Raw genomic sequence first — 288,358 nt, 5'->3', positions numbered from 1 at the left:
AAGCGCACCCATGTATCAACAACCATTAAGGTCCCTCCCTAATTAAATCATAAAAGAAAAATTTAAATCAGTAACTTCAAGCTGATTGTGTGGGCTTTTCTACTCAAATTCTAATTCTAAGTAACTACCTTCTACCCTACTATAATGCTCCTGAACCCACAACTCTGTAAATTAAATAGCATTTCTGAAAAAACGAATCCTTAAAGTTATCCTACATAACTGTGTCATCTGTTCCCCTGACAGACAACCAGAAGCCATGAAGGGATGGGTCCCCTGAGGACTGAAGAGGCAGTCTGGTCGTTACCAAGAATGAGGAGCTCCTGTTAAGAACAGCCCAAAAGGAAAGAAGGATAAAATCAAGGAGTTCATTCACATGGATGTTTAATCCTTGATAGGACCAAAAAAACATGCTGGGGGAGAAAAGTGATTTTTCTATTAATTGGGTCCTTGATAAAGTGAACTGTAGAGAAATAAAAGTTTGCAGAGAAAAAAGAAGGTGGCGGCAAGGGCGAATAGTAAATCAATGTATAGAAGAAACAAGAGTGCTGTCTGTGGAAACAACCGATGAAGTCACAAGTTGGTTACGCAACGGCCATCAGCTTTGGTAACAGTGACCGCTGACACAGCAGCATGAGACAGATGGTGTATGAGAAAGGGGGCAAAAGCACCAAGAGAGGAGAGCTAGTGTTGAGGCTTAACCAGCACTAGCTGTCACCTGTCTGAATCTCAAAATGCTTACAACTCTGCTAGGCAAGTATTTCACACGGCCACATTTTACAGATGAGGAAAATAAGTTTGAAAGACCTGCCCACGGACCTGCCCAAGAAAATGTGACTACCTTCCGAGGGAAGGGAAACCTGTGGGAACACGTCAAAAGCAGCTTCAGACAGTAAGGCAACTGAGGAGGAGTCACCTCTCCAGGTGACAGTCTTAACCAAAGTCAGGCACTGCGCAGGCAGGCGGCAGGCAGAGGTGGAGAGTGACGATGGGGGTGGGTGAGGTCGTTTTTAAACATAAACTCAACAACAGTAGTGGAGACTTCCATAAACCAAATGGACCAAAGTCAAGCAGTCAGTTCAAACGTAAAATGTAACCTCCAAGAGCCTGAGGCTCCGCAGCAGGTTAGAAGCACTTTCAAATCCCTCAAACCTGCAAGCCGCTCTCCATCTTACCTGCGATCACCCACGACTGATACAGAGGGTGCATTGAGAGGCGTCTGATCCGAGCTCTAGAAGGATGACAGTGACTGGAAATGGGCAACTGGAACCTCATGTCCCAACAAGCCATGGTGCCACTGCTCGTCCCTTAAAGGGGGATGGGGGAGGAGAATAAGTAAAAACAGATTACCATCTAGTGGCCTGAGAGGTGGTGCAGTGGGTAAAGCACTGGACTCTCAAGCATAAGGTACTGAGTTCAATTCCCAGTTGTGTATATGCCAGAGTGATGCTCTGGGTCTCTCATCAATAGGTAGAAATAAGTCTTTAAAAGACTGCTATCTAATGATTAAAGCAAAATGTGATACATTTATACAAGTGGTCAAATCACTGAGTTTTGAATGAATTTTAAAAGTCACTAGAAAAAAGCATTGTTGTCATGAAACTGTCTCCCAATTTCAAAAAGCACCTCTAGTTATTAAATAAAAAGAATGTAACGTGCTTATCACAATGCTGTTACAGAAATTGCTAACGAGTGTGAATTAAAATTGAATTCGTTAATTACCAGAACTGTTATTAATTGCCAAAGACATCCAAAAAATCAACAGCTCCATACAAGAAATGACATGAATTTCCCCTGTCAGAATGTTTAGGTTGCCTGAGTCACTTGTATTTCACTGGCATTCAGTGACCACTTTACCTAGTCTAAATTGGCACCACCTTGTTACAAACATCAGCGATCGACTGCTGCTGTGTGCTCTTTCCTCCGAATGCCCAGAGACAGGTCTGGGCACCCAATCACAGCAGAAGTGGATGAGTGGTAACACTTGCCTGAGAACTTAAACTACACAGAGATCCCAGAAGAGCTGTGTCTGTCGTAACACTGGGGAGATCTCTGGATTAGTCTCTAATTCCGTCAGAAGAGAGAGGTAAGAGACAGAGAGAGAAGTCCCCCTGTCCCGACTCTAGGCAATGGTTTAAATAGTGAAAGGGCATACAGGCTGCCCTCACTGAGGGCACCTAAGAGCCGTCACTGCACTTGCTAAGTATGCCGTCTTCTCTTCTAGGACTAGCATTGTCTTGTACATGTGCAGACTGTGGCATAAATGGCATAAAATAATATAGTTCATGTAAATGACATAATAAAGCAGAGAGGGAACCTTTTTGCTACTAAGCTATTTGGATATTTATTATATTTATGTTTTATAATCATTATATTTATAATGTCATTTGTGGATCATACAAAATTATCAACCTAAAACTTAAACACTTAATGCCCTGAAAAAAAGCTCCTAGAATTAATGAATTTTAAGTCCCACCAGTGGTTGCCTTGGAAGGGTAGGAACAGATGATTTCATGGGCCTTTATATGGCTCATGGGTTGGACATTATAAGACCCACTTCTATAATAGAAGGTATTTACAAATAAAAACTAGAGAATCTTGAAGTCAAAATTCAACCACAGAATCTTATAATTTTCCTGAAAAAGAGCAACAAAAATTAAGATGGGATACCTTCTCAAGGGCCAGAATCAAGGGGACTGGGGGTGGGGGGTGTGGGGTGAAACTAAAAGAAAAAAGTAGCCAGCAAGACCACATGGTCCATCTTCAGCCTTTGAGGAAAGGGAACAGGGAGGAGTGATGACGGCAAGGTCATTCTTTAGCTCTTCTCCTGTACCTGCCCTGTCGTAAAGCTCGTAAGTCACTACACAGCCCATATGGAGATGAGTATAAGCAGCCTGCCTCAAGTTACTGGAGCTTAAAACCCAGTGTAGCCAGATTCAAATACTGTCATTCATAAACTAAGTCCCTAGCAGAATAAGAACATCAGCAAATCTGATCACGATGATGAAGGTAAAAAAGACTCAATTCAAAGAAGAGGACATTATGGTCGGCATTGGGATACTGCTTTCTCTTTCAAATACGTTTCTAGAGAGAAAAAATAAATTGCAAGTGGTTATAATACACTAATTATGGAAAAAATGAGAAAAAAAATTGCCAATACAGAAAAAAGCAAAAGCTTTCATAAAAAGGCAATTTCAGGCATCAGTAGCATTCAAAGCTGAGTCAATGAGAGCCCGCTTACCAATGCAGAGCCAGCACTGGTGGATGTCCACAGCAAAGGAAGTGATGAGGCCTGATTTTAAATCATGCTTCAGTGTCCATGCATTGCTCGAAGTCCTGAGGTCCCAGCCAACCAGAGAGCCATTCACGGTGGCATAGGCAAGAACGGACTGCGCCCCGGAGTTGAAGTGATGCATATCCACCACACAGCCATCTTCCTTCTGGTCTAGAATCCTGACGTAATGTACAAAGTCAAAGATGTTTCCAGTCACTGAAAATACAACATCCGTCTCCACCGCAGGTGAATTTATATCCTAACCCTCGTCAGGAAATCTCCTTCCCACTGCCTGTGCCAGACACTGATTTGCTCTCCGCCCTACTGCGTTATGTCCTCCACAATGTAATTAAAATCTGTGCCCAGAGCACTGTCCAGCTCCTCCTTATGTTGGTGCTGGGGATTGAACCTGGGACTTTTGGTGCTGAGCTCAGGCATGAAAGTCCTTTTGCATAACCATTATGCTGTCTTCCTAGCCCCAGAATATAACTGAAACACGGTATTTTATCTGTTAGGTCTCATGTTTTTCATTAACAAAAAAGACTTCAGATTCATTCAGTATTGTTATCTTGACTTAGTAGTTTATTTCTTAAAAACTGCTGACAAAGTAAAAGTAATACAGTATCACTGACTCTTTATTCCTTTTATGTACTACCTCAAAGCACAGATCACTTTTTTTTTTTTAACTTGGGCATTTTAAAATTTAAGAGTATCTTAAGCATACTAGTAGCCTCCTTTGTCTGAGTCACGCTTTTGCACACAGTATTCTGGTCTTATCTCTTAATCAAAAGCCAGCAAACATTTTCTGTAAGGAGTTAGAGCAAATATTTTAGGCTTTGCAAATCATATATACCTCTCTCATGATTTTTTTTTACTTAAAAACACAAATCATGGGAGTTGGGCAGTAGTGCAGTGGGTTAAGCGCAGGTGGCGCAAAGCGCAAGGACCGGCGTAAGGATCCGGGTTCCAGCCCCTGGCTCCCCACCTGCAGGGGAGTCGCTTCACAGGCGGTGAAGTAGGTCTGCAGGTGTCTATCTTTCTCTCCCCCCTCTGTCTTCCCATCCTCTCTCCATTTCTCTCTGTCCTATCCAATAACAACCACATCAATAACAACAATAATAATAACTACAACAACAATAAAAAAAAAAGACAACAAGGGCAACCAAAGGGAAAATAAATAAATAAATAAATAATTAAAAAAAAAAAACACAAATCATTCTCAGTTTATGGGGTATAACTGTAGGCTGTAGTTTGCTAACTCAGATAAATAAAAAAATATTTTTATAAATATTCTGGTACTGGTGAAATTCCCCTAAAAGTGATGAAAAGTCCAAATGCTAAATAAAATGTGACAAGATGCCACAAGCTCACAACAAGGGCGACAACAAGGGCAACAAAATGGGAAAAAATAGCCTCTAGGAGGAGCGGATTCGTGGTGCTGGCATGGAATGCCCCAGCAATAACCCTGGAGGGAAAATAAGAATAATAATAATATAAATACAAATACCTGCTTTGTAGAGGATGAATTTTCGGAGATTTGGGCAGCTTGGAAGCCTCGATTCCAAGAAGCTGGATAGCACCATTGTCAGATGCTATGGCTAAGTAGTGGGATCCCTGGCAGAAAGTGAGTGTCTTGATGCGGCCTCCAATTCGGTTATACGTTAGAATAGATCTGCACAAAAGAAATTAAGTTGCATTTATGAAAGGGCCACTAGAGCATTATCACTGCTATTATTAATAAACCTCCACACACTTAACAAAATTACTTAGAGGTCTATTTTACTGCCTTCGTCTCAAACAAAAAGAAACCGGCCTGTCCTGTACCCTATAAACACTGGCATGAAACTGTCTTCCCCTCTGATATTTTATGATGGTCAGATCCACATTCTTCTCTGTTACATGGAAAAAACATCCTGGACAGCAAAGATTTTTCCTCAACAGACGGTGCTGGGAAAGCTGGACATCCACACGTAAGAATGAAACCAGGTCACCACATCACACTGTGCACCAAAGCAAAGTCCACAGATAAAGACCTGGACAGTAAAAGCCAGAGACTCTAAAACCCCAATCTCCGCCTTGTCTTAGATGGAACTTGAAGGAATAGTGTTGGGTGGGATGTCAGGGAGAGAGGGATAAATACCAGAGGAGCTTACTCCTAGGCAGGATGTGGAAGACAGTGACAGGAATGGAGACCACAGGGTGGAAGCTTAGACTAGAAGTGGCAGAACACACCAAAGCAAAGGGTTCTAGGGAGGGAGAAGAAGACAGGGGCCTGCGGTGGGCTTGGGGTCCTAAACTGGAGGTCAGTATATTCTGAAGACACTCATCATGCAGAGACAGGAAATTGTGCCCACTGTCAAAGACTGTACTATAAAAATAGAAAAGAAAAAAGAAACTAGATTTGGAAATTAATTCTTAGTTATTGCCTTAACATATGGACAGCACTGTGGCATAACATGTAAAAAAAACTCTCCAAGAATTATGAATATTTTAAGAGTGTGTGTTTGTGTGTTTTGTTCGGAAAAGCTATGATTCATCTTTTTTATCCTACACGTGCCAAAGCAGCACACTATCCAAGAGAGCTATTTCACTGGGCCTGAATATCTTTCTCAACTCTTCTGTAACATAGCTTCTTCCTTCTTCTTTTCTGACAGAGCTACAGCCTATCTTTTTTTTTTTTTTAAGATTTTATTTATTTATTAATGAGAAAGACCAGAGGAGAGAAAGAACCAGACATCACTCTGGTACATGTGCTGCCAGGGATTTAATTTGGGACCTCATGCGTACAGGGTGCAATGCTTTACCCACTGTACCACCTCTTGGATCACAAATCATTTCTTTACTTGTACTCTAGCCCATTCGATAATCTGGGTTGGCTCTACCATCAAAAATACCCAGAATCTGATCTTCTTTAGTCACTGTGTTCTCTTCTTGCTTGACTTCCTGACTAGTAGGGCCAGATGATGGCACGCCCAGTTGAGCACACATGTCACAATGCACAGGGACCCAGGTTTAAGCCCCTAGCCCTCAGCTACACAGAGGAAGCTTTGCAAGTGGTAAAATAGAGTAGCAAGTGTTTCTCTTCCCCTCTGTCTCCCGCTTCCCTCTATATTGATATCTGTCTCTGGCAAATAAATAAAAAGGAAGGGAGGGAGGGGAGGGAGAAGGGTGGATGGATAGATGGACTGATTTCTAAACAGCCTCCAAATGTTCTGCACCTGCCTCTTCAGTCTATTCTCAACAAAACAAGCACAGCTGTGGTGAAAATTAGTTCAGGTCCATGTCTACTAAGACTCTTTCAAAGATGACCATCTCAAACTAAAAAGTACAAAAGCCCACAGGGCCTAGTGTAATATGGCCTCACCTATCTTACCCCTCCCATCCAGTTCCTCTGCCCCAATTATAAACCTTTCTGCTATTCTTCAAACAGGTCAAATATTTTTCTACCTTGGGGCCTTTGAAATCCCAGTTTGCTCTGACTTCAATGTTCTTCCTCCACTGTTACCAGGTCTTTCCCTCAAGTGGCATCTTCTCTGTGAGGAAGTCTCTGGTCAACTTATTTAAAATTCAACCCCAGGGCTGCATGGTAGTGCACCTGGCTGAGAACAAATCTCACCGCGTGCAAAACCCTGGATTCAAGCCCTGAGTCCCCACCTGAAGGGACAGAACTTCACAAGTGGTAGGCGGTGCTGCAGGTGTCCACTCCCTTTCTATCTCCCTTTCCCTCTCTATGTCTCTCTATATATAAGCAAAATAAAATATATCTTTTTTAAAAAAAATCATCACATCGCAGCTGTGATAGCAAGGTGACCACAGCGAGGTTACAACAACAAGGGCAACAAAAGGGGGCGGGGGGGAATGGCCTCCAGGAGCAGTGGATTCATGGTGCAGGCACCGAGCCCAGCAATAACCCTGGAGGGAAAAAAAAAAATCATCACAATGAGCCAGCTGGTGGTACACCTGCTTGAGAGCATCTGTTCACAAGGAACCAGGTCCAAGCCCCCAGTTTCCAGCTACGGGGGGGGGGGGAGGGAAGAGCCTCATGAACGGTGAGACAGTGCCACAGTCTCTCCCTCTCTCTCCCTTCCCTCTCAATTTCTGTCTCTATCCAAAACAAATAAATAAAATTTAAAATAGTAATAAAACCCAACCCTCCCCCTACTACATCCCCTATTCCTATCATACTTTCCTCCATAACCTTCCTAACCATCTAGCTGACTACACGCTTCACTCACCTCTACTGTTCACTGTCACGTCACACAGGAAGGCAGACTCTACAGAAAATGTGTTCTTGTTTGTTTATCATTGCTGTGTCCCTGGCAGCTAACAGTAGCTACCACAGAGTAAATACTCAGTAACTATTTGCTGACTAACATCCACCTCCTAAGTATGTGTTACCTGGTAGTGGTGGTCTTCCCTTCCATCTTTTGACTATTCCAGATCTTCACGGTGCCGTCATTTGAACATGTTGCAAAAAGTGATTGTTCATCAGACACTCTGATTCGATTCACAGCAGATTTGTGTTCATGGAGATGTGCAACGAGTAGCCCTTTAGGGCGCCACCCTATAAAAGCAAGAGTCTGTCAAAGCGTGGCTCACACATACGCTCTGACCCTCACTGCAGTCCTATTTGCCAGGACTAAACAAAGGGCCCACCCGCTAGCCAATACAAAGCCCTACTTTTAAAACTGAATGAGATATTGAGAACAGCAATCTAGTGTTGCTCAGATACCACTGCCTAAGACTGAGGGGGGTTGGTTAGTGGTCGGTGGGCATTTTCCAGTGCCCGAGAAAACAAAGCAGTTACTTGTTGCCTGAAAAAAATCCTGAATACTTGATCAATAGCAAGAGGCAATGACTACCGTGACCTAGAGCGATTTACACCAGAGAGGACTCTTGAGTTGAAGGTCTCAAAGCACCAGACAGCTTACACGTGTGGCTTCGCAGGTACCTACTGACACACTCTGAGATTCAATTTGCTCACGTGACAAATGTGAGAGAGTACTTGATGCGAAGGGTGGCTACGTAAAGACGCAAAGTGTAAGGAGATTCTACATGGTCCCCAAGTCACAGTCAACACCCAAATGTTGGTTGTTCTAACTACAAGCCTTCATTCTATGGTATCAGTATGCTACTATAAATAGTAATATGAATTATAACCTCAGATTTTCCATGCATTTTCTTTTATAAATGCACACTTTATGTTTCACTACCATGTGTGATTAATTTTCTCTAATGAATTAATAATTCCCTGAGACCACAAAACAAGTTTTATAGATTGAGAAAACTTAGCCCAGGTCCTTGCGGGTAACTGTTTGATAAATGAAACTTTTATTAAATCAAACAGTTAACATTTAACATCAATCAATTTTAAAATCAAACAAAACAAAATCTATTAAACAGCATACTACATGTGGAGTCAGGACTGTGTGCCTAGTTTTAAGTGATTACAGTGTCATTTTAACATGAAATTATTTCTTCGTATCAAAAACCAAAATGAATCCAAGATTACTGCCAATCCTGGATGACTCTGAGATTAAAAAATAAAGTGTCTCCCTTCAAATCTCCAGTTGACGTGTGTAGGAAGAAAAGCTGAATGTGATTTTTAAAGAGGATATGCTGGGTCTGACAGCGATCAGAAACACTTCTCCGTCACGTCTAGATAATCTGTCAGGCTAGGTTGAACATTTCCTCTGGGGAGAATCAGTTTCACACAAGCACTTAAATGTGGAAGGTAAAAATCAGAGATGCTACAGCCAGTGAACGTTTTCTGAACCACAAATACACCATTTTTATGACTACTGAATAAAATGTACAGCGCAATTTAAGTATAAATGCCATTTCTCTTCGATCCTATTGTACAATAGTTTGTGATCAACTTTTTTGTTGTTGTTTTTAAATCAGGCCTGGTTAAGCCACACTAAAACCATATTACAGAACTTATGCATATTCAAATATAAATTATAACCAAAAAAGTTATGTGACTAGTGGTACTCATTATCACTTAAAAATATGTCTACATTCTTTAAGTCACTGATATTTATCACCACTTTCTCTGAATTCTTAACAGTTTAAAGACTAGGATCACCACATTACATTGGACAAGTCTGTTAGCATGGCAGAACCACTTTTCATATAAAATACCTCTAAATTTCTTTTGCATCCTTTCAGAATAGAGGAGTATTCTTGCTCCCCCCCAAGAAAAGAATGTGCATGTTTCATATTTATAGAAAGGGGAGAGTTAGGGAGAGAGCCAGCCAGTCATGCCGGGGCTTCACTGCTCCAGGCTGGCTAGTTCAGACAGGAGACACAGAAATAGGATGGGGGAAAGACACCGGTGCTGAAGATTTACACAGTGGAAGGGGGCCAGGCTCACACTGGGGCTGCAGGCATGGAGAAGCAGGCATCACTCCAGGTGAATTATCCTCCCAATGCCATCCTCGGCCGGCTCACCACCCACATTCATGGTGATCATCATTGAATGATGGGGTTAAAAGCAATTTTATTAACTCTCTGTGTGAATCTCTTTATTTTTACTTTTTTTAAAAAAAAAAAAAAAAAAGGCAATAAATGCCAAACCCTTCAGCAATTAAAAGCCACGGTTTACAATTAAAACCTGACATTCAGTGAGAAAGTGGCATGAACACAAAGCAGGCAAGAAAAGCCTGACGATGCCGATGGAGGAAGCTGAAACGCTCACTACGTGACTGACCTAAAAAGGTGCTCGAAGTGGTCCCCTAACCCAACTCCACATACAACGACTGAGCTCTCTCACTAATTATTTCTCCCTCTGGCGTTCCAGAGTGACAGTGTTGTTCTTAATTCCTCCCACTCGACTCGAGGTCTCAGCGCCCAGGCAGGAAGACAGCTTCCTGCCAGCGCCGTCTTTACCTGGTGGTGGCGGTTTACTCTCCCACTCAGCATTTTCCATCATCTGCTTAGCTATTCTCTCAGCAGTACACTGCTCGCGCTTTTGCTGTACGAGCTGCTGGAGTTCGGTTTTACAAGTGGTGATCCGGATCTGGCAGGCGGATGGTACAGTTGTACTACTTAAAACCTGTGCTGTTGGTTTCCTACTTTGGATATTTGCCACTTCAGGAACCTGAAAAACGAACAGTTATGGCATTTATGTGACAAATGTTCCCGTGTTCTCTGTATTCATTATATTAACTTTGTCCACTACTAATGTACGCGTTTTAAAATCCACTTGGATGCAATGATACGTTTTCTATCTAATGCATCATGGTGAAGGCTGATATTTTTGCCATTTTTTGCATGTATAACTATGTAATTAGGTTATAAATAAAGAAAACTTTAAAGATTCACTGTAGTCAAGTTATAACCATAGCTCATACTGATGATGTCTTTAACCAGTCATTTCATTTTACAAATAAGTCCTCTAAAGTGTGAGGTAAGAACCACTCTGAGATCCGGTTATTGCTACTTTCAATAGCTAGATTTCACCATGGCTACAAAATAAACCTGTCTGAGAAAGAAACATGTCCTCCCTAAAGAAACATGTCCTCCCTAAAGAAAAAGCCACTATATTGATTTTTCAAATAACAGCGCCATATTTAAACATCTAAAAACAATAGAATGGGGATAGAAAACCGAAAGAGAAGCATTGAGCCAAGTGGCAGTACCTGTGGAGAAGTGGACAAAGGAACACAGATCCCAGCAGAGGACTCGGATCGAGGGGGCTTCCCAGCCTGAATTACCTCCTGGTCCGTCCCTTTGGGCAAGGCCTGTGGGATGTTTGCTGGCTCCAGTGACCCAAACATGCTTTTCCATTCTTCATTGACATTTGAGTCTTGTTTTACATGTTTCCTAGCTGCAAAATCAAGTGCAGAGCAGTCTAAACGAAGGCTCTAAAAGCCCTACATGCTTTCACTGTTTTGTTTGTTGATGGGGGGACACGGGGGTAGGCAGGCAAGGGTATGTACCTATTTAGTCTTATAATCTACAATTTATATTTATGCATCAACTCACTGATTCTCAATTATCACTAGGGCACACAGAGCACATAATGATGCCAATAACCAGATCTAATTATTTTTTTAGTTCCCAAAGCTAGCTGAATTTCAAGTAACCACTGGATACTGTATCTGGATAAAGAGGAATTGAAACATTTTATTGTCACTAACTACAATGCTAGATATGGCTTATCCACTTCTGCTGTCAGCTAATTAGGGAACAAAACAAGAAGTATAAATATGATAAGTAATATCAGTTGCTCTACAGTTATGTCCTGACTACAGACAGATGAGGCACTCTTTGCTATTTAATTTTAATTACCAAAATGTACCATCAACTGCCCCCACAACTTTGTCAACCTTACAAACAATATCTCTCTACTGACATTTTACCATATTCTTTTTTTTTTAACTGAAAATGTTAACTCAAAGAATAAAAGCATATGGTGAATTTACAATCTCATCAGTAATATGTAGGAAAAATGCCTGTTTCCCTAAACTTTTTGCAGCCATGGGACCCATCAATCATTGTTGATCGCACTGGCACAAACTGCATCTTACTATTTTAATCTGCAATTACTTCATTTGAACATACTCCTTTCTAGCTATCAGTCATGTGTTATGTTTTGAGGTGCTTATGTTTTCTTAATAATTTGTATGAGTATTTCACCTATTTGGGATGTAAACCATTATTATTAGGTTGTAAATATTTTATCATACATTTGTCAGCTAAGGTTTGAATTTTACGTAGTTATCAGCTGCCCTCAAAATCTGACACTGGAATAGGAGAGATTTTAAAGACCTGAATTTGGAAGTAAATATACCTTCAAAGAGAACTAACAGGAAGAATGCATGAGGTCTTAAAAAACTTCCTACAGGGGCCACGTGGTGGCACACCTGCTAAACACACATTACCATGCTCAAGGCCTTGGGATCAATTCTCTGGTCCCCACCTGCAAGGAGAAAGCTTCACACACTGTGAAGCAGTCCTGCAGGTGTCTCATTCTCTCCCCCCTGCCTCTCAGTTTCTCTATCCTATCAAATAGAATGGAGTGAAAAACAAAACAAAATGAAACAAATAACAACAACATAACAAACCCTCATATAGTCAGACTAACACAACAGGTCACCTGGAAAGGATATCTGCTCTGGCATAACTGGGAACCAGGTTTTAGCCCACCTAGCCCCACACTGGAGGAAGCTTTGGTGCTATGATGCCCACCCTTTTACTTCTCTCCCTCCCCCCACCCCATAGTCATCCCATAGTAGTGAAGCTCTGGTAATAACAACAAAAACACCTCATCCAATTAATTTCACTTTCAAGTACAAGCTCTTCTTATAAGAACTGACAGTTCCTGATCTTAAGACTTCAAGTGGTTATAGTTTCTCTACTATATTTTTTACCTTTCACTATAAACAGCAAGACTAACTTTTCAATTACTTGACCCTATCAACTAGCAACAAATTAAAAAACTTTGTCTTATTTTGCATAGGCCTAGTGGCCTTCAGCCAGTGTTTGGGGGGGGGGGGATGAAAGTCACCTTCTATCACACACCTCTCAGCAGAGAAGATTTCATTGTAAGAGCAGGCCTCTGGACTCAGGCACAGAGTCACGATTTTGGCAAGTTAATCTTTTAACTATATCGTCACATCTCTGCTTTTCTACCGCCTAGGTTTTCTAATACTGTAACAGAGTCACTCACTGCAGTTTAAAATTCTGTCTGAAAAATGTGAATTTCATCCTATTACTAATTAGCCTCATAAAATTAACAGATACACACAGAGAGAGAAAGGAATATAATCACCTCGCTTGTCATCAGACTCCTGTTTAGTTTTAACAAGATCGACCTGTCTTCCGGTTATTCCTAGAGCTGCCAAGTCAATCACACCTTTTTGACTGCTGTCATGAAGATGGGTCTGGTCCACTATATTGGCCTTTGCTTTGTGAGATTTCATCATGAAGTCTTTCAGTGCCAAAAGTTTGTCTTCCTCTTCTTCTGTCATCCCCTGAGACCAAATAAAAACAACATATTTTAGGTTACTTTTGCAAGTAATAAAACAGACCTTGGAATAATAACTGAACGGTCAAGACACCCAATTTAAAAATTAAAAGTTAGAATGGTAGGGCTGGGGAGACAGCATAATGGTTATGTGAAAAATGTTTCCTTTTTATAAATAAAAAAATAAAAACAATCTAAGGGAAAAAAAAAAAAAGACTTTCATGCCTGAAGAACTCAAAGTCACAGGTTCAATCCCCAGCACCACCATAAACCAGAATTGAGCTAGGTTCTAGTTAAAAAACAAAATAAGTCAAGTTGGTATAATGAAAAACACCAATGACAATAGAAGTATGTATCAGCACAGACCCACACCTCATCCTTTTTTTTTATTTTAATGTTTTATTTATTATTGTATAGAGACAGAGAGAAATTGAGAGGGGAAGATAGAGAGGGAAACAGAGAGACAGAGAGACAAGAGAAGCAACCCTGCTTCACCACTCGTAAAGCTTTCCCCCTGCAGGTGGGGACCAGGGGGCTTGAACCTGGACCATTGCGCACTGTAATATGCACACTTAACCAAGTGTGCCACTGCCTGGCCCCTACACCTCATTCTTCTGATATCCCAAAACACACAATTTGGAAATACAGTATTAAGCAAAAGTGTGGCAGCTGCCACCTTGCTCCTAGACATTTTGAGAATATCACTACTTCATATTATTTAGTCAAATGCTTTCATAATTTAAAGTACTTAAAAATAAAAACAATATGATGTATGTTCAGTTCGAGAATCCAAGAGTAAAAGAGTACAATATAAGATTTCTTAGTCTATATATCTCACATCAACAGAACAGAAAGGCTACACAGCAACTTCAATATAGAAAATGAATCCGACAAAACGACATTCTTCTATAATAATCTTAGTGAGTGATTACAGAAGTGGAAGTGAATTTCATTACTCTGATTAAAAATCGTACAAAAGAGCTATTTAAAAACAGCAAAATAAAAATAATACAGTGAGCATTCCCAACTAGATGAGGATGACCACTATTGTCAATTCTGTTGAACCATGTACTTAAGAGCCTAGTCACTTCAATAAGGCAAGAACAGAAATACATAATGTTGGTATGCTTCTAATTCTACTTCTAAAAACCTTTTCTGTTTCATTTGGTTTAAATCCCCCCTGCTTAACACTGCATTCTATTTACATAACCACTGTATTCTATTTACATAACCACTATTAACAAGCACCACCCTCCCTCCAGGGCATTGGTGGTTCAGTGGTAGAATTCTTGCCTGCTCAGCCCCCCTCTCCTTGTCACACCCTGATATTCACCAGTCACTTTTCTCTCCACCCTCTCTACATCACATCCTGTTTACACCCTACTTGGCAAGTATATATAAAGACAGCATTCTTAGTTTAGTTTTTAGTTTAGCTTAGCTCGGCTTAGATTGTGCTGCGTCCAGCATGAATAAAGAGATACTGCATACAACCCAGCCATGAGTCCCGGGTCGTCTGTTACCCGCCCATGAAGCCAGCCCGTCGAAAACAACACATAAGACTTAGGGAGGGGGGGGGGGTTGAATGAATGCAAATGTATAAATTCAAAAGAAATGTATCAGGGGCCAGGATGTGGCTCCCCAGTTAGAACAGTTTTCCATGTTCAAGGACCTGAGTTTGAGCCCTTGGCCACCATGTAGAATCACCATGCAAAGCAGAAAGCTTCAAAGGAGGTGAGGCAGTGTATGGTGTCTATGGTCTCTTCTTCATTCTCCCTTCCTTTCACTGTCTATTTGAAAATAACAAGCAAACAAAATAGGCCACTGGTAGAGGCGAACTCATGCAGGCATAAAGCGCCCGTGAAACTCTGCCAGCAAGGGAAGAAAGTATGAGCAAGCCATTGGGGCAGTAGAGGGCGGGTGGTGGAGGGCACTGCGACCACTCACGAGGACGCAGGGTCAAGCTCCCAGTCTCCACCCTCAAGGGCATGCCTCATGAGCAGCGAAGCGGCGCTCCAGGAGTTCCACTGTCTCCCTGTGTCTCTTCTTCCTCAACTTCTGTCTCTATACAAAATAAACAGCTGTCAGGAGTGACTCCTAGTTAAGTTTTATAGGGTTGTGAGACACAAGATCAGTTTAAATTACACAAGTGGGGGCTGGGGCTGGGGCTGGGGCTGGGGCCAGCCAATGGTGTGCCTGGCTCTGCACACATGTTACCAGGTGCAAGGACCTGGATTCAAGCCTCTATTTCCCACCTGCAGAGGAAAAGCTTCGCAAGCAGTGAGATATTGCTGCATGTCTCCCTAACCCCAATTTCTGTGTCTACCCAAAATAAATAAACAATTACCAATTATAATAGTATTAAAATCAAATACCCAAAAATACATGTAGTAAAATATGTACAAAATTCTACAAAGGGTGTCATAAATCCTAGAGATGTATTAAGGCTCTAACTAAATGAAACCAATGAACAAATACCAGGTCTGTCAAATAAAAAAATCCCATGTTGTTGAGACTTCAATTTTCTTGTAAGTTTCAATGCAATCTCAGTACATACACAAATGCTTTGTCTTGTTTGTATAAAATGACAAACTGATTTGAAAATATTATTGGGAAAATGTATACAGAAATAGAGGACTCAGGATAGCCAAAACACTCCTAGAAAAACAAGCCAGGAGATGTGCTAACCAAAGGTCATGATTAAGAAGTAATAACACACAGCACAATTCTTGGGTTGTACACATGCCATAAATGGGTCCACAGACTTCTAACTATGACAAGGCTTCAATTTACCTTTCCATTTGAAAACTGGACTCTCCCCACTCAAAGGAAAGTAAGCAAGCAAGTGAACTTTTAAGGCACTGGAAGACAGCAGAGGGCTGTGATCCTCAAGATAAAGTGGAGTCCTATCAGATAACCCAGTGTACTCTGCAGAGAATTTCTAGGCCACCACACTGAGACTTCAGCAGTCCAACTTCTAGATACTGAGCTGAGTCCGAGGAACCCATAAAGGCTGTGTGTGTGTGTCGGGGGGGGGGGGTGTGGCAGAGAACCAAAGAGATATGGCACAGTGGAAGAATTTCAGAGACACTTCAGGGTCTCCTTGAGTCTTACACTGAGAACACTGAACTAAGGAAGATGTACCAGGGGAAATTACCCGAAAGTCAAGGATTACCAGAAAGTGATAATCCATTTCTGGAGCAAACACAAGGCTGGGGATCAAGCATTCCTGCCCTCACCAGCCATAGTGAAAGACCTACAGATTATCATATCCTTAGAGGTCCTTAACAGAAAGACAAAAATGGCCCCTGATCATAGTTTGTTCTGGACTATCCTTTAAGAACCAAAACAAAAAAGGGGGTGGGGTAGGGGGTGGGCTTTTAAAGAACCTAACTATTCTCAAGTAACTAAACTGTATAACCATACAAAGTCAACACTACATAAAAGAAATTTAGTGACTATGGAGTGAGAAGATGACTCAGCAACAGAGCATAGGACTTACATGAAGGAGGTCCCAGGTTCAATGCCCAGTCCCGTCACATGCAACAGCCAAGCAGTGCTCTGGTCTCTCTACAACAGAGCTATGTAAACCTCTAGATAAAGAGCTTAAAGCTATGGTCTTTGAGAAGCTCCCTAAGTGGATAACAGCTAAGGAGAACTGTAACAGACTCAGGGAAATAATGAGGAAATTGGTAAATAAATTCATAAAAGACATCAAAGGAGTGAAGAGTGCAGTGACGGAGCAAAAAATGAAAGAAAACAAAGTACACACAGCAGAGGAAAACATTTGTAAAAAAAACACCAAGATCAAAGTGGAGGACGAGATAAAGTAGAAAAAGCCAGGATCCCCTCAACCAACACCCCCCCAAAAAAAAAATTCACAGAAAGGAAAACAAAAACAGAATTTAAGAAGTTCTAAAATACAGAATATGAGTTGTAAAACAACATCATCACGAGGAACATTTACTTCATAGAGGTTCGAGAAGGAGGGGAGGTGTAGGAGGGGTGCAATACATCTTAGAATTAATTTTGGCTGAGAATAGCTCCAAATTAAATGATTAAAGAAAGGATAGACACACACACACACACACACACACACACACACACACACACCCCGCCCGCTCCCATACACACACATCTAGGAGACTTGACAGGCTCCAAGGAAAATGAATCCAAGTCTAAATTCACCAAAGCCCACTATATTTAAAATGGCAAAGATCAAAGACAAAGAGATCACTCTGAAGGTGGCTAGAGAAAAGCAAAGAGTCATTTATTAAAGGAAATCCCTTAAGGCTGGCGGCCGATTTCTCCACAGAAACTCTAAAGGCTTGAAAGAACTGGCAGTACATATTCAGATCACTGAGTGGGAAGGGCATCTACCCAAGAATACGTTATCTTGCCAAGTTGTCAATCACATTTAAAGGAGGCACAAAGAACTCTGCAGGCAAAGAAGAGCCGAAGTAATTTCTCACCAATAAACCAAACCTACAAGAATCACTGAAAGAGGACCAAGCAGTGGCTCACACAGAAGAGAACACAACACCTTACCATGCACAAGGGCCCAGGTTCAAGACCCCAGTTTCCACCTGCAGAGGGGAAGTTTCATGAAAAGTGAAGCAGTGCTGCAGGTGTCTCACTTTCTCTCTCCCTAGCTTAGCCCTTGCTCTCAATTTCTCTTTGTATCTCTCAAAAAGAGAAAGGGAAAAAAAATCAGAAGAAAAATAACAGTCATCTAGAGTGGTAAATTTGCTGTGCAGGCATGAAGCTACAGGGATAGGCCTGGTGGCAATAAATAAAAAATAAGGAAAAAGAAATACTGAACAGAGATAAGCGCAAGGACCGGCATAAGGATCCTGGTTCGAGCCCCCAGCTCCCCACCTGCAGGGTAGTCGCTTCACAGGCGGTGAAGCAGGTCTGCAGGTGTCTATCTTTCTCTCCCCCTCTCTGTCTTCCCCTCCCCTCTCCATTTCTCTCTGTCCTATCCAACAACAACAACATCAATAACAACAACAACAATAAAGCAACAAGGGCAACAGAAAGGGAATAAATTAAGTAAATAAATATTTTTTTAAAAAATTCACATGAGATAAAAATATTGAGACATGTACACTAATAAGGAGAAAACCAAGAAGCTAGGAAAATAAGCAAAATCCAACAACAGCTATACAGCAGAACTGAGGTTCACAAAAGGTTGAGGAGGGAGAGTGGTCTTTGGTAGAGAGAATTTGGTGATTTGGTAGAGGTGGTGATCAAGTAGTGCATTTTGAAGAAGTAAAAATTTTTATTTCTGAATTAATTCAGAAGTTTGTAAACCAAAGCTACTTCAAAACCAGAAACTACTGTTAAAGTTTTAAAAAATTTAAAAATTCATAATCAACAAAGAAAAAAACAAAAAACAGGGTGGGTAGGGATCAGACATGATGAGAAATTTTACCTTCTATTGTATCCTTTTATCCTTTCAATCTTACACCATGTGTCTATTCTACCTCTGTGCCTCTTTCTATCTGAAAAAGACAGCCTGGAGTCATAAAGCCCTGGTGACAACAAAATAAACAAATAAATAAATGAGACCAGGGACCTCATGTAGATGAGATCTGTCTAAATCAGCCCTGCCATGTGTCACCTCCAGATGGAAAGTCCTTTTGAAAGTCTGGATGACAGGCAAAGTCTAACTTCCATATGGGTAATGTTCCAAAAGTGTACTTTAAGCCTATTACTGAAACTCTGAACATATTTTCATATAGGAACAATGCAGGCTAGTTTAGAAAGGTCTATTTTTATTTTTTAAAAATCTGAAAAAAAAAGGTCTATTTTGCTCATAATATCTCAAGTGTAGCTCCTATATAATAATATAAGACTACAGAAACCCAAGTTTAAAAAAAAAAAGATCTGTATAAATTCCCATTTGTGGAAGCTGAACATATGTCTTGTTTTCTGTAGTCCTGACATTAGGAACAAGAACTCAGTTGTTTCCTTCAAAGCATTCCCTGCTTCTAAGCCTCTGCTAGCAATCCCAAGAAACTCAGGGAATACAGGGACCAAAAAGAACTGAAGGCAGAGAAACGGCTACAAGGGGCTAGAGGAAGAGAGCTAGGACAAGACTTCTTCCTAGAGCCGCCTAAGACCTGTCCGCTCCTTGTCCTCTTGAGAGGCAGTGACACAGCCGGCCAGGCACACACGTTACAGTGCACAAGGACCTGGGTTCAAGCCCCTGCTGTTCACCTGCACAGGGGAAGCCCCACGAGTGGCAGAACAGTGCCGCAGGTACTTCTCTCCTCCCTCTGTCTTCCCTCTCAATTTCTCTCTGTTTCCATCCAAAATGAAAATACATTCGGACGAACAAACAAACAAATAAAAGTTAGGTTAAAAGAAAAGCCCAACGAAGTTCACTGATAATTTAAATCATACTGGGACTGGGAGGTGGCACACCCAGTAGAGAGAACATGTCATCGTGCACAAAGCCTCAGTTCAAGCCCGGGGCTCCATGCGCGGGAGGGAAGCTTCACGAGAGGCAAAGCAGTGCTACAGGGGTCTTCTTCTCTGTCCTCCCTCTCCCCCTAGTTTCTACCTTTATCAAAAAATAAATTTTATGAAATGGCTTCCAGGAGTGGTGACTTCCTGAAGGCACCAAGCCCCAGCAATAACCCTAGCAGCAATTAAAAAAAAAAAAAAAGTGTTTAACCCTAAGCCTTTGTTATATAGGAAACAGGGTAACTGGCCTGGAAGGGTCAATCAGAGACAGGGGCAGCCTGCAGGCAAACTCAGACCGAAAGAACCCAAATAGGAATAGGAACCTCCCACAAAACCAGTCTCCCACATCCAAAAAAACATCTGTGCATCCAACAGCACTGGAGATTTAGTGACCAGCATAATGCATGAAAGTGATACATCTCCCCAAACTGACAGATTCTCTCTGTAAAACTCAATCATTTTTTTTTGTTAAGCGAGGCATGAGTGACCAACATTATCTTAACTAAGCACCATGCAAACTGAAGTTGTCACTAAGCATTTGCTTTCTGCCTCACCAAGTATTTCATTCACAAACTGCATCGTTAAAACTATTTTTATTCCTATCCTGACTTCCCAGGGTTCTGCATATACTTCCTAAAAGAGGATGATGAATCTAGTTAGTATTTCTAAAGAGGTCCTAGTAATGCCAAATATAATTGCTAAAAGATTACTTTCTAGTTCCAACAAGATTTGTTACCTGATCTAAATTCATGGGCTTTTAAGACCCAACAGCAAACTGGGCTATTACATCAAAAATGCATGAAAAATTCCTAATTCCAACCATTTGGTTGGAGTCAGACCTCTCTAAATTTGGTCTGAAATAAAACCAGATTTTTCCTGTACTATTGCACTTATATTTTGCAATGTTTCTTTTAAATAAAGTTCAGTCTATTTTTAGTAAAAGATGGGACTAAGTGAAGAATATTACCTCAGTCTAAATTTATACAGACTCGTTCAATAATTTAAATAGCAAGTAATCACAAAGGAAAGTCTCGTATGACAACTTCTTTAGATCAACCCACCAGCTTATCATCACCCCAGTAACTAGTAGATGCCAAAACAAATGCAGATGTTGGCGACTTCATGAATCAAAATTATCTAGATAATAAAATAACTGTGTAAGTGCTTCAATGTTTCTCTAAGATTTGCATTTAGATGTGATATTTCAGAAAGATCACCCAACCTGTGAGAGCAGCTTCTTCAGAAGCTGTGCTATGGCAGGATCCTCTGGTGGGGGGCAGTCGGGAAGAGATCCTCTCCGTTTCTTCTGACGCATGTGAAGATGTCTGAATAAGCTAGTGATATCTTTAGACCGCAAAGCATAATCGAAGATAGAACGGCTTACTGGCTCTTTTAAAACACTGAGCAGAACAAGTTTTCTTTCAATCTATAACAGGAGGAAAAAAGTGGATTCAACCAAAACACAACATATAGTAGAAGTATCTTTAGATCCAATAATCACAAATGGCTTAAAAGTCATCATGTTTGTTTTGTGTGATCATGGGAGATAACAGCATCTACAGTTTTTGCTCAAAAGACCAAGTGCTAGGGACACGAGAGAACATGTCTGTTTCTGCTCACTATGATAGCATCAGAGCAGACAGCTATGTCTATCATTCTGAAAGAATGATGATCAATACCCAGGCTACAAATCTGATCTACAAGTTTAAAGAGATCCCCCCCCACTCCAAATTTCTGAGGAAATAATGCTTTTGGGGTAACTGTTGGTTTAGAGAGAGGCAAAGAGACAGAGTAAAAGAGAGCACAGCACTGAGTGGGGGCTGGGCTTCAATCTAGATCACACACATGACAATTATCTAAGTGAGATATTTTGTCAACCCTGGTATAATTTTCTTTTTTTAATTTCTTTATGGGGGGGTGGTGGTTTACAGTCAACAGTAAGATACAATAGTTTGTACATGCGTAACATTTTCCCAGTTTTCCACATAACAATACAACCCCCATTAGGCCCTCTGCCAACATGTTCCAGGTCCTGAAACACCACCACCACCACCACCACCACCATGCCAAGCTCTGCTTAGTGTTTTCCCTTCTGATCTTGTTTTTCAACTACAACTTATGAGTGAGATCATCCCATATTTATCCTTCTGTTTCTGACTTATCTCACTTAATATGATTTCTTCAAGCTCCATCCAAGATGGGGTGAAAGCTCTGGTATAATTTTCTAACAAATCACTCAAGCCACTTGCATGTCTGAATTATTCTGGTACATCACCATTAAAAATTGTTACAAATGCATGCAGTATTTTTAAAAACCCAGTAACACTTTCAAAACAATTGTGCTATTAACAACCACCTCTTCCACCAACACAAAGACACTGGGAATTTATAAGACTTCACCACTCCTAGCAGACTCTTTATTTCTTTTTTCAGATGGAGGGGTGGGGGAAGAGAGAGGAGAGACACCAGAGAATTGCTCTACCACTCAGAAAGCTTCCCCTGTGCAAGGTGTCCCCATGTGGCTTCACAGGCTCAATCCAGGTCCTCACACATGGCAAAATATGTGTGTACTACCACGTGAGAATCCATCCAAGCCCAATTAGCAAACTTCATAGTCAAAATTAGCAGAAATCTCTAGATGTGATTTCCAAAGAAGTTTTAATAAACTTTTTAAAAAGGTATATTCTCCTCTCCATCTTTCATGTATATATAATTTGCTGAGTAGAGAAGAAAGTAACATAACTCGGGGCTGGGTGGTGGCGCACCTGGTTAAGCGTACGTTACAGTACTCAAAGACCCAGGTTCAAGCCCCAGTTGCCACCTGCAAAGGGAAAGTTTTGAGAGTGGTGAGGCAGGGCTGCAGGTGTCTCTGTCTCTCTCCCTTCCTATCACCCCCTTCCCTCTCAATTTCTGGCTATCTCTATCCGATAAATAAATAAAGTTAAAAAATTGAAAAGAACTCTAAGAACAGTATAAATAATGATGATCTCCAGGAATTGATGGATTTATGGGGAAAAGGAAGACTGAAGGCACAAAGCCTTTGTTCCCCTGCCAAGGGGAAGGCATATCAGAGTACGGAAAGAGAAAACCAGAAGGGGAGGTGACTTTCAAAATGGGAAAGAGAGCTTTAGTAAAAACAGCTTGAGTTTTAATAGCCAGAACCATCACTCAACAGTCCAGTCAATTTAAATACCTGTTTTGACAGCTGGACACCAAGCAAAATGAAGACTGTTAACACTGACAAATTGGGCTCATAACTGCTTTGTACAAACCGAAGACAAAAGTTTATCATCAAATATCCTACTGCTGGTGGTGGGGAAAGGCTGGAGAAGAGGCATTAGATTTTTAGAAAAGAAAGAAAATAGAATGAACTAGTTACTGAAAATTTTTTTAAAAAAAAGGCTTTTCTGAATTTCTCACTTTCAAAGGTGATTAGCTAACTTGAAAGAAAGGTAAAAATACTATAGTCCATTTTAATTTTTTAAAGATTTAAATAAAAGTAAGATGGACTCTTTAAACAGTTGTTTGTATATTTATTTATTCTCTTTTTGTTGCCCTTGTTGTTTTATTGTTGTAGTTATTATTGTTATTGTAATTGATGTCGTCATTGTTGGACAGGACAGAGAGAAATGGAGAGAGAAGGGGAAGACAGAGAGGGGGGAAAGAAAGACACCTGCAGACCTGCTTCACCGCCTATGAAGTGACTCCCCTGCAGGTGGGGAGCCGGGGGCTCGAACCAGGATTCTTACACCGACCCTTGCACTTTGTGCCACATGCACTTAATAACCCACTGCGCTACTGCCCGACTCCCAACAGTTTTTTTTTTTCTTTGTTTGTTTTAATAGCATAGCTTAGAAGAAGTGATTCCAAACAGGGACATGTATACCTGTATTATGGGCTGGGTGATATATGGGTCAAGGTAAGGCATCAATTTGCAGTAGACGTCAGCTGTGCTTATCTGATGAGCCACAACTGTGGTAAATCCCACGGCACCGTAGCGTATCCACAGATTGGGGTGACACAGGAAGGGGGCTCAAGGGGGGAATAAAAGCCAAGGGTTAATGACGTTCGTTGTTTCAATCAAGGTAGACAATTGGCTACATAACTCAACTGATAAAAGGACACCACCACCATGTTCTTATCAGATGCCTTCGTTTACAAATCACCACTATGAGGCATTAACTCAACCCTATGAGCTTAATAAAAACAAACAAAAAACAATAAAACAGTTACCTGCTTTCTAAGAATTTAAATTTATACTTTTTAGTCACAAATGAAGATTGGTAGATATCTACTCATTTATAAAACTGGATTAAACACTAGCAGTCACAAACAAATTTCATCTCCAAGTCACAGCAATAAGATTACGGGTTCTTCATTGATTTTGGTCAGTGCACTGCTGCACTGGTGTTGGGACCAAGCCCAGGACTTCTCACATACTCTACTGTTCTCTGCACAAGCACTGCACTGCTTCCCCAACCCCTACCTGACCTTTCTAATGAAAATATCTGGTCAAGTTAATGCACCATTCAGGCATATAAGTGAGCTGAAAACATGCCCATTCTTAGAGTTTAGATTATAAAGTTCAACTGGAACTAAATGAATGCTTTTCACCCTTTCTAACTGATTTTGCATATTAAACACGAAATCAATTATCTTAACTAATTGAAGATTTAGAAAAAATTCAAACTAAAATTAGAAAAAAATTGTATTAGTTCAGAAAAGGCAGTCACATCAGCACTTATAGGTTGTTTATTTTATAATAGAGATAAAGAATATTAATACATGCTAATATTAACTATATTAACAATGGAAGGGGAAAAATGAGTTTAAAATTTCTGTTTCCAAAGGCATCCTATTCTCAATCCTTCTAACTACATTATTAGTTGTGAATATTTTGTAAATACTCCGTAGTCTCTCAGATAACCAAAAAGAGTTTCCCTTTGACAACAGTGAAAACAGACTTGAAAAATGAAACAAAACAAACAAAAAAATACACCGAAAAACCTACAAAAAGTAAAAACAAAAAGACTTGCAAAAGTTAGGTGACATATATTCCATTCATGTATAAACTACACGATCACTTTTTTTTTTAAATATTTATTTAGTTCCTTTTTGTTGCTCTTGTTTTTTTATTGTTGTTGTAGCTGATGTCATCGTTGCTGGATAGGACAGAGAGAAATGGAGAGAGGAGGGGAAGACAGAGAAGGGGAGAGAAAGACAGACACCTGCCGACCTGCTTCACTGCTTGTGAAGTGACTGACTCCCCTGCAGGTGGGGAGCCGGGAGCTCGAACCGTGATCCTCATGCCGGTCCTTGCGCTTTGCGCCACATGCACTTAACCCGCTGCGCTACGGCCCGACTTCCTACACGATCACTTTTCTCTTCCCATCAGCATTACCACTGGGACCAGTGATAACTGGCCACCACTCACGGCAGGGGCCATATTTTCCTTTTGGTCGGACAGAGAAATTGAGAGAGGAGGAGAAGATAGAGAGAGACAGAAAGACACCTACAGACCTGGTTCACTATAATGAAGTGGGAAGCAGGGGCTTGAACCCACACACATGGGTGTGTGCTCAGCCAGGTGTGCCCTGGCCCAACCCCCACAATCACTCTTGCTAAGTGCTCACAGTACAAAGGACAAACTTCTTTGCCCATTGCTTTCGCATCTTTTGTGTGTAGTCCACGGGGCTTGACTGGTCTGGACCAACTTTTTCAGACAGTCAGAGGGATGACAGTACCAAAGCTTCCACCAGTGTGGTGGGGGCCAGGCTCAAACCTCATGGCCAAGCAAGCACACTCTCACATGACTGGTCTTACAGCCTTTGGCTCAGACTTACTCTTTCCTTTGATCAGTGGAATGTTCAAATTAACAGATTAGAAATGTACTCTCTAGCTAGGCTTACTCTATGAACATAACATCAACCTGGGCGGGCTGCTGCTTCCCCACGAGGCTGGCCCACCAGAAAGACAAAGATGAACCAGTCACTATAGACAATCTATAGGTGTAAAGCCAAAGAAGATACACCCATACAGTCCACAGATTCAAAGTAAGAAATCCACCCAAGCATTCTGTGAAATTTTTGTGGTTGACTGCTGTACAGCGTCAATGTCAAGATGCGCTAACAAGCACCTTACTCTGAAACAAGCACCCAGAATGAAAGGGGTTCCTATAATGCAGTATACTCAATCTTTGCTCCATTGAACACATTTCAGTCACTGGAGAGAAGAAAAAGGGAGGACGAGTATTAATAATATCTAAATGGGACAGGTATAGTTTTTTGTTTGTTCATTTGTTTTGTTTTGCCTGCAGGGTTATTGCTGAGGCTTGGTGCCTGCACTACGAATCCACTGCTCCTGAAGGTCACTTTTTCCCCATTTTCTTGCCCTTGTTGTTGTTGGATAGGACTGGGAGAAATCGAGAGAAGGGGATGACAGAGAGAGGGAGAGATATATAGACACCTGTAGACTTAATTTACCACTTGTGAAGTGACCACACTGCAAGGTGGGGAGCTGGGGGCTCGAACTGGGATCCTTACACTTAGCGCCATGTATGCTTAACCTGCTGTGCTACTGCCCAGCCCCCAAGGGTATAGTTTTAAAGTAAATGATAATCACTATCACTACTATTCCCTTTAAGAATCACATTAACACACTACATGGCTTATAGGCAGAACAGAAAGGTGTAAACTTTAATATTTATTTAAATAGGTATTCTTTTTATTTATTTATCTTTTTTAATCTTTATTTTATTTATTTATTCCCTTTTGTTGCCCTTGTTGTTTTATTGTAGTTATTATTATTGTTGTTGTTGTTGGATAGGACAGAGAGAAATGGAGAGAGGGAGGGGAAGACAGAGAGAAGGAGAGAAAGATAGACACCTGCGGACCTGCTTCACTGCCTGTGAAGCGACTCCCCTGCAGGTGGGGAGCCGGGGTTCGAACCAGGATCCTTATGCCGGTCCTTGTGCTTTGCGCCACCTGCGCTTAGCCCGCTGCACTACAGCCTGACTCCCTTTTTTTTATTTTTTATTTATAAAAAGGAAATACTGACTAAACCATAGGATAAGAGGGGTACAACTTCACACAATTCCCACCACCAGAACTCCACATCCTATCCCCTCCCAATAGCTTTCCTATTCTTTAACCCTCTGGGAGTATGGACCCAAGGTCCTTGTGGGATGCAGAAGGTGGAAGGTCTGGCTTCTGTAACTGCTTCCCTGCTGAACATGGGTGTTGACAGGTCAATTCATACTCCCAGCCTGCCTTTCATTTTCCCTAGTGGGAAAGGGCTCTGGGGAAGCAGAGCTCCAGGACACATTGGTGGGGCTGTCTGTCCAGGGAAGTCTGGCCGGCATCCTGCTATCATCTGGAACCTGGTAGCTGAAAAGAGAATTAACATACAAAGCCAAACAAATTGTTGACCAGTCATGGACCTAAAGGCTAGAATAGTACAGGTGAAGAGTTGGGGGGTGGGGGGAGCAGGAGTGTCTCTGTTCTGTAGATAGCTAGTAGGTTTATTTTAGTTATATTCCAAAGGGCCTGTGGCTATGCTAGGTTTTTTGTCTTTCTTTCTTTTTTTTTTTTTTCCTCTGAGCCAGAAATCTGATATGCTGGTGGATCTAAGTTATTGTCTGGGGAGATGATGTCATGGCTGGAAAAAGGACCAGAAAAGCTGGATCAGGGAAGAGAATAGCTCCCAAATATGGGAAATGTGTATAAATATTGTTGACTATAAACCCCATCGATCTGATGTGATCTGGGGCCCATATTCAGCTTAGGAGCCTATGTGACCTCTGCATCCCTGCAGATCTGAGCTCACTTTCTATGGTCATAAGTAGCTTGGAATGTTCCAAGCTGTCCCAGTATCAGGACCCATCTTCCTCAGGTGTTAACATAGAGTATATTGTCCAGCCTCCCTTTGGAGGATGGAACATTCTCTACCATTGTTGATCCAAGTTGAGGGCAAGGTCCTTAAATAGGTATTTCTAAGTTATGTAAATCTTTTTTTTTTTTTTAAAGTTTAAAACAGCAACAAATAATTGACCTTTTGTGGCGAGACATGTCTCTAAGCCTGGTACCAAATTTAGTTTCAGTTTTAAGGGTCTAAGAGGTTATACCACTGGATTTATCCTATACAAAAAGAAAAATTTATTTTGATGCCAAACACCTTTAAGTACCCTGTATGTTTATCTTATGATCAATGACTAGAAACAACAGGGCCCCCAAAAAAGTCTCTGCAAAATATAAAAAGTCAAAAAAAAATGATAATGATTTGTTTAATTCTGATGGACATCCATTTCAGATATGAAGTTGCTAATTACAGGCCACACTAAATCTCAAAAATAATTAGGCAACAGAAAGAAGGCACTATGTAAAATCAGAACATGAAAGTACATAACTACACATAAAAACTATTCACTAGGAAGATCAAAGTCAAAAGCAAGGAAAATGTGGGCCTTTGGAGATAATCACACTGCAGGTAGCTAGCTAAAATCATAAAATTATGAGAACATGTGTGCCTTCTATATCTGCCTTACACCAAAAATTTAAAAAAAAAACACTCTAACACCTTTTATTTTGTTAGGACGCTAGCAATAATCAATTTCTACTTTATTAGCACTTAAAACAATGAGAAAAATTAAGACATAGCAGATCTTTCAAGGTTCAGTACTCTTGTAGCTCAAGTAAGAAAACAAAAAAACACTGCCAATACAATATGAAAACTGCAAATTTTATCAATCAAAACAGACTATTTCTCTCTTCTCCCTGCAAATTTTTTTCCTTACTTTTATTTGATAGTACAGAAACTGAGAGACTGAGAGAGGAGATGAGATAGTCAGACACCTGCAACACTGCCTTATCTCGTATGAAACTCCTCCACCCCACAGATCAGGAGTGAGGGCTTGAAAGTAAGTCTATGTTCATGTCAATGTGTGTGTTTAACTGAATATACCACTATCCTGCCCCACCTCCTTTGTTTTTTGAATCAGAGTATTGTATCATGTCAGAAGTCAATAGCAAAGCAAAATATAATCTTCATTTTCAAGGATCATATAGATATAACTATTTTTTTATTTCTTTATTGGGAGACTAATATTTCATAGTCGACAGGAAATACAGTAGTTTGTGCATGCATAACATTTCTCAGTTTTCCACATAACAATACAAAAAAAAAATAAATAAATAAAGATATAACTAAAGTTAAAAGGTATTTCCCAGCCTGGGCTGGAGGACAAAATGATCCTGCTTGTTTGATGTCTCCCACAAGCACACAAACATCTACATGCTACACATATGTGCAGAGTCAACCCACAACGCAGCAATCAAGTTGAAAATCTGTTTCTAAATTGCACAGAAATATATTTGTTCTGCTTTATAGCTTAACTATTTGTTCTGTTTTATATCTTTTTTTCAGCCACCAGGTTCCAGATGCTACCACGATGTCAACCTGACTTCCCTGGTCAGATGATCTCACCAATGTGTCCTGGAGCCCAGCCTCCCCAGAGCCCCGCCCCACTAGAGAACGAGAGAGGCAGGCTGGGAGTGTGGATCCACCTGTCAAAGCCCATGTTCAGCAGGGAAGCAATTACAGAAGCCAGACCTTCCACCTTCTGCATGACCCTGGGTCCATACTCCCAGAGGGATAAATAGGAAAGCTATCAAGGAAGGGGATACGATACAGAGTTCCGGTGGTGAGAACTGAGTGAAATTGTACCCCTCTTATCCTATAGTCTTGTCAATATTTCCATTTTATAAATAATAATAAAATAAAATAAATTTTACAACGCTCTACTAGTTTCTCTTCCTAGACACCTCTTGTTCCACTTCAACTATGAGAAATAGAAACTTACCAATATCACTGGCAAATTCATAGACATGTGGCTTTTGCAGTAACCCTAACTGGCACATGCAGGTAAGGGCATTAAGGGCTTTCACAATAACAAATTCCTCAGCATCACTCAGACCTTGCTGGAGCAGGGGTTTGAGAATTGAGGAACTCTGCCAGCCAACATAGGCAGCAACACCTGAGGAGGAGAAGCAATTATATGGTCATTCTAAACATAACAGCATGAATACCAAAAGTAAAACAATAAAATTGAAGTATACTGAGCAGCCACCCAAGAGAAGAGAGCACACTTGCTAGCCAGAACAATCAAGGACAAACACCCATACCAAAGAAACTAAGAAAGTATGTAACTCCAAGGGGGGAGGAAGTCTATGAATGAAAAGAAAGAAACATATAAGTCCCCTAAAAAAAGGAGAATCAGACTGGTCTCAGATGGGCTTCAGTACAACAGAAACCAAAACAAAACTGTGGAAGAATTTCAAAGTAATGAGAGAACTCTTATATCACAGTCACCAGTAAAATAAGAGAACAAAAGTAAATCATCTTAAGGCATGCAAGCTCCATGCAGCCCTTTCATCTCCTTAGGATGTACTGCAGCAAAAAGAGTAAAAGAAAAAGTAGATAATACAAGTGGCAGACATAATTCTAGAGGAAAAGGATAACTAGCAAAGGCCTAGAAATCAATCAAACCAGATTAGAATAGCTAAAAAATAAAAGGGATCAAAAAAGAAAATAAAAAAGAGGTGGGGGAGGTGCCTCAGATGAACCGCTCCCTGGGTGCTGTTACACGCCTTGCCACATGCATGGCCAAAGTTCAAATCCTGGTGCCGGGGTGGCTCTGGTGCTGTGGTCTGACTACACGAAACAATGCACGTATGAGGCCCTAGCTAGTCAGAAAGAAAGGGGGAGAGGGAGGGAGGGAGGGAGGAAGGAAGTAAGGAAGGGAGGGAAGGAGGGAGGAGAAAGAGAAATGAAATAGATCACAAAAACAGATAAATCTGGAAGTTGTTTACTGGGTTGTCAGAAAACTTATGACGTGCTGTTTCTGTTTTTCTATGCAAAAATGTGCCATGACCTTTCTGGCAACCCAATATTACAGATAAGATGAAGACGCTGTATTACTTTCACCTCTAACATAAAAAAGAAAACACCCTTTTGAAATTCCAGGACAAAGAAAATAATTGTTCAAGATAGTAATGGTATCAATATCAAACTGTTCGATTTATCTGATAATTGGCAAAGAATTCTTGACCTTGATACTGTAACATTCTCATCAGTGATAAAGGACTCATGGTGTTAGAACTGTCACCTTCAGATTGCATGAAAATATCAGAGAGATTAATGCAAAAATTTAAAGATGAATTTAAAAACAAAAAAAATACATACCAACTATACTATCAAAAAAAGCCCCACGCAGATGCCAATCATTCTTATCATTTAGGAAAGTGATCATGTGGGACAATAAGACATCATTGGCTTTCTGACGTCCAAAAAATACACACAGCCGAGTTATTCCATTTTCCATTAAGGTTTGTTTCACAATATTTTCAGGGTCACTTAACAAAGTGACAACTTTCTGCTGAACCATTTCATGTAAGGCTTGGAGCTCTGAAAAACAAACAACAAAAAAAGAAGTATAGATCAGTTTCCTCCCATAAAAACATACAGACCCAGTCTTTTCTTACTCATCAGAGAAATAGAATGATTATAGGAAGTTTTTTTTTTTTAATTCCTTTATTTATTGGATAGAGACAGCCAGAAATTGAGAGGAAGGGGGAAATAGAGAGGGAGAGAGACAGAGAGACACCTGTAGCACTGCTTTACTGCTTGTGAAGCTTCCCTTCTGCTGGTGGGGACTGGGGGCTTGAACCCAGGTCCTTGAGTACTGTAATGTATGTACTAAGCCAGGTGAGCCACCACCCAACTATCCTTTAAGTAGAAATACCTAGAATGATTACAGACGCCGCCACAGAACGACTATAATCACTAGTGTTCTCCCTGCTCAAAGTTCTGAAGGACAGAGATGCTGAAATACAAACCGAAGAACACACCAGTAAGCCCATGCCGTCAACGTATGTCTACTATCCCACTAATTAAATCACTTTAACCATGAGACTCAAGGCTCAAGGAGAAACCCTGACTAGCACCAGAAAAGAAAGCACACTGTTGAGTGTCATTAATTTATAGAAACGCTTAAGAAGCAGCGTCCAGGATATAATCTGATGAGCGTGGGTAATGCTTTTAGGGAAAAAAAAAAAAATTAAAGGTTGGTTTACTGTATTTTAGAAAACCAGAAAATATACCAAAAAATATACTACATGTCCTGTGAAGTCTTTTTTTTAATATTTATATTTAATATTTATTTATTTTCCCTTTTGTTGCCCTTGTTTTTTATTGTTGTAGTTATCGTTGTTAGCTAGGAACGGAGAGAGAAATGGAGAGAGGAGGGGGAGACAGAGACAGAGAGGGGGAGAGAAAGACAGACACCTGCAGACCTGCTTCACCGCCTGTGAAGCGGCTCCCCTGCAGGTGGGGATCCGGGGGCTCGAACCGGGATCCTTATGCTGGTCCTTGCGCTTCGCTCCACGTCCTGTGAAGTCTTTACCTCATATAGCTGCTGCCTTCTTCTCTGACCTCTGATAGGTAAGTAAGTTACCTATTCATCCTCCCATTTTATTTAATTAGCTGTCTGGCCCTTCCTCAATCTAAACTCAGAAGAATGTGTCTTTGCTGTCTCATTCACTACTATGTACCTAGTTCTTTTAGCAGGCAAAGGATTGAATTTAATGCTTAACAATGACTCACTGGCTAAATTAATGAGGGCAGAGGTCACTGTTGGTATAGCAACTATCAAAAGTGATCTGATATGAAAAATTATGTTAACGTTAAAAAACTTTAACTTAAAAAACTTTTAATACCTAACTTCATTATCTAAAAGGTCCAATTACATATTACAGAATGAAAAGAAGTATTTGTTTTCTAAGTACTTCCATAAAAAAAAAAATCCCTATGCAAATTTAAAATTCTCTCATTGTCTTCAACTCCAAATACTATATTGTTTAAAACTGATAACATTTTAACAAGTAAGGAAGTCATTATACTTATCTACAGCATAAAAATCCAAGAACTATTATTTCTCTCACAAAAGCTTTCCCATACAGGTGGGGATGGGGGCTCAAACCCGGCTCCTAACACACTGTTGTTACATGTGTGCTCAACCAGGTGTGCCACAGCCCAGCCCAGAACTATATTTCTCAAACCACGCTGAAATAGATCTCAGTATATTATTTACATCCAAATTTCTTACATGAGTAACATTAACTAAAAACCAGTAAAAAGTTGTGTGAAGGTAATGAACTAAAAGCAGGGATTACGAACTCAAGATATCTTACCATCCTCTCTGTTCCTTTACAATAAAAGATACGAGTTTCCATAGGTAAGTAGCATAATACGAAATAGCACAGTTTAAGATTGAGGACACTCAGAATATACTCACATAAGGACAAAAGGCTTAGGTTCATTAGCTATGATGTTTCCAATGTTTTTTCTTTTTTCTTATAAGAATTATATAATTCAGCTACCTTTACTGTTGACACAAGTCAATTCTGGCTGAAAAACAATTGAATTTAGAATCTGTGGTAGAAAGCTGATCATTTTCTCGTCAAATAGCAATATATAATAGAGAACATTCAGGTACCAGAGACCCTTCCCATCTGTGTATGTTCATCTTCCATTGAGATCACAAACAGGTTTTTTTTTTTTTGCACTGTTAGTAATTCATCCCTTTTAAATTAACAGAAAACCTGGAAGAGAAAAATCATACTACCTGTATCATAATTTCCATTGGGATGTGTAACTTCATCTATTTCTTCACTACTGGGATCATTTTCCATATTCAGATTTTTTAGCTGAACTAATTCCAGGAATCTTAAAGCTGTTTCTGCCAACAAAGCTATGTTTTCTATAATGCAAAGGGGGTAAATTATAATCATTATCATAAATCTTGGTAATGCTTATGACATATATGTGTTACATAAAAAACAGGACTTTCCAATTTAACACTTAATCTAATCAGATTTTCAGTTATAACTATCACCAAACTACTAGTTTCAATAATGAGTATATTTTCTTAAATAGAAAATAACCCAAAATACAGCACTGAAATCTACTGAGACCAAATAAAGCTTAGTTCTTCTACAAATAATCTTTTTTCAACACTATCTTGACACTGAATTAACAGAGAATCATTCACATTAAAGTAACAAACATACCAAGGGGCCAGAGAGAGGGCTCAGCAGTAGAGCACCTGCCTTCCCATAAGTGAGGCGCTGAGCTTGACGCCCTGATGCCACAAGAGGAACCAGAGGGGCTCTATGAACACTGGAATAGTGCTCTGGGCTTGCTGGCTCCTGCTCTTGCTCTCTCCCTCTCTCCCCCCATTCAGAAAACAGGCAGGGAGGCGACTCGGCAGTCAAGTACATGCATGAGACCCTGAATCAGATCTCCGGCTCTGCACTCAGTAAGAATAATAACCAATCAAAATGGGTTTTTGAATCGGACCCTGGATCAAATCTCTGCACATTACTAGTTTGCTGCATAAGCAATCTGAGCCAGTTTCTTCACAAGTAAAGGAGTCCTGTCTGTCTCAAATAGCCACTGCCAAATGGAATCAGGCACTATTTAACTGCTTTACCAGTGAAACTCTGAAGGTCTTAGTGAACCCAAGTGTGAGAGTGACAGACTTGTACAGGTGTCTCCATTTTCCTGCTCTTCCTGATAATAAGACGGATACTCTTTACCACAGTGAAAAAACAAAGCTACTATAATTTCTGCTGTCACATCCACTGCCAATGCTCTTGGATATACTTTCTTCTTTCTTTCCCTTTTAATCATTCCTGTCTAATCTTGTTCACTCACTTCAGCGCTTCTCAACATATGACCACATGGATCAAACAAGGGCTCTTTTCCTTCTTAGGAAGTGAACAGCGCTAACTCGAGTTCATTTTTTAATGGTTAACACGGTTCTATTATTATTTCTCTCTCTCTCTCTTTTTAGATATACAGCACCAAAGTTTTCTTCAATGTGGTGGGGAGCTGGGTTCAAACCTGGGGTGAATGTGGCAGAGTAGCACACTACCCAAGTGAGCTATTTCATCAACCAACTTCAGTTGGTTTTTAAAAACTGAAGAGAGAGAGGAGAAAGAGAGAGGAGGGAGCGAGGGGGGAGGGAGAGAGAGCGAGAAAGATCATCACTCAGCTCTAGCTTATGGTGGTGCCTGCCTAGATTTTAGACCTGAGTCTCTGGGGCCTCAGGCATGTAAATTCTGTACTAGAACACTTAGGAGTCCCCCACCTCCCCCTTTTTTTTTAACTTTTAGAGTTCAGATGCCTCAGTAGTTGAGATTTCTGAGTTTATCAAATGCAGTGATTCTCTTCATCATGCTGACTTCCCACCCCTGCCATGTTCAACACTGTTCAGAATAGTATAAAGTTTCCCTCTAAGTAAGCAAGATGCCAAGGTCCTTGTCAAGTCAATTCACTCTTAAGATGGGGCAAATGATGGATCATACTCTGACAAGTCAAATTCTTGATGATTATGTCCACATTAAAGAACATACTTTTATGAGGAAGCAATCTCTTTCTTCCTTGGGCACCACTAAAGTCTGAGTGGTATACTTAGTACTGTAAAATGTACTTGTTTTAGCCCTTTTACATAATAAGGTATGAATTTACACCAATGTATGAGTGAAAAAAGAATACTGTAAAAGATGGAACCAAGAGCAGAAGATACCCTGACACAGAGGTAAGTTTTTCAATAAAGAACAGCTGCTACTCTTACTATCATAAACAGAATATCAATACAGTAGACCTTTGAACAACACGAGTCAGAAGTACAGCTAAAAATCTGAGTATAACTTAAGTCATCCCTTCCTATCTTTGTCCCATATCCAGAAGTTGACTGATCTGTGAAGGCTCAACAGGATGACTGAAAAAAACAATTCACATATAACTGGACCCATGAAGTTCAAATTCATGTTGTCCAACGGTCAACTCCATGTTTACATAGCATTACATATCCTACTTAACGTAACTGAGAGATTAAGAAATACCAAGCAAATATAACTTGTGAAGCTCCAAATAGTGATAAAGCATGCTTTTTAAAAACTATAAGCATTTCTTCTGTTTCACCTAGCTCACTGATTTGTCAACTGAATTGTTTTGCTACAAATGATAAACTATGGTGTGACTGACCTAGCTCTTCTAGACCTGAAGTTGGCACCTATGTGGTTACAAAGAATCAGAAGAACAAGGGAGATAGTACAGTGGCTGAAGAAAATGTTTGAGGTCCTTAAATCCCAAGTTCAATCTCCACACTACAGACAGATTTTAAAGGGAATGAGCTAACAAGTATCCTCCCCCAAAGTCACAATATCATCACCATGCATTTTATGTGCTATTTGCAAAGGCTGCAAAACATAACTCCAATTTCTAAGAGAAATTTTAGAAATAAATTATGGAATTATGCAAATATTGCAATGGCATTTTCCATGCAGAAATAAGCACTTGAATTAATTTCAAGAGCTAAAAAGATAAATCTGTATCACCTGATTTTATACATGAGAATTATAAGTGAAACATCAAAAAGAATCACTCTTCCTAAGCATAGCAATTGAAGGGCCTTAAAAATAACAAGTTAAGCTAGGTTCTTTCAACACAAAATTACCCAGCAAATTAAATTTTTCAACAGTAATAGACTGCTATTTCCTAAAACATGTATAAATATATTTATTCAGAGAGACTATAAAGGCCTACAGACACTAGATCACATGAGTATAGCGATTAACCTTACTCCAAATTAAATGCAATACTCCTGATAAAGCCATCAGATTCTAGGGCTGGGAAGATAGCATAATGGTTATGCAAAAAGAATTTCAAGCTTGAGGCACCAAAGATTTCAGATTTAATCCCCAATACCACCAGAAGCCAGAACTAAGCAGTACTATGGCAATAAATAAGTAAATAAATTTGTTTTATATGCTTTTCAACTGATAATTCTGATCACTTCAAAAATGAGAGTGACAGACAAAGGATGAGTTCCAAAAATACAGGCACATAATGCAAGGAGCAAAGTTCACTTCTGGAATTCCTAAAGAAATCATCAGAAAAACAACAGATATTATAGTCACCAACTTCAAAATATGAGTGGCTATCACGTGGACAATGAATTCTTACCAGCATAGGCTAGTCTAACAATTGTAGCATCGTCTTGGGCCAAATGTGCTATGCCTGGTAAAATATATTCTGGATAGATGTTGATGTCGTTTCGAGGAACCTCTTTGACAAGAGCAAGAACTTTGGTCAATGTTCTCAGTGCTTCAGCTCTCACTCTAGGAACAGAATCATTGCTGAAGTGCAAAAGATACGGAGTAATACGATCCAGAAGAATTTCCACACTCAATCTTGGAGCCAGATGGAGAATAAGTTCCAAAGCAGCAAGTTTGGAGTCACAGTACTTAAGGGTCTGTAGACAGGATGTTATAACAGACACTAAGATAACGAGTCCGTTTTCCTTAGGCTCTCCTTCTGTCTTTTCTGACAGATCATGTCCACAGAGATTGTGAATAATGTTGCCCAAATCCTTCCGTATAACCAGGATACGCTCATCTGCAGAAAGAAATGTTTCTTTGGCAAACTGGGCCATATAGGGCTGAAGAAAAGTGTAAAATATTTCAGGAAATGCATTGCCACGCTGCTGCTTTAAGTAGTCTTCTGCCTCTAAACGTTTTTCTGGCTCACGGTGAATCATCTGAGTTACCTATACAGAGGGATGAAAGGGAGTAAAAAATAGACTTGAGGACCATGAATTAAAGCAGATGAAAGCTGTAAGAGCAACTTTACACGTAAAGGATTTCCAAAGTAATGCTCACGATTTTCAAGGTTTACCTTTCACACTTCAGAACTCAACTACTGAGTAATATGTGACTACGATGTACTAGCAACAGGAAATTACATAATTACCACAAATATAGCAGATGGTTGAGACACATAAAGAGATGGTCTACTCTGTTCAACACTCCCTGTTATGGTAGCAAGTCATGCAGTGTCGCCTAGAACTCAAGCATTCTTAAACATTTTTATGCAAGACATATAACTGATGTGCAAATGAAATTATACACAACTTGGAAAAGACTGAGAATTTCTGAAATTGATTTACATATTAGGTTCTGCTTTAGAGTTATATTACAAGTTCAAGGGAATGCACGGTTTAAGTACAGCGATAAGAGTTAGCCAAAAAGGAATCAGTGATTCAAACATTTCAAGTAGTGTAAAAGGGATGTTACATTCTGAAAGTACTAGAAATGCTATACTTGATTTAAACTGATCCTACGTTTCCTAATACAGATAATTTACTTGCAATATAGGATAGTTTATGTTTTCATAATATATCTAATTATTTGAAATATGTTTACATTCTAGATAGGAGTTAAGACTGAATTTAGAGCAAATATACCATAAATAAGGAAAAGTAATTTAATAGAATTACTTTTATATCTGGACTAAACCTTAAGAATTAGTCAAATTCATGCCTTTCACAGTTAAGAAAATATAGGCCCAATTCACGGGCTACATGTCAATGTAATATGACAAGTTAGTGCCATTCCTTAAGACAAACCAGTCAGGTATGCTAGCTCCTAATCTAGAGAAAACTCACTGAGTCTGAGCTTAAATGGTTTCCTCTGAAGCATCTTATTTCTTTTTAAAACATGTGCCACTTATAAGGAAAATTAAAGTACATTATAGATTTCCCTACCTACTAAAAACTATGTTTAAAATGTCTTAACTTTTGTCTGATTTAGTTACTGCCAAAAGCATATTAAAAAGCTTTTGTGACTTCTCACAGAATTCCTCACATCTGTTTGGTTAAACTAATTTTTAATTCTATTGCTCTCCATTCAGTTATTCTCAAGATTAAGACTTAAAAAAAAAAAGTGGGAGTCAGGCGGTAACGCAGTGGGTTAATATTCCAAAGTGATAATACAATATTACTTAAAACTTTGTGGCAAATATTCATAGCATAGTTACCAATTCTCGAATACTGCGATCTTCAATTTTATTCAGCACTTGTTCAGGGAAAAATTGCCCATTTCTATAAGCCAAAAGTTGAGAGAGATCAAACAGCGGTACGCCCTCGGTAAAAAGTTCAGCTATTACACAACCTGGAAACAGATACAATTCCCATTAAAAATGAAATGCAAAGTACTGTTAATATAGACCAGGAAGTCAGAGAACTCATAAAACTTAAAAACCCAAAATAAACTGAATTTAAAAAAACGTAATGTGATATACAACGACAACCAAGAGAGGGAAAATGTCTCCAGCTCAATTTCTAAAAATGCAAAATCAGAAACACCCAATCAATTTTTCTTCCTTATAAACTGTGAAGCAAAAAGGTATCTCTACATTCTCAGCAGGACAAAAATCACTATATAATACCCAGTGAACAAATCTTATAGAACCTTAGTAAGTTCATCGTACAGCATTCACAGCTGCTAGCCGCTGTGCCAAAAAGGTCACACTCCCTCCAATAGCCACATGGCTCCTGCACCTGCTCAGTCTTTGATCTTTGATCATGTCAAGGCCCTTCTTAACTGCACAGTTTAAACTTCACACCCACCACAACTACCCCAAATTCTTTGCTTAGCTGGTAGCGGGTTCCCTTTACCTGTGCTTTTTCCCCCAGAAACCACCACCAAAGCATTTCTTTTCTTTTTCTTTTTTGGATAGGACAGAGAGAAATGGAGAGAAGAGGGGAAGACAGAGGGAGAGAAAGACAGACACCTGCAGACCTGCTTCACCGCCTGTGAGGCGACTCCCCTGCAGGTGGGGGCCGGGGGCTCCAACCCAGATCCTTATGCCTGTCCTGGCACTTTGCACCTCATGTGCTTAACCCAATGTGCTACTGCCCAGCCCCCGCATTTCTTTTTTTAACCAGAGCACTGCTCAGTTTTAGTTTATGATGGTACAAGGGATTGAACCTGGGATTTTGGAGCTTCAGGCACGAGAGTGTCTTTATATAACCCTTATGCTATCTCCCCTGCCCCTCCAAATAATTTTTTAATAGAAACATTCTATTATAAACAAAAAGGTGAGACGGTAAGTGAACACACACCATTTAAAAGCTGGTAAAAAAAAATGAGTGGAGGCCTACAGACTAACAGTGTACCTACCAAGTGTCAGCTCCTGATTTTGACATAGTATATAAAATGTCGCCACTGGGTAAGTTGGGCTAAGGGTCCCTTGCTATTTTTGCAACCTTCTATGAGTCATTCAAAAATAAAATATATGGAAGTCAGGCAGTAGTGCAGTGGGTTAAGCGCACGTGGCACAAAGCTCAAGGACCTGCGGAAGGATCCCGTTCAAGCCCCCTGCTCCCCACCTGCAGGGGGGTCACTTCACAGGCGGTGAAGCAGGTCTGCAGGTGTCTGTCTTTCTCTCCCTTCTCTGTCTTCCCCTCCTCTCTCCATTTCTCTGTCCTATCCAACAACGACGACATCATTAATAACAACAATAACTACAACAACAATAAAAAGACAAGGGCAACAAAAGGGAAAATAAATAAAATTTTTTAAAAAATAGAATATAAGTAGATTTTTTTTTTTAATTACAAGAGACAGGGGAACCAGGAGATAGCTTACTATACACAAGGCTCTGGGTGTGAACCCCAGCACCACATGGGAGCACCACAGCATGGTGACGAGGTGCTGGGGCCTTTCACCTCCACTGACTCTCTCCTCTTGCCTGAAACAAAAATAATCAAGTGGAACCGGAGCAATAGAATCACTCCTATGCAGGGATGAGGTGCCACAAAAAGAAAAAAGGAAAAAAAAAAACTAAAAGAAAATCTTGTCAAAAGCTACCAATGTCAAAAAACAAACAAACAAAAAGTTGTGGAAATGTTTCAGATTTAAGGAAGTTAAAGAGACTCTGACAGGGAGTCCAGCGGTAGCACAGCGAGTTAAGCGCAGGTGGCACAAAGCACAAGGACCAGAGTAAGGATCCCAGTTCGAGCCCCCGGCTCCCCACCTGCAGGGGAGTTGCTTCACAGGCGGTGAAGCAGGTCTGCAGGTGTCTATCTTTCTCTCCCCGTCTTCCCCACCTCTCTCCATTTCTCTCTGTCCTATCCAACAACGACATCAATAATAACTACAACAATAAAACAACAAAAGGGAATAAATAAATATTAAAAAAAGAGAAAAAGGAAAAATGATCATAGGGCATGGTGTCATGTAGACTGACCACCTGTAACTCAATCAACTTACAACTTCTACAATGCCATTATGGGAAAGATGCTACTTCCCTGTGGGTCGACTTGCTCAAGCGGCCTCTACCATCGCCAAGTTCTTACTGTCACTCAGATCTCAGCTCAGATGTTCTTCCTTTTCAGAGGGGATTGCTCTGACCATTTAACCTCATCTACCAACCTCTGTCACAGCATTTATGAGTCGTCAGGTTGTCACAGAACTCTCTCCACTACAACACTGGCTCCATGAGAGGAAAAACTCTTGAGTCCGAGTCACAGCTATTCCCAACATGCGTACAACAGTGTTTTCTCACATGACACACACTCACATATCTACTCCATAAATGAATAAAAAGATCTCTGTCACCAAAACTATACCCCTATATTTGATGAAAAACAAAACATATTCTTCCCTCAAAGCAGCAGTCAGGAGTCATGGAGAAGACAAGAAGAAAAATAACATTCAAAATCCAAGGAGCCTAAATGAAGGTCCCAGGTTCAATCAATTTGGAAGTTAGATTCCCTCCCACCTCTTTCAAAAGAATGAGACCTACTTTAAGTTGTGTAGCTCTTTAGTCTGGAGAAACAAATGCAGTGTAAGAACTCTGTTGAAGTTTACAAAAACTTTAATTTGCACAAAAAGAATAGTAGACAGGGAAGATAGCATAATGGTTATGCAAACAGCTCTCATGCCTGAGGCTCCAAAGCCCCAGGTTCAATTCTCCACACATCCATAAGCCAGAGCTGAGCAGTGCTCTGGCAAAAAAAAAGTTTTTGACCCTGAAATGGTCGGTGGGGGAGACAGCATATGGTCCGGCAAAAAGACTTCTTTGGTGGGTGGGGGTATAGCATAATGGTTACGCAAACAGACTTTCATGCCTGAGGCTCTCAAGTCCCAGGATCAATCCCCCACACCGCCATAAGCCAGAGGCGAGCAGTGCTCTGGTAAAAATAAATTAATTAATTAAATAAAAAGACTTCCATGACTGAAGCATCAAAGGTCGCAAGTTCAATCCCTACCCACCCACCATAAGCTAGTGCTGAGGAATGCTCTGGTAAAAATATTAAAAACAAGCTTCCAGTTATTAGAAGTCATAGGGATATACAATATAACTAGTTATTAGTAATAGTATATGTTGCATATATTAAAATGTCTTATAAGAAAGAAAAATGAAACTATGCATGATGACAGATTTAACCAGACATACTATAGTAAATTTTTCAACTATAAAAAATGATTCCCTGGGGGCTGGGCAGTGGAGCACACAGCTGAACCAAGCACAAGGACTGGGTTCAGGTCCCTGCTCTCCACCTGAGGGGGGGGGGAGGCACTTTACAAGCAGGGCTTCATGAGTCTCTTTCTCCCTATTTCCCTCCCTCAATTTCTCGCTCTTATCAAATAAAGTAGAAAGAATAGATAATATTTTTTTAAATGATTCCCAGAAGCTAAAAAATGCTCACATAAAAAAAATTTAAGAAAATGCTCTAAAGAAAATACATCGAGATTAATTTGACATCTATGGAATTTAAAAGCTACATTTCCATGTTAGAGAGTTAATATGTGTGTGTGTGTATATGTATACATATAGACATATATATTCCTCCTTAGCATCTAACTCAAATAATACCTGCTGAAAAAATGTCCATTGCTCGCTTCAACTCTCCTCTTGTTCTCTGATTACTGTTTAAGTCTACAAGTGGAGTTGAAGGATCTCTCATGTATTCTAACTCTGTGGCAAACAGACCACCATCAACAAACCGCTCAGGAGCAATATAGCAAGTTCTCCTCCGAGAAGTGTCAAAGAAATAGTTGAAATCGGCTGGGTTGTCCTCTGGAAGATAGGTGGGCTTAAAACTGGCAAAATCAGTTAGAAGGACCCAATTCCAACTCGTGACCATTACGTTCTCAGTCTTGATGTCGCCATGGCGGACTCCAGATTTATGTGCTTGGTCCACAGCAGTCAGGACCTGGAAAGCAACCCAGCGCTTCTCAATGTTGTTTAAGAAAGGACGGGTACTGATGCGATCATAGAGGTTGTCTCGCACATACTGCCTGAAGAGCATGGCTGCTTTCTCAGATGCTTTCTCTGCTGCTTTCTGGAAAGGCAGACAGTTCTGCGCAGAATGAAGTCTGATTTTCAGCTCCTCCAGTTCTTGTTTATAGCTGGTTAAAGGCAATGTGGGGTCCTGAATGGCAAACACCTTCACAACCACCAGGCCTTCTCGGTGCTTAGCCCGAGCAACTTTGAAAAAACGAGTACTACCCAGGCTCTTGTCATATTCAAAGTCATGAATGTCTGAAAAATAACTCTCCACAGACAGAATTTGGGAAGGAGCAATGCCAGCAAGCTGATTCCCCATAATGGCAGGAAGCACGTTTAGGTCAGTAAGTTAGAATACACCTACAAGGGGGGAGGGGAATAAAAGCAGAAAAGAATAGTGAAACACCATTATTTACTTAGTCTTTTCAAAAATAAAAAAATAGATGTATACTTCTCTTCACCAAGAATTGTAGTCTTCTAAGCAGCCTCAGTTTTAGAATAACTTATCTAAAAATATTTTTTTATTTTATGTTATCTCAGAAGCCGAGTAATATTCACATACGCCACTTGATATTAAGCAGAAAATGATGGAATTAATGAGCGTTTACTATGCGTTCAGGATTACAGTTGCAGCTATGAAGGTCCCACCAGTACTATATGATACAATCTCTACAGGCTCAAGAAATACCTGTAACCCTAGATATGAGATACAAACACATTAAGAACTTCAAACTAAGAACCAGTTAACAACAAATAGTCACCGAACTTCTCAAAGGTCAGACGAATAAGAACAAACAGTATCAACCAGGATGGGGAGACATAGCATGATGGTTCTGCAAAAGACTCTCATGCCTGAAACTCGGAGGTTCCAGGTTCAATCCCCAGCACCATCATAAAACAGGCCTGAAGTGTGCTCTGGCCTCTCTCAGTATATCTCTCTCTCCCTCTCAAAAAAAATCAGTTGTCACCTGTCCCTTCCCACCCAACTAGAAAAAGCAAGTACGAATTGTGGAGTTTAAACTCCGGGAGGTATAATTTAAAGGGCACACTTGCAAACACAGCCCCGGGATTTCCCAGCTCCGGTTTTGCATGAAATGCACGGCACGCCGCCGGGGCACTCGGGGTCAGGCGCACATTCGCAAGCACTTACCCCGGGACTCTGCAACGGGCCCCACGTCGTCGCTCGCTCACAGTGAGGTCCTGGCGGGTCACGTCTTCTCCAGAAAGGGGTCTTTCTCCAAAGGCAGACGGCAGGATGAGAGGGGAGGGACGCAGATGAGTCCCGATTTCCAGGAACCCCGGCAGCGCGCTGGGGGGAAGTGGGAAAACTCGGGGAGCCGCCTGCGGACGTGCGAAGTGACGCAGAAGAGCCGCCAGGGGCACCCAGTGGGTGCCCCAGCCAGCCCCCTGCCCTGCCCTGGGAGGCACACGCTCCCGGGCCTCGTCTTCCCCTCGCGCCGGCTTCTACACCCTCTGGGCCCGACCCACTCCCCGGGGGCCTCACCACCAGCCCGGGAGGTGGAAACCGCGAGAAAGAGCGACGCCGCCAGTTCCAAGTAAACAGGACTCGGTCTGCAGGAGGCGCAGCAAACCCCGAACTCCCGGGAAAGCGGCCGGCTCTGATGTCACTTCCTGTCGCGGATCGGAAGTGACAAAAAGGAGACTTGGAGGGGCGCTGGTTGCTAGGAGACGAACGAGGGGCGTGGCCGCGCTTGGGAACCTGGAGGCCAAAAAAAAAAATATATATATATATATATATATATATATACATATTCCACAGAGGATTCTGATGATATTCCCGAAAAACCTGTTCACACACTCCTTCACCCCAAGTACACCAGAACTAGAATTCATTACGATTATTCACAGGTAGGTTTAGGAAAATTAATATTTCCTAGAGTGAATGTAAGAGGTTTGTAGCGATAAAATATATTAATATGTACTAGAAAGTTTATCTGTTTAATGTAAATGAATCAATGTTTTTGATGTACAGAATTTTGTCATGCCTATAAATCTAATTTTAGAACACTTTCATCACCCGCAAAAGAACATTCTCTATTAATTTTTAGTATTGCCTATTTTGGACATTCCATAACTCTCGTCTTTAAATGTAGGCTTTGTGACTTTCACTTCATTTTGGGGGGGAGGGAAATTATGCCTGTGTAACATATCAGTATTTCATTTCTTTTATTGACATATTATGGTGTATGACTATTCTACATTTTTGTTTAATCTTTAATTAGCTGATATTTGAGTCGCTTCAACTTCTGAGTCATTATGAATAATGCTAATGTGAATATTTATGTGGAAGGTTTGTGTGACCATATGTTTTAATTTTTCTTGGATAAATAAATATCCAGAAGTGGAACGATGTTTTCAAAGTTCCTACGTAGCTTTGCATTCCTACCAACAATGTATAATCCTAATTTCTTCCCATACTTGTTGGCATGTTATTACGTTTTATATTATAGTCATTCTTGTGGGTTTTATTTGCAAATAAGTGATATTGAGCACTTTTGAGGGTGCTTTTTGTCCATTCACCTATCTTCTGTGGTGAAATATCAGTTCAAGGGGAGTCGGACGGTAGTGCAGCGGGTTAAGCACAGGGGGCGCAAAGCGCAAGGACCCGTGTAAGGATCCCGGTTCGAGCCCCCGGCTCCCCACCTGCAGGGGAGTCACTTCACAGGCAGTGAAGCAGGTCTGCAGGTGTCTGTCTTTCTCTCCTCCTCTATCTTCCCCTCCTCTCTTCAGTTATCTCTGTCCTATCCAACAACGATAAAACAACAAGGACAACAAAAAGGAATAAATAAAAAAGAAATATTAAAAAAGAAATATCAGTTCAAATCCTTCACCAATTTTAAGAGATTTTTTAATATGTATTTATTCCCTTTTGTTGCCCTCGTTTTTTTATTGTTGTAGCTATTATTGATGTTGTTGTTGTTGGATAGGACAGAGAGAAAGACAGACACCTGCAGACCTGCTTCACTGCCTGTGAAGCGACTCCCCTGCAGGTGGGGAGCCGGGGGCTCCAGCTGGTCCTTGTGCTTTGCGCCACCTGCACTTAACCCACTGCTCTACCGACGGACTCCCCTTCACCTATTTTTTAAACTGAGTTACATATCATTTATTGATGAGTTTTCAGAGTTCTTTTTTTATATTCTGGCTATGAGTTCAATTAGCAGATAGTTTTTCCCTGTGTCTTTCACCTTCCTAGTTGAGCCCTCTGAAGTTAAAAAAAATAGAGGGAGCTGGATTTTTGTTATCATTCCTACAACTCCTCCATATTCTTCACAATACAACCAACTGGACTCCTTAAGTTACAAAACTGAAAGTCATTAAGTCATATATAACATGTTTCACTTCTCACCCTTTCACCTCTATTCAAAAATCCCCCTCTACAGCTGATTCCACCTCAAAAATATTCCTTCAAGTTGTCCACTTCCAGGGCATAATTCAAACTGTCATCATCGTTACCTTATCTGGGTTTTAAATGGCATTCTGTATCCATAATTTTATCTTCATACTTTTTCTATGACTTTTTTCTTTTTTTAAAAAATTTATCTTTATTTATTGAATAGAAAAGACAAATGGAGAGGAAAGGGGGAGATAAAGAGAAAGAGACACCTGCAGCCCTGCTTCACCACCAACAAAGAAAGCAGTTCTTCTTCTTCTAGCGTTTGCCCTTCTTCCGTAGCCAGTCAACAGCGTCAGGTTGAGCCTGATGTAAAGTTTCGAGACCTCCTTTGAATCTGGAGAGGTGGCAGTCGTTGACTATGTGGGTCATAGTCTGTCTGGAGCCGCAGGGGCAGTTCGGGTCGTCTCTGGCCCCCCAGCGATGGAACATAGTGGCGCACCGGCCATGGCCTGTTCGATAGCGATTGAGGAGGGCCCAATCATAACGTGCTAGGTCAAAGCCGGGTTGGCGCTTGCAGGGGTCTGTGATGAGGTGTTTGTTCTTGACCTCAGCTGACTGCCAACTCTGTTTCCAAGAGACTGGAACAGAGAAGTTCAGTGTAGGCGTAGGGGACCAGATTGGGTGACAAGATGTCAAGCGTTGAACAGGGTGGGTGAAGATATCCGCGTATATTGGCAGGTCCGGTTGAGCGTAGACGTGGGAAATGAACTTAGATGATGCCACATCCCGACGAATATCTGGCGGGGTGATGTTGCTAAGAACTGGCAGCCATGGAACCGGGGTGGAACGGATGGTTCCAGAAATGATCCTCATGGAGGAATATAATTTGGAATCGACCAAGTGGACATGGGGGCTACGGAACCATACTGGGGCACAGTATTCTGCAGTGGAATAGCATAATGCCAGAGATGATGATCGCAGTGTGGAAGCGCTCGCCCCCCATGAGGAGCTGGCCAGTCTTGCAATGATGTTATTCCTCGCGCCCACCTTTGCTGCAGTTTTTATGAGATGTTCATGAAATGACAGAGTGCGATCGAGAGTAACGCCAAGATAGACTGGCTGGGCTTCGTGCCGGATTCTCGTACCGCCAAGCTGCACATTAAGCTCACGCGAGGCCGAGGCATGGTGTAGATGGAAAACAGATGATACCGTTTTTGCAGTGCTAGGGATTAGTCGCCATTTTTTACAGTAATCAGATATCAGAGACATGTCTTTCGTGAGTGTTTCCTCGAGGATGTCGAACTTGGATGCCTGAGTTGCACAGCAGATGTCATCGGCGTAGATGAACTTCCTTGAAGAAGTTTCTGGGAGGTCATTGATGTAAATATTAAATAGCATAGGAGCCAGAACAGAGCCCTGGGGGAGGCCACTTGAGACAAGTCTCCATCTGCTAGACTTGTCACCCAGATGTACCCGGAATCTTCTGTTTTGGAGAAGAAATGATATAGTGTTGGCCACCCATGGAGGCAGGCATCTTGAGATCTTGACTAGGAGACCACGGTGCCAGACCGTGTCATAGGCTGCTGTGAGATCAACAAAGACAGCACCCATCTTTAAATTCTTCTGGAATCCATTTTCAATGTAAGTTGAGAGGGCCAGAGCTTGTTCTCAGGTAGATCTTCCTGGGCGGAAACCAGCCTGGGCGGGTGATAGGAATTTCTCTGTAAGAGGAGAAATACGTGACAGAAGCAGCCTCTCAAGGAGTTTGTAACACACGGAGAGGAGAGAAATTGGTCTATAGCTGGCGGCCAGTGTTGGGTCTTTCTTTGGTTTCAAAACCGCTACAATCTTCGCACGATGCCGAACTTTGGGCATAGACTCAGATTCCAAGATGTGGGACAGGAAGGAAGCGACCCACTTCTTTGCCGCGGGGCCCAGGTTAAGAATGAGTTCTGTGGTGATGTTATCATAGCCAGCAGCTGTTCCCAGTTTAACCCTCTTCAAAGCGTCTTCCAGTTCAGACAGTGTAAAGGGAGAGATTTTTGGAGATGGACAAGATAACCGGAAGTGGGATGACCACTCGTGGGAAATTTCTCTTTTCCAGACTGGGTTGATCTTAGCACGTCCAACTTGAGTTAGGTGACTGGCCACTGAGTTTGGAGATACGGGAGGATGGGAGACGGGAGGGGCTTGTCTACCGGCACCCAGTCTGTGAAGAAGCTTCCAGGCCTTCCTACTTGAGTGGGTGAAGTTCAGACTTTCCGTGAGTTGTTGCCAGTAGGCTTGGCGTGCTGCATCCAGGGAGGCAATGAGATGGTCGGCCACATCTGGGTCGCCCGACTCATCATACTGCTTTAGTAGTTGCTCGCATTCAGCATCAAGACAAGGCGTATAGTTAGCACGTCTCCCAGGAGGAATGGCTTGGGAAGTTGCTTTGAAGATGGCTTGGCGGAAGCGCCTGTAGGAATCTTCAGAGGGGATAGAGTTAATTGGAATTGCAGGAATAGATTTGTTGGTAAGATCACTGAACAGACGCCAGTTTGCAGTGTTCTGGTGTCTTTCTCTATATCTATCTCTCTCATTAAAAAAATAAAAGAATGGCTGGGTGGAGTCACATCTGGTTGAACGCACACACTACTATATGCAAGACCCCAGGCTTAAGCCCTGGGTCCCTACCTGCAAGGGGGAAGCTTCATGAGTGGTGAAACAAGTCTATTTCCCCTTCCCTCTCAATCTCTCTCTGTCCTATCAGACTAAAAAATAATAAACAAATAATAATTAAATTAAAATAAGATAAAATTGCCCAGATTTGAGTCCAGCTCACACCTCATTAAAGGAAGCTTCAGAGCCATAGTTTCTCTTTCCTTATCTCTCTCTCTCTCTCTCTCTCTCCCACTCTCTCTCTCTCTCTCTTTCCCACTTTCTGTCCCCTCAGAGAACTGCTCAGCTCTGGCTTGTAGTAGTGCAGGGGATTGAACCTGGGACCTGAGAACCTCAGGCATGAGAGTCTATTTGTATAAACACTATGCTATCCCCCCAACTCTATATTTGAAAAGGTTACCCAAAAAATGGAAAGGAGAGGAGAGGAGAGGAAAGAGGAGAGGAGGGGAGGGAAGGTGTTGGAGTCCCATTGCAGTATGGTTGAGGAAGTTGCCAGTTGGTCTGTGGGTGAGGGGTGCAAACACCTCTTATAGGAGATAAGAAACTTACCCATATAACAACTCTAATATCATGTAAGTTGTTATTTTCTCAATAAAGTGAATTTTAAAAGGTTAAAGCTTTAAATGCAGACTGTGTACCACTCCTTGTCTTTTAAAATGTATTTACTTCTTTCCTTTCTTTTTTTTTTATTAGATAGGACAGAGAGATTAAGAGGGATAGAAAGGATGAAAGACAGACAGACAGTCACAAACTCGCTTCACCATTCCTGAAGTGTCCCTCCTGCGGGGGGGGGGGGGAAGGGGAGGGGGTCAAACTTACACACTCAGTCAGGTGCACCACCACCCAGCCCCAAAAATGTATTTATTTTTATTGAATATTGCTACACAAGACTGTAGCTGTCTCAAGGGTACAGCTTCACAGGTTTATCAAAATACACGTTAGCCTTTCTCATCTACCACCAAAAGGTGTCATCTCTGTCCATCACAGGGCACTGGGTACCTTACCCCCAACCCCCAACACCTTCTTCCCCTTTAATTACTAGATGTCTGCAGAAATAGAATAAAGATTTATTTCTGATTTTTTTCTTTAATCTCATTTGTGAATGAGACCCTCCAGTATTTGTATTTTTCCTTCTGGTTTATTTGACTTAGCGTGATCCCCTCCAGATATGTCAGTGTTGTGGGAAAGGTAAATTTTCATCTTTTCTTCCAGCTGTGTGTTACTCTTGTTCACAGTTAAGACACTTTATTATGAGAAAGCAATATAATATAAATGGGTAGGATGTATAAATCCATCCGAGTTTTAGGTGGACCTATATTTCCACATGATTTTGAATCACTTGTTCACATTTATCTCCGTAAAAATGACCTCCAAAAAAAAAAATCTCCAAAGAAAAAAGACTGACTAGTCAAAGAAAAAAACACACTTTAAAAACTGAAATACTTAACAAACATACATATGTTATAATAAAATGGGTAAATTTTTGAATTGTGTAGGAAATCCAATATATCAATATATCCTATAGGTTCATTTTATGAAATTTGACTAATTGCCACTTTGCTGTAATTTCCTTTTTTTAGAAAAGATTTCTTTTTTTGTTGTTGTTTATTTATTTATTTTTATTAACTTTCTTTAGTGGACAGAGACAGCCAAAAATCAAGAGGGAAGGGGGTAGTAGAGAAGGAGAGAGACAGAGAGATGCCTGCAGCCCTGCTTCACCTGCAGGTGGGGACTGGGGGCTCGAACCTGGGTCCTTGTGCACTGTAATATGTGCGCTCAACCAGGTGTTTTACCACCTGGCCTGGTAATTTCCTTTTTTTGCTATTTATTTTACTATTTGATAGGACAGAGAAAAATTGAGAGGGGCAAAAAGAGAACAAGAGAGAGGTACCTGTAGCTTGCTTCATTGCTAATGAAGCTTACAGGTGCGGACCGAGGGCTTGAACCTGGGTCTTTGCACATGGTAATTGTGTACTCTACCAGGTGTGCCACAGTCCAAACCCTTGTAGTAATTTCTAACGCTGCAGTTTCATCCAACACCCAGTCCCAACCAACCTCCATTGCCTGCCTCTATAATAGAATTGTGAAACTGAAATTAACCACTTTTCCAGTCTCCTTTTTGTGAATGAATGGTCATGAGGGGGCAAGGGGTTGGGCAGTGGGTTAAGCTACATGGTGTGAAGCACAAGGACAAGCAAAAGGAACCCAGTTTGAGGCCCTGGCTCCCCACCTGCAGGGGAGTCACTTCATAGGCAGTGAAGCAGGTCTTCATCTTTCTCTCCCCCTCTGTCTTCCCCTCCTCTCTCGATTTCTCTCTGTCCTATCCAACAACAACAAATGGCTCCCCACCTGCAGGGGAGTCACTTCATAGGCAGTGAAGCAGGTCTTCATCTTTCTCTCCCCCTCTGTCTTCCCCTCCTCTCTCGATTTCTCTCTGTCCTATCCAACAACAACAAAAGCAATGGCAACAATAGCAACAACAAAGGCAACAAAATGGAGAAAATGACCATCAGGAGCTGTGGATACTTAGTGCAGGCACTGAGCCCCAGCAATAACCCTGGAGGCAAAAAAAAAAATTGTCATGTGATACTTTACCTAACGAGATAAATGGAGAAATCTACAGGCACCACCTTATTCTCTTTGACCTTGTTCAACCCTTTATCACAGCTGCGATGTCCAGAGCTGCAGTAGACATAATGTGACCACAATTCAACAGGCCTGAGTGAGAGATAGTTGCAGAAATAATTTCCCAAGTAGTCACTTCTCTGGATCTATATAAATATCCCCAATCTCTGGATATTTTATTATATGAGAAAAATGAATCTTTTGTTTGATCCACCGCTGACTGAATTTTTCTGAACCAAAGAGCTTCCTTAGCTGATGAAGTGATGCAAAAAGTTCACTAATTTATCCTGGAATTTAATGTCACTTAATTCTAGGGGACATCACTGTTCAGAGTTTGCAATTATCCTGAATGTGACTTTTATATCATAATTTGACCTTTACAGATCTCCCATTTGTAGCAGGTGGGTATGCCCAGGTGGCTTGAAAAGTAAAACCAAACCTGTGGCCTTTAGTCCATGTGTTTCTAGAAGTTGAATGCAGTTTGCTTGCAGGAATGAGAATTCTCCTGAAATTGATTCCGTTTGGCACTACATTGCATATCATAAGTCAATATGATGATGATTTGTGAACTAGTGATAAGGGTAATAGATCAAAGACTCTGATAGCTATGATGGTGGTTCTCTGTTCTGTTTTTAATGAAATACAGAAAGATTAACACTTTTCTTTTAAAAAGTATATATATATATATGTATGTATATATGTATATATATATATGTATGTATTATGGACAAGGGCCATGTAATAACGGTATTATGGGTTAAGCCAATACTTAACCAGTTAGTATTAGAATGTCTGTACTATTCACTCTATAAAAAAAGGTATTTTGGGGTTGGATCTGATTTAACCAACTTGCTTCAATGACCTATGTTTCTGAGAAATTACTTCAAGAGGTAAGGTTATAATGCACTTGCTGGGAGAACACAGGTTGCCATGTGTATGGACCTAAGTTCATGATCCTGATCTTCACCTTAAGGGGGGGAACTTCATAAGCAATAGAGCAATGGTGCAGGTGTCTCTCTCTCTCTCTTTCTCCCCATTTTTCTATCTCTATAAGAAAAAGAGGAGGAGGAGAAGGAAAACGACCACCAGGAAAAGTGGAGTCATGATGCAGGCACAGGACTGCAGTGATAACCCTGGTGAGGGGGACAGAGAATTTACTTTAAAATTTAGTGATTTAAAATAAAAAGGGCTTGTGACTGAGGTCACTCAGCAGGTAGAGAAGGTTAAGAAGTAAATCTTAAATGCTGTCATCACAAGAGGGGAAACAGTAATTAGGGGCCAGGTTGCGGTGCACCCAGTACAGCACACTCATTACTGTCTGCGAGGACCTGTGTTCAAGCCCCTGTTCCTCATCTGGATTGGAGGGAAGCTTCATGAAAAATGGAGCAGTGCTGCAGGTCTCTCCTCTCTCTCTCTCTATATATATATATGTATACACATATATACATGTGTATGTATGTATGTATATGTATATGAAATGAAAAAACAATAGATGAAGTCATGGAAGTGTTAGTAAACATTGAACTTACACAATGACATAAGTTAATTTTATCTCGATAAAACTGGAAAAACATTTGTGAATGCAATTTGCATTTTAAATGCATATATTTCATCATTTTGTTTTATGTGTCTTATATTTAGACACTTAAAGATCTTTTCTACCATATCCTTTCCTATTCTTTATTTCGGTCATTTATTTGTGGACTTCCTGGAAGAGCATTTGTCTTCCAAATTAAGACTTTTGTGGGGCCTGGTGGTGGTGCATCTGGTTGAGTGCACATGCTACAATGCACAAGGACCCGGGTTCAAGCCCTCAACTCCCCACCTGCAGTGGAAATGCTCCACAAGTGGAAAAAAAAGGGTTGTAGATGTTTCTCTTCTCTCTCCCTTTCTATCTCCCCACTCTCCTCTTGATTTCTGTCTGTCTCTACCCAACATAAATAAATAAAATTTAAAATTAAGGCTATTTTAAATACTGTTAAACACAGCACTTATAGGAGCCCCATGGCATTCTTCAAGGAAAATGAACAACTGGTCCAAAAACTTGTATAGAACCACAAAAGAACCTCAAACTGCCAAAGCAACCTGGAGAGAAAAAGGGGATGTAATTGGAGGTATCATGCTTCCCAACTTCAGTGTATACTACAAAGCACAGAGATTTAAACATCATGGTGCTGCAATAAATATGGACACTTGGGTCAGTGGAACAGAACCAAAGACCTAGATATGAGCCCACACATAGATAGCCACCTAATATGTGACAGAGAGGCCAAACCCACTCAGTGGGGGGAAAGATTCCCTCATGGACATCCACATGTAGAAAAGTGAAATGAGGCCTGCACCAAATCAGATCAGATGACTCAAAGACCAGAAACTCTAAAATCCCAATCTTTGCCTGACCTTGATTGGAAGGTGAAGGAACAGTTTTGAGTGGGATGAGTCAGGAAGAAAGGGGTAAATAAGAGACAGCCTCACTTGTAGGTGGAACTTGGGGCTGGGGAGACACAGAAAGCGAAAACACAGGGTGAAGCTTGGACTGGAGGTGACTCTGGGGAAGGAGTGAAAGACAGGGAGGGGGGAGGGAGTTGGGGTCCTATGTTGGGAGTGAAGAGTGTTTCCCAGAAATCCATCACTAGGACCTGGGAAATTGTGCCCATGTGTAGACGACCACTAACTTACTGTTGTAAGTTTCCTGTTGTAATGTTTACTATTATAAACCATTAACTTCCCAGTAAAAATGGAAACACATATATGTATGCATGCATATATACATATGTGTTTGTTTTATGTACATATAATAAATGACTTAAAGAAAAAAAGAATTGCTTTTTGTTAGGTTTCGATCATCTTGCCTATCCTAAAATTTACACTGAGAGAAATCAAAAACTTTTAATTTATTTATTTACTTAGGGAAATGTTGCTTTACAACACAGTTGTTGCCTCAAGGGTAGAATTTTATATCTGTCCCCAAATGTGTGACAGCACACCTCAGCCACCATCAAAACTCCATCTCCTCCTACCATAGACCACAGTGTCCCCACCCTCCATTAACCCCTTGAGTGTCATCAGATGTGTCAGTATAGAACAAGGGTTTACTAAGGTTTCCTCTTGTTCTTTTCCTTTCTTGAAATCAATACTTTCAGTTTAAGCATGAGGAGATGTCATTTCCTAGGGGGACCTCGGAGGATCTTTTATCAAAATATTACATGTGTCATATAATCCTGCCTCTGCATGTCCTCCTTTTCATATGGGTTATTCATTAAGCATAAGAAAGACATCTAATGTTTAAGAGTCAGCCCTCTCATAAAGATCAAACTGGCAGGTCTCCCCTCCTCTCCACAGTATGCCCCACTGACTGCACACAAAGCAATCACAACTCACCAGTCAGCCCTTTCCCTGGTGATAGCATCAGCAATTTTGCTCAGGGCTTCTTTTTGATGAACAATAGGAGAAATAATGGCCTAATTCACTAAAAAAGAAATCCCCATTGCTTTCTCAAAACAACCCAATATTAACCCAAGTCCTTCCTAATTGAACTGAGACCATGTATTTTAAAACTACCATGATTTTTTTTTCACACTGTCAAAGTGAAAGATTTACTAAAATATTTTAAACTGAGGAATTACTGTGGGCTCAGAGGAGAACAAATTCAGTTGGTTGGATTTTCAGTGTTTTAAATATATTTCTAAATTCTGTATGTATCCCAGGGGAGTCACTTTGCCTTTCAGCACTGGTCTTAAGACAATCTGACTTGTCTTCAAGCTTTTAAACGTAGCAGAAGGGGAGATGGTTGAGATATCCTGTTACTTCAGGGAATGGCACAGTCATGCTGCTTTCAACACCATGAACAATGAATTCTTTTTTTTTTCTTTTTGAACAATGCTTATCTCATCCCTTGTAAAGCTTTACTGAACTTCACTCTCAAAGTTAGAAATAATAACCTCTCTCTACATCTCTACATTAGATGACATAGGGTAAAAAAAAGGTGTTTTTACGTTTTTGTCATATTTAAGGTTTTCAAAGGCACAGTAGATTCAACAGAAAACCTCTGACTCTTGGTGCTGGGCAGAAAATGAAAAGAGCTTTATGAACAATGTTCCACTAGAGGGCAGCACTTCCCAATGGAGATCATTGCGGGTGTTGACAGGCTACATTAAGATTCTGTAGTATACATAATCTTAGAGATAGAATGTTAAGTGAAAAAAGAAAAGAGAATTCAGATCCTCTGTAGAAACTACTTGTGTTCTTGTGTTTGTGGACAAGTACCCCATAGTAGTTAAGAACTAAAATTCATCCATCTCTTCATGTGTCCCTGGATAAATTGATCAGAAAACTCAAGTCTCAATTTCATCTGTAAAATGGATACAACTATAGATACTCTGTGGGATTATTGTATTAAGTGGGATTTTTTATGTAAAATGCCCAGCATGATCCTAAGCATAGAACATTGCTCAGAAAAAGAAAAAAATATATATATAGCCAGATGGTGAGAAAAAGTAATAAAAAGAATGGGGAAATTAAAACTAATTCTTAAGGTCTGGCTGGACTTGTGGCTCTGCCTGTGGACTCAGAGACAGACAGACAAAGATTTCAGGTTCAAATTCTGGACTTCCCAGAAGTTTGGGATTCATTTGGGGAAAAAAAAAAACTAATTCTTAGACTGAGTTGATTATAAATTATTTGAATTATTTTACCTCTTGAAATTTAAATTTCAGAAAAAATTGTAGTAGAACATAAATTTTAATTATTTTAAATAGAATTATTCTCTTCAATAATCTCTGGTTTTCTAACATCCTATCTTCAGCACTTTAAATTTCAGATAGAAAATTTTCATGTAGATAGGTGTTATGTTTGTCATTTTAATGTTTAGAATGTTATTATCACATTTTTGCTATTTATTTTCAATTCCTAACTGAATAATCTCAACATCCAAAGGGAAAATGAAATATGTAATTTATTTGAATTTTAATGACTTTAGAATTATTGCTCATGAATCATGTAGCCCAAAGAATGATACAATATTTTTTCCTCTTAGAACTCTGTGTAAAAAAAATTAATCTGATGAAAAATATTTAATAGATTGTCACAGATGCCAATTATTTGTCACAAAGTGATTCTATAAATATGAGTTCCAGTAATCATTTACAAGTTCCTTTACAGAGTAACTATACAATCACAGAGCCAAACAGGGCAGAGTAGCTCAAGACTAAAATCTTCCATCACTGACAATGAAAGGTCACTCAGAAATAAAAATTTAATGCCTCTGAAATTATAGTTTGAGCCAAACTGAAAAGGCTGAATTCATTCAACTTTGATATATATATATATTGTTCGGTCTGCTCTTAGCCTTTTCAGAGTAGCTGACTCACCACACATCATGTGAAAAAGATAAAAACCATCCCAGGCAATAACTGGCATCTCAGACATTTGCCTCCATTATAATCAACATGTCTACTGGTCATCACCAGTGTCACCAAGGTGGCCATTGTCTCTACCATCACAACACTTCTGCCACCACCACTGCTTTCTCTGTTTTTATAAATTAAACAGTCTTTTTATCTTCCCTACTTATTTTAGGTCACTTGACCAGTTAGTATAGAGGGAAGAAATTGGTTAAGAATTTCCTGTTATCTGACCTCAGGATTAAGTGACAGTATGTTTTCATAAACTAAGAATGGCAGATCTCTACCTCCACATTGAAATCAGAGTAGACTCTTGATGACCACTGGGCTGTTGGAAAAGTCATGACGTATTTCCCTATGTTTTTCTATGCAAAAATGTGTCACAACTTTTCCAGCAGCCCAGTAGCATCATACCAGGACATGAAGTGCTGATCTTCTACCCATGTGCCTATCACAGCTATGCTCCGATGGATCCCAAGGCAAGTTCTCATCACCAGGGAGCACTCCTGAAGACAGGACCTCCTCCATAGCTCTCAGGAAAGTCATTATCAATGTGTATAAGGCATGAAAGCAGCTTCAACTTAATTACCTGGTGGTACTGACCTACAGGAACCTGGACCTCCAGGGCACCAATGATCTATTTATTTTATTTATAAAAAAGAAACACTGACAAAACCATAGGATAAGAGGTGTACAACTCCACACAGTTCCCCCCACCAGAACTACACATCCCATCCCCTCCCTTGATAGCTTTCCTATTCTTTATCCCTCTGGGAGCATGGACCCGAGGTTATTGGCACCAACGATCTTGACCAGTTCAGCAATAATAGCAGTGCTGTGAGCTACAGAATTCAGCTTAACATTCTGGATCCAAAATTATTGTATACAGGGCCTCTGAAATTCAGCTGGTAATAAGAACCACCTGAAGGTTACTCTTTTGTTTGTTTCTATAAAGAAAATTATAGAATGGGGTCCAAGCAGGTGATGTGTATACCAATGTGTTAGCTTCTCATCTCTCTCTAAAAATATTAAATGTTATAGTTTTGGGGAGGCCACATAGTAAAAATACACTGTACAATATCCTGGGTTCTTTCCCCAGAATTATATAAGAAAATAAAACAGAATGTAGATGTTAGGAATTATATAATTTGAAAACTCTCCTAGATGATTCTTATGAATTTCTATGTTGGAGAACCACAGGACATAGACAATAGTTTCATTTTAAAAAAAAAAAACTATATATTTGATAGAAAATGGAGAGGTAAGTGGGAGGTGGAAAGGGAGAGAGAAAAAGAGACAAATTTTTTCTTCACCACTCATGAAGCTTCTCTTCTGAAGGTAGGAACTGGGGGCTTGAACCTTGGTGCTTGTGCATTGTAGCATGTGCACTCAGACAAGTACACCACCTCCCAGCCCCCTACAATAGTCATATATTCATAATCATAGCAGTCAGACCCAGGAAATGATTCTTTAGAGTCTGAGGTGATATCCTTGACTTTTTCTTACCTAACTGTCCCCACAAAGCAGAAAACTTAATGTACAGTAAATGATGGTGGGAGGTCACCATGCCCCAGAAAATTGATGTCTAAGAACTCTCTAGTCACCCAACCCCAGCTTTTAGCTGACCAATGAGTTCTTATTACAATTCCAGAGCTGGGAGTCGGGCTGTAGCGCAGCGGATTAAGCGCAGGTGGCGCAAAGCACAAGGACCGGCATAAGGATCCCGGTTCGAACCCCGGCTCCCCACCTGCAGGGGAGTCGCTTCACAGGCAGTGAAGCAGGTCTGCAGGTGTCTATCTTTCTCTCCTCCTCTCTGTCTTCCCCTCCTCTCTCCATTTCTCTCTGTCCTATCCAACAACGACAACAACAATAATAACTACAACAATAAAACAACAAGGGCAACAAAAGTGAATAAATAAATAAAATTAAAAAAAAAGAAAAGAATTCCAGAGCTATACAAACTGGCCCAGGGGTCAAGGGTTTCAAAGGTCTCTAATCTTGTAGAATGATCTGCTACGTTTCCAAGCCTAAAAGACATTCATTCATGAACCACTCTAAGTTATTCTATTTAAAATCTTAATATACTTATCAAAGATTTCAGGAGTTAAGAATAAGCCAAAGTGATGTAAAGGTCTGATAGATCCTTTCCCGATCCTAACTGTATATGTGTATAGTCAGCAATAGACCACTTCAGACCGCCTTTTCTCATATAAAAGAACATCACACTGCTTTGATTATCCTCAAAGAGTGCACATATCCCTCTCTATTACTGTTATCACTCTTGAACATCCATCTGTGAAACCATCTCTCTCAGTGGAAGGGCCAGTCATAAAAGCCCAGACTCTAGTTGTCTCTTTATATTTTTTTAGAAGAATACTCAAAAGATCTAAAAAAGGAAAAAAAAAAAAAAAAGAAAGAAAGAAAATTCACTTGTAATACTATCCCATTCTCTGTAGATCATTAAGTGAATACTTAATAAAGTATAAAATACCCTGCACTACTAGGGAAAGACAAGCTAGGCATATAGATCGACCTGCCAACACCTATGTCCAGTGGAGAAGCAATTACCAGACCTTCTACCTTCTGCACCTGTAATGATCTTCGATCCATACTCCCAGAGGAATAAAGAATAGGAAAGCTTCCAATGGAGGGGATGGGATGTAGAACTCTGGAGGTGGGAATTGAGTGGAATTGTACCCCTCTTATCCTATGGTCTTGTTGATCATTATTAAATCAATAAAAGATTAAAATATAAAGCATAAAATGGGGGTTCAGAGTTCTTCAGTTCTACAGCTGATGAGCTAGGTCTCCTACAGTTAAAAGCTGTCTAGTTATCATGGCTTTTTTAGAAACAACTCACAGTGGCCTCTACACTTTACCTTCCACAACGTGGAAGCCTTTGTTTTCTTTAGGCCTGCATGTTAAAGAACCTGCCAGTAGGTATAAAGGCACAAGACAATGTGGAAGCTTCTGACTTACCTCCCCATGCCAACAACCCACCTATGCTGAAAACCAGACAATCTTTGCTAGGAACACCTCCTGACAACAGAAGAAGTCTGCCCTATTACCTGTATTCCAGCAGCCTCTTGCATGTGCTATCACCTAAATGTCACCGTTCTCTTCTATCCACCATGATCCTGTTCTCCTATTCATACCCCAAAGTCACATCCCTATGAACAAAGATTGAGAAGCAATAGCCAGCTACCAAGGGCATCACATTGTGGCCAGTACTTGGTTCACTAGGAAGGGCATGACTGGAAGAACACTCATGGAATTCTGACTCACCTTGGAAACAGAATACAACAGACCAAGGCAAGGCAAATGAGCCAAGGAAATGAAAATGAACACATCCTACCACATTCCCTTCCAATGAATCAGACTCGCCTGTGCATTTCCACATAGTGGACAAAAGAAATTACACAACTGACAGCATAATATCTCTAGGGTTACCCACAATGCTCTTTCACATATCTGCTCATGACACGTATTAGATCTTCTGTGCTTTATTTAAATCCTCAGTCAATGACATTGCTCTCCACTACCTCCTACAAATACATTCCTTTATCTGTCAGGGCAAAGGGACTTAATAGGCTGAACTGTCCCCTCTCTTCCCTCCTAATTTTTTCCAATATGGGATAGAAAATTGAGAATGAAGAACCGGAGGGCTGGGTGGTGGTTCAGTGGGTTATGTGCACATGGTGCAAAGCACAAGGACCGGTGTAAGGATCCCAGTTTGAACATCCTGGCTTCCCACCTGCAGGGTGGTCGCTTCACAAGAGGTGAAGCAGGTCTGCAGGTGTCTTATCCTTCTCTCTCCCTCTCTGTCTTCTCTTCCTCCCTCGATTTCTCTCTGTCCTATCCAACAACAACGATAAACAAGGGCAACAAAAGGGGAAAAATAGCCTCCAGGAAGAGTGGATTCATAGTGTAGGCACCCAGTTCCAGCAATAACCCTGGAGGCAAAAAAAAAGAGAGAGAGGGAATGAAAAAACCATAATGTTCTCCTGAATGTGTAAGACTCTTCCTGTCCTGTGTTACATTGTAAATTCTGAGTACCTTTGTATGAAGACTGACTATGAATTCCAGGAAAGACCCAAAGCACAAAGGAAGCTAATTTCCTCATATACCGGAAGGTTACGTCACTCTTCTGTCAGCACTAAATATCCATCTTTGTTCTTTTACTAATGCAGATCCAGTGTGCAGGTAAGGACTTGGCAGAGTGACTGGAATATCTTTGTGGGTGAAAGTGATTTATTAAGAAGATGTGAAGGGAAAGATAATAAATGTTCTTTAAATTACTGGTGAGACTGCCCATCAGATTGGGCGGGGGCTGGTCTAGGCCTTGGGTACTCGGTGTCGGCACGCTTCACGCCAGAGGTCCCAACTGAAGGTGCTGAGTGGCTGCTTCAGTGATGAGATCCCCGATGACCAGATGGCACACAGCTCCTTTTTCCTTGATGAGTACTTCACCTATTCTTCCCCGTGCCTCAGCTATGGGGCTGGATGTCAGAACAGCATGAATCACGGGAAAGAGGGGATCCCTCAGGAAGCTAAGAGCCACTGCAGCTATTCCCACCAGTAGGACAACTGAATTTTCACCTGCAAGGCCTGCTATGAGAGTGGCAAGGAAGTCAGCGTAGTACCCAAGACATCAGTTTCCACCGACTCTCCCTTGATGGGTCTCGCAAAATATGCCTGGTCTGGGTACGGGGTGGTTTATTGGAGCTGGCAGTACTGGTTTGGGAACCAGGATCCTGTGGATACTGGGGTGCCAACGGAGATCCTGCACGTCTGGCTGGGAACCAACGGCTTCCTGAAGGACAGCAATGCTGCCCAGTGCCTCCTGGATGGGGTGAACTTCATGGCTCAGTCGGTGTCTGAGCTTAGTCTCGAACCCACCAAAGCCGTGACCTCCTGGTTGACAGAGCAGATTGCCCCTGCCTACTGGAGACCCAATTCTCAGATCCTGAGCTGCAACACGTGTGCTACATACATCCTTTAAAGACAATGACACCAAGTACCACCGCCGAACCTGAGGGGAGGGCTTCTGTTATGGCTGTTCATCCAAGACCCAAGGTGCCTGAGCGGAGTTGGGTCCCGCACGTGCATGTGTGCGACAACTGCTATGAAGCCAGGAGCGTCCAGTTAGATGTTGCCGAGACACAGGCAGAAGAGGAAGGTGGACGCTGATTGCTCCAAGGTGGGCGAGGCTGTGCAGAACACGCTGGGAGCCGTGGTGACAGTCATCGACATACCACTAGGTCTGGTAAAAGACGCAGCCAGGCCAGCATACTGGGTGCCGAACCACGAGATCCTGCACTGCCATGACTGTCGCCAGGAATTCATCATCAAGCTCTCAAAGCACCACTGCCGGGCCTGAGGACAGGGCTTCTGTGACAAGTGCTCCCATGGCCCATGACTCGAGGCTGGGACCACCCCATCCGAGTCTGCTTTAACTGCAGTAAAAAGCCCGGTGACCTTTAACAAATAAATAAATAAATAAATAAACAAATAAATTACTGGTGAGAAAGCTTTTGGGGGGGAGGTTATTATCAATATAATTTTAAATGGGCTAGTTTGGATGGTTTCTGTTTTTTTTTTTTTGTTTGTTTTTTTTATTTAGAGGACGACCCTGGAATTCAGCCTCAAATCCTGAAACAGAAGGTAATCTTACAGGAAGCTTTCAAAGGCTTCAGAGCTTCATGCCTGGGTTTAATTATCTCTCTACAGTTGTGAACTTTGGCAGAGTTACAAAAGTGCTACTGACCTGCCAGCAAGCTGGCCATTCCTGTAGAGGTTGATAAATCATTCTCCATTTGGCCAGAATTCTCATCACACTTTATAGTCATCGATCTGTTGAAAGCAAATTAATAACGCAAGTAGGAAGGTGAGGCATGTGATCTGGGTTATTTGCCAAGTGGGTCACTGCTACAGCAGGCTTTCGGCGGCAGCGCTCAGCACTGGGCATGCTCTTGGTATTTAAATAAACAGTTAATGCAGTAGCTGGGCACGAAGCAACTCTTTGGGGTCAACTCCCATGCTGGATCATCACAGTTTGGTCACCTTCTTCTAGACTTTCTCATGAAGTTCTTATTAGGATGATGTCATTTCAATCTAATTCACTCAGTAAGATTTCCACGGGACACATCTCACATTCTACAGCTAAGTCTTGTAGTTTTCTGCTTGTTGAGGGCTTGGTGGAGATGAGATGATTTTCATGCAGGATTTTAAAACTTCTGGACTGATTAGCAAAAAGGTGTGCTCAGGCTGACAGTGCCCACACGAACCAGAATAAAAAGGAGAAATAACCAGAAAACCAGACTCACGGGATGGAAAATTAGGCGGCATCTGTTCAACTTGGCACAACTCCTTTAAATAACTTCACACCACCTCATAGCTGGCACTGAGCACAGCCAAAGAGGCTTGCTAATTGAACAAGCCAGAATTTTCCAATCAGTCTGGATACACTACCTTTTATTTCTACAGGCCCATTTATTTTCCAGGTAGACCTTGGCCCTGCTTGAACTTGGCTGTGATTTTTTATTTCTGGTTATGACTTTGGATTTTCTCAAGAGGTGTCCTGAATCTCTGATCTGCTGATGTAGCCACAAACTACCTGGTTCCACAGCCTTTGAACTTGACTGTGTTTTCAGGCCCCATCTCCCCAAACCACCTAATTTTGGAGACTCTGATAACATGCTTGTCTGCGGAAGGTTTCCTACCATGTTCTTGTGGGACTGATAGTTTCCTCTTTAGCTCCCACTGTAGCCTTCTTGCAAAATGTATTGAATTATCAATTTACATATATGGTCATTTTCTCTGCTCAACTTTTTAATTTTTATTTTGCTTTTTATTCGGTTCGAGGGATCTAACCCAGGGTGACTGGAGAGACAGTGAGGACAGTCAGTTTGGAAGCAATTTCTATCCCCTGAACTCCCCACATAGACTTTAACCCTTGGCAATTTGAGAGCACTGCCCTAAATCCTACAGGGAAAAAAAATGAAGTCAATAAAATATGAAAAGGTGTTCAATCTTACTAGTAATTAAATAAATACAAGTAAGACATTAAGATTCCACTCCTAGTCACCAAATCGGCAAAAGCCTTTAAGTCTGATGACAACAATTATAGAGAAATAAGAAGTTTTTTTTTAGATAAAGGATTTTATTTGCTAATTAATGGGGAAAGAGAGCTAGAGCATCACTCTAGCATATGCAGTACCAGGGATCGAATTCAGGACTTCATGCTTGTAAGTCTCTACCCACTCTACTACCTCCCAAGTCATGGGAAATAGAAACTTTTTCCTTTTCTTCTTTTTACATTCTTTATTATTATTATTAAATATAAAGAGAGTGATTACTTATTCTCTTGTGTAGCTTAGATACCTCTGAGCATTATTTCAGAGAGATACTCATTGAGTTCAGAACTATTTGATCTTTTAGTATCCCTGAGGGTACATTTGAAAGTTTTTACTTCTTTTCTTTTTATCACTTTATTAGAGGCTTAATGGTTTACAGTACAGTTGTTGACACATGAGTACAATTTCTCATCTCCTGGTGATAGGTGTGTGCATAGCACTCTTACCCCCAACCTGGGTCCACTTCCACCATCATGCACTAGGACCCAACATCATCTCTATCCCATCCCTCCACCTTCTTTCCCAGTGTCCTTTGCCTTGTTGTAATATACCACTTCTGGCTCCAGTTTCACTTTCTATTTCCCCCTTTCTGGGGGAAATAGGAACTCTCACCCCTGCTGGAGGGTATGTGAATTAAAATAACTATATCAAAGAGGGAAGGTGCCATATGAAGATGTATGATACTCTGTGCCCCTAACCCAATTCTTCTGCATATATCTCTAAAGTAAAACTGCTCACACATGCATGTGAAGGATGTCATAAGAAGTATTGTGTTGTGACAGAAAAAAATAGAATGTTAACGCCAATTCATATGAAAATGGATACATAAATGTATGTATCTTCCAGTGATTAAATGTTTTGTAGCAGTGACATCAGTGGACATGATATCTCCACATAGGTATATTCCAAAAAGAAACTTTCCAGTGAAAACTTAAGTGGGTTGATGAGATGCCCTACAACGTAACATTTATATAGATTCTGAAAATACCGATGGATTGTGAATGTTTTTCCTAGCAATGTGCATATAGAGCATGACTGTAAAAACATACACGAGTGGGATGTGAGACAACATCACTACAGTGATTGCTCTGGGGTGGGGTGAAGAACCTGAACTCATGGAGAAAACAGAGGGAGGCAACATCTTAGCTATTTTCTTTCTTTTTTAATGTGACTTGAAGCCAGGGGCAGGTGGCGGTGAACCTGCTAGAGCAACATGCTACAATGCACAAGGCTCTGGTTCAAGCCTCCTAGTCCCGGTCTGCAGGGGGAAAGCTTCACTGGTGGTGAAGTAGTGCTGCAGGCCTCTTTCTCTTTCTCTCTATATCTCCCCTTTCCCTTTCTATTTTTCTCAGTCTTTATCCAATAAATAAATAAAGATTTAAAAAGAAGATTGCACACTCACAATTTTTAAAAAACTAAAACCAAAATGACCTGAAGTCAGTATGACAAAATTATAAAGTATGTGGATTTTAGACAGTCACTATTTATCCACATATATAAGGTACTCCTTCTGCTATCCTATCTATCTAAGACTTTTTCAGTAAAAATAAACCAAGGATTTCCCTAAACTACACAGGTTCAAAGGAGTTAAACAGAGAATCTAGGAGGAGAAAATGCAATTAAGGAGAAAGAGGACTGAAGACATAAATGGACCCAGACAGTAGCACTAGTCCAGAGACTGTGAATTACTGTCACAACCAAGTCATGCATCACTGAGAGCAGAGGGTGCATCTCCCCAAGGCCAGCCATGATTATTTCCCCGGAAGAACCATAGTCTGCACCTGTCACACAACATTTATTGCGTTAAAGTCAGGAAGAGTTTCTGTGATTCACAGTCTAATGCTACTTGTCTTTGAAATATCTTGTCACCCACACAGGCAGAAGACAAACAATATTGAAACAAGATTCAATTTACAATAAATTGCAGTAAGCATAGGGCACAAAACAAAAATTTCTTAAATGAGCCAGACCTAATCTTTTGGGTACAAAGTCTTTTTTCTTAATTTGATCTTTTATTGTATCCTTAGCACACATGTCTTTTGAGGATTCAAAAGGGGAAACATTTAGCATGAATAAAAATATCTGCAAGAGGTCTAAGTACATCAAGTATTTCAAAACCCATGAATTTATTACTTCTCTCTCTATCTCTCTCTATCTCTCTCTCTCTCTCTCCCTCACGCACACACACACACACACTTACACCTAATTGGTTACTGCAAAAGACCTATTTATTTTTGAAAATTGGCAAATGAGAGAAACATTTATTGTACCTTTTCTACAAAAGCTATATTATTTCATAAGAAGATAATAAACCAAGCAGCTATTCTCTTTATAAATGATTTTCAACAAATAAATGAAGAAGGAAATTGAGATTAGGAATGTTGCTGTTTTTCAGCCCCCAAGAGATTAAATCATCAGTTGATCAAAGAGTCATGCTGGCTCAGGTATAAAACAAAGGGGCAGCCAGCCAGCATGCCCTTCCTTATGGACATTAGCTTTCACATCTTTGCAGCAGTCTCCCTAAAGCACTCACATCTGAATCTCAGCCTAAATTCAAATACCAATTTACAGGAATACAGAGGGCAGAGGCACATGTTAAAAAGAGAATATAATTAGTAAACACAGGGTGTGAAAAATTATCATGTTTCTATGACAAGTAATTGTAAAGACACAAAAGGACGATTAGAAAATTTATAAATTAAGAGACTCAAAGGTGAACCTTAAATAGTAAGAAAATAGCCAATATAAAATTCTGGAATTCAACTGAAAAATTTTACCACATCAGTTAGTTATATAACATACAGGGGAAAATAAGGAAGTAGGTATGAGGAAAGAATGAGTTGAGATCAAGATAGAATATGTATACAAAAGTGACTCCTGATATTAATGGTGACTCCAATAATGTGTCTCTCATTTGGCTGTGTAGCCCATTGGTTAAAGATGGGCAATAGATAACAAACTTAAAGGACAACAGCAGCAGCATCAATATAACAAGGAGGAAAAAGCTTGAATTGATCACTGAATTGCATCTTTCTTTGAGTTTTTCTAGCCAACTAATTTTAAAAACAAAAATGAGCTTTTTTTTTGGCCTTTGTGTATTTTAGACAGAGACAGAAACAGAACAAGTAAGTGAAAGAGACCACAGCACCAAAGCTTTCTTCACTGTGGTGGGAACCAAGTTCAAATCCAGGTCACTTACATGGCAAAGCAGCACACTATTCAAATGAGCTATTTCTCCCAGCCACAGCAACAAGCTTTGTAATACCATAAGTATAAGTTTGCATCAATTCACAAATTATAGTATACCACAAAATGATAAAAATAAATCCCAATAGGTATTCTATTACAGGGGATCCAAAATATTTTTTTAAGGCCCAAGTAGTGCCCTATAAATGCTGTCCAGTAGGCTAGCTCTGTGCCTGAGCTGGTCTGTAGGATCTTTCATAATCTGACTCTACCCATTCTCCAGCTTTGTTTTGTTTTTTTCTGGTCTCCATCCACCATTTTTAAAAACCATTTTATGGGGGCATATTACAACAACTACAGTTGTTGACACATGGGTAGCATTTCTCATCTCACTGTGATGGGTGTCTGCAACACACCCTCACGTCTAGGTCCTTTTCCCAGCCATTGTCTCATCATCTATTTCTTAGGCATGATAACTTTTTTTTTACTGGGAGATTAATGTTTTACAGTCCACAGTAAATACAATAGTTTGTACATGCATAACATTTCCCAGTTTTCCACATAATAATACACTCCTCTGCCATCCTGTTCCAGGTCTTTTTACTTTGGTGCAATACACCGACTCCAGTCCAAGTTCTGCTTAATATTTTCTCTTCTGATCTTCTTTTTCAACTTCTGCCTATGAGTGAGATCATTCCATATTCATCCTTCTGTTTCTGACTTACTTCACTTAACATGATTTCTTCAGGCTCCATCTAAGATGGGCTGAAAACAGTGAGATCACCATTTTAACTGCTGAGTAGTATTCTATTGTGTATATAGACCACAACTTGCTCAGCCACTCATCTGTTGTTGGACACCTGGGTTGCTTCCAGGTTTTGGCTATTAGAAATTGTGCTGCTATGAACATAGGTATACACAAATTTTTTTGCGTGGTTTTGTTTGGTTCCTTAGGATATATGCCCAGGAGAGGAATTACAGGGTCATAGGGCAGGTCCATTTCTAGCCTTCTCAGAGTTCTCCAGACTGCTCTACACAGGGGTTGGACTAATTTACATTCCCACCAGCAGTGCAGGAGGGTACCTTTGTCCCCACAACCTCTCCAGCATTTGTTGCTGCTACCTTTTCTGATGTATGACATTCTCACATGAGTGAAGTGGTATCTCATTGTTGTCCTTATTTGCATTTCTCTGACCATCAATGACTTGGAGCATTTTTTTATATATTTATTATTTATTCCCTTTTGTTGCCCTTGTTTTTTTTTTTATTGTTGTAGTTAGGATTGATGTCATTGTTGTTGGATAGGAAAGAGAGAAATGGAGAGAGGAGGGGAAGACAGAGAGGGAGAGAGAAAGAGAGACACCTGCAGACCTGCTTCATCACCTGTGAAGCGACTCCCATGCAGGTGGGGAGCCAGGGGCTCGAACTGGTATTCTTAGGCCGGCCCCTGCGCTTTTCGCCACCTATGCTTAACCCACTGCGCTCCCACCCAACTCCCAGAGCATTTTTTTTTAATATGTTCCTGAGTCTTTCAGATCTCTTCTTTGGTGAATATTCTGTTCATATCCTCTCCCCATTTTTGGATGGGGTTATTTGTTGTCTTGTTGTTGAGTTTGGGGACCTCGTTATATGTTTTGGTTATTAGCCTCTTGTCTGATGTATGACATGTAAAGATCTTCTCCCATTCTGTGAGGGGTCTCTTTGGATAATGGCTTCTTTTGTTGTGTAGAAGCTTTTTAATTTGATGTAGTCCCATTGGTTTATTCTTGCCTTAGTCTTCTTTGTAATTGGATTAATTTCATTGACGATCTCTTTAAAATTTAGATGGAAAAGAATGGCATGAGAATTTTGATGAAACTAAATGCAATATTGTTTCCCAGATTTACCCAATTCTATCCTTTGCATATGTTCTTTCCTGCCATTTTACTCCAATTCCATTGGGTAGAATCCTATTCATAGATTGGGTCTCAGTGCTTTATAAGCTTTCCTGACTTTGCCAGGCAGAGTCAGTCAGTCCCTTCTTTGCAGTCCTTCAATTTGTGTCTTGACCTCTGTTATTGCAGTTACAGCACCATATTGTGATTTATCATTTTGAATACTTGTCTCCACCTAGGGCTTGTCAAATAAATGGTAGTTAAAATTGAATTTCAGGTAAACAACAAATAATTTTTAGTAGAAATACACTACAGTCAATATTTTGTGCATCCTATCACTAAACATTTTTTTTGTTTGAAATTCAAACTTAACTGGACTCTCTGGATTTTTATTTGCTAAGTCTGACAATTCTTGCCTCCATCATAAATTCATAAACAACTTGAGAGTTGGACTAATTATTCATCTTCATATCTTTAAGGCACTTGGCATATTTACCACAGTTTTCAGTGAATGTGTTAGGATGAATGAATGACTAGATTGAAACACTTATTATGAAAGCACTTTGTGAAATCTATGCAGCATTTGGTCGGCAGATACTGACTGAGGACTTACAGCGTTGCATGCACTGTTCTAGTGGCAGCACTAAAACACTTTTCAACATGCACCGATAATCTAATATCACAACTTTTCAATAGTGGTTTCCAGGCTTTCCACTAATGGACTGTTCAGACAATGGAATTATTGTGTCTTGTCCAAAATCTATACTTTTTAATTATCCTTATTGACCAGGAGCCAAGCAAAGGCCCTGTTCCTGTGGAATTTTATAATCTGGTAGAGCTAGAAAGCTGATAAATAGATAAACATGTAAATAAAAAAGCTTCAGACATTTATGAAAATTCTATGAAGACAGTCAAGTAGTGTAAGGTGGGGAAATATGAATAGTAACCACAGGTTCCTCTAAGCAGGAGGCATTTGAGATGAGTCTGTACTAATCAGGAGTCATTTCATGGCAACCTCAGAAAAGAACTTCACAGCAAATGCATGGGAAATCAGCAGATTGTGGAGAAGAATGAACTACTATTGTTTGGTGAGGTGGGATGGGGGAGAACTGTTGGGAACAGTTCTCTTAAGGTGAGCAAAATGCATTATGGGACATATATGTAATTAGGATATGGCTGACGTCAAAAGCATATGACAGATGTAAACAAACTGGCAAGGAATTGTTAGTACAAGAGACTATTTTAGGGGGCCAGGCAGTGGTGCACCTGGTCAAGTACACATAGTCCAATGTGCAAGGGACCTGGGTTTGAGTTCCCAGTCCCCACCTGCAGGGGAAAAGCTTCACAAGTGGTAAAGTAGGGCTTCAACTGTCTCTCTGTCTCTTTGCCTGACTATCTCTACCTCCTCAGTTTCTTTTTATAAAATACTAAATTAACTTAAATTAAACTTAAAAAGAGAGAGAGAGAGACTGTTTAAGCAAGTGCCAGGCAGCTGTTCAGCTGTTTGGCTCTTCTCTGGTTCAGTGCTAGTTTTTCTGCTTTCCTTGGTCAGGCTGTCTTGTCTTCTCTGGAACCGGTGCAACCTGGTAAACTCTTAAAAATCTCATGGTTAGGGAGTCGAGTGGTAGTGCAGTGGGTTAAGCGCAGATGGTGCAAAGCGCAGGGACCGGCATAAGGATCCCTGTTCAAGCCCCCAGCTCCCCACCTGCAGGGGAGTCACTTCACAGGCGGTGAAGCAGGTCTGCAGGTGTCTGTCTTTCTCTCCCCCTCTGTCTTCCCCTCCTCTCTTCATTTCTCTCTGTCTTATCCAACAACAACGACATCAATAACTACAACATTAAAACAACAAGGGCAACAAAAGGGAATAAATAAATAAATAAACATTAAAAAATAAAGGTTTCATTTTAAAAAAAGTTTCATGGCTTTCTACCACACGGTTAGCCAGTCTTTCTCCCTGTGCTAATTTTGGTCCCAGGGTTTTAATGTAACTAAATAAACCTGCATCATAATGAACTCCTAAACCCACAGCAAGTCCCAACAAAAGTTTTATTATTTTACTGTACAAAACTGTAGTATCGTAGAGATGAGGAGGTGGTTGAGTAGTTGATGTATGTCTTGCATGCATGAGGCTCTGGATTCAATCCTTATAAAAAGAAAATACATATAAATAAATAAATAAATAAATAAATAAATAAGACGGATACCAGTGATCACTTTCCACAAAAAAAAAAAAAAGAAATTCAAAACAGTGTTAGTGCTCCACATTAAAGATCTGTATAAATGAAAACATGCTGGAGTGACATGGTGGCACACCTAAGTTAAGGACACACATTACTATGTGCAAGAACCCAGGTTCAAGTCCCTGGGCTCCATCTACAGGAAGAAGCTTCATGAGCAGTGGAGCAGTGCTGAAGGTGTTTCTCTCTCTCTCTCCCTCTTCCTCCCTTTTCCCTCTATCATATCAAATAAAATAAATAAATTAAAAAGAAAAATAAATGAAAACGTGTTCACATGAATTAGCATTCAGAAATATGCAACTGAATATCATAAAAAGATATCACTACACATCCACTAGAGCAATTAAAATTAAAAAGTCTAACAATACAAAGTGTTGGTGAGGATGTAAAGACCATAGAACTATCATACACAGCTGATGAGAATGTAAAATGATGCCACCACTTTGAAAAATGGTTGGGGGCAGAGGGCTGGCAGATGGCTCACCCAGCAGAGCACACGAGCTAGCGTGCGTGAAGGTCTGCTTTGAGCCCCAGGCCGCCCCATAGGAGCACCTGCAGTGGAGGAAGCTTCATGAGCCATAGAGTGCTGCTGCAGTGTTTTTCCTCCTCTTTCTGACTCTCCCCTTCTCTATCTCTCACCCTCTATCTAAAAAAGAAAAATTTAAAAATGGGTAGTCAGGTAGTGGCATATGTAGTAGCCCCCACCAACAACACTGGTGTCAAGAAAATAAAATAAAAGGAGAAGAAAAAGAAATAATAATAATAATATAAAAAAGGGCTGGGAGGGAATGCATCCAATTGAGCACGTATGCTGTCATGCGCAAGAACTGAGATTCAGGCCCCTCCTGCAGGGAAGAAGGATCAAGATGGGTGAAGCTGTACTTTCTTTCTCCCTTTCTACCTCACTCCCCTCTTAATCTCTCTCTATCCTATCAAATAAAAGGAAAAGAAAAAAATCATCTTCAGGAGCAGTGGGTTCATAGAGTAGGCACTGAGCCCCAGCAATGTCCCTGGTGAAAAAGGGAGAGAGAGAGAGAGGGAAACAGAGAGAGAGGTGGGGGAATAAAGAAAGGGAAAGAAAATGAGAGAAGAAAACAATGAGGAGGCTGCTGGGAGCACCAAGCCTGAGCAGTAGCCCCGGTGGAAAATAATAGTTCAGCAGTATTCCTATAAAAATAAACATACATTGACCAAACAATCATATACATCTGTGTGTAGATGTGTTTGTGTACATGTTCAATATGTGTCTATACACAGATGAATATATATGTACGTGTGTGTATGTATTTGGCTAAAGAGAAATAAATACATGACCATACAAGGACTATACATACACAAAGACTATACACAAAGGTTCATATCTATAGCTACAGAACAACTTAAATTTCAAAAATGTGAGTGAATAGCTCAATAGAATATGGTGTATTTGTACAATGGACTTCAACTGCAAACCAAAGCATAAAATTCTGAAAGTAACCTAGAGAAATCCAAATAAATTGGACATCAGGTTATAGACTCTAAGATTCCACCTATATGAAACTATAGACCAAGCAGACCAGCAGACGAAAGGTCATGAGGAAACTTTCCGAGGTGATGGAAATATTATCTCTGAAATATTATTTCCGAGGTGATGGAAATATTACCTCTCATAGTTGTAGTGGTAGATATAGGAGGTTGTACAGCTGTCAAAACCATCAGACTTACATTAAGAATGGGTGCCTTTTATTATATGCGACTTACAACTCAGTAAAGTTGATATTTTTAAGTGCTAGGGAAAAAAAGGACATTAGGGAAAACTGCATTAAAAGTGCTAAAAGAATTTAAGAAAGGTGGGGGCAGGTTAATGCAATAGCCCCTAACGAGGATATTCTGGAACAAAGTGTTTAAAAAGAGGAATCAGCCAAGGGAGGAAAGTCAAAACAAGAAACACCAGAAGCAGAGACAGAGAAGTCACATGGAGAAAATTATAAAAGGGTGATTTTTGGCTTTGAAGCTGATTTTTTTTTTTGACAGAGTGATGCCACTGAGAGCTTGAATTTTTTTTTATTTTCTCAGTACTACCAGAAATGAAGCACATTTTGAAACACAGCAATAATGAAATACTGCAGTTTTTGAATACTGTTGTTTCTCAAGCTTCTGCCTAATGGATTTCTAGGAGGTTGAGCAGTTGTACATAGTTCTTGGTCTGCACTGCTTAATTATCCTTATCGACTGACTCATGAAATTCTATCATGCACAGTGGTCTGCTGTAGATGAAGTTTTGTTCCTTTGTCAAATTGAGAGCTTGCTGTCTTTCCTCCAGTCTCACTGTCAAGAATCGAGCTGCATCCTCCCCCACTGCCTGAGACAGAAGCCTAGCAAGACAAATGACCATGAAAAAGACAACCAGATATTCTCTCAGAAGCCTGCACTTCTGTGAGCCCCTTTCATATGAGGTGCAGTTTCTATTCCCATCAGACACCAAATTTTAGTGTCAGTACCAGTCACATCAATAGAAGATAGGCAACCAAGGAAAGGGACTTCTTGACATTTGGAAGATCAGATTGCCTCTTAAAAAAGCATATCCCTTTGCTGACTGGTGGCAAACAACTGGTGGCAAACATTTCTACAAGAAAATGCTGTTCCCTGAGTTTAAGAAATCTTAAAAATAGATGTCCTGGGAGTCGGGTGGTAGAGCAGCGGGTTAAGCGCAGGTGGCGCAAAGCGCAAGGACAGGAGTCAGGATCCCGGTTCCAGCCCCCAGCTCCCCACCTGCAGGGGAGTCACTTCACAGGAAGTGAAGCAGGTCTGCAGGTGTCTTTCTCTCCCCCTCTGTCTTCCCCTCCTCTCTCCACTTCTCTCTGTCCTATCCAACAACAACAACATCAGTAATAACTACAATAATAAACAACAAGGGCAACAAAAGGGAATAAATAAATAAATGTTAAAAAAAATAGATGTCCTTTTGTACCTGAGCATTTCAAGACTCTAAACCAACACTCTAAAATGCAAAGTTTGCTTGTGTTTATGTTTTATGCAGAAGCCCTACTGTTTAGTGTGTGTGTGTCTAGAAAAATTGTAAAAGACTCAATTGTGTTGGTTTCTCTAGCTCATCCATCAAGTCTAATTCTTCCTTATATTACCTCCGGTCTATTTTTTTTTTTAATGTAATTCTGCTAGTTGTAAAAACTGAGAACATAAATTATTCCTGTTCAGAAAAATGAAATTATTTGTACCCAGTGAAATGCATTTTATTATTACTACAGAAATGGTTAGGTCTAGCTTGCATCTATTTGGAGAGTCATTTTTCACTCCTTATAATTCTCTGATTTTTTTTAAATAATTCACTTTTTATTTTTATTTAGTGAATAGAAACAGAGAAATTGAGAGGAAAAAGGAGAGATAGAGAGGGAGAGAGACAGAGATGCCTGCAGCACTACTTCACCACTTGTGAAGCTCCCCCTTTGTAGATGGAGGCTGGGGCCTTTAAACCAGGTTATCGAACATCATAACATGTGCACTCAACCCGGTGCACTACCACCTGGCCCTAATTCTCTGCTCTTAAAAGTTTTCTTTGAGCTTATGCCACCTTACTGGTTATCTCATTAAATAAAATATTGGATTAATAAACATTTTGTTTTACCTTTTTCAAAATATCTTTTAGATATGTGTAATTTTGACTCTCAAGAAAAGGTGGTTGAGTGAATTGTGTATATATGATGTGTTACCACCTTTCATTCCTGAGAAGTCCTTTTCAAACAAGAAACAACTTTCTAGTAAGTTTATTTCCATAATTTCCTTTTATCTTTGTACCTCCATCTCATTCCTAACTAGATCAGCCAACAACTATTTTAATACATAGATGTGTTTGTCTTGGAATTTGTTCATGTTTTGAATTAAAGTAATGCATATAGTTTAATGCATATCAGAGAGTACTCTGATCTTAGGTCTAGAAATTAACTAATACAATGCAGTCACCACCCAGATACAGAATACCCAGACTCCAAAACTCTGATATTTCTACACACTTCAAAGGAAAGTGCTACCTGTCTTCTAGTCCTATACATTATTTTGCCTGTTCTTTACCTTCTTTTAGGTTTTAAAGGATTGACTTATTTGTTATTAGAGAAAAAAGACTAGAGCACTACTCAGCTCTGGCATATGGCAGAGCTGGAGATTAAACACAAGGCCTCAAGGATTTCAACCATGCATGTCCTGTGCTATGATGTTGAGATATCTTTCCGGCTTGCTTGTCCTTGAACTTTATATGTAGTTTTGAGCAGATCATACATCAGATTGCTATAAAAAATTCAGTCAGGTTATTACACATAAAGGTGGTTTCTCATGTTTTTATTTTTATGAGTGATTAAACATTGACTTACAAAATTATAAGATAGTAGAAGTCTAATTCAACACCATTCCCACTACCAGAGTTCTGTGTCTGATCCTCTGCATTGGAAACTGCAGTAGTTCTCCCAAGGTCACAGGTGTGGGTTACTTTATATCTATTACTATCTATGTATGTATCATCCATCTACCCATCTCTATCTTTATACCTTTATCTATGTTTTTTATCCATTTTTTTCTACAGTTCTGCCTTCACTTCCTTTCTGAGTCACGCCCACACCTAGTACTACTTCCATGTGTCCTTCCTTTTTTCCTGCTCCTCTTTCTCTCAGGTAAGAGAAACAGTTCCTGGCTTCCTCTGGTGATTTACAGATTTGCCTCCTTTTCAGTGATGGTATAAAAACAAGATTCCTCGTGATAAATGTTTCAGGTCCTAATGGACCTTGGGTTCAGAGACCTACCACTTACCTCTCTGAGCGTGTGGACCGAAGCTCATTTTGTGTGTATACGGTGGGAGTTCTGGCTTCTGTAATTGCTTCTTCACTGGACATGGATATTAGCAGGTTGGTCCATACCCCCAATGTGTCTCTTTTTTTAATTTTTTAATTTTTATTGAAGGGATTAATAGTTAACAGCCAACAGTAAATATAATTGTTGGTACATGTGTAAAATTATATGCCATCTATCAGACAAAAGGCTAATAACCAAAATATATAAAGACCTCACCAAGATCAACAGCAACAACAAAAATGACCCCATTTAAAACTGAGGAGAGCAGAGCCATATACTAATGTGGTACAATTACCATCAGGATTCCACCCAATTTGGGGGGGGGTTGAATAGGCTACAGATGTTTGTCTGGAACCAGAAAAGACCTAGATTTGCCAAAACCATCTTGAGAAGGAAGAGCAGAACTGGAGGCATCACACTCTCAGACCTCGAATTGTATTATGAGGCCACTGTAATCAAAACTGCTTGGTACTGGAACATGAATGGACACACTGACCAGTGGAATAGAATTGAGATCCCAAAAGGAAGCCCCCACACCTTTGAACATCTAATCTTTGACAAAGGTGCCCAGACTATTCAATGGCGAAGGAGGGGTCTCTTCAACAAATGGTGTTGGAAAAAAATGGGTTGAATGTGCAGAAGAATGAAACTGAACCACTATATTTCACCAAACACAGAAATAAATTCTAGGATTTAGAGACTTGGATCTTGGACCAAAAACTATCAGATACTTAGAGGAAAATATTGGCATAACTCTTTTCTGTCTAAATTTTAAGGGCATCTTTAGTGATGCAAATCCAATTATGAAGAAGACTGAAGTAAAAATAAATCAGTGGGACGACATCAAGTTAAAAAGCTTCTGCACAGTGGAATATACCACAACCCAAACAAGGAGAACTCCCACAGAGTGGGAGAAAATCTTTACATGCCATACATCAGACAAGAGGCTAATAACCAAAACATATAATGAGGTCCCCAAACTCAACAACAAGAAAATGACCCCATCCAAAAATGCGGAAAGGATATGAAGAGAATGTTCTCCATAGAAGAGATTCAAAAATGGGCCAGGTGGTGGCGCACCTGGTTGAGCGCACATGTTACAGTGCGCAAGGACTCAGGTTCGAGCCCCTGGTCCCCACCTGCAGGGGGAAAGCTTCACAAGTGGTGAAGCAGTGCTGCAGGTGTCTCTCTGTCTCTCCCCCTCTCTCTATCACCCCCTTCCCTCTCAATTTCTGACTGTCTCTATCCAACAAATAAAGATTAAAAAGAGAGAGAGAGATTCAAAAGGCCAACAAACATGAAAAAATGCTCCAAATCATTGATGGTCAGAGAAATGCAAATAAAGACAACCATGAGATACCACTTCACTCATGTGAGAATGTCATACGTCAGAAAAGATAGCAGCAACAAATGCTGGAGAGATTGTGGGGACAAAGGAACCCTCCTGCACTGCTGGTGGGAATGTCAATTGGTCCAACCCCTGTGGAGAGCAGTCTGGACCTGTGGAGCTCCAGTCTGCTAAGCCAACTCTGTATCATTAGGCTCTTTGACTTCTGGCCACAGGTTTTTCTTCTCCTTTGAATTCCACCAATGGTGTCTTAGGCCAGGGCCCTAGTCCTGCTGGCTTCTGGCCACAGGTTTTCCTTCTTTTGATTCTACTGATGGGTGTTTTATGCAGGAACCCAGGCCTGCCAACCGCTCCCACCCCCTTGAAAGGTTTGAGCCTGGCCCCCATCACCCTGGGGGAAGTTTCAGAGTTGTAGTATCTTTACCTCTCTCCCTCTGTTTCTCTAGCTCTTTCGCTCTGAAAAAGTCCTTTCATTGTCAACAGTTAACTGGAGTTGAGTAAAAGGTCTCCACTCACCTTTCTCATTGAAATCACTGTCCAATCCAGTGAGAATTTCAGTTGGTAAAGACAGACTAGGTTATTTATAGCTAGCAAAGTACTGGTATTAAGAATAGTGGTCTGTGACCAGCTAGAGAACATGAACTCCATCTGTGATGGATGCTGTTGGCACCCAAGGTGGAGCCTTGAGATATTTTTTTTAAATGTTGGATTGAAAGAGAGAGAGAAGTTGAAAGAGAAGGGGGAGATAGGAGAGAGACCTGCATCACTACTGGCACTGCTCCTGAATTCCCTTGGGTCCTTGTGCACTATAGTGTTTGCATTCAGACAAGTGCTTCACCACCCAGATCATTTTTAATAGCTTTGTACATTCATATCTCAGCCTCTACAAGCTTTGCTGCTGATTTTTCACCCATGTGGCCTTCAGAGCCTAGCTCTTGGGCCCTTAGATGAATTGTTGATAAGGACAAGGTAGGCACCTAATGATTATTACCTGCTCTCTTCCTATTTGTCACCAATAGGGTACAAATATGAAAACTCACCTCCTGGGGCCAGGTGGTGGTACACATGTGTGGGAATATACATTGCAGAATGACTCCCCCCCATTCCCCACCTACAAGGGGCAAGCAATATTGTCGATCTCTCTCCCCTTCTCTCTTCCCACCCCCCCCTCCCTTTCCCTTTCAATTTCTCTCTGTCTCTTCCAGATTTCCAAAAGACCACCTCCTTTACTTCCATGTGCAATAAACTCTAAGGTATCCAGTGTACTGTAGTACTCCCAGTGGGGTCAGGTTGAGACTGGGGAATAATGTGAAATCTCAAGAGATCCTGAGATAAGAGTGGGCTCTTGTCCGTAGGTACAGAAAGAAAATCATGTGACACAGTAGGGACACATGAGGACAATTTTTTTCCCCCTCAACCAAGAAAATAAACACTTAAGTTGGGAAATCTGACAAATGTTGCAGCTGTAGATTACCAAGATGGCAGCCACACAGCTACATTTTTTTCCCTTCTAGTTTCAGCTCTAGGAGCTAAAGATCTTGACTACTCTAGAGATTTATCTGTTTCATGTCTATGACTGTCAAAAACTCTTAGGTTTCCCAATGCATTTGGCTCTTTCTTCTCTCTAAGTCAACAGCTGCTATAAGGATTACTGAACAGAAACACAACAGCTAATTCTTGAACTGGTATATAGGCAGGGTAAAAATTACTCACTCTTCCTATATTTCTGTAGTGTTCTTTGTACTAATACTTCCTAACATTTGTTCAGTATAATATTATCTTCAAAGTGCTTTCCAATACATGATTTACAGTACCTATGTAAGAAGTAGTATTAGTCTATCTCAGAGAGGGGGAAACTAAGGCTCTGAAAATTGAAAAGCAGACAGATCATGGGTATTTTCCTAGCACACAGTTGATGAAAGATCTATCATCTTAGAAAATTGGTGAGTCCAAGCCAGATAGTTATTTGTAGTAGTGGTGAAAAAACACATAACAACTGAGATAAAGAGAAAATCAGAAGAGAAATGTCAAAGAGAAAACATAGTTGTAAGGAAAACTAGCAAAGGCAATATTATGAAGAGTTGGCAAAACATCCAAAACGCAGAGAAGACAGAAAATGGCAGGCGGTGGTACACCTGGTTGAATGCACTTGTTACTATTTGTTATTTGTTACTACAAGGACCTGGGTTCAAGACTATGGTCCCCAACTGCATGTGGAAATGAAACAGTGCCACAGCTGCCTCTCTTTTTCCTATCTCCAACTTCTTTCTCACTTTCTCTCTGTTCTATCAAAATAAAATATAAATAAGTTTAAAAAATGATAAAGTTCGTAAGAAACGTTGGAGAGGGGAGAGAGAAAAGTTTAGTGGAAGAGGATAAGGACCGTCTTCAAAAAAAAAGAAAAAAAGAAAAACAAGAGTGAAAAAAAAAAGAATGAAAGGAAAAAAAAGCATGAGACTGAGACTGAATGATCCAGTTCTGAGGACAGCAACATCATAAACGATATGAACTCATTTGGTAGGTAAGATATCAAAACTATTCCAACACAGACATGAAGGAAATCCAGAAAGCTATTCTGTCAGTCCTCGGAACTGCTGACAGCTGGGGAAAAAAAGTTGGGGAAGACTAGGCCAAGTCATGTATAAAAAAGATCTGATAGTGAACAATAGGCAGAAACAAATAGAGTCTACTAGCTAGGGAGAAGGCAAACTATTAAGTAAAACCAAACAGCTCCAACGTCGGGTTCTATGTACTGTGGCTTGGAATAGAATGAAGTGACAAATGAGAAATGAATCTAATCATGGAAACAGAGCTGAAGCAAAGCAGATCAAGACTGAGTTGGGGACCTGACACATTGCTGATTTCCCATATGCTGGTCAGTTTGCTCCTAGAACCTGAGATTAATAGAGAGACTATAGATTGCAGGAGTTTACATATCCATTCTTAGAGCTAGTGTCCTTAGGTTTAAATCCTAGTGATGCCACTTACTTGTTATAATATTGTATGATCTTGAAGAAATTATTTCTCTGTGCATTATTTTCCCCACGCGTGAAATAGGACTAATAATAGCATTTTCTTCATTAGGTCATTAGGCAGATGGAGTTAATATACATGAGGTGACTAGAAGAGATCATCTATGGCAGGCATCATATGTTAACCGTTCATTTGGGATGGAGGCTGAAACTGGTCTGACAGTTGCATGGAAAGGGGTGTGTGACTGGGAAATCAGGAAAGTTAATACAAATGAGAAGGCAGGGAAAATGATTGATGTGACATCTTACTGAAGACTGCTAGAAGATTTCAGAAAGGGATGGTGGATATTATAGGAGCAATCACAGCCAGAATTAAACATTTCCTTTGTTCTCTGTGACCTTGACTCTTTCCTGAGAGTACATTCCTGTTATTGCAAGTCTTTAAAGCTCAGGAGTTTGGAAATAAGCCAGCGCTTTGTCTACCCTTGTTCACTATTTGTTCTGTGAGGATTGAAAGAAAAGAAGCAATTTGAGATGGAGGTAAAGGGATAGGTTGGGTGGGTGTTGGGGTGAGAAGTAGTACCTCTGTGTCAACAACTGTATTATAAACCATTACCCCCCCCCATAAAGCTGGAAAAAAGAAGGAAAAAAACCTCTCAAATTCTATTATTTCCACAGGTCCTACAAAGTTATGACAGTTTTTTTTAGCTTGCTGTGAGTCCTAGGTAGGACCTCCTAATATTACATGTATCTGCTATTTGAGCAAAGGATGAAATTGTGATTTAAATTGTGTTTGTCTTTCTCAATGGGAAGCGGTGAAGATGGCTTTTGTTATGCCAGAATGGATTCAGAGAAATGAAAAGAGTACGTTAATTTTTATTACACATGGACACAAACTAATTGCAAAGACTGCTGGTCATAAACTTTCACTTAGGAAGAGAAAGAGTAAGCTTTCCCCAGGCTCTAGTTGTATGAGAAGTCTGGTTGTAAAAAAAAGCATTAACCGTGACAAGCATGCTCAAACATCTGGGAACAGCAGGACATTGTGCAATCTCACAGGATCAGGATTTGACGTTCGCCCAACTCTGATTTTTGAAGCCCTTGGTATGTGATGAACTGTGCTAATCACATTGATGCCACAGATAATTTTTTTCTTCGCTGGGCATATTTCAAATGCTAGCATCAGAGGCTATTTGAAGAAGAATTAATTAATGGTTCCATTTTTCTATTAAATGTAAAATTGCAATAGCAAGTCATGCATAAAGTTGAATTAAAATATTAATTTTCAAGAGTTTTGGAAGCTGTGAGTTTTATTTCTATAGATATTTAGCATATCCTAAAAGTGAGCTATGACTTCTTTGATGGTTTTAGTAGAAGTCCCCTGAAACCTTTTTTTTTTTCCCCTGACACTCTAGGTTCTGGCTAATGCTAGAGTGGCAGGTAATTAATGGAAGGTAGGTAGCAAACTCATTTTTGAAACCACTTTTCCTGTCTGAAAGATGATGGCTGTGATAGCTCAGATTGGGGACAGGGTTTGAAGATAACCTGAAAACCAGTCTATGCTCTCCAGCTGACACTCACTGCATACAATTCCAAGACGGGTCAGTTAGCCATGAACCTTGGTAAACAAACAAGCATTTAACTAGAAGATCTGCTGTATATAAGACATAGCATTAAGTGTGGCGTGAGGTCAGAAATAAACAGAACTCAAAGTTGCTACTTCTGAGAACATATATAGCCCATTTGGGGAAGAAGAAACCACTTTTGTGTGTTTATCTGGACTCCTGCTTTGTTTTGCTGCTGTTGTATTTTTTTTTAATTCATTTAGACCATAGTAACATCAAATTCTATTAGTGGTATGTTGGGTTGAACATGGGAACTCTCAGATGTAAGTCCAGTGTGTCACCTCTGTGTAACCTCCCTCACCTTTCTGTAGCAATAAGAGAAAAATCACATGAACGATAAAAGGAACTTGAGTTCAGGGACATGGAAAGCCCAAAGATTGGGTGGGTTACAGTTGGAGTGGCCAGCTATGTGATTCCTTTAGAGTCCTAATTTCTTCAGTCTCTCTCTCTCTCTCTCTCTCTCTCTGCTCTTCCTCTCTTAGGCTCGCTTCTCTTATATTCTAAAAATTGTTGCTATACTTTCAGGTTCCACATCTGAAGATCACACTGACCATTCTGAAGAAAAAGAATTTCTCAGCAATTCAAACAAGACTGCTGACTTTCTTTGGTGCAATGCATCATGTTTTTTTGTTTGTTTATTTTAATTAGTGATTTAATATTGGTTTACAAAATTACAATGCAACAGAGGTATAATTCCACACTGTTCCCACTATCAGAGTTCGCTTCATTGGAAAATACAGTGGTTCCCCAAGGTCACAGATATGGGTAGACTACTATTTCCACAACAGTCTGTCAATCACTTATCTATCTATCTAACTACCTATCTATTATTTTGCCATTTTTTAATGGTCCTACCTTCTCGTCCTAAGTCACACCTACTCCTGTAACTAAAGACTCTGGGGTGAGGGGCCAGTGTTCAGGTCCTAGAACATGATGGAGGAGGACCTAGGTGTGGGGTTAGATTGTTATGTGGAAAACTGAAAAATGTTACACGTGGGGGCCAGGAGGTGGTGCACTTAGTCAGGCACAGACATTACAACATACAAGAACCCAGGTTCAAGCCCCAGGTCCCCACCTACAGAGGGAAGTTTCATGAGTGGTGAAGCAGGACTACAGGTATCTCTCTGTCTCTCTCCCTCTCTCTCTTGTCCTCTTTAATTTCTCTCTGTCTCTAACCAATAAGTAAAATATTTTTTAAAAAGAAATGTTACACATGTACAAACTACTATATTTTACTGTTGTCTGTAACTCATTAATCTCCCCCCAAAAGAAAAAAATCAGTATAATTTTTTCTTTTTTTCCTTTATTGGGGGATTAATGTTTTACATTTGATAGTAAATACAATAGTTTGTACATGCATAACATTTCTCAGTTTTCCACATAACAAAACAACCCCCACTAAGTCCTCTGTCATCCTGTTCCAGGACCTGTATTCTCCCCACCACCACCGCCCACCCCAGAGCCTTTTACTTTGGTGCAATATACGAACTCCAGTCCAGGTTCTGCTTTTTAAAAAGGACTGCTGACTTTCACTTTGATTGGTCAAATTAACTGCCAAGATACCTGGGAATGAATGTGTTGACTAGCACAAAGCAAGTGGGTATTTATCCTTAGAAATAGGGGGAAAGGAAACACCCTTTTCCAAAACTTTTGGGCTTCATAAAGGAGTAAGCAAAGAAAATCTAGGTACTGTTAAGAAGAGGGGAAGGAAGACAGCCTCCTATGCTCATCCAGAAAGTTCTGAAATCTTCTCTGGAACTGATCCACAGTTAAAATTATAACCACTTTGTTGAACCTAAATCACTTGCTGCAATTGAAGCTAATTATTTTTGTTACTCAGAGCAGAGCTTATAACATCCCTTAATCTATTCGAAGTGGGTTATTAGATATGTCTGCAATTGTCATATAGCAATCTCAAACAATTCAAATTCCTTTAACTTCTTAACATTTGCTTGAAGATTACATAGTTTTCTATTTCAGAATTTTTATTGCTATTTTCTAGATGTATTTCAGTCTTTTAAAATATCTTATTAAAACAGAATAACGACCTCAGTGGAGTCCAATGCTATCTGTAGTTACAACTGAGAACTAATTAATGTGCCAGTAGAGTCTATGTGATTTCAGGCTTTAACTAGTACAATGCTCACAACAATGCAATGAGATGCATTATGTATGTGGTGCCAGAGATCAGACCCAAGGTCTCATACAGGTTCTCTGCCACGGAGCCAAATCCAAAACCCAATTTTCTTTTCCCCTTTTTTCCTTCTTCTTTCTCTCTTCCCTCCTTCTTTCCTTCCTTCCTTCCTTCCTTCCTTCCATCCTTCCTTCCTTCCTTCCTTTTCTCCTATCTTCTTTCCTCTCCTTCCTTTCTCTCTTCCTTTCTTCTTCTTCCTTCTCTCTTCTTCTTTCTTTACTTTTTTTTTTTTGAGTAAGCAAAACAGTCACCATCTATGGAGTTGTATACATCTGTCACTGCTGTTCTCATACGTGGTCCCAGGCATCTAACCCAGGATCTCGCCTTTGCAGAACATGGGTTTACACCTGAACCACCTTGTCCTCTCTGCCTATAGCCTGCCTGCCTGCCTGCCTGCCTGCCTGTGTCTGTCTGTCTACCTATCATCTATTTTTATGCAGTAGTTGGGAATGAACTCTGCACTTGCATGATACTACTGAAGAGACTCCCTAGCTCAATTTTTTTATGCTTTACCTTTTAGTAATGTAGGGAGGGAGAGAGAGAAGAGAAGAGAGATAGAGACGTGAGAGGGCTAGACACCAGAGCACCAGTCCACCACCCACAGAGCTTCCCCAGTGTTACCCACATGTTCCTATGTGATATTAGAACTCAAACCGCAAGCTCAGCAAGGCATGGGATCTGCCAGGTGATCTGCCCTCCAATCTTTCACTCACATTTTAAAGATGAGGATCCTGGGGTGCAGGCGGTAGTGCAGAGGGTTAAGTGCACATTGCACGAAGTGCAAGGGCCAGAATAAGGATGTTCCTTCGAGCCCCAAGCTCCCCACCTGCAGGAGGGTCACTTCACAAGCAGTGAAGCAGGTCTGTAGGTGTCTGTCTTTCTCTCCCCCTCTCTGTCTTCCCCTCCTCTCTGGATTTCTCTGTCCTATCAAACAACAATGACAGCAATAACAACAATAATAACACCAACAACAATAAAACAACAAGGGCAAAAAAAGGGGGAAAAGTAGCCTCCAGGAGCAGTGGATTCATAGTACAGGCACTGAGCCCCAGTAATAACCCTGGAGGCAAAAGTAAATAAATAAATAAATAAATAAATAAATAAATAAATAAAAATGAGGATCCTCAAATTCAAAGAGGTTAAGTAACTTATCCTGGAGCACTGCAGAGACTGGACTAGAACCAAGATTCTCTGACTCCAAGACCTGCTTTCTTTCTAGTAGGGGAAACTGCCCAAGCTGCCTCTAAAATTGATAGTAAAACTTGAGTAAGACTGAGTACAATTGGTGGATAAAGACTTTTCCTGTGCCCGAGGCACAAAGATGCCAGGTTTAACCCCCAACATCACTATAATCCAGAACTGAAAGAAAGATCATTCTTGTCTGGAGAAGGTTGACAGAGGACCTAGTGGGGGTTATATTGTTATGTGGAAGACTGAGAAATGTTATGCATGTACAAATTATTGTATTTAATGTCAAATGTAAAATATTAATCCCCCAATATAGGAAAAAAATTTAAAAAGAAAGATCATTCTTGCACATTATGTAAATATAAGCAAAGACTAAACAACAACTAAAGTCAGCAGCTCTAAGTCTGTCACTTGAAAATTATTCCAAGGTTAATATATTAAAACAAACTATTCTTCTTCAATATTCAGATTGTGTTACCTCCACCCGTACCACCATATAATTTCTCTGTACAGCCCAGTTTATGAGGTGATATGGGTCAAATGCATTATAATACAGCAATGACTAATGATTTGTGTATGATAATAACATTTCCATAACCATCTTTCAAGTCTTGCCAATTAACCACTTTTAGACATGTTTACTTAGGTTGCAAAATGCAAGGAAACTGAATACCTTCCAGCCCTGGTAAAAATTCACTCAAGCAGTTACCAGAAAGGGTTAAGAAAAAGAAAATTAAAATTCAAACAATTATGTAAGGAGTTTAAGGGATAGGGTGCCTCAATTAAATCCATGCCAAAAAAAGTAAATAGGCTGAACATTCTTGTCATGATGAACTGGAACAAGAAGAAGAAAAAAAAAAAAAAAGAAAGAAAATCTGGTCAGGAAAAGAGAGAGAGAAAGCAACGTCATGGTGCCCTCATCCCTCATTAGCACAAACTGATCTTGGAGGCTTTTTTTTCCTGGCTCTTGAGGGGGAAATGCTTCTCTTCACACATTCACAAATGTTTCTGACAATCTTAGCTCCTACTTCCTCCTGACAATCAAAGTGTTACATTTCCAAATGCCTTCCTAATTTTTTTCCTAACCACCTCCAGAATGTAGTGTAAGCAGGATTCTACCAGAGTTATGTGGCCCAGTGGGGAACATTTGGATTTGGTGTCTTATTAGAAGGAAAATCATCTTCATCCTGTATTACATGGAGAGACTCTGGTAATTCAAACCAAACATTATAACTTACTGAGAACACTTTCAGTTACTAGGAGAAATTTTAAAATGTTTCCATTTGCTCTAACATTTTTATGATCCATCATTCACTTGCTATACATAATAAGTTATAATGTGGACATATAATATGTGTGTGTGTGTGTGTGTGTGTGTGTGTGGATGTACGTAGATATAGACACATATATGTATACTTCAAACTACACATACCATTAAAATGTTTCCAGTAATCACCTTAAAAAAACACTACAAAGGAGGCCAGGATGTGGCACATCTGGTTGAGCATATATGTTACAGCTTAAGGACCAGGGTTCGAGCCCCCAGACCCCGCCTGAAGGGGAAAGCTTTGTGAGTAATGAAGCAGTGTTGCCGGTGTCTATCACCTCCTTCCTTCTCAATTTCTGGCTGCCTCTAACCAGTAAATAAATATAATAATAAATAAAATAAAGATAATAAAGATAATACCAAAAAAAGAAAGAGAGAGAATATATCTTTAAAAACATTATGAAGAGATAGATAGAACTAAGTTTTTATATTTTAGCCCCATAAACTCAAATATTATTTCAGCAAGCAATGGAATAGGAAATACTAATATATTACACATTTTAATCATTTACTTTATTTTTCTTATATTTGATAGGGCAGAGAGAAGTTTAAATGAGAGTGGTAAATAGAGTGGGAGAGAGGAAGACAGACATCTGCAACACTGCTTCAGTACTCACAAAGCTACTCCCCTGCAGGTGGGGCCCAGGGATTTGAACCCAGGTCTGCCCACATCGTAATGTGTGAACTCAATCAGGTGTGTCACTGCCTGACCTCCATATTATACATTTTTATAACCTTGCTATCTATTGTATATTTACATTTGTAACATATCACAATTTAAATGTTCAATTTTTATATAAAAAAGAATACTTGGGGAGTCAAGCAGTAGTGCTTAAGGATCCCAGTTTGAGCCCCCGGCTCCCCACCTGCAGGGGAGTCACTTCACAGGTGGTGAAGCAGGTTTGCAGGTGTATATCTTTCTCCCCCTCTTCTCTCCATTTCTCTCTGTCCTATCTAACAATGAGGACATCAATAACAATAATAATAACTGAAACAACAATAAAAAACAAGGGCAACAAAAGGGAAATAAATAAAGAAATTATGTATATATATATATATATATATATATGTATAAAAGAATGCTTTGAGCCCACAACCTCTCCAACATTTGCTACTGTTACCTTTTCATTGTTGTCTTTATTTGCATTTCTCTGACAATCAAAGAATTGGAGAATTTCTTCATGTGTTTCTCAACCTTTTGGATCTCTTCTGTCCATGTCCTCCCCCCATATTTGGATGGAGTTATTTGTTTTCTTGTTGTTGAGTTTGGCAAGCTCTTTATTTATTTTGGTTATTCACTTCTTGTCTGATGTATGGCATGTAAAGATCTCCCATTCTGTAAGGTGTCTCTTAGTTTGGGTAGTACTTTCTTTAGCTGTGCTAAAGAAGCTTCTTAATTTGATATAGTCCCACAGGTTTATGCTTGCCTTAGTCTTCTTTGTAATTGGATTCGTTTCAATGAAGATGTCTTTAAAATTAATGCAGAAAAGAGTTCTGCCAATATTTTCCTCTAAGTATCTGATAGTTTCTGGTCTAACATCCAAGTCCTTGATCCACTTGGAATTTACTTTTGTATTTGGTGAAATACAGTGGTTCAGTTTCATTCTTCTGCATGTTTCAACCCATTTTTTTTTCAACGCCATTTGTTGAAGAGACTCATTCCCCATTTAATAGTCTGGGCACCTTTGTCAAAGATTAGATGTCCATAGGTGTGGGGAATTACTTCTGGGCTCTCAATTCTATTCCACTGGTCAGTGTGTCTATTCATGTTCCAGTATCAAGCAGTTTTGATGACAACGACCCTATAATACAATTTGAGATCTGGGAATGTGGTGCCTCCAGTTCTGTTCTTTTTTCTTAAGATAGTTTTGGCAATTCTAGGTCTTTTCTGGTTCCAGATAAACATTTGTAGCATTTGTTCTATTCTCCTAAAAATGTGGTTGGGATCTTGATGGGGAGAGAATTAAATTTGTAGATGGCTCTGGGTAGTATATTCATTTTAATGATGTTAATTCTTCCAACCCATGAACATGGAATATCTTTCTACTTCTTTGTGTCTTTTTCTATTTCCTTGAGTACTGACTCATAATTTTCAGTATACAAGTCTTTACTTCTTTGGTTAGGCTTATTCCTAGATATTTTATTGTTTTTGTTGTTATAGTAAAAGGAATTTATTTCTGGATTTCATCTTCTTCTAAATTAGTGTTTGCATAGAGGAATGCCACTGACTTTTGAAAGTTAATTTTGTAGCCTGACACCTTACTGTATTGCCTGATGATTTCCAAAAGCTTCTTGCTGGATTCCTTAGGTTTTTCTGTGTATACTATCATGTTATCTGTAAACAGGGAGAGTTTGACTTCTTCTCTTCCAATCTGTATGCCTTTAATTCCTTGCTCCTGCCTGATTGCTATGGCAAGAACTTCCAACACTATGTTGAATAGTAATGGTGATAGTGGGCAGCCCTGTCTAGTACCAGATCTGAGGGGAAATGCTTCTAGTTTTTCACCACTGAGTATGATGTTGGCTGTAGGTTTGCTATATATAGACTCCACTGTCTTGAGGAATTTTGCACCTATTCCCAATTTTTTAACATTTTGAGCATAAAGGGATGTTGTATTTTGTCAAGGCTTTCTCTGAATCTATTGATATGACCATGTGGTTTTTGGTCTTGCTTTTATTGATGTGGTGGATCACATTGATTGATTTTCATATTTTAAACCAACCTTGCATCCCTGGAATAAACCCCACTTGGTCATGATGAACAATATTTTTAATATACTGCTGTATCTGGTTGGCTAGAATTTTGTTCAGTATTTTAGCATCTATGTTCATCAGAGATATTGGTCTGTAGCTTTCTTTTTTGGTTGTGTCCCTGTCTGCTTTTCGTATCAAAGTGTTGTTAACTTCATAGAAGCTGGCAGGGAGTATTCCAGTGTCTTCAATCTTCTGGAAGATTTTTAAAAGTAGAGGTATTAGTTCTTCTTTGAAGGTTTTGTAGAATTCATTTGTAAAACCATCTGGTCCAGGACTTTTATTTTTGGGGAGATTTTTGATAACTGTTTCAATTTCATTAGCTGTGATGGGCCTGTTCATGTTATCCACTTCCTCTTTACTTAGTTTTGGAAGTTGGTAGGTATCTAGGAAATCGTCCATTTCTTCCAGGTTCTCTAGCTTGGTGGCATATAGTTGTTCATAGAAGCCTCGCATGATATGTTGAATTTCTGCAGTGTCTGTTGTGATATCTCCTCTTTCATTTACTATCCGATTTATTTGGTTCCTCTCCCTTTTTTGTTTTGTGAGTCTGGCTAAATGTTTGTCGATTTTGTTTACTCTTTCGAAGTACCAACATTTACTTTTGTTGATCTTTTGTATGGTTTTCTTATTTTCAATGTTATTTATTTCTGCCCTAACTTTAGTGATTGCTGTCCTTCTGGATGCTTTAGGGTTACTTTCTTCTTCTTCTTCTTCTTCTTCCCATTCTTCTTCTTCTTCTTCTTCTTCTTCTTCTTCTTCTTCTTCTTCTTCTTCTTCTTCTCCTTCTCCTTCTCCTTCTCCTTCTCCTTCTCCTTCTTCTTCTCCTCCTCCTCCTCTTCCTCCTCCTCTACCTCCTCCTCCTCCTCCTGTGTGCTTGTATAGCTATGAACTTCCCTCTCAGTACTGCTTTAGCTGTGTCCCAAATATTTTGATAGCTTGTGTCTTCATTTTAATTGAAGTCTCGAAACATTTTGATTTCTTCCATTATTTCCTCTTAGTAGTTGTTAAGTAGTGTACTGTTGAGCTTCCACATTTTGGGACTATTACTCATCTTTTGTTGATTGTTAACTGTTAGTTTCATTCAGCTGTGCTCTGAGAAGATGCTTGGGATGATTTCAATGCTTTTGAAGTTGCTGATGCTGTCTTTGTGGCCTAACATATGGTCTATCCTTGAGAATGACCCATGTGGACTTGAGTAGAATGTGTATTCCAGTTTCCTGGGATGAATGAAAGTGTCCAATAGTTCTAGTTTATCTATCTCCTAATTTATCTCCCTCATGTCTTTATTGATTTTCTGCCTGGATGATCTGTCAAGTTGAGAGAGTGGGGTGTTGAAGTCCCCTGCTATGACTGTGTTGCTGTTAATATATTGCTGTAGCTCTTTCAGGAGATGTTTGATGTATTTAGATGGCTTCTCATTGGGTGCATATATGTGAATAATTGTTAAGTCCTCTTGATTGACTGATCCACTGAGCATTAAGTAGTGTCCATCCCTATCTTTGTAAAATTTTATTGATTTTAAAGTCTATCATGTCAGATATGAGAATAGCTGTTTCTGCCCATTTTGTGGGCCATTGGCTTCTATAGTCATTTCCCATCCTTTCACTGTGAGTCTCTGTTTGTGTTGTTGAGTTAGGTGGGTTTCCTGTAGACAGCATATTGTTGGGTTGTATTTTCTGATTCATCTTCCTACTCTGTGCCTTTTAATAGGTGGATTCAGGCCACTGACATTTATTGAAATCAAAGATTGATATTTTAATGCCATTCTTATAGATTTGTAGAGTGTTCTGAAATATGGCATATTTGTGGTGGTCTGTTTATAGGAGACCTTTCAGAACTTCTTTCAAGGCAGGCTTGGTGATAGTTGATTCTTTCAACTGTTGCTTGTCTGAGAAGGTTTTTATGCTTGCATCTAGTCTGAATGACAGTCTAGCAGGATACAGTAGTATTGGTTGAAAGCTTTTCTCATTGAGCACCCCATAGATATCTTGCCAGTCCCTTCTGGCCTGTAGTGTTTGTGTGGAAGAAGTCTGCTGCTAATCTTAGGGGTTTTCCTCTGTAGGTGACTCTTTGTTTTTTCTCTTGCAGCCTTCAGGATCCTTTCTTTATCCTTATTCATTTCCATTCTAAATATGATGTGCCTTGTTGTCTTTAAGTCTGGGTTAATTCTGTTTGGGACCCTCTGGGCTTCTTGAACCTCTGTGTCTTTTATGTTGTCTAGATTAGAGAAGTTCTCAGCTAATATGTCCTGAAGAATGCTTTCTTCCCCTCCCTCTCTTTCTTCCTATGGTAAGCCAATAATGTGTATATTATTTCTTTTGAAGTCATCTCATAGGTCTCTGTTGTTTCTTTCAGTATCTCTTCATCTCTTTTTGAAATCTCTTACTTCTTTTTTTGCTGTCTCTAATTTGTCCTCGATCTTGCTAACTCTGTCTTCATCCTCATTGATTCTATTCTCTCTGCCCTCTCCTGTTTTCTGGAGTTCATCTATTTTGTTACCCTGTTCTGATACTGTTTTAACTTGTTCAGCTAGTTGTGTTCTTAGCTCAGGTAGTTTAGCTTTCAGCTCTCTAATAACCCTGAGATCATGAGTGTTTTCTTCCAGAGTCTCATTTGTTGTTTCTGCATTTCTGATGACAAGTCTTTCTAACTCTTTACTCACTCCTGTGACTATTTGTTTAACTAGTATTTGGATGTTGACCTCATTATTTTGTGTTTCAACCTTTGGGGGGCTCTTAGCTGGACTCTTGTCCTGGCTTATTTCTCCAATATTTCTTCTTGTTGGTTTAACCACTCTATATAATATGTTATGAGGTCCCTCTCTCAGTACTTTTCAAATTACTGATTGATTACTCTTGTCTGGATTGATTTGTGTATAAGTAAGGTAATTAAAGTTCACAGTTGTGGAAATTGATAGTTGTTTAAATAGAATTGTAATCCCTGAGTTGGAGCTCAGTGATTTAAAAGCCTCTTTTGTTCTTTTTCTTCCTTGTAGGCTATGGGAGCCTGAAGGCTTTTAAACTATAAGTAGGCTTCTTATCTTAATAACTGACTCCTGACCAAGAGATAAAGCAGGGTGGGGCAGAGATAATCCAGTGGTTATGCAAAGAGACTTTCACAGTCCCACTGCTTGGCCACAGAGTTATAGATCTTCTCCTGAGTTTCCTGGTTAGTTAGTTCTCTGTCCCCTGGTGTCAGCACAGGGCCTCCCTGCTGCTGCTCCAGGTTCTGAGGGCAGTAGCAATGAAGACTCACAATTGCATTTGGTGAGTATCAGGGGAGTCCTCTCTTCCCTTCAGCAATCTTTTTGTTGGTGAAACAGACTGGATGTGGTGTCTCAACTGCTAAACTGCTGGACTGTTACCAGCCACTTAATCTTCCCCTAGGCTCCTCTCTGTCCAGAAGCCACACATGTTTGCACTCACCGGTGATTTGGTGGGTTCCTGAAGTCGTTATAGTCCTGTCTTGTTGCGGTCCCAGGTGGTCTCCTTTGGTATTCCTAGTTGTCTGGGAGGGGAGAGGATAGAAATACCTGTATTGATTTTTTTGAAAGCATTTTCCCTCCCTCCCAAGAAGAAAAGTGATTTGCCTTCATTCTGATCAAAATGGCACATTGGGAATCCAGTTGACTGTGTTTCAAGCTCTTCTTAAAGACTTGAATAGAGGCTACTAAAACAAGATATATTTTTTTCTGAATAAAATATTCCCATATGAAATGAGAATTGCCTCTTTTAAAACCTTCTTCTGAGGGAGGTGGAAAATTCAATTAACTGTTTTCATAGCACCAACTCGTTCTTTGGAGCAGAAAAAAATAACACCTCCCAGGGGCAAACATTTCTTTCACTTCCAGTCAGAAAGGCAGTCACCCTGGTCTCCTAAGACATCAGGCTACCTGTTAAACAATATTGGTGGTAATTAGGGTGACAAATAACAACAAGTATAAAGGACATGAATTCTCACCCCAGTGGCTCTTCTTTAATCTCTATTTAATTTGTCTATGTGTTTTTTGGTACTAATGAAATAAAAAAAAGTTCATTTCAAGTTCAGTCTCTCTTCCTGTCTTACGGTAGTGTGGTATTTCATGTGAAAAATAATAACTACTTCTATTTTATTTTGAGAATTTCCATTTTAAGTGCCTCATACACTTGAGCCGCTATTTCAAACATTTTATAATACATCAAAGTATTAATACCCATAACCACTGGATGAAGTAGAAATCAAATTCCTTGTCCAATATCATAAAGCTGTGGTCTTAACAGACGTAATTTCAGATGGGGAATTCGTCATTAAATACTAAATATTTCTATCTCAGTGATTTCCTCCTATACAAAAACATAACTCCTCCTTTCTTCTCTTCCTCCCCTCTCACCCCCATCTCCTTCATTGTTTACCTTCCCTCCTTTTTTAACTATTCAGCCCATTACAATCTGGTTTCTACTATTCTAAATCAGTCTCTCACTTATATCCTCCTAAGCTACAAGCCCTTGCATCCACGTTTTGACTCTTTGCAGGACTTGGTCTCTTTGCCATTCTCCTCCTCTCTGTATTTTCTTCCTTCTTTCTTAATATGATCTTTTTAAAATTTTTTATCTTTATTTATTGGATAGAAACAGCCAGAAATTGAGAGGAATGGAAAGATAGATAGGGAGAGAGACAGTGAGACACTTGCAGCCCTGCTTCACCACTCACAAAGCTTTCCGCCTGCACACGGGCGCCTGAGTCCTTGCGCACTATAACTTGTGTGCTCAACCAGGCGTGCCACCACCCGGCCCTCCTCTCTGTATTTCTAGAGTGCTGCTTCTCTTCTGGTTTCCTCCTCACTTTCCACAGTTTTATCTGATCATCTTTGCTGCGCTCCTTCTCTTCTACCTTTCCCTTAGAGTCTCGTTTATGCAGATATTGCTGTTTATTTGTGTACCCACAAGACTGATCACATCAGTCCGCAGATGCCTTTCTCCACCAATTCTAATTTCCAGTGTGAGGTCATCCAGTCTAGTGCCTTTGTTTTATCGAATTATTTATATTTTAATTAGTTTCTTATCAGAGCAGTGTTCAGCTCTGGCTTATGCTAGTTCCAGAGATTGAGTCTGGGGCAGGTGTGAAAATCTTTTCACATAATCATTATGTGATCTCCCTTCCTCTCCCTCATCCCTACACTTCTATCTTGTATCCTTAAATAACTTGTATACATGGTTGAATTCATATCCAGTTTTGACTGGATTAAACTGTTACATATGCAACTGCTCACATGACATTATTAGGATGTCTGTTCACATTCAGAACTTAATATCTATGTGTGTATTTTGTGAGGGTACTTACACTGACATGCATAGCAACAAAACAAAATCTGCCTCTTTTCTGCCTCTTCTCCCACATTTTGTCTAAATGAACAAATTAAATTAGCTATGTCATGAATTTGTTCCTATATCTGTTAATATCGTATCCTAGTCTAAGGCATTGTTGCTGTTTATGGAGACCACAGCCACCTCCTAACTGGTCCCCCTGGTCTCCAGTCAAACTAGCTCCTCCTTCAAGTTCCACTTTGGCATTCCCTCTCTCTCTTTCTCTAGACAGGGAAAATTGAGAGGGAGAGAGAAAGATACATACCAGCAGAGCTGCCTCACTATTCATCAAGTGTCCCCTCTGCAGGTGGGGAGCAGGGGCCTGAGCCCAGAGCCTTGTGCATTGTGCTGTGTGCACTTAACTGAGTACACCACTGGCCAGATCCCACTCACTCCCCGCCCCAACTCTCTAGCCTTATCTCTGCTCTTTCTTATTTTCCACATGTCTAACAGATTCCCCTGGACTTTTGAATACACCTTTTATTTTGCATGATAGAATCTTAACTGATCTCTATTCTTCTTCATTTGAGCACAGTTACACTACCTGTCCATGTACTCCAAACAGGTCTTGATTCATAGCTCATGTTTTATATGTGCTGCTATGTTATTATTTGTAGAGACCTTTTCATGTCAGTTAATGATTATTTTCACAGACTGTCCCTTTTATTTAGTCATGTCTCTACTGTGGTGATGTAAGTGGTTTCTTTTGCTATTTTAAATTATCCTTGTGCGTATGTTATTTCAAATACATCTTGGATTAGTTCCCTGGAAACAGATTCTGAGATGGAGAATTTTTGTAACGGCTATATTAGAGAAATTCTTCAGAGCTATTCCTGTAAGGGAGTAGAGAAAGTAGGATTGGACAAAGAAAGAAGCTGAGTACAATATGTTTGCTGCTGAGGCTTCAGCTGACACATGGAGAGTGCTGGAAAGCTGTCCCAACTGGATACAAGATTCTGGGTCTTTATATCCCTCCATCAAGTTATGGAATATACGCTGGCAGAGAATATAACCTTAACCAAAGCAAGTCCCTTATACTGAGGACATTTCCCAGTGAGGAGCCTTCTATGTTAGCATCCAAGACTCCCTGTAGGAGGAGAATGGTCGTGTTATTAAATGTCGAGTTTGGGCATCCTCTGCCCAAAAGACTGATTCATCGAAGCAAGTGTTGGTGCAAGGAAAAGAAATTTATTATTTTTTAATTTTATTTATTTTTTTATAGAGAGACAGAAATAAATTGAGTTCTTTGTTTTCAGTTGCTTTCTCTGAACAGAAAGCAACAACACCAATTTACAAAGCAGTTATTATTTGGAAAAGACTGTTTTAAATAATTTATTTTAATATGTTTGTTCAACTAATACTTATTGAATAGCTGTCATATGCCAGAAAGCACTTGAAACACTCAGGTTGATACATATGATTGAACAAAACACAGAGATATCTGGTCTGTGGAACTTATAGTTCAGCTAAGAGATACAGTATACAGTAAACACAATATAGAGATTATAAGAAAATATTTACAAATTATATATCTGATTATTATTTACTGCATTATTTATAGCTGACTTGCATCCAGAATATATAAAGAGTTCTTATAATCCAATAACAGGAAGACAAATCACACACACACACACATACACACATACACACACACACACACACACACACACACACACACACACACACACACACTAGACTTTTCCCCAGAGAAGGAATAGAAATGGCCAAAAAGCATATGAAAAGATGTTCGTCATCATTTGTCATTAGAGAAATATAATTCAAAACCACAGTGAGATATTACTTCACACCCACTAAAGTGACTAGAATCACTCTCTTCCATTAACAGAGAAATTAGAATAACTCAGAAAGCATGATGGTAACAAGTCCAGGAAGGATTTGAGTTCAGAAACAATCCTGCGTTGTCCTAAGGTTAGAAAGACGGTCCTACTGTGAATACCTTATACACTGGGTAGATGTAAGGAAGGTGATAACAAAATACCCTAGGAATTCCACATCATAGTAACTGCTAGACTGCTTGTCTCCTGACTCCATTTTATCTATTGACTGAGGCAAACTAACAGTGAGATTCATTTTCGTTAGCCCATTCATCTGGGAACTGGGAGTTTAGATGTCATATGATGAGTTCTCTTCTGCACGTCTTAGTAGTTGGGAAATATCATGCATGTCCCAGGTCATAGTCAGTCAGGAAATTTTGCATGTGACTTCTTCCCAGAGCCAGACCTAGTTTTGTCGTTGGTTTATACATTTACAGTGAAGGTAGTGGACTTTAATTAGCTTGCTGGTACAGGCCTTTGTGAATTTTCTTTAATGGAGTCTAAGTATGACTTAGACTCCATTGGTAGGTAGTTCTGTGGAAATAGGAAATAGTTGGATTCTGGCAGTATTAACTCTTTAATATTTACACTAACTCTATGAGATAGCTAGTAACACTCCCATTTTCCAGATAAGACAGAGACCACATTATTTTCGAGTTTCTAATGTCGCACAAGGAAGGAATTGGAAAGCTAGGAGTTAAACCCAGGCAATTGTGCAGAATCGGTGCCCTTATGCATCATGCAGTAACACCCTCTGAAAGCTCAACTGCTGTCACTTGTGCCTATCAGTTCTGACACCTGAACATGTGGGGATATTTTTTAAGCATATAGGCCATAGCTGCATGCCAGAATTCTCTTCCTTAGAATAATGCTCTGAGGGCTGGGTCTAACAACTTTGTACTCACATTGAAATTATTTGTTTTCCTGAAACGTGATCCAGCAACAACACTAAACTAGACAAGAAAAATTTATTTGAGGTCCAAACCATGAACATCAAAGCGCAAAACCCAAGGCTGACATGGATGGCATCGCTTCACCAATGGAGAAGAAAATACATGGCACAAAGAGAACTCTGACAAGTGTCATTTCTGACCAGAAAATTTCAGTTTAGCAAAAATGTCAAGATAATAAGAAAAAAATCCTTTTCACTATTGAAAGAGTTTGCATTGAACCAGTCAATTACTTTTTAATGTTCTTTTTTTAATATTTATTTATTTATTTTCCCTTTTGTTGCCTTTGTTGTTTTTCATTGTTGTTGTAGTTATTACTGTTGTTGTTATTGATGTCGTCGTTGTTAGATAAGACAGAGAGAAATGGAGAGAGGAGGGGAAGACAGAGAGGGGGAAAGACAGACACCTGCAGACCTGCTTCACCGCCTGTGAAGCGACTCCCCTGAAGATGGGGAGCCTGGGGCTCGAACCGGGATCCTTACACCAGTCCATGCGCTTTGCGCCACATAATCATTGTTCTGATAACACGCCTTCACTGCAATCTTGTTCATTCATGCCGGTGCCAGTCTGGCCCAGCTCCAAATTTTCTATAAATCCAAATTTTTGAATTGGAAGGAAATTGCATATGATTGGTTTCTCTATTACTTTCTACAAACAATGGTCCATCGGGGGAGATCAGTGCATTTCACCAGAACTTACACAAGACTCTATTCTCTTTCCCCTCATCCTCTTTAAATCTCACCCATACTTGATTTGAAAGAGGTATTCCCCTTCCAGTTTTGCTCTGTGCTTCTCCCCTTTGTGACCATGTGAGACTTGCCTCTTCTATAGTTTCTGTGGAACCCTTGTCACCATCACCACACACTCCAGGAAGACATGATGCCTGGAACAGCAGCTGCTTTCCTGTTACAGAGAGGACGCCAGGAGAATTTCAGAATATGAACTCATGCAGAGACCTTGAAGGAGTTCTGTCATCCCTGTCCATCAGGCTTGTTGCTGTATAGCTGTTCAAACACTTTCAAGCTTCAATTCAGTTTTTGTTTTATCTGCAGTAATTCTTAAGGGATCCAGTAACTACCAAATCATCATCTTCTTTTCTTTTTCTTTTACAACATTTGTCTAATTTTTGGCCCAGGGTCAGGTAGGTGAAGGTAGGCATCACCTCCTGTACCTCACCTCCAAGACCCAGTCATATTGAGACTTTACTTCTCTGGAACTTTTCTTGTTCTTTCTCTTACTCCACCCCTCTAATATATGCACACACCCTCAAACACTGTCCTGAATCCAGTAAGAAAGAGAAAAATTGAGTGGGAGGGAGGGAGGGAGAGAGAGAGAGAGGGAGGGAGGGAGAGAGAGAGAGAGAGAGAGAGGGAGGGAGAGAGAGAATGTTTCCTACTTGTGAAACTTCCTTGTGCAGATGTTTCCATGTGGTGAATCCTCAAACCCAGGTCCTCAGTCATGGTAAAGTGTGTGCTCTACCAGTTGAATTATCTTCCATCCACAATATTTATTTATTTTTTAAAACATTTATTTATTCCCTTTTGTTTCCCTTGTTATTTTAGAGAGAAGGAAAGATAGACACCTGCAGACCTGCTTCACTGCCTGTGAAGCGACTCCCCTGCAGGTGGGGAGCTGGGGAGGCTCAAACCGGGATCCTTAAGCAGGTCCTTGCCCTTTGCGCCACCTGCCCCTTACCCGCTGCGCTACCACCCAACTCCCAATATTTATTTAATTTTATGAGAGTAGATAATCATAGCAGGTAAACGGGGTGAACACCACAGCATCACTCATCTCTGGCATATGGTGACACCAAGAATCGAATCTGGGGTCTCAGGCTTTGCAAGTCCTGTTGTATGCAGCTCTAATGCTGACTTAACTTCCTGGTCGTGTGGCCTGTTTATGTGAAGCAATGGCACAAGGTCAGTGTGACAGCATCTTCACACTGATGATGTTCCAACCCCCCATCTTTCATGGAACTCCAGCAAGCTTTCAGTTTTATACAGCACTCATTATACGCTACCTGCTCATTGACTTTCATTACTTGACCCACTGAAATGTTTTCTATGTTCCATGGAAGTTCCAAACATAGTCTATCTTTTCTGTCATGGCATGTATGTTTTAAAGTTTGGGTGGCAAAATGTAAACATCTTGTCTTCTCTTATATATATATATGGCTTAAGACTCGAATATTGCATGTGGTGCTGATCTCTGCTTCTGTGGCATTTTAATAAATTCAGCCCAATTCCTCACTTTCCTTCTGCTCCTTTACTGAGCTATTATTCTTCTATGATTGATGGAAGCACCAAGCAATGTGCTGGCAAATTAGAAAAATTGTATGTGGGTTACCTACCTTGTGATCAAGGAACAAACTTCTGTATACCTGCGGAAGCAATCGTGAGTAGCTTTCCAGAACAGCAGATGTTGCATTTGCCTTCCCTCCTCCTACCCCTCTTTATGAGTTTGAATGAACTTAGGATCTATCTCTGACTCAAGAGAGGAACACACTTAATGTTTCTGTAGAGTTGTTTTTCATCACAAACTAATAAACCACAGACAAAGCTCTCTGTGGAGTCTGTTCAACACATCTATGCTGTCACTGTTTAGAAAATTAAAATGAAAGGGAAGCCTTGGAATCAGTTACACTCCCAGATACATGGCAGCCTATATGATAAGGTTGTCATGTGTGACTGGTAACAGGGTCTGTCTCCCCAGGAATAAAAGCATGATGTGACAGTGTGACAGAAAAATGTCTAGTACCTTGACAATTTTCTTCTTAGAGGCTACAGCTCTGATCTGTCTTCTTTGCATCTTATTGAGAAATGAATTTAAATTCTATCCAGATATGAATATTTCCGAATTGATTTGAACTGAAAAACAGCATTAGGCTTTTTTCTTTCTCCTCCTCCCCCTCCTCCTCCTTCTCCTACTCCTCTCCTTTTTCTTAGGAGATTTGTTAAGTCTTTGTATGTGCATAGAAGCTGTTCTCAGGAGAAACAGAATTCAACCCCGTGAACACAGCATTGAAATTTTATAGTTCACCTGTCCAGGTTTGCTTCAAGAGCTCTGCTGGTCAATTTATTGCTAAAACCTCCCAACAAGATTCAGTACCATCTAATAGCCATTCCAAAATAAACAGGCCCATCTGAAATCCCCCTTAAGATGGTGTATGTGGAAAACTAGAAAGGAATTTGATTGCAAAGAACTGAGCATGACCCTGAGGACAGTGTCAAAAAGTATCGCCAGCCTGAAGACATGAGTGTGATTCCGTATGGCAACAGGGGCAGATGGAAAAGGAAGGGAAGCAGCAAAATTTTCTTGATAAAGGTTCAGAGAGTAATATTTTTTAACAATTTTATGTATTTATTTATTTATTTATTTATGAGAAAGATAGGAGAGAGAGAAAGAACCAGAGATCACTCTGGTACATGTGCAGTGCAGCTGGGGACTGAACTCAGGTCCTCATGCTTGAGAGTCTAGTGCCTTATCCACTGTGCCACCTCCCGGACCACCAGAGAGTAATATTTTAAGACTGCAAACCATAGATAGATTCTCTGTGTTGCAAATACTCAAATCGGATATTGCAACTTGAAATAAAATACAGCAAATATGTAAACAAGTGGGCATGACTGTGTTCCCAGTAAATACTGACAAAAGAATTCACTGGCTAGATTTGGTCAGTGGGTAACCTCTGTACCATCACTTGTCCATGAAGCACAAAGTATTCCTCCATAGACCTTTAGTGGGATGGTCACACCACACTATGGACATGATAACATTTGAGTTTCAACTCTGTCCTGTTTTCACTGTAACATTCTGGGGAAATTATTTAACACCTCCATGCCTCAAGGATGTCCTCAGCAAAACTAGTGACTTATACCTACCATACAGAGTTACTGAGAATAAATAAATGAGTGCTGAGAAGATAGCATAATGGCTATACAAACAAACACTCATGCCTGAGGCTCTGAGGTCCCAAGTTCAGTCCCCTGCACCACCATAAGCTGAAACTGAGCAGTGCTCTGGTAATAAATAAATAAATAAATCTATATAAGCATATAAAAATAAAGAAGTAAAGGAGAAAATTTATATAAGAGAGAGAATGTAAGTACGTATATTCAGATGAGCTTGCTTCTCATCTGATACACTACATTTTGAGTTTGTTGAAGACTGAACAGCTGTTATCTATTGCCATTATTTCTCTCAGTCTCCTTTTTCAAGCCTAGAAAATTGCTCTGCATAAAGCAAGGCACTGCCCTCATTCAAACTTACCTATTTTCTGAGGATCAATCATTCTCTGTTGCAGATGGTAGAAGCCAACACTTGCTAAATGAAACAGAAAAATGCATTTCTTAAAGGAACATATACAAGGCAGGGTAGTCAGGCTGGGGTAGGGCTGGGATTCAGATCATATTTGCAACTCTCCTGTTAGATTTCTACCATGGCTTCTCTGTTCTGAATCCTAAAGAAAGAGAGAGACAGACTGAGAATATGGATCAACCTGCCAGTGCCCATGTTCAGCAGGGAAGCAATTACAGAAGCCAGACCTTCCACCTTCTGCACCCCATAATGACCTCTTATCGTACTGTCTTATCAATATTTCCATTTTATAAATAATAAATAAGTAAATAAAATTAGAACAAAAACTTTTTTAAAAAGAAAGTAATTCCTTACAGTTTCTTTATCTTTTCCTTAGCTTCCTGGAGATTTAAGGTCTTAACTAAAAAATATATCCTCCCAAATTTCATAGAGTGAATCATAATCCTGTGATGAAGCTTGAGGGACGTGATTAGATCATTATAAAAGGTACTGCAGGGAGTTGGGAGGTGGTGCAGCGTGTTAAGCACATGTGGCGCAAAGCACAAGGACCAGCAAAGGATCTGGGTTCGAGCCCCTGGCTCCCCACCTGCAGGGGAGTCGCTTCACAAGTGGTGAAGCAGGTCTGCAGGTGTCTGTCTTTCTCTCCCCCTCTCTGTCTACCCCTCCTCTCTCCATTTCTGTCTGTCCTATCTAACAACAACATCAATAACCACTATAATGTTAAACAACAAGGGCAACAAAAGGTAAAATAAATAAGTAAATAAATAAATAAAGCTTTTTTTAAATAAAAAAAAAGGTACTGCAAATTCCATCCAGGTATCTGTGCAAAGAACACAAAAATACATACCCAAAGAGAGTTATATGCACCTATGTTCATCACAGCGCTATCTATAATAGCCGAAATTTGTAGTTAACCCCATATCAAACGAGATAAATATTTAAGGAAGTTTTGTTATACATATACACAATGAAATGCTACTCAGATATAAGAAATGATAATATACTTTCTTCTTTTTGCTACAACTTTGATGAAACTTGAAGCAAACATGTTAAGTGAAATAAGCCATAAGGAAAAGGAGGAGTACTGGGTGACCTCACTCATATGTGGAGCTAACAAATAAGAGGCATACCGGGTGAAGGCTTAATTTGCTAATGTTCTATTAATTTGCTAATGCTCTATTTAATTTGTTAGTGCTCTATTTAATTTGCTAGTGCTCTATTTAATTTGCTAATGCTCTATTACAGCTCATCCAAGGACTCTAAGGTTTGGGGGAGGGGCTTAGTGGTGGCACACCTGGTAGAGAACACACATTACAGTGTGCAAAGACACAAGTTCAAGCCCCAAGTGGCCACCTGCAGTGGAGGAAGTGGCGCAATCAGTAAAACAGTGCTGCAGGTCTCTCTCTCTCCCTTTACATGCCCATTTCTTCTCAATTTCTCTCTGTCTCTATGCAAAATAAATAAATACACAAAAACATTTAAGAGCGGTAAGGAAGGAGTAGACAGGGAGTTGAAGACTCAGTGCCATGTGCTGGAGGAAGATGACAAGTTGGTGAAGGCTGTGCTGTGCGACCTACCCTGGGGAGATGAGGACACCAGCAGCAATGATAGACACACACATTATTTCCCTCAATAAAGTGATGTATGAAAAAGAAAGTGCCCTGAGAGCTCTCCATCCTCTTTCCACTATTTGAGGGCACCATTAGAAGACAACAGTCTGCAGCCCAAAAGAGGGTTCTCACTACAACCTGACTATGTTGTAACCATGGTTAAGGTCGGGACATCTACCTATACTCTGGCTTCTTCTTCTTCTAGCGTTTTCCCTTCTTCCATAGCCAGTCAACAGCGTCAGGTTGAGCCTGATGTAAAGTTTCGAGACCTCCTTTGAATCTGGAGAGGTGGCAGTCGTTGACTATGTGGGTCATAGTCTGTCTGTAGCCGCAGGGGCAGTTCGGGTCGTCTCTGGCTTCCCAGCGATGGAACATAGCGGCGCACCGGCATTGAGGAGGGCCCAATCATAACGTGCTAGGTCAGAGCCGGGTTGACGCTTGCAGGGGTCTGTGATGAGGTGTTTGTTCTTGACCTCAGCTGACTGCCAACTCTGTTTCCAAGAGTCTGGAACAGAGAAGTTCAGTGTAGGCGTAGGGGACCAGATTGGGTGACAAGACGTCAAGCGTTGGACAGGGTGGGCGAAGATATCCGCGTATATTGGCAGGTCTGGTCGAGCGTAGACGTGGGAAGTGAACTTAGATGATGCCCCATCCCGACGAATATCTGGCGGGGCGATGTTGCTAAGAACTGGCAGCCATGGAACCGGGGTGGAACGGATGGTTCCAGAAATGATCCTCATGGAGGAATATAATTTGGAATCGACCAAGTGGACATGGGGGCTACGAAACCATACTGGGGCACAGTATCCTGCAGTGGAATAGCATAATGCCAGAGATGATGATCGTAGTGTGGAAGCGCTCGCACCCCATGAGGAGCTGGCCAGTCTTGCAATGATGTTATTCCTCGCGCCCACCTTTGCTGCAGTTTTTATGAGATGTTTGTGAAATGACAGAGTGCGATCGAGAGTAACGCCGAGATAGACTGGCTGGGCTTCATGCCGGATTCTCGTATCGCCAAGCTGCACATTAAGCTCACGCGAGGCCGAGGCATGGTGTAGATGGAAAACAGATGATACCGTTTTTGCAGTGCTAGGGATTAGTCACCATTTTTTACAGTAATCAGATATCAGAGACATGTCTTTCGTGAGTGTTTCCTCGAGGATGTCGAACTTGGATGCCTGAGTTGCACAGCAGATGTCATCGGCGTAGATGAACTTCCTTGAAGAAGTTTCTGGGAGGTCATTGATGTAAATATTAAATAGCGTAGGAGCCAGAACAGAGCCTTGGGGGAGGCCACTTGAGACAAGTCTCCATCTGCTAGACTTGTCACCCAGATGTACCCGGAATCTTCTGTTTTGGAGAAGAAACGATATAGTGTTGGCCACCCATGGAGGCAGGCATCTTGAGATCTTGACTAGGAGACCACGGTGCCAGACCGTGTCATAGGCTGCTGTGAGATCAACAAAGACAGCACCCGTCTTTAAATTCTTCTGGAATCCATTTTCAATGTAAGTTGAGAGGGCCAGGGCTTGTTCTCAGGTAGATCTTCCTGGGCGGAAACCAGCTTGGGCGGGTGATAGGAATTTCTCTGTAAGAGGAGAAATACGTGACAGAAGCAGCCTCTCAAGGAGTTTGTAACACACGGAGAGGAGAGAAATTGGTCTATAGCTGGCGGCCAGTGTTGGGTCTGGCTAAAAGGAGGCAAAGAAAGGATGTTAACCTGGTTCTGTTTATATTCTTTATCCAGAGGGATAAAGAATAGGAAAGCTATCAAGGAAGGGAATGGGCTACAGAGTTCTGGTTGTGGGAATTGTGTAGAGTTGTACCCCTCTTATTCTATGGTTTTGTCAGTGTTTCCTTTTTATAAATAAAATAAACTAAAATAAATCCAGGTAACAAATGAGCTATCTCCTGGCCCATGGACATTTTCTTTTGTTTTTAAAAAGGATTGTTTATTTAGTTATCTTTAAACAACTTCTTTTTTAATATATATATATATATATATATATATATATATTTGGTTATTTATTATTGGATAGAGACAGAGATAAATTAGGAGAAGAGGGGAAGATAGAGAAAGAAAGAGACAGAGAGACACCTGCAGTCCTATTTTACCACTCATATGCAGGTGGAGACCAGGGGTCGAACCTGGGTCCTTGCACATTGTAATGTGTGTGCTTAACCAGGTGCTTAACCAACTACCCCTGGCCACTACAAAGGATTTTTTTTTAAGAGACAGAGAGAAAGAGGCCAAAGCGCCACTTACTGCTGGCATGTGAAATGCCAGAGTTTGAGCATGTGGGATTGATTCACTGCTGACGTATCTCCTCACCCCTGCACTCAGTCTCAGGTTTATTTCTCAGCAAAGCCCTTCTTAATTGCTGGAATACAATTTTTCAGACTTATCAAGGATTTTAAGATGTCTACAATAACTTATTCTCATGTTCCTTTTGTGTGTGTGTGTGTTTTGTATTTGTTTTTTTGTTTGTGTTTTATTTCTTTATTGGGGAATTAATGTTTTACATTCAACATTAAATACAATAGTTTGTACATGCATAACATTTCCCAGTTTTCCATATAACAATACAACCTCCACTAGGTCCTCTGTCATCCTTCTTGGATCTGTAGTCTCCCCACCCACCCACCCCAGAGTCTTTTACTTTGGTGCAATATATATTCTCATGTTCTATTCCTTATTAAAGAATTGTAAGGCCCTTTTGTGAAAATATAATGTCTTTATATAAAGTCTGTTCCTATGATGAAAATACTAATAGAAGGAAACAGTCAGCTATTATTTAGGCAAATCAGACATACCTAAAGAAACTGGGCATTGAAATTCTGAAAGACAATAAGGAAAATTGCTTTGAAGTTGTAGGGTGAGAGTAGAGCTCTCTACTCTGGAGGACGAGATATGGGGAGCAAATGAGAAGTGCTGTAAATCACTGGGTAATCAAAGCCAAAGCTATTCCTCATGGCCCCGCAGAAAGCAATCAGAAGAAAAGCCAGGTCAACTCTGAGAAAGCTCAAAGCTGTCAAGTCTTGAAACTGAAGAGTCTCATCCCAATATTTCTGGTGGCACTCAGTGTGTATAAAAAAGTCTGCTGTTCTTATCTGGGAATTGGGAGGAGGGGGCCTCTTGTTGGATGTTCTTGTGTAAGGAGGAAGATAATGTGGACAGGTTGTTTTTTTCTTTTCTTTTCTCCGCTGCATTCTGCAAATTGAATTGTGGTGATAAAGATCATGCAATTGTGCTGAAGTACTGAACTCTTTATGAAATAATAGCCCAAGTGTAAAACTCTAATCTTGTTTCTCTGTCGGAAAAGGGAAGGAGTTGCTTCTTAAGGTTATTACCTTACAGTGAAGGTAGGAAGATGGAGTCTTTTTAGCTTTCTATCCTATGGTTATAGTCTGGTGAAACAGATCCAGCTAGACAACTATTTATTACTTTTTAATATTTTCTTTTAATTATATATATGGAAAGATACAGAGAAAGACCAGAACACTGCTTAGATCTGCCTTATGGGAGTGATGGGAATTGAACCTGGGACCTTGAAGCCTCAGGCATGAGAGTCTTTTGCATAACCATTATGCTATCTACCCAGCCTTTAATTTTTTTTTTAAAGATCTAGTGTGTTTTTAGCACACAAGTGCTTTGTACTTTGTACTTTTTACTGCTTTGACATAGATTCATTTACTTCACACCTATTCACTGAGAGTCTGCCTGCTCATGAAAGGGACTACCCTGGCATTTTACATGCATATAAAATCACCTCCATCTGAACTATTAAGATTTACAGAAGAAAAAAATAGTAATAATATATTGTGTCCCCATCACAAACAAGTCAGTGGACTAAGTAAAGATTTACTCCATATTTATGTTCATCTCTAAGTACTTGGCAAATCTAGGGGATGCATATGTGTCTATCTGTGCACGTCTATTTCATTAGACATATTTATATGTTTGTGTATGCATATAATATGTAAATATATGTTCATAAATGTCTAAGTAAAATATATCCTATAAAAGCAAATAAATTATAATTAACCTTATGTAGAACACATGATTATGTATACAATTTGTTTTGTTTGTCCTAAATCAGAATTTTTCCATGTGAATAGTCTTTCAAGAATATTCAACTATTATCAAAGCATAAACCTCGCACTGTACTCCGTATTTTCTCTCCTTTGTCTCTACAAGAACTGTTCACACAATATCTCACAGTTTTTAGATATAGCACACAGCCATTGAAATGTCAAAGCAAATGCATAAATTTGACTATGAGAGCAAAAGAAGATGAATAAATAAATGTAGCCTCTCCTATAAAGTGAGAAAAACAAAGCCTCTGCATACATTCATTTATGCATACATGAGTAAAAATCTAATTTCATTATTGTAAAATAAGAAAGTGGTGAGATTTATATAACTGCTTACTTTTTCATATTTAAATCAGTATTGCCAGAGGGGCCATGCAGAAAGCATGCTGACCTTCAAAGGGCAGAAAGATAAACCAATAAGCAGAAGACTTCACCAATGTGTCCCTAAGTCTCACCCTTCCCAGAGCCCCGCCCCACTGGGGAAAGAGAGAGACAGGCTCAGAGTATGGATCTACCTGTCAACGCCAATGTCCAGTAGAGAAGCAATTACAGAAGCCAGACCTTCCACCTTCTTTACTCCATAATGATCCTGGGTCCATACTCCCAGAGGGATAAAAAAATAGAGAAACTTCCTATGTACAATGGAGGGAAGGGGATATGGAACTCTGGTGTGAACTATATCCCTCTTAACCCACAATCTTGTCAATAATTATTAAATTGCTAATAAAAAATGTAGATTAAAATAGAAATGAAGAAAGGGTAAGGAATTATCTGGCTGTGAGGATGAAAGGTAGCAAGACAACAGAGTCCAATGCCCTCCCAAAAAAGGACTTGAAATATATTTTTTTCAAAACTTGGAGTCAAGCTTCTTTGAGAACTCCTGAAAGTTGTTGATGTTAATATGGGGAATCCTGAATAAACATATCTATTAGACCTGAATTGTATCATTGTCATGAACTACAAAGAAGATTATGGACTAGTAAGAGTAAATGGGAATTCCTACAGTGGTTTCCAGTAGCTGGACTGACTACAGGTTTTTTCTTGCTTGCTAGTAATACCAATAATTCCTCTCCAAATGCCAAAGCTGAGTTCTTCTTAGCCCTTTTTTATGGAACAAAGAGTTGGTAGACCATCAAATATTCTTCAATGGGTCAGGCAAAAACTAATAAAGTCATGGGCCCTTCGGAATATACCTAAAATAGACCTACTAACTTTTTCCAAAACTAAGACCACAAATCTTAATCTACAGTATACTAGCCTTTAGGTTCATGATTAGTCAACTATTTGTATGGCTTTATATGTTAACTCTTTTTCAGCCACCAGGTTCCAGATGCTACCATGATGCCAACCGGACTCCCCTGGGCAGAAGACCCCACCTAGAGCTCCTCTTCCTCAGAGCCCTGCCCCACTAGGGAAAGAGAGAGGCTGGGAATATGGATCGACCTGCCAGTGCCAATGTTCAGCAAGGAAGCAATTACAGAAGCCAGACCTTCCATCTTCTGCACCCCATAATGACCCTGGGTCCATACTTCCACGGAGTTAAGGAATAGGAAATCTGGGTGTCGGGTGGTAGCGCAGCAGGTTAAGCGCACATGGCGTGAAGCACAAGGTCTGGCCTAAGGATCCCAGTTCAAGCCCCCGGCTCCCCACCTGCAGGGGGGGTCCCTTCACAGGCAGTGAAGCAGGTCTGCAGGTGTCTATCTTTCTCTCCCCCTCTCTGTCTTCCCCTCCTCTCTCCATTTCTCTCTGTCCTATCCAAGACATCAATAACAACCATAATAATAACTACAACAACAATAAAACAACAAGGGCAACAAAAGGGGGAAAAAATAGCCTCCAGGAGCAGAGGATTCATGGTGCAGGCACCAAACCCCAGCAATAAACCTGGAGGCAAAAAAAAAAAAAAAAAAAAGAATAGTAGCATTGAGCAGGGGTAGATAGCATAGTGGGTTATGCAAAGAGACTCTCATGCCTGAGGCTCCAAAGTCCCAAATTCAATCCCCTGCACCACCATAAACCAAAGCTGAAGAGTGCTCTGGTTAGAAAAAAAAAAAAAAAGGAAATCTATCAGGGGAGGGGATGGGGTACGGAGCTCTGGTGGTGGGAATTGTACTCCTATGGTTTTTGTCAGTGTTTCCATTTTATAAATAAATTAATTTAAAAAGTTTCTGTGACAAGAGATGTCAAATAAGTTAACAAGTCATATTGATTACATTATGGTGGCATTTCTCTCTGTTGTGATTGTTAGTTTAATTTTATTAGTAATTTTTATTGAATTTTAAAAATTTAAGATAGCAGGGGTATAATTCTGCTACATTTCCACCACCAGAGCTTGTATCCCCACCCCCTGCATTGGCAGATACAATAGTTCTCCCAAGGTCACAGATATAAATTGGCTATTATTTCTATAACTATCTCTCTATATTTATATATATTTGCCCATCTTATTTCCTTGGTCTCATCTTCTCTTCCTTTCAAAGTCACATCTGCACCTATTACTACTTCTGAATGTCCTTCCTTTTTCCCTCTTCTCTCTCCAGGTCCTGATAGAGTTGGAGTCCAGAGCCCTCTGTTCATTTCCCCTTATCATTTCTCCCCTGCTGGGAATATGGACCAAATTTTTTTTGGGGATGAAGAAGAAGGGAGTTTTGGCATCTGTAACTGCTTCTCTGCTGGACATGGGTGTTTGCAGATTAAGCCATACCCCAACTTATTTCTATCTTTCCGTAGTGAGGTAGGGCTCTGGAGAGGTTTAATTCCAGGACAAACTGGTGAGGTTGTCTGCCCAGGAAAGTTAGGATGGAATCATAGTAGCATCTGCAAATTGGTGGCTGAAAAGTTGATATAAAGCAAGACAAAACAATATAGTTAAGCAATAAACAGGAACCAAAAAGTAGGGATATAGCAGATGAGAATATGGATCTTAGGGTGGAAAGAAGTGAGGAAGTCTATTTTAGGTATATTCCTAAGAGCCTATGACTTTTGTAGTTTTTGCTTGAGTTTGATAGCTAACACGGAATTAGACAAAAATATTGTCTAAGAACATGGGGTCAGAGTTGAGAATAGGGCTAGAAAGTTGAATTAGAGCACAGAGTACCTCTATTTAGAATGTCAACCATGATTTCTCCAAGGTTAGATGGGAATGTCTTCACATCATGATTCTGGACAAATACACACAGGCTTGCAAGGCCTGCATATTCAATGAAAATCTCCCCAAATCATTATTAACTGCAGACATAGAAATGAGTTCTGGAGCTTTTTTCCTTTCTGAGTATAATATTTTTATTTTTATTTTATTGACTTATTTTGCATCCAGGGTTGTTGCTGGGGCTTGTTGCTGGCGCTATAAATCTACTGCTCCTGGCAGCCATTTTTTTCCATTTTATTGTCTATGACAAAGAGAAATTGAGAGGGGAGAGAAGATAGAGAGGAAGAAAGAAAGCCAGACAACTTCACATCTGCTTCTCTACTTGTGAAGTGACCCCCCCCACCCTAGAAAGAGGGGAGCTGGGGGCTAGAGCCTTGTGCAGGTCCTTGAGCTTAGTACTGTGTGTGCTTAACCCAGTATGCTATTGCCTGGCCCCCAGTATAATATTTTTATATACAAACAAATTAAGTACGTTTCTAGATGTTCCTTTTTTGTTATATTCTTCATTTTGCTATTATTATTCTTAAATAAGCAAAGTCCTTTATAGTATGTCTTTTCCTAGTCTTCAAACTCAGATCCATCTTCATCTTAAGTAACCCAGAAACAGCAAAGTGTATGAACATCTTTGTCAGATGCAGCCACATAGAGCCAATAACAAAGATTGCTCTTTTAATGGGCATTTTTTTTCAGTTAAAATATTCCAGCATCAGGGAGATTCTTCTGCTCTTGGCAGACATTATTTTTAATTTCTTTATTGAGGGATTAATGTTTTACATTTGACAGTAAATGCAATACTTTGTACATGCATAACATTTCTCAGTTCTCCACGTAACAATACAACCCCCACTAGGTCCTCTCTCATCCTTTTTGGACCTGTACTTTCCCCCACCCCCCACCCCCCACCCCACCCCAGAGTCTTTTACTTTGCTGCAATACACCAACTCCAGTTCAGGTTCTGCTTGTGTTTTCTCTTCTAATCTTGTTTTTCATATTCTGCCTGAGAGTGAGATCATCCCATATTCATCCTTCTGTTTCTGACTTATTTCTCTTAACATGATTTCTTCAAGCTCCATCCAAGAAGGGCTGAAAACAGTAAAGTCAATGTTTTTAATAGCTGAGTAGTGTTCCATTGTTTATACATCCCGCAACTTACTCACCCACTCATCTGTTGTTGAACACCTGGGTTGCTTCCAGGTTTTGACTATTAAAAATTGTGCTGCTAAGGACATAGGTATACACAAATCTTTTTGGATAGGTGTGTTGGGTTCCTTAGGATATATCCCCAGGAGAGGAATTTCAGGGTCATAGGGGAGGTCCATTTCTAGCTTTCTGAGAGTTCTCCAGACTGCTCCCACAGAAGTTGGACCAATTTACATTCCCACCAGCAATGCAGGAGGATTCCTTTGTCCCCACAACCTCTCCAGCATTTGCTGCTGTTACCTTTTCTGACATATGGCATTCTCACAGGAGTGAAGTGGTATCTCATTATTGTCTTTATTTGCATTTCTCTGACAATCAAAGACTTGGAGCATTTTTTCATGTGTTTCTCAGCCTTTTGGATCTCTTCTATGGTGAATATTCTGTCCATGTCCCGATTTTTGGATAGGGTTATTTACTTTCTTGTTGTTGAGTTTGACAAGCTCTTTATATATTTTGGTTATTAAACTCTTGTCTGGTGTGTGGCATGTGAAGATCTTCTCCCATTCTGTGAGGTGTCTCTTTGTTTGATTATTGGTTTCTTTTGCTATGAAGAAGCTTTTTAATTTGATGTAGTCCCATAGATTTATGCTTGCCTTAGTCTTCTTTATAATTGGATTCCTTATCATGATGAACTGGAACAAGAAGAAGAAAAATAAAAGAAAAAAAAATTTGATCAGGAAAAGAGAGAGAAAGCAACGTCATGGTGCCGTCATCCCACATTAGCACAAGCTGATCTTGGAGGCTTCTTTTTCCTGGCTCTCGAGGGGGAAATGCTTCTCTTCACACATTCACAAATGTTTCTGACAATCTTAGCTCCTACTTCCTCCTGACAATCAAAGTGTTACATTTCCAAATGCCTTCCTAATTTTTTTCCTAACCACCTCCAGAATGTAGTGTAAGCAGGATTCTACCAGAGTTATGTGGCCCAGTGAGGAACATTTGGACTTGGTGTCTTATTAGAAGGAAAAGCATCTTCATCCTGTATTACATGGAGAGACTCTGGTAATTCAAACCAAACACTATAACTTAATGAGAACACTTTCAGTTACTAGGAGAAATTTTAAAATGTTTCCATTTGCTCTAACATTTTTATGATCCATCATTCACTTGCTATACATAATAAGTTATAATGTGGACATATATATATATGTGTGTGTGTGTGTGTGTGTATGTGTGTGTGTGTGTGTATGTACGTAGATATAGACACATATATGTATACTTCAAACTACACATACCATTAAAATGTTTCCAGTAATCACCTTAAAAAAACACTACAAAGGAGGCCAGGATGTGGCACATCTGGTTGAGCATATATGTTACAGCTTAAGGACCAGGGTTCGAGCCCCCAGACCCCGCCTGAAGGGGAAAGCTTTGTGAGTAATGAAGCAGTGTTGCCGGTGTCTATCACCTCCTTCCTTCTCAATTTATGGCTGCCTCTACCAGTAAATAAATATAATAATAAATAAAATAAAGATAATAAAGATAATACCAAAAAAAGAGAGAGAGAATATATCTTTAAAAACACTACAAAGAGATAGATAGAACTAATTGTTTATATTTTAGCCCCATAAACCCAAATATTATTTCAGTAAGCAATGGAATAGGAAATACTAATATATTACACATTTTAATCATTTATTTTATTTTTCTTATATTTGATAGGGCAGAGAGAAGTTGAGATGAGAGTGGTAAATAGAGTGGGAGAGAGGAAGACAGACATCTGCAACACATCCCATTTATAGTTTGTAGGTTCTGAGGCAATTATTCACCATGCTTTCATCAGGAGAACAGTGCAGAAAGGCTCCCACCATACAGCTCCACTGCTAGGCCACCGAAGTGTAGCTCTTCTCCTGAGTTTCCTGGTCAGTTCTTTGTTCCTAGATTTCAGCATAGGGCCTCCCCCCTGCTGCTCCAGCCTCTGAGGGCAATAGCAATGAAGACTCACAGTTTTATTTGGTGAGTCTTAGGGGAGTCCTCTCCTCTCTTCAGCAGTCTTTTTGTTGGTAAAACAGACTGGAGGTGGTGCCTCAACTGGTAAACTGCCAGGCTGTTACCAGCCACTCAGTCTCTCCTTAAGTTCCTCCCTGTCCACAAACCACACGTGTTTGCACTCACTGGTGGTTTGGTGGGTTCCTGAAGTCGTTCCACTCCTGCCTCGGTGCAGTCCCAGGTGGTCTCCTTTAGTATTCCCAGTTGACCTGGGAGAGGAGGGAAGAAACACAGCTGCTGCTGCTCCATAGCCCTGCCCTTCAGCAGACATTTTTGTCTACGAATTAGAAGTGAGAAAAAGAAAATGGATGGAGAGAGAGAGAGAGAGAGAGAGAGAGAGAGAGATCACAGCACAGCAACACCATTTGTGAAAATTCTTTTTGCTTGGTGCTCCCATTGTGGTGACTCAGTGCTTGAACTTGGGTCTTTTCACATGATATAAAGTATGTGCTCTACTGGGTGATATACAAACCTGGCCTCTCTTGTTAAAATACTCCAAATACATTTGGAGAACTTTTTGTCAGAATTCCTCCTTTCTCTCTTCATTTCTTTTTTCCTTTCTTCCTTTCCTTCTTTCTTTCTTTTGGTCTCTTTCTCTTTTTTTAGTTTCTCTATCTCTCTCATTCTTTCTTTCTCTCTTTTTTTACTTTTACCAGAGCGTTGCTTAGCTCTGGTTTGTAGGTGGTATTAGGCATTGTACCTGGGACCTTTAGTGCCTCAGACATGAACGTCTTTTTACATAACCATTATGCTATCTACCCAGACTAAGAAATCTTTCTCAGAAACAACTGTGATTTTTATTTTGGAAGCACCCAAACTGAACAACAAAATTGCTGAAATCTCCAAATTTTTCCATTGACCTTTACCTAGTCTTCCTTAAAACTGTCCATAATTTCCAGATCAAATTGGGACTCCAGACCAAAATCAATTTTTTCATCATGTACTGAATAAAGTTTAAAGTAGCCTCTCAGGTTTGCCTTATCTTGTCTTTTCAATGCCATGTTAAGTGCCCTACCATGTGATGAGTGAGCAAAGGTTTCTTTACGTAGCTTTAAAAAAAAAAAAAACTGAGTGGGAGCTGGATGGTGGCACACCTGGTTGAACACACGTTACAATGCGTAATGACTCGGGTTCAAGCCCCCAGTCCCCACCTGCAAGGGGAAAGCTTTGCAAGTGATGAAGCAGTGCTGCAGGTGTCTCTCTGTCTTTCTCCCTCACCCCTTCCTTCTATATTTCTGGCTGACTCTATCCAATAAATAAAGATAATTTAAAAAAAAAATTTAAAAAACTGAGTTTGGATGTTTTCTTAGTGATATTAATATGAGTTGCACCTTCCACCTTCCAGTTTGATCTTAATGTGATGTTTATAAGAATGTGAAACTTGGACTGGAGGAGGGGTACTGCACCAAAGCAAGGGGCTCTGGGGAAGGAACAGAAGAGGGGATTTGAGTAGGACTGAGTGAGTGTGCTGTAAACCGTTAACCCCCTGGTAAAATTATATAAATAAAGAAAACTAAATTTCTTAAAAGAAAGAAAGAAAAAGAGGGGGCCAGGCAGTGACACACTGGGTTAAGCGCACAGAGTGCAAAGTCCAAAGGGCTGGCTCAAGGATCTCAGTTTGAGCCCTCGGCTCCCCACCTGCAGGAGGATGGCTTCACAAGTGGTAAAGCATGTCTGCAGGTGTCTCTGTCTTTCTCTTCCCCATCTTCCCCATCTCTCTCAATTTCTTTCTGTCCTATCCAATAGCAACAACAGCAACAACAACAATAACAGCAACAACAACAATGGATAAAAGATAGCTGCCAGGAGCAGTGAATTCATAGTGCAGGCAACAAGCCCCAGCAATAACCCTAGAGGCCAAAAAAAAGTTATACTATGTTCAGCCTCACGGGGTGGGAGAGGGGGAGGGGATGGGGGATGGGGTGAGACACAGTCTTTTAGTGGTGGGAATGGTGTTTATGTACACTCTTATCAATTTACAGTCATATAAATCACTATTTAATTAATATGAGAGGGGGAAATTGATTGAATGTCTCAAACTTTTTAAATCCCAGACTGAGTCTTTTTAATACATAGGCTGAGTCTTTGATATAGTGACTCTCTTAAAAGCTTGGACCAGGGAGAACAGAAGCAACCGGTGGCACAGCTATATATAAATAATGTCAAAGGACATAAATTATGGTGATGTGTATGATACAGCAAATCCTAACAAAGGGATTTTTCAAAGTTAACCCAATTGCCAAATAATGCAATTGTAGCAATAACTATCTATTGTCTTCTTAAACCCTAAGACAGCTGGAACCTCCCGCTTCCTCTTTAGAGCCAATATTTCCCCCCGTCCTGGAACCTCTAAGGTGGGACTCACTTTCCTACATGCTTCTCTCAATTCATACCAAATAATATTGCGTCCGACTATCTCAACCTAATCAATGCAACAAGTACCACCTCAGCATGCTTCACTTCACACTGTGTCCAGAGACGTCAGGCTTGAAATGTCAACACTTAACCCTCATTACTCACTGAGACCTTTCCTTTCATAGTAGTCTCAAATTCCATTCTTAACAAAAACCCAAAACCTAGATAGACCAGGTCCCGTAAGATAGAGCATATGTTCACATGTATCCATAAATTAGGGCAAAATATATACCTGAAAGCAAAAATACACAATAGTCTGTAGTGAGTATAAAGTTCATAATGAAATAGTGTCTACTTAGACTTGGATACCCTTCTCACCTACTTTCTATTACAGTTCTCTCACTCACTCCAAAGTTAACCTCATCAAAGCAAGGATACAAAAGCTGAATAAGGGCGAGAGACTGGCACACTTTAACAATGACTCTCTAGTCACTGTCAGGCCACCCCATCAGTTGGGGCCCTAGTCGGGGAGTCCTGAGATTCTCAAACAGACATGATGGGCCTAGACCTTGAATAAATATCTCTCTCCATTGTTACCGGTCATTCCTATCAGGAACAACACAATAGACCCCTTTGTGGGCCCCATAGGACCTTACCCTCAACCTGGATCAACAATGTTAGAGCATGTTCCATCCTCCAAAGGGAGGCTGGACAATATACTCTATGCTACATCTGAAGCAGATGGGTCCTGATATGGGGGCAGCTTGGAACATTCCTACTTACGACCACAGAATGTGAGTGAGCTCAGATCTACAGGGATGCAGAGGTCACATAGACTCCTAACCTGAATATGGGCCCCAGATAACATCAAGTTGATGGGGTTTACAGTCAACAATATTTATACACATTTCCCATATTTGGGAACTACTCTCTTCCCTGATCCAGCTTTTCTGGTCCTTTTTCCAGCCATGACATCATCTCCCCAGACAACAACTTGGATCCACCTGCATATCAGATTTCAGGCTCAGAGCGGAAAAGAAAGAAAGAAAGAAAGAAAGAAAGAAAGAAAGAAAGAAAGAAAGAAAGAAAGAAAACCTAGCATAGCCACAGGCCCTTTGGAATATAATTAAAATATGCCTACTAGCTATCTACAAAACAGAGACACCCACCCCCCCAACTCTTCACCTGCACTATTCCAGCCTTTAGGTCCATGACTGGTCAACAATTTGTTTGGCTTTGTATGTTAACTCTCTTTTCAGCTACCAGGTTCCAGATGCTAGCATGATGCCGACCAGACTTCCCTGGACAGACAACCCCACCAATGTGTCCTGGAGCTCCGCTTCCCCAGAGTCCTTCCCCACTAGGGAAAGAGAGAGACAGGCTGGGAGTATGGCTCGACCTGTCAACTCTCATGTTCAGCAGGGAAGCAATTACAGAAGCCAGACCATTCCACTTTCTGCATCCCACAATGACCTTGGGTCCATACTCCCAGAGGGTTAAATAATAGGAAAGCTATCAGGGGAGGGGATGGGATACAGAGCTCTGGTGGTGGGAATTGTGTGAAGTTGTACCCCTCTTATCCTATGGTTTAGTCAATGTTTCCTTTTTATAAATAAAAAAGTTTTTAAAAGTTATACTAATCTCAGTGTGCAATTCCTCAATAACTACTCAAAGAATTGCATGTATATGTCTAATTCTGAAGAATTTTTTACTTAGTCAGATGTGGAAAGATGTGAAAAGGCTTCAAAAGATTCATCATTATTATTTTACCAGAGCACTTCTCAACTCTGGCTTATGGTGGTGCAGGGGATTGAACCTGGGACTTTGGAGCCTCAGGCATGAGAGTCTTTGCATAACCATTATTACTATCTACCCCCCACCCTCAAAGGTTTAGAATGTCAAATTACCAATGCCAAAACATTAATGAAACTTTAAAGAAATAAAATAAAAGAGATCAGTGAAGATGAGCAACCCTGAAGAAAGATGTGGTCGCCAAAGAGACAACAAGGGAACATAAATCCCTCGGAGAATTCCCCATGCTAACCACATTGTCTCTGCTGCCCAGAAACTTTGCTTTCTACAGAATTTGAGGTTATTAACAGCTCACAGCATTCCTCACCCAAACTTGCTTTGAGGCCTCTCTCTCTCTCTTTTTTTTTTTCTTTCTAAATTCCTTGAGTAAGAGGTGGAGTCCACTCACAGAGAACTTAAAAGAAAGAGTGAATTTGAAAAGTCACAAGTGGATCATAGGCGCAGAGGCCACTAGGAAAGATCCCCTCAGGAGGTGCCCCCAAGAGCTTGTTCTTTTATTCTCCAGCACTTCCTTTTCATTCAACTGAACAGAAAGACCGTTTACTACTCAGAATAGGACAAGTCTCATTTTTTGAGTCCTTTCACATCCATAAAATAATTAGAGGGGTCTAGGAGTTAGCATAATGGTTATGCAAATATAGCGTAATGGTTATTCCAGTAGCTCCAAGGTCCCATGTTCAGTTTCTGGCACCATTGTAAACCAGAGTTGAGCAGTGCTCTACTTCAAAAAACAGTTAGGAAGGGAGATGAGAAATAGCTCATTTGGCAGTGCACACAATCTCTCATGCTAGAGGACCTAGGTTCAAGCCCCTGATCACCATATGGGAATATCATTTAAAAAGGCAAGTTCATCAGAAACCCTCCCCATTTCTCTGTAAAGCCCGTATTTCTCCCAGTCCTGAAACCTCTAGGGTGGGGCTCGCTTTCCTGAATGCTTCTCCCAATACATACCAACTGACACTGCACCTGATGATCCCACCCCAATCAATACAACCAGTACCACCTCAGCATGTTTCACTTCGGACTGTGTCCGGAGACATCAGGTGTGGAATGTCAGCTCTTCAGCTTCATTACTCTGGTGAGACCTTTGCTAGCTCACAGAACTCCTTAATTCTAGTTCAGGTGGTACACTTCTTAACAAATCTCAAAACCTAGATATAGACCAGGGTTCATGAGATAGGGCATATGTACAAGTCTTTGCAGGTGTCTGTCTTTCTCTCCCCTTCACTATATCCATAAGTTAGGGAAATCTGGAAGGTGGTGTAGTGGGTAAAGCTTTGGATTCTCAGCCATAAGTTAGGGGAAAGCATAGACCTTACAGCAAAAGTGCACAGTAGTTTGCAGTGAGTCAATAAATGTAGCAAGCAGGCAGAAAGGCCTAAAAAGACACCACATAGTACCTAATGAAATAGTTTCTATTTAGACCTAAATATCCTCCTCACCACATCCCTCAATCACTCCAAAGCTAACGTTGTCATACAAAATAAGGACTACAAAAGCTGAATGAGGGCAAGAGACTAGCATATATACTTTAATGATGACTCTAGAAACTGTCAGGCCATCCCATCACCTGGGGCCCTGGTCAGGGAGTCCTGAGATACCCACACAGACTTGGTGGGCCTAGACCTCTAGTGGATTAATCTCACTACCGTCACTGGCTATAGCCATCAGAAACAATATAATGGACCTCTTTGTGGGCCCCTATAGGACCTTGCCCTCAATGTGGATCAACAAGGGTAGGGAATGTTCCATTCTCCGAAGGGAGGTTGGATAACATATTCTACCTATCACCTGAGGATGATGGGTCCTGAAATTAGTACAGCCTGGAATGTTCCTAGATGTGACCACAGAATGTGAGCTCAGACCTACAGGGATGCAGAGTACACAGGCTCCTGTGCTGAATATGGGCCCCAGATCAAATTGATCAGGTTTACAGTTAACAATATTTATATACTTTCCCCATATCTGGGAGCTATTCTCTTCCCTGATCCAGCTTTCTAGTCTGTTATTCCAACTATGACACCATCTCCCCAGACAATAACTTAGGTCACCTACGTATTAGATGTCAATCACAGGAAAAAACTAGTAAAGTCATGAGCCTTTTGGAATATACCTAAAATAGACCTACTAGCTTTTTCCAAAATGAAGACCCCAAATCTTCATCTGCAATATTCCATCCTTTAGGTTCATGGTTAGTCAACAATTTGCTCTGCTTTATATCTTAACTCTTTTTCAGCCACCAGGTTCCAGACACTATCATGTTGCCAACCTGACTTCCCTGGGCAGACGACCCCACCAGTTTGTCCGGGAGCCCCACCTCCTCAAAGCCCTGCCCCACTAGGGAAAGAGAGAGACAGGATAGGGGTATGGATCAACCTGTCAATGTCCATGTTCAGTGGGGAAGCAATTACAGAAGCCAGACCTTCTACCTTCTGCACGCCTTAATGACCCTGGGTTCATACTCCCAGAGGGTTAAAGAATAGGAAAGCTATCAGAGGAGGGGATGGGATACGGAGTTCTGGTGGGGGAATAGTGTGGAGTTGTAGCCCTCTTATCCTATGGTTTTTGTCAGTGTTTCCTTTTTATAAATAAATAAATAAATAAATGAATAAATAAATCTTCACAGGCAGTGGTACAGTACTGTGGTGTATCTCTTTATCTCTGACTCTCTCCTTCTCTGTCTCTTACCCTCTAGCTGCAAAAAAATCCATGTATAACAGCAAATCAGACAGCACGGATCCCCCAGCAAAGGCATACAGGCAACAACAACAATAAATCAAAGTGATGTTTTTCCCTCTAATTCTTTTTCACCAGGACTTTGCTATAACTTCATGTCTGCCTATGTTGGTCAAGACTATCGTCTTATTAGGAGGTTCAACTAGAGAAGAATTCACTTCCAAGCAGATATTGGTAGGCTATTTACTTGTGGTTGTTAAAAAAAAAAAAAAAAAAGAGTTATAGGCCTGGAGAGATAGCATAACTAGTAAGCCTGAGGTTGTGAGATCCCAGGTTCAATCATCAGCATAACCATAAGCTGAGAAGTACTCTAGTAAAAATAAACAAATTAGTAAATGAATCATCCCCAAAACAGTGGGTTGTGGTTTTTGCTGACTCTTGAATGGAGGAAACCTTTATTGAGAGGGTTGTAGTTCCTTGCCAAATGGGCCTTCCGGAATGGTCATGTACTTTATCATGTCAAGGAGCACTTCAGTAACAAGTTCACTAGCAATATGGACACATATATATAACAGGATATAATCATGATAATGATGAAACCATGAGCTTGGCCTCTCATTACCTTGATCCTATTCTTTTGGTTAAAAAACTAACATTTTCCTCATTTTTATTCACAGGGAAAGAATTGCACAAAGTTGCAAAAACTCCAAGAGAATTGAATCATGTAAGATCACCTTAGAGTCTGTCATCTTCACATTAAATATTCGATGATTACTAAACTAATAATTTGTTAATTATTAAATGAATGTTAAGATATTCTGTAATGATGTGTCCTACTCTCAGGAGTTAAAGTGGGGGCACCTCATGGCCAAAGATCCCAGACAACAAAGACTATCCTCTTCACAAGCTTCCTTGAAACCTTGAGGTCTGCATGTCTGCATTTCCAGTTTAAATCTGCCAATTCAGACATCAGTGATTGAAAGTACAGTAGTAGCAGCAGTCAAGCCTTTCTCAAGATGGTTTCTCAGTCACACTAGGTCACCTTAGGAAAAGATCACAGAGATGTCCCTCTCCCTGAACTAGAATATCCACATGTAGCAGAATCCTTTTTTTTGTAACAACTAAATTCTGTATCTGACCAGAAAGGAAAGCAATCAAATAACCAATCTGAGGAAACTCATTTATCTGCTTGTGAATAGCATAAATCTACCATAAGATCAGTTTACTGGGAGTCGGGTGGTAGTGCAGCAGGTTAATCGCAGGTGGTGCAAAGCACAAGGACTGGCGTAAGGATCCAAGTTCCGAGCCCCCCGGCTCCCCACCTTCAGGGGAGTCGCTTCACAAGCAGTGAAGCAAGTCTGCAGGTGTCTATCTTTCTCTCCCCCTCTCTGTCTCCCCCTCCTCTCTCCATTTCTCTCTGTCCTATCCAACAACAACGACATCAGTAACAACAACAATAATAACTACAACAATAAAACAAGGGCAATAAAAGGGAATAAATAAATAAATAAATAAATATTAAAAAGATCAGTTTACTTTTATGTCTACTATCTTGTCTCCAAAAACCATTTGTCTCTTTTCTATTTTTATTTGTCTACAGAAAAAAATTCCACGACTGACTTTACATATATCCAACTCCAACCTTGTTTTCTCCTTGAATACATCTTCAATCACTAAGTAAGCCAACTAACAGAAGGAAGGAAAGACTATCCCCAGCAGCACTGAGCTTGCTAATGAAAAAGACTTGACTGACGGCAGCTGTCCAAGATTTCTGGATGTCATCACTGTGTGGTTGTGCTTCAGTGCTCTGAAATAATGGTACTCTAATCACAGGTCCACCCATCAATGTCTGAAGATATGAAATACTAAGGAAAGGTGAAGGGATGGCCTCACTACCCACAAAATATGGTTTCACTTCAACGCCACCCCATCGTCTTTTCTTTTTCTTTGACTAAGAAGAGTTATTTAGTCTGATGCACTCAAACTCTTACTTTATGGCTTAATGGGAGAAGATCTCAGTTTTCTTTAAAACTCCAGCTTTTGTGAGACTGTTTGTTCAGGAAGTAATGGGTTTCCTGACTCCTACTGCAGTGCATTTGCTGGGTGTAATAGCCAGGGACTTGGCAGAAGGAAATGCACATAGAGCAGCAGCAGTAGCAACCCAAGGCAGATTAATGTTTGAATAGGAAACATTTTAAGGAGAAGGATGGGTCATAAATGAGAGCTATCTTTTTTTTTTTATTGTTTATTTATTTAATGAGAGCACTGCTAAGCTCTGGCTTGTAATGGTGCTGGGACTTGAACCTGGGACCTTTTTGCATAACCATTATGCTGCCTCCACAGCCCCGGCAATTAATAATCTTTACAAATTTGCATTTTGTGTTTGCTTGATCTTGTAACAGTGGTACAATTGACAACCTCTTTTTGTCTATTTTCAAATGTTTTAATTATTATCTTTATCTATGTATTGGATAGAGACAGTCAGAAATAAAGAGGGGAGGGAGAGATAGAAAGAAAGAAAGAAAGAAAGAAAGAAAGAAAGAAAGAAAGAAAGAAAGAAAGAAAGAAAAAAAGAAAGAAAGAGGGAGAGACCTGCAGTCCTGCTTCACCATTCAGGGAGCTTTCTCTCTGCAAGTGGGAACTGAGGGCTTGAACCCAAGTCCTTGTGCATTGTGATTGTGCACTCAACCAGGTGTTCCTTCACCCAGCCCCGACAACCTCTTTTTCAGAGAGCAAGCCACAGACAGAAAACCTTCTTTGTTCTGAAACACTGCAAGTCATTTCTCATCCTGTCTCATTTCCCATCCTTTCTCTAATCACTCGCATTCCCCCTCCATTGTATCTAGGGCCTCTCCAGGCATTTAAATACTGGCTTTACGATGCAAACCAGTTCACATGATTTATTTTAGGAAATTGTGGGGTTGAATCGTGGGGGAGAGAGAAGAGACCAGGAACTCATTGAGGAGCGGGAACGCAAATCTTTATTCACGTGGACACCCCAGAGTTAGGTGTGAGTACAGTGGTTTAGGCCACGTGGAGCTAGCAAAATGTCCGCCTCCCACTATGCCCACCAGCCCTTCTCCAGGTCTTCTCTGGGTCAGGACGTGGAAGAGAAAAAAGGAGTGAAATTGGAACAGCAGCGGGATTTATAGGGTAAAAACTGGAAGTGGCAAGTTGGAAACAGAAATGGCTAGGAAAGGGGGTGGAGAGAGGCAAAAGGCATTCTGGGAAGGTGAAAGTGTCCTTAGCAACTGTTGCAATGGTTTTAACTGAATTAGCAATACCCTAAGGGGATAACATGGTGGGGATCTTTCAGGCAAAACAATGATTATGTAAGCAGAGCAGGGGGGCTGGCTTTAAGGCTCAACAGGAAGTCTCTCAGTTATTCCACCCATAGCCATCTCCGCAATGGTGCCAATTACGTTGATGGCACACTTAAAGCATCCTACTCTGATGTTCCTTTTTTTTTTTTCTGGATAATTTCACCACTCCAGGGTCACTTTTTCATTCAGATAGAGACAGAGAGAAGACATCACATCACCCAGAGTTCTTTCTTGTGCCATGGCATCATCCATGTGGTGATGGGGCACGAGCCTATGCCATGTAGGTATATTCCCTATCCAGTACATCATCTCTCTGGTTCTTGTATTGCCTTCTTTCCACATGTTATTACATTCAGAGACAGTATCGGCCACTAGCTTGACCAATCATTGTACTTGGGTGATTCCTGAATTGGAATGTGTAAGCTCAGCATCATACCTGTGCTCTATTCTTTCACCTTCACCCCAACAGTGGGTGTTTTTCTGATAATTCATCTGCCTTTCAGTGACAGTGTGTCTAAACTCAGTCTTGTCCCATTTGCCTTTGAAGTACATCTCAAGTGTCCCCAGAGGTAGCTCAGTGGATAGAACTTTAGAATCATAATCATGAGGTCCTGACTTCTAGCCCAGCATTGCATGTGCCAGAGTGATTCTCTGGTTCTCTCTCTCTCTCTCTCTCTCTCTCTCATAAATACATTTTAAAAACATGTCTCAAAAATGTTTGGCACTTCATTAAAAACTCAGAGACTTACTTTATGAGCCAACAATTCTGCTCCAAGGTATAAAGGTAAATAAGTAAAACATATGTCCACATAAAAACTTGCACATGGGCAGCTGGGGGAGAGATTAAAGTAGAATTCAGGGAGACAGGAGATATCTCAATTTTATCATGCACAAGGACCCAGGTTCTGGACACCACCCCTGAGTACCACATACAGGAAAAGTTTTGTGAGCAATGAACAGTGAGTGCCATGGTGTCGCCTCATCTTTCTCTGTTTACTTTGGAGAAAATGGAAATGTTCTAGAATTAGTGCTGATGATCACATAACATTGTGAACATGCTATAAACCACTGACATCTATACATTAAAATCGTTAAAATGAGGGGCCAGGCAGTGGCACACCTGGTTGAGCCCACGTGCTACAGTGCACAAGGGTAGGGTCCAGGCTCAGGCTCCCAGTTCCTGCCTGCAGGGAGGAAGCTTCATGAGTGGTTAAAGCTGTTCTGCAGTTCTGCAGCTCGATCTCTCTCTCTCTCTCTCTCTTTCTCTCTCCCTCTCTCTTTTTTCCTCCTTTTCCCTCTTTGTATCCCCTTTTCCTCTCAATTTCTTTCCCACAAATAATATTTATTTGTTTGTTTATTTATTTATTCTGGATAGAGACAGAGAGAGAAATTGAGAAGGAAGAGGAGCTAGAGAGAAAGAGAGATACCGAAGCACTGCTTCACCACTTGTGGAGCTTATCCCTTGCAGGTGGGAGCCAGGGGCTTGAACCCAGGTCCTCAAGTATTATAATATGTGCACACAACCAGGTGCATCACCAGCCAGCTCCTTCTAATGAATAATAAATAAAATATCCTTTGAAAAGAAACTAAAAATGTTAAAATGATGAACTTTAATTTTAGTTTTATCTCAATTTTGAAAGAAGAGAGAGAAGAGAGAAGAAAAAGAGAGAGAGAGAGAAGAGAGAGAGAGAGAGAGGAACGAGAGAAGACCATAACAGTAGCTCAGGGAAACCAGGGGAAAAGAGCCAAAGATGTAGAATGGGATCTTTATCCCCAGCAAGCCAGGACACTCATTAATACCAAAACAGGATGCTTAGGGGATGCCATGACTAAGGAATGTTCCCACAAAGTGCTGTCCAGAATCTGGCTCCAGAGCCTCAACCAAGTTGGCTGTGCAGGCAGTTTTCAGATGCAGAACTCAAGATCAAAAATAAATGGAAAGGAGGCCAAAGTGTGAAAATAGTCCCAAAAGGACTTGAAATGGAAAAAAGAATACTTCAAAAGACACATACATCTCTTATTTTTTATTGCCAGGTTCATCAGGAAGGGCAATTGATTATCTGCTTTGGAGACACTTAATATTTCTCACATATCGTCTGTTTGTGTCATTCTCTTTCTCCCTGCTTTTCCTTTCTTTAATCAAAAGCTTGACCCTCAAGGCAAATTGGAGTTCTAGAACTTTACATTTTACAAACAAAGCATAGCCCGGGCCTTACAAGGACTCAGCTTGAAGTCAGGCTCTTTGAAGCTAACCTGTCAAATAGTCTGAATAAAGATGGTGAGACTATTTCAGGATGTTTTCAAGACCAGCTCTACCTGACTCTCTTACGGTTTTACTTATCTTCTCATCTTTGAAAAGTTCCTATGTAAAGGACCTAGGAAAAAACATTTCCAAATTTAGCAACTAATGGAAGGAGTCTGTGTGTTCCCACAGATTGCTGTTGAAAATGAGCCCTGTTACCCGCTTGAGAAAGCAGAAGGGGAAGGGAAGAGGTGGGATAAAATGTCATAATTTAGCCGGGCCTACCTCAGAAACTCAAGAATGGCCAAAGTCAGATTACCTGAAGTGTGTTTGTTCCTTCCAAAATGGTTATATATATATATATTTTTTAAATTTTATTTGTTTTCCCTTTTGTTGCCCTTGTTTTTATTGTTGTTATAGTTATTATTGTCGTCGTTGTTAGATAGGACAGAGAAATGGAGAGAGGAGGGGAAGACAGAGAGGGGGAGAGAAAGACAGACACCTGCAGATCTGCTTCACTGCCTGTGAAGCGACTCCCCTGCAGGTGGGGAGCCGGGGGCTCAAACAGGGATCCTTATGCCGGTCCCTGCACTTTGTGCCACGTGCGCTTAACCAGCTGCGCTACCGCCTGACTCCCCCCAAAATGTTTTTTATCTGACCTCAATTGTGTAAGTAGTAAAAATGAGTTCGGTGGATCTGTGCTAGGACTGGGAAGTTAAAATAGTAAGTGGGAGACAGTTAGCAAGTAAATTGATAGCAGCTGGAGACAATGAAGGTGAATAGCAATTCCTGCCAGGAACTGGTAGGTGGTGTCAAGAGTCCTTAAACTAAGGGGATGGCAATGACTTAACTGTGAATATTGTGAGTTTGAGGTGCATGTATCTCTCCACTTAAAGCTGGGAAAGATGTCTAACTCACAGATACAGAACTGGGAGTCAATAAATCCTCCAGTCTCCTTGGGGCAGGCATCCTTACCTTCAATACCAAGCTAAAACAACCTAGCTTTCAGTCCCTTGCATGCAAATGCAAGAAACCTGGTCTGAAAACATTCTTAGTGCCAAGTGGAAGAAGAAGCTAGAATCCAGACCTCGGAGTGAGAAGGCACTCACCAGTTGGTGTTGTGAGTACATTCAGAGGAGAGTTATAAATGAGAAGGAGAAACTCCATTTAAGATTTTAACTCGGTGCTGCAGGTGTCTTTCTTTCTTTCTTTCTCCCTTTCTATCTCCTTCCCTTTCAATTTCTATTTGTCTCTATCAACAAAAGAAAAAAAAAAACTAAAGAAGAAGAAGAAGAAGAAAAAAAAAAAAGGCTACCAGTAGTAGCAGCCTTATTGTGCAGATACCAAGACCCAGCAATAAAACTGGTGGCAATACAAAAAAATTAAATAAATAAATTTAAACTCAGCCATGCTGCACTGGCCATGGTCATCTCTTCAGAGCTTCCCAGGCATTCTAATTTGCCAGAGCAATTCTTCCCATGCCTTTTACTTTGGGTTTTCCTATGTATTTCGACTGAACTATAGCTACTAGAGAAGAAATGTATATAATAAATCAGATGCAAAGCAGAGAGCTAACAGAAAATACTCATGGGAGAAGTCTCTGAGGGCCAGCCTGAAGACCTCCAATTGCAGGGCTTGTACCACAATATCTTGTTTACGACAACATAGCAAGACAGATTGACCCACCAACCACTGGTACCAGAAAGAGACAAACTGAGAACAAGATCTTTTTGCTCTTTTCAGCATATTAAGCTTTTCTTTTTTTTTAACAAGTTTTTTAATATTTATTTATTACTGGATAGAGACAGAGGGAAATTGAGAAGGGAGGGGGGATAGAGAGGGTGAGAAAAGAGACTCCTGTAGCCCTGCTTCACCACTTGTGAAGCTTTCCCCCTTCAGGTGGGGATAGGAGTTAGAAACTGGGTCCTTGTGCACTGTAGTGTGTGTGTGTGTGTGTGTGTGTGCTTAACCAGGTGTGCCACCACCTGCCCCCCCTAAGCTTTTCTTTTTCTGTCTCAAGCTCCCTCCAAACTTCCCTTCTTCTCCCAAGGGGCCCCTTCTTCCCTCCCTCCCCCCAGTGAAAACACTAAGACCTTAGCCTGAGCACAAGATGGATCTGGGAGCTATGAGTCTGCCATCTTCTCTGGTAGCTAATGTGAAAATACACACATTTTCTGCTTACTGGTGCTGATATTTTGAACAATGCCTTTCAGTATCCCCCCTGCAGTTGTGGTCACATAACTTTTACTAAGTACATTATCATAATTATTCTGTTTTATTAATAATTATTGTGATTACTGCCCTAGTGTGTCCAATTTAAATATGAAATGTCACCACAGGCATGTGTGTATATGGAAAAGCCATTATATATTGGGTTTGATACTATCTATGGTTTCAAACAGGCATTGGGGGACTTGGAAGATGTTCCCAAGGGGGAGGGGAGAAGAAAACTTTACTTTCCTCTTTCTTGGGTCTGACCAGGAACTGGGTAGTTCCACAGAATAACTGCTCCGGCTTGCTTGATGTTCTTGTGCTGCTGGCTACGCCTTCAGCAGAGAAGGCAGAACCTGGCCTTCATTCTAACTGAATCTTCCTCTTCCAGGGACAAGGTTAACTGTATATATTGAAGGAAAGAGAACCTAAGCAAGGACAGCACTGAAGATCTGTTGTCCTGTGAAGTTTTTTTTATTTTTTGGCACTTTTTATTGGGGAGGGGGATTAGTGGTTTATAGTAAGTCCAGTTGTTGGCACATGAATAAAATCTCATCTCACCATGATTGGTGTCTGCCAGATAAATAAATAAGGGGTCAGTCAGTGGCACTCTCAGTCAGTCACACACATTACCATGCCCAAAGGCCTAGGTTCAAGCCCCCAGTGCCATCCTGCAAGGGAAAGCTTCACGAGCAGTAAAGCAGTGCTGCAGGTGTCTCTCTTTCTCTTTCCTTTTCTATCTCCCTCCTCTCCCCCTCAATTTCTTTCAGTCCCATCAAGTTAAAAAAAAAAGATAAAATAAGGAAAAACAATGGTCATTGGGAGCCATGGATTCATCTTGCAGGCACTGAGCCTGAAGGTAATCCTGGTAGTAATAATAATAATAATGCAAATAAAATAAAATTGTTTTAAGTGTGCTCTTTATCTCTTACCTGTTTAAAGTGAGCAGTATTAGATTCTTGGTTCAAATGTTCTTGCCTGTGTGATGCCTATTATAATTCCAGTGGTAATCTTAGGACTGTATAAGCTTCCCACCAATACAAGACACCCAGGGCAGACTGGAGGGAGCCTAGCAGCTCTGGCAATGGCGAGCTGCCAAGGGGAGGTACTTGCTATAAGGCTGCTTCTCTGAAAACTAAGAAGGCTGATAAGATCTAATAATAACAGCCATGTAAGAAATACTGCAGATGGAAATGAGAGAGCCAGACATTTGGTGTAGAAAAGTTAGTTTTTCACCTGGTAAGATCAGACTTGTAGAAAACCAAGAAAATGCCTGTGGAGTAGGGCATGGAGTTCTTGGGAGTGAGAAAGCCATGACATGCTCTGGGAAAAAACGTCTTGTTTATGAATTTATAGATAAAGGGGACTCACCTCAGGTTGTCATTTTGAGCTTCATCTATAATTCTGTGGAGCAGTAATAATAGCAATACTTTTATCTCTCCCCATGTTTCTTCAACCTTATATTCTTCTTAAGCCTGACAAGCCTAGAGTTTAAAACATTGCTTTCATCAGGGAGCATCTCAGAATCACAAGGTGTCAGATCTAGACAGGACCTTGGAGCAAACCAGATCAGAGCAGGCTGAACAGAATTCCAGAGCAATAAAATTTTTATACCTATAAACAAAGCCCTCTGGGGAGACAGAGTTATGTGGAAGTGTCTGAAAACCAATATCAAGGATAAAAAGAGATTGCTTGGTATAGTTCAAGAAAAGAAGCCATTTAAAAAACAACAACAACTGTGAATTAGGATGCTGTAGGTATAATAGAAACATTCATTTCAGTGGGATTCTATTTACACAATGAAACAATATAAAGAAGCTAATTTTTCTAAATACATTCTGAGTAGGTGATATTGTTGAAAATTTGATAGAGCTGTGGGTCCTTTCATAATATAAATAATTTGAGTATGAAAATATATCACCCTAGTCATACGTATTGAGCCCTACAATTTACTAAGATACTCAAGAGCCTACCCTTTGAAGTCTAAGCTTATACAACCCACTGTTACTAACTGAATATCTGTTTCTACATCCCTGGTTCATAAGTTGAATCTATAAGCCCTCAGTATAACTGCATTTGGTGTTGGAACCTCTAAGGAACTAATTAAATCTCACTCTTGTCATCAGGGTCAGAACTTAGTCCAGCAGAACTACTGTCCTCACACTTCATATATGTCTGCATACACTTTGTCTTTCCTATTCATTAGCATATCTTTTTGTCTTAGTGACGGTGTCTTTTTCCTTTTCTTTCTTTTAGTCTGGGCTCTGCTAAACTCTGGCTCCTTACGGGACCTTGGCGCCTGGAACATGGAAATCTTTCGCATACTCATTATGCTATCTCCCCAGCCCAGTGATAGTGTCTTTTGCTGTATAGAACTTTTCAGTCTTTTGAACAATATTTATTTATTTATTCCCTTTTGTTGCCCTTGGTGTTTTATTGTTGTAGTTATTATTGTTGTTGTTATTGATGTCATCATTGTTGGACAGGACAGAGAGAAATGGAGAGAGGAGAAGAAGACAGAGAGGGGGAGAGAAAGACAGACACCTGCAGAGCTGCTTCACCACCTGTGAAGTGACCCCCCTGCAGGTGGGGAGCCAGGGGCTCAAACTGGGATCCTTATGCAGGTCCTTGCACTTTGTGCTACCTGCGCTTAACCCGCTGTGCTACCACTCAACTCCCTCAGTTTGTTTTAATCTCATTAGTTTTAAATAGTTTAATTTTTTTTGTTTGTTTTTGTCTCAAGAGCTTACAACTAGTTGAAATCTAGAAGTTGGCACATCGTTTTAGAAAGGGGACATTCCTATAATAGATGTTAAAATTAAATAGGTGGGAAAAAAATGGCCACCAGGACTGGTGGGTTTATAGTGCCAGTACCAAACCCCAGCAATAACCCTGGTGGCAAAAATAAACAACAATAATAAATTCATTGAGAAAAAGTTGATTGGTAGGATTGTTTTCATCACAGGAGTACAGCTCCACATCTCTCCAAGACAGGTGTTAGTACATCTCACCCTCTGTTGAACCATCACTTTCTCTCTCACTGAATCCTTAACAATCCTTAACAAGCCCCTGCCACTCCCCACTGAGTCCCCATATGTGCTGCACTAGACTGTTAATGTTTCACCCTGTATTTTCCTTTGTTCTATTTCTTAGATTCCACCTATCAGTAAGATCATCCAGTCTCCATCCTTCTTTTGGCTTATTTCACTTAACATGATTCCCTCCATTGCCATTATAATGTAGCAAAAAAGAAGGTTTTATCATTTCTTATAGTTGAGTAGTATGTCATTGTGTAGGCATGCCACAGCCTCCTTATCCATTCACCTGTTGTTGGAAACTTGGGTTACTTCCACATCTGGACTGTTATAAACAGTGCTTGATTAATAAATCTCTCTAGATGGGTGTGAACTATCTAAATGGAACAAATAAAGCCCATTAGAAAATATCCAGAAATATGTTTTATTATTTGGGGGCCAGGAAATCTTTCTTTTTTTAAGTATTTTAATTTTATTCTATGTATAGATACAGAGAAATTGAGAGGAGTAGGGGAAGACAGAGGGGAAGAGAGAGAGACACCTGTTGCCCTGCTTCACCACTCATGAAGCTTTCTCCCTGCAGGTAGGGACCAGGGGCTTCAGCCTAGGTGCTTGCCCATTTACACTATATAATGTGTGCCCTTAACCAGGTGCACCAACAGCCAGCCAGTACATTTTTCTAAGTGAGAAAAGCTAGAAGTCAGAACATCAATAGATTCAACTTGCTTTAGCAGGACTGGGGAATGTCTAGCTGGTAGACTGATATAGTCTACAAAACCCTCTGCTCTAAGCCAAAGCAAACACAGGTGGGACTTGAAATTCAATAAATCAAGGAGCTTTTCTCATAGCAACATCAAATGCTAATTTTTAAATTGATAATTTTATATGGCCCTCAGATGATGTTATAAACATCCAAATTTAGAAGAATCAAAATTCCCCATTCCTATTTTACTCGGTAGATGCTGGTCTGAGGCAGAGAGAACTCTGAGCCTGCTGTTAAAGCCTTCAAGTAAATGAAGACCAGAAGGGAAAGAGCAAGCTCTTTTATTTTTAAATTTTTATTTACAAAATGAAAACACTGACAAAAAAAAAACAAAACAACAACAACATAGGATAAGAGGGGACAACACCACACAATTCCCATCACCAGAACTCCACATCCCATCCCTTCCCCTCCCCTGATAACTTTCTTTAACCCTCTGGGAGCATGGACCCAGCTTCATTATGGGGTGCAGAAGATGCAAGGTCTGGCTTCTGTAATTGCTTCCCCACTGAACATGGGTGTTGATAGGTCGATCCATACTTCTAGCTTGTCTTTTTCTTTCCCTAGTGGGGCAGGGCTCTGGGGAAGCAGGGCTCCAGGACACATTGGTGGGGTCGTCTGCCCAGGGAAGTCCAGTTGGCATCATGTTAGCATCAAGAACCTGGTGGCTGAAAAAAGAGTTAACATATAGAGCCAAACAAACTGTTGACTAATCATGAATCTAAAGGCTGAAGTAGTTTAGATGAAGAGTTGAGGGGGGTCTCTATTTTGTAGATAGTTAATAGGACTATTTTTGTTTTATTCCAAAGGGCCCATGACTATACTAGTTTGTTTGTCCTGAGCCTGACATCTGATATGCAGGTGGATCCAAATTATTGTCTGGGGAGATGATGTCACAGCTGGGAAAAGGAAAGAAAGCTGGATCAGGGAAGAGAGTAGCTCCTAAATATGGGAAAGGGGTATAAATATTGCTGACTGTAAACCCCATTGATTTGATCTGATCTGGGGCCCATATTCAGCTTAGGAGCCTATGTGACCTCTGCATCCCTGTAGATCTGAGCTCATATTCTGTGGTCACGAGTAGGAACATTCCAAGCTGCCCCAATTTCAGGACCCATCTTCCTCAGGTGTAGCACAGAGTATGATGTCCAGCCTCCTTTTGGAGGATGGAACATTCTCTACTATTGTTGATCCATGTTGAGGGCAAGGTCCTATGGAGACCCACAAAGGGGTCTATTGTGTTGTTCCTGATAGACATGACCAGTAACTATGGAGAGAGGGATCTATTCGAGGTCCAGGCCCATCATGTCTGTTTGGGAATCTCAGGACTCCCCCACTAGGGCCCAGTTGATAGGGTGGCCTGATAGTGACTAAAGAATCACAGTTAAAGTGTGTCAGTCTCTTGCCCTTACTCAACTTTTGCAGTCCTTACTTTGATAAGGTTAGCTTTGAAGTGAGTGAGGGAAGTGTAATAGGAAGTAGGTGAGGAAGGTATCTAAGTCTAAGTAGACATTATTTCATTAGGAGCTTTATGGTGTCTTTTTAGGTCTTTCTACTTGCTTGCTACATATACTGACTCACTGCAGAGTATTGTGCACTTTTGCTTTAAGGTATTTATTTTGCCCTAATTTATGGATACATGTGGACTTATTCCCTTTCTCATGGAAACCTATATTTAGGATTTGGGACTCTGTTAGGAAATGAACCACCTGGAATGGAATTAGAGAATCCTATGAAAGGAAAGTTCTCACCCGAGTAATGAGGCTGAAGGGCTAACATTCCATGTATGATGTCTCTGGACACAGTCTGAAGTGAAGCATGCTGAGGTGGTACTCGTTGCATTGATTAGGTTGGGATCAACAGATGCAATATTATTTGGTATGAATTGAGAGAAGCATGCAAGAAAGTGAGCCCCACCTTACAGGTTCCAGAACTGGGAGAAATATAGGCTGGGAAAGAGCAAATTCTAAACTACCACCATCATCAGAGAGAATGAAGTCATCTTTTGGCAGCATCAGGCAACTAAAACTCCCCCATATCTTCCTCCCAGGCCCTACTCCTGCCTTGACCAATTCTGGAAGATCAGTTAGCTAGCTGTGGGAGGAGAAATGCTGGATTGGTAGAGAGCAGGAGGACCAGCTCTCCCTCTTCTAGTGCAGGTGGCCAGTGTGCAATGGGCCTTCACTGGAGAAAGGAAGAAAGCACAGGTAAATCAGGTTGAAAACTTATTTTCTGAAAATGAGTAATAGCAAACTCACACTGTGATTTTTTGTTTACATTTACCCTTGGGTTTTTTAGTTATTCTGAGCAACAACAACAACAAAAAAAAAATCATGAGACTATCCAAAAAAATTATTTATTTATTTATTTATTTATTTTTCTTTATTGGGGGATTAATGGTTTACACACTATCCAAAAGTTAATTCATGTACATTAAAAGGTGGCATGTACAATGGTAGAGAATGTTCCATCCTCCATAAGGAGGCTGGACATCATACTCTATGTTCTACCTGAGGAAGATAAGTCCTGAAATTGGGGCAGCTTGGAATGTTCCTATTCATGACCACAGAATATGAGCTCAGATCTACAGGGATGCAGAGGTCACATAGGCTCTTAAGCTGAATATGGCCCCCAGACCAGATCAAATCGATGGGGTTTACAGTCAACAATATTTATACCCCTTTCCCATATTTAGGAGCTACTCTCTTCCCTGATCCAGCTTTCTGGTCCTTTTCCCAGCTGTGACATCATCTCCCCAGACAATAATTTGGATCCACCTGCATATCAGATGTCAGGCTCAGGACAAACAAACTAGTATAGTCATGGGCCCTTTGGAATAAAACAAAAATAGTCCTATTAACTATCTACAAAATAGAGACCCCCCTCAACTCTTCATCTAAACTACTTCAGCCTTTAGATTCATGATTAGTCAACAGTTTGTTTGGCTCTATATGTTAACTCTTTTTTCAGCCACCAGGTTCTTGATGCTAACATGATGCCAACTGGACTTCCCTGGGCAGACAACCCCACCAATATGTCCTGGAGCCCTGCTTCCCCAGAGCCCTGCCCCACTAGGGAAAGAAAAAGACAAGCTAGAAGTATGGATCGACCTATCAACACCCATGTTCAGTGGGGAAGCAATTACAGAAGCCAGACCTTGCATCTTCTGCACCCCATAATGAAGCTGGGTCCATGCTCCCAGAGGGTCAAAGAATAGGAAAGTTATCAGGGGAGGGGATGGGATGGCATGTAGAGTTCTGGTGGTGGGAATTTTGTGGAGTTGTAGCCCTCTTATCCTATGGTTTTTGTCAGTGTTTTCTTTTTTAAAAATATTTATTTATTTATTCCCTTTTGTTGCCCTTGTTTTATTGTTGTAGCTATTATTGTTGTTATTGATGTTGTCATTGTTGGATAGGCCAGAGAGAAATCAGGAGAGGAGGGGAAGACAGAGGGGGGAGGGAACGTTAGACACCTGCAGACCTGCTTCACCACCTGTGAAGCGACAGCCCTGCAGGTGGGGAGCGGGCAGGGGGGGGGGGGGGACTCAAACCGGGATCCTTATGCTGGTCCTTGTGCTTTGTGCCACCTGCACTTAACCCGCTGTGCTACCACCCGACTCACAGTGTTTCCTTTTTATAAATAAAAATTTTAAAAAAGATGGTGTGTTATTTTGCAAACACACACACATGCACACACACAAGAAAGCATACACACACCAAGTGGCCTGTTTCAAGGAATAGTAGGAGTTCAAAATAGTGCTTCTATTCAAGTCACCCCACGAGTCCTCTGTTTTCAGTGAATCAGTTACAGCATAAAGAAGGGGAAAAAATATCAAACAGGGAGCTATTCTAGATACAGCAGTATGGAAACCCTCTCTAGGAAGGTGTTCTCTAAGCTGAGAACTAGAGTGAAAAAGGAGGTAACCACATAAAATGAGGATTGGTCTTCACCTCAGTGTTCTCTCAGCCACCAGTGTGCTGAGAAGAATAAAGAAGGCAAAGAACCAAAGGAACAGGAGAGAAGAAAAGCACAAATCTTCTGCAAGGAAATGCCAGAGCCTGCCTTAATAGAGTGCAGAAATGGTCTGGAACAAATATGTTCCTTAAAGTTTTTTCAGCACAAGGACCGGCGTAAGTATCCGGGTTCGAGCGCCCGGCTCCCCACCTGCAGGGGTGTCGCTTCACAAGCAGTGAAGCAGGTCAGCATGTGTCTAGCTTTCTCTCCCCCTCTCTGTCTTCCCCTCCTCTCTCCATTTCTCTCTGTCCTGTCCAACATCAACAACAATAACAATAATAATAATAACTACAACAACAACAATGAAAAACAACAAGGGCAACAGAAGGAAAAATAAGTAAATAAATATAAAAAAATTTTAAAAAGACAGTAAAGGGGAGTCGGGCGGTAGCACAGGGGGTTAAGCGCAGGTGGTGCCAAAGCACAAAGACCGGCCTAACAATCCCATTTCGAGCCCCCGGCTCCCCATCTGCAGAGGAGTAGCTTCACAGGCGGTGAAGCAGGTCTGCAGGTGTCTATCTTTCTCTCCCCCCTCTGTCTTCCCCTCCTCTCTTCATTTCTCTCTGTCCTATCCAACAATGACGACATCAAATAACAACTACAATAATGAAACATCAAGGGCAACAAAAGGGAATAAATAAATAAATAAATAAATAAATAAATAAATAAAATTTAAAAGACAGTAAAGGAGATTTGATCCAAGAAGGACAACTGCAGTAAGTTTTTCACAGTAGGAAAGAGAATTGGGAATCTCTCTGAACATACCAAGGACAAGGCAAAATCTACACTCCAGAAGCAGAATTGGAGGTCAGTGGATGGAAAATTACTAAGAGAGGTTAGGGGACTCTTGCTGGGGAAACACAAAAGGATGCCCATTGAGGACTAGGCAGGGAGATAAGATATTAGAAAGGAGGGGTGGTCACTAAACTGACCCAGCAGAACTACTGGACTAAGCAGGAAAGATTTAGCCAAACAGACAATTCAGAGAAGCTGACTCAAGTTCGACCAAAGAGAGAGAGTCTGTTATTTGGTGGTGGGGGTGGGGGCAGGGGGTGGAGAAAGGCAAGCAAGTGGAGAGGCCCTTATTGTGCTAATGGTTACATACCCCACCACATTCCACCTAAGGAGAGAGAATACACAGTCACTTACTATTGTTTTTTAAAATATTTTATTTATTCACTTATTAGGTAGAGATAGAGAGACATTGAGATGGTAGGAGGAGAGAGAGACAGAGAAACACCTGAAGCCCTCCTTCACTACTCATGAAGCTTTCCCCCTGCTAGTGGGAACCAGGGGCTCGAGTCTGGGTCCTTGCACATGATAATATGTGTGCCTAGCCAGATGCACTGTCGCTGGCTCCCAAGAATGCAAAGTCACTTACTTCAAACATTTAAGGAAGCATTTAGAGAGGGAGGCATGACTCACTGAGAAAAAGAGGAGCGATCAGTGTCAGCAAGCTTGGGAATCAGAGCTATTGATAGTAACTGTGCTCGCCAGTGGTGGTGAGACAGATGTATTTCATCCAGGACCCAGGAATATTGGGATATGATAAGAATATTGACCTGAATTGTTGTAAAAGGAATCCTACCCAGAATGAAGATGAAGAACCCACAGTAAGGACTGTGCATTGTGCTAAGAGCTGTACCACAGGATACATGAAGACAATGGAGGACTGAAGAAGAGATGTCTCAACATTAAATCACTGAACCTGCATGTCTGAGCACCCATAATAAATAAGAGGGGGTGGGTGGTGGCACACTAGGTGAAGTGCACAAATCACTACTACTAACAATAGGTAGGTAAGTAAATTAATTAAGGACAGGGGCGTATAAAAGAGCATTCAGGGAGTTGGAGTGGATGAGTGGCCCAAGAGCATCTAAGCAGAAATGCATCCGGAAGATAGCTCACACCAAATAGAGAGAGAGTAGAGGGTCAAATGTCAGAAGCCTGGGAGATACTTTGACCTCAGGAGCCTCAAGGCCAACAGTGGGAAAGACAGTAGCATCAGGTGACAAACAGTGGCAAGTGGTTGAGGTTCAGGGGCCACAAAGGAGCAGGGCAGGTGAGAGTGTCCCTAACTGAGTTAGCCTGTAGGCAGATGAGAGGCACACCGAGATACTTGTGGGTGGCAGTCTGCCCTAAGCAGAAGCTCCTACACGAATGGATGGAGACAGGAGCTCGTGAAATTTGGACTGCTGTTCTTAATATAGTTATTCTGAACTCAGAGGCTAGCAAGATGTGGGGGAACTCAAGGTAGGTCTAAGCCAAATGCTACACTACATAAAAATCAGTCATTCTGGGGAGGTAAGAAATTGGATTCATGGGTGGAGGAGACAGCACAATGACTATGCAAAAGACTTTCATGCCTGAGGCTCCGAGGTCCCAGGTTCAGTTCCCCACTCCCACCTCCCATACCACCATAAGCCAGAACTGAGCAGTGTTCTGGGAAAATAAATAAACTAATTAGGGGAGTTGGGCAATGGCACACCCAGTTAAGTACACATATTACTAAACACAAGGACTCATGCAAGGATCTGAGTTCAAGCCCTGGGCTCCCCACTTGCAGGGGGGACACTTCACATGTGGTGAAGCAGGTCTGCAGGTGTCTATCTTTCTCTCTCCCTCTCTATTTCCCTCTCCCCTGTCAATTTTTCTCTGTCCTATCCAATAAAAATGGGGAAAAATGGCTACCAGGAGCAGTGGCTTCATAATGCCGGTATGAGCCCCAGAGATAATCCTGGAGGCCAAAAATTAATTTATTAATTGATTAATTACTTAATAAAAAAGAAACTGGACTCCTACAACATAACTACTGCATACAACACTATTTCCCTAGTATAACACAAAAACGAATAAATCAGTCATTCATAGACCAAACAAAAAGCTACCTCTGAGACACTGAGATAACAATGAACAAGACACAGTCACTATCCTGAAGGATTATGGGAAAGAAGAGGCCACAAGAAGGAATCAGCACTTGTGGAATCTTGTGAAGTTAAATGGTAGGATGGAGTTGCGTAGCAGTGTAATGGATGCATATAGGAGCCCAGCCTTCATTCCTAGACAGTAGACCTCAAGCTTTCACAGGCATATGAATCACTGGGTCTTGTGGACATTTTGCTTCAGAGGATCAAGGGTGGGATCAGAGATCTGCTTCTTAACATGCTCCCAGGACTGGAGGACTAGGGGACACTGGTGTCGCTTGTCCGTGGACCACAGGACTAACAAGCTATAAAGAACACCTAATCTGTGCCCTGAGATGCGATGCAGTGGAGAGGGCATTGAACTCTGAACCATGAGATCCCAAGTTTGATCTCTAGTGTCACATGCGCACTAGTAATGTTCTGCTTCTCTCTCTCTCTCTCTCTCCCCAGTAATTCTTTTAAAGAACACCTAAACCATTTTCCAAATAATATAAGAAAGGAACCTCTGATTCCTCTGACTATGATAGCTCAGATTTTAGCAATGCAATGTTTCATTGTGATCATTCTCACCCAGGTTACTGTACCTATGTGTGATCTGAGTTGCACCAATACTGATTTGTGATCCAAGGAAAGGAAGACATAGATCATTTCCACATGGAGAGTAATTGCCTTTTGTGTTTTAAAAACTCAAGGATAATAGGGTGGAGGAATGTGACTTTATAAGCCTCACTGTGACAAGCAATTACTCTACCTAAAATTAAACACACATTATCTTCCTTTTAGTTAACTTCAGTTGCTGCCTACTTCCTTCTCCCCCATACTCACACTCAGGGATGGTTTCCAGGAGAGGTGGGAGGAAGAAGTGGGGTGAGTTCTCCAGAAAAACATTTTAGGTCACTTCGCAGTCCCAAAGGCTGTCACCAGCCAAGATAGGTCTAGCACAGTTATACATCTGATTTCTGTTGCACTCTGAATTTTCAAGCCAAGAAAAAGTAGTGGGAGGAGCTAGCACACCCAGTAGAGTATACACCCTGCTGTATCAAGACATGGGTCCCTGGCTACCACACAGAAGCACCTTGTGCTGTGGTGTTTCTCTCTCTGTTTCCTCTCTCCCTCTCTGCATCTGACCTTCTATCTGGAAGAGAGAGAGAGACAGAAAAATGAGAACCAGCAGGGCTATGATTGCACAGGTAAAAGCTCTGATGGAAAGAAAAAAATATATGGACACCCTCCATCCTCCAAGTTATACAATGTTCTTTTCTTTATTTCTAAAAATATATCTGATCACTTTTCACATAACATTACAGATAGTGTGATCATCAATTTGAATGTTTTCTTGAGGCTGAACAGTTTTCTACTCCTTAAGATGGAAGACCTCTGTCCTTTTCATGGGTGGTGTTAAGTCTCTCAGAAAGAGACTTCCTGGAGCACCCCCTGGAGCACAGCTGCTGGAGTAAGCAGAGGAAAATTGAGTCTCAGAGACCTGCCCTAAAAATCCCTCAGAAATTACTGGGCTGTGAGACTCATTTTTGCATGGAAAACATTAAAAAAGTACCTCATGACTTCTCAGACGACCAGTATATCCCTGCTGGAGGGGTGTGTGTGTTTCCCTTAAAGGAATAGTTTGCCATTAAATCCTGAGGAAACACTCAAGAATCAAGGACTGAGGAGGTAGCATAATGCTCATGAAAATAAACTCTCATGCCTGGGGCACCAGAGGTTCCAAGTTCAGCACCACCATAAACCAGAGCTAAGCGGTGCTCTGAGAGAAATCAGTGGAAGATGAGTGAGTGGTGGATCCATCCCAAAACACAGTCACACTGAAAACAGAGTTGAAAGCCCAGGGATAGCTCACCCAGTAGAGCATATGCCTTGGGGTACATAAAGCCTTGAGTTCAAGTACCAGAACCATGTATTCTGGGGAAGGACTGAGAGCTGGCTCAGGGAGTAGGGGGGTGCAGGGGCTTTGGGGTCCTGGTGTAGGATGGTGGAAAAGGACTTAAGCTGGAGATGACAGTGTTTTGTAGAAACCTATGTCAACAACTGTGCTATAAACTATTAACCATCATCCTCCAATAAAATATAAAAATAAAATTTAAAAAAAGGACTGGGGATGTTGCTCAGTATATTGTGCATAAGTGAATTTATTGTTCAGAACTGTATAAAAAGAAAAAAGACAGAATGCAGTCTATTATGCTTGCGAATAAGCCTAGGAGGCCTGTAATTTTGCAGGTTTTTAGTGTGAGGGCTGCCTGTTCCAGGTTTGAGATCCACACGTCCCCATCTGGAAAGAGAAGAGCTCATGTCAGAAGAGGGAGGGAGAACATTTGGGGCAGAGCATGTTGTGGTTTCCAGGCCTGGGCTTAAAGGTAGGGTTCACCCTGCTGGCGTCTGCAGCTTGATAAGAGCTATGAAGTGAGAGGGTAGCAGAGAGCAATCTGTCCAGAGACGACAGCTCAGATAGAACTTGGTGGGAGGTCCATTTGCAACTTGGGGTGGCAGGAGCTCTCTCATAGAAGAGCAGCTGGCTGTCTGAGGGGAGTCACCCCTGCTCCAGAAGAGCATTTTAAAATGTGGGTCTGATGGGAGTTCTTGAAGTGCTCCAGGAAGTAGGTGCTAGCCCTCACTCTCCTCCAGAGGAAGCCCTCTATGACTGACTCTATCTGACAGAAACCAAACCAGTGTTCTCAATAGGAGGACTCCAGACCTACCAGTGCAGCCTAGTCACTGGGGAAACTGTCACACTGTCATGATGCTAAATCTTGCTCATGATTCCTAACTTAAAAAATCAGAAATTCTGAAGCTGAGTCCAGTGACCTGTGCTGTCACCAATCTTCCAGGTGGTCTGGTGCATGTTCAAGCTTGGTCTGAATTATGCAGAACAACATCTTTCTGTAAGTAGAGGACAGCTATCCCCCAGGTTCAGAGATAGTGCTACATATGGGAACTAATACTGCAAACAAGAGGGCTGGGGAGATAGCACAGTGGTTATGCAAAAAGGTTTTCATGTCTGAAGTTTCAAAGTCCCAGGTTCACTCCTCAGCACCATCATAAGCCAGAGCTGAGCAGTGGCCTGGTAAAAAAAACAAACAATAAAACTGCTTGCAATTGGTGCAGTGGGGTAAAAGTACTGGATTTGTGTGCATGAGTCATGTCCCCAGTTCAATCCCAGGCATTGCATATGACAAGCATAATGCTCTGGTTTTCCCCTCACCCTTGTTAAAAAATAAATGAGGGGCCAGGCGGTGGCGCATTTGGTTAAGTGTACACATTACAGTGCACAGGGACCCAGGTTCAAGCCCCTGGTCCCCATCTGCAGGGGTAAGGCTTCATGAGTGGTGAAGCAGGGCTGCAGATGTCTCTCTCCCTCTCTATTTCCCCCTCCTCTCTCACTTTCTTCCAAGATCAGACGAGATCGGGCGTGTTCAGGGTGGTATGGCCGTAGACCCCCTCTCACTTTCTGTCTCTATCCAATAATAAATTAATAAAAACATTTAAAAAATTAATGAATCTCTCTTTTAAAGCACCATATTCAGATGTGAGGTACTTGCTCCTGATACAATGGGGACACCAGACAAGTGTCAGATGAAGTTGTACAAGGGCATTAACAGTATAAAAAGATGGAAAGTTGCAGCTGCATGAACCTGTCCTAATGAATAATGGTAAGTACCTCCCTTTCCTGTCTCTTGATTTTTTTTCTTCCTGTCTCTTGATTTCATATAAAACTCTCATTGGGGGAGCAAGACACTGAGACACTATCCACAGATCTTGCAGGATGAGATATTTCTCGGTGGAATTCATTATGAAAAATGGACTGGACTAAATGCTTCTCCATCATTCTAATGGTTCATTCTTCACTTTATAACTGGGTTGGATAAAGTCCCAGAAAATGGGATCATTTTCCTGATGGATAACAGATGAGAGAGAGAGGGAGAGAGAGAGAGAGAGAATGGAATTTCAGTGGAGGTTCTCAATTTTTCTTCAGAGGTGATTTGGAAGCTCCATCATTTCAAACATGTCCTGGAAGCACATTTTCTACTTTCCTTCCCTGTTTCTCATCCTGAACTGAACACTTGGACTCCATCCTTTTCTGTTTGCCTTTCCCTTTTTGTTATATATACATGTGTCAAAACTTGTCACAACTTTGCACCCCTTCTTTTTCAGAATAAAACTGACATGGACCCTCTAGGGTTTAAGAGAAGTAAAAAATGGCCTGAGGCTTATGGTTTGGAGGATGTGACTAACCTTACTAGAAGAAATCATAGTTACATCTCTTGGCCCTTTTTTAGACCAAGGTAGAATCTTGCTAAGAAAGCTGGGAGTGATGGGAGGACTAGGAAGTCAAATCAGAATCTGTGGACAAGAGCCTGGGCTGGTACTATATCCCACAGGCCAGTAGGTTTTTATACCTGGTTCAGGAGGAAGTTTTGGAGGAGGAGGGTTCTGTGCAGCATGAAGGGAGGCGAGCTAAGCTGTGTAACTGAGCTTTTTTGTTATAGTGGCCTACTCCTTTCTTGCTCTGTTTGAAACTTCAGGGACTGTAAAGGCCAGTTCCTCATTCCCAGGCCTGTGATGGAAGCTCCAGGAAAGATGAGGGGCTGTAAAGGTCACTTCCTCATTCCAGCATCTCTCACTGAGGATGTCTCTTTCCTCACGGTTTTCTATACATGAGCTGTTTGATCATTATATATTCCTCATACTCATCCTTCCTCTTCATAAATATGCAAGATTTTTTTCCTGGAAAACTTCTAAATGTGCACAGACTATGAAGTCATTCGAACTACTATATAAAACCAGATACCTCCCCCATCCACTTCTCCTTTGATGCTTACCACCAGGCTTCCCAACTTGAGTCGTCTTTCCAATCAGTAAACCCTTTATTTTCTTTTTCATTTTCTTTTTTTCCCTCCAGAGTTATCACTGGGACTCGGTGCCTGCACTATAAATCCACTGCTCCTGTGGCCATTTTTTCCCCCTATTTTTTTGGACAGGACAGAGAGAAATTGAGAAAGGAGGGGAAGATAGAGAGGGATAGAGAGATAGACACCTGCTTCACTGCTTGTGAGGTGACCCCCCACACACAGGTGGAGAGCCCAGGCTCGAACCAGGATCCTTGCACAGGTCCTTGAGCTAAGTACTATGTGTGCTTAACCTGATGTGCCACCACCCAGCCCCCTAAACCCCTTCTTTTCCATACAATCATTTCTGTGAATTCTTTGGCGACACATGCATGGATAAGCTGCCTACTATGTGTGGTGCCAGGACTGAATGGTTGTACAAACCCACGTTTCCAATCCATCTGCTCTATGACTTAAAAAGGAATAAACTGTATAATCTCTCTCTTTCACCCCTTTGCCATTTTTTTGTCTGGCTGTAGTGTTGCTTCCTTGTGCTGCTCTCAGAGGGGAAGAGAGTGGGACTCACCTTATTTTAACCTGTTTGTGAAAAAGCAGACAATTCTCTGAAATCAAAGAAATGCAGGAATATTCTTTCACTGTGAGGCGGCGGCCTTGCTTTATGCATTTCCTGGTTCCGCAGTTTCTTTTGATCAGAGAAGAGGGTGGGAGTGAATTGTACAAATCACAGGTAATCACTTCCATTCTTTATAGCGCCACTTCTCAAGGGCAGACAAGACATTATTTGAGGCAGATCCACGGGACTCTTTTGATCCTTGGAGATGAATACTGACACCATCAGGACTGCTCTGTTGCTTTACATCAAGGTGACTGAGTCAGTGGCACAGATGTCCAGACTATGAGCACAAAGGGACAACTGGCTGTCACCTGAGAGATAGTGCTTATATTGGTATCAGATATCAAGAGACATGGACCACTATAAGTTATGGCAGGCTGAAATGGAGACTGAGCTAATTTTCAAAAGTTGAGAAAGAAAACAAAAATCTTCTTTCCAAAATCACTGGAATTCTTTCATAATGGGAATCTAAGATGTAAGCAAGATCTGGGTGATGGTACATCTTGGTAGAGCATACTCTTATAGTATGCAAGTACCCAGGTTCAAGCCCCCAGTCCCCATCTGCAGGGAGGAATAAAATATTTTTAAAAGATATAAGAAATGGGGGGTCAGGTGGTGGCGCAGTGGGTTAAGCGCATGTGGCGCAAAGCACAAGGACCGGCATAAGGATCCCGGTTCGAGCCCCCGGCTCCCCACCTGCAGGGGAGTCGCTTCACAGGCGGTGAAGCAGGTCTGCAGGTGTCTATCTTTCTCTCCCCTTCTCTGTCTTCCCTTCCTCTCTCCATTTCTCTCTGTCCTATCCAACAACGAATTGCGTCAACAAGGGCAATAATAATAGCCACAATGAAGCTACAACAAGGGCAACAAAAGGGGGGGAAAATGGCCTCCAGGAGCGGTGGATTCATGGTGCAGGCACCAAGCCCAGCAATAACCCTGGAGGAGGGGAAAAAAAAAAGATATAAGAAATGGACTTCAGGCTTATTTTGAGACCATCTAGGATTAGAAGATGTATGTTTTGTCACTATAATGCCCCGTTCTTTCTGTAATTCCCTACCAATTCGCATGCGAGCACTCTTTAACAAAGCAACTCCAAACCTTTCCTTCTTTGGGTCAGTTTACAAACAGGTCTTCAAGAATTCATTTCTTTCTTTTCTTTTCTTTTTTAAATTTATCTCCTTTCTCCATCTAATAGTCTGGGCACCTTTGTCAAAGATTAGATGTCCATAGGTGTGGGAGCTTACTTCTGGGCTCTCGATTCTATTCCACTGGTCAGTGTATCTATTCATGTCCCAGTGCCAAGCAGTTGTTATGACAACGGCCCTATAATACAATTTGAGATCTGGGAATATGATGCCTCCAGTTCTGTTCTTTTTTCTCAAGATTGTTTTGTCAATTCTAGGTCTTTCCTGGCTCCAGATAAACAGTTGTAGCTTTTGTTCTATTCTCCTAAAAAAATGTGGTTGGGATCTTGATGAGGATTGCCTTAAATTTGTATATGGCTCTGCGTAGTATATTCATTTTAATGATGTTAATTCTTCCAACCCATGAACATGGAATATCTTTCCACTTCTTTGTGTCTTTTTCTATTTCCTTGAAGAGTAACTCGTAATTTTCAGTATACAAGTCTGTCACTTCTTTGGTTAAGTTCATTCCTAGATATTTTATTGTTTTTGTTGCTATAGTAAAAGGAACTGATGTCTGGATTTCATCTTCTTCCAACTTAGTATTTGCATAAAGGAATGCCACTAAATTTTGTATGTTAATTTTGTAGTCTGATATCTTACTATATTGCCTGATAATTTCCAAAAGCATCTTGCTGGATTCTTTGGGTTTTTCTATGTATACTATCATGTATGTTATCATATAGTTTGCAAATAGGGAGAGTTTGACTTCTTCTATTCCAATGCGTATCCCTTTAATTCCTCGCTCCCGCCTACTTGCTATGGCAAGAACTTCCAGCACTATGGTGATAGTAAGCAGCCCTGTCTAGTACCTTATCTAAAGGGAAATGATTCCAGTTTTTCACCACTGAGTGTTATGTTGGCTATATATAGACTCCACTATCCTGAGGAATTTTTCATCTATTCCCATTTTTTGTAGTGTTTTGATCAAAAAGGAATGTTATATTTTGTCAAAGGCTTTCTCTGCATCTATTGTTATAACCATGTGGTTTTTGGTCTTGCTTTTATTGATGTGGTGGATAATGTTGATTAATTTACATATATTAAAACAACCTTGCATGCCTGGGATAAACCCCACTTGGTCATGATGAACAATCTTTTTAATATACTGCTCTATCCAGTTGGCTAGAATTTTGTTCAATATTTTAGCATCTATGTTCATCAGAGATATTAGTCTGTAGTTTTCTGTTTTGGTTGTGTCCCTGTCTGCTTTTGGTATCAGAGTGATGTTGGCTTCATAGAAGCTGGAAGATAGTATTCCTGTGTCTTCGATCTTTTGGAAGAGTTTTAAAAGTAGAGGTTCTAACTTGGTGGCATATAGTTGTTTATAGAAGCCTCACATGATATGCTGAATTTCTGTCGTGTCTGTTTTGATATCTTCTCTTTTTTAAAATATTTATTTGGAGTCGGGCTGTAGCTCAGAGGGTTAAGCGCAGGTGGTGCAAAGCACAAGGTTGGCATAAGGATCCCGGTTCGAGCCCCCGGCTCCCCACCTGCAGGGGAGTCGCTTCACAAGCGGTGAAGCAGATCTGCAAGTGTCTATCTTTCTCTGCCCCTCTCTGTCTTCCCCTCCTCTCTCCATTTCTCTCTGTCCTATCTAACAGCGACAACCTCAATAACAATAATAACTACAACAACAACGAAAAACAAGGACAACAAAAGAGAAAATAAATTAATAAAATATATTTTATTTATTTATTTATTTGTTTATTCCCTTTTGTTGACCTTGTTGTTTTATTGTTGTAGTTATTATTGTTGTTGATGTCATTGATGTTGAATACGACAGAGAGAAATGGAGAGAAAAGAGGAAGACAGAGAGGGGGAGAGAAAGATAGACACCTGCAGACTTGCTTCATTGCCTGTGAAGCAACCCCCTGCAGGTGGGGAGCCAGGGGCTCGAACCGAGATCTTTACGCCGGTCCTTGCACTTTGCGCCACCTGCACTTAACCTGCTGCACTACCGCCGGACTCCCTATATCTCCTCTTTCATTTAAAATCTGATTTACTTGGGTCTTCCCCTTTTCTTCTTTTGTGAATCTGGCTAAAGTTTTGTCAATTTTGTTTACTCTTTCAAATAATTTAATTAGCTTCATTGACCTTTTGTATGTTTTTTTTTTCAATGTTATTTATTTCTACCCTAACTTTAGTTATTTCAGTTCTCTGGCTGCTTTAGGGTTCCTTTGCTCTTCCTCTAAGTCTTTAAGGTGTGCAATCAGATTGTTTATTTGAACTTTTTCTTGTTTCCTACTGTGTGCTTGTATGGCTATGAACTTCCCTCTCGGTACTGCCTTACAGGTGTCCCAAATATTTTGATAGCTCGTGTCTTCATTTTCATAAGAATTCATTTCTGGCTGTAGGCTAAGAAGCTATGTTGTGTGCTGACTGGGGAGAAAACTCTGGAGTCAGTCCATCTGGTGAAAAAACTCCCTCCTCTGCTTGGTTGCTGTGAGCCCTTGGCAAGTTGCTTACCTTCTCGGAGCCTCAGTGAACTTTTAAGGTGCTATAGGCTCTCCTAAGCTTCTTCTTCTAGCATTTGCCCTTCTTCCGTAGCCAGTCAACAGGTCAGGTTGAAAGCTGTCAGGAGCTGCTTGTTGCTGGCTTTGAAAGTGACTGGGATCCATGTGGATTCAGTCGGCTAGGAAGGATCGTCAGTTTCCCCAATGAATGGGGACTCACGGGATGCACCACGAGAAGGTCGATCCAATGCATCCCTCTCCTAAGCTAATACATGGAAGGAACTAAGCACTTGCTTACTGAAGCAAGTAAGGAGGTGAAGGACAACTACAGAATGGTTTCACTCATATGTGGAATATAGACTACTGAGCATGCAAATGTGAAAAGACAAAATGTCAACCTATATCCAAGACTGTGGGAGAACTGGTGTGGTTATCTACGGGGGCAGAGGTGGGACAAAGAAATTGGTGATGGGAGTGGTGAAAAAAGTAAATAAATATAAATTTAAAAGAGTGAAAGAAGGCAAAAAGAAAGAAATGGGGCCGGGTGGTGGCACACCTTGTTGAGCACATGTTACAACGTGCAAGAGCTCAAGTTCAAGCTCCCAGTCCCTACGTGCAGGGGAAAAGCTTCAAGAGTGGTGAAGCTGGGCTACAGGTGCCTGTCACTTCATCTCTCTGTCTCCCCTTCCTCTCAATTTCTGGCTGTCTCTATCCAATAAATAAATAAAGATAATAAAAAAAATTAAAAAGAAAGGGCAAGAGGCTAGGCAGTGGCACACCTAGTTAAGCGCACACATTGTAGTGTGCAAGGATGCAGGTTCAAGCCCCTAATCCCCACCTGCAGGGGAAGGTTTCACAAGTGAAGCAGACCTGCTGGTGTCTCTCTCTTTCCCTCTCTACCTCCTCCCCTCTCGATTTCTCTCGTCTCTATCTAACAATAAATAAATAAATAAATATGTGTTTAAAAATAAATAATTAAATACAACTGCCTGACCCAAAGTCCCAATAAATATTAGCTCTAGTTTACGCTGATTATCAATTAAACACCTAAGGAATTTTTTTGTTGCATTTATGCCAGTTTTTGCTTTTTCTGCTCAGTCTAATCATGACAGTTTCTGGTTCAGGGTGCTTTCTCTCTCTCTCTCTCTCTCTCTTTGCCTATCTGTTTTTATCATTCTCCTTAACTCAGGAAAAGGTGAGCATGAAACAAGCATTTGAAGTGAAACCTGCTTTGTGTTTGTTGGGAAAAGGTTTTGATCACCAGCCATGCTGTGAGTGTTTGTCAGGTTGCCAGCTCCTGCCCACGGTAAGAGGTATCTCTGAGCGTTTGGATATTTTTAAAAAGAGAAGTGAAAGGGGCAGCTCATGGATTCCTCGAGGGTGTGTGTGATGGCCCTTTTGCTTATCCCCAAATGCTACTAAGGTTACCCTTCTTTTCAGGGCCCTGAGTTGATCTGGGCTCCAAGCCTCTTGTTTCCTTGGACTGTGAGCTGGCAGGGAGCCCACACCACTGTACCCTTAGCATTCTAGCAGCTTCTCTCTGGCTTCCTGAGATGAGAATCCGCTGTCTCCAGGAGGCAGGCAGTGGAGGGTTGAAAGAGGCTATGTCAGGAGGCAGTTAAGTGGACAGCAGGGTAGGGCCTCCTCTAAGGATCCCGCCCTGTAGCCTTATGTAAATGATTTCTTGGAATTGCCAGCTTGGCCCTGGTGAGACTGGAAGATCACCTTGCAAGTGGGCCTGAAGCCAGCCTGACAGATGGCCTGGTGACTAGCAGCACAGCCCAAGTTAGGCCTTTCAAGTGTGTCCCCTGAAAGCATGCAGCCCAATCTGGAGAGTTAAAGAGGCTGTTGCCTTGAGTGGGGGGGCAGGTTTAGCCTGCGGCATGGGGCCCGCTCCTCTACTACTCTCTCTGAGGGGGGAAAGACAGGCAGGCTCTTTCCACTTGAAGTCAAACTTTTGTGCTTCACACCTTTTGATATCTAACCTAGAGCCTACATGACAGTCCTTCCAGCTGTGATCAAATATTTCCAGCAGTAAACCAACCACTGCAGAGTTAAAAGGAATGATGTAAGGAAAAACTATCTTAGGGACTTTGTTCAGAAGCCCTCTGACCTTTAGAGATAGTTAGAAAATATCAAACCTACAAATTTTAAAACTTTGTGTCCTATAAGACCACAAAATCTTATTTACTTAAAAAAATTTTTTTTCAAGGTGTGAATCCATTTGACAATTGTTAGGATGTGAGTGTAGGGTTGTCCAGGCAGCTCCTTTGAAAAAGTGCCTGTTTTGCCATGCCTGCGATCTGAATTTCAGTATGGTTTCCATTGCACTGTGAAAAGCTTTGATGTCTGATTCATCAAGGAGTGCTGTGGTGTCTTTCTCTCTCTCTCCCTCTCTCTCTCCAAAAACATTGGCCCAGAGCCCTGAAGCCCCAAAGACAATAGCAGCAGCAACAAAAATAAAGTAACATTTTTCCCCCAGCCTCAGACACTCAGCATAAAGCCTAGGAAAATTTAATGTCCCTGTATTCAATCTGTGGATCTGAGATAAGGATTCCAGGAAAGAAGCCTTTTAGCTCAGAAGAGAATCTGTTTGCAGCTATTGTTCAATTAATGTAGAGTATCTGGTTGCGGGGCACGTTGTATAATGTATGACAGTGTAAACCAAACCGCCTTCAGTGCTGACACTGAACTCCTGGATGACAGTGGAGAATGAGGTAGTCTGTTAATTTGTAGAAGTCCCCTGAAACAATGTTCCCCAAACACTGGGTGAATCCCCTCTGCATAGCTGAGAGCATTGGAGGTTTAGGAGGGTTGTCTGTGTGTGTTCTCATTGATAAGAACTCTGGAAGAAGGCAGGAGAAACTACATGTCATGTCCTCTTTAAGAGATAGAAAAGCTGCCAGAAGAATTCAGATTAAGCCTCCAGAGAATCTGTGGGTGTGGAAAGTCATCAACTAGCTAATATTAACATAGCAGGCAACAAAACGCTGGTGCTAGAAATAGGACAGCCACATCACTACCACAAAGCAATTTGCATTTTGTGGACCAGCCCCTAAATTCCTCCAGGCTTCTACTGCCCTTTGGGCGTTGCGTTACTGGATGCTTTTAGACCCCATTTTAGACTGCTGGTTTCATCAGGAACTCTATCCCAAAGAGGAAGCAGCCAAAGAGAGACTGCTTTGTCTGCAGGAAAGTAGTTGAGAGCTACAAGCCAATCCCTAGGCATCTGAGGAATTGGGAAGCTTCAAGCCGTGGCTAACAGGGAGGGGCAGGCAAGGACCCTCTTTCTTTCCTCACCATGGATAATCTGTTGCCTCAGTCTAGAGTCTCATATTTCAAAAAATATCCTCTCCAGGCAATCAGGAAATACTTATCGATGATGAGACACCCGAAAGGCGAAGAACAGGTATCGGTTTGTTTATGTTGTCTTTAAGGTGAAAGGTTATTTGCTTTGGGGGGATTTTGTGTTTCTGCTAATTGACATATTTAAAGACACAGGTTAGCTCCTGTTGGTGCCTGCTTAGAGCTGTCAATCAGAGGAGAAAAATAAAAGGCTTGTAGGGGTTTCTTTGGAACATTTGGATGTTGAGATTTTTCACTAAAGTTCTGTAATAAAACCACGTGTTTCTCTTTCATCTGAATGACTAGACTGAATAATCAGAGTTCATTGCCAGGTTCTGTGCGCATTTTCTGGTATTTCTGATACAAATTACTTTCAAACTATTAGTATTTTGACAAAAAGCTTAGGACCTAGAAATCCTCTTGTTTTCTTGGGTATGTTTATAGGATGTGTCTGCATCATTAGCATTTGCCAAACCAAAAGCATTTGTTAGACTGTAACTGTAAGATCCTTGAGTTTATCATTAATAAGCAAGGAAGCTCATTTAGAAGTAATTCGTCATTTCTTTTTTTGATGGAGGCTAGGGCATGGAACACCTGCAGCTTTCAAGCTTTTTAGTACATTGAAAGTAAAGAGTCTAATAGTTGGCTCTAGAATGTGCATTAAAGAAACTGTTAATGTGTTTGATCATTTCTTGTTTCATATTATGCCTTCATTACATTATCTTGAGATTTATGTCATTTGATCCCTGACAATTATGAAAAACAGCTTCTCTGAATTGTGCTGAATTCTTAGACAGAAATCATTGTACATGATCCATTTAGATCCGGTGGTTCATTTAGGAAGTATGGCGAAGAGAAAGGACAAATATGTAGATATGTGAACATTTCATTAACTGCTTGCATATCATGCATGTAACAAAAACTGCAAAACGACATGGGAGATATTAACAGAGTTCTGTATGTGAAAGAGATGACCTACTTAAAAAAAAAAACTTGCAGGAAGTGAGAGCAGGGGTCAACACACAGAAAATCCTCTAATGAGAAATTTCTCAAAAAGCTGGTGCATAATTTGGAAAAAAAAAAAGAAAGGAAGTTATCACCTTTGTAACCCAGGAGGTGGCAGAGTAGATAAGGTGGTGGGTGGGCTCTCAAGCATGAGATTTGATCCCCAGCATTGCATGTGCCAGAGTGATGTTTTGGTGTTTTCTCTTCTCTCTCCCTCTCTCTCTGTCTCTGTCTCTGTCTGTCTGTCTGTCTGTCTGTCTCTCTCTCTCTCTCTCTCATTGATAAATATATATATATTTTTTAAAAAGAAAAGAAAATTAACACTCTATATGAGAGGAAATTGATATTATGTTGCAATGGAATGATTTTCCAGGACAGATACTCAAGCAGACTATCACTTAAGGGAACTACATTGTTCTGGTTTATCTGTTACTTAAGCAAGGCATCACAACTGCATGAAGATTTCCTGGCTTCCAAGTCAGCATGTTTTTGCACTTGGAAGTATAAAGGCAGAAAGGAAGGTAGTAGCGACTTGAGTATTGCTTGCCACACTCTAAGTCCATACTCAGGGCCTTCTTCAGCTCCCCTTATAAAAGGGGGAGACAGAGGGCCACTAATGGGGAAGAGGCAAGTGGCTGAAAGGATAGGACCAGAACTCTGAAATGTAGACAGGATGGTTCCCCCCAACCCTTAGTCAATATTATAAGATGTAGGATATATGGCTATATTGCTTGTATGGTTGTTTTGGTTTTTTTTTTTTTTTTAAAGATTACACAATGCATCTAGAAGACCATTAGCAAGGATCCTCTGAATTGTACTGGGTGGGTTGGTCCTTTCCCAGTTTGCAATCATTTTGAAAAAACCCAACAGCTCTGAGCCTTGTGTTAAGTTCTTAACTTCCTAATAAATAAGTCAAGAAAAAAAAAAAAAAAACCACACACTTGATTCCTCTATGACACCGTTTACAACTCTGCAGACAGAATATCTCAGAAAAGTAGAGAAATGAGGTCAGAGTCAATCATGACTAACCTTGGAAAATTGTTAGAAAGTTGGAAAGGAGATTGGGAACAGCTGTAAGTTTAGGGCCTACACATTTGCTGTCTCTAATCCTTTCACTTCTATGAAATGAATCCTCACTATAAAGGTGGAAGAAATTATATATAGAGCCTTAAGAGGTTTTTCTTAAGGTTAGGAAGATCTGATTTCCAATCTGTCTGGCTTTATTTATGTGTGATAGTTTAAAATGTCCACAATATTTTTAATTGAAATAGGATTAGTTCATAATACAATACATCTTTCATATGAGCAGTTTCTCACCTCAGAAACAGCATATATATCACTTAGTGACCCACTTGTTTATTGACCACTGGTAGTTATAATCAGTTCTCTGACAAGTCAGGATTGTGGTACTGTATGAACACTTTGCTCATGGACAACAGTAATACAATGGTTCAGCTTTAAGCATATTATCTCTCAACACCTCTCAGTTTCCATTTCTTTCCTATGTCAGTTGGCCAATCAGCTGACACTATACTAACACTGTATATCAATATATTTGTACTTTATTGTGCACCCAATAGCACAACTTATACCCTATATTTTTATTACAGCACAACATACACTACACTATTGACTAAACGTTCAGAACTATGTAGGGGCTGGGTGGTTATGCACCTGGTAGAGTGCACATGTCATCATGCTCAAGGATCCTGGTTTGAGCCTCTGCATCCAACCTGTAGGGAAGAAGCTTCACGAGTGGTGAAGCAGTGCTGCAGGTGTCTCTTTTTTGATATTCCCCTTTCCTCTCTCAAGTTCTCTCTGTCTTTATCAAAATAAAGAAAGAAAAAAAGGAATAAGAAAAGTGGCCACCCAGAGTGGCCAATTCATTCTGTAGATTCTGAGACCCAGCCATAAATCCTAGTGGCAAAGTACACACACACACACACACACACACACACACACACTTAAACCATTATAAATGATGCCAAGACAATATTGAACTATCTAAAGATTGCTGACAAACCCAAAACCAGTCTGTGATTCCTTAAATATCTATAAGTGATGACTACTCATTTATAGGCAATTTTGTTTATTGGCTTTCGGGAACGGAACCCAGTCACTGAGTGAGTTCATATACATTTCTCACATCACGGCCACCACCAATTTCCAGTCACCATCTACTGCTCACCAATCTGCCCCCTCTACCAGCTCCAACTCCCCCTACTCCTACCTTGCCCTCTTGGGAACACCATTCTGTTGTCACAGTCTGAGTGTCTGTTAGTTCTATTTGTTCTTTCGCTTTATATTTTTATCTACAGTCCACAAAAGAGTGATATCTTATAGTATTTCTTTTTCTCTTTTTTTAATTTTAAATCTTTCTTTAAAATTATCTTTTATTTATTGAATAGACAGCCAGAAATCGAGAGGGAAGGAGGCGATAGAGAAGGAGAGAGACAGAGAGATATCTGCAGTCCTATTCCACAACTTGTGAAGCTTTCCCCAGGCAAGTGAAGACGGCGGCTCAAACCTGAGTCCTTGCACACTGTGATGTGTGCGCTCAACCAGGTGTGCCACCACCTGGCCCAGATATTTGTCTTTCTCTGTTGGACTTATTTCATTCAGCATAATCCCCTCACGGTCCATGAGGGCATTAAATGTGAGAATTTCACCTTTTTAAAATATATATTATTTTTTACATTTAATTTATTTATTTTGGATAGAGACAGAGAATTTGAAAGGAAAGGGGGAGATAAACAAGAAGAGAGAGAGAAAGAGAGAGAGAGAGAGAGTCTTGAAACACAAGTAGTGAAGCTTTACCCCTGCACGGTGGAGACTGAGGACTTCAGTCCATCGCCCTGTGCCATGTAATGTGTGCATTCTACAAGATTCACCACCACCCAACCCCAAGAATCTCATCTCTTATGACTAATGAGTATTCCACTGTGTGGATAACACGTCTTCTCTAGTCAGTCATTCCTAGTAGAGCGCTTGGATTATATCTTTTGTTTTGTTTTAAGATAGATACACAGTGATAGAAAGGTAGCAAGAAAGTGAAGGAGACCACAATTTGAGGCTTCCTCCAGTGCAGTGAGGGCAGGACTCAAACCTGGGTTGCACACATGGCAAAGCAGCACACTATCCAGGTGAGCTATTCGGTAGTCCTTTCTTGGATTGTTTCTATGTCTTGGTTAATGTAAATAATGCTACAGTGGCCAGAGGGTTGCATATATATTTTTGAACAAACGCTAGAAGAAGAAGTGTCTTCATATTCTTTGAATAAATACCCAGAAGTGGAATTACTGGGTCCTGTGGCTCTATTTTTAATTTTCTGAGGAGAATCCATACTGCTTTAGATAGTGACTCTACTAGTTGACATTACCAGCTTATGGCATGAGGGTTATATTTTCTCTAAATCCTTGCCAACACTTAACTCTTTTTTAAGTCAGGTAACAATCATTCTAATCCATCTAAGGCAAAATCTCTTTGTTTTGATTTCCATTTGCTGAATGATAAGCGATGTAGAAATGTATCTTTTCATGTAAGTATTGGGTATGTGTATGTCTTCTCTGGTAAAATACCTATTTAGTTTCTTTGTCCACTTAAATTATAATGTATGCTTTAATCAAAAAGATGATATAGCGTCCATGGGGACAAAATGGATGGAACTAAAGATGATTATACTTAGCAAAATAATTAGAGATAAAAGACAACTACCAGATGGTTTTACTCATATGTGGAAGCTAGATATCTGATTTACATAGACTTACCAAAAAATTCAAACAAAAGAAAAGCAAGCAAACTGTAAGACTTATGAGAACTCTGGAAGTTCTCTTTGGGAGGTGGGAGGATGGGGACACAGAACTCTGGTGGTGGGTGTGGTGTGGAGCTAGACACTGTGACCTTGCAGTCTTGTAACCTAATATTAATCACAACAATAAAGAAAAAGAAGAATGTATGCTTTATTCATTGAATTGCATAAGTTTGTATATTTTGGGTATTAGTCTTTTGTTTAATATATGGTTTGCAAGTCTATTCCCTTATCCATTAGATTGTATTTTAATTTCAATGGTGACTTATTTTGCGGTGCATACACTTTGTAGTTTCATTTCAGTCCCATTGGTTTATATTTTTTTGTTTCTCTTGCTGTTGGATATGAATTCACAGTGATATTGTTAAGGTTACATCAAAGTGCTTAATATATAAATTGCTATGTATTTTATGGTTTCAGGTCTTATGCTGAAATCTTTAGTTCATTTTGAATTTGCACATATGTCTAAACTGGTGATCTGGTTTCATTCTTAGGCACCTGACTGTCCAGTTTTCCCAGCACCATTTATAGAAAAGAGTGTGCTATTTCTTCCTTTGTCATAAATTAGTGGCACATATATGTGTGGCTTTATTTCTGAGCTCTCAATTCAATTTTATTGACCTAGGTGCCTGTTTTTATGCCTCTAACCTACAACTTTGATTACTATAGCTTTGTTGTATAGTTTGAAGCCAAGAAGCATATCTCTATTTTTTTTTCCAAAGCTCGCTTTGGTTGTGGCCTGTGAAGTGGTACTACAGATAGTGTTGGACCCTTAGGCACAGGGTTCCAAGTTTGATCCATGTCATCGCTTATGAATGAATGTCCACATGTAAGCAAACTGTACAACCTATAAAGATGAGTAAGTTCCTTGACTAGTACACCCTCCTAAGACTGAGTCAGAATGAAAACAAAATCTGTATGAACCTATAAGTGAAGACATGGAAACAGTAATCAAGTCTTCCCCTGATGTCCCCCAAAAGCCAGGGACCAGATGATTTCACTGCTATTTGCTAATAGACATTCAAAGAAGATCTACTACATAGCCTTTCTAACTCTTTACAAATCTGAAAAGGAAGGAATGATTCCTAACTCCTTTTATGAAGCCTTAACTCCTTTTATAGTTAACATGATACCAAAATTGGTTACTTACAACACACAAAAAATACAACTACAAGCCAATAGCACGGGTATAAATTTAAAAATCCCTAAAATATTAGCAAAATCAGTTCAACAATATATTATTTTAAGTGGAGACAGAGAAACAAAGAGAGAGAAGTCATAGCTCTGAAGCTTCTTTCAATGTGGCAGGGGCCAGGGTCAAACCTAGGTAAGGTAATGCACTATCTTTTTTTTTTTTAATCAATCCTTTCAAAAAATTTTAAAATATTTTATTTATGTATTTATTTATTAGACAGAGACAGAGAGAATTTTAGAGAAAAAGGGAACTAGAGAGAGAAAGAAACAGAGACACACCTGCAGCCCTGCTTCACCACTTATGACATTTTTCTCCGGCAAGTGGAGACCAGGGGTTTGAACCTGGTTCCCTAAACATTGTAATGTGTGTGCTTAAGCAGGTGCTCCACCACCTGGCCTCTAAGCAGTGCACTACCCAGGCGAGCTACTTTGCTCACCCTGAATTCAACAATACATAAAAAGACCATGCACTAAAATCAAGCGGAGTTTATTCCAGGAATGCAAGGGTGGTTCAACATATGTGAATTCATTCATCAATCTGATACATCAAATCATCAAAGTGATAGACAAAATTCATTTGATCCTTTCCACAGAGGTAGAAAAACATTTGATATTATTCAGCATCTATTTATAATGAAAGCTTCCAATAAAGTTAGTATAGAGGATGAGAACTAAAAATAATAAAGGCCGTACAGGACAGACCCATAGCCAACAGCATACTAAGTGGGGGGAAAAAATAAGACTTTTCCTCTTTGAAACAGTTCAAAGAGATCTACTCACACCATTATTACTTAGCATAGTATTGGAAGTCCTGTCGAGAAGAAATAAAATGTATCCAGGTTGGACAAAAAGAAATAAAACTGTCACTATATGCAAATGCTATAGTACTATATATAGAGAATCCTAAAGACTTCACCCAGAAAGATAACTTTCTTCTCTACAGCTTCTCAGTGTTCTCCATGGTACTTGGTATCAAGCAATCATACAAGCTTGACCAAAACTGGTTTTCTTGGTACTTTTGTTGTTCAGCAGATGAAGCACCATATGTGGGTACAGACCTAATTTCATAAATAAGAAATTTTGAGGTAGTCTGTGTCAATGGTACCTTACTCTCTTGATGAGAAAGACCTATCAAGACAGGATACATCATCAAAGAGGTGAAGGAGGGAGCCAGAGACTAAACACGTCAGTGGGGGTGGGGGCATGGTGTTGAAGAGTGGTGAAATGGTTCACCTAAAACATACACAGTCTTATAAATCCTCATGACTTTGATTTTTAAAAGATAGGAGTTAGACTATAGAAAGATAGGAACAGGCTGGGGTTATGGATTGACCTGCCAACATTCATGTCCAGCTGAGATGCAATTACAGAAACCAGACCTTCCACCTCTGTACCCCATAAAGAATTTTGGTCTATACTCCCAGAGAGGAAGAAGTGGTAGTGGAAGATGACCAGAGGGCTCTGAACTCTAATTCCATCAGAACCCAGAAAGAGAAGAAGGGGACTTGGAAAGGAAGAGAATGCAAGACCGCAGGAAAAAAAAAAAAAAGGCAAACATATATGGCTATAGAAATAATAGTCAGGGGGTTGGGTGGTAGTGCAAATGGTTTAAGCATGCTTCGTGGCACGAAATGCAAGGACCGGTTCGTGGCCCCGGCTCCCCACCTGCAGGGCAGTCGCTTTACAGGCGGTGAAGCAGGTCTGCAGGTGTCCATCTTTCTCTCCCCCTCTCTGTCTTCCCCTCCTCTCTCCATTTCTCTCTGTTCTTTCCAATAACAACAACATCAATAATAACTACAACAATAAAAAGAAAAGAAAAGAAATAATGGTTAACCTATGTGTGTGACCTTGGGAGAACGACTGCAGTTTCCAATGGAGGAAACAAAGACACAGAACTCTGGTGGTGGGAACAGTGTGGAATTACACCCCCTGTTATCTGATGATTTTAATAAATCAACATTAAATCACTAGTAAAAAAAAAGTTTTTTTAAAAAGCAAGGAGTTGGAAAATAGGGCACCTGACAGAGCACACACCTTGCACATTAGGCCTTGCGTTTGAGTGTTGACTCCATATGGGAGTACCATGCACATCACCAGGGGTTCCCTCATGGGTGGTTGAGTGCTGCTCTGGTGTCTTCCCATTCCTCTCTGTCAATAAATGAATCAATGAATGAAGTAAATTACAAGTCAGGCTAAAGAGGCTGTATCTGCGGTATCTGGCATGTGTAAAACCATGGGTTTAGTCCTGGTGCCCCAATAACAACAACAACAACAAAGATAGGCAACTCAAAAATCAGAAAGTAAAATGGACCTACCCTATGACCCTGCAATTCTTGGAGGGACCTTGAAAAAATCATGTTGAGTGAAATAAGTCGGAAACAGAAGGATGAATATGGGATGATCTCACTCTCAGGCCGAAGTTGAAAAACAAGATCAGAAAAGAAAACACAAGTCGAACCTGAAATGGAATTGGAGTATTACACCAAAGTAAAAGACTCTGGGATGGGTGGGTGGGTGGGTGGGGAGAATACAGGTCCATGAAAGATGATGAATGACATAGTGGGGGTTGTATTGTTAAATGGGAATCTGGGGAATGTTATGCATGTACAAACTATTGTATTTACTGTTGAATGTAAAACATTAATTCCCCAATAAAGAAATAAATTATTTAAAAAAATCAGAAAATAACCAATCAAACAAAAGAAAGGGTTGACTGACATGCCTTGTTTGTTTAATAGTGGATCTGCTTTAAGTAAGAAGAGTCAGTGATATTTAGAGTCAGATCTTTGGAGTCAAGGAGCTAGGCCCCTGGGCTGTTGTCTTCCAACAAATTTGCCCATCTTTATCTTTTTCCTGCCCTCTATTATCTTACCTGAAAATGCAATCATGTTAGCACTGATATGTTTATGGACATATGAACGCAAATGTTGACCTAGAAAATGCCACTTTGTTTCAGCAAAGTCTTGAATTTATTGATTACTAGGCAAGTTTTTCCCCCATATCTATTGTGAGTGAAACATTTTTATATTTATGTGGATATAAATATAAATTAGCTAGAGTGTGACCCCTCTGCAGTATTTCCAGTCTCAATGGCAAGATAGAGTTAACACTCAAGTGTCTAGAATAACAAGCAGAAACCACCTGCCACAGTCCTAGCAGATATATTTGACTCAAGACCTGTTCTGATCAATCCGCTCTGAGTGAGGAGCAGGAATGAGGTCTTTAAGCGCCAGGAGGCATGTATCAAAGAAGCTATATTTTGACTGAGGATTAGGGCCAAATTTTATTTTGGAAGTTGTTCCAAAACTTCTCTTCAAAGGCTTAAGGAAAGGTTTCTAGTTCAAACAGGATCACTGGGTTTTCATTCTGCTTTGTTTCTTAGTAAATACTAACCTCAGAGTTGGGTCATTAAATAAATGTTTGAATGGATTTAATCTGAACCTTTGAAACTTAGCTCTTCATTGTGACCCTTATACTTGCTCTGTATAGCATATAAAAATTAAAGACTCCCTTCCCACTCTCCCCCCTAAAGGTAAAAAAAAAAAAAATTATGTTGAATTTTGGATGTTACATAAAGGTTGCTGATACAAGCATTTCTCTCTAGGTAAAATGGTAGAAACTTCATTTTTCATTGACTTAAGAGATGTTAAGAATGTTTAGCTCTTTAAAGTGAGTTGGGTATAGCTTGTGAGCATACCAAGGGTATTCACCTTTAAGAGCTTCTATAAGATAGGAAATGCTATTGACAGCTCATCTCAGAGGAGAGCTAAAGGCATTTACCCCTGTCCTTGTGCTTGGGCTGTGAAAAATCTTTAATCCTTCAGAAACAGAAGGAAAAGATTACCCCTGTGGAATTTGAGGGCAAGGATTCTACTCGACTCCTGTAGAGGAATTTATGTAATTATATTTAGGTGACATTGACAGTTAAATTGCTTATGGTAATATGAAGCTGAACCTTAATATGTCTCACTATTAAATATGACATTAAAACTTGAATAGTTTTATCATAGTAATTACAATAGTCTCCTTCATCTGAAGGAAGAAATTAAAGAACTATATATTTGCCAAAAAAAAAAACATAAATAATTTTCTCCTTCATTATTCCAGCGGGTTTCCATAACAAAATGCTATGGATTGGGTGTCTTTAAACGATGGAAGTTTGGGGCCGGATGGTGGCACACCTGGTTGAGCATGCATGTTACAATGTGCAAGGACCCAGGTTCAAGTCCCTGGTCCCCACCTGCAGGGGGAAAGCTTCATGAATGGTCAAGCAGTGCTGCATTTGTCTCTCTCCCTCTCTCAATCTCTCCCCCTTCCTCTCAACATCTGGCTGTCTCTATCCAATAAATTAAGATAACAAAAATAAATTTTAAGAAATGGAGATTTATTCCTCATAGTTTTGGAGGCTGAAAGTCCAAGATTTAGGGACAGGTAGATTTGAGGATCAGTTAACTATTAACTTATTGAAGAAAAAGGGAGGAAGTTCAAAAGGTTCTAGAGAAGATGGCTATAATTAATGGACAGAATTGCAGGGTGAGATGGGCTACCAAAATAAAGGTAGACATTCCAAAAATGAGAGCCTGCTTCCTGCCTGCAAAAAAAGACTTCTTGATTGTGTCCTCACAAGGCAGAAGGGATGAGGGAAACTCTGGCTTCTCTGTTACAAGGGCACTAAAACCATTCAAGTGATTCCAGCCTCACTACCTAATTCATCACTCACTAAACCTCCCACCCCCTAACATCATCACTTCAGGGGAAAGGATTTCAACATATGAATAGGTGGGGGGCAAAACACATTCAGTGTGTGCCATTCTCTAATCTGTAGGATGTCTGAGAACTGTCATTGACACCTTGCCTGTCATTTATGGCTTTCACGTTATCTGAGACTGTGTGGTTGTTCACTCTCCTGAATCTGTGTTCTCTAGGAAAATGGTACCACCTTGATCCATCTCGCTGTTCAAGTAGAGGCCTAGCAGGCATACCTGGCACTCCCTAAGTTAGTATAAAATGTGTTAGTATCAAACGTTTCTACTCCCTAAGTTAGTATCAAATGTGTTACCAAACCCTTTCAAGTCTATCTCAAAATATTCCTCCAATCAGTCTACTTGTTCTTGCCACCTGTACTCAAGAGATAACCATCAGTTTTTGCCTAAAGTACTGTCACCAGCTCCTCTCTGGTCTCCCTCTATTCACACCCAAACTGTCTAATGTGTTCTTCCTCTGACAGCCAGAGAAGTCTTCCAGAGACAGACTTAGCTATGAATTTGTACCCTACTCCCAGCCCATCTAGGCTCATACTTGTCATCTTTCACTGTCTCCTCCTTGCTTATAGAATCGAGATAGTACTCCCCAACATGGAGGTCCTTGTGTGTCCTGACCCTGATTCTCTCTATCACGTGTTTGCTCACCTCCTTTTTCTCTTGGAAACCCAGCTACAGCACTCTTCTGCCATTTCTTCCTATTTTCCCTGCCACTTCCTGGTCAGAGCTTTTGTTTGTCTCTTTATCATCCTCCCTTAGTTAATATTTAACTCTTTGTCAACATTTAATTCAATATTAACTCCATTAGAACAGCCTTTTTCTGACTTTCCCACTATGGTCCCATTTTGCAGTAAGTACTTGGAATCCATCTTTTAATTGTGCTTTGTTGGATTTAATTCAGTAGCAATTTTATATCTGTTGTGGGCCTTGATTCACACACATATCTTGATTAACCAACTAGGATTCAAAGCACTGATACAAACCAGCTTGTGGATTTGGGATCCATGGAGATAGGGTAGCAGTTTGGATAGGTAAAGAAAATAATCCTGAGTGAGAAGTGCTTGAAAGAATCCTGAATGTTAGGCTCTATAAAGAACAAACTTAAGATGTTAATGTTTTTGTTTCTGTGTTGGTGTGTTTCATAAGAGCCATAGGGTCAACTTATTGAAGAAAAATGAAGGTTCACTTAAGAACTTCCAGAGGAATTAGTAATTAATGAACAGAACTGCAAGGAGAGGTTGTGTTACCATAATAAGGTGGATGTTTAAAAAGTGGGGGGAAGATAAAGGAATGACAGAGTGTAGAGTGTGACCCCTCCTTAGAGAATGTCATAGAGATGGCTTCTATATCATAAAAGAGAAGACTGATTGTCTCACCAGACCCCTTCCAGCACCAAGGTCCTAGTACTGTGGGTAATAAAAAGATGATTTAAATATCTTAGGACCAGAGAGAGCACAGGTACATCACTTAGAATTCATTTGTTTTATTTGGTCAGTAGTAAATATTTCAACAATCTGAGCATGTTTCTTTAGAATGTAAGGATAAAGAAGACTGAATCAAATGCCTTTGGAGATTCGGTAACATGTAATCCTCTGCCAAGGAAAGAAATATAGCCACATCTAGCTCAGGCCTCAGGTGAGAAAATGATGCACCAATGACTCGCTTTTCTGAGTTTTACCAAGCACTGGGCTACTTCACCCATAGTTTATGGGCATTCTAGCACCCTCAAGTATAAAGATAAATAGACTGTCTCCAGCCTACAGTGGTTTGACTTTATGATGCTTTACGCTAGATTGGTGCAAACATAGAACTTGTTCAGTAGAGGCTGGACTTTGGACTTTGATACTTTGAAGTTTGATCTTTTCCTGGTCTAATGATACTGGACAAGAGGCTCTCTCTTGATGCAGGACAGGGGTATCAAGTTGCAGCTCCCAGCCAGCCATGTAATTGCATGGATAAACAACATCAAAAGACCCAGTCTTTACATTGTAGCCAGCAGATTGTTAGAAGGTGTTTTTGCAATTCATATCTACAATATACCCACCTATATCTCCTGCTTCTGAGGCTTGCAACACTTTATGATAAAGTTGACTTCAAAGCAGATGATTTTGCCCAACTATATAGTCTAATGCCAACACTCTTGAGTATGTTTAAGGAAGGCTAGGTTGAGCAATGCTGTTCAGAAGGTTAAGTGCATTAAACAGATCTTTAACTTACAATATTTTCTTCTCAAAATCACTTTATTGAGGGGATAGTGATTTACAAGACAGTTATCACATGAGTATAACGTATTACCTTCCTATGATCGGTGTCAATTTACAGTATTTTAAGCTTACACCAGGATTATTAGAAGACACTGACCTCTTTCTGGAATCACAGTGGGGTTACTATTTAATAAGGTCATCATAAAATGAGACTATTATTTAAGTCCAAAAGGAAGACTAGGAGTTATCTAGCATCTCATAAGAGAATATGGTGCTGGAGAGTCCACTAAATACCAGTGAATTGCACACCATTATAACAGTGAAAAAAAATCATAGTAATCATAGGTAATAACCACCTTAAATCTAAAACTGTCTATATGCTTATGAAGTTGTTAATGCATAGGGACACTGGTTCTTTGTGATTTCCTGAGCTCTGTGTTTTGTTGTTTCTCCATCTTGTTTGTGGATCATGTTAGCTGTGAAGTATCAAGTAAGCCTGGAGACACCTAGACCTTGGGTTGACCTTTTTTTTCTTTTTCTCCCAGGATTTTTGTTGAGGTTTCATATCTTTGAGGTTCCACCCCTCCCAGTGCCCCCCCCCCTTTAATTTAGATAAAGGCTGAGAAACAGAGAAGGAAAGAGAGGCAGAGAGAGGGGAGAGACAACACGGCATTTCTCTGCCACTCATCTCCTAGGCTAAGTGTTCCCAAGTGGTGGTCAGGGGCTGGAATTTTTGAACCTTTTTTTTTCTTAATCCTGTCTTTTGCTTTTACTTCCCAAACCTATTATGCTCAGATGCCTTTGAAAATGAAAGAGTCAATAAATAGATTAACAACAAGACCTGTGTATCTAAAATAAGCACATGAATGTGTGGGTAAAACCCATTGCAGGGAGATTGTGTAGCTTTTTATGCAGATTTCTTTACTTGTTATCCTATTCCTTTTCTTAGCTGTCTGCAACATTTTATTTGCTAACTTTTGTTCAGAATGGAAGACATATTTCTCACCTTGTACAAACAGTTCCATGCCTTAACAGGAAAAGAAATGAACTTTCCCACATTCTTAATTTTGCTGTAAAGAGAGCAGGAAAAACTGCTAGAATTATTTATTTTGTCATCATCCCAAAGGAAGTATATTAACAAGGTTATTTCAAGAAATACAACTTGGGGGGTGGAAAAAATAGCTCACTTGGATAATGCAATGCTTTGCCATGTATGCAACCCAGGTTCAAGCCCAACCTCTACCACACTGAAGGAAGCTCCTATTCTTTCTCTCTCTCTCTCTCTCTCTCTCTTTCTCTCTCTCTCTGAGAAAAAAAAGGCTCTCTGTCCTCTTGCTCATACAATGAAATAAAAATCCTGGGATGCAGTGCAGTAAAGTATTGGAACCTCAAGCATGTGGTCCTGAGTTTGATTTCCGGTATCGCATGTGTCAGAGTGATACTCTGTTTCTCTCTCCATCTCCTCTGATAAATAAGCATATGACCCAGAGTGGTGAAACCCTAGAGATGACAGAAAAATAAGGAGGTGGAAGAGGAAGGGGAGGAGGAGGAGAAATAGAGCTTGCTTTGTATGCATTCAAGAATAAGGAGCTTTGCCATCTAGGAGTTGGCTCAGTGGTAGACTTGGTGTGTGAGATACTTGATTCCTTGTGGTCCGGGAGGTGGCGCAGTGGCTAAAGCATTGGATTCTTAAGCATGAGGTCCCAGGGTTCCGAGTTCAATACCCAGCAGCACATGTACCAGAGTGATGTCTGGTTCTTTCTCTCTCTCCTCCTATCTCTCTCATAAATAGATAAATAAATTCTTTAAAAAGAGAGAGAGATACTTGATCCCTAATACCTCATGAATGAGAGTGGATAAGGCCAGGTGGTGGCATACTCAGTTAAGAGCATTTTACCATGTGCAAGGACCCAGGTTCAAACCTCTGGTCCCTACCTTCAGTGGGAAAGCTTTAGAAGTTGTAAAGCAAGTGTTGCAGATGTCTATCTTTCTTTCTCCCTTTCTATATCCACCTCCCCTCAATTTCTCTCTATCCTATTAAATAAAAGAGAGATAAAAAATGAAAAAATGACTGAGGAGTGGTGGATTCATCGTGCAGGCACTGAGCCCCATCAACAACAAAACAAAGAAGTATGAAATCTAAAACGCCCTATCTAAATGTTCTGCTGCAGGAGCCAAAAAGATTGACTAGCTGGCAGGATGTCTGCCCTGCCATGAGCAAAGCCTGGCTTTGAACCCTGGACATAGCACATCAAAATGCTACAGCACTAGGGGAAGCTTTGATGCTGTAGTGTCTCTTGGCCTGCCTCACTCTATCTGGAAAAGTCAGTCTTTTCCAGTGATGCAGTGAAATAGTAAATGCAGAATGCCCTGGCTGGCTAGAAAGTGAATTTAAAATAGAAGTTCACTACACTAGTGACTCTCAAACCTATGGCTATTTGGGCCGAGTTAGGGTTGGGTCAGCACTGGGACTGAGTTCCAGCACTACTAATTCACTGCTCTTGGTGGCCATTTCCCCTCCCTTTTTTTTTAAAGTTCTATTTTATTTGATAAGACAGAGAAAAATTGAAAGGGAAGGGGCGAGACAGAGAGGGAGAGAGAAAGACACCTGCAGACCTACTTCACTGCTCGTGAAACATCTCCCCTCCACCTCCCACAGATGGGGAGTGGGGGGGAGGTCTTAAACCCTACATGTTTTTTTTCCTGAAATATAGGAAAGTTGAGTGGCAGCTACAGGTGTTATGCTGACATGTGCTGCCAAAGTCTCTCCAGGTTATCCTTGCATGCAGCTGGAGATCCCATGGCTACAACCAGGCATAAACCTTGGAAACACGCTGCCCCCACATGATCTTGTGTGCATTCAACTGGGTTGGCACCCTTCACACTTGTTTTTAATCTTGGCTGAGAGTGGGTGAAATTTTTTTCCCTTTTTTCCTTTTTTTTCTTCACCTCCAGGTTTATCTCTGGAGCTAGGTGCTACCACTCCTGGCAGCCATTTTTTTTCCTTTTTTCTTTTTTGCTTCATATTTTACTTGACATGACAGAAATTGAGAGGGGAGGAAAAGATAGAGAGAGAGAGAGAAATAGACATTTGCCGACCTGCTTCACCGCTTGTAAAGCATCCAAGAATGGGTCATTTCAGTTTGGACTCTGGACTTTGCCACGTCAGCCTGAATGGAAACTCTTGCGTCATGTTTGTCATCTTCATCATCATCATGATGAATCTGAAAATCTATTAGATGTCTTACATGTACCAGGCATTTAGCAAAGTTCTTTATATATGTTGTCTTTTAAATCTTCAGAATAACCTTGCAAAGTTGTCAGTATTGTCTATCCCCTCTTTATGGATAAGAGAGCTGAAGTTCAAAGAGATGAGACAACTCATTAGATAGCTCATAAATGATGTCAGTAAGATTCCAGCTGTGGGTTTGCTTGTCTGTTTGACTTCAAAGCCTGATTAGCCATGTCATACTGAGACACCTTCCATAGAGAGAGTGCCTATCTCCCTCTTATATTTTTCTTGCTCCTTTATTTTTTTCTCCTTTCTTTGACGTTAGATTCTCTTTCATTTATTGAGGCTAAAGTTGTTAAAAATAGAACCACCTTAACCACTGCACAAGGAAGATACCTTAAATTCTTTGTAACAAGGAGCATAAGTGGTGATCTAGGATTTTGAAAGGTTGGAAGGTTATTTAATTTGGGCATCTTCTTTAAGACATAGGATATAAAACCATAAATATTGCATTAGATATATCATGAATATTTACTTATACTGGAATAAGAAATCACAATAAATTATGTCTGGGTGGAAAATACCACAAACATCACAAGAGCTAGAAAGATAGGCATCTGGCCAGGCTTCCCTGGACTGAAGACCCCACCAATATGTCCTGGAGCTCCGCTTCCCCAGAGACCCACACTACTAGGGAAAGAGAGAGGCAGACTGGGAGTATGGACCGACCAGTCAACGCCCATGTTCAGCGGGGAAGCAATTACAGAAGCCAGACCTTCCACCTTCTGCACCCCACAATGACCCTGGGTCCATGCTCCCAGAGGGATAGAGAATGGGAAAGATATAAGGGGAGGGGATAGGATATGGAGATTGGGTGGTGGGAATTGTGTGGAGTTGTACCCCTTCTACCCTATGGTTTTGTTAATTTATCCTTTCTTAAATAAAAAATAATTTTTAAAAAAAAAAGAAAGAAAGATAGGCATCTGCACTAATTAATGATGCACTCTAAAATGTTTTGTCCTACACTTTTGGGCTCAAGATTCTTTACTTATCTCTCTAAACACACACACACACACACACACACACACACACACACACACACACAAATATTCTCTAAAAAGATAATTGAAATACAATTCAGACATTCTCCTAGTTAATTCCTGGTTATTTCTTCTGTGCTGCCTACATATTTCAGGTACTAGGCACCAAAGGGCCACATTTATATCAAGATTTCAAGCCCTGACAATTGGTATAATAGACAGTAGGACTACCTCCAGATATCATTTCTCCTTCAAGAAAGTTAGCAATAATTTCACCATGACTAGCAATAATTTCAGACATGACTTCAAATCAAATTTACATTTACATTTCAACTTACATACATAAGCTGAACAAAAACCTAAAAATACTTCCATCTCAACTTTGTTAGATCCTAAAATTGCCCATTGTCATTTCAATATTACATAACAGGAAAAAAAGATAGCAAAAAAGAGTACCTTAAAAATCAATCACAGTTGAAATATCTTTTGCAAAGTTTACCAAAAACCGTAATATTCTGTGAACATCGCTAGAGTCTCTTTTCAGTCTGAAAGGGGCTGCTGTAAGTGAAGACCCCCCCCAAAACTTAAGCTTCATTGGTTTCCAAGAAAATACAACCAAAGAGGAGTGATCCAACAGTGAAAATGATGCTGTGTAATACACAAAAATCCATGTTACTGGTGGCCTTAAAAGTTATGCCATATGAGGTCCAGTTCTGAATAGCTTGAACTCCAGACACACTGGATGCAGTAGAGGATTTTTTTTTTTTTTATGTTTCATTCTACATTAAACAGCAATACTGAGATACAAATGTTCTGCTACTGCTGAAACTCAGTGATCTCCTCCTACCTCCCCTTTTGCATTTACAGAAGACTTATTATTTGCAATGGGATTATTTGCAAATACCATAGACCAAACTTCTATATTGGCCTAGTTAATATGAAACACACTATTTACTCTCCATCCAAGCAGGCCAGTTAACACACAGAGAAGAGCATGCTGTTGTTGTTAGAGACTACATACAGTAAAGAAAATATAGTGGCACTAAATAAAGCCTAAGAATTCATTAAGACATAATCAAGCTTCTGCAGATTCACCTGTTACTGGCAATTACAACATAGTTACTACAACTTGTCTCTGGGTAAAATTACCTTTAAATTGTATTTCTTTTCTGAGTTTTACTCAATGTAGTAATGTATTCAAATGTCTATCCTAATAGGAGAAACTTGATTCTCTGCATTCCTTTTCCTTTGCTCTGTCTCCTAATAGCTGTCCTTTACAATTATCCATAAGTAAATATCCCTAAACAGTCATTATAATGGTGTCTTGTGCCATTACTCTGTTACAGTATGCACCACTTGGTGTATTGCACCAAAGTAAAATACTCTTGGGGGGTGGGAGGGTTCAGATTCTGAAACAGGATGGCAGAAGAGAACCTAGTGGGGGTTGAATTGTTATGTAGAAAACTGGGAAATGTTATGTATGTACAAACTATTGTATTTTACTGTTGACTGTAAGCCATTAATCCCCTAATAAAGAAATTTTTAAAAAAAGACTATGCACCACTAAGCTAGACCTTGGCCTATAAGAACACCTCACAATGAATAAAGCATATTATAGAAGCATTTTGATCTTAGGCAAAGAGAGCATAATTTATAATCAATTTGTTCAGTATAATTGAATAATATGATCCTAGTTTATTAGTGTGGGACAGTTACATTTTTTCATTGTCTCCAACATGTAGGTATTTATTTATTTATTTATTTATTCCCTTCTGTTGCCCTTGTTCTTTTATTGTAAGTTATTATTGATGTTGTTGGATAAGACAGAAATAGAGAGAGGAAGGGAAGACAGCGAGGGGGAGAGAAAGATAGACACCTGCAGACCTGATTCACCACCTGTGAAGCGACTCCCCTGCATGTGGGGAGCCGGGGGCTCGAACAGGGATCCTTATGCTGGTCCTTGTGCTTTGCGCCACCTGCGCTTAACCCGCTGCGCTACTGCCTGACTCCCAACATGTAGTTTTTGTATGTATAAATGTGCTTAAATGGCTGGGGCATCAAACTTGATGCAGGAGTTAGATTCCAGGCATTGCTTATGTATGCTAGAGTGATGCTGTGGTTCTCTTTATCCCATAAATAAATAAAAACTTCTTTAAAAGAAAGCAAAGGGGGAGTCCGGCGGTAGCCCAGCGGATTGAGTGCACATGGCGCAAAGTGCAAGGACTGGTGTAAGGATCCCGGTTAGAGCCCCTGGCTCCCCACCTGCAGGGGGGTCGCTTCACAAGTGGTGAAGCAAGTTTGCAGGTGTCTGTCTTTCTCTATCCCTCGCTGTCTTCCCCTCCTCTCTCCATTTCTCTCTGTCCTATCCAACAATGATGACAACAATAACTACAACAATAAAATAACTAGGGCAACAAAAGAGAATAAATAAATATATATATAAAAAAAGAAAGCAAAGGGAGTCGGGCAGTAGCACAGCGGGTTAAGTGCACGTGGCACGAAGCGCGCAAAGGCGGAAGGATCTGTGTTCGAGCCCCCGGCTCCCCACCTGCAGGGGAGTCGCTTTACAGGCGATGAAGCAGGTGCAGGTGTCTTATCTTTCTCTCCCCCTCTGTCTTCCCCTCCTCTTTCCATTTCTCTCTGTCCTATCTAACAGCGACGACATCAATAATAACTACAACAACAATAAAAAAACAAGGGTAACAAAAGAGAAAATAAATTTTTAAAAAGCAAAAAAAAAATGTATAGCAGCTGAAATGTTACCTTTTGCTTTGTTTTGTTTTGTTTTGATTTGATTTGATTTGAAGGGATGAAAGTATTTCTCCAAGGAATTCATTGTTGCAAGAGCAAGACATTTTCTATTGTGACATTTCCGCCCCACCTCCCTCCTTTCATCTAGCCAGTGTCACTGAAATCTAACACACCTGGTCAAAGAAGCATTGCATTGTTCTAAAGGTCCTGACCTGTAATGAGAAAACAAAGATTGACTTCAGAGCTGGGAACACAACTGTAATTTCAGTGACATTGCCCTGGTCTCCAACTTTTGTTTTCTCTACCATAGCTATGCTGAAGTGATGCTCAGAGTTACTTAACAGAGAAGTATGATCTCTTTACCATCTTTATGCCTTTCTCCCTGATCTTTTATCATTCTTTTGTTTACTAGAGCACTGCTTAGCTTTGGCTCATGATGGTGCTGGGGAGTCAATCTAGGAACTTTGGTGCCTCTGGCATGAAAGTGTTCCTTTGTTTGCTTTTGCATAACATTTATGTTATCTCCCCAGCCCTACCCCTGCTTTAAAAAATTTACTGGGTTTTGTCTGGTTTTGGTCACACCCAGGGCTTCACCACTTCAGATTTTTTATAGACAGAAAAAGAGAGACAGAGAGACAGAGAGAGGGAAAGGAAGTGGTTTTAGATCAGTAAATATCTATGTACTCAAAGTCTAAAGGCCCTTGTGACTTAAAGAAACTGGAGATTTAAAATACTCTTACACATTCACTGTATTTTTTAGGATTAAGGACAGCACAGTCACAATAGTCTTAGAAAAAAGTTTTACCATGTTTTGTTTGTTAATATATTTGACTTGCTTTATTTTAATGAGGTACAGAGAAAGATGGGGGTGGGGAGACTAGAGCACTACTCAGGTCTGGAGCACTACCCACATTTGGTTTGTAGTGGTGTGGGGGGGAAACCTGGGAATTCGAAGCCTCGGACTTAAAAGTCTTTGCATAACCATTACGCTATTTCCCCAACCATGTTTCTTATATGTCAGATCTCAAATTTTAGCAGGTGTGGGAATCCCTGGAAGGGCTAAACTACAGAATGCAGGGTCCTAAAGCCAGAACTGCTAATTCAGTAGAAATGAAGGGTGCAGACTTTGCATTTGTAAAAAGTTCTCACCCACATGGTAGGAAAACCAGTTAAGAGAGCATCACTCAAATCACTGAGTCATTAATAGTTCCAGAGCCACTAATCCAATCATTTGTTGATACCTAATTTTGAAATCAAAGCTAAGAGGGTGTCCATACTTTCTTAAGAAGAGCATGGGGAGTCAGGTGGTAGCACAGCAGGTTAAGTGCAGATGGTGCAAAGCGCAAGGACTGACGTAAGGATCCTGGGACTGACGTAAGGATCCTGGTTCGAGCCTCCGGCTCCCCACTTGCAGGGGAGTCACTTCACAGGCGGTGAAGCAGGTCTGCAGGTGTCTATCTTTCTCTCCCCCTCTCTGTCTCCCCCTCCTCTCTCCATTTCTCTCTGTCCTATCCAACAACAACGACACCAATAATAACTACATTAATTAAAAAAAAAAAACAAGGGCAACAAAAGGGAATAAATAATAAATATTTTTTAAAAAAGCTTTAAGAAGAAAAAAAAAGAACAGCAAGTACCCCATTTAGGAGATGGGGCATTGTTGCTAAAGGCAGGTGATAGTGACTTAAGCTTCACAAGTCTTCAGTGAACATCTTTAGCCATAGCTGCCTCCCGCTTAGTAGGATTTGTAGTGCTTCGTTAAGCAAGAAGTAGTTAAGCAGTATCTTTTCTACTGGGTTTTCTGAAAAGTCAGGGCACATTTTGCTCTGAGAAACAGAAAAACACGTCATGACTTTTCTGACAACCCAAATAAGAATATAATCTAAAACATATCTTTATTTCTTTCATAGATTTTTTGGTAGCTGTTTACTGATTAAACTGATAACATAAAAGATTTTCATTGTTGATTTAAATTACGGGACATAAAATTAGGTGTTAATGGTAGCTATCTTACTATTTAAAACCTTTACTGTCTCAGCATTAAAAACAAAATCCCAATTTTCCCTTTTCCTCTGCTCTGGTTAAAATGCAATTGTAAGAGCAAAAACTAATTGTAAGAGCAGAACCAAGAAAAAAAATGACCTCTTGTAAAGAAGAAATCAATAATCCAACAATACCTAGTGGCTACTAGATCTTAGAATATATGTCCGGGGCCGGGTGGTGGCCCGCCTGGTTGAGCACACGTTACAGTGCACAAGGATCTGGGTTTGAGCTCCCAACCCCCACCTGCGGGGGAAAGCTTCACAAGTGGGGAAGCAGTGCTGCAGGTATCTGTCTCTCTCCTTCTCTATCACCCTTTCCCTCTCAATTTCTAGCTGTCTCTATCCAAATAAATAAAGATAAAAAGAATATATGTCCAATATGTATTTTGTTGATTTTTCAATAAAACATGTTAATGAATATGTCTTCACTACCTACTGAATAATTAAAACAATTTTTATTATCTTTATTGCATAACGATAGCCAGAAATCAACAGGGAAGGGGGAGATAGCGAGGGAGAGAGACAGAGAGACACCTGCAAGACTTCTTCACCACTCATGAAGCTTTCCCCCGCAGGTAGGTAGGTACCGGGCACATTATAACATGAGTGCTCAATCAGGTGCACCACCTTCCAGCCTCCTGAATAATTTCTCATGCCTGTGATTATTTACTCCTAAAATTACATACTTCTGTCTTAGTAGTACTTTTTTTTTCCCCACCAGAGCACAGTTCAGCACTGGCTTATGGTGATGCAGGGGATTGAAACTGGGACTTTATAACCTCAAGCATGAGAGTCTCTTCACATAACCATTATGCTATCTACTCCCACCCCACTTTTTTTTCAAGCAGGATGATAAACCCAAAGATTTCTAGAACAACTTCAATTTAAGCATGTCTTCCCCAGTGATATGTCCTATGAGTAAATCATAAGAGTCTTTATGTAGACAATGACCAAGACAAGAAAAGTTTTTAAAATAAAGCCTTTACTGCTCAATGAACTTTTAAAAATTTCTTTATTGGGAGATTAATGTTTTACAATCGACAGTAAATATACTAGTTTGTATATGCATAACATTTCTCAGTTTTCCACACAATAATACAACCCCCACTAGGTTCTCTGCCATCCTGTTCTAGGACCTGAACCCTCTCCCCTACCTGCCCCAGAGTCTTTTACTTTGGTGCAATAAACCAATGCAGTCCAAGTTCTGCTTAGTGTTTTCTCTTCTGACCTTGTTTTTCATTTTCAACTTCATCAATGAACTTTTGAGTATTATTAAATAAACTATGAAGCAGATATCTCAGGCACAGGACTTAATGACTATCAAGATTGCAGGATGCCCCACTGAGTTGCAAGATGTAAGAATCTTAACAAAAACAAAATGATAAACTATAAAATGCAATTCAGAGAACAGGGAAGCTGAGTATATATTCTCTGTGGAGTTGTCGTGAGAGCATTGGAAGAACTGCAGCCAAGATGCATATTTGACTCCTGGCTTTGACGTTGTGTGGTGAGGTATTCCTGTGCAAGGAGACCCACCTTTGCGAATCTCTGCCTTGTCAGCTATAAAAGGCAATTAGCAAGATGGAGTCTGCTTACTTCACATGCTTGCAGGGATTAAACTTAATTATGTACTGGAAATGCTGTGTCAACTGGAAAATCCAAAACAAATGTGTGATTTTTGGTGACTAGTCAGTGAAAATTGAATCTCAATCCCTCTAAAAGTAATTTAAATTCTTTAATCAAACATGCAAGGTTGGCATCTATACCCTTTTCGATTATTTTGCTAGGTTAAAATGAACAATTTAATCATTTAGACCAGGGATGAATACATGTACAGTTGGGGTTTTTTTTCCCTTTAAACAAAATGCAAGAGCTTTTTAATTGCTGTAAATCAGAAAATAAAAACAAGTGACAAATCAGTCTCAAATCAGTAAATGTTTTTATGCAAGCTTGCTAGGAAAAAAATGACTGTGTGTTAGGCCTGCAAAATAGCTCACTTGGGTACTGTGCCTGCTTTGTCATGTGTACCACCCTGCATCAAGCCTGGCCCCCACATTGGAGAAGCGCTGATGATGTGATTTCGCTCTCTGATTTCTCTATCTAATTATGTCAACCTAGTCTTATGAAATCCTGGTAACAACAACAATAAAATGACTATGTCATAAGTGTAGACTTAATTTTATTTTAGCATCCTCATAGTAGAATCATTATCTAGTGATTGAAGAATTTAAAGAAAAAGTCAGGTGATAAAGTACACAACTACTTATGAAGTAATAATTCTAAAACTTGGGCCTGGGTTTAGGCTTACTCATAAGGTTGCAAGTTCAACTTCTAGTCCTTTTCTGTGTGTGTTTGTATGGGAGGATCCTAGGAGTGGTAGAGCAGTGCTGAAGGTGTTTCTCCTCTCTCCCTCCTTCATCTGCTAACAAGAAATGGCTGCTGGAAATAATGAGCTCATGTAGGTACAGAGCCCCAGCAATAACCCTTGTTGCAATGAATAAATAAAATTTAAAAATCTAACTAAAATAGTTTTCATGAATAAAGTATGATTACATGATTTAAAAAAAACCTCCCAGTTAGAAAAACCAGTCAAAAGAGTTCTGAAGTCAATATCCATTTTTTTTTACTTTAAATAATGTTAATATGAAAGTTACTTAAAAAAACAGACATACTTCCTTGTTCACTCTTTCATATATATATATATATATCCTCCAGGGTTATCGCTGGGGCTCGGTGCCTGCATTACAAATCCACTGCTCCTGGAGGCTATTTCCCCCCCTTTTATTGCCTTTGTTGTTTATCATTGCTGTTATTGCTATCTTTGTTGTTGGATAGGACAGAGAGAAGTTGAGAGAGAGGGGGAAGACAGAAAGGAGGGGAGAAAGGTAGACACCTGCAGACCTGCTTCACCACTTGTGAAGTGAACCCCCCCCCCGTACTTGGGGAGCTGGGGACTCGAACCCCTATCCTTAAGCCATCCTTGTGCTTTGCGCCATGTGCGTTTACCTACTGCGCTGCCACCCAGCTGCGTCGCAGTCTTTCATATTTTTATATGAAAAATATAAAAATATATTTTTTCCCTGTAACTTCCCATCAGTTAATGTTGTCTTTCAAATGGCAATTAATTTAACATTTCATCATTTGAATGTCATTAAATTGAATTCTTCTAGCTTTTATAGGTGTAGGTAACACACCTATCAGTTAACATTTCAACCTATGTACCTGAAGAAAACTATTCTCATTTAACACTCAATTCTTCCTCCCAAGAATTGCAAAGTTAACAGAAAATTATGATTTGTTTATTATCTCACATTAAGGAAACTCCTGTGGTGGGATAGCCTCCAGGATTGGTTAATTTGGTGGCTTAATTATGTTTTACAGTACTTAGCTTCCTCTCATCTTTGCTTTGTCATCCTTGGCTTTGGCTTTTTCATGAGGAAGAGGAGAGGGTGGGGTAATAGGTGGCTGCAAATAATCCCAAACATTCGGAAATAGGAGAAAGAAAAGAATTGTGAAAGGCTTGTGAATTTGCTAATTGCTGAGTTCAAGCCCCAGAAGTTCAGACTCAATAGGTCCAAGTAGTATCTGAGAATTTATACCTTTAATAAGTTCCCAAGTGCTGCTGCTGCTGCTGCTGCTGCTGCTGCTGCTGCTGCTGCTGCTGCTGCTGCTGCTGGAGTCATTCTCTTAAGAAACATGAAATTAGACAAATGATTCTGCAGAAGAATGGATGTCTGAGGATCACTGGTAATGCTTGTTACATGATGTGCTTTATCATTTCCAATGTAACAGAGTTCCCTTTTCTCTTTATGGGGACTGTTGCCATTTCTAGCTAGTCCGTTTCCAATTACATTTTCTAAAGTGAGACACTGTTCACTTAGAATACCAAAGAATCTTGTAGTTAGTGAAGTGCCTTGCTAGAAAATAGCTTTGCATTCAACTGTTTGGGATGGGGTACTGAATGAACTGGGTTACTCCCCAAATGTGTACTTATTCTTGACTTATAGAAAGTTTTTTTTTCCTTTTCAGAATTCCCTATTACTCAATTTCTTCCAAAAGCAGGGTATTTAGCAATGCTAAAATTGTTTTAATATCTTTTGACTTTTATAACCAAGAAACCAAAAATTATGGGAATGAAAAATATACTGTGGATGTGGCTTGTCTAATTCTTCAGTGGGACTTCATTTGTAATGATGAATTTTTTAAAAATTTTAAATAGTGATTTACAAAAGTACAAAATAACAGGGGTCCAGGACATTCCATATCATTCCCACCAGCAAAGTTCTATGTCCCAATTTCCTCCACTGGAAACTGCAGTGATTCTCTCAAGGTCACAGATATGGGTTCACTATTATATATTTCCCATTTTTTCAATGGTTCTGCCTTCTCTTCCATTTTAAGTCACATTCATACCTATTACTACTTTTGAATGTCTTTCCTTTTTGTCTTCTCCTCTCTCTCTCTTTCTGGGTCCTGATGGAATTGGTTACAGATCTTTCTGGTCATCTTCCCCTGACATTTGTCCCCCTCTGGGAGTATGGAACAAAATTCTTTTTGGGGAATGATGAATTTTCTAACCTAAAGGTTTAACAATCCGCTTGTGTTGCAAAAACTATTTCTTGCTATCTTGTAACCCTCCTTCTCTATTTCATTTTTTTTTCAAACCTGTCCCTTCATCTATTTCACAAGTTATCTCTTTGGTTTGGGTTTCTTATTTTTGATGTATACTCAATAAGAATATATTTACAAGATTGTCCAGGGTTAAATTTTAGGATCCTCATGAATCCTCAGGCAATTTCTGTGTTGTGTATCTCCCTGTCTAATTTATTATCATAATGACATTTTTTGTGCCTTTTTTCTCATTTGTTTTCACAGTAGGAAGCACAGTAGAGAGAGATGGTTTCTTTAGGGGGTCTGGAAGGACATGAGGCAAGTTCAGGCAAAGATGCAAGCTTTGCAAAAAAAAAAAAAGAACTTTTTTTTTTGACATCTAGAAAATGGTATGTGCAAAATGTACCACTTTGGAAGTCTGAGGATATACAACTTTCCCCAAGCTCTCTCAGACCCTAGTGTGCAAGTGAGTGGACAAAGATTGAGTATGTTTCTGATGTGAAATTGAGAAAGCATTTAGATGGAGGCCCAGGCTATTATTATTGCAAGCACAGTAGGGTGTCAGCAGACAGGATAGGAAATCTGTGGGGTAGTTTCAACTATTTAGGACAACCAACCAATGAGCAAGACTAGTAGAAGATGCAGGCCAGTGGCAACTTAACTTAGTCTTTTGTTTGTCTGCTTTATTAGGGAAATCATGTAGGGAAGTAATGATTTACAAGACAACGGTCACATGGGCAGTTTCTCATATTTCCATGATAGGAATCTGCACCTCTCTCTCAACACCATCCTAGGTCCTCCTTCACCACTGTGTACTGGGTCCATAGTGCCTGTTGCCTATGTCTAGTATACTAGCTGTCCTATGCAAGAATAGTAGATTCTTTGATCGTCAAGATAATAAAAATGAAAACTGTGCTGGAAGTCACAGTGCTTTTGATTTTGTCAGGTATTGCTATGCATATCGTAAAAATTCAAAGCACAAATTCAACTGAAAGTTCCCATGTACATGTAAATAAAAATTGTTATCTTTTAATTTCAGCTGAGCTTAAAATATGGGTGTAAAGTTTCATTGGTTTGGGGCCTTGCTAAATATCTAACACTTCTTTCAATGATTAAGACTTATTCTGGTTCAGAAAAAAAAAAGTGTACTAGCCAACTCCCTTTGTGGTTTGTGGATGTAAATTCACTATTAACTCTTTGAATGCTCCCTAATTATTCTTTGCTTTCTAGGAAAGCAAAAGCACATGTTTTGATCATAAGAAGCATGTAGAAGTTAAAGGTGGGGTTATGTTTACTCATTCAACAACAAATATTTATTGATGACAATTACTTCCTAGATTATTTATTCTATGACTTTTATTCCATGTTTATCATAGACAGATGTTTTGGGGTCACAGATGTATTCTGCCAGTTTGCAAACCAGATAATTTTATAAATGGGAACATATTATAGAGTATCTGTAATACGGAATATCTATTTTCCAAGTAATAATGAAGTCCAGAGTTGATTCTCTGACATTATACTCATGCTCGGCACCTGCCTTCTTCCCTGTCTTGTCCTCACTTGTGGCCCCACTGACCCTCACCTCCAACTCCAAAGGTCCCAAATATCACCAGGGACTAAGAACCCATTGACTGGGAAAACTGAGCTTTATTTGAAATGAACTTTTCTAAAATAAAATAAAGTGTGTACTTTAAATTTTCTATGCCTTTCTGTTCAATTTCACCATATGTTTCATGATTAAAATACCAGCTAGTGAAGAGCTATGAGGTAGCTTTGTTTACTGATAAAGTATTTGTGAAGTACTTGGGTATCCGTACGCCATTAAGACACACAGGTTGCTCATTTTTTAATCCATTTGACTTTTATTATTGTGATTTGTACCAATGTTTACTCTTTTAACACAACTAAGATATAGAACCAGGCAGTTTTACAACTCTGGTAGGTGGCTTCTAGACGTTCATTTCAAATGACTTCTCTTGCACTAACACTGCATCTCCTAAAATTTGACGCTTAGTAATTCCTTCATCCTGTAAGAAAAAGAATAGACAGAAAAACAATGAATGACATTGCTAGATTAAATAAGGAAACCCACATGGTCATCTTATTAAGGTAAAAAAAATAGTTGACAAAACAACAGAAATTCTTAGTGAGCTGGAAGGAAAAATTTTATTGCTCTGTTGGAAAAGAATAACTTATAAAAAACAAGTATTAAAGCTGAGAGAGACAGCCTGTCAGGCAGGGTATGTGCGTCACAATGTGGTAAGACATGAAAGGTGCTATGGCAACGGAGGGAGCTTTGGTGCTGTGGTATCTCACCTTCACTCTGTCTCTGTAAGTGGAAAGAGGATCAAAGTGGTGAAGTCGCTCATGTGTGAGGTCCTAATATTGTGTGTGTGTGCATATGCTTTAAAATATCAAACCTGGGTGCCAGGTGTAGGGTGCACACTTTACTATGCATGAGGGCCCTTGGCCACTGCATGGGAGCATCACGCCAAGGGGAAGTTTCTTGAGTGCTGAAGCAGTGCTATAGTGTCTCTCCTCTATCTTCCTCTCTGTTTCTCACCCTCTGTCTGCAAAAAAAGTAAGAAACAAAAAAGTATGCTGAGAGCCGTGGAATTATGAAGGTGTGAAGACCCAGCAAAATGCTGGAGAGAAAAAAATATCAACTTAAAAAAATAACTTTCTGAATTGTTAACCTATAGTGCTTAGAACAATGTTAAACGAGTTTAAAATAAGATTTTTGTCTTATCTGAGGTAAGGTGTTTAAAAGAATCTTTTCTAAGTTAAATTTTAAATCCTAAAGAGCCATACCATTTGAATTTATAAAAAAATGTCAGTATCAAATTTGATGCTCAAAATATGATGCCTCACATCCTTTGTGTATCAAGGACCAGCATAAATAAAATGAGAGCACGTGACCATTCTCCCTCCACCTCTGCTATTTGTCCTATTTCCCCAAAGCAGAGATGTCTTATCAGGTTTCTCCTCTATACCTCAGATTGCCCACACCTGCCTACTCCTTATAGCCAATATATTTAATTTTGTAGGTTAAACATACCAAACAAAATGACAGCTAAAAGACTATGAGAACATTGATTTCTAAAGGAGAAAAAAGAGGAAAGGTGAAGAAACAAATAAGAAATCAGAGGTGGGCAGAAAGCTTGGGGGCAAGGTACAGGACTTGCAAGCCTGAGGCCCTAAGTTCCATCTCTGGGATCATATATAAGAGCTGAGTGGTGCTTTGATCTCTTACTTGCTCATGAGAATAAATACATCTTTAAAAAAAATAGAGAAGAAATAATACATTTAATTGCCACCACTATCATTCTATTTTTTGTCCTTTTTTACTTCAGATAGAGAGAGGTAGAGATAAGAAGAGGTAGCACAGTGGGCCTGAACTTGGGCCCATTTTGCACAGGACAACCTCTTGGTCCCATCAACATCATTCTAGCTAGCTACTAATTCAGACTCATGTTTGCTTCTCTGTATAATTTTCTATTTTGAAGTCTTAATTTTATTAGGTCCTCACAATAATCTCATGAAAGAAGATACAGAGATGTATTTATGTGTGTATGTGAATGCTTTTGTGCATACTACATGCAATGCAGTATACATATATTTCAGTCCTCTTTCTCTGAGATGAAGTGGTGGCTATCATTACACAACAATCTTGTGATAGGTCAGAGGGTCACAGTTGTGGAGAGAAGGGGAATTCTGAACCTTGTGATTCAGTGTTCTCCATTGTTTTTGTCAGAACAGTGTTAGTGAGCAGGACTTCAAAGAAAACTCTTAGCTTGCTGGAAAAAATCTCCCAAGCACAGAACAGAGGATCACTCTGTAGAGAGATGTTAGTGAGACTCAAGGATTAGCTAAGTCCTTGGAGGATCACCTAAGTGGTTGAACCAGCTGTCTTTCAAGGATTAATTAATTTTTTTTTATTTTACTTGTTAGCTCCTGAGCCTAGGGATATGTGACATAAGTGACAGTGGATCAAAAATGAAGTATGTGTACCCAGAAGGTGGTTCAGACATGGCAGAGGTTACGATTTGCCTGGGGTTCGATTCCTGGCACTAAAAGAGAAAGGAAAAACAAAACAAATAGAACATCACAAATGGCACACCAGTGCTTCGCTCTTTCCCTCTCTTTCTTTAGAAATAAACATAAGGCATGGCAGGTGGCTGACGTGGCAGAGTGCAAATGTTTCCACGGATGTAGATCTGGCTTTGAACCTCTGGTCAGCATGTACAGGAGCATTAGCAAAGTGGTGCTGCAGTGTCTCCCCATTTCCCCTCTCTCTCTTCATCATTTATCCTCTACTTAGAAGAAAAAAGAAAAAGGATGGGTGAAGTTTTAACATCTGCTCTCAATGAGAACCCTAGTGGCATAAACAAAACCCCATAAGCATTTAACAATTCTTCTGGATATATATATATATATATATATATATAATTTTTCTCCCTAGATCCTTCTTTGGTTTAGCCATAGGAACACAACTTTCACAATTCAGGAAACCAAAATATAAAATTCAAGTGAAAGCTATTTTAGGTTTAAGGCTATGGAGTGATAAATCTTTGGTGGAGTTAATTATGGGTTCTGTGTTAATGTTGGGGCATTGGAGGACATAATAGATTATTCTGAAAAACTGCCTTAGAGATAAAATGTTTGAGTTAATTAAAGCAAATCAATAGCCAACTCTGGAGTGAAATTTACTTTCATTTTGTGCTCATATGTCCATATCAAATGACTATATCACACACACACACACACATATATATATATATATATATATATCCTACTTTAGATGCATATGCATATGCTATGGCATCAAGGTCCAATAAGAAGAATAACTAATAACCAACACAAGTTGATTGCAACACTGAGCAAGAGACAGCACACTTACTGTTGGTACAAATCACAGGTTTCTCACACTGAAAAAAAAAATCAATTACAAACCATAAGATGATAACTCTACTTCATCTTGATTCCCCTTCTGAAAATTAAATTCTAAACACAATAAAAAATTTTTTGTTTCTCCAAAGAAATTTAGACACCAGTCCAGGATTTTTGAAGTTACTGACTAGCTCCATTTTCTTAGGACCCGACATAAGAAAAGAGGTAAAACGGTCCATTCGCTTATTTGCACACTGCACCTGTGGTTAGGGGCACACTGGGACCAGAGCACAGAAGCTGAGATTTGAGTTTTCTAAATAAGCGGATAAGCGATGAGGGAGCAAAGTACATGCGTGCCCACTCTGCAGCTGCACAGCCCTGCCCTCTAGCGGATTTGGAGGCGACAGGACTGGGCTTCCCTGTGACTTGTGTCTGACTAGCCAGGGCTGAAGCAAAACCAACCATCATCTATCAAAAGTCACTTGGGCCGGCAAGGGCTGGCTTCGCAGCCGAGCGGTCGCAGAGGTCCAAGTGCAAACCCGCCGGCCGACGGCAACGCCTAGTGTCCGGCATCCCCGCGCCGAGTGTAGCGGAGGGCGCCCAGCACTCGGGCTCCGCACACCTGCTTTTCAGCAGCTGGAGAAGGTTGAGAGCCCGCCAGAGGCTGCTGCCCGCCCCGCGGCCACACGCGGACAGCAGCGGGGACCCCTGCACACGCCGCCCCCCACGGCAGGAGACGACCCCCAGCCGCCAGCCCGGGCTGCAGGCGCCAACTCCGGCGCTTCCCCGCGCCCGCCCGGTCGTTCTCACGTCGGCGGCCCAGATTGTGACGCCCCCACCCGGCCCGGCGGGAGGGGCTCCCAGGGCCGCCCCGAGCCGCCGGGGACAGCGGCCATGACTGCGCCTGCACGCGGGGCCCGACCCGCCGCCTGCCGAGAATGCACAGCCGGCGCGGGGGAGCGGGTGGGTCCCTGACCCTGGCGGGAAAACCGGATGGATTCTGTGTGTGGGGGGTGGGGGAGTGGGCAAGGCACGCCCCCGGCGAGTCCCCGACAGATAGAAAAAGCCGGGGCTGGAGGGAAGGGGCGGCGACCGGCCGCTCAGACAGCCCCGGGCGCCTCCTCCCACTTCCGCCGCCCCGCCCGGGCGCGCGAGTACGCGTGCGCGCGCGGCGCTCGCAGCGGAAGTCGTAGCGACAAAGCTCGGTCGGCGGCGGGCCCGGGAGAGCCGGGCGCGCGGGGCGGCGGGGCGGCGCGGCGGGGCGGGGCGGGGCGGCGCGGTGGGGCGGGGCGGCGCGGCGGGGCGGGGCGGAGCGCAGGAGGAGGCGGAGGCGGAGGCGGAGGCGGGAGCAGAGCAGCGCGGCCGCGCCGAGCCGGCCGGGTCGACCGACACGGGCCCCCTCGCCCCCTGACTGGCCCCCTCCCCGCCAGCCCGCCCTCCGGCTCGCTCGGTCCTCACGCCGACAGCGGGGAGCGCACGCCTGGAGCCGCGGCGGGGCGAGCCGCTCCTCTGCGCCCGAGACGCGCGGGGCCCCGGTTCCCGCGAGCCCCGCGGGTGAGTCCCCGACGCCGGGAGGAAGAGGTTTCGGGGGCGCTCTACCTGCCGCCCCTCCATTTCCAGGAACTTCCAGGTGTTGGGCGGCGGCGGCGGCGGTCCGGGGATACCCAGGCGGGGGTGGCGGCTGTCTCTAGGGCGCCGCCCCACCGGCTGGACCCGGGGGCGTTGCGGGGGGCGCGGGCGCGGGGGCCCCGGAGGCGGCGGGGTGGGGGTCCTCTCCTCGCCCCCCTCCCGCGTCAGCCCCGCTTCTCTCGGTTTCTCTTGCAGATGCTGCTGCTAGGGGTGGTGGGAGCAGCCGTGGGACGTGTGGCCGGGAGCGGGGGTGACAGCCTGGGATTCCGGGGGCTTCTCTTCCTTGTCCTCTCCTCTCTATTCCCAGTGTGGCCGTGGCTGACACTAAAGACTTTGTAGCCATCAACCCAAGTGCAGTTTCCATGGAAAATGAAGGTAAAGCCCCCCCCCCCCCGCCCTGCCCTCTTCCCCCCCCCCCACCTCGGCAGATGGGGGTGCAGCGCGGAGTTGAGGGTGTGGTGGTTGGCTTTTTTTTTTCCTCCCCTCTCTTTTAAGTTCTCCTCCCCCCCTTTTTTTTTTTTCATTTGCTTGGTTTTATTTTGTCTCTCGATTGCAAAGTATTCATAGACCTGCTTGCTTGCTTAAGATAAGATACCTCGCTGTAAATTTGGGCAATATACGACACTTGGAATATTAAGGTGCTGTGAGCTGGACTCTGCCTTCCTGCGAAACCTGGGTTCTTAAGCTTTGGGAATGAAAGGGAAGTTTTCCTTTCAAATTGTATCCAAGCTTGTTTAGATTCCTGTTTGAAAGGAATGGCTGGAAGGGAAATAGAAATGGGGAGGGGAGGGACTACATCTCTATTTGCATATTAAGCTTTGCTATACAGGATGCTTTTGTACTAAAGAAAACATTTTTTTTTTCTTTTCTTTTTAAATGCAGCTTTGGGGGAAAGACATCGTCTTCTGTTATAAAGAAATACAAATTCTAAATTTAACGAAATACTATGAGATGATTTTCTTCAAGTTTATATTTCGAACCATCATTTAGGAGATTGACAGTGGAACCTGTTTGTCCACTACACACTTGAGACACTAGATTATCATTCACATGTTACTTAATTCTTTGGCTTCATCAAAATATGTATTGCTTTTCACCCACAGCACCAAATGTTTTGTTTAAATTATTGAACAACTGAATATATTTCATCTCCCCTTGCACTTATTCTTTGGATTGACTTCTGACGTGTGCGCGTGCAATTATCTTTATTTACTTATCTTTTTTCATGAGGCTTCAAATGCTATAAAAGATACTTAGAAATTACAATTTGTCCTCTTGTATCCATTGGTTTTAAAATATGTGTCTGGTACACTGGAGCTGCAGTTGGGCTTGCTGACTGCTTTCTAATTTGTTTTTTTCCGATATTGAGAATGTAAGCTTGATGGCCCTAGGAAGGACTAGTAATTTAAACATTGATTTTTTTTTTTCATGCAGTAATCTGTTTTGCTATCTGAGACCCTTGGGATATGTGAGAAATATGATGAGAGGCACGATTATATTGCTTCTATCTTATCTGGGTGGATAATTGGTGGAAGACATTTTCTGAAATACTAGTGTGTAACTGCAGAGGAGTTAGACTGTCTAATAGAGTCTTCAGAAACATTTGAAAGCAGTAATGATAATGTTTTTGTCTGGTGGTATGGAAAATCACTTCTGAGTCATCTTCCTATTTGTCTTTTAGTTTACAGATTTAGCAAAAGAAAGGCAGATCCTTTCTGTATGAGAGACAGCATATTGAATGTATTCATATACCTGTTTCTTGGTAGTAACATCTGAAACTTAAGCTTCTGTTTTCAGAATCTTCTTAGGTTTAAAGGGGTAGCTTAAAGTAAGCAGGTGGATTCTTTGCTGCTTTATTCCTTCATCTCTCAGGAAAAAGCATGACTAATAAAATTTATATTGTCTACTGAGGTTGGAGTGAGTGGTGTGAAATGGGAGCATGGTGCCTGCTTGAGTGTCATCTGTTTCACGGTCAGATAAGAGTGATTTGGAACCTATTAAAAGATCATACAATTCTTAAAGACTTTTGGGTGTTTCCTGCCTCATGATAACCAAGAAGCTGTTGTGTTTTGTTTTTTTGTCAGTTTTCCATTACCATACTTTTTTTCTTTTCTTACACTTTAGCATTTTGAACAACTTGTATCTAGTCTAGAAATTTTCAAAAATAACTAGTGTGAAGCACATTTCTTACCTTTCCTCTTTATAGTTAGCACCCTGCTCTGACATGCTGTGCTTTTATCTTATCGGTGTGAACCCAAAATGGATTCAGATTATCCCTCACTCAGTAGGAGCTGTGTGATTGTAAGCAAATTGCTTCGCCTTTCTGAGCCTCCGTTTGCTTATCTGTAAATTGGGATTGATAATACTTGTATTCAGTAGTCAACAGGTGCACATGAGAAATTCTGTGTAATTTCTCTGGGGAGCAGAGAATGCTAGAATTTAAGCTCATGTGAAGGTAGTCAGCCTGATTTGGTTGCTGATTCTTCATATACTAAAATTTGGCTTTGTCTAAATTGTCCTAATTGTTTCAATTTCTTTATAAGTTATCAATAGGCATTATCTTATTTTTATTTTTATTTTTTTTGCCTCCAAGCTGTTGCTGGGACTTGGTGCCTACACTATCAATCCACTGCTCCTGGAGGCTGTTTTTTCCTTTTGTTGCTCTTGTTGTTTATTGTTGTTGTTGTTGTTACTGTTATTGCTATCATTGTTATTTGATAGGACACAGAGAAATGGAGAGAGGGAGGGGACGAGAGAGGGGGAGATAGAAAGATAGACACCTGCAGTCCTCCTTCACCTCTTGTGAAGCGACCCCCCCACTGCAGGTGGGGAGCCGGGGGCTCAAACCAGGATGGTTATGTGGGTCTTCGCACTTTGCGTCACCTGTGCTTAACCGCTGTGCCACCACTGCCCAGCACCTGACATTATCTTATGAAGCTGTGAGCAGTCTGAACTGTGTCTAACATGTGGTATATAGTAAATACTAAATGTTTGTTGTAAATAGCCTAGCACAGTGTTTTGCTACTAATATACCACCTGGCATTAGTGTGAGGATAATTGAATGTTGAAAGAAGGAAATAAGTGACCTGGATGTCTTTTTTGTGTGTGTGTGCTGTTACTGGTATGGTTGAAATTAAATATTTTTCTTTTTTTTAAAAAATTCATTCATTTGCTTAAGAGAGAGAATGAGAACACAGGAGAGAACCAGAACATCACTTGGGCATGTGCTATGCCAGGAATTGAGCTCAGAACTGCATGCATGCCAGGCCTGCGTTCTGTCCCCTGTGCCACCTTCCAGCTGCTCATTAGAGAATTTTCTATCACTTTTGACTGGAGAAAGTTGTGGTTCTCCCATGAAGCCAGGGGGCTAGCCTAGCTAAATAGGTTATTTTTTCCTCTCCTAAAATAGTTTTTAAACAAGATTGATCGACAAGAAGAAAGCTCACTTCAGTGTAGTATATTTGGCACCAGGGATAGACTTCGGACTTCATGCTTGCATCCCATTCTTGTACCACTTCCTCAGGCTGCTCTTCTAAAAGCCTGATGAGTTCCCGTGCTTCTCGTTGTCTGTGTTTCCCCATCTGTATATGTGAGACTGTACTGTGGGACAGTTGGTGTGAGCAGTAAGTGAAGCTTGCTTTCCCAAGTGCCCAGAGTAATGCAGTGGTCCATTGGAAGTCAGCATGCATGAGTGGTTAGAATCCTCTAGTAGGTGTACATGTAAGTTCTATCTCCAGGTGAGCACGGGATAGAAATTCATAGTTCGTGGAATGTCAGCGTGACGGTGCTCTGGTGATGTGCCATGTCTGTAGTGGTTTGTGGGGGGATGACTTCATGCACATAATCCTCTTAGCAGAGCTGGTAATTGACAGTTAAGTTTCTGTTCTTCTAGACCTGTGATGGCCCACCTAATCAGCAAAGCTTAACCAGTTTTTAGCTTTAGCCTCAAGCATTCATCATTTTTTTTCTCCCCTAGAAGTATTAATTTCAGAGACTGATTCTGCATATCCATTTATGGGTCCAAATCCTTTTTGCATGCTATCACAAATCTATTATTATTATTTATTTATTCTCTTTTGTTGCCCTTGCTGTTTTATCATTGTTGTGGTTATTATTGTCGTCGGTGTTGGACAGGACAGAGAAATGGAGAGAGGAGGGGAAGACAGAGAAGGAGAAAGACAGACACCTGCAGACCTGCTGCACCGCCTGTGAAGCGACTCCCCTGCAGGTGGGGAGCCGAGGGGGGGGGCTCGAACCAGGATCCTTACGCCTTGCGCCATGTGCGCTTAACCCGCTGCGCCACCACCCGACTCCCCACAAATCTAATTATTAATATATACTGCTTAGGAGTCTTGAGATTTGCAAGTAAGTGACTTTTTCTTTTTTCTGAATAAAAAGTATATGTAATATTTCATGTAGTTAAAGGTTTGACATATAGTTATGTGTAGCTGGAAAATGTTGCAGAGTTTCCCCTTCCCAGTAGTGAAAATTTTCTTTGGAGTAAATTTAGCCTTTCTTACAGAAAACCAATATAAACTTAATGACATAAAACTATTACTATATCCTTAAATGTTTCTAAGACTAATATGTAGTAATGTAATAATATTTAAGACTTCAGGATGTATCTTCATAGATCAAGAATAACTAACCCTCACCTCTTTGGATTGCATTTGAAAACAAATGTATATTTATTTAGCTTTTTAAAACAGCTTCTTATTCAAGTTCAGATTGTTAGTTCTCTAGGATTGTTCTAAGAAAAGTTTATTTGGGGGGGCGCCTGGCAGTGGCGCACTGAGTTAAGTGCACATAGTGTGAAGTGTAAGGACCTGCACAAGGATCCTGGCTTGAGCCCCCAGCTTTCCACCTGTGTGTGTGTGTGGGGGGGGGGGTCGCTTCACAAGCAGTGAAGCAGGTTTACAGGTGTCTGTCTCTCCCCCACCCCAATTTCTCTCTGTCCTATCAAAAAAATAAAGATAAAGATAGAAAAGAAGGCCTCCAGGAGCAGTGGATTCTTAGTGCAGGCACCAAGTCCCAGAGATAACCCTGGGGGAAAAAAAAGAAAAGAAAAGAAAAGAAAAAAAAGTTTATGTTAGGATAATTGGTGGGATTCTAAGGGGAGATGAAAAACTTAATTATAATGCTTTGACTGGAAGCAAGAATCTGAGCTTTCTATCTTTAGGTATGGTAAGTGTGATTTATTTTGTGTTCAGTTTTTTAAAAAACAATAATAATAATAATAGAGAGAGAGCAAATAATAATATTTGTACTATTTCAAGGAAAGAGTTGTAACTAACAGATTATGTATAAGAAAGCATTTTACAAACTGTATTAACTTAGTGGAGAGGAGAGGAATCTTGCTGTAGAGATTATTTGTAAGCAGTAAGTAGCCTTTGGACAATTGACTCCTTGATACTTGATTCATCTTAATGTGGCTATTCGCATAGTATCGGTGGAATGCACTCACTTCTGATAAACTCAAGCAGTATCAGTATAGCTTCCTACGGAACACGCCCCTTAGGTCTTATTTTCTTTTGAGATTTCAGTCAGCCATAATGTGTTTTAAAAAAATGAATATTTTTAAAGGCACAGAGAACTCAGTCTGTAGCAGCTTCATGGGAAAGTCAGTTGAGGATTGGTAGCGCAGCAGGTTAAGTGCTCATGTCTCCAGGTGCAGGGACCGGCATAAGGATCCTGGCTCCCCACCTGCAGGGGAGTTGCTGCACAAGCGGTGAAGCAGGTCTGTAGGTGTCTGTCTTTCTCTCTCCCCCTCTTTGTCTTCCCCTCCTCTCTCCATTTCTCTCTGTCCTATCCAACAACATCAAAAACAACAATGATAACTACAATAAAACATCAAGGGCAACAAAAGGGGATAAATAAATATTTAAGAAGAAAAAAGAAAATGCTGGCTTCTTCCCTCACTAGTTCTTACTTGGTGGTGGTATAGGAGAGGAGAGGAAAGTTGTTCTTCAGGGGACTTTGGCAATGTCTAGAGATGGTTTTTGATCACCGTAAGTGGGAGGATGCTTGTGGAATCCAGAGGTATAGATCAGGTGTTCTTGTAAATATCTTGTGATACACAAGATATCCACCCTGGTTCCATTCCCAAATCACTGGTGCCCAGAATGAGAACATTGTTCTAAACAAAAATACAGACGCTAAACTTCTGAGCCTTTGCTTCTTCATATATGAAGCGTTGGTGACTCTGCTACCAGCTTGTTGGGATGAAACAGGGCAAAATTGTAAGTGTCTGGGATGGAGGAAATGGTACTTTCCTTTCTGTATGAATAGGGAATAAATTCTATAGGGAAATTACTTTTGTTATTTGTCCCTTCAATGACTTCTGGTTTCAAAGCTTCACTTACTTTTTCTGATAATTGAGATATCCAGGGAATATACAGTAGCTTTTATAGTGTTTTTCTCAACTTTTCACTAAGTTATGTTTGTGACTCTCATTTGGGTTTGGAGTATTTATGATTTGTAACTAGGAACAGGCAAAATACTGATACGGAATAAAAAATTTTACCTCGGGAGTCGGGCTGTAGCGCAGCGGGTTAAGCGCAGGTGGCGCAAAGCACAAGGACCGGCATAAGGATCCCGGTTCGAACCCCGGCTCCCCACCTGCAGGGGAGTCCCTTCATAGGCGGTGAAGCAGGTCTGCAGGTGTCTATCTTTCTCTCCTCCACTCTGTCTTCCCCTCCTCTCTCCATTTCTCTCTGTCCTATCCAACAACAACAACAATAAAACAACAAGGGCAACAAAAGGGAATAAATAAATAAAATTAATATTTTTTAAAAAAAAATTTTTACCTCATGCTCAGTGAGGTTGAATCTGTAATCTTACTCTCAGTTTCTATACTGTGAAGGCAGTTTTTTTGTTCTGTGAAATTGAGACAGAAGTGTCTTGGGTTCTTTTGGAAAATGTCTAGCCTTCAGTGTCAGTAAAGCTCTTTGCCTTGTAGACGTTTGCAAAATTTCAAGTGGATCTCTAAAGTCAGAACTGTTCATTAGGTTTACTAAGGAAAGTCTTCATTAGGTGGTTTTCATTTGCTTGCCAAATAATTTTACTCTCTTTTGTAGGGTGTGATTATTGCAAATATATTCTTTTGTAGTACTAGCTCATGACAAAGAAGGATATCTACATTTTCAACTCTAATACAAGGGACAAAATTAGTATCCAGCATTACCACTTTCCTTAATGTTACATCTTATATAGTAAACATAGTATGGTGATTACAACCAAGACTTTTTTTTTGTTTGTTTTTAAATACTTTTCTGGCTGGGATCCAATTCTACCTTGTACTGTTTCATTTTCATAATCTCACCCACAAAATTTTCCATTCTTTTTCACTGTCTGCTATAATCTTGATACTTTTTGAGGCATATGACTTGGTCAGTCATTTTAAAAAATACATTTCATAATAACAACAACAATAATAACTACAACAACAATGAAAAGACAACAAGGTCAATAAAAGGGAAAATAAATAAAATAAAAAAACATTAAAAAATACATTTCATTTATTTGTTTTTTTCATAAGTGAGAGATACAGAGACCAGAGCACTGTTCTGCTGTGGTTTATGGTAGTGCTTGAACATTAGAGCCAGTCAGTAATTTTTTTTTTAATTATCATTCAAAAAATAAAATAATAGAATTATCTTTCAGTTGGATGTGCCTTGGATTTGCTCATGACAATTCCTATTAACTATATTAATCATGGTTACTAGTTAAGGTGGTTATGTGCTAGGTTTCTTCACTGCAAAGTTGCTGATTTTTTACTTTGTAATTAAAAATTAATTTTCCTTTGCAGTTGTTACCTTCAGCTTACGCGAGAGGTACTTTGAAACTGCAGAATCTCTCCCTCATAATTGTGATGGTCCCGTTTTCGCATTCATTAATGGTTCTTGCAGGAAACAGTTGCTCCTGTGGTGTTTGCTTAATGGTGATACTCTGTTTCTCCCATTCCTTCTACCTTTTTTTTTTTTCAATTAGACTATGCTTTTAAGGACTAACAGTTCCCCTTTCTCCATGTATTAAGTACTCATTTTTTTATTTACATACATTTACGGATGCTTATTTTACTGTGTGGGTTGAAGTCAGATATTTTGTTGCTTAAATCCCTCCTGCATTGGTTATTGAGAGTGCTTTCAAGTGTTCTCCTGTGTGCTTGTTACAGTGGCCCTGTCATTTTGTAAGTGCTCATTTTACTTTCTGGAAATAAAAATGTTCCTGGTATAAATCTCAAATATTTTTCCTGTTTATACTAGCCAACCATGGAATCAGACACTTCTCTAAAAAAACAAGTTCGGTTACAGTAATTTGTTGTTGTTGTTTTATTTTGATAAGACAAATTGAGAGGAGAAAAGGTGCGAGAAAGACCCTGCAGCATTGCTCCACTACTTGTGAAGCTTCTTCCTTACAGGCGGGGGCTGGGGCCTTGAACCTGGGTCCTTAAACATGCTAACATGTGCTCGTTCCTAAACAAACATGCTTGTTTAATTGGAAAATGATATCTAGAAACCAAGATTCATGTGTCAGGGGAGCTCAGTATTACTGGAGTGTCATTGTTTCTAGGTCTTCAGAGGATAGAGCTAACAGATATATGGATAGTAATACAAATCCACATCTACTTGTATTTATTCTGTTGTGTAAATAAAACCATGGATCATACTGGTAGTTGGAGAGATCCAGTCCCACACTCCAAGGTTTGCATTAGTTTGTTCTCTTCCCCTCCATTTCCTTTTTCTTACTGCTTCCTTCTCCATAAGCAAGAAACCATCCACAATGGTTCAGTCCTAATGTACATACACAGAAAAGTACTTCCTGCGTTGCAAATCTGTTCCCTCATGAGAAATAAATTTTTAACTAGACTATGTTTGTTTTAAGCTTTATAAACAGTCAGAATCTATTTTCCAAAGTCATTTAGTTTCAGTTCTTACTAAGTTCATTTATTAGCTGTTCTTTAGTTTCTTTCCACATCCTATTGGATTTTAATTTCTTAAGCCTTTTTGAAGTAAATGGTGACCATCTCCCTTCTCCATTTATCAGTAATGAAGACCTGTTCTTTCTTTCTTCCTTTATTTATTTTCGCTTTTGCTGCCCTTTTTTTTTTTTTACTGTTGTAATTGTTGTTATTGATGTCATCGTCGTTGTTGGATAGGACAGAGAGAAATGGAGAGAGGAGGGGAAGACAGAGAGGGAGATGCAGACCTGCTTTGCCACCTGTGAAGCGACTCCCCTGCAGGTGGGGAGCTGGGGCTCGAACGGGATCCTTGGCTCCCGTCCTTGCACCACATGCACTCAACCCGCTGTGCTACCGCTGGACTCCCGACCTGTTCTTTTAAAGAAGTGATTTGAGTGGTCCAGGAGGTGGTGCAGTGACAAAGCTTTGGATTCTCAAGCATGAGGTCCTGAGTTCGATCCCCAGCAGCACATGTGCCAGAGTGATGTCTGGTTCTCTCTCTCCTGTCTTTCTCATAAATGAATAAAATCTTAAAAAAGAAAAAAAAGGTGATTTGCTTCGAGTTAGCAACAGCTGTAATTACTTGGGCTGAAAGCAGTTCTTTTGGAAGGAGCTGTGCTCTGGTGATCATTCTCTTGGGCTTGCTTCCCTGCTTCCTTAGTTACAGCTCTCACTTCATATCTTCTGCATCTGGGGATTCATTCCATCTATTGGGCCCATAAGAAGTACTTGAAGTTAGTCCCCCAAATAAATCTTTGTATGGAAGCCTAGTTTTAGACCCCAAAACATCTACAGTCTAAATACTAATTCTTCTTATGCTGAGGTAAGTTATGAATTAAAATCATTTTTCAGGTCTTGGACTTTTTTTTTTTTTAAGTCTGAGATATAATTGGCCATTCTAAAGTGTCCAGATTAGTGGTTTTTAGTACATTTACAAGGTTTTGCCTTGGTCTAATGACATTCCCATCACACTGAAAAGAAACCACTTTTGTCTCTTTTCCCAAGCCCATGGCAACTTCTAATTCACTTTTCCCTTCTCTGAACTAATCTTTTAAGACATTTCATGTAAGTGGAATGAGTCAACATGTGTGACATTTTGTGACTTACTTCATTTTAGCATGTTATCAACATTTAGCCATGTAGTATCATATATCATTTTGCTCTTTTTTTTTCTTTCTGAATAATATTTCATTGTGGGGACATTTTATATATCGGTTAATGACATTTGGGTTATCTCTACGTTTTGATTATTGCAAATATATTGCTGTGAATATTCATGTATGGTGTTTGTGTGATGTATGTTTTCAGTTCTTTGGGATATATTCTTAGTTGTGGAAATGCTGAGTACTTGGAGATTCTGTGGTTAATTTATTGAAGAGCCCCCACTTTCACCATTTTTCTTTTCCACCAGCAATTTATGAAGGTTTCACTTCTTTTTTTTTTCTACATTCAACATTTTTTTTTCCTGTGTGCTTTTGAAAAAGTTGCCATTCTGGGAAGTATGAAATTTTTGTTTTGATTTACATATTTTGAATAACTAATGAGGTCAAGCATTTTTACTAATCATTTTTATTTTTATGAGAGACATATAGAGAGAAAGATAAAGAGAGACCAAAGCACTGCTCAGCTCTGGCTGATGGTGGTGCTGGAAATTGAACCTGGGACCTTAGCCTCAGGCATGAGAATCCTTTGCAGAACCATGATGGTGTCTTCCTAGCCTGATGCCAAGCATTTTGTTGTGTGCTGATTGGCTCTGTATGTCTTTGGAGAGACAGCTATTCACAATCTTTCCCCCCCTTTAGGTTAATTGTTTGCTTTTTAAAAATTGTTGACTTGCATTATTCTTTACGTATCCTGGATGCTGAATACCCTACATCTGTTCTTCAGACATTCAAAGAGTGTATAAGGGTATTCAGTAGCATTTATATTATCCTTATCAGGCACAGTATGCAAATATTTTTCTTATTCTATAGGTTGTGTTTTTCTTTCTTCCTTTGTTTATTTTGTTTTAAGAAAGTAATCTTGGAGCTCCAGTGGCGCAATCGGTTAGCGAGTGGTACTTATACAGAAAGTAATCTTTATTTTTTAAAATTATATTACTTATTGGGCAAACAAGTTGAGAGGGAAGGAGGAGAGAAAGAGAGAGACAGAGACAGACACCCACAATATTGTTTCACCACTTGGTAAAGCTGTCCCCATGGTCATTGTGACCTTTACCTTCAAATGAGTGTACCTGTGCCTGGTGGCATGTTTTACTCTTGATTGTATTTTTCTGCACCACAAACTATAAGACTTTTATGAAGTCAAAATTTACCTATTTTTTCTTCTATTTGTGCTTAAGGCATTATATCCAGGAAACTTTTGCCTGATAAAAGATGACAAAGGCACAAAGCGCAAGGACCGGCTAAGGGTCCCGGTTCAAGCCCCCAGCTCCCAGGGGAGTCGCTTCACAGGCGGTGAAGCAGGTCTACAGGTGTCTGTCCTTCTCTCCCCCTCTCTGTCTTCCCCTCCTCTCTCCATTTCTATCTGCCCTATCCAACAACAGTGACATCAATAACAACAACAATAATAACTATAACAGTAAAACAACAAGGGCAACAAAAGGGAATAAATAAATATTTAAGAAAAGATGACAAAGACCTGAGCTGTCTTTAAAGAATTTCAGAGCTTAGCTTTTACCTTTTAATCCATTTTGAGTTAATATTTGAATGTGCTGTGTGATGTGAAATGCCATCTTTATTCTATTTTATGGAATATCCAGTCATCCTGGTAGTATTTGTTCAAAGCTGTTCTTTTTCCATTGAATTATCTTGACAGGCTTGCCAAGGACCAAGTGACCATAATATCATGTACTTAATTCAGTTATATTATACTTGTCTGTATGTCTGTTCTGATGTCAGTGACACAATTTGTATACTGTAGCTTTTGCAAGTTTTGAAACAGGTTTCATTTTTTTAGTCTGGGGGTCAAAATTGTAGTCACTGCATCCATTTTTATTAAAAAAACAGAATTTTGGTATATATTGTACTATCCTTTACTTTGAGGCTATAATATCCTTGCATACGTACAAATAAAGGATCTTTTTCAGCATTCAGTGTCATTTTATTCTAATCAACCAAAAAGTTATTTTAAAAATTTGAATTCCTCCCTTCTTTTTTCCCTAGAGAATAATTTAGTGCTGTGGAACAGTAATGATATTTGGAAAGTTAAGTAATTTTTAGGAAAAAAAATGTAAATGAAGGATTCTCTCTCTCTCTCTCTCTCTCTCTCTCTCTATTTCTCTCTCTCTGGTCATTACCAGAATTTCACAGCTCAGCTTTTTCAGATAGAGACAGACCTAGATAGGAAAGATACCACAGAACTGAAACTTCCTTCACTGCAGTGGGGGTTGGGTGAGGAAGACTTTTTAAAAATACCAAGCATTGGGCTGACAAAATAGCTCGCTAAGATAGTACTGCTTTGCCATGTGCATGACCCAGGGATTGGATAGCGCTTTCCCCTCACCTCCCCCCGACACACACTAAAGGAAGCTTCAGTGCTGTCATTTTTTTCAACCTCTCTCCTTCTCTGCCTGTGTCTCAGAAACAAAACAAACAAAACAGCAAGCATGAGATGAAACTCTCAAAATGTAATCATATAAAGACATGACATTAAAGTTTTAAAAGGAAGAAAAAGGTATATAAGCTATATACCAGTGATTTAAAAAAAAAAAAAGCCACTTGAAACAGAAGGCCATTATTGCCACGTAGAAGTTCCTTTAAATATGGGTTGTCACAATATGTAAGATAAAACTGATAACATGTGAGGGCAAACAACCAAAGGATATGGTCAAGCATTTCTCAGACAAAGGTTACAAATGGCCAAAGGAAATATTAAGGGGGCTGTGTGATGGCACATTCCGTTGATGGCTCTTTAAGGTGCCAAAGGACCTGGGCTTGAGCCCTTGCTCCCCACCTGCATATCTGCAAGTTCTACAGGTGTCTCTCTTGCCCTCTGTCTATATCCCTTTCCTCTCTGTTTCTATCTGTTTTATCTAATAAAAAAAGAAGAAGAAAAAAAAAAAGCCACGAGGAGTGCTGGATTTGTATGAGCACTGAATCACAGTGATAACTGATGGCAATACAAAAAGGAGAGGAAAGAACAGAAATACTAAGATGATGTTCAGTTGGGCGGTAGCACAGCGGGTTAAGTGCAGGTGACACAAAGCACAAGGATCAGCTTAAGATAATGTTCAACCTCAATAATAAAGAATCACAAAGAAAAGTAACCATTTTCTTCTCTTTAAGCTGGGAAATGCCAAAAAGTGCGGTGATGCTTGATCTGGGTTAGATAGCAAGGAAAACAGCAACAATAGTTGTTAGAATAAAAACTGAAACCACTCAGCAAGTCCCTATTCAGGAATATATAGCTACTGTTATTATTACATTCATCATAACTAGCCAGAGCACTGTGTAGCTTATGGTGGTGCTGAGAATTGAACCTGGGACCTCTGCAGGAATGTCTGTTGCATTATGTGTGAGACTACACCCCGACTTCTCAGGAATGTATTTTGGGGTGTGTATGTTTTGAAATTAATCCAAGAACTACTGAGTTGAAAACAACAACGATAACAACAGCAAAACCCCTCATGTTGTAGTTAAATGGTTCCAAATGTAATAAAGTCAAGTCTAAAAGTTGTAGCATTCTTGCATTAAAGAAAATGACTGCCAGTCTACTCAGAAACAGTTAACAGTTATTTTTGGGCAGTAGGATTGTGGGAGGAGCAATTGCATTAAATCCTTTCTTATTACTTGGCTTTATACAATCGATGAATAGGTTTTTGCTTAAAAAAATATTAAAAATGACTTAGGGAGCACAACAATTTAATTCTCTGTAGGAATAAGAGATTTGCTCTTTCTGTCAAGATATATGATCCCCATTGGTCTCCAGAGGTAAATGCATTTTTTGGTTAAGGTGATTTGGACTGATTGTATTGCGCTACTGAAAATGAATTAGAATTATCTTGTATACATATATTTAGCAGCCAACCTTTTTGTTTCATTCCCAAACATTGTAAGTAAGGGAGGGAAGTTGTGATTGTTGGTTGAGATGGTGAGCATGATTTGTGACTGCTAGTTTTCAATTTGTTCAGTGAGCAGTGTTTCAGTGCTAGTCCGCGTCGGAGTCTTGATTGTGCTTTCTTGCATACAAGAAAATGGCTGGCATTCTACCTAGAAACAGTTCACATGAGGCTACTTTTGGGTAGTAGTAACCGGAAAGGAACAGGATTTTGCAGGATTCTTAGAGTCATGTTACGGAACTTGCACTTCAGATGAAAGGTAACCATTTTATAGCATCTGCCTTAATGGAGTCTATTGATCGATTCTTTGTCAAACTTTCCCACCACAGGCCTTCTTGTCAAATCACTCCTAAAATGTTGTGGTTACCAACTCTCCTCCAGTGTAAAGATTACCAGTATCCTTTCCTAGAAAGTTTTATATTAAATAGTGGTGCCTATTGGCATACCTTGTGGTGCTGTTTTAAGACTGTTAGCTTACCTAGCCAGAAATCTACCCAGTTTATTGGCCTGTTTAAGAGACATACACCGCACACACGTTAGCACACAGCTTATAAATGTTGCCATTTAAATTATTTTTAAATACAGAATTCAGTGTCAGCAAGTACTATCTGCAGTGTTGTGCAACCATCACCACTGTTTCGGAAATGGAAACTTTGTACCCATTAAATACTAGCATTCCATTCTCCCCTCACCCCTGGTAACCTTGAATCTATTTTCTGCCTGTTCTCTGTATATCATAGTTGGAATCATACGGTATTTTCATGATTGACTTATTACACTTAGCATAATAATGCTAAAAGTACATACAGACCATAGCGTACTATAGACTTCCTTTTTTAACTGCTAAGGAGGGACATCTGCCTGTTGTTACTTACCTTATATATTTGTCCCTGTACTACTCCCATTTCTGTTTCTTGATAGTGAAACCTTTTTTTTTTTTTTCCCACCGGGGTAATTACTGGGGCACAGTGTTGTGTGATGAATCCACTGCTCCTGGTGTCCATTTTTCCTTTTTTTTTTTTTTTTTTTTTTTGCATTTTATTTGACAGGACAGAGAAATTGAGAAGGGAAGGAGAGATAAGGAGGGGAGAGAAAGACCTGTTTCACTGGCTCTGAAGTGTCTCCACTGCAGGAGGGAAGTGGGAGCTGGAACCCGGGTCCTCATGCATGATGTGTACTTAACTGGGTGTGCCACCACCTGGCCCCTGTGAAACATTTTTAAGTATCTCAGTAAATACACACATACACATACGTACCATGAAAGAGCTCTTACAGCTTTTTCTCTTTAGTTATGAGGGTTGTATTTAACATCCTCAAGTTGTAACGCTCTAATTTAGAGTTATACAAATTTAGCTTTAACATTCACAAACTCTGCTCCATTTTCTTTCCACCTTCCTTTCACTCCTAAAATTATAGTTTTGTTCATTGTATAATTAAAAACATACTTTAAAAATAAATTAGTCTCTTAAATTAGGTAGAAATCAAAATAAGTTAGAAATCAAAGTTACAATAATATTGGCTTTACAAGAAGTAATTGATTTTGAAGCTACAAGCCAAAGTTACAGCAATAACAGTTTTTATAATTGCCTATGTATTCTTACTGAGATCTTTATTTGTGTTTAATGACTTCACGGTATTATACAGTGACATTTTATTTCCACATAGGGGACTCTCTTTAGGAATCTTATAGCTCAGGCTTTACCATAATGAACTTACATTTATTTATTTATTTACCTTTGAGTATCCTAAAATCTTTCCCTTGCTTGAATAATGGTTTTTCCAAATTAAGAATATTTAGTTAATTTTTCTTTTATGACTTTAACTATATATTAATTGTTTCTCTAGTGCATATTTTGAACACACTTGATCATGAGTAACTATAAGAACTATCCAAGTACTCTGCAGACTTTTTCTTATTTGAATATTTATTCCCTTTTGTTGCCCTAGTTGTTTTTATTGTTGTAGTTATTATTGTTGTTGTTATTGATGTTATTGTTGTTGGATAGGACAGAGAGAAATGGAGAAAGGGGGAGAGAAAGAGAGACACCTGCAGACCTGCTTCACCACTTGTGAAGCGACTCCCCTGCAGGTGGGGAGCCGGGGGGCTCGAACCGGGATTCTTAATGCTGGTCCTTGTGCTTTGCACCACGTGCGCTTAACCCGCTGTGTTACTGCCCAACTCCCTCTGCAGACTTTTATAATGAAGGACAAATTGAGCATTAGCATTTAAGTAAAAACTGTTGAACCACTGAGCCTTTTTTTTTTTTTTGACCCTTTCCTTTTCATGATAAGAGGTGTATTTATTTTTCACTTCCAGTACACATCAGGAGAGGAAAGTGTTTGTTTTTTATAGAGACTTTACCACTCTAAGTCAGCTTTTTCGGATAGAGGTAGATGCAGAGAGACAGGGAGAAGGGAAAGATGACACAGCATGAAGCTGGAAGCTGGGGCCCCAAACAGGTACCTCCCAGGTGAATTATTTTGCCGACCTGTGAAGAAAAGCTTTAAGTTTGAATTTCTTGGGAGTGATGAGGGAGTTTTTGTTTAGGTACATAGTGTCAGGTGGTTAAGAAGGCTACTGGCTTAGCTACTCGTTTATCCCTTCGGTAGGATAGTAGTACTTGCCATATAGCGGGCGGGAGGACAAAGACTTGTCTGGAGAAGCTGGGACAGCAAAGCTAAGCAGTACGAGGGTGAGTAGGCCAGTCACAGGGAGCCATCCCCAGAAGCCTTGCAAGTAGGCCTGGGAGCGTGATGTAGAGTGTGGAGCGTTCAGGTGGGCACTTAAGCCTGTTCTGTAGAAATGTGTTGCAGGCATTTCAGGCGATAGGACTTGTTGGTACGCTCCTTTCCTCACACAGGACACATACAGTGTTGTGGCGGTGGACATTTTATTTAACTAACCAACTGAAGACTTTCAGTCAGCCAAACTCAGTTGTCACCAAGTGTGTGAGTTCTGTATCTTGCTAATTACAGAGGACAATTCTTTTATGTGAAGGGTAGCTTTATTGGAGCATGTGAAGCAAACTTTGTGTCAAGTAGAGAAAGAAGTATAATTAATACGTTCGTTAAACCCCCCTCCTCCCTTTTCTCTCACCAGCATTGCTCTGCCTTATAGCATTGCCAGAGATTGGACCTGGGACCTGGGACCTGGGACCTTGGAGTGTTAGGCATAAACTGTGCTGTCTTGCTTACTTTTAGTCAGTGGGATCCTTAAAGGTCCATTAGCTAACACTCCTTATAGGGGAGAGGGGGGCTCAGACTGAAATGTGATTGTTCAATAGAGTTATCGAAACATAGATCTGTATTTTTATAGTTTTAATTTTCCTTGCTTTTTAAAAATCATTGTTTGTCACCACAGTAGCAGTTGCTTTAGGCTTAGAAGAGAAACAGCTGGGACCACTGCAGGCCGAATTCAAGTTGCTTGACTAATGAAGTGGGAGACTGAATCTCTAACGAATATCCTTGCTTTCTTTGTAGCTTAGCTTCTGTGCAACTTGACCCCTTAATTCTCTTAATCTTTTCACTGTCCACATACCAACGTGTGGTATTTTCTTGCCTACCGCTCTTACTCTTGTTGGAGATTGATTTTTCTAAAAGTATGTACCGACCAGGAATTAATTTCCTTGATTGTGTCCTTGGAATCAGCTAAGGTCGTTGGTTAGAAGCAACAAAACATCGAGGGATAGATTCTACAAAGATTAAACCCAACAACTGAGTAAAGAGCATTTTTAAAATTAAAAGTGGCAAATAAAAAATGTGAATCCTTTGGAATGCTTGTTCATTTTATACAAGACTTTAGTCTCAGTTGGATTACAGATGGTTACAATTGTATTCAACAGACAACAGTTGGGAATGAATTCCAGACTATTTCTGAATCTTGTTTAAGGAATACTGTGTGTTGATAATTAAAGTGAAACACTCCTGTTTTTATTTAACTTGGTCATTAAAAAAAATTTACTAAAACTTGGGATCAGATCATTTACTGCATTAAAAAAATAACGTAAGACAGTTCAAGTTTAGCTTACAAAGTGCTTTAAGGATGACTTTGTTCTCTAAGAAGTGTGGATATAAACGTCTTTTTTCCTTTTCTTTATTATGGGGAAGGACCAAAAAGAACTCTATTCAGAGCAGTAGAGGAACTGCTATAAGGGCAGAATTAAATATCAGCATTAAATATTGATTAAATGGCTCGGGAAAAATGTCCAGTTGCTACCATGTAAAACATTAAATGTGTAGTGAACTAGATTTGTAGAAGTGAAGGTTGGTGAGATTGTAAAAGATCACACTCTTTTACTGTTATATTTTTCACTTAGCATTCTGATAAGTATGAATTATCAGGTAAACAATGAGAAATGAAAGGTGGGGGGAGAAAATTCTAATGTGGGCCCATAAAAGTTAAGATTCAGAGGCTAGATTTAAATTACTAAATGGAACACATAGTTTAAGTAAGGAAATGTCAGAATTTTGAATGAAGCCAGTTTCTTTTTTTTTTCAAATATTTTTTCAAATATTTCAAATATTTTTCAAATATTTCAAATATTTTTTCAAATATTTCAAATATTTATTCCCTTTTGTTGCCCTTAGAAGAGAAACTGCATCGCCAGTTAACACTCTTGAAGATAGCCCCCTGCAGGCACTCCCTTATGGCCTTCGGCTTGAGCTCGGGCCCTCATGTGTGGTAATGTGTACACTCTTCTGGGTGAGCCACCTGGCACCGCCTACTTGAAAATGTGAATGGCTTTTCAAAATTGTGTGTGTGTGTGTGTGTGTGTGTGTGTGTGTGTGTAGTTTCTCCATCAGGAAATACCTCCCTACCTCCCCCGATATAAAGAACATTTTACCATTTTTGAGGAGCTGGGTTCAGGCACTGAGCACAATATGGGAGTACCTACCCAGGGGTAGCTTCATGATTGGTGGAGCAGTGTTGTGGTGTCTCCTGCTATCCCTCTCCATTCTCCTGGGAATGGTGAAATCATGTGGGCACAAAGCTCTAGTGGGCAAAAACAAAAGAGAAATAAATGATCCCTTAGATCACTGTTCAGTGCAGTGGCATTCTTTACATCGGTGTTTTGCAACCATCACCACTACATCTAGTTCCAAAATGTTGTCAACACCCCAGATGGAATCCAGTATGTCCATTAAGCAGTAATTACCCATATCTCCTTTATTCTCAACCCCTGGTTACTAGTAATCTGCTGTCGCTTTGAATTTACTGTTCTACATATTCCATATAATTAGAATCATATAATGCCAGTCCTTTTATTTCTGACATAACTTAATATTTTTAAGGTTCATCCTTGTCTGTATATCAGCATTTTATTTTTTATGGATGAATAATTATGTGTTGTGTGTATATCATGTTTTGTTCATTCATCTGTTGGTTATTTCTCTGGATTTTTGTGAATAATTATGCAGTGAATGATGGCTTTACAAATATCGGAGTCTGTTTTTAATGAATTATACTTGAGTGTAGAATCACTGAGTCATATGACTTTGTTATGCTTAGTTTTCCGGAAACATACTAAAGTGTTTTCCCTAGTGGTTGAGCCATTTTTACCCTCCCATCAGTAGTATACAAGTTTCTCAGTTTTTCTACAGCCTTACCAGTATCAACACTTGCTGTTTTCCATTTAAAAATGTTTACTTTTTTCTAGTATAAGTGAGCTCATATGTCATGGTTTGATTTGCGTTTCCCTGTGACTTAATGTTGCTGAACGTCTCTTTTGCTCCAAGTTGATATACAAATGGAGAAAGCCCATTTGATTCTTTTTAAATTTTTTTCTATTTTTTTAATCGTATATTTATTTATTGGATAGAGACAGCCAGAAATTGAGAGGGAAGGGGATGATAGTAAGGAAGAGAGACAGAGAGACAACTGCAACACTGCTTCACTACTTGCAAAGCTTTCCCCTTGCAGGTGGGGACCAGGAGCTCGAACCTAGGTCCTTGCACACTGCAACATGTGTGCCCATCCAGGTGTGCCACTGCCCGGCCTCACCCATTTGATTTGTTTGATCACATATTTGTTGTAATTGGGTTATGTATATATTTTTTGAGTTTTAGAAGTTCTTTATTCTTGGCGTAATTTCTTATTAGCAAATTATTTAAGAAGTTTCTGCCATTCTGTAAGGGTTTTTTTTTTTTTTTTTTGCTAGTTATTTGATACATACTTTCAGACTTGATGATGGTCACTATTTTGTTATTTTTTAAATTTTTTATTCGCTTTATTTATTTATAGGATAGAAACAGAAATTGAGAGGAATAGGGAGATAAGAGGGAGAGAGACAGAGACATCTGCAGCTCTGATTCACCTCTTGCAAAGCTTTCCCGCTGCAGATGGGAACTGGGGCTCAAACCTGGGTTCCTTGCACATGGTAGCGCGTGCGCTTAATGTGCGTACCACCACCCACCCAGCCTCCTTTCCTGTGTTTTTCTGTGCAAAAATGTGTTATGGCTTTTCTGACAATCCAGCAGTTATAATTCTGGACTAGTCTAAGATTTAAGGTTTTGAGGGAGTCAGGTGGTAGCGCAGCGTGTTAAGTGCACATGGCACGAAGCACAAAGACCAGTGTAAGGATCCCGGTTCGAGCCCCCAGCTCCCCACCTGCAGGGGGGTCGCTTTACAGGTGGTGAAGCAGGTCTGCAGAGTCTTATCTTTCTCTCCCTCTCCTCTCTCCATTTTTCTCTATCCTATCCAACAACGACAACAATAACAACAACAACAATAAAAATCGGGCAGCAAAAGGGAAAATAAATAAATATTTTTAAAAAATTAAGGTTTTGAATCAAGCTTGAAATAACACCCTCACATTGTAAAAGATTGACTTATTTCTGTTAGTATAAAAAGGCTTCCTCTTTCCTTTATTTTGCAGTTTACCTGTTGAGAAAAACCAGGTTGCTGTTCTGTAGGATTTTCTAGCCCCTGGATCTTGTTGAATGCATTCTTTGAAGTAGTTAATGTTCTCTATTCTTTGATTTCTTGGAAGGTGATAAGTCAAGAGCTCTAGCTCTACATATCATTTAAGGAGATTAAAAAAAAAAAAAAAAAAACAGCACCTATCCCTGTACTGTGCTTGTGCATTCTGATTTAACATTCTGTCTGTAGGAAGTTTTCGTAATTCCTTAGGGTGATTTTTAGTAATGTGTTCAGGGCTGCAAATCCATACTCTAGATCTTTCCACTGGGTCAGAATCAGTTTACAGTGTTTTTGCAAACCGTGTGTCACAGCACCTATGTCACAAGCACCTTACTCTTCTAGGAGATTCTGAGGACAGCAGTTGAGAATCACCACATTTCATATGAACTTTTAGATGGTAAGATTGAATTTTGGTGACTTTGCCAGTGGTAGTAGGTAGAAAAACTCGCATGTTACATATTTTTGTGGATGTTGCTGACTGTCCAGGTGTGTACATGATCCTTCGTATCACTTCAATGTGAACCTTTCACTTTGTGTTGAAAGTGTTCACCTTGCTTCTGAGTAAGGCAGTGTTTCATAAGGAGATGTTTGCAATGCTGTTTCCTTCCCATGCCAACATTTCTTCATTGGTAGAGCTGATGAGACCCGCCCACTTTGAGGCGCTTGCCAGCCTCTGCTCTGTGCCAGCGGGCTGATCCCTCAAGAACATCATCAGGGACACATTCACTTTCCCTGCTTCCATGGCAGCTACATTTGCCAATAAAATACAGTTCCTGGTAATTGAAAACCACTTTTAAATGGACTTGCCTAGTACTTGTAGAAGGTAGATTAATTCATAGAAGATCAAATACGTTATTTCTCTGGTGATTTTTGTCAGCATTTTTTGTACTTACAGTGAAAAATCTCTAAAAAGATAAAGATGTGTCTCAGGATAGCAATGTAGCTGTCCATGAAGACAGAATTTTTCTGTATTCCCCCGTAGTTTTGTTTGTTTGTTTTTTTCCTCAGTCTGGATCCTGTGCACTTGAGATTTCACTGTTCTGAGCCTTTTCCTCATTAAGTTAGAGAGACAGAGGGGAGATAGCAGGTTTTCTGTACGAGAAAACCATCTAATGATATAACACCTACTGTTTGCTTTGGGGGCTTGAACCTGGGCTGTGACCGTGGATCTAAGCCCAGAGAGCAGTGGTTCTCAAAATGTTTTTCCTGGGCCAGAAACATCAACATTCATTGGTAACTGATTAGAATTGTATTTTCAGCAAACTAGTTCAGACCTGCTGAACTGAGGTCAAGGCCCAGTAAGTAACCTGTGTTTAACAAGTCCTCCTGGTGACTCTGATGCTCACGACTAAGTTTGAGAATCTCTGTACTAGAGGGATTCCATCACCTTTCTCATAGCACACTCTCCACCCTCGCACTCCTTGGTGTCTGTAAGATGTAAGATTCTTGGTTGATGCACTAACTGTGCTGTTCTTGTTTTTGCTTTCTCCTGCCTTTATATACTTTCTGCTTGTGTCTGCTTTCCTGTCACAGCGCTGTACGGTCTCAGAGTTCATAAGACAACCCTGCTTTGTCCCATGTGACTGTTGCTAGCTGTGGAGAGGTAGCTGGCTCGTCAATTGTGGTATCTATAATAGCACACTTGATTTTCTTGGCTGACATTTATTTGTCAAGAGAAATTTTGAAAATTTTTATTGTTCAGTTACTGATCTGAGGGTTGGGGAGACAGCACATGAGTGTGAGACATCCTAGGCTTGCTCACTGCCACCACCAGCAGTCAGAGCCGAGTGGGACTGTGGTAAATAAATCAATAAAAGGTTTTTTGGCCTCAAAAAACTTTCTTTAAACAGTTGACCTGAAAACGTATTTATCATTCCTGAGTTGAAGTGTTTTTAGTTTCTTCCCATGGCTTGATTTCTGTTAGGGAATTTGAACTACCTTTGTTGACTTGCTATTTATTCTTTTATTTAAGATTTTTTTCTTGGGATTTATTTTATTTAAATTACACAAGATAGCTCCATATGAGAGAAGGAGAGGGGAAAGAAAAACTGGAGCACTATTCTTTGTATGGGTGCCTCAGGCATATAAGTCCTTCATTCTACCAGCTAGGCTGTTGCTTCCTAGCCTTTGACTTGCTTTTTAAGACAGATTTCTGTTCATATACTGAATGAAGTTAACAGCTTTTGAAACTGTCCCTCCAACATAATTTATGATCTTATGGTGGTAGTTCATTTTAGAAGATAATTTACTTTTTAAAGATAAAGTACTTTATTAGTGTAATTATTCTTTTAAAAATATTATTTGATAGGATAGAAGTTGAGAGTGAAGGGAGATACAGAGAGACAGACCAACACCTGCAGCCCTGCATCACCACTCATGAAGCTTCCCCCTACAGGCGGGGGCCAGGGGCTTGAACCCAGATCATTGTGCATGCTAACATGTGCACTTAAGCTTCCTTCAATGTTGTGGGGACTGTGTTGGACCTGGGCTGTGTACATAGCAAAGCAGTGCACTATCCAAGTTTTCCACCTGCAGGTGGGGACCAGGGACTTGAACTAGGGTCCTTGTGCCTTAAAACATGTGCACTCTACTAGATGTGTGACCACCTGGCTCTGCCAGACTAGCTTCATGGGTGTTTCTTCCTGGGCACGTGCTCTCTGGGTTGGAGAGAAGTCGACCAGAGCCAACCTGGGCTGCTGCTTACTCAGCGACGCAAGAGAGAGACCAGGAACTCGTGGCAGAGCGGGATGCAATGCAGTGCCTTTATTGATCAGAGACAAAGCCTTTATATATCTCTTTAACCAGAAGTGGCAAGTGGGAAAAGGAAATGGCTAAGAGAGGGGGTGGAGAAAAGAGCACGAAAGCTTCCATAGCAGCTGTTGCGAAGGTTCTGACCAATGGGATTAACCAATACCCTGCAGGCAGGGCGGGTCTCAGGCAAAACAATGATTATGTAAATAGACTGTCAGCAATGCAGGGGAGCTGGCGTAATGCCCAACATGGCTCCTTTATCTCCTCTTCATTAATTGTCTCATTTCTTCTGTATTACAAGTTTTTCCTCCTTCAAACCAGTCTCATCAGCATGCAAACGTGCTATTTCTTCCTTCTTAAAAAGCTCTGCAATTTCTTGACTTTGCATTTCACTCTTACTATTACCTACTTTCTCTTCTCTTTATAGCTGGGGGGAGGAGTGCTGCATTTGTTTTTTTCCCAATTTCTTTCCTGCCATTTTCTTTGAACCCACTTCTATCTAAATTTTGATTCTCACCACTTGACTGAAAATGCTTTTCACTAATCTCCATGTCAAGTCTAGTGGTTAGTTCTCAGTCCTCATCTTATTTAACTTTTCAGTGGCATGTGACCATCTGTTACACCCTCCTTGAAATATGTGCTTCACTTAAGTTTCTCATTCTCTTTTTACCTCAGCAGTTGCTGGTTGCTGTTATTTATTTATTTATTCTCTTTTATTATCTTTATTAGATAGCGACAGCCAGAAATCAAGAGGGAAGGGGGATGATAGGGAGGGAGGAAGACAGAGAGACACTTGTGCACTACTTCACCACTCGCAAAGCTTTCTCCCTGCAGGTGGGGACCAGATGCTTGAACCCGGGTCCTTGCGCATTGTAACGTGTGCTCAAGCAGGTGCGCCACCCCCTGACCCCCTGGTTTTTATTTTTCATTTCATTTTTTTTTCTTTCTTGGTTACTTCTCTGACAGCTCAAGTGTCAATCCCCAGATCTTTTCCCTTTGTTCTTTGCTGATAATGTGTGTTTACTCTTACACTTAGTACCATATTTATTCTTCTGATTGCCTATGTTTATATCAGTAAAGTGGGCCTCTCCTATGTGTCTGGATATTATTCATTTACTTCCTGGACATTTCTTCCAGATGTGACGTTGTGAGTTCCTTTGCTGCTTTTAGTTTTTTGTATCCAAAGGTCACTTTATTAGAATCTTACTTGGCATCACTATATAAAATGAAGCAACTTCTCCCCTATTTAGAGTTCTTTTCTTAATTTTTAATGCATTTGTTATGTATTTTTATTACTTTTTTAAATTTTTATTTATTTATTTATTTTGTTGCCCTTGTTGTTTTGTTGTTGTAGTTATTATTGATGTCATTGTTGTTGGATAGGACAGAGAGAAATGGAGAGAGGAGGGGAAGACAGGGGGAGAGAAAGACAGACACCTGCAGACCTGCTTCACCGCCTGTGAAGTGACTCCCCTGCAGGTGGGGAGCCGGGGGCTCGAGCCGGGGGCTCGAACCGGGATCCTTCCGCTGGTCCTTGTGCTTAGCGCCACCTGCGCTTAACCTGCTGCGCTACCGCCCGACTCCCTACTTTTTTTTTTCTTATCAGAGCACTGTTCAGCTGTAGCTTATGGTGGTACTGGGGATTGAACCTGAGACCTGGGAATGGAAGACATGAAAGTCTTTTGCATAACCATGATATTTCCCCTGCCCCCCCTTTTTTTCTTAATGTTTTCTTAAGTGTTTGTGGTGTCACTCACTATTTATAGTCATTTGCTCCCAGTATTATGTGGCTCCATGAGATTAACGTTGTTTTAACTAGTCACTGCTGTGTCTCCAGTGCCTGGCATGTAACAAGCATTGATTAGATGTCAAAACACTGAATGAGTAAGTGAATAAATGCTGGTCTTTTAGTATTTCATCCTTCTCATTCTCCCTCCCACCCAACCCCCAACTTTGTGTAGTTATTTCTCTCTCTTCTCCTGCCAGGAGACCCTAAAGACTTCCTCAGGCAACTTCTTGTCTTTCTTTCTAATAAGTATCACTTCCTCATCACAGATTTCCTGCCCTAATTATAATCTCATTGTAATCACTCCTGACTCCGTGAACTTTTCTTTCATAACAATGATTGTCTGCAGTTTTCATTAAAAAATTTTTTTTATTGTCTTTATTTATTGAATAGAGACAGCCAGAAATTGAGAGGGAGAGGGACACCTGCAGCCCTGCCTCACCACTTGTGTAGCTCCCTCCTGCAGGTGGGAAGCTGGGGCTCAAACCTTGGTCCTTGCTCACTGTAACACATGTGCTCAACCAGGTGCACCACCACTCAGCACCCTGGCCTGCAGTTTCCCATTTATTGGTGCTGTTCTTTGATAATTTGAAAGCCCCCACACATTTGTTTAACTTCTTGTTAAATTCCCAAGGCCTAGCAAGGGGTCAGAGTCATAGTAACTGCAGTTTTGCAGAGAGTAAGTGAAAAAGTTAAAATATTTTTAGGAGCCATATAACTTTTGACTCATTGACCTGGTAAAGGATCTGTAACATTGAGGGTGGGGGGTAGATAGCATAATGGTTATGCACAGAGACTCTGATGCTTGAGGCTCTGAATCCCAGATTCAATCCCCCGTACCACCATAAGCCAGAGCTGATTAGTGGTCTGGTTAAAAAAAAAAAAAAAAAATCTAACCTTGATTTAATAAGAAAATAGGATTAAGATACTCTAATTTCTATAAATTTTGGTTAAGCATGGCACCCGCATAGCATGCACTGAAGCTTGCTGCTTTTGGACGAGAACTTACTGTGATTTAGCCTCCCTGTGTTGTAGAGTTCCCCACAGTGAGCTCAGCTCTCTCTGATGACCGTCTGGCCTCTGTCTGATCATTTCTGCTGCTCCGTTCTGTCTCCAGCAGCTGGTGTGCTGTGAACTCACTCTTTGGTGTTAGTGCTGTTCTCTTGCACACGGCAGCCCTTTCATATTCAGTGAGCTAGCATCATGTCCTCGCAGCGTCTTGTCTTTCACTGAGCGAATGCCCTCATTTCCTGCTGTAGACACTTTGAGACTGTAGACTCCTGAGAAATTTTCTGTAAAGTGGTTTCTAATATAGGTTCTGTGCACCAACCACTTAAGAATTATTTCAGTTATTTATTTTTACTGGATGTGGTGTATTGCATCGAAGCAAAGGATTCTGAGGAAGGAGAGGAAGGGAAGGGGTTGGGACGTAGGAGTGAGGGATCTGGGATATGATGGTAGAAAAGGACTTAAGTTGGAGGTGAGAGTGTCTAGCTGTTAGGAAGAGATGAGAAATCATACCCATATCTCACCAACTGTACTACAAACCATTGACCTCCTCCCCCTACAAAAATGATAAAAAAATAGTAAAATTACAGGGGAAAAAAGGGATTTTTTAGGGCTGGAAAAATTGTTGTCCTTGGTCTGTCATGGTTTGAACCCACTGCATTGGAAGAACCTTGGTGCTGTTGTATCTTTGTTACCCACCGTGTGTGTGTGTGTGTGTGTGTGCGTGTGTGTGTGTGCGCGCGCGCTTAGAGTAGTGAAGCCCTGATGATGAAAAGAAGTTATCTATATATAGTGAGTAGGCCTCTTATTCTTGTATGTTGGGTGCCTGAATTGCAGTTTCTAGTGCGTTAGCGATAGAAAAGTTTATTTTAACTAGAAAAAAAAATTGCAGATCTGTTCACCTTGAGGTAATTTTTTTTGAATTGAGCTAATTGTACTGTTGAGTTTACACATCTAGACACTAAATGGTTTCTGAAAAAGAAAATTGAATCACTTTGCGTTAGTGAGTCAAATGCTATATTAAGAGGTACCATCTTCACAGTTCTAGGTAATGTTCCTATTTCATATATTAAAAAACTGAGGTATAGGAATCTTAGAAATAAAAGGTTAATCTTTTTTTAAGTCAGTTTTGCTTCCATTGGTCTCTTTTTAAAACATATTTTATTCATTATTTTTGGATAGAGACAAATTGAGAGGGAAGGAGATAGACAGAGAGATACCTGTAGCACTGCTTCACTGCTTGTGAAGCTTCCCCTGGAGGTGGGGCCTGGGAGCTTGAGCCCAGATGGTTCTGCTTGGTAATGTGTATGTCCAGTGACGTGCGATAGCACCTAGCCCCTTCGAGACTTTGTCACTGAAGACAATACAGATCACTTGATACTTATTAAATCTGCTTATTGACTTCTTAAGATAAAAATAATTATGCCAACTCACAGTTTTAAGATTAAAGTCATTTTGTGATGAATCTTCTCCATTGCTTTAACTGTTTGACAGTAAAATTCTACTTTGCTGTATAATAAATTTGAAATAAGGGGATTCGTTGACTAAACATGTATAATGTTTGTGAAGTTTGCAGTTAGTTTTTTCTCTAAGGCTTCTGGTTATGTTTTAAAAAATGCTTGGGAGTTGGGTGGTAGCGCAGCAGGTTAAGTGCACATGGCACAAAGTGCAAGGACCAGAGTAAGGATCCTGGTTGGAGCCCTGGGCTCCCCACCTGCAGGGGAGTCGCTTCACAAGCGGTGAAGCAGGTCTGCAGGTGTCTGTCTTTCTCTCCCCCTCACTGTCTTCCCCTCCTCTCTCTATTTCTCTCTGTCCTATCTAACAATGATGACATCAGTAACAACAACAATAAAAAGCAAGGGCAACAAAAGGGAAAATAAATAAATTTAAAAATTTTTTAAAATGCTATAAATTCCAGGACTGTTTTGCATGAAAGAAAGATTTTTACTAAAAATTTTTAGTCATAATTATCTTTTATGGAAGTGGAAAAATTACCTTTGCTCCTGGCCTTAAAATACTTAAGTATTTAACAGTGCCTTTTAAATAAATGAAATTATAAACATGTATTCAGCTGTTCCAGAATTTGTCCACACATAGAGAACACTACCCCCCCCCCAATACTTAGCTTTCTTTCTTTCCTCCTCCTCCTCCCTTCTCCTCTCTTCTCCCTTGTACGGAAGACTTTTTAAGCATGCAGGCATAAAATAGTAATAACAGATTATTCTTAGATCTCATTTGTTTGTCTTAAAGAAGTATTGCTTAGAAAAAAATTACTTCAATGTTTGACCCTAAACATGTTGGTTATCCAAGTTTGAAAACATTTCAATTGAATGCTTAGAAGACTTGTACCTTGACAGTAAGATGAATTGTTTCAGTTCATTATTTTATTTTATTTTAATTTTTTTAATTTATTTTTTATTTAAGAAAGGATAAATTAACAAAACCATAGGGTAGGAGGGATACAACTCCACACAATTCCCACCACCCAATCTCAATATCCCACCCTCTCCCCTGATAGCTTTCCCATTCTCCATTCCTCTGGGAGCATGGACCCAGGGTCGTTGTGGGTTGCAGAAGGTGAAAGGTCTGGCTTCTATAATTGCTTCCCCGCTGAACATGGACGTTGATTGGTCGGTCCATACTCCCAATCTGCCTCTCTCTTTCCCTAGTAGGGTGGGTCTCTGGGGAAGTGGAGCTCCAGGGCACATTGGTGGGGTCTTCAGTCCAGGGAAGCCTGGTCGGCATCCTGATTGTATCTGGAACCTGGTGGCTGAAAAGAGAGTTAACATACAAAGCCAGACAAATTGTTGAGCAATCATGGACCCAAAGGTTGGAATAGTGGAGAGGAAATGTTAGGGGGGTACTCACTGCAAACTCTAGTGTGCTTCTGCTTTCAGGTATATATTTTGCACTATTTATGGATACGTGTGAACATATGCTCTCTCTCACAGAACCTGGTGTATATCTAGGTTTTGGGACTTTGTTAGAAAGTGAACCACCTGGGATGGAATTAGAGAATATGATGAATGGAAAGGTCTCACCCGAGTAATGAAGCTGAAGGGTTGTCATTCAACACCTGAAGTCTCTGGACACAGTCTGAGCTGAAGCATGTTGAGGTGGCAATCGTTGCCTTGATTAGGTTGCGATCGGCAGATGCACTATTATTTGATATGGATTGGGAGAGGCATGCGGGAAAGTGGGCCCTGTCCTAAGGTTCCAGGACTGGGGGAAATAGAGGCTCTCTAGTGGAGTTCAGTATTTTAATCACACTACCTGTGTGGCATTCGAAGTGCTTTCTTCTTTAAGGTTTCCAGAGTGAGAGGCTTTTGTCTACCTTTTCCCTAATTATTCAAAACTTATTGTGTAAAGAATCTTAGCTTGGAGCCCAGGAAAAGTCTGAACTCTGGGGGTTTATTTCTAGAATTGTGTTAAGCACTTTGTGTGCGTATTTGCATATGAAGCTGCATTAAGGGGGTAGCGTATTGCAACCTTCCTTCTCTGTGACCTGCTTTGCTTGTTCACAGCCTCTTTACTAACCTGTGCTGCTTCTGCTTGTCCAGATGTCGGGCTTTTTGTTTTCCATCTAACTTGGGAATAGGTTGAGTAGATTTTCTGTCATGGTGCTTTCATGCTTCAGACTGGAGTTCTTTCTGAATAGTTAAGAAATGAACTGACCAACAGGGGTAGCTGAAAATGGAGAAAGCTTGGCTGTTCCTTGTCCCCTTTGTTAAATAAACATAATGAGTTTAGAAGATTATGACTCCATGTAGTTATCGTCAGGATCTGCTAGACAGAGCGTCTGTTTTGCTTTTTGCTCAGCACATTGGCATACAGAATAGCATCTTTTTAAATGTGAAAATGGTCTTGTTTTCTAGTTGACACTTATAGCTTAATTTTTGAAATTTGCTTTCTGGAAAGATAGCACATGGTTAGTATGACATCATTGTTTTAGGACTAGATGTTCACTATTAATCTGAAAATGTTAACTTTTTTTTTAGTGTTATTTTTCTTTCTTTTTTTTCACCAGGGTTATTGCCAGCACTATGAGTCTGATGGCCATTTTTTCCTTTTTTTTTTTTTTAATTGGATAGAACAAAGAAAAATTGAGAGGGTAGGAGAGACAGAGAGAGAAAAGAAGATGGACATCTGCAGACCTGCTTGTAAAGTGACCCACTGCAGGTGGGGAGCCGAGGGCTTGAACCAGGATCCTTTGGGTCCTTGTGCTTCCTGTTATGTGCGCTTAACCCTGTGCACCATTGTCCGGCCCCCTTAATGTTAATTTTCTATCTGGAAAAGAATTTACTGTAAATGTTTGAATTTTCCTTTATTCTAGACTTCATTAGAATTACTTGCTACATTCAGATATTTATTTTCCCTTTGGTTTAATTTCCTAGGTTGCACGTTTTCAAAAACTACCTAATGGTGAAAATGAAACAATGATTCCTGTATTGACATCAAAAAAAGCAAGTGAATTACCAGTCAGTGAAGTGGCAAGTATCCTCCAAGTAAGTACGGGAGTGGAGAAGGGGGCCTGGGTGGAGGGGGAACAAGGGAGTAAATAGTAAAATTTGACCCTACAGATGACTACTGTCTAACAGAATAATCATGGTCTGCACTACCCAGTCCAGTAGCCCCTAGTGGAACACAGTTACTGAATACGTCAAGTGTGGACAGGACAAGGGGGGGAGCTGCCTAGCTGTTCTGTGATCGGACATCGTGCTTCTAGATTATCAGCACTGCCAGGGACTGTTAGTGCCTTGTAAGGATTAGTTGCATTAGGGAAATGATTTAATTATTAACATAGCTAGATTGAGGAATTTATCTTTTTGTTAGAGTTTCCTAAGGGAAAATAAAGGCTAAATTCAGAACTGCAAATAAACTTAATGACATTTGTAATGTACTTTATTTTTAATTTTTTAGTTATTTTTTTCCTTTATTGGATTAATGGTTTACAGTTAACAGTAAAATGCAGTAGTTGGTCCATGTGTAGCATTTCTCAATTTTCCACATGACACTCTAACTCCCCACCTAGTTTAGTTTCCTCCTCCGCCACCATGTTCCAGGACCTGAATATGCCCACCCTCTGTCCTTTACTTTGGTGCGATACACCAAATCCAGTCCACGTATGTTTGTAATTTAATTTTAACAAAACAAGGGGAAGAGGACATTCTTAATGTTTTTTAAAAGAGGACACTGGAGCATCACTCTGACATATGCAGTGCTAGAGACATATGCATAATTATAAATTCACTACTCTTCTTTTTGAAATGTCCTCTGCTCTTACTTTTTCCTCAAAATTCACATTTTATCGATGGCATTAAAAATAGCGAATAACCTCTTTTTAGTGTTTTTTGGGAAAAGGTGTTGTATTAGTACTTTTTATTTTAAAAAATATTTATTTATTGGACAGAGACATAAATTGAGGGGGTTGAGAAAGATAGGGAAGCAGAAGGAGGGAATAGACGAGGGACGGGGAGAGAGAGGGAGAAAGAGAGAGAGAGAAAAAGAGCTAGACACATGCACACACTGCTCCAGGACTGCTTCATTGCTCTTGAAGCTTTCCCACTGGGGGAGGAGACCAGAGGCTTGAACCTGGGCTCTTGCTCATTGTATCAAGGACATATGTGCTCAACCAAGAGTGTCACCACCTGACTCCCTCAGCGAGCTTTTTTTAAAACCATTTATTTTAAACAAATATGTGTGTGTTGCAAAACTGTATTACTGACTTGGTTATGTGTAACATTTCTCAGTTTTCCACATAACACCAAACTACTACTTTTGGAGGATGTAGTTGATTTTATCCTTTAATCGTAGTAGTAAGTAATAAAGTTAAAAGAAATAGTGACTGAAAGATGCGGATTTTATTCAGAGAACGTAAGATTCCCAAGAATTAGTTTATCTTAAATGTATTCTTTTAAGTTGACCTAAAAACTACAAACTGCCAGAAAAAAATATACGATTTAAAAGCAATAAGTAATATCAACTTCAGGGTTTTGATAGGCACATAGAGTAAGGAGGTAGTTCAGGCCCCTTGAGTGTTCTTTTAGAATAGTTAACTCTAGAAAACAACAATGAAAATAAAGGTAATTAAAATGCACCGACGTTTCTTGGGGTCTTATGGTTCATTTGTATTATTCCTCTTGTCCTATAGCTTTTGCTTGCTTATATCTTCCTGTTTACTTAAAAAAGAAACCCCCAATTTTATTAAGGCATAATTTGTTGAAGATACAGTGTACTTCTTAAGTAGTCTGTTTGCATTTTGATTCATTCCTTTTTAATTTTTTTTTTTATTATTGGATAGAGACAGCCAGAAATCGAGAGGGAAGGGCTGGATAGAGAGGGAGAGAGACAGAGAGACACCTGCAGCCCTGCTTCCCCACTGGGAAGCTTTCTCCTGCAGGTGGGGACCAGGGACTCGAACCTGGGTCATTGCAAATTGTAATATGTGCTCTCAGCTAGGTGCGCCTCCACCAGGCCCCTCTGTTTGCATTTTGAAAATGTAGTAGTCATTACAGTTAAAATGTGGAACATTTTTTTATCTCTCCAAAAACTTTCCCCTTGTCCCTTTGCAGCTAATCTTTCCCAGAATATGTTTTTACCAGATTAGATTTGACTGTCATCGATGATCCTGTAAATGTAATCACATAGTAAGGGTTCTCTTCTATTTTTGCTAACATTTTTAATTACTTTTATGTCTAAAATCTAATAGGCTGATCTTCAGAATGGGCTGAACAAAAGTGAAGTAGGTCACAGGCGAGCCTTCCATGGCTGGAATGAGTTTGATATCAGTGAAGGTGAACCACTGTGGAAAAAGTATATTTCTCAGGTGAGAAAATTTTATTTCCTCTTCTGGGTAAGTCCTTGCATTTTGTTAGTGTAGTTGTTTCCTTTTGTGACATTTATGGAGAAGAGTAAAATTTTAATGGATAATTTACATTTTATTGGAATGCAAATAATTATTTAAAGTATCGCCAGGTTAAACAATCAATTAGGTTGGTAATCTGAGACTAGATTGGCCAAGTATACATTGCACATTTATTTCTTAGTAGCTTTGTGATCTTTATAATCCTTTGAGCCTTAATTACAAATTAGTCATGATAATTTTAGGAGAGGGTAAACTATCAGTAGATGATACCTATTGTTATATTCTAACAGTAGCCTAGCTTTAGGCTATTGATAAACAAATGCCTTAGGGTATCGATAAATTGACATAAGACTGGTTGAATTTTTCTCTTCTTAATAACATGTTTGTTAGGTATGAACAAGAATCCTGTGACAAACTGTCAACTCTGTTAGGTTAGTCAGATAATTTTTTTGGAAAGAAAATTACAAATATCTCTTAACCTGAAGGTACTTTTAAAAACATGATTGTATTAACTTTCCAAAGGACCTTACTTAACTGAGAATGAGGCAAAATTTCTCAGTTTCAAATTTCAAAACAGTTTGTTCAGTGTTGAAAAACTGAGTTTTAAGAAACTGTAAAAGAGCTTTGTGTATGTCATGTCTTTGTTTTTATAGAGCTTACTTAAAAAATATTTATTTATTTATTTATTATTGGATACAGAGAGAAATGAAGAGGGGAGGTGGAGATAGAGAGGAAAAGAGACAGAGAGACACCTGCAGCCCTGCTTCACCACTTGTGAAGCATCCCCCCTGCAGATGGGGGCTGGAACCTGAGTCCTTGTGCCCTGTTATGTGAGCGCTTAACCAGATGTGCCACTGCTTGGTCCCTTATAGGGCTTATTTTGTATGCATATCTTTATCCTCACGATTTCTGTATTGCCTAAAACTTGAGGACGTTTACTACAATGATTTGACTTACCACCGAAGTGTATGATTTTAATGTTTTATTTTCTTAACTCAGTTTGAGAGCTAGAGTGCAGTGAGGAAACGAAATAGTGCCTATAATGTAGGTAAGCATAAGCAACAGTTAACATTAAATACAAGTGGTAACACACAGGATAACTGTTACAGAGAACCAAATTCATTTTTATGTGAGCGTTTGTTTGGAGCCCACTATCAATCAAGTAGTATGCTTAGTACTGCAGCACAGATATTCTGAGTGCAATCAATGGTTAGCAGTTAAGGGTTAAAGGGAGGTTTTATGCTTTTGCCCAGTGCTTTAATATTTATTCTTAGTTAATATTCACCACAATCTTGGTACAAAGGAGGAACCAGGGCTTTAACAGATGAAGTTCCATGTAAGTGCTAAGAGCTGGATTCAAACCCAAATACTGTGACTTAAATCATCCCTGAACAATCACAGCTGTGGCTTTATTTTTCTAGAGCACTGATTTTTTTTTTTTCTTCAAAATTTTATGCATTTGAACCACCTGAAGAGTGCTTTACGACTGTTGAAGCCTGGACCCCATACTGAGAATTAAATTTAATTGGTCTGGTGTGAACCTGCTCATCTCATAGAAATACTTAGATGATGTTGAATTGAAGAGGTTTGAAGCCACTGTGCTAGGGATCGGAGTCATAATTAGTGAGTGTGGTGGTGCCATCTCATTCAGAGCTCCAGTGTCTAGGGGCTGGGGCTCTCTGCTGGAATGAACGAATTCTTTGAAGCCTGTTTGCCTCGAAACCTTGAATAGTGATCAGCACCATTTCATTAGCTAAAGAGATTCTGGCAGCACATTTCTGCAATTTAAGGAGTGGGGTGGCCAACTGGAAGATTTTGGGCTCTTGGCCATTCTGAGTGCTGCCTGATTGGGTTGGTGCTATGGCCATGCTTCTCTAGATACTTTTGCCTTCCTGGGGGTTCCACACTTAGGAAAACCACTGTTGGGAGTAACTTCGCATCTTGTGATCCAAACTATACTGGAGGTTATTTTTGTGGTGTGTGGAGCAACCACAGAATTGCAAACCATACAAGTTTAGTTAGTATAAGTATGTTGAAGTTTATTTGAATCATATAATTTGAGTGTTCTTTTTGGTATACAACTTAAATCTTTAGCTTAAAAATAATTTTCTAGTTATTTCTGGCTTGGTAAAATTTAGAATTTACTAGGTTAATCAGTGAAAAATATATCTGTATAGCCCAGATAGAGAGGGATGAATATGGGGTGATCTCACTCATGGACAGAAGTTGAAAAAGAAGAACAGAAAGGGAAACACAAAGCAGAACTTGGGCTGGGCTTGGTGTGTTGCATCAAAGGACTCTGGGCAGGGGTTTCAGGTCCTCGTGCCTGATAGTGGAGGAGGATTGGGGGTGAGAATGTTTTACAGAAAATTGAGAAATTTTACACATGTATTAAAACCTTTACTGTAAATTACTAACCCCCAATTAAAAAAAGAAAAAAATACACCTGTACTATAGAGAGAAAATTTATTGGTTTTAAGTGTTGATGATATTCTCTTATTTTGAAAAGTCATTGTGGATTTTAAATGTAGTGAATAATTTTTGTTTAATTGAAGATATATAAAAGCAAATGTAGATTATCATGATTTTCTTCTCATGCCCTACTAGTTTTCTATTCTTTTACAATAGTGGAATAGAATTGTCATTCATACATAACTGTTGAATTGTTTTTGTTTTTGTTTTTATTTTCAGTTTAAAAATCCCCTTATTATGCTGCTTCTGGTTTCTGCAGTCATCAGTGTTTTAATGCATCAGTTTGATGATGCTGTCAGTATCACTGTGGTAAGGAAATACATGTATTTTCCACTGTTGATTAATTATGTAAATCAGGGTTGGTTTTTACTATGGAAAGTAAATGGAGAAATGCTTTATTGTTTCTTCATAGGTTAATTTTGGTTAATGTTTTAAAATCTTATAGTTTCAGTAATATATAACATTCAGGGGATTGGCACACAAAATAATTATTTAGTAATTATTAATTTCACAGATATTAAATTTTTGATAATAAGAGTCCGGTAAAGTGGTCAGGGGAATTGCTCAGTGGTGGAACGTAGGATCTGAATGCCTGAGACTCACAGTTTGATCCTGGGTGCTCCTTGTATCAGAGTAGTGCTCTAGCTCCTCTCCCTCTTCTTCCATGTGAAACTTTGCATGCTAACCATGTGAAATAAATCTTATTTAAAAGAAAATTACATTCAGTTTACTACTTTCCAGATGAGAATGTTTGGACTAATTGTTAACCAAAACCAAAAAAATATTACTTAGCAATGCATGCTATATATGCCATGTTAGATTTTATGACTCTTCCCAGCTAACTTATTCTGATATTCATTAAATGTTTTCCTGTCTGTCTCTTTTTCTTGACCCTCCTCAGTTCATTTCAATGTTGGACAGTTTAAGTAAATGCAAGCACTGGTTGAATCAAATGTTAATGCTTCAAAACACAGTACAAATTAATGTAGAATTGAAGTTCTTGAACTCTTGCATATAGACGCTGAGGAGTCTGAAACCCTTTCTGGGTGCTTCTGAAGTTAAAACCATTTTTCCAAATCTAAAAATCAGTCTTTGCACTTTAAACATTTGTTTCAGTGGTACAAAATAATGGTAGTAAAACTGTTAGTGCCATGTCTTAAGGATGATGACACTACACTGAACTGTTTCCTTTCTTTGATAGTTTTCTTTTTTCTTTTATAATTTTAAAAAACTTTATCTGTTTATTCATTTATGTATGTGTTTTGTATAGAGACAAAGAGAAATTGAGAGGGAAGGGGGAGGTAAAGAGGGAGAGAGAAACAATTCAGTACAGCTTCACTGTTTATGAAGCTCACTCCTCTGCAGGTGGGTACTGGGGCCTTGAATCTGGGTTCTTGTGCACTAATGTGTGTGCTAAACCAGGTGCAACACCCCCCCCCCCCAAAGCTAGAGAGGTAAAGAGAAAGTGAAAGAGACCATAGCACAGAAACTTCCTTCAGTGAAGTAGAGGGCCAGGCTTGGACCTGAGTTTTGCACATGTCCAAGCATCACACTATTCAACTGAGCTGTTTTCCCAGCCCAACTTTCATAGTTTCTTATTAAATATTGTTAAATACTGTATTTAATAACATAGGAAATATACATAAAGGTTGTTTGAGTATTGAAGTATGATTGTCTCAAGAAAATAGCATTTTACTTGAAAAGGTAACTAATAGATAAACTGACCTTATGATATTTTTTGGTAATCGCTGGGGCTCTACTTTTACAGGCTAACATTTTCAGATGTAGACAGAAACAGAGAGGTGGGGTGATGGTAGTGGGGTGTGTGGTTGAAGAAACCATGACACCAAGGCTTTCTCCAGGGTGGGGGGGTTCTGCAGTCAAATCTGAGTTGCCACCACTACTTTTTATACTTTTAAGGCTTGGATAATGGCATTCTGTATTACTATTATTATCATCATCATTTTTGAAAGTGAGTATAATGAGTTACATTAGTAAAAACAACTGACAGAATGCTTAAGCTTCCTTAGGATTTTAAGAATTTTTTGTGCATTATTCCATGCCAAATAGCTTCCCTATATTTAAGACTTTACTTTTTTTTTCCTTTGGAAAGTTTGTTTTTATCTGTTTACTGAGAGAGAACCAGAGTATTATTCTGGAATATGTGATGCAGTGAATTGAAATTAGAACCTCATGCTTCTAAGTCCAGACTTCTACCACTGCATTACTTCTTGGGCCAAATAAGACTTTGTTCTAATGAGGTCAGTAATGATTTTAGTATTTTTTTTAACTATTATAAACTGTATTAACATTTAAATACTTCAGTAACCAATAATTACAATGACAAGTAAATAAAGTCACACAGTTTTCCATAGTAGGATACTCACTCAAACTGCAGGAGAATTCTGTTAAGATTGCTTACTGTTAGAGCACAGGACTTGCAAGCTGGAGGCCCTGGGTTCAATCCCTTCTATCACTAAACATACCAGAGCTGAATGCCACTCTCATTTATATATGATGATGCTGCTGATCATCATCATAGTAAAGATATTTCAACTATTTAAAAAACAAGAAGCAAGATAAATCAGTGCATTTAGATATAACATGTTTTTGAAAATTTCATTGAGAGTTTTGGATTTCATATTGTAAGTCACTATCATAGCTAACTATTACTATTAGCACAGTAGCTAAGAATAACCACAATCTGAAAAATAATTAAAGCCCTCTTTCCTTTCCCAAGAATATCTTGTTGAGACTGGATTTTCTTCATGTACTTCAGCCTAACTAAATCATTACTATAGATCAGCTGTAGAAGCAGCTAAGACGATCCAACTTTGTACTAAGGCAGGAAAATTTAAAACACTGCCACTTTTTCACATTTTTTTTTTTCACAGGGGGCACATTTTCCATAAAAAATGTCATATATGTTGACTTGTGGGTTTTTAAAAAATATGGACTAATAAGTGGAAACTAAAACAGCAATTGAAAGAGTATATAGCATGATGAACATCAGTCTGTTTAACTCTCAGTTTATAAGAGTGTAAATGATTTGAGAAACTGTCCAGGCGAGACAGGCTACTGTCAGCTCTCAGCTTCTTCCCTCACAGGCCATAAGGCACAGTTGTGACTTCTGGGGAACCTGCTTCCAGCAGTATTTATAGATCTTGGGATTGCAAGTAGTCAGAGAAGTAGACTTATGATCGCCAACTATTTCTGAAGTTATAAGTCTGATTTAAAAGATACTTTTTTGTTTTCTTCAGGCAATACTTATCGTCGTTACAGTTGCCTTTGTTCAGGTGAGTAGGTAACATTTTTGTCAACGTGAAAATGTTATTTTGTTAATTGCTTAAATAGATCGAAATGGCTTATGGCAAAATCTCTAGTTATTGGAAGATAATAATGACTATCAGAGCAGTTTATTCTTTGTTGTTTTTGAAATAATTTTAAATTACAGAAAACTTCAGGAAGTTTGTAGGACTAACTTGACTGCTTTGGCTTAAGTAGTATGATGAGGAACATCTAGTTTTATTTTTCCCTCTTTCTAAAAAAATTTTTATCAGTGATTTAATATTGAATTACAGAATTAGAAGATAACAGGGGTGTAATTCCACACCATTGCCTTTCTTACCACCAGAGTTCTGTGTCCCCGTTCTCTCCATTGGAAGCTGTACTAGTCACACACATGGATTGACTATTATTTCTATAACCATTTATCTGTATTTATTTATATTTGCCCATTTTTTCTATGGTCCTACCTTCTTTTCCTTTTATAAGTCACACTTACTACTTCTGATTGTCCATCGTCCCCCTCTCCCACCCCCCCAGCTCCTGATGGAATTGGAGTTCAGAGCCCTCTGGTCATCTTCCCCTAACATTTACCCCTCTGGGAGTATGGACTGTTGGTATGCTTTTAAAAACCCCTTCTGTTTCATTTGGTTTAAATCTCCCCTGCTTAACACTGCATTCTATTTACACAACCACTGTATTCTATTTACATAAATCACTTTTACATTTACATAAAGCACCACCTTCCCTCCAGGGCATTGGTGGTTTAGTGGTAGAATTCTCACCTGCTCCACCCCTCTCCTTGTCACACCCTGATCCTCTCCTTGTCACACCCTGAGTTTCACCAGTCACTTTTCTCTCCACCCTCTCTGCGTCACATCCTGTTCACACCCTACTTGGGAAGTATATATAAAGACAACATTGTTCGTTTTAGTTAGTTGTTAGTTTAGCTTAGCTTGGTATAGATTGTGCTGCGTCCTGCATGAATAAAGAGATACTGCCTACAGCTCAACCATGAGTCCCTGGTCGTCTGTTACCCACCCGTGAAGCTCAGCCCGACAATGTACCAGAATTCTTTATGGGGTGCAGAAGATGGTAGTTTTGGCTTCTATAATTGCTTTTCCACTGGACATGGGCTCTGAGGTGGATTTATGCGCCAGCCTGTTTCTGTCTTTTCCTAGTGGGGCAGGGTCTTAGGCCAGTGAGGTCCTGGAACATACTTGGTGAGGTCTTCTGCCCAGGGAAGTCAGGGTGGAACCACAGTAGCATCTGCAACATGGTGATTGAAATGTAGTAAGATATAAAACAGGACAAAGTGCTTAATGAACAGAAGCCATAAAGGAGGAATAGAGCAGATGGGAATAAGGACTTTAGGTGGATAGATGCTAGGAAGTCTATTTTAGGTATGTTCCTAGGGGGTTATGACTGGTAATTTATACTGGCATTTGATAGCTAACTGTTGTATGCTTTACACATTGGGTTGTTCTAGAACTCCCCCGCCAAGAGAATTGGATCAGTCCAGTTAGTTTCGCGGGCCCGCTTGGCCCCGCCCCAAGGAACCCCGACAGAGGGTTCCTGAGTTCTACAGTTGGAGAGTTGCAGAGTAAGAGAGAGTGCTGGTGCCGCCGCAAAGAGACAGCAGAGTTCTGTTTGGTGATTAGTTTGGTTTAGTTTATGAATCGTTGTTCCTGAATAAAGAAATACAGCTTCCCTGCCCAGCCGTATGTCTCTGGTCATCTCTGTTACCCGCCCGAGAAGCTAGCCCGGCCAGCTGGAGCCTTACGAATATTAACAACAGCTAACCTACAGGTGGACTAAAAATACTGTCTGGGAAGATGGTGTCAGAGTTGAAAATAGGGCTAGAAAGTTGGGTTAGGGCAAAGAGTAGCTCCAAATCTTGAAGAAAATCTATGACTAAAATTAACTGTTGACCCCAGCAACCTTACTCAAGGCCCATATCTATTCATATTTAGCATAGGAGCCTGTGTAACTTCTGAGTCCCTGTCAGTCTGAGTTCACAGTCCATGCTCACAGCTGGGAACATTCTAGGCCGCACTCATTTCAGGACCCATCTTCCTCTAGTGGCACAGTAAGATGACCCAGCCTCCCTTCAAATAGTGGGGCAGTTCTTACCATTGGTAGGTCATAGTGAGGGTATGGTCCTGAGGAAGCCCGCAGAGGGTTTGTAATGACATTCCTGGTGGAAGTGACCAGTGATGGTGGAGGGAGGGATCTATTAGAGGTCTAGGCCCATTGAATCTATGGGGAAATCAGGATTCCCTGACTAGGGCTCCAGGTGATGGTGGTCTGGCAGTGGCCAAGAAAGCCATCATTAAGAGAGTTTGCCCTTTTTCAGCTTTTATAGTGCTTTCTATATCTGACAAGCTTAGACTTTCTCCCAGTTGTTAAAGTGTTGAGTGTCATTTGTTGTATCCTTTCTTTATTTTTATTGGACAATATTAAAGATAACTAAAGCAAACAGAAGCAGAATGTACAGTAATCGAAATTTCAGTCTAGCAATAGGTTTAATGTCTTTTTTCAGTTGGAAAATTGGGCCAGGGATTAAGTTTCTTCATTCTAGCAGCACAGAAAGAATGTTCTCCTTGGGTTATACATGTTATTCAACATGGATAGTGAAATAGTCTGTAAAACATATGAAAAAAATCCCATTAAGAACTATGAAATTGTGATGATATTGTCAGGATACTTATTGACAGGTATAGGCATGAGTAAATATTTAGACTGTATTTAATGTTTATTTAAATGCCTGGTAAATTTTGCAGGGTTTTGAACAACACTGGCAGGACCTATTTTCTTTCGTTTTAAAAATTTTTATTTATAAGATGGATATATTGACAAGACTGTCGGATAAGAGGGGTGCAATTCCACACTATTCCCATCCCCCAAAACTCTTTATCCAGTCCCCTTGCTTGATAGCTTCCCTATTCTTATTCCTCTGGGAGCATGGACCCAGGGTCATTATGGGATGCAGAAGGTGGAAGGTCTGGCTTCTGTAATTGCTTCCCTGCTGAGCATGGGCATTGGCAGATTGATCCATATTCCTAGTCTGTCTCTCTCTTTCCCTAGTGTGGCGGGGCTCTGGGGAAGCAGGGCTCCAGGACACACTGGTGGGGTCATCTGCCCAGGGAAGTTCTGTTGGCATCATGTTAGCATCTGGAACCTGGTGGCTGAAAAAGGAGTTAACATATAGAGCCAAACAAATTGTTGACTAATCATATACCTAAAGGATGGAAAAGTTCATATGAAGAGTTGGGGGGGTCTCCATTTTATAGATACTTAGTAGGCCTATTTTAGTTACATTCCAAAGGGCTCATGACTATACTAGTTTTGTTTTTTTTTCTCCTGAGCTTGACATCTGATATGCAGGTGGATCAAAGTTATTTTCTGGGAAGATTATGTCATGGCTGGAAAAAGGACCAGAAAGCTAGATCAGGGAAGAGAGTAGTTTCCAAATATGAGAAAGGTGTATAAATATTGCTGACTTGAAATATTTATTTATAATAGTTTGATCACACTGTAATTTGACATTGAATAAAAGGTACTTTTTTAAAGAGTCTTAAGTCCAAGTTAAGAATACAAAGAGTTGGGAAATAGAAAATGTGAGCAACATTTAGCATGGATTATGTTTATAGGAGCATACATATTTGCATCTCTATAAATGTTTATATTTCTATGATCTATTCTTGTTTTTCAATAGGAATATCGTTCAGAAAAATCTCTTGAAGAATTGAGTAAACTTGTACCACCAGAATGCCATTGGTATGATCCTTTTTTTAAATTTTTAATTTATAAAATGGGAAATATTGATAAGACCGTGCAATAAGAGGGGTACAATTTCACGCAGTTCCCAACACCAGAACTCCGTATCCCATTCCCTTCCTTGATAGCCTGCCTATTCTTTATCCCTCTGGGACTATGGACCTCGGATCATTATGGGGTACAGAAGATGGGAGGTCTGGCTTCTGTAATTGCTTCCCTGGATCCTTTTTTTAAAAAATTTTTTTAAATTTATTAGTGATTAAATAATGATTAACAAGATTGTAAGATAATGGGTGTAATTCCATACCATTCCTACCACCAGAGTTCTGTGTCCCCATTCCCTCCATTGGAAGGAATTTTATCCTTCTGGAAGATGGACAAAAAATATTTTTGAGGTACTGAAGGTGGAAGGTCTGACTTCTGTAATTGCTTCTCTTTTTATTCTTGAAAATAGAAATTGAATGTGACTAGTATAATAGGTATTGTGACCCCAGGTTAATTCAAATATAAGGTAGAACATATTAACCTGACCTGAACAATTCATGCTTTATTCAGTGTAGCAAGATATACTATTATGATACTTACAATTTTGAGATTGACAAATGGATTTATTCAACAGGTATTTCCTTTTAAAAAAATATTTATTCCCTTTTGTTGTCCTTGTTGTTTTTTATTGTTGTAGTTATTATTGTTGTTGTTGATGTCATCATTGTTGGATAGGACAGAGAGAATGGAGAGAGGAGGGGAAGACGGGAGAGAAAGGTAGACACCTGCAGACCTGCTTCACCGCCTGTGAAGCAACTCCCCTGCAGGTGGGGAGCTGGGGGATCGAACCGGGATCCTTAGGCCTGTCCTTGTGCTTTGTGCCACCTGCGCTTAACCCGCTGCGCTACAGCCCGACTCCCTCAACAGGTATTTTCACGAGGGTATGGTTTTGTGCTAAGTAAGCACTGTTAGCTGGTGTAGTGATTCAGAAGTAGATCCAGATGATGCAGATGGTTGTTTAGTTTTCTCCTTTAACGTTTTTGGTTTTGCTGCAGCCTTACCTGTGCATGGTTTGATGTATGCATGACATTATCTCTGAGCTGGCTTTACTTAGTGACGTTGAGACAAAGACAGGGAGAAACACTGTAGCACGGAAGCTCCCCCAGTGCAATAGTTTCCCTGCGTGGTGTTCTGGGGGCTCAACTATTGATCATATATATGGTATGGCAGGTGCCCTACAAGGTGACCTGCCTCTGACCCCAGTTTTCTCCTTTTAAAACGTTTGATCAACTAGTTAGTTTCTCCAGTGTTGTTTTTTCTTTGGGGGGGGAGGGGGTAGGCAGGGAGGTCATCTGAGCATCATAATTACCTAGAGCACAAAAATAATACTTTCTTAATTACTATATTTGACTTACCCCTTTAGAAGTGCTAATAAGCCCATATATTTTCTCTTAAGCAAGGAACTTTTAAAACAATAATGTGGCTTTTTTCAGTCACAGCTATTTCTGTTTCATGTCTTAGTGTACGGGAAGGGAAACTGGAACATACCCTTGCACGGGACTTGGTTCCAGGTGATACAGTTTGCCTTTCTGTTGGAGACAGAGTTCCTGCTGACTTACGCTTGTTTGAGGTAAGTTTGGTATCTTAGTATAGACTTCTGCTGAAGATAACCATTGGTAGGGCAGCCATAAACAACTGAAATTGTGTTAGGTATTGTGGGAAACACAAGGATGGTGTGATAGCATTCTTGTGACTGGGGAGCATATTATAGGTAATACAAATCACTTATAAAATGAAATAGAACTTGGTGAGTAAGAATGGAGTGGGGGTGGTGGTGGTGCACCTGGTTGAGTATCCATGTTACAGTGCACAAGGACCTGGATTCAAGCCTCCACTTCCTACCTGCAGAGGGAAAGCTTCATGAGTGGTGAAGCAGGTCTGCAGGAGTCTCTGTCTGTCTCTCTCTCCCTATCTCCCCATTTCCTCCCAACCGACTATATTTATTTGTTTGTTTGTTTGTTTGTTTGTTTTTCAGAGAGAAAGATTCCAGATATTCTGGAATATTTGGTTTAGATCTTTTTTTCAAGAAAAAAAGTTTTTTTCTAATATTTTAAAATTTTATTTACTTTTAATGAGAGAGATACAGAGAAAACACATATACAACGAGAGATAGAGAGAAAGAGAGAAGAGCGCTCAGCTCAGCTCTGGCTTATGGTGGTGCTGGGGATTGAACCTGGGACCTCAGAGCCTCAGGCATGACGGTCTTTTTGCAGAACCATTATGCCATCTCCCCAGCCTGAAAAAAGGTTCTTTTAAAGGTAATGTATTTTTTTTCCTGTTAAGTAACAAACAACAAACTGATTTGAACAAAAACTAATTCCTTAAGAGGTTGTTATCTTTCTAAGACTGACACTGCATACGTAGTTTGCTGACAGAAGAGCTGTACTTTTTCTCTTTAAAAACAGATTTTTTTAAAATTCTTTTCTCCAGAGACAGTCACTTAATATTAGTATTTATCCACATTTAAAATTCGCAGTGTTTAAAATTAAGAGTCTTGCACAGGATTTCATAGTTTTCAACTCAAAGTTGTTTTGTAGAGGAGATGTTTCCAAGGAGTGCTCTAAAGACACCTGCATTGTTCAAATGGAGCTTGTAGATTAAAATGGATCAGGAAAGTTTAGGGAATGCCATGGCATTGATGCTCAAACTTGGGTGCACATAACAGTCACCTAGAGGTGATAGTTTGGACTGTCGGAAAAGTCACAATGTATTTCCCTATGTAAAAATGCAACATGACTTTTCTGATAATCCATTGTTAGAAATCACCTGGTGGCCTATAAATGCTGTTGAAATGTAAAGCTATCCTTACCTGTGTGTTTGAAAATTTCTAACAAGTTCTGAGGTGGTAAAAGTGATGCTGTTCCTGCTGTAACCACACACACTCTGAACACTTTGATAGCCCCTGCTACTATCTATATTCCCATTAAGGTGATTTTTGTTAGCATATCGGAAGTTTTATGAAGCACTTCAGTAGGGTAAGCTGTCTAACTCTTAACTCATTGTTTCCAAGACATTTAACCTCTGCCCTCATGTATTTATGTCTCTATCATCTGTCATATTATACACAATGCCTATAATATCCTTAGAACTGTCATCGAGTTGCTTTCAGAATTCGATCCAGGCATATGCCATGGATAAAATGATGATGAATTTGTATGGGTGAGCACTTGACTCTTTTTTCTGTATTAGGGTAAAATCCTAAGAATCCGTCCCTTGCAGAAAATATGATGTTCGTGGTCTGCATAGAGGCATTTCTGTACTTTTCTTTTCTTACCAGAGCACTGTTCAGCTCTGGCTAGTAATGGTGCTGGGGATTAAACCTGGGAGCTCGGAACCTCAGGCATGAGTGTCTTTTTGCATACCATTATGCTATCTTTTCCCCCCACCTCCCCCGATAAATTTTTAAAAATTTTTATTTATTTATTTTCCCCTTTGTTGCCCTTGTTTTTCATTGTTGTAGTTATTGATGTCGTTGTTGGATAGGACAGAGAGAAATGGAGAGGAGGGGAAGACAGAGAGGGGGAGAGAAAGACAGACACCTGCAGAGCTGCTTCACCACTTGTGAAGTGACTCCCCTGCAGGTGGGGAACCGGGGGCGTGAACCGGGATCCTTAGACCAGTCCTTGAGCTTTGTGCCACCTGCACTTAACCTGCTGCGCTACCGCCCAACTCCCCTCCCCCGATACATTTTGTTGTTTCTAACTTGGGATAAATATAGGGATACATAGCAAAGAGAATTTCATGAAAATTGAGCCACAAGTGATGAAATGTTTTCTTTAGAGCCTTGTAACCCTTTATTCGTAGTTTTTGTTGCGGTTGGTATTAATGTGTCAAACATATCTTGAGAACTTTAGGTCTTAGGAAATATTTTATCTTGCGAGATGAACTTTCATTAGATAAAGATTTAATCTCAGTCTCTCCTTTTCCTTAATTGTGTTTAAAATTTTTGTTTCTTTTTTAAAAATTATTTATTGAGAAAGAAGACATTAACAAAACCGTAGGATAAGAGGGGTACAGCTCCACACAGTTCCCACCAGCCGATCTCCATATCCCGTCCCCTCCCCTGATAGCTTTCCCATTCTCTATCTCTCTGGCAGTTTGGATCCAGGGTCATTGTGCGTTGCCGAAGGTGGGAGGTCTGCCTTCTGTACTTGCTTCCCCGCTGAACATGGGCATTGACTGGTCGACCCACACTCCCAGTCTGCCTCTCTCTTTCCCTAGTAGGGTGAGTCTCTGGGGTAGCGGAGCTCCAGGACACATTGGTGGGGTCGTCAGTCCTCGGAAGTCTGTTCGGCATCATGCTGGTATCCGGAACCTGGTGGCTGAAAAGAGAGTTAACATACACAGCCAAACAAATTGTTGAACAATCATGGACCTAAGGGCTGGAATAGTGCAGATGAAGTGTTGGGGGGACACTCCCTGCAGACTCTTGTGTACTTCTGCTTTCAGGTATATTTTTCCCTGGTTTATGGGCACGTGTGAACATATCCTCTATCTCAGGGGACCGGGTCTATATCTAGGTTTGGGGACTTTATTGGGGAGTGGACCACCTGGGATGGAATTAGAGAATACTGTGAAAGGAAAGGTCTCACCCGAGTGATGAAGCTGAAGGGTTGTTGTTCCACACCTGAAGTCTCTGGACACAATCTGAAGTGAAGCATGCTGGGGTGGCACTCGTTGCATTGATTAGGCTGTGATCGGTGGATGCAATATTATTTGGTATAAATTAAGAGAAGCATGCAGGAAAGTGAGCCCTAACCTGAGGTTCCAGGACTGTGGGAAATATAGGCTCTATAGTGGAAATGTGAGGTTCCTGCTGTCTTAAGGTTCAAGAAGACAAAGGATAGTTATTGTTATCATCCTATTATTTGGTAATGGGGTTAACTTTGAAAAGTCCCTTTGTTAGGGTTTGCTGATAATACCCAGCATCTTGTATATAGCTGTGCTACCGGTTGCTTCTGTTTGATCATATGTTTCGAACTTTTTAAAACACAGACTGAATCTTTTGAATACATATGCTGAGTCTTTGATATGTGTTTTAAATTTTAAGTTGTTCTTTCCATATGTATTCTACTTTACACATCAGATGTCGTTGCCCTACTTTTTAAAATATGGTGAGACTTAACTCTGGTTCTTGTCTTAATTATTACTGACTGTGATAAGATATTTGGGAAATTAATAGAAAGGGGCTGTTTGAGGAAGATGTGATTGTTACAAAAGGTGTGGGTATTGAATACAACACAGAACATCTTTAAACTTGGACTTAATGGAATGCTTTATGTTCCCCAAGGCTGTGGATCTATCCATTGATGAGTCCAGTTTGACAGGAGAGACAACGCCTTGCTCTAAGGTGACAGCTCCTCAGCCCACTGCCACCAATGGAGCTCTTGCATCAAGAAGCAACATTGCCTTCATGGGGACACTGGTCAGATGTGGCAAAGCAAAGGTAAACGTTCTTCTTGTTTTGTAGAAAGCTCCTGTCTTTGTATTCAGCTAGTTTCTTAGGCTTTTGTTTTGGATAGTTCCATGTGTACTTTTTCCAAATATATGTAATGAAAAAGCACTAGAGTTGAACCTCTGTGTTGGCAGTGATTTGTGAGACTGAAAAGTTGTGTTCCATATGCTGGATAATAAATGTCTCTTGAAGGCAGCCATCCACAGTGACACTTATTTATTTATTTATTTACTAAATAGCTGGGGCACTGCTTAGCTTGGACTTTTGGTGGTGCTGCAATCAAATCTGAGACCCCTTCCATGCAAATTACATGCCCTACCACTGAGTACTCTTTCAGGCTCTAGTATTATTTATTGTCTGTCTGTTTGCTTTAAAACTAGAAACAGTGGATCATGTATGTCATCATTACTGGAAAGTGACACTTTAATGTTGTTGACTAGTTTGTAATATTCTTGCTATATACTATTTACTGCCTGGTTCCAGATACTGCTTCCTGGTTGCTAACAGTCTAAATTTCAATTTCAGAAATAATCCTATAAACAAAAATTGACCTTAGAATTGAGCTAATGATAAATTTAATGAAATGTTTGTTTTTAATTTTTTAATCAGAAGGTATAAGTGGTCGCACCAAATATGTAGCAGTATCAAAAGCTGAATTTACTAAGCCTAAGTCACAGCTTCAGTGTGGGCACAACCTTCAAAAGAGATGATGCTTTTTATGCTTGATTCAGACAGGTGATTCTGTCTGAATGTAAGTGTTTTCCTGTTTTTTCCCTTTAGGGTATTGTCATTGGAACTGGAGAAAATTCTGAATTTGGCGAAGTTTTTAAAATGATGCAAGCAGAAGAAGTGAGTACTTAGTTTATGACTTAGTATTACTTTCATGCCTGAGACTTTCCATTGTAAGCAGTAGAAAAAAATAATACTGTATTATTTGATGTACAACTGAATATTTTTATTCTAAATATTACTCTAATGTCTGTGCTTACAGATATAAGTGGTAAGTCTAATTGGAGAGGCTAGAATTACCATTTTGAATATTCTAAAGCATTTAGATTTTTTTGTTTATAGAAAAAGGCTAATGCTTATTTGTCAGCTTTTTAAAATACAGCTTTCCTTCTAATGATAGAATTCACTTTCCTTCTAATTATTTTCTAATTTGTGTATTTGTGATAGTATATTTAAAATATCTTAGTATCATTTTAATATATTACACATCTTCTACCCAACTTTCTAACTTTACATAATTCAAAGGAAGGGGAATACGAAGGAAAATAACCTAGAAGAAGTTAAGGATATTAAAGGGTCTCTTATTTAGAATACTTTCTTAAAATAAAAAATTAAATTTGTAGATGTCATATCCTGCCCAAATCTGGGGTTTCTAGGTAACTTTCCAAGACTCAGATATGTATGGAGTCATTGAAGAAGCTTAGTAGTGAAAGAGTAGAGAAAGGAGTTAGCAGATCAGAGAGCTAACTGGCTAAAAAAAGTCACAGATATTTGCATGACTATGAAGGAGATGCTGATAGAGCCTTTTTTCTTCTTCTTCTTCTTAAAGAGATATGTATGAAGCATAGTGCTTTTCTAGTTAACAGGCATTTTTTAAATTTAGAGCTTTATCTTTCTTGCTTTCAGCCTGGGCAGTTTTTACAGCCTAAGCTTCAGTTTCCCCAGTGAAAAGGCTGGTATTTACCTGAAGAAAGAATTGTGTATATCAGGCACTACATGGGCATATTGACATATAGCAGAGTCCACAGCACCTAGAATAGCTTACTAAGTTACTAAGTGTAGTGACACTCTTGTTCAATTTAAATCAAGGCACCGAAAACTCCTCTGCAGAAGAGTATGGACCTCTTAGGCAAACAACTCTCCTTTTACTCCTTTGGTATAATAGGTAAGAGAAGAGTGAGTATGTATGTCTCATATATTTGCTCAGGTTTTCATTTTAGAGTGCAAGGGGGAATTTTTGTACATAAACTCACTTTTTTTTTTTCTTCTTAACTTGCCTCTACTGCTTTTTAAATGATAAAGCATCCATGTTGGTCTTTTCTATGGAGATAAAATAAAGCTTTGTAACTTCTATAATTAGAGAATACTTCCTTCTAATCTTTAGAAAATGTGCATATACTGTCCTGTGGGTAGTTTCCTTTTGTTTCATTTGTCCTATCATAAACATCTTGTCACTAGGTAGATGCTGACTTCAATCTCAAGGTTGTGTGTATTCTACTGTGTGTGTATGAGGACTTTTATAGACACTTTTTTTTTTCTATAGTCATGTGAGGATGTTGCTAAATCTTGAATATAGGTATCTGAGTGTAAATACTTATTTCTTTAGGATACACTCTTAAAACTAAAATTGTTGGGTCAAAGTAGCCATGTAATTAAAAAAAAAAATTGTTATGCTTTTAAAGACAGTTTCCTGTTGCCAGATATCCTTATATTTGGCCAGCAAGGTCAAAATGTTTGCTTTCCAGCATCCTTGCCAGCAAACATTGGATATTGTCACTAACTTAACAAGTAAATAAAAGGTTTCTGATTGTTTTTCACAGTTCTTTACTAGAGAAACAGACTTTATCATATGTGTTAGTCACTTGTCCCTACTTGCAGGGGAGAAGCTTCACAAATGGTGAAGCAGAGCTACAGGTGTCTTTTGCTCTCTTCCCCTCTCCCTATCAGAAAAAGAAAAAAAAAATGAATGGGGGGAAAAAAGCCACTGGGAACAGTGAGTGGGTCATAGCACAGACACTGGGCCCTTGTGAAAATCCCGATGGCAATACATAATAATAATAATAATAATAATAATAATAATAATAATAATAATAATAATAATAATAGTAGCATTACAGGAAAACTTCAAAATGGAGAAAAATCTCTAAAATTGTCACAAATGTCTGACGTATGATAAAGATTTCCTTTCAAATCAGTAAATAAGTGGAATACAGAACTGATGATACTGTAAATAACGTTGGAGTAAAAAAGTAGTAATTCTGCTTCAAGGCATGTACTAAAATTAGTTCATGCGTGTTAGCATGTGTGCTCTCCTGTTACTATCTATTATTACCTTAATATTTTAGAATCAGTAACAGTTTAAAAACATTACTTCTGCTATGTAATTTCCATGAAATATTCTTTGATAAAAAGATTTAAAAATTTTGAGTATTATTTTGCCAACAGGATTATTTCTGGGGCTTGGGGCCTGTACAACTCCACCTCTCCTCACAGCCTCTTTATTTTTTCTTTTCTCTCTTTTTCTGATAGAGACAGAGAGAAGAAGAGAGGGAGAAAGACAGACACCTACAGCACTGCTCTACTGCAAGTGGGGACCCGGGCATTGAACCCAGGTCCTCATGCATGGTATCATGAGCACTAACCTTAAATATTCTGTCTGTTCATCTACCCTAATGACTACTATAAAGTAGAGAGCAGCAGTATGTTTCATAGTTCTTGTTAAGCTGGTGCGTATGTTCTCATAGCTCCCTTTATTTAATTATTGCTATTTATTTTCTAGAATTTATAGTGCACTTGATAAAGGACATTTAGCCAGTTAAAATCTCTCCAGTTCATATTTATACTGTACTATGAGACCACCTCAACTTTAGTGATGGAGTCTTAACTGCATGAGTAACTTTAAAAAAAAACAAACTGGCTTTAATATAATATATTGGACATAAAGTCATGATTTTTTTTTTCTGTGCAAAAACATGTAATGACTTTTCCATAACCCAATAATTTTTCTCGTTAGGCCAGTATATGTGAAAGGGTAAGGCTCAGGTCAAATATGGGTCAGCAGACTTTTTTGATGGAAGACTAGTAAATATTTTAAGCTTATGAAGTTATTGGAGATAGTCAGCTGTCATCATCACAAAGCAACCATAGACAATGCATGTGGGTGTGATGGTTCCAACCAATGTTACATACAGAAAAGTGCAGGAAACCCATGACTAATTTGCCAACTCCTCCTGTATTTGTTGGACATAATTTCTTTGGTCAGAATAGTGTTTGGGAGAGGATCTTAGAGGGTCACAGTCTAGGTCATCATTTCATAATTCTCCAGAGAGGAAGAAAAACCCATTTTCAGTATTCATATTTATCTAGAATACAATCTCAAATTCACTTATTTAGTTATACTCCAGTGATACTATGTTTATTTTTTCTTCATAACACTAGTGCTGGGGGCCGGGTGGTGGCACACCTGTTTGAGTACACATGTTAAAATGCACAAAGACCCAAGTTCAAACCTCTGGCCCAACCTGTAAAAGCTTCATAAATGGTGAAGCAGTGCTGCAGAAGTCTCTCTGCGTTGCTATCTTTCCCATCTTTGTCTCTATCAAATAAATAAATATTAAAGGTAAAACTTCCTTCATCCCCTTAAAGATTAATATTAAAGCAAAGAAGACAGCCAGTTAGCTAATTCATGTTATATTGAATTATTATAAAATGCCATACAGGTAGTAATTTTTTTAAAACATATTTTATTTGATAGGACAGAGAGAAATTGAGAGGGAAGGGGAGTTAGAGAGTGAGAGAGACCTGTAGCACTGCTTGCATCAAGTTTCCCCTCTGCTGGTGGAGACTAAGCATTTCAACCTAGGTCCTTGTGCATGGGTGCACCACTGCCTGGCTCCCAAAGATAGCAGTTTTTATTTTATTTTATTTTTAAATTTTTAAAAATATTTATTCCCTTTTGTTGTCCTTGTTGTATTATTGTTATTGATGTCATCATTGTTGGATAGGACAGGAGAAATGGAGAGAGATGGGGAAGAGAAAGATAGACACCTGCAGACCTCCTTCACCACCTGTGAAGAGACTCCTCTGCAGGTGGGGAGCCGGGGACTCGAACCGGGATCCTTCAGCTGGTCCTTGCGCTTTGCGCCACGTGCACTTAACCCTCTGTGCTACCGCCTGACTCCCAGATAGCAGTTTTTAAATGTTAATGCTGTTTTAGATGTTTTCAGATGCATCACTCTTTGAGACAATTCTAAGTACTTCTTTGTTTATAGAAAAATTAAATATGCCCTGTTCAAGCCCCTGGTTCCCACCTCCAAGGGGGAACACTTCACTATGGTGAAGCAGGGTTGCAGGTGTCTGTCTCTTTCCCTCTCTTTCTCCCTCTCCCTTCTCAATTTCTCTCTGTCTCTATCCAATACATAAAAAATAAACAAAAGGGAGTCGGGCGGTGGCGCAGTGGGTTAAGCGCACGTGGCTCAAAGCGCAGGGACCGGCGTAAGGATCCCGGTTCGAGCCCCCGCCTCCCCACCTGCAGGGGAGTCGCTTCACGGGCGGTGAAGCAGGTCTGCAGGTGTCTATCTTTCTCTCCCCTCTCTCTCTGTCTTCCCCTCCTCTCTCCATTTTTCTCTGTCCTATCCAACAACAAAGCAACGTCAACAATGGCAATAATAACCGCAGCAAGGCTGCAATAACTAGGGCAACAAAAAGGGGAAAAAATGGCCTCCAGGAGCGGTGGATTCATGGTGCAGGCACCGAGCCCAGCAATAACCCTGGAGAAAAATAAATAAATAAATAAATAAATAAATAAATAAATAAATAAATAAACAAAAAAAGAAAATGTAAATGTGCATAAATTTAATGGACGATGTCTGGTTAGTGAGTCACAAGAGGGAAAGTCATGGTTTATTTTTGCAAAGATGATAGTGAATAGGAGAGAAAATAGCAAATATAGGTGAAGAAAATAGGACACCTGTGTGTCTCCTGGCGCCTTCATTATCCCCCACCCCACATGTATGAACATGCTGATTTTTTTTCTTTCTTACCATTGGTAACTCTCATCCATTGTTGCTCTGCATATGGGGTGGCTCAGGCAGTAAGAGCTAAAATGGTACAGATGTTTTTGCTTGCATGCATTTACAGCATTAGCTTTAATATTTCCTGATAATGAGATTTTTATAAGATATTTTCCTTTTATTTCCAGAAACTTGTTTGGCTTTCTTCTGCTTATTATTCTATTTCTTTTATACCTAGGTGATTTTTTTTTTTTTATGTAAAAGAGAAAAAGATCTGTATCATTCTCTTTCAGGTATTATCATGTTGGTTGGATGGCTACTAGGAAAAGACATCCTGGAAATGTTTACTATTAGTGTAAGGTAAGTTGTAATGGTGTGTTCATGAACGGAATTCTCTTTCACTTCTTTTGTTTTTTGTGATAGGCCCAGTTTATGTTCCATTATGGAGGTAGGTGTGAGAACCATCTCTATCTAAATAGCTAAGACTTTATATGTTGAAATGAACTCGAGGGAAACCTACATAAATGACATTGGAGAAAACATAGGGTAAGTGTCCTGTGTCACCAGCCCAATACTGTATTTTCATTGGAAACTAGCAGCATGAAGGAGAAAGATCACAATGTAGACACTGAATAATAAACCTTTGAGAAAAGTGAAAAGATCATGTAATGAAAGAAAAATTAAACTGTGTATATATTTTTTAATGCCTTTATTGGGAGATTAAAGATCCGTGAAAGGACTGTATTCAGAGCACAGGAGGAAAATAATTTTTTACTATGTGTGCTTAATTCAGTGACGACCACCCGACTCCCATAAAGATAATGTTTTCAAATTAAGATTAACGTTGCTGAAACTAAAAATTCAGTTTAGGGGATGTCATAAGTTCAAAGAGGTCTTTTTAAAAAAATAGGATATAGCCATACACAAATTTAATACAATCCCCATCAAGATCCCATCCAATTTTTTTAGGAAAATAGAACAAAAGCTACAAATGTTTATCTGGAACCAGAAAAGACCTAGAATTGCTAAAACAATCTTGAGAAGAAAGGACAGAGCTGGAGGCATCACACTCCCAGATCTCAAATTATATTATAGGGCCATTATCATCAAAACTGCGTGTTACTGGAACATGAATAGACACACTGACCAGTAGAATAGAATTGAGAGCCCAGAAGTGAGCCCCCCAACCTATGGACATCTAATCAATGACGAAGTTGCCGAGACTATTATATGGGGGAGAGTCTTCAACAAATGGTTTTGGGAAAATTGGGTTGAAACATGCTGAAGAATAAAACTGAACCATTATATTTCACCAAACACAAAAATAAATTTCAAGTGAATCAAGGACTTGGATATTAAACAAGAAACTATCAAATACTTAGAGGAAAATATTGGCAGAACTCGTATCTCAATTTTAAAGGCATCTTCAATAATACAAATCAATTACAAAGAAGACTAAAACAAAAGTAAGCCAATGGGACTACACCAAATTAAAAAGCTTCTGCACAGCAAAAGAAACCACCACCCAAACAAAGAGACCCTTTACAAAATGGGAGATCTTTATATGCCATACATAAGACAAGAGGTTAATAACCAAAGTATACAAAGAGCTCAGTAACAAGTAAACCAATGACCCCCATCCAGAAATGGGGAGAAGTTATCAACAGAATATTCACCAAAGAAGAGATCCAAAAGGTCGAGAAACATGAAAATATGCTCCATCATTGTCAGAGAAATGCAAATAAAGAACAATGAGATACCACTTCACTTCTGTGAGATTGTCATACATCAGAAAATAATTTTCTAAAATTAAGATTATCATGGCTCAAACTAAAAATTCAGCTTAGGGGTTACCATAAATTTAAAGATGTCTTTTAAAAGATAGCATAGGATACAAAGTCCAAACAGAAAAGATGAAGGTAACAAAGTATATTATTCAGTAAATACCACTTACAGTCATTAGGACATTCAAAAAGAGAAGAAGAAATCATAAGAAATGAAACTTTTTACTCTTTGATAAATATTTGTCCCAAGCTTCATCAAGGCATGGGTCATTGTAGTTTGAATGTATTTGCCAACTTTGTGCAACTTACGAAAAAACTCAGGGGAGTCGGGCGGTAGCGCAATGGGTTAAGCGCACGTAGCATAAAGTGCAAGGACTGGTATAAGGGTCCTGGTTTGAGCCCTCTGCTCTCCACCTGTAGGGGGTTGCTTCACAAGCAGTGAGGCAGGTCTCCAGGTGTCTGTATTTCTCTCCTCCTCTCTGTCTCCCATTTCTCTCTGTTCTGTCCAACAACAATGACAACAACAACAATAATAACCACGACGATAAAACAAGGGCAACAGAAAGGAAGAAATACATATTAAAAAATTAAAAAAAGAAAAAACCCAGTTACGTCTAGAAGTGAAGGACGAAACCTATGCCAGACTTCTCATTAGCAACTGCAGTTCTCCATCGCAGGGTCATTTTAGGTTCCACTGAACATGTCAACTCACAGGATTCTCATAGGTTACTTCTGATACCTGTTTTCTGAATGCAACAGGGCTCCTTCATACTTTCTTCTGAGAGAGTTCTTGAGGCAGTTTATGCATCATCTGACCTGAGATTCAAGGATGTGCTGTGACCTTGTGAATTCAGGAGATTCTGACGGCTATCACACCTCATACTTCATAGGAGCTAGGATCTCTGGAAATGTGCTCTGCGATATGAGTTACTCTACCAGCAACTCAAAATTTTGACTTAGTGTAAAATAGTTCTCTGTTTCTATATATAGTTAGGGGAGCCTGTCATCGTAATAGTGTTACCTAGCAACATAGTAGATATATGCTGCCCATATCAGGTCACTAGGGGAACAAACAAAACTAGAGATTTAATCAAATGCAGAAAGGGCTAGATTTTTTCCCCCTTTCAGCCACAGAGTTATTGGATTAATTTAGAAGACTATGGGAAGCCATCAAAGGAACCCTCCTGCACTGTTGGTGGGAATGTCAATTGGTCCAACCTCTGTGGAGAACAGTCTGGAGAACTCTCAGAAGGCTAGAAATGGACCTGCCCTATGACTCTGTAATTCCTCTTCTGGGCATATATCCTAAGGAACCCAACACACCCATCCAAAAAGATCTGTGTACACATATGTTCTTGGCAGCACAATTTGTAATAGCCAAAACCTGGAAGCAACCCAGGTGTCCAACAACAGATGGGTGGCTGAGCAAGTTGTGGCAAATATACACAATGGAATACTACTCAGCTATAAAAAATGGTGACTTCACCGTTTTCAGCCGATCTTGCATGAACCTTGAAAAATTCATGTGACGTGAAAGATGTCAGAAACAGAAGGATGAATATGGGATGATCTCACTCTCAGGCAGAAGTTGAAAAACAAGATCAGAAAGAAAACACAAGTCGAACCTGAACTGGAATTGGTATATTGCACCAAAGTAAAAGACTCTGGGGTGGGTGGGTGAGGAGAATACAGATCCAAGAAGGATGACAGAGGACCTAGTGGGAGTTGTGTTGTTATATGGAAAACTGGGAAATGTTATGCATGTACAAACTATTGTATTTACTGTCGAATGTAAAACATTAATTCCCCAATAAAGAAATAATAAAAAAAAAAAAAGACTATGGGAATCGTCCTGAGCTGAGCAGTGCTTTCTTCTCTCTCTCTAGTAAAAAATAAATCTTAGGGCAGAAAGAGGCAATGGCCAGTGCTCTCAAGAGCGCGGCTGGAGAATGTTAAGTCTGTAGATTTATGTCTAGCCATATTATCAATTCCAGTAAATTGCAAATATATATGCTAATAATCAGAAACTGTATCTTACCTATCTTTGTAAGGATTCCAGTAAAACAAGGAGAAAGAAAGGAAGATGCTGATGGGTGGGATATGAGAGCGGGATTCACCAAGTTGTCTAAGTAAAATAAATCCTACATGATAGCTTTAGAAGGCCTAGGAAGTAAAAGTTCCAGTATTAGAACAAAATTTAACAGATTTTTAAAAAATCAAATGAGTCAAAAAGAACAGGTAGGATGAGTAAAAGTTAAAAGAAGAATGAGGTGCCTACAGTAAAACTCACCTGGATGTTGTGCCTGAATTCAAGCACCTGAATCGGGTTCTAACTGGCTTTCCTCACACCGGGCAAGCTTCATGCTTTGGTCTTTGCCTCCTCCTCTCTGTCTTCTGTGTCTCTATCTGAAGAATAAGTCACCCTGGTGTAGTAAAGCCCCTGCAGTGACCAAAGAAAGAAAAAAAGGTTGGGTAGAAGCAAGATGTGCAGTTAATACACAGGACTTGCATGTACAAGGTTCTAGGTTCAAACCCTAGCACCAACAATATGCAGAACTGATCAGTACTCTGGTCAAAAACAAAGCAAAACAAACAAAATGACAACACTCATATTAAAAGAAAAGTTGTAGTATGTTAAGTGAGGGGAAATACAATTTTAAACTCTTAAATCTGAATTTGAAAAGCTTTCATGTAAATATCAAGTAAATTGGTTACTAGCTTGAGATATGAATTGTTGACATATCTGTAGAATGCTTGGTTTTTGAGTAGTTCTGTCTGTGCGGGTTGACATATTGTGACTAGATTTCCACTCCAGTCTTTCAGAGGATAATCCTTTATTATTATTTTTTAACATTTATTTATAAGAGAGAGCACCACTTTGGCATATGTGATGCTAGAGATTGAACTTGGACTTCTCACTTGCAAGTCCAGTGCTCTACATTCCATGGTGCTAAAACAATTTTTTATTGACTAAAGCTCTTTGTAGTTTGCGATTACCGTGTACATCCTTGGACTCTTATATATTTAAAATACATGGTATGATCCTCAGTGATCTTATATTTCCTTTCTATAATAATTTGCTACTTTATTACTAAGTGTTTTGTCTTCTCAGTTATGCTAAGGAGTACAACAAATATAAAAAACATGATGGGATCATTTGAAGGTAGAAGTCACCATTAAAATGAAATCATTACATTTCTGTTCTTTATTTTTCTTAGTATCTTACCAGTATGTCACAAGATATAAGAATTCTGGAGACATAACTTTTTGAGTTTTTTTTTTTTTACATTAAAAAACATTCCCCACTATGATGGCAAAGAGAGTAATTTAAAGAAAAGATTTTCACAGATATACCAGGAAACTTTCTAGGTTCCAGTGATAAGAGTGAGACTGAATCTCACCAGTGAAATTTCAAGGCTGAATTCTTGGTTGCTAATACTCTAGATGTTCTCAAAACTCCTGAATGAATGAATAATTTTATCTCTATAGATAAAGATGGAATGGACATTCTTTTTCACTTAGTCATTCTATAATAAGAACTTTATGATACAGTGTTTTCCAGTTAGAGCCTGGGACATCTATTTTGTTAAAAGAGGGTATACAACAGCTTTTTAAAAAAAAATCTGACAATGATTTTTATCTCTCTTTTTTCTTATTTAAAGTATTTTATTTCATAGAGACAGAAATTGAAGGGTGGGGGGTGATAGAGGAAGAAAGACAGGCACTGGTAGCACTGCTTAACTGCTTGCAGAGTTTTCTCCCTGCACGTGGGCACTACAGCCTTTAACCTGCTTCCTGTGTGCTGATAGGTGTGCTTAACCCGATGTGTCACTGGCAGTCCCAGTGATTTTTATCTCTTTAATATGTCACTTTATCAACATTTACTTTATTTCTAAATGAAAAAGGCTCTTCAAGATTGGTAAGAATTGGCGGGGGTAGATAGCATAATGGTTATGCAAAGAAGGCTCCGAAGTCCCCAGGTTCAGGGGCACCACCATAAACCAGAGCTGAGCAGTGCTCTGGTTAAAATAGAAAGAGAGGGAGAAAGATGAAGGAAGGAAGGAAGGAAGGAAGGAAGGAAGGAAGGAAGGAAGGAAGGAAGGAAGGAAGGAAGGAGACTGATAAGAACTTAAAGGTGACTGAAAGAAAATTAGATGACCTAAAACAAAGTCATTGGATTCACAGTGATAATTGGTATCAGTAAGTCTTCCAGTGAAATGTTTCACAATTCTGTCACAGAGAAGCATTTTTGCAAGTGCTGAAATTTTGAAGTGAAATTACACATCTATATGAACTCACAGGGTTTTTTATTATCTGACATAAGTATAAGTTGGTTGTTCCAGGTTCATTTATGTTCATTGGTAAGCAGTTATTTGTATCTAAATATGTAGAAATAAGGATTCCAGAGGCAGATGCCATGGCTCACGTGGTTACTATGTACTAGGAACTGGGTTCAAGCCTCTGGGAAAAGCTTTGTGAGAGGGGAAGTAATGCTACGGGTGTCTTTCTCTCTGCCTATCTCCCCTTTCCCACTCAACTTTTCCCTGTCTTTACCCAATAAGATAAAAGTAAATAGTATATTTTTAAAAGTTAATAAAAAAGAAAAGATTCCATTTGAACTAAAAGACTTTAAAGAAAAAAAGAAGTATTAATATTTTCATGTATTTCTTGTTTCTTCAGTGTGTACTATTGAGAAATGGTATTGTAAATACTTTTCTTTTTTTTTTTAAATTTTTTATTTAAGAAAGGATTAGTGAACAAAAGCATAAGGTAGGAGGGGTACAACTCCACACAATTCCCAACACCCAATCCCCATAACCCACCCCCTCCCATGGTAGCTTTCCCATTCTCTATCCCTCTGGGAGCATGGACCCAGGGTCATTGTGGGTTGCAGAAGGTAGAAGGTCTGGCTTCTGTAATTGCTTCCCCGCTGAACATGGGCGTTGACTGGTCGGTCCATACCCCCAGTCTGCCTCTCTCTTTCCCTAGTAGGGTGTGACTCTGGGGAAGCTGAGCTCCAGGACACATTGGTGGGGTCTTCAATACTTTTCATTGCCTTTCAACTCTCAGAATCAGCTTATAAATGAAGTATGAAAATGTTAATTATGGTTACAAACCAGAATACTAGTGATACTGTTAACCATGCTAAAGATAAAATAGGTGATAAAAACTGGGGAATAGAAGCAATGAAGGGAGCAGTATTTGAATGAACACTAGAAAATCATGTTATCCTTGTCTGCATTGGAATCAAGAGATAATACTTGAAATGCGGTAAGAAAGAGATTTCATTTGTTGTTTTCTATTACAAGGAGAAAGTAACTTATGCCGTAAAATATGCATATAGTAAAATTTGCCAATTTAAACTGTACTGCTTGGTCTGGGGAAAAACCTCACTGGTAAAGCATGTGTCTTATTTTGTCCAAAGTCCAGGGTTTGAGCCCTCACACCATGTGGGCGAAGTTCCCCAGGTGGTGGAGCAGGGCTGTGCTGTCTCCCTCCTACCCCATCTGAAATAGTTATTTTTTGTCTTTATTATTTTAATATGTTTATTTATAAAATGGAAACACTGACAAGACCATAGGATAAGAGGGGTACAATCCCCACCACCAGAGCTCCGTATCCCTTCCCCTCCCCTGACAGCTTTCCTATTCTTTAACCCTGTGGGAGCATGGACCTGGGGTCATTATGGGAGGCAGAAGGTGTCTGGCTTCTGTAATTGCTTCCCTGCTGAACATGGGCCTTGGCAGTTTTTGGTTTATTTGGTTTATTTTAAATAATAAAAGAATTGGCTTGGGGGCTGGGTGGTGGCACACCCAGTTAAGTGCACATATCACCATGCACAAAGATGCCCTTGCTCCCCACCAGCAGGGTTAATGCTTCATGAACGGTGAAGCAGGTCTGTAGGTATCTATCTTGTCTTACCCTCTCTGCCTCCCCTCCCCTCTCAATTTCTCTCCGCCCTGTCAAATAAAAACAGAAAAAAAGGGTGGTCGGGCGGTGGCGCAGTGGGTTAAGCGCACGTGGCGCAAAGCGCAGGGACTGGCGTAAGGATCCCGGTTCGAGCCCCCGGCTCCCCACCTGCAGGGGAGTCGCTTCACGGGCAGTGAAGCAGGTCTGCAGGTGTCTATCTTTCTCTCCCCCTCTCTCTGTCTTCCCCTCCTCTCTCCATTTCTCTCTGTCCTATCCAACAACAAAGCAACAACAACAACGGCAATAATAACCGCAACGAGGCTGCAACAACTAGGGCAACAAAAAGGGGGAAAAATGGCCTCCAGGAGCGGTGGATTCATGGTGCAGGCACCGAGCCCAGCAATAACCCTGGAGGGATAAAAAAAAAAAAAAAAAAAAAAAACTGCTGCTGGGAGCAGTGGATTTGTAGTTTAGGCGCTGAGCCCTACCAGTAACCCTGGTTGCAGATAAAAATAAGCAAATAAAAGAATTGACGTGTCACCCTTGAAATCACACATGCATGGCCCTAGCACCACATTAAATAAATAAATAAATAAAATAAAAATGTGTCTGATTTAGTGGTGGTATGTATGTTTATAAGAGTCTACAATTATAGCCACTATCTAGGGTCAGAATATTTTATAATCCCTATCAAAAACTATGCCCACTAGCTGTTACTCCCCATTCCTCTCTCCAGCCCTAGCAACCATGGGATGGCTTTTCTGCCTATGGATTTCTTTATTGTATTTCATATAAATGAAATCACACAATATGCATTCTTCTGTGTCCGGCTTTTTTGACTTAGCATGTTTTCATGATTCATCCATGCTGCATCTTATATTAGTACATTCCTTTTATGACTGATTAATGCTGCATTGTGTGCACAGTTTGACTACTGTGCATAGTACTTTTGTGAACTTAATGTACAAGTTTTTGTCTGAACTCATGTTATTTTCTTCTGCTATGAGAGGAAATTAAACTACAGAAATGGAATAAAAAAGTAGCAGGTAATATTTCTGAAGCTGAAGTTATTAGTCTTAAGTATTCTAATATTAGTACCTATATTACTTAGTATGTCATCTAATAGAAATCCTGTAAATGATAATTAACTTTCCCTTCTTTTTAAAAAGCCACCTTTAGGTCTTGTCAGTATTCTGCATTTCTGTTAACTTTTTTTCAAGTAACAGGCAGTTGAAATTATTGCTAGGATTATTCCTCTGCTTTACCAGCATATATATGTATTGGTTATAGTTTGGCTGTAGCAGCAATTCCTGAAGGTCTTCCCATCGTGGTCACAGTGACTCTAGCCCTTGGTGTTATGAGGATGGTGAAGAAGAGGGCCATTGTGAAAAAATTGCCTATTGTGGAAACTCTGGGTAGGTTTGTGGTAAGAATATATTTGCATAATGATCTGTTTATTTCAACATCCCTGAAAATTTAGAAATCATGGTTAGACTTTACAGTTTTTGTCTGAGATCTTTCTTTACATAGTGGTATGCATCGCTTGTAGGAATGTTAACTATGACTTAAGCAAGCAGATACAATTAAAAACGAACTTACTCTGGGTGGGTATGTAGTTCAGTGATACAGCATGATATGTACAAGACTCCAGGTACTACGTATAAAGTACATATTTCTCACAACAGGTGACTTCCAAAGCAGTCTTCCTGTTAGGTGAATAATTCTAATGTCTAGAAAAAAATTACTTAGCAAATGAAAGTTTAAAGAAAAATTGTGGAATGTCTTTTCTCACTGTGAGAATGATAGCAGGCAGTTACAAGTCCTAAACTATCAGACTTGAGTTTGTTTTGCTGAAAAAAATAGTAACTATAAAGATAATTATCCCACTATAATAAAACTTTATGTACTATGTTAAAATTGAGATAACTTTGTTATGATTTTTTTAAATTAAGGAACCCCAAAATGTTGACTTCAATTTCTAGTTTTCATAAAACTCTTACTGAAAAAATTTTTTACAGGGATTTAGGTACCCTCAAGACCTTCTAGAAAATGTGTAACATTATAAAAATAATACCAAATAGCTTTGTAGAAATTAAATGAGGAAAAGTTTATATCAGTTTTTCATTTTAATTTTACAAACTACCTTGTGACAAAGCAAGCTTAAAGGGAGAAGTGGTTTAAGATTGTCCATGAGCTTAATCTATACAAAATTCAGAGAAGCAGGACAGACTTCCAGAGTCTTTGATTAGTTTGCAGTGTGACCTTGTGTTTCTCCCTGACTCTGGTAATATGTCATGCTTTGTTCTTTAGGCTGCTGTAATGTGATATGCTCAGATAAAACTGGAACACTGACCAAGAATGAAATGACAGTCACTCACATATTTACTTCAGATGGCCAGCATGCTGAGGTATTCTGTAGAGATTTTTTTTATTAAAACTACAATGTCCTTTTGTTAAAATACTTAATGGTTAATTCTCATCATTCCACTGTCTTACCTTCAAAAAGATTGTAAATTTGTCAGTAAAAGTTTTCCTTTTCATGTGATTCTGCCAGGTCTTGTTCCCACTCTGCTTGTACACTTCAGTTATGTATTCCAGAGACATTGAACCCCCCTTGGTATTTCTTTATTTTCAGAAATAAAGCTTCATGTATTCAGCATTCCAAATATTGAAAGATTTTAAATGTGTGTGTATTAAAAACATGATCTTTTTGCTAACATTACCCACAGTGATAGTCTGTACTATAAATACAAAATACATTCAGATTAGAAAGCAAATACTGCTAATACTCCTTTAAAATGAGAAAAAAATGAAATCTTTCCATGTAATTTAGATGGATGCATAGCTTGGATGTTGCAGTAGTGGACAAAGTATATAGGAATGATTATTTTTTTTAGGACCCATTTAGTTTTACTGTAAATGAAGCCTCCCAATTTTCAACATTAGTGTTACTTAATTAAAATATTGATATACAGAGTTGTCACATAGGTATTTATGTCACATAGTATTTATTTTATGATACCTCCTTTAGTCCCCCTGTTTGTTCATTAATGAAACCTCACTGTGCAGTTTAAGCAGTGTTTTAGAACTGAACTTTGGCCACTTCAATCCTTAAGATGCTGCAGTGTCTTTCTATTGTGACCGGCATCTTTTTTGTTTTTCTTTTGACCAGAGCACTGCTCTCCTCTGGTTTGTGCGATGGCCAGAGACTTCAAGGCCTTTGGCCTGTTGAAATCTCATACCTAGCCCATGGCCAGTATTTTTGAACTGTGACTTCTCCTAGACCCTGCTTGTCCTGTCCCCTATTGTTTATTCAGCCTGTGTTCTTTATTTTCTGTGTACCAAATATAATGGCTTTGTGGTTCTTTGAATGTGACAGCGTTCTTCCAGTATCAGAAGCCTTGCTGTTCTCACTGTTAAGGCTAGTCTGAAGTTTCTTCATCCTTTGCTCTCTCTCTCTCTCTCTCTGTGTTTTCTCTGTTGTATTTTTACTTTTAATGGTGATAGAGACAGGGAGAAACAAAAAGAGATTGTGAGAAAAAGGGAGACACCTGTAGCCTATTCTTGGATTTGTGACTCCCCCTGCAGGTGACGACCAGAGGCTTGGTCCTTGCATATGATAACTTGTGCGCTTCACTGGTTGCACCGCCCACCCCCCCATCCTTTGCGTCTTATTTCTACACCAACTTGTAAATGCATACCTTACAAAGGAAATTCTGATTTAATTGCATCGTAAGGTTCTCATGAATGTCGAGTATGGTCATGGATTTGAATCATTTGCTGATTGTAATATGTAAATGTATGCTCACTTACATACTTTCTTGCTGTAATTTTGTCTTTATAGCTTAAATAGAATCAATATAAGTACTAATACGATTAATAATGACACATTGCTATAACTAGTAGTAGGGTTTTCTTTTTTTAATTTCTTTATTGGGGGATTAATATTTTACATTTGACAGTAAATACAATAGTTTATACATGCATAACATTTCTCAGTTTTCCACATAATAATACAACCCCCACTAGGTCCTCTGTCATCCTTTTTTGGACCTGTACTCTTCCCCCCCCCCCCAGTAGTAGGGTTTTCATTGTGAGAAATTAACAACTATATATTTTTAAGCTATTAAATGTCCTTCTGTTAGTCATACCTAAATGCTATTTAGGTATGCATGCTGTCCTACTATATAAAATGAAATGAAGGCTGGCTGGTGATACAGCATACTTTGATAGTGCATTGCTTTGCCATGTGTGCAACCTAGGTTTGGCCTGACCCCTCTACTGTGCTGAAGGAAGCTTCAGTGCTATGGTCTCTCCACCTCTCTCTCTCTCTCTTTCTCTCTCCCCTCATGTCTCTCCGTGTCTCTCTCTCCCACCTCCCTTTGTCCCTATAAAAAAAAAAAGAAAAGAAAAAGATCCTTTTAAATGAAATGAATACAACTTACAAGTATTGTCACTACTTTCTTGTTCTATTCTTGACCCCACTTTATGTTCTTTAGGTTACTGGAGTTGGCTATAATCCCTTTGGGGAAGTGGTTGTTGATGGTGATGTTGTTCATGGATTCTATAACCCAGCTGTTAGCAGAATTGTTGAGGTAAAGACCTTAGTTTCAAAGAAGATGATGTTCTTATTAATGATTCAGAACACAGTGGTGGGTTCACAATTCATCTGTATTTCTTTTAGGCGGGCTGCGTTTGCAATGATGCTATAATTAGAAACAGCACTCTGATGGGGAAGCCAACAGAAGGAGCCTTAATTGCTCTTGCAATGAAGGTGGGTCCCTTGTACCTCTGACTCACATGAATGGCCTGGGCTGTAGAATACCCTTAGCAGTAACACACCGCACAAGACTCTGGGTTCATTACAGATCACTGTTGTTAGAATCAAAAACACTAAGGAAGAAAAACAACAACTAGAAGTGATATGCTGACCTGCCTCTCATTATATAAGTCTCCACTTTTATATATGTAGGGCAGTAGCCCACAGACTAGATGGGTTTGGGTTCCCTTTCACAGAGATTGAATCTGAAATTTCTTATTTATTTATTTTCCCTTTTGTTGCCCTTATTGTTGTAGTTATTGTTGTTATTCATGTTGTTGTTAGATAGGACAGAGAGAAATGGAGAGAGGAGGGGAAGACGGGGGAGAGAAAGATAGATACTTGCAGACCTGCTGTACCCCCAGTGAAGCGACTCCTCTGCAGGTGGGGAGCCGGGGGCTTGAACCAGGATCCTTAGGCTGGTCCTTGCACTTTGCGCCATGTACACTTAACCTGCTGCACTACCGCCCAACTCCCTGAATCTGAAATTTCTATTGGTCATCGAAGTACATATTCAGTATTGTGTTGATACCTTGGTTTATTCCTTGGTTTATTTGTGTTTATTTGAAAGTTTAATATAGTCACTGCTGTAGATTTTATTTGCATATAGTCCAGCTAGCACACTTTAGACTGTGTAGACTGTATCCATGCAGATAAGCTTTCATGTAGAACATAGTATGTGCTATTCAGAGAAAACTAGTAATTATAGATGGAGTACTGTTACTCTACTGTTATCTGAAAAATGATCCAGAAATCTCTAGCAAACCTAGCCTCAAGTTCTAATCTCTATTCTTTGTGAAAATAGTCACAAGTTGGTGAGAACTAACTTTCTTTTTGCACCACATAGATGGGTCTTGATGGACTTCAGCAGGACTATATTAGAAAAGCTGAATATCCTTTTAGCTCTGAGCAGAAGTGGATGGCTGTTAAGTGTGTACACCGAACACAGCAGGTAACTTTCTGTTAAAGACTGCATTATGCCTTTTTTTGTTTGTTTGTTTTAAAGTCAGAGCACTGTTCAGCTCTAGCTTATGTGGTACAGGGGGATTAAACCTGGGACTTTGGAGACTCAGGTATGAAAGTCTTTCTTTGTTTATTTTAATTTAATTTATTTGTAAAATAGAAAATATCAGCAAAACCATAGCATAAGAGGGGTAAAATTACACACATTTCCTACTACCAGAGCTCCATATCACATCCCATCCACTGGAAGCTTTCCTATTCTTTATCTCTCTGGGAGTGTGGACCCAGGATCATTATGGGGTACAAAGATGGAAGGTTTGGCTTCTGTATTTGCTTCTCCACTGAACATGGGTGTTGGCAGGTCGATCCATACTCCCAGCCTGTTTCTGTCTTTCCCTAGTGGAGCAAGGCTCCAGAGAGATGGGGTTCCAGGGTACATTGGTGAGGTCATCTGCCCAGGGGAGTCAGGTTGGCATCATAGTAGCATCTGCAAATTGGTGTCTGAAATAAAGCAGAGGAAATTGTTTAATAATCAGCAACCTAAAGGCAAGAATATAGTAGATGAGATTTGGGGTCTCCATTTTGGAAAAAGCTAGTAGGTCTATTTTAGGTATATTCCAAGGGGCCCATGACTTTACTGATTTTTTTCCTGAGTTTGTCAGCTAACATGCAGGTGGGCCAAAGGTATTATCTGGGGAGACGATGTCAGGGTTGGAAATAGGACTAGAAAGCTGGATTAGGGAAGAGAGTAGCTCCTAAATCTGGGAAAAGTATATAAACACCATTAACTGTAAACCCCATTAATTTGACCTTTGGCCTCTATTCAATGCAGGAACCTATGTAACCTCTGTATTCCTATAGGTCTGAGCTTGCATTCTGTGGTCATAGCTAGGAACATTCTAGGCTGCATCCATTGCCAGACCCATCTTCCTCGAGTGATAGAGGATTTTGGTCCAACCTCCTTTTGGAGAATGGGGCTCTCCCTACCATTGTTGATCTACATTGAGAGCAAGGTCCTATAAGGGCCCACCCACATAGGGGTCCATTATGTTGTTCCTGATGGAGATGATCAGTGACAGTGGGGAGAGGGATCTATTAGAGGTCTAGGCCCATCATATCTGTGTGGGAATGAAAGTCCTTTCACATAACCATTGTGCTTACTCCCTTTCCCTCCTACATCCCCCAGGTGTCTGTCTTTCTATCCCCCTCTCTGTCTTCCCCTCCTCTCTCTATTTCTCTCTGTCCTGTCCAACAATAATGACATCAATAGCAACAACAGTAACTACAACAACAATAAAAAACAAGTGCAACAAAAGGGAATATATATATATATATATATATAATATATATATTTTTATATATATATATATATATATATGTAGAGAACTTAATATTTTTAAATGGGAAGACTTAGTTGAGTGGCTGTGTGGTGGCACACTTGGTTGAATGCACACGTTATAGTTCTCAAGGACCCAGGTTCAAGCCCTTATTCCCCATCTGCAGGGAAGAACTTCATGAGTGGTGGAGCAGTGCTGCAGGTATCTCTCCTTCTCTCTCCCTCTTTATCTTCCCCATCCTTTTATTTTTCCTGTCTCTATCCCCAATTCATAAATAAAATTTTTAAAAGGACAAGACTTAGTTGATCAACATGGAACTTTTGAATAAAAATATGTCAGGAACTCTGTTCATAAAAAGGAGGGAAATTTTTCTCTCCTAGCTTAAAAGAAGTTTTGCAAACTGCTGAGAAGGGACAAAACTATAAAATGCCTGTTCCTTCACAATATCAATTTGCTGGAAATCATACTAGAGTTAGAAAAGACTTAGCTTACGTCCTGTGATCATGTAGTAAAATTGTATCCGTGGGTTTTATTGGGAGATCTTTTCTATTTTGTACACCTTGCATAGTGCTTCAGGATAACATGGCTTATGGAAAAAAAATGACTTGATCTTTCTAATCTCCAAAACAGTAGGGTTATCGTGACACAGAGGCAAATTTAGCAATTTAAAAGCAACTCCAGGGTAAAAGGTAATTTATTTATTAGGACACAAGTGTTGTAATATACACAATCCGGGTTCAAGCTCTGACCTTATGTAGAAGTGCCAGGCACTGAGAGAAACTCCAGTGCTGACACCCCCGACCCCCAAGTAAATGAGAAAAATGAGGAAGTTCACCCAGGAGTCATGAAATTATGTATCTGTGAGCCTCTGGTCTTGCAAAGCAAAACCATAAATAGAAATGAACCCCCTTAACTCAAATAACCTGTCTTTTAGAGGGCTGTACTTTGAATATGATAATCTATGTTTATCTCTACTCTGTACCTGGAACCTGCTAAAATGGCAACCAAGGAATAAGAAACATAAGAGAGAGATAAAGATAGAGATATGAGAATATGAATGGGAAAGACCCAGACTACCATGTATCTGTGAAGGTATGTAATGAGGATGAAAAATAAAATAGGTCAGATTAAAATTCCGAGTAGGAAAAAATATATAACCTGTAGACAACTCCATTTACATTTTCTGTTTGCTGGGGTGAGGTGTTAATCTTTGTTCAGTAACCACAGAAATCAGAAATTTTATTGTGAGGAAAAGAGCAGAGGGGCAGAATTAAAACTAAAGACTAAAAACCATGAGTGCAGAAAAGCGTCCTGAAGACTAAGTTTCCATGCCCTAGATTTTAGAATGCCTACAGTTAGAGGAATGAAGAGTGCTAAAGAAGCTAACTGGCCCCAGGGAGACTCCAACAGTATGGAGTACCACTGTAGAGGAAAAGTATTCAAATTGAGAGGAATTTTATTCCTAGCTAACCTTAAAAAATGTGTGGTAGAATAAAAATGTTTTCAGATACTCCAAATCTCTTTTATTTTTATTTTTTAAATTATCTTTATTTGATAGAAACAGAGAAATTGAGAGCGGAGTGGGAGATAGAGAGGATGAGAGAAGAGACAGAGGTACTGCTTCACCACTTGCAAAGTTTTCCCTCAGGTGGGACACGAGGGCTTGAACCTGGGTCCTTGTGCATTGTAACATACATGCTCAACCAGGTATGCCGCCTCCCAGCACCCTAAATCAATCAATCAATCAATCAATCAATCAATCAATCAATCTCTTTCTCTCTCTCGTATTTATTTGACAGGAGAGAGAAATTGAGAGGGATGGGGAAGATAGATGGAGAGAGAAAGAGAGATACCTGAACACCTGTTTCACCACTCAGGAAGCTTCCTCTTCTTGAACATTATAATATGTGCACTCAACTGGGTACATCATCGGCCGTCCCCTCAGATATTCTGAATCTCAGTGTCTGTCCCACACCCCTTTTCTTAAAAAAAAAAAAAAATCTGGTACATAAGTTCTTATAAGACAAGAGAGTTACACCCCAGGACAGAGGTGAAGGGATTTCCTGGACCTCAGGGATGCAGCAGGTCTAGAAGTCAGTCCGGTGACATCAGAAAAGGAAGAGAGGGAGTCGGGCGGTAGCGCAGCGGGTTAAGTACAGGTGGCGGGAAACGCAAGAACGCAAGGATCCCGGTTCGAGCCCCCGGCTCCCCACCTGTAGGGGAGTCATTTCACAGGCGGTGAAGCAGGTCTGCAGGTCTCCCCCTCTCTGTCTTCCCTATCTCTCTCCATTTCTCTCTGTCCATCTAATGACGTCAGTAACAACAACAATAATGACAACAATAAAAAACAAGGGCAACAAAAGGGAAAATAAATAAATATAAATTTAAAAAAAAAAGGAAGAGAACAAGACTGAGAGGGAAGCTTTTAGTAATAATGATGTTAACAGTTCACTTGCTCATTCGATACCGTGAAAAATGTCATTGAGAAGGGCTTACATTACCTGACAATTTGGAAATGTTTGGTGTAAAGAAAACTAAGCAAATGAAGTTGTTAATTAGAAGGAAGATAAATGTTGAATAGAAAACTATATTTAATGTAGACCACGAAAGCCTTATTGTGCCTTCTGCACCATTCTCAGCCACTGGTACCTTGGAGACCCAGGCAGTAGAAGCACCAGGTTAATGCAAATACAAACTGTCATAGAAAGACAAAGTACACTAACCCCCAAATTTCTCTTTGGAAATGACACAAGAATTGCTCATACTCATTAAGCAAAGCAAGTGACTTCGTTGGGGGAGAGAGGAGCAGGATAATATATTTCTACATTCAGCTGCAAAGAGTGTTGGGATGTCCGGACTATGGTAGTGACTGGTACTTAGCACAGAAATGACAATCTCTGAAGTAAACAGAATAGTGGTAAATTTTGCTTTAGCTACATTCTAATGTTGGAATGTAGCTAAAGCAAAATTTATCTGTATGTCAAAGGACATACAGATAGTGGGAATGACCAAACTCTCACATGTCTCAATAGACAATAAAAAAAATTGACAGTGGGAGAGTAGCCATATAGATAGATGTCTTTAGAAGTAACTAAAAAAATAGCTAAAATTAGTTTGTTTCTGTTGAGTAGGACTATGGTCTAAATGGTTTTTAGTTAGAGGACTATAGCTCTTCATTGTAAATTTTATATAGCACTTTGTTAGGATAAAACAATATGAAACATCTGGTAGTAGCAATGAGAATTAAATAGGAGCACGCACATATCCCAGCTAAGAGAAATCCTGAACCATTGCTTGTGGACTGCTGCTAGCTCTTTTTTCTCTTCTCAGAGTATCTAATCTAGGGCTTAGTGAAGCGTTTCCTTCTGTGCATGGCAATAGGAGTGAGGACTAGCTGATGTTTCTATGGAGAAATCAGAAAGCCCTCACATGAGCTTCCAATCTTGAGTGTTCAAACTGAAAGCCTTAGACTTAAGTAGGCTTGGTGGGGATTATGAGAATTGCACACCACTTGTATTTGAGTTCCAGTGGCAACACAAGTTGAAATTTATTTGCTGTTTTTCTTCTTAGGACAGACCAGAGATTTGTTTTATGAAAGGTGCTTATGAACAGGTGATTAAGTATTGTACTACATACCAAAATAAAGGGCAGACCTTGGCACTCACCCAGCAGCAGAGAGATCTGTACCAACAAGAGAAGGCACGGATGGGCTCAGCAGGGCTCAGAGGTAAGCATAGGATGGAAAGGAAAATGCTGCCTTTTAATTATAGATGGATTCATGCTGTACAACTGAGTTGTTTGAATGTATCACAGACCTTGTAGAAAGCTGCCGTTTCTGAACTCTTAGGCTTTAGTTGGCTGAATTGCATTCAAAACATCAAACGGCAACAACTTAGCAGAATGTGGAATTTCTAGTTTGTATAGAGCAGCAGTGACCTCTAAGTAGTATTAGAAATTTTGTTTTAGACAAGTTTATCTTGTGAGAATGGATGAATTGAGGTAAAGTGATAGTAACTCTTTTTCCTATCACTGTGACTATCTGACTTGTTAGTAGCTATAGCATTCCTAAATACTGACATTTTTTTTTTTTTAAATTTTTTTTAATATTTATTTTATTTATTTATTCCCTTTTGTTGCCCTTGTTGTTTTATTGTTGTAGTTATTATTGTTGTTGTTGTTGTTGGATAGGACAGAGAGAAATGGAGAGAGGAGGGGAAGACAGAGAGGAGGAGAGAAAGATAGACACCTGCAGACCTGCTTCACCGCCTGTGAAGTGACTCCTCTGCAGGTGGGGAGCCGGGGTTCGAACCAGGATCCTTATGCCGGTCCTTGTGCTTTGCGCCACCTGCGCTTAACCCGCTGCACTACAGCCCGACTCCCCAATACTGACATTTTAAACCTCTTAATCTTTGTAACATTTTATAAATTTATTTTGATAGAGACTGAGAAATTGTAAGGAGGGGGAGGGGCAGGTGACGAAAGAGGGACCTGCAGCCTGATGCACTGTTGTGAAGCTTCCCCACTGCAGGTGGGGACTGAGGGTTTGAACCTGGGTCTTTGAGCTCTACCAGGTATGCCACTGCCAGGCCCCTAACTTGTTGTTTCAGCTAAGATGATTTCTGACATTATCCTCCTTTTCTGTTTCTCTTCCTTGCTGTACAGCAGGAAGATAAGAGGTGCCCAAACTGTGCTTATGTATCTGCTACTGACTGAAGAGAAATCTGCACAGCACACACACACCAGGCCACTTCTAGAAATGTCATGTGTGTTATTGGGGAAAACAAGGGACATGCCTGGTTTTTACCTTCTAGAGTGTCACTTTATTTATTTATTTCTCCAGAGCACTGCTCATCTCTGGCTTATCAGGTGGTGCAGGGGATTGAACCTGGGACTCGCAGGCATGAGAGTATCTTTGCATAACCATTATGCTCCCCCCCCCCCCCCGAATGTCATCTTGCCTATGCCTATGAATACAAACATGAAAATAATGAATTTAAAGTAGTTTCCCTCAAGGAAATTAGAGGCTTGTCTTTAATTTCATTATTTTGATAAAATGAAAATCAAGCACAACCTTTTCCTGGGAGAAAAGAAGGAAATTATATTACATTTGTTCTTATTCATGACTCACATGACCTCTGAGGGTATAAAACCTTTGGGAGAATTTTTAGGGACTTTGCTCTTATAACGTACTAAATTTGGCAAGGTATGCTTATGATTATATTTAAAGACAGTGTATTTTGCTAATCTTAGTACCTGACAGGAGAATGGTTTCAGAATTGATTGGAATTTTAGAGGCCCTACAGTATTCTTGAGATCTTTGTATATGACCTCTGTTTTCATTAATTTTTTGCACAGGGCTTTCACAATTTTATTTTTACTTTGATCTTCTGAAGGATTGTGGTGTATGTGTATATGTGGTTTGATCTTGTAACATTGTGAAACAGACCAGAATTGTTAGTGGTGAAAATGTGCATTTCACAGGACTTTGAGAAACATTCAGGTCATTTGTCTTTTTCATGTCCCTTCTTTCTCTTGCCCCCCCCCCAAATTGCCGTGATAAACAGATCATTTAAAAGTTAATATGTGCTTAAGCTGCATCTTGTAAAAATTAAGTTTCTTAACATATTTGTGATTAACTTATAAAATACTTATTTTTTTTTGTAATTTTTTAATTTATTTATCTTCCCTTTTGTTGCCCTTGCTGTCTTTTTATTGTTGTTGTAGTTGATGTTGTCGTTGTTGGATAGGACAGAGAGAAATGGAGAGAGGAGGGGAAGACAGAGAGGAGGAGAGAAAGACAGACACCTGCAGATCTGCTTCACCGCTTGTGAAGTGACTCCCCTGCAGGTGGGGAGCCGGGGACTCGAACCGGGATCCTCATGCCGATCCTTGCACTTAGCGCCACCTGCGCTTAACCCGCAGCGCTACTGCCCAGCTCCCAAAATACTTATTTTTTATATTTGTTGTACACTTTATGTTTTTGGGACCTTTCATATACAAAAAAGTCACTTGCCTTTTTCTTAAGCATTAGCAGAGCAGATCCTCATATGGCAAAGAAGCAAATGTAAATGCAGGATCATATCCTCTAGACTGATACCTCCCCTCCACTGGGAATGCTAGGCGCTGATCTAGGGGATTTGCTGACACACAGATGGTACTCACTGGCCCCTTCTGTCACCTGCCTCTAATTCAGCACAAGGGCCTCTCCTATGGCTCATTTCATCCAGGGTGAATCTTTCAGGCCCACATTTACATAACTAAGTCTGTGAATGTGCATTTGGGGACAAGGGGGTAGAAACTATTTGCCTATAACCTTGGTTTACCAAATACATGTAACCCTCAATATGCTTGAATAAAAATGGTTACTTCCTGTGAGCTCACTAGGAACTTACCAGCTTCCCCATAAGTTTCTTATATTCATTCCGCTTTTATACCTTTTTTTTTTTTTTGGTGTTTTCTATGGTATATTTTCCAGTCTAGTACCCCACATGTACACACATTTCTTTGGCTCATGAGGTTACTAGAAACACTGAGAATAGGGTTAGAAGATAGCTCACCAGGTAGGGTGTGTGCCTTACTGTGGGCCCAACCCTGGTTCAGGCTCCAGCAGCACATGGGAGTACTGCAACCCTGGAGAAAGCTCTGGTACAGTGGTGTCTTTCCCTCTCTCAGAAATAAAAGTAATGAAAATATCAATCCAGGAGCAGGATACCCTGGACCCACAAACAAGCATTCATAAGTCTGTGAAGAGTTGGAAAGCCATAGTGTTGTGTTTTATGGCAAGACCCTGAGGATAACAGATGATGGTATTTGTATATTCATAGAGGGCCAAAGTTAAAACCAAAAAATACCTGTCAGTGTTAAGAGTGAAAGTGTCCAAGCTGTTACTTTTGTTAGTGGTTTTGCAATTATTTTACAGATGAGTTTTATGTAGATGTTGTCATGTATGAATTGTTACAGACTATAGATAACATGCCTATAATTAAATTGTTGATTTGTTCCGGAGAGCTGTAAAATGGACAGGTGAAGATCTATTATTAGAAGCTACTTTCAAAGGTATCTGTTTAAAATTAAAGCTGACCAACTTATAATTTCTCCAGATAATTTTATTTTCTGAAGAGGCAGTAGTTTCTGTTTAAAAAAGCTACATGTGATGCCTGTACCTTCTCCACTTAACTGCTCTTTAGTAGTATTGCTTTAAAATTTTAATTGCTCAAAGCAACCCCATGCCTAAAACCATTAAAATAGAATGTTCTGGCATGCAGTGATTTTGTTTTTAAAGATTTTATATATAATAACTACAATGACATAGTCGTAAGTGGATTGTTTACTTGAGAAGTGTTACTGTCTTTAGTTTTGTGTCAATTAAATTCTACTGTTTCTGCAAATCACATTTTCTTTTTTTTTTTTTTATTTTTTATTTTATTGTTATTTCCTAAGTTCTTGCTTTGGCTTCTGGTCCTGAGCTGGGCCAGCTGACATTTCTTGGCCTAGTGGGAATGATTGATCCTCCTAGAACTGGCGTGAAAGAAGCAGTTACAACACTCATCGCCTCAGGAGTATCCATAAAAATGATTACTGGAGATTCACAGGAGACTGCAGTTGCAATCGGTATACTAAACTGCTTCCTTTTGTTGCTGTTAGCTTTTCTTAAATTACTATAACGCAGTTTTGTGAACCATTAGGTTTGAAATGTGTTTGCATAATATTGAGCTTATACAATAAAAATGGACTTTCTCTGCTCATAAAATTCTATATAAGTAAAACCTAAAATTCTAGTAAAAATTCAAAGTTGGTGGCTGGTGACATAGCTCACCGGTGTGCCTGTTAGGCCATGCACTTGACCCAGGTTTGAGCCCAGTATTTGAGGCAATTGTGACACTAGAAGAATCTTTGGTGCTGTGGTCTCCCTACCACTTTCTCTATTATAGTAAAACTGTTAATTAAAAACAAATAGCTGTATCAGGAAATATGAGATACAGCGTGTATCTCATATACTAAAGGAGAGGGGAACTGACTTGTAGCCTCGGAACTGACTGTGCTACAAGATAAGAGCACTAGATCATGAATGTGAAAGTAAGCTAGCTTTTCTTCTTTTTAACTTAAGTATAATTATAAAAACAGACTTGTATCTAATTTGAAAGAAGGTAGCTTTTATCTGGTATATCTGTTATCTCCTACACCTGTGTTGTTTGAATGCTGTTCACAATGACCTTAAATAATGTAGGGAGAGAACCAGGAGGAGTCTCCTGATAAAGAGCTCACTTTCCTTTGCCCAAGGACCCAGCCACTGCTTGGAGGCAACACGCAAGGGGGGAAGCTTCACAGGCGGTGGAGTGCTGCCGTGGTGTCTGTGTCTCTGTCTTTGTGTTGCACCCTCTTGCTAGAAAAACCTTGGCAGGAGTGTGCTGGGAGAAGTGAAATCATGTAGGTACAAAGACCCAGAAAAGTTAGGGCAGAAAATAAATTATAAGAGCAAAAATGAACATAAACGCTCTGAGTATATAAACTTACACTGATAAATTTAAACAGTTTGCTAATTCATCACTTCTGGTTTCATTATTATATAGAGAGTAGTATTGATGTTTTATAGTCTTTTGCTGCCTGAAAAGAATGTAGCGCTGGAAACAGACTGTTGGGTAGAGTATACTACAGAAGCTTTGTAGCATTTGTTTCTATATTTGTAAGAAACAGGATCACCACATAGCCACCACAGTCTTCGTGGACTGAATGTCCACTTAAAATGCACTTGGGTCATTAAAGTTGAGCTGCTGAGCAGAACTCTTGGTCTACTTTAAGTTCTTAGTATGATGGGTTAAATTTTGAGCTCACTCTATAATAAAGACATTATTTAAAATAATAGTTATATTTTAAAAGTAAGAGAATAATAATGTTTTAATTGGACTATCTTATTATTAAATAAAGCCAATTTGACTGTCTCCCCCCCCCCCCCCTTTAGCTAGTCGTCTAGGACTATATTCTAAAACTTCCCAGTCTGTCTCAGGAGAAGAAATGGATGCAATGGATGTCCAGCAGCTTTCACAAATTTTACCAAAGGTAAAAAAAGCCTTTTCAACTAGAAGACTTTACCATTCCTACTTTTTTTTTAAGTTGGGGAGTTAATGGTTTACAGTACAGTTATTGACAAACAGGTAAAATTTCTCATACAAAACACTCAGCCTCAGCCTAGGTCCCTTTCAACACCATCATGCACCAGAACCCTAAAGCCCCCATCCCCTCCCTCTCTAGAGTCTTCTTTGATACAGTACACCAAACCCAGTCCAAGTGTTACTTTGTGTTTCCACCTTCTATTCTTGTTTCTTAAGTTCTGCCTATGAATGCAGAGATCACCAAACTCAGTAGCAACAACAACAAAAAGACCCCATCCAAACGTGGGAAAAAGACAGCATATTCTCCTACTCTTGTCTATTTGGGAAAGCTGAGACATGACCACCAAGTTAGTTGGTCTAAATCATGAAATGGAATCTTCTCATGGAAATCAGTCTTATCTTTGAGTATTTACGAAGTGGTCATTATGGATACTGGTATAAATTCATTAATGTTACTAAGCACCTAGTTTCCTCTGAATAAGGTGCTGTGGAAGTTAGCAGTGTTTGTATGGTTTCATACTGTACTCAGTGGAGAAAGACCTGTTGTTGAGTGGCACCCTTCATTGTGTCGGGTATGTTACTTCTTCACTAGTTTAAGGACATTTGGGTAATTTTCAGTTCTTGCCAGCTATGAATAATGCTACTGTAAACATTTGTATACAGCATTTGTATACTGTAAACATTTGTATACAGCTCTTAGCATAGCAGTGAATTTTCATTTATTTTGATTTAATACTGAAGCGTAACTGTTGGGCTGCATACTTAGTGTCCTTTTTTAAAAATAATTTTTTTGTTAGTCACTTAATAATGATTGACAAAATTGTGGGATAAAAGGGGTACATTTCCATACAGTTCCCACCACCAGAGTTCCACATCCCTTCCCCTCCATTGGAAGATTCCCTATTCTCTATCCCTCTGGGAGTTTGGACTGAAGATCTTTATGGGGTGTAGAAAGTAGAAGGTCTGGCTTCTGTAATTGCTTCTCTACTGGACATGGGTGTTGACAGGGTGATCTATACTCCCAGTCCGTTTATGTCTTTCCCTAGTGGCGTTAGGGCTCTAGGGAAGTGGGGTTACAGGACACATATGCAAGGTTGTTTGCCCAGAGAAGTCAGGTTGGCATCATGGTAGCACCTGGAACTTGGTGGCTGAATGTTGGTATGCTTCTAAAAACCCCTTCTGTTTCATTTGGTTTAAATCCCCCCTGCTTAACACTGCATTCTGTTTACATAACCACTTCATTCTATTTACATAACCTCTGTTAACAAGCACCACCTTCCCTCCAGGGCATTGGTGGTTCAGTGGTAGAATTCTCACCTGCTCCACCCCCTCTCCTTGTCATACCCTGATTTTCACCAGTCACTTTTCTCTCCACCCTCTCTGCGTCACATCCTGTTCACACCCTACTGGGCTAGTATATTTATAAAGACAAGATTGTTTGTAGTTAGTTAGTTTTAGCTTAGCTTGGTATAGATTGTGCTGCGTCCTGCATGAATAAAGAGATACTGCGTACAACCCAGCCATGAGTCCCTGGTCGTCTGTTACCCGCCCGTTAAGCCAGCCCGTCGAAAACAACAGCTGAAAAGCATTAAGATATAAAGCAGAACAAATTGCTTAATCAGGAACCTGAACGTAAGAACATAGATGAGACTTGGGGGTCTTTCATGTTGGAAGGAGCTAGGAAGTCTATTTTAGGTATGTTCCAAGGCGCCCATGACTTTACTAATTTTTGTCTGAGCCCAGCAGCTAACATGTAGGTAGGCTAAAAGTGTTGTCGGGGAGGATGGTCTCAGAGTTGGGGATAGGACTAGAAAGCTGGATCAGGACAAAGTGAAGCTCCCAAATCTGGGAAAAGTATATAAATACCATTAACTGTAAAACCCCATCTATCTGACCTAGCACCCATGACTATTCATATTTATTAGCACAGGAGTCTGTGTAACCTCAGCATCCCTGTCTGAGCTCGCATTCCATGGTCTCTGCTAGGAACATTCTACGTTGCACTCATTTCAGGACCCATCTTCCTGTAGTGGCAGAGTATGTTGACCCACCCTTGTTAATGTATTTTCAACTTTCTAAGAAACTGTCGGGACCAGGCGGTGGCACACCTAGTTAAGTGTTCACATTACAGTGTGCAAGGACCCAGGTTTAGGGCCCTGGGCCCCACCTGCAGGAGGAAAGCTTCACGAGTGGTAAAGCAGGGCTGTAGGTGTCTCTGTCTCTTTCTCTCTCCATCTCTTCCCTCTCAATTTCTCTCAGTCTATCCAATAATAAATAAAAATTTTAAAAAAAGAAACTGCCAAGTTGAAATTTCTAATTCCTCACCAACAGTGATCATTGCTTCCCTCACCTTTATAGTGATATCTTAATGTAGTTTTAATTTACACTTTCTTCATAAATAATGATATTGAATATGTTTTCATAATCTTATAACTCTGTAGTCATAAACTCCAGCTTTCCTGAAACATTTCTAATGGCTACATAGTACTTTTCTTGAATAAGTTATATATGTATAAACACACAGCAAATATACATGGCCAGGTAACTTATTCTGTTGAAATCTTCACGTCTAATTATCTCTTGATGACTATATATAGGTTTTTTATCTATTTTTCTCCTTTTATTATTAATGACTTAATGAAGTTTTACAAAGTTATGAAGTTTTAGAGGCATCAGTTCACACCCATACACAGTAAGTATAAGTCACTATACCCTCCTCCAAGGTTCTGTGCCCCCATCCCCTTCCCCAACACCCTAGTTCCACAAAGTCCCTGAGAGAGTTTGGTTACTAATAATTTGTTTGTTTTAGCCATGCATATTCCACATGGTGCTTGTCCTTCACCTCTTTGTTCCACTTAGTATAATCACCTCCAGTCCCATCCATTTTCATCCAAAGAATACATTCTCATATCTTGTTTTGACTACAAAGTAGTGCTCCACTGAATGTCTTATTTCAGTGTTTTATCCAGTCCTGTGTCATTGGGCACTAAGGTTGCCTCCATAGATTGGCTGTTGTCAGTAATGCATCTGTGAGTAGAGGGGTGTAGATACGTTTTAAAATTGGTGTTTTCCCCTTTGGGCTGCATAGAGAAAAGGTATCGCAAGGCAAGACTGTGAGACATCTTCAGTTTTCTTGTTTCAGGGGCTAATATGCTCCCTTTTCACAGGCACTGAAGGAACAGAGCTGCTTTTTCTACACACCTAGGCTGGTGGTTGGTTGATTGTCATGTAAACCACATTCACAAGGTGTTTTTTTTTTTTTTTTTTTAGGGGTAGTAGTAGGATCAGCCATTTACTACATGCCTAACAATGTGTGTGTTGCATACATTATCTCTTAGCCCATTTGAAAGCTGTCAGCTCTGTTTTTAGGAGACTTGAGAACTTGGGAGACTGACTTAAGTGGCGTCTCAAAGCTTGCAAGTGCTGGTATTGCCATTTGGACAAGTCTTTGTTCCTGTTGATTTCAGTGAACACTATAATCGTGCATAAATTTTGTGTTCACCTTTTGCTATTTATATAAAATAAATCCTTACTTGCAAAATAACTGAGCCAATGAATAATCAGCACGTAAACAGCATTAGACTGCCAGCGTGCCTTGCGCTTGAATTTTAGCTGTAGTCAATAGACATGCATTATTTCCTTGATCACATTTCCTCTTTTCAAGCTGTGATTACTCACATACACTATGTTCAGAGTCTCTGGGATCAGTGTGCACACTTGGAATCTGTTCCATTTTTGAATGGGACCCTGTGCATCTGTGCTTGATGGTTTTCTGCCTGACATTTATTTCTAAAAGAAGAGGCATGTCGGCTTACTCTGGAGTACCAGCACAGAGTGCTTACTAGTAGACACGTGTGGAGTCTGCATGTGCAAAGTGCTTACTAGTAGACACGTGCGGGGTCTGCATGTGCAGAGTGCTTACTAGTAGACACATGCGGAGTCTGCATGTGCATGTGCAGAGTGCTTACTAGTAGACACGTGTGGAGTCTGCATGTGCAGAGTGCTTACTAGTAGACACGTGCGGGGTCTGCACGTGCAGAGTGCTTACTAGTAGACACATGCGGAGTCTGCATGTGCATGTGCAGAGTGCTTACTAGTAGACACGTGTGGAGTCTGCATGTGCAGAGTGCTTACTAGTAGACATGTGCGGAGTCTGCAGCTCACTAAACATTCCCCATTATACCTGTGTTCAGTTCTTTCTTCCAGCTCCTCAGTGATACTAAACAAATAATGAAACTGACAGATTTAAAATGTCATTTTCTTTGCTATGTTCTGTTTTCTCTCACTCTGATAAAAATGATAATTAAATCTGAAAAGCCAACTAAAGGTTAGAGAAAAAAAAAAAGGAAACAAGTTACAGCTTTTATCATCACCCTGGACAAATCATTAGTCTTTTTTCAAATAGGAATTTTTAATGATTAACTAGGTTTCATACTCTGATGCTATTTCAAAGAGAGAAAGAGTAATATCAAATCCAAGCCTGTGAGCTTATTAACTTGCTTTAAAAATCATTCTCTAAAGAGGAATTCCATAAGTGCCAGAAGATTCATGGTATTTCATGTCTTTGGAAGACCTAAGTGTCCTCTTCAAATCTATAGATACTCTCTCTCTCTTTAAATACTTACTTATTCCCTTTTGTTGCCCTTGTTGCTTTATTGTTGTAGTGATTGATGCTGTTGTTGAATAGGATGGAGAGAAATGGAGGGGGGGGAAGACAGAGAGGGGAAGAGAAAGACAGACACCTGCAGACCTGCTTTACCACTTGTGAAGCGACTCCCCTGCAGGTGGGGAGCCGGGGCCTCGAACCAGGATCATTATGCCAGTCTTTGTGCTTTGCACCACCTGCGCTTAACCTGCTGTGCTACCGCCTGACTCCCATAGATACTCTCTCTTTTAGCTTTTATTTTCAGCCCTTTGAGCTTAATTTGACCTCCTCGTCTGTCCACTGCCACCCCAGCCCAATCTTATGTTCATATAGTTCTGTCCCAGCAATATGCGTATGTTATTGCATTTGCTTCAGATCATTTTGACTGTTTTATTAATGTTAAATTGCCAGCTCATTTAGGTTTTCTACATGTACTAAAGTTATTGATTTTTTTGCTCATAAAAATGCTTTTCAAAGCACAAGGACCGGCATAAGGATCCTGGTTCGAACCCTGGCTCCCCACCTGCAGGGGAGTCGCTTCACAGGCGGTGAAGCAGGTCTGCAGGTGTCTGTCTTTCTCTCCTCCTCTCTGTCTTCCCCTCCTCTCTCCATTTCTCTCTGTCCTATCCAACAACGACAACAACAATAATAACTACAACAATAAAACAATAAGAGCAACAAAAGGGAAAAAATAAATAAAATAAGTATTAAAAAATGCTTTTCAACTTTCAGTAATTCTACCACCAATTTCAAGTATTTGATAGTCTTTTTATGTTTGCCTGGTTTTTTTTTGTTGTTGTTGTTCTTTGTTTTTTTTTTTTTTTTTTTTTTCACCAGAGCACTGCTCAGCTCTGGCTTATATGGTGGTGTCAGGGATTGAACCTGGGGCTCTAGAGCCTCATGAGAGTTTCTTTGCATAACCATTGTGCTATCTACCCCACCCCACCCATTTCAAATCTCTTAGCATTGCTCTGTGCTTTTGACCTAAAGCCAATTAGAAAGTAATATACCAAGTGAATTCTGCTTGATTTTTTAAATCTTTCTAAGAAAATTGTTATATTTGTTATATTTATTTTTGGTTAGTAAAGAAAATAAATTGAGAAAGAAGGGGGAGATAGGAAGATAGTAGAAGAGTGACACCTGCAGCACTGCTTCTCCCCTGCAGGTGGGAATCCTGGGCTTGAACCCAGGTCCTGTGCACTGTAACATGTGCTCTCTACTGGGTGTCCCCACCCGGCCCTACCTTTTTTTAAACTAAAATAATCTGATAGTTCTCAGTATCTTATGTTTTTAATTTTTCCCACTGTATCCTATACTTCCCACTGATAAAAGAGAACACCCTCTTGTTAATTTTTATAGTAAGTACATCCATTTATATTTCCACTGAGACCATTAACCCTGTAATATAATTCCAGTTTGTGTACTGCTTAATTTGGGGGAGGTTATGAGTGTCTATTTCTTCTAAACATATCAGATATATTCTTACCTACCCTGGAAGAGTTGGGAACCTTTGATTGGTTATTTTAATGCCATGGACAGTTTTTCCATTAAACTGTCCATCAGTGGTAGTGTTTGAAACAGCCATGTCAGAAGACTATCTTAAACAAAAAGGTTAATTTTGATCCTCTGGCAAGTTAACTTGACAAATAATAAGTAATTCCTAGTGATAAGAGCATGGGTTATTCTGGTATTCCTTAGACTTGAGGAAGAATTTTAGTATACCTTGTATTTCACAGGTTGCAGTATTTTACAGAGCAAGTCCAAGACACAAGATGAAGATTATTAAGGTGAGTCTCGGGGAATCAGTGTTATCTCAACATAGATTGGTTTGTCAGAAAAGTCATGACTTTTGTATATTTTTCTAGGCAAAAATACATCTTAACTTTTCCAACAATCCAATAGCATTCGCTCATCATTCATTATCCCTATATTACTAGAAATACTAGTCGACCACGAACAGGAGGGTGTTGTTTTTTTTCTCTCTACATTGAAACCACTAGTAAAGAGAATTTAGCACAGATAGATGTAGGCAATATATATATATATATGTGTGTGTGTGTGTGTGTGTGTGTGTATATATTCATATATATTTATGTTTAGTGAAGTATTTGCAGCTTGTAAACAAACAGTATAGAAATATTTTCCTTTTTTATATGAAGTATAAATTATATAGCAGTGCATACAATAAGTTTTCTGATTAATAGTTATATATCTTTAATATTAATAGTTATATATCTTTTATCTTGTTGTCTTGGTGGCAGTAAGATGTCTTTAGCAGTTCAACTGGAGTCTTCTAAGAAAATTCACCTAGGGTTCATAGTCTTGCTACATTAGTTCAGTCCAGCACATTCTGATCTAGAAATATGGTATGATATATGCCACTAGTACAAGAAAGACAGTATGAGAAGAACATAGAAGTATTTTTCTTTTTTTTTTTTTTAAATTTTTTATTTAAGAAAGGATTAGTGAACAAAAGCATAAGGTAGGAGGGGTACAACTCCACACAATTCCCAACACCCAATCCCCATAACCCACCCCCTCCCATGGTAGCTTTCCCATTCTCTATCCCTCTGGGAGCATGGACCCAGGGTCGTTGAGGGTTGCAGAAGGTAGAAGGTCTGGCTTCTGTAATTGCTTCCCCGCTGAACATGGGCGTTGACTGGTCGGTCCATACCCCCAGTCTGCCTCTCTGTTTCCCTAGTAGGGTGTGACTCTGGGGAAGCTGAGCTCCAGGACACATTGGTGGGGTCTTCAATCCAGGGAAGCCTAGCCAGCATCCTGGTGGCATCTGGAACCTGGTGATTGAAAAGAGAGTTAACATATGAAGCCAAACAATTTGTTGAGCAATCATGGATCCCAAGCTTGGAATAGTGGAGAGGAAGTGTTAGGGAGGTACTCACTGCAAACTCTAGTGTAGTCCTGCTTTCAGGTATATATTTTGCAGTAGTTTATGGATACGTGTGCACATAAGCTCTCTTTCACAGAAACTGGTGTATATCTAGGTTATGGGACTTTGTTAGAAAGTGAACTACCTGAGATGAAATTAGAGTGTACTATTAAAGGAAAGGTCTCACCTGAGTAATGAAGCTGAAGGGTTGTCATTCCACACGTGAAGTCTCTGGATACATTCTGAGGTGAAGCATGTTGAGGTAGCAATCGTTGCTTTGGTTAGGTTGTGATCGGCAGATGCAATGTTATTTGGTTTGGATTGGGAGATGCATACAGGAAAGTGGGGCCTATCCAAGGGTTCCAGGACTGGGGGAAGTAGGGGCTCTAGTGAAGATGTGAGGTTCCTGCTGTCTTAGGGTTCAAAAAGACAATCAAAAAGACAATCAATAGTTAATATTATCATCACATTATTTGTTAATTGGGTTAACTTTGAAAAGTCCCTTTGTTATGGTTTGCTGGACAGTACCTAGTATCTTGTATATAGCTGTGCTATTGGAAGCTTCTAATCTACTTGGTCTAGGCTTTTGAGAGAGTCCGCATATCAAATACATAGCCTATATATTAAAAAGATTCAGTTTGTCTTTTGAGAAACTTTGAGACATACAATTGATTTCCCCCTCTCATATTAATTAGCTACTGATTTATATGTCTACATTTTGCTAGGAGTGTACAGCTGAGTCCGTAGCCAGTGGCAATACTTATTTAGAAACTGAAAATGCTGTGAGAATGAATGAATAGTATTTAAGAGCTGTGGTTATTTGTATTAGTTAATTGGCATAGTACCCATTAGTTAATAGTCTTAAGTTCAAAATATTCAAAATAGCATGCTTTGGCATTGAGTTTTTCAACCTTAACACTTGGTATTTTGAACTGGATAATTCTTCATCATGGGAGGCTGCCCTGTGTGCTACAGGATGTGTAGGAGTATCTGTCACCTTCTAGATGCCATTACATCACCCACATCATGTATTCATGTTGCCAGGTGTCACCAGAACAACACCATGGGGAGGCAGATTGCACCTGAGATCCAAGTATTCTCACAGTTGGGAATATTAATAGTCTTTTCTAAGCCTTATCATAAGCCGTCCATAGATTGAAGTTTATTGAAAACTATGTTTGCTTAATTATGTGGACAAATTAGAATTTGTTTATTTCTCCTTTCATCTCTTGGAAGCAACATTTTTATCAGAATTTCTCCCACCCTCTTCAGTCTCTGCAGAAGAATGGGTCAGTTGTAGCCATGACAGGTGATGGAGTCAATGATGCGGTGGCTCTGAAGGCTGCGGATATTGGGGTCGCAATGGGCCAGACTGGCACAGATGTTTGCAAAGAGGCAGCAGACATGATTCTGGTAGATGATGATTTCCAGACCATCATGTAAGTGTCGTTTCCCTGAGTGTACATAAGAGGTTCTTTGCTCTTTCCCCACAACCTTACCCCAGAAAATTCAGCTGGGAAAGAATTGACAGTATTTAAACGTTGGATATATTGAACTGTCATACTAGATTGAATTATCTCTATGTTGTAGTGTGTAGTTTTAAAGAAAATGATTTGTAGGGTGTGCAATGCCATAATAAATGGTGAGACCATTCGTTTAAGGAAAGGTACTGAGTATCACCTGAGTGTTGTGTTTTCTGACCACTAATGTGGTGCTAGGGTGAAACTCATGGGTCTTTTATTGTAATTAAATTCAGACTGTCAGCAATATGCCATGTGTGAGCCAGCAGACAGTACATGAGGTAGAGCACACATCTTGCCAAGCATGAGGCCTTGGGTTTGAGCCTTGGAACTAGAGCATCATGTATGATGGAACAGTGATACGATGTCTTTCTGCCTGTCATTGTCTGAGCAGAGAAAGGCCATAGAAGCCCCGTAACAGTGTTAACTCACGTGTTCATGGCCTGGGATTCATTCCCCAGTGCTGCCATAGGCATCACCTTATAATTAATATTACGTAATTGTCAAGTGCACGTTTTTTATCTATTTTAGTGATTATTCACATTTTCCTTGTTTAATGATATAGTTTGATGAAGTCTATATAGCTTGGTTTCAACGTTTCTTGGAGTCAAAATTTCACAATGTTCAGGGTAAAGGTCACTTGAATTTTTTTTTTTTTTTGTAATCACTTATTGAATGTACTTTGTTTAGTAGTACATGCTAAAGACATGTCCTAAAATGCTTTGTTAAACCACCGTGCTCTAAAGGTAGACCATTGGAAGTTCAGGACAGGGAAAGCATTTACCAAACTCGTGAAACCATGTGTGATTTTTTTTTACCCTTCCGTTCTTAGACTGCTATAAAATTGTGTAAGGATGCAGAGATTGCTTAAAAAATACATTTCTCTAAGTTGACCCAAATGAATGAGAAAATGTATGCGAGTCTTTGTAAATCTTTTTTTTAATGTCCTACAACATATATCTAATTGTATGTAGGAACAACATATATATGAAGTAAATATCTCAAGATTAGCTCCACAGTGTTTTAGTATTTATCTTTATTTTTGTGTGATAATATTTTCTCAATTTTTTAAAAAATTTCAGGTCTGCAATAGAAGAAGGTAAAGGGATTTATAACAACATAAAAAATTTTGTCAGATTTCAGCTGAGCACGTAAGTTTGTCAGATTTGCCACCATGGGTCTTGTTAAGTAAATGATGTGAGAAAGTAGATCAAAGAGAATGTCTAGAAACTGGGCTCTTTGAGAGTTGTTCATATCTAAGTTTACCAGAATGAAAGTTAATTGTATTCTGAAAGTAAAAATATGATGTGTGATACTTACATCTCTGCCATCTGTAGTTCAGTAGCTCCTGAAATAACTTAATAAGTGCCAATTAGTATCCTTCTCCACATGTAGAAAACCAGTTTTGAAAAGTTACCAATATTTTGTTGGAATTTTGTATAAATACAACGTAGCGACAGCTAGGCTGAACTCAGTTTGTAAAAAATCTTCCTCAGTTTGCTGTTTGTTGTTCAGTTACTGTGTTTATTAAATCCTTAAGGATCCTGAGGGCTTCAAAATGAAGGGTAGCTTCATTCAAGAATATTACTTGTAAATATAGCCTTTAAAAGCACAATAGTGACATGAAATTTAAAATGCTGAAAAAGCAGTATAAGTTTGTAAGAATTTATTATGCTGACAGATTTTTTTTTAATGATTCTTTTTTTCAACAGGAGTATAGCAGCATTAACTTTAATCTCATTGGCCACATTAATGAACTTTCCTAACCCTCTCAATGCCATGCAGATTTTGTGGATCAATATTATTATGGATGGACCTCCAGCTCAGAGGTAAACAGTTTTTCATTTACAAATTATAAACACGAGGAAGAGAGTGATAGCTTGATACTGAAGTTTTAAGACTTCTTTCAGTGGAAGCCTTGGTTGCAAAATGTTTGTTGTGTGTAGTGTGGTAGGCATATATTATTTATTCTCTTTGGGAATCCATTCATGCATTTTGGGTCTATGCCTTTAGAAAAGGGAATAGACTCCTCTTGTTACTAACAGTGGTATATAATGTAGAAATCTCTTGAGTATAGTGTTGTTTTTAGGCTCTGCTGTCAATTTTAGGAAAATTTGGGGAAATATAGAAAGACCTAAGTATTTTCCATTATAATAGTAGGGCCATATATGTTACTTTCCAACAAAAAGAGTAATTGGATAATAATTGGCAGTAGCCATTGCAACAAGTCATCTTCTGAAACTGCATAAAAGATATTTCAGAATTCACCTGGTAGATCATGTATTTTGGAGCATTTTAAAAAATATTTTATTTATTTTATTTTTGAGGGAGATGCAGATAGAGAGAGACAGAGAGAAACACCAGAACACTGCTCAGCTCTGGCTTATGGTGGTGTGGGGATTGAACCTGGGACTTTGGAGCCTCAAGCATGAGAGTCTGTTTGCATAACCATTATGCTATCTCCCCCACCCTTGGAGCATATTTAAAATGAATAAACTTACTTGTAAATGCAGTTGAATAAATCTTAAACATTTGACTATCAGTGCCTTATCAAAGTGTGTCAAATGAGAATGTAAGAGGAGGAAAAAAGTAGAAGAGAGATTGATCAAAATCAGTGGCTATTTTCAAGTAACTGAACCTTCGGCTTTCTTTGTTAATCACCATTTTGTTTTCACAAGAAGCATTTAGTTTTCTGTAACTGAAGTTATGGAAGCATCAAATTCATTTTTTTTTTTTTTTTTTGCACTCTTCTGTTTGCTTTAAAGCCTTGGAGTAGAACCAGTGGATAAAGATGTCATTCGTAAGCCTCCACGCAACTGGAAGGACAGCATTTTGACCAGAAACCTGATACTTAAAATTCTTGTCTCATCAATAATCATTGTTTGTGGGACTTTGTTTGTCTTCTGGCGGGAGGTATTGTCACTGGCTATATTGTTTTCTTAACAAATATTCTGTGTGATAGGATGTTAGACTCAGTTATTTTGGTATTTAATAAAACACTGAGAAATTGAAGATCTTTGAAATGGATGATTATAAAAACATTATTATTATTATTATTATTATTATTATTATTATTATTACCACCACTAGAGCACTACTTAGCTCTGACTTACGGTGATGTGGGGGATTGAACCTGGGACTTTTAAAGTCTCACTCCTGAGAGTCTCTTTGCATAGTCATTATGTTATATACCGCACCGCCCATAAAACCATTTTTAAATAGTTTGATCTCAACCTTTAAGGATTAATGGAGTTCCCTACTCCTTTTTTAGAGTGATTTAAGTCTTCAAAGAAATATCCAATATGGTCAGAATTAATATATAAAACTTGAGTTTTTAGTACAGCTACCTTATTGCCAAAAAATGGAAAAAAATTAATATCAATATATGATTTGTGAGAAGATGCTTTCTTTGTTTTATTATACTTTAAGTGGCATTTAAATGACATAGAAAATTTAGGAGATTAAAACAATTTATCTTTAATATTTTATTTATTTACTTATTTATTTTAACCAGAGCACTGCTCAGCTCTGGCTTATGGTGATGGGGGATTGAACCAGGGACTCTAGACCTCAGGCATGAGGGTCTCTGCACAACCATCATGTTGTCTAACCCCTGCCCAACATTTTTTATTTGATAGAGAAATTGAGAGGGGGAGGGGACATAGGGAGAAAGACACCTGCCTGCAGCTCTGCTTCACTACTTGTGAAGTTTCCTCCACTGCAGGTAGGAACCAGGAACTTGAACGTAGGTAGGTCCTTGTCCTTGCACATTGTAACATTTGTGCTCAACCAGGTGCACCATTACCTGGCCCAAAGCCACTTTCCATAAGAACTCTTCCAAAAAGCATGCAGTGTTTGTCCATTAAGTTCAACTACTAACAAGTCATTTCTTTGTTTCCTCTTGACAGTTACGAGACAATGTGATAACACCTCGAGACACAACAATGACCTTCACATGCTTTGTATTTTTCGACATGTTCAATGCACTAAGTTCCAGATCCCAGGTACACTTAGGTGGTCCTAGTTGACTGGTTCAGCTGGGTAGAGCACTCTCTAGTACTGAGTAGACAGGGGCTATCGGTTTCTGCCTTTTCTCCAGTTGTATAGCTCTACAGACTTGTGCAAGCATAATGAAGACAGGGCATCTGAGGAGGCAGCCTTACTTTTGTCCAAGAGACCAAAGTAAATCACAGGTTTCACCATCTGGTTATTTTATTACCTGTGTGCTAAATTCAGGTTAAGATTATCTGAACATAGGATAAACTTCATGGGTTCCATTAAGATTCTGTCAGTCTTCGTTTAGCAAGAAGTATTGTTAGAAATATAAGCACAATTTTGTACATGCTAAGTTGTTCCCACTAGTGTAGTAAAGTTTATGACATTTTAAATTTGTTGTTTTTGTCCTATTTGCTTCTTAAGGTATGAATATGTTGATATATATTAATAGATTTAAAAACCCTAGCAGTACTTTTTCAAAATATATTGTTTTTGAAAACTACTTCCACTTGAGGCCTGACTGTTCATTTCAGTTTTTATGAATCCTTAACTATATTACCATTTGCTTTGCTGGAATTTTCCAAGTAGAGTAAAATGACATTAATTTAGGCTAATTAAAAAGAATTGTAGCATATTTAAAATTTTTATTTTAATGAGAGAAACCCAGTGAGAAAGGCTAGGATCAGTTCTGGCTTATGGTGGTGTAGGGATTGAACCTGGGACCTTAAAGCCTCAGATATGAAAGTTCTTTTCCATAACCATTATGCTATCTTCCCCACCTATAGCATTTGTTTATGAAAGTTAGTTTTACCTTTTTAGTATGTAAATAATTAGACTGATTATTCAAGAAAGTTTTTTATGTTACCCACTACTTAATGGATAGATATAATTTACTAAAATGATTATCTAAATAAGTTTTCTAATGTTTTAGAATGCTAAGTTTCCTTTCTATTTTATTTTTGTATAGTATGATTCTTTTTAAGCAAAGTTTTTTTTCCCCCCAGATAGTAGTGCTGGGGATCAAAACTGGGACCTTTGGCATGAAAGGCTTCTTACATAAACATTATGCTATCTCCCCAACCCAAACACATTCTTGATAAAGAGAAGCTGCTTAAAAATTTATTACCAGTCCATGTAAAGTACTACAAAATTTTGTTGTATTACATTATAGTCTTTTTTAATGCAACTTATGAAAGAATGGAGACGAATGTATTAATAAAATTGTTTCTGTGATTACTGAGTAATAATTAAACTCTCTGCTTTGCCAACAGACCAAGTCTGTGTTTGAGATTGGACTCTGCAGTAATAAAATGTTTTGCTATGCAGTTCTTGGATCCATCATGGGCCAGTTATTAGTTATTTACTTTCCTCCACTCCAGAAAGTATTTCAAACCGAGAGCCTAAGTGTACTGGGTAAAGAAAATATTATTTTTATAAGTTACTTATTTAAATGAACTCTTGCAAGTACTTGATTTAATATGATTATTCTTCTAAAATGTAAAATAAGGGTCAAGAGAGGTCACTCATCAGGTAGAGTGCTTGTCTTGAAAGTCTGAGGCCCTGGGTTTATGCCTCGCATTATACTAAAACAAGAAAAACAACGAAAGGACATTATAAGTGCTAGAGCAATGCGTTGGTTTTTGCTTCTCTCAATATAAATTAGCAAAATAAGTAACTCTAGTTTGTACATTTTATATGTCCTTAATAACAGAACATTTTATTAGGATTTTGTGGAAGATAAACATTCTTTCACATACTATTATTATCGTGACACATAATACCTTTAAAAATCTTGCCAAGTGTGAGAAAGGACGTAGTTAAGCTAATTTAATATTCATGAATGAGTTATACAATATCACTGTATTCTGTGCTGTTATAACTAAAGTTTACCTTATGGTTGAACTAGTTTAAGTTTTAATTTTTATTAGGAGATTAATGGTTTACAGTAAATACAGTTGTTGGTGTATTTTTAAAATTTCACAGTTTTCTGCCAAACATCCCCCCAGTCTAAGTCTTCCTGCTCCCCTCCCCCAGAGTCCTGTACTTGGCTACAATTCGATGTCTTATTTTTACATTCACATTCTTTCCTCTTAAAAATGGATTTTTATGTAGAGAGCTGCAGTTTTTCATACAATAAATGAGGATGAGAATAATTATATTAACTTTAAAGACAAGGTCTTGAAAAATGAGTTCTTCCACTTTACATCAAAATAGTTACCATTGCTTGGAAAACCTTATTTAAAAGCCATATGACCTATTCATTAGAAAACTCTCCTAGCTTGTATTGCTAGCAAAGATTATGACTCTGCGGTTATAGTTTAAAGAAGGGAAATGGAAGACTTGGGATCTAAGTTGTCTTGCTGTCTTTCCTAGCTACGTGACTTTGGGTAAACCATACCTTTGAGCCGCTTGCTCCTTACTATTACTCTGTTATCTTGTGCCTACCTCATGGAATAATTGTGAAGCTGCATTTTAAAGCTATTGCATTAGATCTAGGGTCTGAAAAGAGAGAAAGGGAGGAGGTGTGATGGGCCTGGTACCTGCCTGGTGGAGGAGGATGGCAGCTTGGTGGCAGGTAAGGTAAACTAAGGCCAATCTTGGGGAAGTGTAGAAATGTACTCTTGTGACACCAACTCCATAACTCAGTAGTTCTTCAATAAAATGATACTGAAGTGAGGGGTGGGTGGGAGCTATGGTAACACGCCAGAAAACTGTTTCTGATAAGCTTGGAAACATTCAGTTTCAAAGAATTGTAAAGCTCAACTCATTTCCTCTTACAGATCTGCTGTTTCTTTTGGGTCTCACCTCGTCAGTGTGCATAGTGTCAGAAATTATAAAGAAGGTTGAACGGAGCAGAGAAAAGATCCAGAAGCATGTTAGTTCGACATCATCGTCGTCTTTTCTTGAAGTATGATGCATATTGCATTCTTTTATTTGCAAACTAGGAATTGCAGTCTGAGGATCGTTTAGAAGGGCAAGTTCAAGAAAATAATGAAGATTTTGAGAACTTTTAAACTTTCCATTGATTGAAAATGAGCGTTACTGTTAAAGACTTTGAGACTTTAACCTGCTGGCAGTCCCAAATGAAATTATGCAACTTTGATAACATACATCTTGGTTTAAATTGGCTTTTGCAATTGAATGGAATTTTATAGAGCATATGAGCAGTTACTTTAAAAAAAAGGCAAAACCTGAACCACCTTCTGCACTTAAAGAGATCTAATAATACAATACATTATCTCTCTTAGATGTAAATATTTTTTTTTTATTTTTAAATACTGTACTATTTATGGTGGTGGGGCTTTCTTACTAATACACAAATAAATGTAATCATTTCAAAGGCATCCTATTTGGTTTAGAAGTTGATTCCCGGGAGAGCCATAATTCAGCTACTGTATTTCCTTTTCCTGTAATGCAAGCAGCTCAGATACCTTGTGTTACCATTTTGTATCAAGATCTTTGCACAGGATGTGACCACTGTCAGATCACTTTTCTTTTCTTTCTTTTTGTGATTGAAAAGCCTATACTGCAATTTGAAGTAAATGTTTGCTTTTCTTAGTAAATGTAAATGGCATTTTTTTTTTAAAGGTATGAGTCTTTGGTCTAGCAGAATAGAGGACTATCAAATATTGTTCTAGTTAGGGTAGCAGTGTTTGTAACTAACACTTAGTCATAAAGTCAGAAATATTTAAGATTGGTTAGGCTAAAATTTATAAGAAATTATTTTAATATGTATCCTGTGTGAGTTAAGTATACATACTTTGTCACATATGCTTTTGTCAGCCCCTAAATATAAACCCAAGTACCTCACCTGAATAACTGAATTCTATTGTTTCTTTATACAGTATGTCTTTTTATGTGTCTTTAAAGACGTTTCTTAGGAAGTGTAGAGTACCATGCTGAGAAGCATGAAAAGTTCCAAGCCCATGCAGATGGTTTGGGAGTCAGAGTACGTGTGGGAGAGTCTGTACTGGCCTTACTTATCACTAGTCTGCAGTTTCTCTGGATTGCAAGACAACCTGGAGCTCTCCTTGCTCCTCCTCTCACTATTTGTTCTCTGCCTTCTTTTTGTGTCGGTGGGCATGCTAGAGAAGTAATGTGTTTCTCTGTGTATTGCCACCCGTTTTTGTGGTAGGAAATGTGCAGAATTTGCTTTGAGTATGTGGCAAACTTGGGCCAGAAATTCAAAATGAGAAATCCACACTCCTTTTGATTATGTCTCTTGAAACAGACACAGTTCTCAGATTCTTACAGTTTTAAATCTTCTTGAACTTAGTAGGCTTTGTATTTTATAATTATTCTCTGATTTTTTTTAAGCTCTTGGGAGAAAAACACTCTCATTTTTATCATCAATATTCAGCTGCCAGTGTAGCACTGAAGTAGTTATTAATGACAGGGAAAATGTCTATTCTTTGAGTCCTTGTTACTGAAATAGTTGAGTGGAAGGTGCTCAAGTGTCTGCAGTATATTTACTTTATCCTCTAAGACTGAGTAGGCAGGTGTATACTGTTCCTTTTTGTTAGATGGAACATGACATGAAGTCATTGTAGTGGCTTGATGTCTCATACCTAAATTTTGTAATGATCTTTCTCTTTTGTTACAAATACTTGAAATATATATTAAGTGCATGTCAAATGTTTGCTTTGGATTTTAGTTTCACAGTATGACTTGTATGAAATAAATGTGCCTACACTTTCATTCAGGTTTTGAACCAAAAAGGGAGATTTTTTTTTCTCATAAATTGGGATTGTTGATGTTAAAATGGTCTTAAGTGCACACTGAAAATACAAAAATTAAGTAGTTCATATATACAAAGAATCCGTTAAATAATAAATCACATTTAAATTTAAATGTTCCATACAGATTAACTACATCCAGGTTTTTATTTTCTGTAGCACATGAACAAGTCAGACTGTTTCTATATTTTGAGAAATACTAGCCAAATTATCATAAATTATTTAAATGTGCTAATTTAAAATTTTTTTTATTTATCAAAAGGAAACACTGATAAAAACCATAGGAAAATGTGCTATTTTTTTTTAAGTTTTATTGCTTTTCCTAGTTTCTAGGGCTTGCCTAGAGTCCCTAGCAGTACTTACTAACGTACCTAATTTTTCCGTTAGACCTCATCAGAAGTCAATTTGGCTCCAAGGTGATTAAAGGAAAAGAAACAAAAGAACTTGAAATGATTCAGCAATTATGTAGAATGTTCTCAAATGATTAAAATGATTACAAAGAAACAAAACTCAGATGTTCTCTCACATTTGTATGGGCATTGTCTAAGCCAGAGAAGAAATAGAATGAAACCAGGAAGCTTCAAAAAAAAAAAAAAATTCCCCCTTCATAATGTTACGGGGTTTTTTTGTTTGTTTGTTTGTTTTGTTTTTGCAGCAACCACACTCACAGGGTAATTTTTTTTTTTTACTTTTTATACGCATGCAGAGTATATCTTTTATATTGCAAGTCTTTCTGCAATCACTTTAAATTTAGATCTTTTATGACTTACAAGAGAATATTGACTATAGTGAAAAAACTTTCTCACTGAAATGAGTTGGTGACAGAAATAAATGTCATATCTAAGAACTTTAAATTTACATTTTCTGCCTCTGTCCCTTGGCAGTTCATGCATTTTACTTCCACATGTGACTCACCAAAAAGCTTAAGTGGACAAATTGTCCTTCAGTTAGCTTTTATTTTATACCTCGATAATACTAGAAAGAGAAATGTAACAACAACCCCATCCTTTGAGACCCCCGTGGGCAAAATTAGAAAGGGTTATAACTGTTTAACAAGTTATTTTTAAAAAAATCAGATGTAATCTTTGTATTTTTTAAAGTGCAGATACATTCAAATCAAATAAATCCTGCATATATTTTACAAGAAGATTCACCTCCTAGCATTGACATTTGGAAATCTTTAAAAATGCTTAAAAAAGGGAGTCGGCGGTAGCACAGTGGGTTAAGCACATGTGGCACAAAGTGCAGGGACTGGCGTAAGGATCCTGGTTCGAGCCCCAGCTCCCCACCTGTAGGAGAGTCGCTTCACAGGTGGTAAAGCAGGTCTACAGGTTTCTATCTTTCTCTGTCCCCTCTGTCTTCCCCTCCTCTCTCCATTTCTCTCTGTCCTATCCAACAACAATGGCATAATAAAACAAAAAACAACAATAAAAGCAACAAGGGCAACAAAAGGGAATAAATAAATATTTAAAATTTTTTTTAAAATGCTTTTAAAAAAAGCTATAATTCAAGCAGTAACTGATCTGTATACTAAAATAAGGTGTGGATACAGAGTCCTAACTGGTATGTGACTAGACAAACATCCTGACAATTAAAGATGTGGGAGCTCACTTACCACCTGATATGCTGTTCATTCTGGGACAACCTTATTTGGGTTTATTATCTACCATTTGTTATTACTTATTAGTAATAGATAGTAGATAGCAACTAACCAATCCTTATTAATGTAGATTTTTAGGTGTAGATTGATAAGTTCAAGATGTATCTTACCTTCAGTGACCAGTGTAGAATACATCCAGCATAATGGCAGATGCTTAAAAAAATAACTCCATGGAGGGAGGTTAACAGAGAAATCTGGAACCACTGGCATTGTATCAAGCCTTAAGTTGAAAAGAGCAGGGCATTGCAGCAAATGGTACAACTTGTCCAGCAATAATTGAACTATTTTACTTAGTATTCCTCTGAGAAGAGACCGTCTCTCACCAGATTGTAAGCACACAGTGCCAGAAATGGGGCAAATTATTCTATGTGAGTCTGGCAGTCCATTTTTGGTATTCCTACCGTACAGACATCCAACAAAAACACTAACCACAACTTAACAGTTTCCTCCCTCCGTCCTTCCCTCTTTCCTTCCCAAAGCAGTGATCTGTTCTGGCTTATGGTAGTACAAGGGTTTGAACTTGGGACTTTGGAGCCTTAGGCATGAGACACTCTGCATAACCATAATGCTATCTACCCCCAACTTAAGTGACAATTAGGTGCCATCTTATGGTCGAAGAAGATATTGTAATACTTCAACTATCTGCTTATTTTTCAATTTTGCATTTTTAAAAGTACAATATGAAACAACTTAGTATCTGAGCCTTAAGAGTTTCTAAATCGCAATATCTGGATTTCTCCAAGGTTCCAGACACAGATGCAGTGATCTAGCAGATGTCTACACCTAAAGTCCTAAGAGTCTTTTTATCTATAACAGAACTAGCTTCCACACTTCCCAACCACACACCATTATACACAAATTAATGAGAACTGAGTAGACAACTTGAAAACATCTCCTGACAAAATTTTCTTATATATTTACTTATTTGTGAGAGGGATAGGAAGGAGAGAACCAGACATCCTTCTGGCCTAGTGCTTCCAGTATCAAACTCAGGACCCTCATGGTGCTTGAGAGTCCAACACTTTACTGTGCCGCTGGGACCACTCTTGTCAGACTCTGAATCAGTAAGAATATTAAATGCATTAGTATAGCAATTCTAGTTCTGATTGTTTCAAGCTTTCTATATTCAGTTTGGTGTGAGGTTCAGAAGTATTTTTAGCTGTCTTAAGTTATTGAGAGGCATTATGGGATAAAAATCAAGTACACTCCAAGTCACCTCAATAAATATTTGTTTTATATTTGGAGTTAGGTAGTTATAAAAAATTATCTGTTTTTTGGAACTATAATGCTTTCTTCTGGTCTTAGAAGGGTTTGTCTGGATTCATTGGGTTAAGTAGGTATTTTCCCCCAATTTTAAATACTTCAAGCCTCTTCCATTGAACTTAAAAAACCCTGCAGAGAATTTGTTTCTTGATCAGAAAGAAGGGTAGGAGAGAGGGCTACAAGTATTCAGTTGTTCTGATCATTTTCATCTTTTTCTGAGGTTGCCACTCATTACCGGTTCAGGTTTTCTTCACACTTCTCTGCTCCTTCCAGTGCGACCTAAGCCTGGCAGCTCTGCTAAGAGGTTGCGTTACTCCACCCTCCTGCCCTTCCAGTGCGACTTAAGCCTGGCAGCTCTGGCTAAGAGGTTGCGTTACTCCACCCTCCTGCCCTTCCTGTGCGACCTAAGCCTGGCAGCTCTGGCTAAGAGGTTGCGTTACTCCACCCTCCTGCCCTTAGCTGTTTGCTGGTGTCATCGTCTTTGTGCTAAATTTTTAATTGTAGCAACTCCTGGTTTCCTGATCCCTTGTACTTTCTGCTCAGCATTCCTGGTTCTTCCCAACTACCCTTTGCTTTGTTTTTGGTTTTGATGTGTGGATATATCCGTAATAACTTTGACTTACTGCTTTTTTTTAAGGGTCAGGCGCTGTTTGAGTAACTCATAAGTGCAGGTCACTTCTATCCCTGGACAATTACTGTAACTATTCTGATCATTTTACTGATAGCTTAAGATCCTTGTAAGATGAGGATAAAAGTATCTTATAAATTTGAACTTTTCTCATAGTTAACATAAAAGTCCTTCAGAGTTCAAGTTTACAAGGATTGTACACATGTGTATAACTTTCCAGATATACTGAAAAAGGGCTTTTAAAACGTTCAAATATAGCTGGGGAGACAGCATGATGGTTATGCAAAAGACTTTCATTCCTGAGGCTCTGAGGTCCTAGGTTTAATCCCCGGTATCACTATAAGCCAGAGCTGAACAGTGCTGTCTCTCTCTTCTCTTTCTGTTGCTCTCATTTAAATAAAATATAAAATACAAATACAGGAGACCAGCTGGCAGTGCACCCTATCAAGCACGGATAGAACAAAGTGCAAGGACCTGGGTTCAAGCCCCTATTCCTGCAGTGGGGACACTTCATGAGCCCCCCTCTCTCTCAATTTCTCTTTGTCCTACCCAATTAAAAGGAAAAAATGGCCCCTAGGAGCTGTGGGTTCGTAATGCCAGCACCAAGCTCTCGTGATAACCTGTGGATATATATATACATATATATACATATATATATATATATATAATAAAGTTCAAATTTAATTTTATCTAAAATCCAGAATGTGATGAATAGTTTTCCACTCTCCAGATTTACTTGTAAAATATGTTCTCTGCTGTCCAGAGTTCCTTCTGTCACTTAATAGGCTAATTGATGGCCAGTGAAGTAGCTCATATGGATATATAGCTGCTTTGCCATAGGCATGACCCAGGTTTGAGTCCGGGCCCCACTACATTCAAGGGAGCTTTGTTGAAGTGCTGGCTCACTCTCTACCTCTATAAACAAACAAAATTGCTATTTGAAGACTTAGTATTTCAAAAGTCTTTCAAGGGATTTTTCCGGAGCAAGACCAAAAGACTGATTAAAGACAGAGGAATCAGGTTTTACAAGTAGTAGATTGGGCATAGAATCGGCTGCTTCTATGTAGCTCCTGTTTCCTCCTGTGCTGTTATCTGAGTCGTTTTTTATGATAGGGACACACATGGAGGGCCAGAGCACTAAGTGTGTGCTCTGAACTGTTTCTCCACCCTGTATCTGTCTTTTAAAGCAAACCTTAAAGCCAAGTGTACTTGAGAATTCTCCTCTAATCTAACCATTTCTCATCTTGGTAACCTCTCCTCCTTACTGTAATGGCCAGTCTGCAGTTTGCCATTTTGCTACATCTGGCAGACTGCCTTAAAATTTTTTCTCTTCACTGTATGTTCTCTCCCCAAAGGATCTTACATGTTTCTCTTTTAGAAGTCAGGTAGTATGTCATATTTCTTCGGTGACTTCTCAGCATATACAGGAGAAGATATATACTGGTGCAAGACTTAACAACCTTTAGCTGCAAAATGGGGTTATCCCTGACTGAAATAAAGAGGAGGGACTCTGTGGAAGGAGGGCCCTTTGCTTGGGAAATTCTTGATAATAAAAGATGACTGATGCAAGTTGGTTAAATTTTTAATTACCTGTGGGCCATAAACACTTCAGTTTGGTTCTTTTCAAATCAGTTATTTGCCAAGTAGAAATGGGAGTGAATAATTTTTAGCACGGAACATTGGTGGTTTTAAAAAACTAGTGTTGCTGAAAAGTCCTTAGTATTTCTGGTATAATATCCAGATTGGCCACAAATGCCAGGAATCAGGGGAAAGGGATTTTGATACAGCAAAGGTCTTATGTGTTTTTGGTGGAGAAGTTGACTGTCTTCTCAAAGGTAGATGCATAGCGCTGTTCTTGACTTTCAAGGAATAACATATATGTTTATATGAAAACAGCCTTATTAAGGAGCCAGACACACTTTCTAAAATAACAAATTAGAACTGTTGTTTGAAACAGAAGCCAGTCTTAAGAGTTGAAAAGTTCAGCAATGAAATTGGCTGTTTGCCATTGGGAGGTGTGTGTACACTGGCTGATGCTGAGCTGATTCCTCCAAGACTGTCACCTTCTAGCAATAAAGAGCGGCTGCATGCCAGATGCAGGTGTTCAAGTGGCAGCTTAAAACCCCATTTTTTCCAGTGAGAATGAAAAGGGAGGAAGGACATAACATACACATGCAAGTAAAACAAAGGTTGGTATATGCTTTTAGATGTTGCCTAAACATATTCACTTCACTTCACTTCCTTTTTTTTTTTTAATTTTTATAAAATGGATTCACTTGCTTTTTTATTTTCAAGTACTGTGTTTGGAACTAGCCATCTTCCAATTTTGTTGGTGGTTATAATTTTAGCCGTGTCTTATTTCTTCCAGACCAGTGCAGTTTCTTTTATTACTGAATACAAAGCTGATATTTTAATCACCTGATTGCCCTTCCTCCTCTGGATCTAGTAACTCAGATGCTATTTCTTCTTATGTTGGGGCCATGACAATGTCAACTTCTACTTTAAAATCTGGAGCATATCTAAAGTGTCCCTCAACCCTGATAGGGTCTCATTTGGTACATAGTTTCTGTCTAGGATCCTCATCTCTATTCTGGACCATCTATTTCATTATAAAAGACAAGGAGGAAATCTTCATAAATATATATATTACTTTGAGGGGACCAGGATGTAGTTTGCCTGGTCAAGTACATGCCACAGGCACACCCAGCCACCACAGTCGAGCAATGGAGCAGTGCCATGGTGTGTGTCTTTCTCACTCTCTCTCCCCCTTTGTGTTGCTCACCCTCTCTCTTATAAAACAGTCTGTCAGGAGTAGTAGAATGATGAAGTGTGTAGTTCCAACAAAAACCCTAGTGACAAAGTGTTTTTTTTTTTTTTTGGAAATGATAATCACTCAACTTGTTTATACAAAATAATTGAGTTAGGACTTCTACACTTCTTGAAAGTGTAGCTGACTGAGCTGCTGCATTTATAATTATAGTATATTTATAATTATATGTAAGCATATAAACATGCATACTTACAAATAGACTATTAAAAGTTGTAAATTATTGACCTCCATTGAAACAGAACATGGGAAGTACAAACAGGCTTTAAAATGTACTTAAATACAGAAGTTAAAAAAGAAATACAGGAGTTTCTTAAATCTGATTTATTAAAAGCAGAATATAAAAATTCACCTATTAAAATGTTTTCCTCTAATCAAATATTTCCTATTATGATGTTTATCCTCTAAGAAGTTAAAGAAAAACAAATTCCAAGGAAGAAACATTTGAAGTCAGAATTACTCATCTGGTTGCAGTGTTTATTCCAGTTCTGCGGTTCCACTGTGTTCCTCCAAGTTTTCAACCATTAACACGCCAAACCGATTACTCCCCTCGTAAGCACACCTTGTGTCCGAGGAGGTTCCCGCTGTGTTCTTCAACCAGCTGGCACCTTTTTTCTTTTGCCTTTTTCTTTTGGAATTTGATTTACTCTTTGGGAGGAATAACTCAGCAGGGGCATATGACTTTGTGGCACTGAACAGATGTTCATAAAGTTGCTCTGCTTCTAGGCACATGCTTAAGAGAGTTTCTACAGAGGTTGATCCTAGCAGCTGTTGGCATAGGCTGTGCACCAGGCTTCCACTGTACAGTCTGTTGAGAGGGAGGGAGAGAGGGCAGCATTAGGAGCCAGGGTTCAGTGGGACAGCTGTCGTTAGCATAACTGCATAAGTATCAAGACACTAGTTTTGTTGCTATTAAAATCATTTAAGAGTAATATGTTTCAAGAAGAATCAAAACATTACTTTTTTAATTACGGATTTAATCATGGGTTACAAAATGCTAAGATTACCGGGGTATAGTTCTCTGCCACATCCACTCAGAGCACAAAGATTACCTAT

General features: G+C 39.8%; 3 protein-coding genes, 2 long non-coding RNA genes, 1 other non-coding gene and 1 pseudogene across 13 annotated transcripts in view; 2 read left to right on the top strand and 5 right to left on the bottom strand.

The window, feature by feature from the left end:
• The window catches only part of PIK3R4 (phosphoinositide-3-kinase regulatory subunit 4), a 47,521-nt gene extending 3,015 nt beyond the window's left edge, over nt 1–44,506 (bottom strand). Inside the window, exons 1-16 of one of the 2 annotated variants that reach the window (XR_009547104.1) lie at nt 44,100–44,506; nt 42,495–43,268; nt 38,649–38,782; nt 36,798–37,380; nt 33,391–33,525; nt 30,951–31,172; nt 29,569–29,742; nt 23,599–23,744; nt 20,935–21,138; nt 13,050–13,251; nt 10,915–11,102; nt 10,163–10,373; nt 7,670–7,835; nt 4,779–4,943; nt 3,239–3,450; nt 1,173–1,304 (exon numbers count right to left, since the gene is read on the bottom strand). Coding sequence is in view for 1 of the 2 variants with exons in the window: in XM_007529831.3 (XP_007529893.1) it covers nt 1,173–1,304; nt 3,239–3,450; nt 4,779–4,943; nt 7,670–7,835; nt 10,163–10,373; nt 10,915–11,102; nt 13,050–13,251; nt 20,935–21,138; nt 23,599–23,744; nt 29,569–29,742; nt 30,951–31,172; nt 33,391–33,525; nt 36,798–37,380; nt 38,649–38,782; nt 42,495–43,227 (3,607 nt within the window). In the remaining variant the exon portion in view is untranslated. The remainder of the gene's footprint in view (nt 1–1,172; nt 1,305–3,238; nt 3,451–4,778; nt 4,944–7,669; nt 7,836–10,162; nt 10,374–10,914; nt 11,103–13,049; nt 13,252–20,934; nt 21,139–23,598; nt 23,745–29,568; nt 29,743–30,950; nt 31,173–33,390; nt 33,526–36,797; nt 37,381–38,648; nt 38,783–42,494; nt 43,269–44,099) is intronic. The other variant, XM_007529831.3, reaches the window with a different exon arrangement.
• An 87-nt stretch (nt 44,507–44,593) lies between these two features.
• Nucleotides 44,594–62,435, top strand: LOC103119535 (zinc finger FYVE domain-containing protein 1-like; annotated as a pseudogene).
• Nucleotides 62,436–99,308: 36,873 nt separating this feature from the next.
• Nucleotides 99,309–163,397, bottom strand: LOC132535312 (uncharacterized). Its single transcript, XR_009547108.1, has 4 exons — nt 163,339–163,397; nt 159,965–160,078; nt 102,025–102,214; nt 99,309–99,648 (listed from the first exon to the last, which is right to left on the bottom strand). It is a non-coding gene; the product is annotated as an uncharacterized LOC132535312 (long non-coding RNA).
• ATP2C1 (ATPase secretory pathway Ca2+ transporting 1) lies at nt 151,668–281,433 on the top strand. Of its 6 annotated transcripts, none has more exons than XM_060180818.1 (28): nt 184,886–185,017; nt 185,400–185,467; nt 215,969–216,079; nt 218,284–218,400; nt 221,131–221,220; nt 224,172–224,207; nt 227,915–227,976; nt 229,483–229,591; nt 233,312–233,467; nt 234,257–234,325; nt 235,295–235,370; nt 239,511–239,577; nt 248,202–248,326; nt 249,222–249,319; nt 251,411–251,506; nt 251,596–251,685; nt 252,578–252,682; nt 257,601–257,757; nt 261,471–261,641; nt 262,990–263,087; nt 269,522–269,572; nt 271,945–272,111; nt 273,275–273,343; nt 273,905–274,021; nt 274,958–275,105; nt 276,101–276,196; nt 277,460–277,601; nt 278,969–281,433. In XM_060180818.1, exons 2-28 carry the CDS (start codon nt 185,462–185,464, stop codon nt 279,100–279,102), a joined length of 2,763 nt encoding a protein of 920 aa, XP_060036801.1. In that variant the 5' UTR covers nt 184,886–185,017; nt 185,400–185,461; the 3' UTR covers nt 279,103–281,433. The 6 variants fall into 6 exon arrangements, with proteins under 6 accessions (XP_016046644.1, XP_060036804.1, XP_060036803.1 ...); XM_060180817.1 differs by having other exon boundaries at nt 185,288–185,467; XM_016191158.2 differs by lacking the exons at nt 184,886–185,017; nt 185,400–185,467 and adding an exon at nt 151,668–151,987.
• Nucleotides 167,601–167,731, bottom strand: LOC132535343 (small nucleolar RNA SNORA44). Its single transcript, XR_009547131.1, has one exon. It is a non-coding gene; the product is annotated as a small nucleolar RNA SNORA44 (small nucleolar RNA).
• LOC132535311 (uncharacterized) lies at nt 180,435–184,158 on the bottom strand. The gene is made up of 3 exons (XR_009547107.1): nt 183,926–184,158; nt 182,585–182,643; nt 180,435–180,600 (listed from the first exon to the last, which is right to left on the bottom strand). It is a non-coding gene; the product is annotated as an uncharacterized LOC132535311 (long non-coding RNA).
• Nucleotides 281,434–287,611: 6,178 nt separating the features above from the next.
• Nucleotides 287,612–288,358, bottom strand: part of ASTE1 (asteroid homolog 1) — a 10,751-nt gene continuing 10,004 nt past the window's right edge. For both annotated transcript variants that reach the window (XM_060180822.1, XM_016191170.2), the window contains one exon: nt 287,612–288,110. In XM_060180822.1, the coding sequence (XP_060036805.1) occupies nt 287,780–288,110 (331 nt within the window). In that variant the 3' untranslated portion in view covers nt 287,612–287,779. The remainder of the gene's footprint in view (nt 288,111–288,358) is intronic.

This window comes from Erinaceus europaeus, chromosome 21, assembly GCF_950295315.1.
Source record: "Erinaceus europaeus chromosome 21, mEriEur2.1, whole genome shotgun sequence".
Classification (NCBI taxonomy): domain Eukaryota; kingdom Metazoa; phylum Chordata; class Mammalia; order Eulipotyphla; family Erinaceidae; genus Erinaceus; species Erinaceus europaeus.
Note: the sequence above shows the minus strand (reverse complement) of the source record. Positions and strands in the feature narration are given on the sequence as shown.

Bases quoted from the DNA above. Each gene is read 5' to 3' on its own strand.
- ATP2C1 (XM_016191158.2), top strand. From the start codon at position 151,880: ATGGATAATCTGTTGCCTCAGTCTAGAGTCTCATATTTCAAAAAATAT. The intron at 251,507-251,595 runs GTAAAGACCTTA...TATTTCTTTTAG, and splicing joins CTGTTAGCAGAATTGTTGAG to GCGGGCTGCGTTTGCAATGA. The intron at 274,022-274,957 runs GTAAACAGTTTT...TTTGCTTTAAAG, and splicing joins GATGGACCTCCAGCTCAGAG to CCTTGGAGTAGAACCAGTGG.